The sequence below is a fragment of the Engystomops pustulosus genome, chromosome 6 (genome assembly GCF_040894005.1).
Source record: "Engystomops pustulosus chromosome 6, aEngPut4.maternal, whole genome shotgun sequence".
Taxonomy (NCBI): domain Eukaryota; kingdom Metazoa; phylum Chordata; class Amphibia; order Anura; family Leptodactylidae; genus Engystomops; species Engystomops pustulosus.
Genome location: NC_092416.1, coordinates 125835802 through 126124159, shown reverse-complemented (window position 1 = coordinate 126124159; position 288358 = coordinate 125835802). Strand labels below are relative to the sequence as shown.

The 288358-nt window shown below is 41.6% G+C and overlaps 5 protein-coding genes and 1 long non-coding RNA gene across 21 annotated transcripts; 3 read left to right on the top strand and 3 right to left on the bottom strand.

The window, feature by feature from the left end:
- Positions 1-38890: 38890 nt before the first annotated feature.
- On the bottom strand, positions 38891-40196 carry BHLHE23 (basic helix-loop-helix family member e23). Its single transcript, XM_072113612.1, has one exon. It carries the CDS (start codon positions 39816-39818, stop codon positions 39159-39161), a length of 660 nt encoding a protein of 219 aa, XP_071969713.1. The 5' UTR covers positions 39819-40196; the 3' UTR covers positions 38891-39158.
- A 72761-nt stretch (positions 40197-112957) lies between these two features.
- LOC140064237 (uncharacterized) lies at positions 112958-129007 on the top strand. 2 transcript variants are annotated; one of them, XR_011847731.1, is made up of 4 exons: positions 112958-113195; positions 117041-117155; positions 128105-128273; positions 128741-129007. It is a non-coding gene; the product is annotated as an uncharacterized lncRNA (long non-coding RNA). The 2 variants fall into 2 exon arrangements; XR_011847730.1 differs by lacking the exon at positions 112958-113195 and having other exon boundaries at positions 116780-117155.
- A 25828-nt stretch (positions 129008-154835) lies between these two features.
- YTHDF1 (YTH N6-methyladenosine RNA binding protein F1) lies at positions 154836-176824 on the bottom strand. 4 transcript variants are annotated; one of them, XM_072110926.1, is made up of 6 exons: positions 176374-176824; positions 174763-174790; positions 171444-171562; positions 165761-167302; positions 161423-161482; positions 154836-159226 (listed from the first exon to the last, which is right to left on the bottom strand). In XM_072110926.1, the coding sequence occupies exons 1-5, from the start codon at positions 176401-176403 to the stop codon at positions 161450-161452; spliced, it is 1752 nt and encodes a 583-aa protein (XP_071967027.1). In that variant the 5' UTR covers positions 176404-176824; the 3' UTR covers positions 154836-159226; positions 161423-161449. The 4 variants fall into 4 exon arrangements, with proteins under 4 accessions (XP_071967027.1, XP_071967030.1, XP_071967028.1 ...); XM_072110929.1 differs by having other exon boundaries at positions 171444-171523; XM_072110927.1 differs by having other exon boundaries at positions 174763-174787.
- Positions 176825-185315: 8491 nt separating this feature from the next.
- On the top strand, positions 185316-196126 carry BIRC7 (baculoviral IAP repeat containing 7). 2 transcript variants are annotated; one of them, XM_072110921.1, is made up of 9 exons: positions 185316-185351; positions 188326-188945; positions 189302-189401; positions 189536-189617; positions 191162-191207; positions 192104-192298; positions 192661-192729; positions 194591-194802; positions 195935-196126. In XM_072110921.1, exons 1-8 carry the CDS (start codon positions 185320-185322, stop codon positions 194788-194790), a joined length of 1344 nt encoding a protein of 447 aa, XP_071967022.1. In that variant the 5' UTR covers positions 185316-185319; the 3' UTR covers positions 194791-194802; positions 195935-196126. The 2 variants fall into 2 exon arrangements, with proteins under 2 accessions (XP_071967022.1, XP_071967023.1); XM_072110922.1 differs by lacking the exon at positions 192104-192298.
- Positions 196127-197073: 947 nt separating this feature from the next.
- NKAIN4 (sodium/potassium transporting ATPase interacting 4) lies at positions 197074-262493 on the bottom strand. Of its 3 annotated transcripts, none has more exons than XM_072110924.1 (7): positions 262353-262493; positions 221445-221582; positions 218031-218111; positions 214971-215168; positions 208401-208461; positions 204525-204609; positions 197074-197576 (listed from the first exon to the last, which is right to left on the bottom strand). In XM_072110924.1, the coding sequence occupies exons 1-7, from the start codon at positions 262380-262382 to the stop codon at positions 197567-197569; spliced, it is 603 nt and encodes a 200-aa protein (XP_071967025.1). In that variant the 5' UTR covers positions 262383-262493; the 3' UTR covers positions 197074-197566. The 3 variants fall into 3 exon arrangements, with proteins under 3 accessions (XP_071967025.1, XP_071967024.1, XP_071967026.1); XM_072110923.1 differs by lacking the exon at positions 262353-262493 and adding an exon at positions 238145-238403; XM_072110925.1 differs by lacking the exons at positions 204525-204609; positions 262353-262493 and adding an exon at positions 238145-238403.
- Positions 254972-283886, top strand: ARFGAP1 (ARF GTPase activating protein 1). Of its 9 annotated transcripts, none has more exons than XM_072110911.1 (15): positions 254972-255225; positions 263860-263923; positions 265418-265527; positions 266158-266329; positions 267122-267222; positions 267477-267560; positions 267842-267953; positions 273154-273306; positions 273393-273449; positions 273701-273733; positions 275785-275817; positions 276558-276614; positions 279408-279467; positions 280348-280424; positions 282079-283886. In XM_072110911.1, the coding sequence occupies exons 1-15, from the start codon at positions 255221-255223 to the stop codon at positions 282425-282427; spliced, it is 1467 nt and encodes a 488-aa protein (XP_071967012.1). In that variant the 5' UTR covers positions 254972-255220; the 3' UTR covers positions 282428-283886. The 9 variants fall into 9 exon arrangements, with proteins under 9 accessions (XP_071967012.1, XP_071967016.1, XP_071967015.1 ...); XM_072110912.1 differs by lacking the exon at positions 254972-255225 and adding an exon at positions 262417-262555; XM_072110915.1 differs by lacking the exon at positions 279408-279467 and having other exon boundaries at positions 254973-255225; positions 280354-280424.
- Positions 283887-288358: the final 4472 nt, after the last annotated feature.

The following is a 288358-nucleotide window of genomic DNA, read 5'->3' as shown; positions in this document are numbered from 1 at the left end:
TTATAATAGTCTAGCAAATGTTTATTAGGGAATAGAATAAAATAAAATTATATACTATAATAAATGAAGATGATGCTGCTTGAAATAGTCTTATATACAAAGCCCAAGGTCAACAAGACTGCAGAAAAACCTGGAGCTTGGTATCTGGTGCTTGCCGGATAACACACGGGAGGAGGACACAGGAATGGGTTAGCTAAGAGAGTTGTAGTTTTATGCAGTTAGTGAGTGTTATAGGTTTGCCTAAAGAGATGGGTTAAGAGGGTGGGTACACTCCAGAAAACTGGTGCAGCTTGGGAAAAATCCTGGAGGTGTAAGAGGTTTGAATTAAGGTAGAGATTAATCTAAGACCACTGGCAGATCAAAGAGCAGGTATGGCGATAGTAAGGTGCAGGAGAGGTAGTCAGTGTGCAGCACTTTATGCATGATGGTTATTAATTTAAACTATTTGGAGACAGGCAACCAGTGAAGTGACTTGTACTGACTGGAGGCATCTGTGTATCATTTTGTGTGAAAGTCAAGCCTAGCTGCTGCATTATGATTGGAGAGGAGAGAGTTTAGATAGTGTACAACCGATTAGTATGGAGTTACAGTACTCTAGTAGAGAGTGAATCAGAGAAACAATTAGCATCTAAAAGGTTTCCAGGGTAAGAAATGGGTGGAAATGGCTGGATTCTGGAGATGTTTCTGAGATGCATGCGGCAAGAGTGAGCAAGAGATTGTATATGCGGTGCAAAGGAGAGGTCAGAGTCCAGCACAACCCCAAGACAACAGGCCTGCTGCTTCAGGATTATTGTGATCCCACACACAGAGTTGGAGAGGTTGGGATGGATTTAGTTAGTAGATGGTGGAACGACAAAAGGTTTAGTCCTATAAAGATTTCAGTGAGAGGACATGATGTTAGAGACAGCAGAGACAATCACTAGTGTTCTGAAGTAAGGCAGGGGTTACGTTACATGTAGAAGTATATAGCTGGGTATCATCAGCACAGAGATGATAGTGGAAACCAAATCTGCTTATGGTTATTATTACAATTAGTGACATGGGCCTCCTATGGGGAAGGAGACTACCATTATTTTATAGACAATCAACTGAAAGTGTGTTGGTTGTCACACAATAGGGGAAGTTGCCTGGTACACAAATATGAAGTGTGTGCATGCATGAAGATTAAAATCAACCAACGTAAGGACTGGTAAAGACAAAAAAGAAAGAAACGGATAATGATAATAACATTTTGTTACCATAGGGATTGCTACAAATAAAGAGCATTCAAGGACATGATGGCGATAGGTGACAAAGGCCCATATTGTAAGATGTGTATAGTAGGATATTCATGGTTTTTCTTTCAGATGACAAGTGTGCAAATACATATATAATAATGATGTACTCTGAGAGGGAATAGCAAGGGGATCCCTTACACAAAGAACAATGGCCAACAAATATACGCACATAAATTTTTAAGCATTGATACCACCTTTGATCCTGGCCAAGTATCCAATGCCTTTGGCTATGAAGCAACCCCCTATCATCAGGCGTTCTCCACAGGACTTGACAGTTCCTTCAATGTCCCGTTGTGTAATTCCTCTTTTCCCTTGATTCTTTCAGACCCATTTGCACCTATCAGAGTATACTGTCCACCTTTTTGCAAACTATGACATTATTGCAGTCAAGGCTTCATCAGCTTTTATCAGACAATATTCTGGGATGCAGTTATCCGTGTTACAAAGTACTTGCATGACCTTTTGCTTCAACCAAATAACATAAGGAACTATTAGGGAATGTGATAACAGTTATAGAATAAAATTCATAGGTGGCTTAGCTGGACCCACATGCCACTTAAATCTGATCAATTTGCACCAACCAATCTTTTAGTATAGTGCTGGTGTTTGACTATTACTTTCGGAATGTACTAGGTGATGGGGAGAAAGCCCTTCGTCCTGATACTGACCCCTGACCCTTGGTGTCCCCCTGTGTGTAAGTAGATGACCTATGATTTTTAATATATCTAATGGTTGTAGCAATCTGAGATTAACACCAATATTCATAATGAGAACAGATGCCGCCTTCCATCTGGATTGCAGGAATTAATATGTTAAATTCATCTTTCAGGCCTCACCCCTAATCAGGAGATGTTTACTCTGCGGAGTGGTTTTGGATTAAGCTGCATAAGTGGGGGGCAGGGGTGGCAGCAGGGAGGAGGTCAGCTAAAAAAGCTGACGAGAATCCAATATTAAATCTCAACAAAATGAAAATTGCAAAGATTTACCTAGGGTCATTATACTGGTAAAATTAATCATAGACTCATCTATAACGTCCTCCCTCCCCCACACGCCCCCATCCCAACTCTTTTATGTTGGCAGTGTAATTGAAATAGCAGTTGAGAGATTATAAATAACCTTAAAAGAATTTTTTTTAGATTATGGGTTGTCTACCTATCATTCACTGCTCAATATAAACCTTAGATGGTGGGGCCAGAGTTAATTCCCAATTTTTTCACCCAGGTTTCTACATGCCCTGAGATGTAATTTACATCTCAGTTCTCTCTATTCTCTGTCTCTCTATTCCCTTCTGCCTGTGGTTCAGCTTTTTACTGAAGATGAGCTCAAGAACCATGAGAATCAGGTGGGTTTTCTGTCCTGTTGGTCATCCAATTAAGACACAATTTCTGTCTTTTATACATAAATGCTTATTTGTTAGCAATTATACAGTAGGGATGGTGATTGCAAATAACAAAGACTCTGAATGCACAACTAGCCCCCTTACTGCATTCAAAGTAAATAGAACACCAGCTCGTCAGCCAACACTGATATTTAAAGGGGTATTCCAGGAATAAGCACAATCATTATTCAAATGGGTCATTAAAACATAAGCTACCATATATACTTGAGTATTAGCCAACTTCACTATAACCCGAGGCCCTTAATTTTAACACAAAAACCTGGGAAAACCTATCAACTCAAGTATGAGCCAAGGGTGGGAAATGCATTGGTCACTGCCCCCCAGTATATAGCCAGCAAGCCCCCAGTATATAACCAGCCCCAGCCTCCTAGTATAAAGCCAGCAGCCCCCTAGTATATAGCCAGTAGCTCCCTTGTATGTAGCCAGTGCAAGCCCCCTGGTATATAGCCAGCAGCCCCCTGCCCCCATTATATTGCCAGCAGCCCCCTTGTACATAGCCAGCAAGTGCCCCCCCCAGTATATAGCCATTGCCTGCCCCACAGTTAATAGCCAGTCCCTTCCCCCCAGTATATACCCAGTCCCTGCCCCCCAATATATAGCCAGTGCCTACCCCCAGTATATAGCCAGTGAATGCCCCCAGTATATAGCCAGTGCCTGCATCCCCCATATATAGCCAGTGCCTGCCCCCCAGTATATAGCCAGTCCCTGCCCCCCAGTATATAGCCAGTCCCTGCCCCCCAGTATAGAGCCAGTGCCTGACCCCCCAGTATATAGCCAGTCCCTGCCCACAAGTATATATCCAGTGCTTGCCCCAGTTTATAGCCAGCACCTACCCCCCGTATATAGCCATTGCTTCCACCCACCTGTATATAGACAAAGCTTGCACCCCTGTATATAGTCAGTGGCTTCCTTCCCACCCCGTATATAGCCAGCAGCCCCCTGCCCAGGCTAAAAAAAATAAAACAAAAAACTCTGTATTCACCTCCGGCTCCGTCTTCAGCTCCGCACGCGGTCCCGTCGCATATACACTGACATCAGCTGTTTGCTGACATCAAGTGTGTACCGATGGCGGTGCACACACTTTTATGTGGGCTAGCGGCTGACGTCATGATGTCTGCGAGGGGAGCCGAAGACAAAGCCGGAGCTGAAGACAGAAGACAGAAGAGGACCTATACCTGAGTATAGATGGTAATATGTAATAAGTTGTTATTTAAAATTTTGCTCCCCATTGGTTGGCCGTCTGGAAGCTATATAGGACATATGCAGAGGTACTGGGGATCTCACACCTGCTATAGCACTACTCTCAATGCTTCCGGGTCGCCTCCGTGACATCAAGAAGGGCATCCTGAGACATTTCTTGGTGGCCCTCAGGTTGGTGATCCCCAGACTCTGGAAGTCAACGGTCCCCCCCACTCGATTGATGTGGATTGAGGAAGTTGACCGCTTCCGGCGTATGAAAGAGCTCCGGGCTTCGGATGACACCCGGATGGAGGCTTATTTCTCCACTTGGTCTAAATGGACCCAATGAAGGAACTCAGACTCACTTAATAACTAGCTCTCTAACAACTGCTAACATTTATTGCGCTATTCCTTTCTTCTTTGATCTAAACCTTCCCCCACACCGATTACACGGAGCCAGGGGAGCTAACACTTTCCCCCCATTCTTCCTGGCCCCCCACCTTCTCAAACCTATCCATCTCCTTGTCTTTGTTTTTGCTACTTATTGTACCCAGGACACCTGCAAAAGCGCTATATGCTTCTTTTCTATTCCACAGTATGGAGTTGCGTCCCGAACATTTTGACCGCTCTGTAGGTCACCTGATACCTGTATTATTGTTATTATTACTCAGTTACCAATAAACCTGTATTGAACCATAAAATTTGACTCCCTGTAGCAGAAAACACTTTGGACATATACTATGAAGAACAATTAAAATGCTACTGGCTCTTTAATCTGTTACTTTGTCCCAATGTAAAAGGCACAGGATTGAAGATGGCTTCTTGTCACATGTACTGGTCAGGTCATGTTATCATCTGTAATTGGTTGCTTGCAGTGGGTTTGTTGTCATGGAGGGGATGAGGCCATCATCAAGGAGCAGAGAAGCCTAAGATATCTGTACAGACAGGTCAGTTTATGGAGGAGAGAAGTAATGGTGTGTGAGGTGGGACAGGCCTGAAGGGTGAGACAGGACTAGATGTACGGAGACAATAGTGATGTAATTTATTCGGGATGGTGGGACTAGTGAACCTGGAGGGATGTTGTTATATGGCACTGCAGCCTAAAGTTGGAGGGACATGAGGGATTTATTATGTGGGATGTTAGGAGGGTGGTGGGGGGAGGAGCAGGAGGGATGCCTTTACATGGGACTGCATGTTAGGAGACTGGGGGGACAGGAAGGATTCATTTACATGTGAAGAATGTTAGGAGGCTTGTGGGACAGGAGGAATGTAATTATATGGGACTATATTGGAAAGATTCAGATGCCTTATATGTTGAACTGTATGTTGGGCAGGTGAATTATTTTTTAACTTTACTTGTTGGTGGATTTAAAGGGATTGTCTCGGATTTGAAAAACAAGTCGGCTTCCTTCTGTAAACAGGTAATGTATGGTACTGCAGCTCAGCTACATTAAGTTTTCCATAGCAGAGCTACCAGTACAAACAGTGGGACTGTATGTTAGGGGGAGAGATGTTTTTTTACATGGAGGGGACTGTACAATAATGTGCATGAAGACAATCAGCACAAGAAAGGTCACACTGATTTATGGGGAGCTTATCACGCATTGGTGCATGGTACCCAAGTAAAGCATGTGACACATTCAGTATGGCCAGTGTTGTGGTGAGACACCACTTAGGGAGGCTGAGTTAGAGTACTGTGATGACATTTACATACATCACTGCTATAGTAACAGATCATCACTGGGAGAACAGCATGAGACAGAAGAGCTGTTACTAAGAACTGAGGGCTCATCGGAGTTGTAGTATCCTCTGTCAGCCATCTTGGAGATAACTACTTTAGAAAGCCCCTAAAGTTTTTTACATCATATAAACAAACTATTTAAGCTTCACTTGGTGATTAATGACATTCAGATTTGTGGCATGCATTCATTTATAACATTGTGGGGCAGATTTATCAAGCAGTCTGAAAGTCAGAATATTTCCAATTGCCCATGGCAACCAATCACAGCTGCCCTTTAAAATATTCATGAGCACTGGTGAAATGAAAGCTGAGCTGTGATTGGTTGCCATGGGCAACTGGAAATATTCTGACTTTCAGACTGCTTGATAAATCTGCCCCTATGTTTTTTGTATCAGACATTCATTTTCTCGAAATAGCCCTTTAAAATGAGCAGGAGAGATGCAAACTGATATTGAGTATTGAGGTTAGAATCCAGAAGACTAATAGTTGCCTTTATTACTGGCTTCTGCACTGAAAGGGTCATTTGTTTCGGATCATGCAACACTTTTATTGAGCAATCAGTGAGTCTTACAAGTATTTACACCACATCTATAGAAACCTCTGCATAACAGCTCCTCAAATTACAAGGCTCCAGCAGGTCCATAACAGCCATCAATCATTAATTCTCATACTTCTCATGGGCAAGTCTATTTTGTTATGTAGCAAGTAGGAAGATAAACTAAATAAAATGTGCCAGAATGGTCTTATTTCTCAGAATTGTTCCATATTTTCTGAGCAGTTTTAGTCACTTTTATGACTGATAAAAAAGTGTGGTGGCTTATCCTTACATGTGTGTGACTTCACATAAAGCAGGCCTGGCTTAATTAGCTAAATGAAGCAAATATGTGAAATTAGACTACACAGTCTTAAACTGTTATAGAATTATTATCATTTATATGACACAACTTTCATTTATATGACACAGTAGTTCTGCTTCTGCGGCATTATAAGTTTGTGGTGCTGATCCTCATTGAAATATTCGACATGGTTTAGTTGAGAACATCTCATCCGGATGTGTATAAAGCCGACAAGCTTGAAGAAAGGAAAGGAAGTGGCTATAAGCCCATCCTCCAAAGGTTAACTCCCCTGCTTAGTTTTCTTTCTCTTCCCTGCTCTGGCACCAGTACAACGTATTTATCAAATGATATATGGAAGTTGCCTAAATCATCATTAATGGCCATTACAATTATTTATTAGGCACAGGGAAGACATTGGAGGGAACCTTGGTATGACACCTTAAGAAATGCATTGGGATGAAAGAAAACCTTATACCAAACAGAGATGCTTAATGAACCTAATGTCCTTGAAATGTCTTCATCATCCATCCCTCGTCTATCACAGAAGCTGCCCAACGCAATATTAATTAAATGGAAGATTTGGCTGTGTGGTGTGGGGAAAGGGAGGGGGCTGTCACCCCTAATGAACGAGCTTCCAGGATTCCCGTGCCAGGAAAATAGCTTTTTATACCAGCCTTATTAAGCAGAAAATTAGACCTAAATCACCCTACAACATCCTCATTAAGAGGCAGCGATCCCTGGCTGCTCCTGTGTGCCAACATCTTTAATTAGCAAACTGCTCATCATATACAATACATGAAGGGATTAGCGTGTGTCCTGTCTGGATGAACTCACCACCCCCCAGAAAACTTTATTAGGGGAAAGGGAATTGATTTTATTCACCACAGCATATATATGCATACAGGTTTATATAATACATAGGCAGAAGATTTGCTGCATATTTAAATAGCCCAAAAGTGAGCTGCAACACTGCAGAAAAATGCACATTTTTCCTGTGTGTGCCATATCAATTAATAGGAGGTGTTAAGAAAAACAGGAGATTTATCATCCAACATCAGGCTTTTTCATAAATATCAAGACTGCAGATATTCTAGCATTTTCCCTTCACTAAGTCAGTAGCCCTATGTACACATTAATAAGTCAAACAGTACTAGCGTTGGGGTGACATTGTGGGTGGCCACACCATTTTTTGAAAGTTTCAAACTGAGCCACAAAAAAAAACACCTACGCCCCCTACTCTGATCCTGTGCTCCTGTCTCAACCTCCTGCCTGTCCCTGACCACGACCTTGCCTTATGATTCTGTACTTCGTCTTGGCCGCCACCACAGATAAAGTTGTGCCTGTGGAACGACCTGGTGGTACCACGCTGCAACAAGTCCAACCTACTTTGCAGCGGGCACTGGGTTCCATCAAGTACTGAACTTGGTTTTGGTGTTGTAAATATGTACAAATTTGGTTCTAATTAGAGATGAGCGAACACTAAAATGCTCGGGTACTCGTTATTCGAGACGAACTTTTCCCGATGCTCGAGTGCTCGTCTCGAATAACGAACCCCATTGAAGTCAATGGGAGACTCGAGCATTTTTCAAGGGGACCAAGGCTCTGCACAGGGAAGCTTGGCCAAACACCTGGGAACCTCAGAAAAGGATGGAAACACCACGGAAATGGACAGGAAACAGCAGGGGCAGCATGCATGGATGCCTCTGAGGCTGCTTAATCGCACCATTATGCCGAAATTATGGGCAACAGCATGGCCATGACAGAGTGACAGAATGAAGCTAGATAGCATGTAAAACATCCAATAATTGACCCTGACACTATAGGGGACGGCATGCAGAGGCAGAGGCAGCGGCAGCAGGCTAGAGAGTGGCATGGCGACATACCCTAATTGGACTCAGGCTTCAAACCAATGGGTGTCAGAGAGGAACCAAAGGAGGTGAGCAAGAAGCGCTCAAATAATATCGGTACATGATAAAAGTTTGCCAGTATATTTTGTGGATTACACAGCAGGGTGGCGACAAAGTTAACATGGAAGCCATGAAAACAACCCAAAATTCTGCCTGACACAGCTCGTTTGATAAGGGGACCATGTATGCTTACAGTTCATGCCAGTCGCTGCACTGGCTGCCAGTCTCCTTTCGAATACAGTTTAAAATAATAATAACCCTCATCCATAAAGCTCTGTATAATGCTGCACCCCCCTACCTCTCCTCTCTTATCTCAGTCTATCGCCCAACCCGTGCTCTTAGATCCGCCAGTGATCTTAGATTAACCTCTACCCTAGTGCGGACCTCCCACTCGCGTCTCCAAGACTTCTCTAGAGCTGCACCAATTCTATGGAATGCTCTGCCCTGGACTATCAGACTAATACCTAACCTCCAAAGTTTCAAACGTGCTCTTAAAACCCATTTCTTTAGGCAAGCCTATAACACTCATTAACTGCATGAAGTTTTAACTCTTCTACTAACCCGTCCTGTGTCGTCCTCCCATCTGTTATCCAGCAACCAACAGGCACCAGACTTCTCTGCAGTCCCATTCACCCTGGACCTGGTATATAAGATGACGGCTGAGTGGTTCAAGCGACAGCAATTCCATTTATTATATTTTTTTCTATTCCCTAAGAAGAATGGCTTGACCATTAAATATTCTTTTACCTCGTGTTACCCCATCATCTTCATAAACCGTAAGCTCTGGCGAGCAGGGACCTCACTCCTGTTGTTCCATACAAATGTTGTGCTCTGTTACATTACATTTGTATTTGTTTCCTATGATTTGTAAAGCGCTACAGAATATGATGACGCTATATAAATAAAGATTATTATTATTATTATTATGGAGGCAGTGAACTAGTAGTAGATTAAAGGTGCTGCAACTATGTTAGTTGGATCTTGGGATGGAGCTGGCGCTCTGCAGCCAGGCGAGCTTTTGCCAATCCAAGCCCCTGTCTCTAGGCTACTCCCCAAACAGCACTTCTAAGAACCTTTTGTATAAGATCAAGTGTAGTAGCGTTCTTATAAGTTTAGGATATGGCGGGTGAGGGGAATGTAAACAGATGCGCAAGAAGCGCTGAAATAATATCCCTAAATGGTAAAAGTTTGCAAGTATATTTTGTGGATTACACAGCAGGGTGGCGACAAAGTTAACAACTTTGATGTGGAATGCCCTGTAATAGCTCTTGGGCGGTGTGCCTTTTATCGCCTAGGCTCAGCAGTTTCAGCACCGCCTGCTGTCGCTTAGCGACGGCACTGCTGCTGTGCCTAGAGCTACCGACTGATGGCGCCATGCCCACGGATGGTAATTCGGAGGAGGAGGAGGTGGAGGAGGGGTGGGAGGAGGTATAGTAGGCCTTTGAGACCTGGACCGAGGTAGGCCCCGCAATTCTCTGCGTCGGCAGTATATGACCAGCCCCAGGGTCAGACTCGGTCCCAGCCTGCACCAAGTTAAGTGTAGTAGCGTTCTTATAAGTTTGGGATATGGCGGGTGAGGGGAATGTAAACAGATGCGCAAGAAGCGCATGATGCGCATGGAGCTGGCGCTCCGCTGCCAGGCGAGCTTTCGCCAATTCAAGCCCCTGTCTCTAGGCTACTCCCCAAACAGCACTTCTAAGAACCTTTTGTATAAGATCAAGTGTAGTAGCGTTCTTATAAGTTTAGGATATGCCGGGTGAGGGGAATGTAAACAGATGCGCAAGAAGCGCATGATGCGCATGGAGCTGGCGCTCCGCTGCCAGGCGAGCTTTCGCCAATTCAAGCCCCTGTCTCTAGGCTACTCCCCAAACAGCACTTCTAAGAACCTTTTGTATAAGATCAAGTGTAGTAGCGTTCTTATAAGTTTAGGATATGCCGGGTGAGGGGAATGTAAACAGATGCGCAAGAAGCGCTGAAATAATATCCCTAAATGGTAAAAGTTTGCCAGTATATTTTGTGGATAACACAGCAGGGTGGCGACAAAGTTAACAACTTTGATGTGGAATCCATGAAAACAACCCAAATTTCTGCCTGACACACCTCGTTTGATAAAGGGACGATGTATGGAGGCAGCTATATGGACGACTTTTGGAGGTAGCAATGGAGACAACGTGTGGAGGCTGCTATGGAGACAATTTAATTTGGATAGTGCCTGTATGTGGCAGTCCCAAACATTTTTCAAACCAGAGGAGCAGGTAGGTGGCCCTCCAGTAAAATGGAATAGATTGAGTGCCTGTATGTGGCAGTCCCAAAAATTTTTCAAACCAGAGGAGCAGGTAGGTGGCCCTGCAGTAAAATGGAATAGATTGAGTGCCTGTATGTGGCAGTCCCAAAAATTTTTCAAACCAGAGGAGCAGGTAGGTGGCCCTCCAGTAAAATGGAATAGATTGAGTGCCTGTATGTGGCAGTCCCAAAAATGTTTCAAACCAGAGGAGCAGGTAGGTGGCCCTGCAGTAAAATGGAATAGATTGAGTGCCTGTATGTGGCACTCACAAAAATTGTTTCAAACAGAGGACCGGGTAGGTGGCCCTCCAGAAAAATTAAATGCATGAAGTACTATAGCAAGAGCCAGTGGGCCCTGTCAAAAAATAGCCATTTTCCTCTGCTTTACTGTACAAAGAGGAGGAGAAGGAGGAAAATGAGGAGGAGGAGGAGTGGATCAATTATTCAGGTTGAGCTTCCTTCACCTGGTGGAGATTGGAAATTCTGAGAAATCCAGCCTTTATTCATTTTAATAAGCGTCAGCCTGTCAGCGCTGTCAGTCGACAGGCGTGTACGCTTATCGGTGATGATGCCACCAGCTGCACTGAAAACCCGCTCGGACAAGACGCTAGCGGCAGGGCAGGCAAGAACCTCCAAGGCGTACAGCGCCAGTTCGTGCCACATGTCCAGCTTTGAAACACAGTAGTTGTAGGGAGCTGTGTGATCATTTAGGACGATGGTATGGTCAGCTACGTACTCCCTCACCATCTTTCTGTAAAGATCAGCCCTACTCTGCCGAGACTGGGGACAGGTGACAGTGTCTTGCTGGGGTGACATAAAGCTGGCAAAAGCCTTGTAAAGCGTACCCTTGCCAGTGCTGGACAAGCTGCCTGCTCGCCTACTCTCCCTCGCTACTTGTCCCGCAGAACTACGCACTCTGCCGCTAGCGCTGTCAGAAGGGAAATACTGTTTCAGCTTGTGCACCAGGGCCTGCTGGTATTCATGCATTCTCACACTCCTTTCCTCTGCAGGGATGAGAGTGGAAAGATTTTGCTTGTACCGTGGGTCCAGGAGAGTGAACACCCAGTAATCGGTGCTGGAATAAATTCTTTGAACGCGAGGGTCACGGGATAGGCAGCCTAGCATGAAATCTGCCATATGCGCCAGAGTACCAACGCGTAAGAATTCACTCCCCTCACTGGCCTGACTGTCCATTTCCTCCTCCTCCAACTCCTCCAACTCCTCTTCTTCTGCCCATACACGCTGAACAGTAAAGGACTCAACAATGGTCCCCTCTTGTGTCTCACCAACATTCTCCTCCTCATCCTCCTCCACCTCCACCTCCTCCGATATGCGCTGAGAAACAGACCTGAGGGTGCTTTGGCTATCAACAAGGGAATATTCTTCCCCTGTCTCTTGTGACGAGCGCAAAGCTTCCGACTTCATGCTGACCAGAGAGTTTTTCAACAGGCCAAGCAGCGGGATGGTGAGGCTGATGATGGCGGCATCGCCACTGACCATCTGTGTTGACTCCTCAAAGTTACTCAGCACCTGACAGATATCAGACATCCACGTCCACTCCTCATTGTAGACTTGAGGAAGCTGACTGACCTGACTACCAGTTCTGGTGGAAGTTGACATCTGGCAGTCTACAATCGCTCTGCGCTGCTGGTAAACTCTGGATAACATGGTCAGTGTTGAATTCCACCTCGTGGGCACGTCGCACAACAGTCGGTGAGCGGGCAGTTGGAGGCGGCGCTGCGCTGCCCTGAGAGTGGCAGCATCTGGGCTGGACTTCCTGAAATGCGCACAGATGCGGCGCACCTTCGTGAGCAAATCAGACAGATTGGGGTATGTCTTGAGGAAACGCTGAACTATCAGATTTAACACATGGGCCAGGCATGGCACATGTGTCAGTCTGCCGAGTTGCAGAGCCGCCACCAGGTTACGGCCGTTGTCACACACAACCATTCCCGGCTTGAGGTTCAGCGGTGCCAGCCACAGATCAGTCTGCGCCGTGATGCCCTGTAATAGCTCTTGGGCGGTGTGCCTTTTGTCGCCTAGGCTCAGCAGTTTGAGCACCGCCTGCTGTCGCTTAGCGACGGCACTGCTGCTGTGCCTAGAGCTACCGACTGATGGCGCCGTGCCCACGGATGGTAGTTCGGAGGAGGAGGTGGAGGAGGGGTGGGAGGAGGAGGAGGCATAGTAGGCCTGAAACACCTGGACCGAGGTAGGCCCCGCAATCCTCGGCGTCGGCAGTATATGAGCAGCCCCAGTGTCAGACTCGGTCCCAGCCTCCACCAAGTTAACCCAATGTGCCGTCAGCGATATATAGTGGCCCTGCCCGGCAGCACTCGTCCACGTGTCCGTGGTCAGGTGGACCTTGTCAGAAACGGCGTTGGTCAGGGCACGGATGATGTTGTCTGACACGTGCTGGTGCAGGGCTGGGACGGCACATCGGGAAAAGTAGTGGCGGCTGGGGACCGAATACCGAGGGGCGGCCGCCGCCATGAGGTTGCGAAAGGCCTCGGTCTCTACTAGCCTATAGGGCAGCATCTCCAGGCTAAGCAATCTGGAGATGTGCACATTAAGGGCTTGGGCGTGCGGGTGGGTTGCACTATATTTGCGTTTCCGCTCCAGCGTCTGGGGTATGGAGAGCTGAACGCTGGTGGATGCTGTGGAGGATCGTGGAGGCGACGATGGGGTTTTTGTGGCAGGGTCCTGGGCAGGGGGCTGACTAGCAGCTGACACAGGGGAAGGAGCAGTGGTGTGCACGGCCGGAGGTGAACGGGCTTGTTGCCACTGAGTGGGGTGTTTAGCATTCATATGCCTGCGCATACTGGTGGTAGTTAAGCTAGTAGTGGTGGAACCCCTGCTGAGCCTGGTTTGGCAAATGTTGCACACCACAGTCCGTCGGTCATCCGGTGTTTCCTTAAAGAACCTCCAGACTTCTGAAGATCTAGCCCTCGCCGCAGGAGCCCTCGCCACGGGAGCTTCACTAGTTGACACATTTGGCGCTGATGCACCAGCTCTGGCCCTGCCTCTCCGTCTGGCCCCACCACTGCCTCTTCCAACCTGTTCTGGTCGAGGACTCTCCTCCGTCTCAGAAGCACTGTGTTCACCCGGCCTCTCAACCCAGCTTGGGTCTGTCACCTCATCATCCTCCGATCCCTCAGTCTGCTCCCCCCTCGGACTTCCTGCCCTGACAACAACTTCCCCACTGTCTGACAACCGTGTCTCCTCATCGTCGGACACCTCTTTACACACTTCCACTACGTCAAGAAGGTCATCATCACCCACAGACTGTGACTGTTGGAAAACCTGGGCATCGGAAAATTGCTCAGCAGCAACCGGACAAGTGGTTTGTGACTGTGGGAAGGGTCCAGAAAACAGTTCCTCAGAGTATGCCGGTTCAAATGCCAAATTTTCCTGGGAGGGGGCAGACTGGGGGGGAGGAGGCTGAGGTGCAGGAGCTGGAGGAGTGGCGATTTCGGTGACATGGGTGGACTGCGTGGAAGACTGACTGGTGGTGGACAAATTGCTCGAAGCATTGTCAGCAATCCACGACATCACCTGTTCGCACTGTTCTGGCCTCAACAGTGCTCTACCACGAGTCCCAGTAACTTCAGACATGAACCTAGGGAGTGTAGCTCTGCGGCGTTCCCCTGCTCCCTCATCAGCAGGTGGTGTCTCACCCCGCCCAGGACCACGGCCTCTGACCCCTGCAGTAGTTGGACGCCCACGTCCCCGCCCTCGTCCTCTACCCCTAGCCCTCGGGTTAAACATTTTTAAAATGAGAGTTATAACTTTATTTTTTTTTTTACTTTTTTTTGTTTTTTTTTTGTGTTTTTTTTTTTTTTTTGTGTTTTTTGTTTTTTTTTGAGTTTTTAAAACCAAACAATGCTATCCTATTGCTATGGCTATTTTCTAGCCAAGTATCAAAGCACACTACTATGCCAGATGAGATGACACTGAGTTAGTGCCTAATTGAAATCCAACCCCTACTAAATTTTCCCACTTCGGTCTTTGCTATGGATATGTGCGTCACTAAGCGCAGAACACAGCGGTCGCAAGTCTCACTACAAATTGCTCAGAATTGGCTAGTACATGCACTGCAGAAAGTACAGCCACCAGCAGATCAACCAGAAATCAAATATATAGAACGCTACTGTATGCGTAAGTAAGCTCTTTGTATTCTCCTATGGCTATTTTCTAGCCAAGTATCAAAGCACACTACTATGCCAGATGAGATGACACTGAGTTAGTGCCTAATTGAAATCCAACCCCTACTAAATTTTCCCACTTCGGTCTTTGCTATGGATATGTGCGTCACTAAGCGCAGAACACAGCGGTCGCAAGTCTCACTACAAATTGCTCAGAATTGGCTAGTACATGCACTGCAGAAAGTACAGCCACCAGCAGATCAACCAGAAATCAAATATATAGAACGCTACTGTATGCGTAAGTAAGCTCTTTGTATTCTCCTATGGCTATTTTCTAGCCAAGTATCAAAGCACACTACTATGCCAGATGAGATGACACTGAGTTAGTGCCTAATTGAAATCCAACCCCTACTAAATTTTCCCACTTCGGTCTTTGCTATGGATATGTGCGTCACTAAGCGCAGAACACAGCGGTCGCAAGTCTCACTACAAATTGCTCAGAATTGGCTAGTACATGCACTGCAGAAAGTACAGCCACCAGCAGATCAACCAGAAATCAAATATATAGAACGCTACTGTATGCGTAAGTAAGCTCTTTGTATTCTCCTATGGCTATTTTCTAGCCAAGTATCAAAGCACACTACTATGCCAGATGAGATGACACTGAGTTAGTGCCTAATTGAAATCCAACCCCTACTAAATTTTCCCACTTCGGTCTTTGCTATGGATATGTGCGTCACTAAGCGCAGAACACAGCGGTCGCAAGTCTCACTACAAATTGCTCAGAATTGGCTAGTACATGCACTGCAGAAAGTACAGCCACCAGCAGATCAACCAGAAATCAAATATATAGAACGCTACTGTATGCGTAAGTAAGCTCTTTGTATTCTCCTATGGCTATTTTCTAGCCAAGTATCAAAGCACACTACTATGCCAGATGAGATGACACTGAGTTAGTGCCTAATTGAAATCCAACCCCTACTAAATTTTCCCACTTCGGTCTTTGCTATGGATATGTGCGTCATTAAGCGCAGAACACAGCGGTCGCAAGTCTCACTACAAATTGCTCAGAATTGGCTAGTACATGCACTGCAGAAAGTACAGCCACCAGCAGATCAACCAGAAATCAAATATATAGAACGCTACTGTATGCGTAAGTAAGCTCTTTGTATTCTCCTATGGCTATTTTCTAGCCAAGTATCAAAGCACACTACTATGCCAGATGAGATGACACTGAGTTAGTGCCTAATTGAAATCCAACCCCTACTAAATTTTCCCACTTCGGTCTTTGCTATGGATATGTGCGTCACTAAGCGCAGAACACAGCGGTCGCAAGTCTCACTACAAATTGCTCAGAATTGGCTAGTACATGCACTGCAGAAAGTACAGCCACCAGCAGATCAACCAGAAATCAAATATATAGAACGCTACTGTATGCGTAAGTAAGCTCTTTGTATTCTCCTATGGCTATTTTCTAGCCAAGTATCAAAGCACACTACTATGCCAGATGAGATGACACTGAGTTAGTGCCTAATTGAAATCCAACCCCTACTAAATTTTCCCACTTCGGTCTTTGCTATGGATATGTGCGTCACTAAGCGCAGAACACAGCGGTCGCAAGTCTCACTACAAATTGCTCAGAATTGGCTAGTACATGCACTGCAGAAAGTACAGCCACCAGCAGATCAACCAGAAATCAAATATATAGAACGCTACTGTATGCGTAAGTAAGCTCTTTGTATTCTCCTATGGCTATTTTCTAGCCAAGTATCAAAGCACACTACTATGCCAGATGAGATGACACTGAGTTAGTGCCTAATTGAAATCCAACCCCTACTAAATTTTCCCACTTCGGTCTTTGCTATGGATATGTGTGCCACTAAGAGCTAAACACAACGGTAGCAAGTCCCCCTGCTAATTCCTCACAAAATGGTACTAGATGCAAATTAAAATAAAAAAAGTAGAACGTTATTGTAGCCCTAAGAAGGGCTGTTGGGTTCTTTGAGAATCACTCCTGCCTAACAGTAAGCTAATAGAACACCCTAACGCTTTCCCTGACCAGCAGCAGCTCTCTCCCTAGCGGCATCCAGACACAGAATGATCCGAGCAGCGCGGGCAGCGGCTAGTCTATCCCAGGGTCACCTGATCTGGCCAGCCAACCACTGCTATCGACGTGTAAGGGTACCACGTCATGCTGGGTGGAGTGCAGAGTCTCCTGGCTTGTGATTGGCTCTGTTTCTGGCCGCCAAAAAGCAAAACGGCGGGAGCTGCCATTTTCTCGAGCGGGCGAAGTATTCGTCCGAGCAACGAGCAGTTTCGAGTACCCTAATGCTCGACCGAGCATCAAGCTCGGACGAGCATGTTCGCTCATCTCTAGTTCTAATGCTATAATTACTGTTAGTATTGGGCTTTGTTCTGGTGCTATATATGTATAGAACTTGGTTATGAGGCTGTATTTATGGTATGATCTTGGCTCTGGGGCTGTATTTAACTTGGTTTTGGCAGTATGTGTACTACCTTCTGGACCTATGCAGTTAACACATAATCTTTTGTATTCATGGGTTGGTATAGGGCAACTCTGCCGAGAGCTGAGACGACCCTCCACCAAAAATTCCAGTGCAGTCTTGACCCCATCTTGCAACCCAGAAAGAAAAACATTTCATATTTCATTCAAATGCACTCAATCAGGCAACATTATTATCCCTTCAAGCATTCTTTGCCTACCTGCAATACCACCCACAGAGCTAACAAATTTAGATTCCTAAATTTATAAGGAGACTGCCAACAGGGACAAAGCACCCCACCAAGTCATACGAGCTATAAAGTCCTATATACATGAAACACTCAAAATGCGCCTCTGTAGTGGCCTTCATCTGAAATGGGTAAAGAGCCCTAGGCAGAAGGGCCTCGGACATTGACAAAATTGAAAATGAGACAAAGGGGAGCCATTGCACACACAAATTCAGAAATCCCCTTTCTGAACTGAAATATCTCCAGCACCCACAACTCAACTTTACGCTTGGGAAAATAAACTTCAATGATGGCTGGCAAACCTGCTCCAAACCTCCAATGTTCTCATAAATTTTCTATGTTGTGACAGAAACTGACTGTTAGACCACCTTCCAGAATGCCCCTCAACCAGGTCCCTAAGCTACCCCCTCTGAACTTGCTGCCGGATGCCACTCCTGAAACCAATGCATCAGGAAACTAGACAAGGCAATTGTATCTCCATTAAATATTTTTGGGAACTTGGGGGGGGGGGGTGTTATCTCATTAAATGTTGTGGTCAGCGCAAACATAGCATTCAAACTGCCTGCTGGTGTATTCTCCCAATGATCGACACCCTCCTGTGCCGTTCTTGGAGGGTGCTGATCATTGCAACCCCGGGGCTGTTTTAGGAACCTCGGTTGCCATCATTAAATGCCTGGAAAAAACTGCATAGGCTGCTGCTGGCAATACATCAGAAACTAATACTAAGAAAAAACCTTTTTTAAATAAAAAATAAATAAATAAATTAATAAAAATGCCCCAAAACGTATAAAAGTTACATATAATGATAAATGGATACATTTTTGGTATCACTGTGTCCATAACAAAGCTTATAATGAATCAAATCATTGTTGAACCTGCATGGTGAACACCTTAAAAAATGTAAACATCCAACAAATATTATGATGTTTTGTCCCACATAAAATACAATAAAATGTGATAGAAAATGTATGGACTTCAGTATTGTATCGGTGTAAAATACAACAATCTGCAACATCCCCCACCGGGGCCTAGCCTTTTCTCGGGGCCTGGAGTCAGCTGGGGCCCGCAGTACCTGAGTGGCTGGTGGTTTCGGCCTAGGCACGCTAGTGTCACGGTGCTTGGTATGGGGAACCGTAGGGCTGTCCTACAGCCTGGCAGGTCTCCAGTAGGGTGGTGTTGGCAAGAAATGATGAGGGAGAGGCTGCTATAGCGGTTCTCCCTGGGGCAACCCTTTGGTGTCTAGAGTATGAGTCTCTGTGTAGTGGACAGGGTGCCTGTGATGATGGCAGCCGTAGTAGCAGGGACCAGACGGAGGCAGAGGTTGAACAAAAACAACTTACAGTTCTTTATTGGAACCGACAGGAACTGCAGCAATGTGCCTTTAACAGAATGGTGGAGTGCTGAGATGCAGTTGGAGGGAGCCACAGGAGGTAGAGCGCCAGCCTGGATGCAGAGGGCAGGCTGGGAGGTAGCTGTGTCCTAAAAGGATGCTTCTGCAGACTCCTAGGTCTGGCTAGAACTGGTCTCTAGAACATTCCTGGCCAGGGGTTTTGTTACTCCCCACTGGTCAGGTGGTGGCTGCTCCTCCAATTACATCTCAGCTTATAGAAGACAGAGTGTAATACATGTGATTGGATGACACATCTTACATCACACAAAACACTTAACTCCTGCCTTGCCAGGCAGGATCTACCACTGCAATGTTCCCCTGTGTCCTAGTAGGACTATTGACTGTGATGTAGTGACATGCTGTGGGGCTGACTTGACCCTACACAGGCTGCAAGCTACATGGTGGGACGTATTCGCAACCACTCCTCTGCCTTGCATCGGCGAGGGTGTTGCAAATCCTTGTACAGAAAAGTGGTGGTGGTAGGAAGTAGCTTCCATAGAGTATAATGTCAAAAAAATTAAAAAAAATCAGTGATTGAATTAAAAAGCAGTTTTTTAGAGAGGGGATCCTCTCAAAGAAGTGGTCTTCTAGAGAGGTTTCAGGGGGCGTTCACATGTGGCAGTAACGTATCAGAACACCTAAGTAGAGGAGATTTGCGATGTAGTAGATTACTGTATGATGCAGCGCTCCACTGCTTTGTGTCTCGCTGTGCACTAGATCTCAGTACAAGCAGTAACTCTGATTCTTTATCCTGATTGGCTGAGCGGTTTGTGCATGGATGTCCTGAGTGCTAGTGGCATCATTGCTTATAACTGATGTCACAACCAGGAAGTCCCGATCACTTCAGGAAAAGCTGAGAGCATTTTACATATAGGGGCACATTTGCTTACCCGGTCCCTGCGCGATCCCCGATCTGAAATGTCCAACGAGGATGAACTTTGCCACGATTCACGTAGATCGCGTGCGCGATATCCTGCATGTGTCACTTCCCCGCTCAGGTCTGCCGGAGTTCACCTTCTTCTTCCCATTGCATGTAAGTGCTTGGCTTGTGACATAATTTCAAAGTTAAATCCTGCGCTTAGTCCGAATCAATTGTCCGTCCCTCCCCCAATTTGTGTCGAATGAAAGCCAGAGCTGATGCGCCAAAATTCGTGATGTGCACCAAAATCCTGTGCTAAATGCAGCCCTCATATATCTATTAGCCCTATATCTCAGGGTAGGAAGAAGCCAGAAGTGTGATACAGGTATAGTCAGAACTGTTGTCAAAGGCTCTCTCCAGCATTTTGATTGTATAAGGTCAGGACAAAAGGGGTGATCTATGTTATATAGAGATGACCAATTATAAAGCTAAGGGGAGATTTTTATGGAGGTCCACAAACAATGATCATTGGAATATCCTCATATGGATATCATAGGGTATTGTAATGTAAAATAGCATAGGATGGTGACACTATGTTAGTCCATAGCCATCATACTGACAGAAAGATCCCTAAACTTATTTGGCTACCTCCAAAAGTAACATGTTCATATCCGTGTGGGACGGATCCTTTTGTGAATATATGTTAAAGAATTTCATGGACCCTGACAATGTACAATCAGAATAGATACTGTCCATCAATAGCTTAATTTCCCCTTCGGCTAACCATATATACAGGGCAGGATTATAGGTTGGGCGCACGGGGCGCGAGTACCTGGGCCGCACCACTTTCTCCTTAAAGGGTGCCCCCACCAAATGTGGGAGCTAATATCCCGCCGATGTCCCGCCGATCAGTCGTTGGCAGAGCGAGGGAACAATAAGTTCCCTGCTGTATCAGGGCACCGCCATCTTTGTTTACATCCGATATCCACCCTGACACCCTGAGGGAAGATAAGGACGGCGTGCATTGGGGGGACGATAGAAGGTGAGTACAATTTTATTGTTTTACCTAAGACTGTATATATTTATTATAGGGGGATTGTATATATTTATTATGGGGGAGGGTATATAGTTGTTATAGGGGGACTGTATGTAGTTAGTTATTATAGGGAGGCTGTATATAGTTATTATAGGAGGTGTATAGTTATTATAGGGCGACTGTATATAGTTATAGGGGGTGTATATAGTTATTATAGGGGGTGTATATAGTAGTTATAGGGAGCTGTATATAATTATTATATGGGGACTGTATAGAGTTATATGGGGACTATGTAGTTATAGGGGGTGTATATAGTTATTATAGGGGGACTGTATTTAGTTATAGGGGGTGTATATAGTTATTAAAGGGGGTGTATATAGTTATTATAGGGGGACTGTATATAGTTATAGGGGTGCATATAGTTATTATAGGGGGTATATTTAGTTATCACAGGGGGTGTATACAGGCGGTCCCCTACTTAAGAACACCCGACTTACATACGACCCCTAGTTACAAACGGACCTCTGGATGTTTAATGTAATTTGATGCATTTTTGCCTTAGGCTACAATAAACAGCTAAAAAGTTTATGGAATGTGTCTTGTGACAATCCAACATTTTTAAAATCCAATTGTCACAGAGACCAAAAAAATTTTGGATGGGGCTACAATTTTAAAATATACAGTTCCAACTTACATACAAATTCAATTTAAGAACAAACCTACAGAACCTATTTTGTACGTAACCCGGGGACTGCCTGTATAGTTATTATAGGGGGACTGTATATAGTTAAAGGGGGTGCATATAATTACTATAGGGGACTGTATATTGTTATAAGTAGGCTGTATGTAGTTATTATAGGGGGCTGTATATAGATATTATAGGGGGCTGTATATAGTTATTATAGGTGGTGTATATAGTTATAGGGAGGCTGTATATAGTTATTATAGGGAGCTGCATATAGTTAATACTGTGGGACTGTATATAGGTAATGTTGGTGGGCTGTATATAGTTATTGCTGGGGGGCTATACACATTGATTACTGGGGGGCTGTATATAGTGATTACTGGGGGCTGTATATAGTGATTGCTGGGGGAGCTATATATATTGGTTGCTGGGGGAGCCGTATATAGCGATTTCTGTGGGGGCGTATATAGCGGTTACTGGGAGTGCTGTATATAGTGGTTCCCCGGGGAGCAGTATATAGCAGTTCCTGGGGGAGCAGTATATAGGGGTTGTTGTGGGAGCTGTATATAGTGGTTGCTGGAAACTATATATACTAATGTCTGGGGGCTGTATATAGTGATTTTTGGGGGCTGTATATAGTTATTACTGGGGACGCTGTACATATTTATTGCTGGGGAGCAGTATATAGCGATTGCTGTTTGTCAGGCTTGAGGATCCACTGGACCACTGCAGATGATGGCACAAGCCACTACCTGGGACCGGAGTCTAAGTGGTACCCGGTTTTCACCAGAGCCCGCCGCAAAGCGGGTTAGACAAACTGCGGCGTGGTACCATCAGGTCGTTCCTCAGGCGTGACTTGTCTGCAGTGGCGGCCAAGGTTGAGGTACAGGAACGGCAGACAATCTCGAGGACAGGTCCGGGGTCAGCAACAGGAGGTCCAAGCAGATGGGTATGAGAACACAGCACACAGGACTAGAAGAAAGGTAAATTCAGCTCACCAATCCTGGCTTGTCCTCCACCTGTCGTGCACGGACGATCCCGAGACTCCGGACTTCGTACCAAGGAAGGAAAAAACTTTAGTTCAGCACAGGTTCCGGTGGAGTTAAAAATGGATTTTCCTTTATTTAAACAGTAAAGTAAAAAGCTGAATAGGGCATACACAACATGATATCCCAAGTTACACGTGAAAAGATCTAGGCGTTTCTGCCTAGACGGCCTTAGTCATGATCTATTGAACAAGATTCCATTTAAAACACAGTAAGCACCACTCTTTCCTGTGGTGGGCGTGTGCTTTCTGCTGGTTTCATGTGAAACCCTTTGTATGCCAGATCTAATCCATTATGCTCATCTGTTTTAGCACCCTGTTCACACCACTACCTGGTGAGTTACGAATTAGGAGCAGATCCGGGTTGGAAATGAGACTGTAGGGGATAACCTTACATAAATACATTAGAGTCTAGCATTAAAGACAATAATCTAAATGTAAAAATTAAGTCCTGTCTCAAGTTTAACCCAGCTGGATGTCTTGTATTCAACAAGAACATCAAGTAGGATTCTCTTTTTAATAATTTTTCTTATATCTCCTCCCCTCGCCGATCTGCACACAGAACAGCAGCACAGGAGGAACACTGGTACACAGGAACAGCAGCATGGAGGAACACTGGTACACAGGAACACGGAGGGGCTCAGGTAGACACAGGAACATGGAGGGACTCAGGAATGCAGGAGACACAGGAACGCAGGAAGCAAAGGAATGCAGGAGACACTGGAATGCAGGAAAATTGCTATAGAGCTTTCTCTCGGGCTGTGAGGCACAAAGATCTGGCAGGGAGTGTAGGGAGAGGCAGGCTTAAGTAATTTCCTGAAATTGGCCAGCGCCAATTAATGGTGCGCTGGCCCTTTAAATTTAATGAAGGGACACGCACGCTCTAGGATGTGGGGACGCGCTCACCGCGCCGCCGGACACATCGTGGGAACGCGGCGAGGTAAGGGACTCGCCGGGGAAGTGGGACCGGGACCGGAGCAGTGGGGAGGAGCACTGTTCTCTGTCTGGACTACATTCAATGGGGGCCCCACCATATTTTGCGTCCAGGAGCCCCCACCAACCTTAATGCGGCCCTAATATATAGAACTCATATATATATATACATACCCATGGCCACATGTGCTAGTGTGGGGAAGGGCTAAACCGAGAACAATGCGCCAGCTCTTGATAAATTCCCTCCACAGTGTCCATCATTTCATGCCTTCCATATGTCGCCTTCACAGATTTGGATCAAATTATTGCCTCCCACCTTGAACTGGGCAGCTCCCACCTTGAGTGCAGAGTCCAGGAGAATAATCATGGAACCTGGGTAGACCTAGGACATTATAGTCCACAAAATTTGTGGCAAATATCCAATTTTGCCTATTTTCCAAGGCTGCCAGGCCTGTTTCTTAAAGAGAACCAGTCATGCAAAATAACCCCCCTAAACTAAATATATTTTCATAAACTGCCATTAGAAAGCATTGCTCCTACCCCTTGATTGCCCCTATACATGCCTGTAAACTTAAGCAATGAGGTCCTAAAGCTGTATGCAAATGACCTGTGAAATGTCCAATGAGTCATTAGCATATTCAGCTGTCCAGCTTATTCATGAGTGGGAGGCACAGACACACCCCCAGTGCTTGACATAGCAGCCATCACAGCTTTATACAGGCTGTCAATGTGCTTGCTGGTGGCCACACCCCCTGCAGCTTGTGTGTGTGTATAGGAGAGATACAACAGCTCCTGGCAGCCATGTTATAGCAGAACATGTTAGGTACTTGTGTAGCTGATGTCTGTGTCTCACACATGTGTATTAGGAGGATGCAGCATGTCAGGAGATGCAGCACACACACTAGCAATGCTTTACTATTCATTACACACAGACATGAGCAGGGGGAGGAGAGGGGAGGGATAACAGGAGTGACATCACTGCCTCTGACCATGTGACCAGCCTTATTTACATAATAAAGAAATGATGATTTTACAATGATTAATGTATGAAATGACTAGATTCAGGCTGGGATGGGATCCTTGTGAACTGCTCCAACAGGTAGTAGTGACATGACTAGTGACAAAGACCTGATGACAGGTGTCCTTTAAGCCATCTATGCATCCTGCCAGACCTCCTAAGCATCATAATAAAACCAATAAAGTGACACAACACAAAGTTATGTTCAGTGGTAGTAACCGATTTTTTAACCTGTTAATGCTCAGCGTCCGATATATGGACGCTGAGCTCAGTGACTTAGCGCTATATATCTAAACCAATGCCGGTTCAGCTCAAGATTTGAGCAAAACCGGAATCGGGAAACACAGGGTGCCGGCTGTGACTGATAGCCTTCACCCCAGTGTAACACCCGTGATCGGAGACAACTTAACCCGTTAAATGCCGCGGTCGCCCCGATCTAACATGCATCTGGGGGGGTCTTTCCCCCACGCTCGTCCCCCCCGAATCAGATGATTGCTTGTTCTTGTCCCATGGTAAAAAAAAGTGAAAAAGTAAAAAAAAAAACTATTCAATAAAAAAATAAAGTAATAAATCAATAAAAATGACAAAAAGAGATATATAAAGAGATATACATATAAAGAGACATATAACTCAAAAAAAAGTCTAAAGTCTAAATCATAACACAAACCCCACATACATAGTATCACCGCATCCGTAACGACCCGTAGAATAAAAATAAATAATTATTGAACCCGCAAGATGAACGCCGTAAAAGAAAACTGTTATAAACCCTCCAAAAATTATGATTTTTACCTATTCAATCCCACAAAAAATGCTATAAAAAGTGATCAAAAAAACATATGTAATCTTGAATGATACTGGTGCAAAGTACAACATGTCCCGCAAAAAACAAGTCAGCAACCAGCTCTGTAGCCAAAAACGTAACAATGTTATGCCACTTTGAAGACGGCAAAAATGATAGATTTCTTCCCCACATTAGGGTTTTATTTGACAAATTTAGTAAAACGTAAGAAAATATATTCATGTCTGGTATCCCCGTAATCGTATCGACCCATAGAATAAAGATAACATGATTATTAGGCTATACGGTGAACACCGGAAAAAAAAAAGTAAAAATCCAGTACAGAATTGATGCTTTTCTACTCCTGCTCTCAAAAAGAAGTTCCTAAATTTTCAACAATAGGTGATACCAACCCCAAAATAATAACACTGGAAAAAACATCTCGTCCCGCAAAAAAAATGCCATCACATGGCCCCAATAACGCAAAAGCGAAAATTTTATAGCCTACAAAAGGGGCCAATGAGGAAATTAAAATCCTGGCAGCTGCAGGGCGCTCCTTCCCTTCTGCGCCTCGCTGTGCACCCATAAAACAAGTAATGGCCACATGTGGGGGGTCTCTGTAGAACAAATTGTATTGTGGGGTTTGTATTTTTATCTTTTGGAAATGTGTACATTTTAAGGCTAAATTAACGTATAACTGGCACAATTTGACCATTCTAAATTTCGCCTCCATTTTGATGTAATTACTATGAAGATCTCAAGGGGTTAACAATCTACGTGAAAGCTGTTTCTGATAGCTTGAGGGGTGCAGATTTGAAAATGGTTTGGTTATATAGGGGGGTTTTGATGGTAAATATGTAAAATTTCATTCAAAACTGTATTTATCGCCAAAATAGTCAATTCTGAAAATCCGGAAAAGCGCTATTCGATTTGTAAGCCGCGTGACATCAAAATAAATTATCCAGACATTTCAAAAATGGTGAAAATGTAAAGTAGACATATGGGAAATGTTATTCAGCAACTTATTTAGGTGGTAAATCTATCTGCCTGAAAATGTAACGATTTCGAATTTCAAAAATGGCAAATTTTTCAAAAAATTCATCATATTTTCTTTTTTTTTTGGAAATAAACGCAAAACTTATCAGCCAAAATTTACCACTAAAATGAAGTACAACATGTGAGGAAAAAACAATCTCAGAATCGCTTTAATAAGTAACAGCGTTCAGAAGTTATAACCATATAAAGCGACGCATGTCAGAATCCAAAAAATGGGACTGAGCCTTAAGCTGTAAAATGGCTGCGCCCTTAAGGAGTTAATAAGACTATCTGCTTGATTTTTGACAAAGTCATTACTGGAAAAAGTAACACTTGTCCATTTTGGAAAATAGGTCTGGTTAATTGTGACTAAACTGATCTTGGTCACTAAGGGGTTTCAAAAGTTGAACCATCGTGAATATAATATGTGGACAATGGGGCTGGTTGTATCCTACCATATGGTATTGGTTGTATTATTAGAAAGGGAACTGGCTGGTTTATTATAGAGAATCTAAAGGTAATTTTGGTCATAAAAAAGGACAGAGGAGATGGTTGAGGTTAGTTCATAGTTAAAGTCAAAATCCTGGTGGCAGTTTACAAGGATATCATCCAATTCTACTACCCAAAATGTAAGCTATTGAGATAGTAACCAACCCCCCCATAAAGCGAGTGTTATAAAGAGCGACAAGGCAACGGAGCGTCACAAAGGATCTGTGTAGTTATGAAGTGGAGGGAGTGCAGCAGCTCTGTGTGGATATCTGACTTCAGGCGGGTCTGTCTACCAGCCTTGTATTTAGAAGGAAAATGTGTTCATTGCTGTGTGTGAATCGAGGGAAAGGGTCTCCCGTTCTTGTTTCCTTCAATTCCCTGTTCTCCTTTAAGGGGTTTAACATAAAAAGGTTTATTTATATAGATATTTTACTCCTTTACATTACATCCCTTTTTCTTTTCTATCAATTATCCCCTGGACCTCCAAAAGACATAACATTTTTTATTTTTCCCAAATTATTATTTTTCTATCTACAGAGCTGTTTTCTGTGGGAGAAATTGTACTTTCTATCAGCAACACGTAATATTTTATGGAATGTACCTGGAAACTTAAAGGAAATTTCACACGCAGTGAAAACAGGGGTGGACTATTTTAGTAGATTCTTTTGTTGTTTATATGTTCCTTGTGTGTTTTAATTCAAGTTTTTAGTTTGCCATCAATAGTACTGAAAATGAAAAACACAGTGAGGTGGATAACACAGTACACAGCCTATTTTACACAAAATACTTTTCTTGCTGTTATATTTATGCTAGTAACAATAACAACACTTCTGTAGTATGGCATTATATGATAGGATCAATCAGACAACCTAGGGTTAAAGTACCCTAGGGAGTCTGAAAAACAGTAAAAATAAAATAAATTAAAAAAAGTAAATAAAAAAATTATATTAAAAAAACCCAAAAACTCAAATCACCTCCCTTTCCCTAGAAGTCATATAAATATAAATAAACAGTAAAAATCATAAACACATTAGATATCACCACGTCCGAAAATGCCCAACCTATCAAAATATAATAACACACTGCGTTTAACCCTGTAACGGAAAATAGCGCCCAAAGTCGCAAATGGCATTTTTTTTGCCATTTTGAAAAATATAAAAAATTCAATCAAAAGTGATCAAAAGGTTGTACAGTCCTAAAAATAGAAGGATTGAAAAAGCCATCAAAAGTCGCAAAAAAATTATACCACCCACAGCTCCGTACACCGAACTATGAAAAAATTATTAGCGTCAAAGACGGCAAAATGAAGAATTTTTTTTTTACAGAAGGTTTTAATTTTTTTTAAATGTATGAAAACATTATAAAACCTATAGAAATTTGGTATTCCCGTGATCGTATTGACCTAATGAATGAAGTAGACATGTCATTTGGGGCACACAGTGAAAGCTGTAAAATCCAAGCCCACAAGAAATGGTGCAAATGTGTTTTTCATCATTTTCACTGCATTTAGAATTTTTCTCCCCGCTTTCCAGTATACGGCATAGAATATTGAATACTATCACTATGAAGTGCAATTTGTTATGCAGAAAACAAGCCATCACACAGCTCTTTACATGGAAAAATAAAAAAAAGTTATAGATTTTTGAAGGTGGGGAGTGAAAAATAAAGATGTAAAAACGAAAAGGACCTGGTCCTGGATCTTCATCAGCAGCCTGTTTTCCAATTAAATGCGTTTAACTGCTTTATCTCAGTTTCTAGAGCTCACAGAGCCACAGGCCAGATGGTTCTGGGAACCGCATGATCAGAAATACAGTGGGTTCAAGAAAAAGGTGGGAATTGAATCTTTATCTGCAGCTCAAATTGACAACTTGGACTTCACAAGACTGTCAGAAAGCCTGTTTATGTCCAGCATAGCAGGATAATGATGGTCATATAGAGGATATCACTCAGGTTTCCATAGATCTTGAATGTGACTATTAATTTTGTCTAGTGTAATGTACTCTGGTTCCCATATTACAAGGTAGATTTTCATTTAGGGATCTATTTCATGTATTGCATTGAATTACTAGATCCAGAAAAGTGTAGAAATACTACAGAGCATAAAGTATACAATAAAGAAGGTAGCAGCAGCCAATTCAAAGCAATGTGGTGCATCTGTGACGCTGGGCAGCTGTCCTCTGCTCTGCCCTAGGTTCTTCCCATGGTGTCATTAAGCATTCAGAGTAAATGTGAAGTTTTATAGCCCCTGGACTTGTGCCTTCTGGTATCTTGTACAAAAAGCATCCAGCACAAGAACAAGTCTCTGTGGAAGTAAAAGAGAAAGGATAGGGTGCAGGTAGATAAGAAGGTCAAGGCAGACCGCACAGATGAGAGGAGACTACAAACACCAAGACTATAAAGGACGGTGAGAACCAGCATGAACATTTACATATCCATGAATGATATCAGAGCTTATTTTATATAGTCGCTTGTATAAGGTATTGTGGCCATTTAAAAAAATAACTTTTTCTATTTAAATACATGCAGAATGGATTTGGCTGAACAAAATTTACGTTATGGAATGGCACATCCAGAGCCCGGACCTGATTCCAGTTGAAAACCTTTGGGTTGACCTGGAGAGGGTTACATGTAGAAGATGTAGGAGATGCCCTCTTAATCTAACAGATTGGGAGTGCTTTTACTAGTTAAGTGGGCAAAGATTACCAAGTCTAAATGTGCCATGCTAATAGATTCCTGCCCGAAAACACTCAATGTTGTCCTAAATTCCAGTTAAGTTCTGTATTTTTATTTTTCCACCCTAATAGATTCCAGCTTGTTTTTCAATTAAATTGAAGAAATTATAGGTGACCTCATGCTTTTTTTCTCTTTTCCTTTTCTTGTGTCTCCTTATTTGCTTTCCCTCTTCCTTCCCTCTCAGACGCTATCCTGCTACTCCTTCTCCCAATTGTCTTATTTCTTGTTTAATATATAAAAATCAGGTTCAATCCTGATTGGTAGACATGAGTAACTAGAACAGTTCTGATCTCAGACACTTCTGATAAATCTCCCCCATCTTTATGCTTACATGCAGGCATTTTGTTTCTGCCTTGTTTTTCAAAGTGCTAGGGGGAAGGGGCAGGAAGCACAGAGCACCGCAGTGTGCATACAAGAGAAGCTATTCATGAGAAGAATCCGACCATAGTCAGACTTACCGTCTTATCCAGGGACAACCAAAATTGAAAACACCAGGACTCATAGGGACAGGTTAGAATTATATCTGTGAAATGCTGTATTTTTGTTTAAAACAGTGAACAAGAAAATATGTTATTTTGTTATCCTGAGTGTATTTAATAAATCTTGTCTTTGTGTGAATACCCCTTTTAAAGTTTAAAAATTATTCAGTTTTTAAATTTTTTTAAATTTTTGTTAATTGGAACAGTTTGCCCAATTCATAAAAAAAAGAAATTGAAATGTCACCTTTCCAGTGTCCCCCTCAGGTCTTCTGTTCGATCTATCTGGCACACTATGACATCAGAGCCTGTGACGTCACATGGACCTGCCACTGCCGGACAGATCGAACAGAAGACCAGTGGGAGGAGCCAGGAAGGTGAGTTTTCAATTTCTTTTTTTACTCAAGTATTAGCCGAGTTTGTTTTTTTTTTGTGCATTTTTTGTCCCAGGGCGGGCCATTCAATATTCTTGGGCAACACTTTTGAAGACAGCTGTGACTTGCATTGCTTCTTTATTGATGTAGGGTGAGGATGGATCACCAGATGCAAGTGGACTTGTATGGTCATGTGACCATTATTTGTGTATGTCCACCTAAACGTCACTTATGGAATAAAGAAGACCACATTTTTTTTTTACCACGACTCGAAAATCGAAATATCCATCTATTTATCTATCTTCAAAGAAATGGCAGCAAACCAAGAGTTGTAATGAAAAAAGGTGAACTTTTATTCCATCATCTTGATAGTAACGTTTTGGCTGAGTGAGGAACTGTTTTTGGCGGTTGAGCTGTCTTTAAATTTTCATCTATCTATCTTTATTTATCTATCTGTCCCAGCCAGCATTTTCTATATAATAGAGGCTAACTCTCTGCTGGCACACAACATGTCCTAATCTCCAGACAATACAATCCACCATATAATTGTATCAGGTCTGCGCACTTTCTGTAATTACAGGTCCTGGTGGACAGCTCATTGATGCTATGTGATTGGTTCTTTTAGAAGAGTGAATTTTGCGGATTAGCAGACATTTAATCATGTATATTTGTGGATTGTGCTCTCCGCAATGTTTTACTTTAATCCTTTTCTGGCTGGGAAATTGACAACCTCAACATTATGAGGACAGCAGGTGGTCACTGTGGAACCTTACATCAGATATGTAGTAACTTCTACATGCTTGCATTAACCCAATTTGAATATGTGATTATCAGAATGCAAACAGTAAAAAAAAAATAAATGAAACATTTAAATGTAGAAGTAGAGTCTCTTTGAAATCTGGCCGAAAATTCAGGTATCCATCGCCTTCCGGTCTTTTTATCTTTGGTTGGAGAATAACTAGGGAAGGTAATAATGGGGTGAGGTTAAACATGTGTTTAACAAGTTTCTATTTTCAGATGTTTTATCAAGGTGCGTAAAAGCAAAGGAAGCACTCCTTAAAGGGAATCTGTCAGCAGATTTTACCCCATTAAACTACTAGCCCCCTCAGGTAGGGTATGACATGTCCTTTCTAGAATTCGCTCTTTTAAATGAAATCTCTCTTGTTAACCTATAAAAAACTCACCTCCAAAGTCAAATTTTGAGTCTGGAGGGGGAACGTCACTTCAAAAGCCCCAATCTTTGGTACCATGGTACCTAGAAACATGCTTTTGGTGTCATATTTAGGATTTTTATCTGGATTTTTATCTACAGATTGCATTTACAATGATGTCTTTAACTGACTACATTTTCCATAGCTCACAGAACCACAAGCCTTGCATTCTGAAAGATGAGATTCGAAGGTACTATGGAACTGTCTAAAGTGATACCCCAACTGTAGCCTCTAAATTTGACTCCTCTCAGGCAATATATGACGCTTGTCTTTTTACATGACTTTGTAGGTGATTTGCTATAGGTAAATGGGAGAAATTTCCCATAAAAGAGGGAATCTAAAAATGCCATTTCATACCCTTTCAGAGGGGGCTAGTGGTTTAATGGGAGTAAAATCTAGTAACGTTTTAATAAGCAGTTGTGCCTTTTGGCAGCCTATTAAGCAAAACTCTAGATGTGCCAGAAACCACAGTACAGCGCAAATGCCCCCAGAAACCACTACTGCAATTGTACAACAAGTAACATAGAACCCAGAGCAGACTACAATACAGTACAAACAATAATAATGATGATGGAAATTGTCTGAACCCATGCAGCAGGTAATAATTGTGAATAACTGGCTCCACGCACCCTTCCAGTTATTCTTATATATGTTCCCTCTGTGTTTGCATGGGTTTTCTCCAGGTACTCCGGTTTCCTCCCACACTCCAAAACATACTGTTAGGTTGTTTAGATACTTGTTTTAAAAACAAAAAAATCTCAAGTACATTGGGACATACTATACAAGTTTCTGAATATACAAACCACAGCACAGGCCACTTCATGTCACCAGTAGAAAAAAAATCACATTTTACCATTATATTTATCATTATACTGTCTACACAAATTCAAATCATTTGATGTCAGTCTTACTTTAATTTGGTATGGCACAAATGACAGAATATAAAAAACAGATGTGAACCATTTCTAGAGACCAATTCACACAGTACTTGTGAATAGAACTTCCCTGTGCATTAACAATTACAGTACCTTTTTACAGGGCATATAGAACAATCTGAATGAACCTCCAAGAAACCTAAAAGGGACCTATTCCACACAATTAATGTAGCATATGTTATGGGTCGGACAAATGATGCAGGGTCGTGGTAGTATCACTGCCGGCGTCCAGTGATCAGCAATGTGTGCATCTAAAGACGAGCCTCATATACATATATATATATATATATCCTTCTTTTTTTTCTTATTTTGTGAATTATCTTATGATCTTAACCACTCTCTACTAACGAGGCTATGTAATTTTCTAATCCTTCCCCAATGCAAAAATTTTGTGCATATCAGTGAGAACATTCTTGAACTCCTCACTTGCTTGTAGGCCCTGAAGCTGTGGATTTTACCCATCCACATGTCACGCTGCTCACTGGCAAACAACACAGATTGAGGCACAATATGAGGAAGACATCTCCAGGCAATGTATACACAACAAACTGCAGAACATTGACTACAGTTTTACTGTAAAAAAAATAAAGATAACAATCATTAACATAACTATAATAATGAAATAAAATGTTCTAAAAGCATAACTCTAATAACACAAGAAATATATAAAAAATATTACCTTTACATTGTTACTGCAATATCTGCAAAACCAATCTCATTGTGACTGTATGCTGTAAAATAGTCCATATTCTGGTTCTGCTGATCCTTTGTGACTCTGTTGTTGGTAAGGGACGGTCTTGGTTTGTGAATGTACATCTGAAATACTGTCAGTTACATTTGACTACAATAATTCTAAACTAGGACTAACACCAATTATAGAGTAATAATTAATATAATAATATGTGTTTTTTGTATTATTTGTTATTGTAATGATTTGCTGAATTTTACAATATTGGTACTTTATTATTGATGTGATGATGATCCCTTTATAATACATTGTTTTTCCCTTACATATTTATTTCATCAATTTCTTTTCATGCATCTAACCATTGTGTCGAATGCATCAGAAAAGCTTCCACTATTTTATTATTTGCAATTCATTTTTGCATTTCAGTTTATGGTATATTTCAAAAGAAATCCCTTGTCTCCAATTGGAAAACACCAACAAACTGATGTATAATTATAATAATTCCTTTATTTATATAGCGTGCCCAGATTACGCAGCGCTGCAAGGAGATTGCCAAATAGTTCCTTGTCCCCAATGGGGCTCACAATCTAATCAACCTACCAGTATGTTTTGGAGTGTGGGAGGAAACCGGAGGACCCAGAGGACACCCACGCAAACACGAAGAGAAAAACTCTTTGGAGATGTTGACCCTGGGATTTGAACCCAGGTCCCAAGTGCTGCAAGGCTAAGCCATTGTGCTGTCCTATTTTGGGTCTGGTATTGGTTTATTGATACTCAGAGGCCTAATTTACACAACTATATTTTTGTTCTATGTGCAGTGGAAAAAATTGCAGCATAAGCATATAAAAGTGGTCCCTGACTTAAGGACAATCGACTTACAGACAACCCCTAGTTACAGATGGACCTCTCTTCCCAATGTGACCGCTGGTGAAGCTCTCTGGATGCTTTACTTTAGTCCCAGGCTGCAATGATCAGCTGTAAGGTGTCTGTAATGAAGCTTCATTGTTAATCCTTGTGTCCACAACAGCATAAAATATTAAATATTCAATTGTCACTGGGACAAAAATAATTTTTTTTGTCTTGAGTTACAATTATAAAATATACCAGTAACTACAAATAGAACTTAAAAACAAACCTAAAGAACTTATCTTGTACTTAACCCAGGGACTGTCTGTACAATTTTATCCTGTATTGTGGAGAGGGACTATGAGGCCAAATATAAAATGTACACAAAAATTTAAATTGCCAATTTTTGTTCTTTTTTTGGGTACACAATTTGTGTGGGACTCTGGACTTTTCCTATGCATCTACTTTTCTGAAACAATTTTTGGCACACACTTAGAACTGCAGTAAACTGGTCTACGTAGTTCTATTTCACCTTCATGAATGTGAGGCAGTTCTAAACCTTTTTGGTACTTGCGCCACAATCTAACAACCCAGTGAAAATTATGGCACGATTTGTGCACCAGAAACACGGACACTACGCCACAATTGATAAATGGCCCACAGTATGTCAAAAAATAGAAAAGAAGTAGAAGAAAACATATAAAACAGAGAACACATATATAGTGATATAGTAGAATTCTGGAGAAGGAAGTTGAGTAGTGGAAAGAAGCTAGAAACCAAGTTCTGGAAAATAGAACTTCATGAATGGAAGCTCCTATCATGTGTTTAACAAGGTTTAACAAGAAAGTATTTTCTTAAGGAAAAAAGGTAACAATGGAAAAATTTTTCTGTAAGTAGGAGAGAGAAGGTCCTTATACAGGAGATATATCAGCTGGAATTGACAAAGGGAATCACTAATTTTTCCTCTATGTTTTTCAGATACAGATATGCATTTAAGAGGAATGGATAGAGAGAGAGTGAGAGAGCATTGAATCAAGCATGTTCAAAGCATTGAATGTCCATAGTATTAAATATGGCATAGAACATAGAGACAATCATGTATGAATTTCATAGTACGGAATGTGAGAAGGTTCATGACTGTGAATGCAAATGTCCATAGCATAGACCATTAAACTGTCCATATCATAAAAATTAGTATGCCCATGACATGGAATATTGGAACAACTATCTGAGAATTTCTATAGCATGGAATGTAATAGCACGAAGTGATCTCATCCTGTAACAAACTTTCCACATTAATTCAATAGTAGAGTAGCTGCACAGTATCTAAGGATGATTCCTTGGTGCCTAGGTTATGACCCTTATTATAAAGAAGGTCAAAGAATAAGGCTTGGAATATGTCAGGAATGGTTACAATGAACATTGTCTCCTTTGTAAGCACAAGATGCCTCAGTAACATCATGATTATTAAATAACAGAAATGGGCTGGGTAACCGGACAAAATCCTCCTTCTTCCAATTAGCACAGGATAGAAGACAGCTCTGGAAATCGATTTAATAATCTTAACTGGTCCCACCCTGGGTGTGTGACAGATCTATTAAGACGTGTTCCTGCCCTGGGCCCTAGACACAATGAGGAAGCCGCTAATGAACACAGAATGGACTCCAGTGCTTCTCCTGTGTCTGTAATGTCATCTTAAGTAGAACAAAAAGATTCATGGTGGATTCAGCTGGTCTTGTAAGGATGGAATAGTAAAGGTTTTATCTTGTGATATTTCACCAAATGGCATATTCACTTCTTCTACATATGCTTATATTTTGTTCTATTCTGTAGCTGAAAACATTAGGTGTATTAAAGTCTCAATTGGATGTACAAGCACTATGGAATGAATGGTGCTCTACAAATACATAATGATCATAATAATAACTGTTGAAAGGATGACTCTAAGGGGCACATTTACTAAGCTCCGTGTGCCAGTTTTCTGACAGACTTTGCACGTTCTTTCTAGTGCAAACTGCTTGTAAAGGTATTTAAGAAGGGTCCACGTCATATATGTGTTGTACGGCACCCTTTTGTGTGTACTATACTTCATGCGACACAAATTTATGCACTGAAGGGATTGCAGAGGGCATAAGATTCATAAAGAATGGGCGCCATAAATCCAGAATCTGGCGCACCCTGTACACAACACAGGTAAACTGCACTGTTCTTATAAAAAGTGCCCCTATATTCGTAAAGCTGGTTCTTCTGAGAGGTTTTTATGACATTGGCTCACATTTATTAAAGCATTTGCGCCAAACTGCTTGCACATGTAATTATAAAGTGTCTGCACCAGAAAAAATGTGCACCTAGGGCCGTGTTACTGCTTAGTAGGAGTTTGGTCCACATTTATTACTAACGTGAGCCACAATTCTATCTGCGCCACAATTCTGCAGCATGAACAAAATGTGCCAAAATAAAATGCTACCTCTAGAGCAGTGCAGGGGGCGCCAGATTCATGAAGAACATGCACCAGTTCTGATTAATCTTCTGCACTCTATCAATCATCTATATTTTATTTATTTATGTAATTTGTATCATCCATTATATATCTTTTAAATCTATCTTTTATTTATCAATTCCATTTTTATTTATCTATTATCATCTAATCAAGATTTCTGTTTTATCATATAACTTTTTTGTACCAAATGTCACAAGTGCAAGATTTGAAATGTTTCAGAATAAACTCTCATCATGGAAAACATTTACAACACTAAGGGTCTGTCCATATGCCATGGTCAAATCACTTTTTTCTAGAATTTCTTTTTAAGAGTGTTACAAACCTGCAATTTTACTGTGATTTGTACACTGAAGTCACCCAAACTAAAATTCCCAACATATACTGTGCATGCTCTATTTCCGGTATGATATACCACATACATTTTATAGTACCTATATACTTATAATAATACAAATGTAGATAATCCAAAGTGTTTCAGTGACGACTCACATACATTATACAGTAAGCTTACCTGCAGTCCTTTGGAAAACCAGAAATAGCGCATGGCAGTGATAAGAAACCACATGACAAACTTAGCTTTCCTCCATCTGTCTGTATATCCTATTTACACATTGTAGTCTCCCTGAATCCATTGCACCTTTCATAACATGCACATAACTTCCTGTTTTTGAGGGCTTATTCACACATTGTTTTTTCCCTCAGTATGCTTTCCCTGATTTCATGTTTCTTTCAATCTGTTTCTTAACATGTCAGTTTTTTAAACAGATCTGTGGTCCATTAAAAAGAATTAAAACCTGTCTCATTTTTTCACGTTTGTGGTTCACGAATGACAATAGAAGTCTATGGGGGTCATTTAGCAAAGCAAAATTAGCCACGCAAGAATTTTTCAGTGTTGCACCAAATATATCTTTAAAATCCACATGTGGATGTATAAAAGAATCAATATTTTGGCAAAAATCATGGTACAATTTTGATGCACAAAAACTCCAATCCAAAGTAGGAGTAGACTAAAGTTTAAAAGGGGATTGCAGAAGAATTTCATTATAAAAAAAGGCGCAAAAAAACAACAGACACGTGTGCCTGATGTATCAGCCATGCCTGATAAATGAAACATGTCCAAAACCCAGAAAAAGCAAAAAAGACATGGACAAACTCTCCAAACTCTCCAAATGTCCAGACTAAGAATAAATGACACCCTATGGCTACACAAAAAGTGAGGGGCAGTCATTTTTTTCAGTAATGACGCTGGGGAACCAGGTGTTATGCTTTCTAACTAATGTTAAACTACCAAGCTATCTTTGCAAAATGATGTAGATACAAAATGGATGCAGAACTGATCAATTTTTAATGGGTGGGCAACAGACACGTCTGTGTGAATAAGCCCTAACTCAAACTAAACATGTCTGACAAACCTAGCTCCACTGTGCTATTACAATATCTTTGTACAGATTCAGCATAGCTTAATGTTTTTTACCTTATTAATTTTTAACTTAACTTTTTTCCTTCTTTCTCATATTCTTTATTACCTACAGTCCTATGGAAAACCACTGGTAACAATGTTATATCTCAATGAGAAGTGACCCATTCATGTTGAATTTGCATATGCACTAAACACTTGTAAGGTAAATGAAAAGCACTGCCTACTGAAACCAAAAGAGCAATCCCTTTAATAAATAGTACTGACTAAGATAACAAATGTAGTAGTGCTGACTTTGTACTGTTCATGTTTCCTTTCAGATACAGCAATGGGACATGAGGCAATCTTACTACTCCTCTGCTGTCATATAACTTACATCTGAATGTCCTGTATGGAAGATCATCAGTAGATCTTGCAGTGGTGAATTTTGCCATGTACATAGCTACATAACTATTCAATATAGATATTTCAATTATACAACTTTTTGCTAACATAATAAAACTTCTCGTTTCTGTAAAATTAGACATAGTATTGATACTGCATATGAAAAAGAACTTTAATTGTACTTGGATAAGATAGGGAAAAATAGCATTACTAATTGTTAATTTGTAAGAAAATTCTTTAAAATTACCAGGATTTATGGAGAACAGGAAACCAAAGCACCTTCTATTTGGTTAAATGGGCATATAATTCAGAAAAATCAGGTAGTGTTCATTTATTTCAGTCAGGATTAACAGAACTTGTGAATATATCATGAGTAGTACCATTAGTACCACCAGTAGTACCATTTATGTACTCAACATCACTATGATCATCACTACCATCATCACCATGATCATCACTACCATCATCACCAGCATCACAGAACTTATATGAACTTCACCTAAACGCAATGAAACATAGAAGAAAGCACCCATCCAAAGGTTTCATTCATTGACATCCGGTTTATTAGCGATTTTTTTTTCCATTCATATCAGAAGATGCTTCCTGATATGCCCGATCTTGTAAATGGTTCTGCATGGACTGTTCTGCTCATGGATTGTAGAAATGATGATAAAAATGACCCCCCCCCCCACCTCAAAGTCCCCGGCCACAGCTTAATGTAGAGTGAAATATTACCGAGAGTCCTGAGAAGATGATGGGACAATGATGGGGGCTGCAGTCCTGGGCATAGTCTACATAAGAAGGTCCATCAAGGTTTGTCTGTGCAGTGTTTGCAGAGGTTGGAGGTGCCAGCTGGGAAGGCTGTGCACTTGTCAGAGGAGCTGGGCACATTTGTTCCAGGGTAGGGGTACACAGAAGATTGTCCAAAAGGAGCCAAGGAGCTGCTAAGGCTCTGTCCTTGGTTTAGATAAGCAACCAGTCTCCTCATCTCCTCCAGAGCCTGGGCCTGCATGAGGATGTAGTTCTTGGCAAGGAGCAGGGTGGCAATTTTGGAGAGTTTCCTGACTGATGGGCTGTGGGCATAAGGGATAACAGATCTCAGTCCATCCAGGGCATCATTGAGGTCGTGCATCCTCCTCCTCTCCCTGGCATTGATGCTTAGTCTCAGTGAGCGCTGCTCCTTGGGTTTCTTGCCGGTAAGTTTGCCCTCATTGTCATAGGAGGAGCTGCTCTTGGTAGGATCGAAGCTGTCCTCATCATCCCCAGTCTGGTCATCACTGCTCTCCCCAGACCTGTCCCTGGAGCTTGGGTGGAAGTCTAGAGCTGGAGGTCCTTCAGCACCACGGAGAGCTCCATAGAAGGTCTGCCCATAGGACTGTGCCAGGGACATGTAGGCATCAGCCGGGACAGATTTCAGATCAGCCATTCCTTGTCCAGCCAAGTGAGCAGCTCCCTCCCCGACGCTCATAAATACATGGAGCACAAGTATGTGACCCTGCACTGTGCCAGCTCCACTACCAGTCACTGCCACTCTCACCTTGAGCTGCTCTGCCCACTGCCGGCGTCACAATGCACGGTTCTGCCCACTGCCAGCTTCACCCTCATCTGCTATATCCAGTGCCAGCCTCACCATGCATCATGTGTTTCACTATCCACCAGCACTAGGTTCTGATGATACTTCTATGCAAACCTATGACTGTGCCAGTCTGTTCTCTTTTCTGCAAAAAGTCCTCTGTGGAAAGCAGCTGATGTGTGCCAAATTCACCAGGCACAGCCCTTGCCAGCCAGGGTCACACAGCTGTGCACATTGCTACCATCTACCTGCCAGCCTGTGGAACAGAAGCTTCACTCACTGCTTATATGAGAATAAAGTGTCCTCAGGGACTGGACAGCCCTGGCCAATCACTACCTTGCTATCTGCTTAACCCTTTGGCAGCTGAGCACAGAGCAGTCATTTTCTAGCTAATTAAGAAAAATACCTCTGCTGTGGTGATACATTGTCTCTGTTATAATCCCTTTGCTGCCATTGTAAAATTTTGTTGGAGGGAGGGGGTGGATGTAATGGCACATACAAAGTGTATAATAGGTTTACAATACAGGTTGATGGTGCTTCAGGCTTGTAGGTTTATAGCTGTTAACATAAGATAACGGAGTACTGGTATGTATCTACTGCCACTTACAGGACAGTAGGAATACTGCAAAAAAGGGAGGACACCACTACTGTCATCATCTGATGAATTGTCATCATTCTTTACCATACTCAACTCTGCCAGGTTTTAGAACATTTTATTTCTCTTACTTATCTTTGAAGTAACAATTATTCACTTGTGGAGGCTCCATCAATACATATCCATTCTTGGTAATGACATCTTAATATTTAAATATCTTTAAAAAAAATTTGTGTATATATATATATATGCACAGTTTGTAAAAAAATCTTAGGCCAATCCATGTATTTGTGTTGTAAGTGTGCCATCTAGTGGCCTTTTTCTTGCTAAGGGATTCTGTCACCAGTTTATACCACTAAGGTCCCTTTCATGCTAATGTTATTTTTCTGTTGTATGCTACCTATACCATACCATTCCAGCACGGATAGCATACAGACACATGCATTTCAATGGGAATACAACCATTCATATGAATGAATGAACATATTGCCCACCGTACCATACCATATCGTAGATTGCTTTATCTTTCCCTGCACTTACAGCCATGCCGTACTCCTCCCTATGGAGATAAGAGTGTTGAGCAGAGCTGACCCCTTCTCTCTTCAGTGCACTGCTGTATGCTCGGCCTAGCTACAGCCATACTTTTTCGGAAAGGGGCCTAAACTAACAACAGTGTCAGGTTGGATGTGAAATATCCTTTTTAACATTATATCTTACTGTTCATCAAAAAAAAACATCGCCTTCACATATTAATGAGTTTTGACCTGAATGGGGTCACTTTTTTGCCTGGGATGAGTCATATTTAGAGGTTGGAAGGGGAGCATCACCTTAGATGCTACTACCTTGGGTGTACCTTGAATCTTTACCTGCCGCTTACTTTACCCACTTTGTCTTGAACTGCCTGTATCTCCAGTCTGATGGAACAATGTTTCTCAACTGTTTCAAGCTAAATTCCCCCAGAAATAAAGTTTTAAATGAGTTTCATCAAGGATGCAATTAGTTATAAACTGTAGCAAAGTAACACTATGGAGATGGACATAAATCCATCCTGGTCATGGTAGATCACAGAATGAACCTGGTGTGCCAGGACTTTGGCCAACATTTGGCCAAAGTCTTATGGGCCTATAAGACTAATATAATGCAGGATCCTTAACTGATTTTGAGATCCACCAGTATCTGTTAGATAAATCCTGCTTTACAGCTCATAAAGACTAAGGGCTTTTATAAAATTCCACAAGAGGTTGTATATGGTGACTATGACTTGGGCAGGGAGGCCACGCAGATCTGCTCCTCTGTAAACTGGGCCACTGAGATAGCACTGTCTTCTCGAGTAAATCTGGGTCATAAGGAGTCATGATATTCATTCATGCATTTGTGGTGTAAGTCAAAAGGTATTCAGAATGTAACGAAGCATAGAAATTCACAAATGTCACTACAGAATAAATCTCTTATAAAGCATCCCAAACAAAATCGGTGGGAGCACAGATTGGTGGGATGATCTTCACTGGATCAGCGACTTCTGCTCCCCTCGGCTTTGTTTCTTCCTACGGTAAGAAAGGAAAAAGTAGACATATCATAACAGAGAACAGAGATCATGACATAACCAGTGCCATATTTTAGAAGTGGAGTTTAGAAGTGGAGGTCATTGAAGGAATAACTTTACTTAGGGCACCCAAAATGCTAACCCATGGAAGTTGGATGGGTTGATGCTGAGCTTTTTGGCAAAATTTTCTAGAAACAAAGAACAAAAATAGATAAACTTTTCTGCAGTAGATTTCAGCGTTCATGAGGCTGTGTCCCTAGAGTTCCCTGAGCCGTGGCTGGGCTCAACTTTCATGATGGCACCGTGGCTTCCCAATCCCTGGGTGCAGTAACATGCTGATAGTTCCTCCAGGGCTCTCTCTGTGGTAATGTCCATGATGGTGGCTGAGGGGGCCTTTGATGTTGTGGTATTTAAGACTGGAGTTAAGACTCCAAACCATTCTTTCACACATATGGAAGCACATAATTCGAAACTTCTTGTTGGCTGGTAACATTGAAAGCTGAGATAAGTTGCACAGATACGTTCTATGTAGAATTCTAAATGTCTGATAGATGAGAAAAAGCTGATAAACTTTCTAATGACTTAAATGTGTTTGCCACTTTACCTCATGTATTTTGTAATGCATTTGTAAGTGGGAGAGGCAGAATATTTGTAAAATGAAACTTTCTGTCTTTTACCTCATCAGCCAGATATTCCTGTTGATGGTCATGGGATCCTAACTGTCCATGACCAATCCCCCTGCCAGGACCTTATGACAGTATTCACCAATAAAAGATTAAGATCCTGGCAGGAACATTGCTCGTGGGTAGAAATGAGTGGATCCGAGTTCGGCCATCTGACCTGGCAAATTGACACCCCTAACAACTAGCCATAGTTATGATTGGCAAGATGACAGAATCTGACCAATCATAGCAATGGCTGGTTGTTAAAGGTGCCAATTTGCCACACTGACTGTTTGACCTCCAATCAGGGCATATGTCTGGGTCAGGTGGCCGAACCCTATCTTCAGGTCTTCTCATCTCTACTCATGGGAAACTGAACCCAGTTTGTGTCCATGAATGTCTGACTGAGGAGGTAAAAGACATAAATTGGAAAATTACCTAACACCCCAAATTTCACACACATTACCAAAAACATGAAGCATGAACCAACCCATTTAACCCTTAAGAGACACTGAATAGTCTTAACTTCTTACAGAGCTGAAATATAAAGTAAAATATTCTTTAGATATGTAAAGAGGTACTGTTTAGCCATCTCTTCCTCAACTATCTGTTGTGTACAGACTATGATATAAGTATATATATGTGTATATACCGTTATATAAGTACACTTTTGTCATATTTACCAATTTAGTACAATATTTAGTACTAATATTTTTTTTTGCACAAATTTTTAAAAAAGGCGCAATTTGTTGGCTTGCATGTTATTGCGCAATTATTTGCGCTATATTGACACAAATGAAGGTTAAATAAGATGCAAACATCTGTAAAAAGGCGCAATGTAATGACAAATAGGGCGCAAAAACATGTGGCGAATTGAGGGGTAACATTCCAAAAAAGTGCAAAATAGGCACAAAAACACCAGTGGAAAGAAAAGATAAATGTCCCCATAATATTAGTAGTTATAAATACTATATTGTATGTCTTGTAGACCAGCTCCTAGGGACAAATCTATGCCTGTCTTTGGAGCTCTGCTGTCCATCAGATTCATTAAAGTGCCATTTAATAAATGTTATTATGCACTACTTGTTGTCTGCCTGCAAAACCAATAATAAATAACCCTCATAATGTACATAAATTGGGGAGTGTTTATCAGGGCTTCTGCACAGGGCCGGTTCTAGACAAATTGGGGCCCTGGGCAAAACTAAAAGTGGGGCCCCAAAATAAAACTATTTTATGACCAGTCACAGTCATTAAGAGGCTCCTTAAGTATGGTAAAACATCTGTAATATGGGAGAATTTTATCGGAGATAAATAATAGGAAGATTGAAGGGCTCGGTGGTTAGCACTACAGCCTTGCAACGCTGGTCAACATCTGCAAAGAGTTTGTATGTTTGTAATCTGTGTGCGCTATATAAATGAAGGAATTATTAACTATAATTATTATGATAGAAGATAAATATGAAAGATGATAGAGATTTCTAGATGCAGCACTATAAAGTAGATGATATATAGAGTAGATAGATATGAGAGATAAATACAGTAGAAGAGAGAAGATTGATAAATAGATAGAGAAAAAGCGGGATATATAAATGGTCAGATTATAGGAGATAGATAAGTAGACAGATAGACATAGACAGATGATAAGCATCTTCACCTGGTAATTCAACTAGGGGTATTAACCCTTTCAGTGTCCGGAATTTCTGTATATTTTGTTGCGTTATTGGCGAGAGCAATTTTTACAATTTTGAAGTTTACAAATAAAAGCAAAAAGAATTAAAGTAAACCGCAGCAAACCACATATTTTCTGACATTTCCCCCATTTTCAAAATTGCATTAAAGATATTTTAGACATAGGCGCCTTCATGCAATTTTTATTCAAACGGAAACATTTTATAAAAAATACTTAAAATTTGACTTTGATGGCAAAAAATGTGCTCTAAGCAGAAAATATTTACCTTCACATGTCTGAAATGTAATAGATGGACATGTGTAGAGTTCACAAATGCCTCATATTGATATGTTCACATGAATAAAGCATCATAACATCGATAAAACTAAAAATAAATAAATAAATGCTTTTAGAAATGTAAAGACATTCCCAACCTGCAAAATATATCAATAAAACAGATTAAAAAGTAAAGGCACCCATAAAACCTATATATTTTTGAAAGCAAACAACCAGGCGATGGATTTAGAAATCAACATTTAACCACCCTCATGTTACTTTGTGACAAACACAAATTATTAAACACAAAGGGGCACATGAATCATAGTTTCAGCTAGGCAAATTGTCAAATTTTAGCGACTTTTGCCATTTTTGCGACTTTTAACTCTGTTCAGGTGCAACTCTGGGCAGGTGCAAAGGAAGTTTTTTTCATGGACCAAATTTTAACATGTAAATTGGAATTATTTCACATGCTTTAACTTTTTCATAGTAACCTTTTTTGTCAATTCTTTAATTGTGTTTTTAATACATTTTGAAACTAATTACAACAGCTGTGGAGAGGTGATTTGCCTTATTTCATTACTGTTATCATGTTTACAAAATGCAATATAAACGCCATGTGCGTTTACTATGCAGTTTGTAAATTCAAATGTTTACAGTAATGTAATTAGGAAAATCACCTCTCCTCAGCTGTTGAAATAAGTTTCAAAATGCATTAAAAATGCAGCATGTTACATCCCAAATTAACAGTAGTGTCCACTCCTGTATATAACCCCTAACATGGCTTGAATCCTCTCCTGCATATAACCCCCTCACGTGGCTTGTATCCTCTCCTGTATATAACCCCCTCACATGGCTTGTGTCCTCTCCTGTATATAACCCCTCACATGGCTTGTGTCCTCTCCTGTATATAACCCCTCACATGGCTTGTGTCCACTCCTGTATATAACCCCCTCACATGGCTTATGTCCTCTCCTGTATATAACCTCCTCACATGGCTTGTGTCCTCTCCTGTATATAACCCCCTCACATGGCTTGCATCCTCTCCTGTATATAACCCCCTCACATGGTTTGTGTCCTCTCCTGTATATAACTCTTCATGTGGCTTGTGTCCTCTCCTGTATATAACCCCCTCACATGGCTTATGTCCTCTCCTGTATATAAGCCCCTCACATGGCTTGTATCCTCTCCTGTATATAACCCCTCACATGGCTTGTGTCCACTCCTGTATATAACCCCCTCACATGGCTTATGTCCTCTCCTGTATATAACCCCCTCACATGGTTTGTGTCCTCTCCTGTATATAACTCTTCATGTGGCTTGTGTCCTCTCCTGTATATAACCCCCTCACATGGCTTATGTCCTCTCCTGTATATAAGCCCCTCACATGGCTTGTATCCTCTCCTGTATATAACCCCTCACATTTCTTGTGTCCTCTCCTGTATATAACCCCCTCACATGGCTTGCATCCTCTCCTGTATATAACCCCCTCACATGGTTTGTGTCCTCTCCTGTATATAACTCTTCATGTGGCTTGTGTCCTCTCCTGTATATAACCCCCTCACATGGCTTATGTCCTCTCCTGTATATAAGCCCCTCACATGGCTTGTATCCTCTCAGGTATATAACCCCTCACATGGCTTGTGTCCACTCCTGTATATAACCCCCTCACATGGCTTATGTCCTCTCCTGTATATAACCCCTCACATGGCTTGTGTCCTCTCCTGTATATAACCCCTCACATGGCTTGTGTCCTCTCCTGTATATAACCCCCTCACATGGCTTGTATACTCTCCAATATATAACCCCCTCACATGGTTTGTGTCCTCTCCTATATATAACCCCCTCACATGGTTTGTGTCCTCTCCTGTATATAGCCCCCTCACATGGCTTGTGTCCACTCCTGTATATATCCCCCTCACATGGCTTGTGTCCTCTCCTGTATATAACCCCCTCACATGGCTTGTGTCCACTCCTTTATATAACCCCCTCACATGGCTTGTGTCCTCTCCTGTATATAACCCCCACATGGCTTGTGTCCTCTCCTGTATATAACGCCCACATGGCTTGTGTCCTCTCCTGTATATAACCCCCTCACATGGCTTGCATCCTCTCCTGTATATAACCCCCTCACATGGCTTGTGTCCACTCCTTTATATAACCCCCTCACATGGCTTGTGTCCTCTCCTGTATATAACCCCCACATGGCTTGTGTCCTCTCCTGTATATAACCCCCCTCACATGGCTTGTATCCTCTCCTGTATATAACCCCCCTCACATGGCTTGTGTCCTCTCCTGTATATACGCCCTCACATGGCTTGTATCCTCTCCTGTATATAACCCCCTCACATGGTTTGTGTCCTCTCCTGTATATAACCCCCTCACATGGCTTGTATCCTCTCCTGTATATAACCCCCTCACATGGCTTGTGTCCACTCCTGCATATAACCCCCTCACATGGCTTGTTTCCACTCCTGCATATAACTCTTCATGTGGCTTGTGTCCATGTGGATTTGAGACATTTGCAACAAAAAGTCTTAAAAAGAAGAAATTTGCGCCTGCCAGGATAGGAAAAGCTGAACATGAATCACAAGTAAAAGACAGGATCATACATAAGGTGCAAAAAAGAGCCGCCAAATGTCTCTAAAATTAACCTCAGAGAGGCCAAACTATGACACGTGTGGGCCAAAGTGCATTGAAAATGCCTTGATAATGTGGCTTTTTACATTATCGCACATCGAAGTGGATCGAAGAGGGATTTAAAAATAATAACACAAAGTGAGCAAATTTCTATATACCGCAATACACAACATCAAGAATTTACACTCCCTAATATGCTAAAAAAAAAAGTGACATATTTGGTTGCTATCCACAAATGTGTTAAAAAATATATAACACACAAAAAAATCTCGTATTCTGTCAAAATCAAATTTTTCAAGAAATCACCACATCAACAAGAAAAACTTTTAAATTCATACACACTACCACCTTCATGCAACTTTGCATGAATGCAAAAACTGCATGAAAATTAAAATTTTCCTCTAAAATATGTACAAATCCAGATACTTATATAAAGAAAACATACTTTCCTAAAACAGCAAGATGTGAGGAGATCATACAGACCCTACATGTGTATATTCACCAAAATATGCAGCAAAGGGAACGTTGAATCCACAGGGGACACCAAACTATTTTTGCAGAAAATTGCACTGCGCATCACACAGATCTATCATTGTATACTCCCATATACAATAGTATCCCAATTAAATAACTATATATCCATAAACCGAGCTAAAAAGATAAAAGTCACTTTTAGATATGCACCATTGTATTAGCCGCACAATAACAGAACCCTCCGCGCTTCATAAGAATTTGAGGGAGAACGTCATAACATAGGTGTAAATAATGGAGGATGGTGGGAAATGAAAAATGTATTCAGGAACATTTGTGTGTTTTTGGTGTTACATACAGCTTTATGGACATGTTCTGGTGGCAGTGTTAACAATAACCACATTAGACGAGAGTGTGGAATGTTCATGGTTTCACTCAATTTTCGCAAAAAAAAACTATCACGAAATAAAAGGCAACAAAAGAGAAAGTGTGTCCTTTGATAGTTCTCGATAGGAGAGGGTTAAAACATGAATATTAGTTGATATTATTCCTTATCAAAATGTAGTAACATATAAAGTGAATATTTCCATTATCTGTGAGGTGCAGCAGCTCCTGTGTGCAGCAAATTCTCCCTGTAGCTAAGAATCTGGAGGGTCACACTTCAGGGGGCTGTATCTCTGGCTCTGTGACACATAGAACCTCACTTATTTTTTCCTATGAAAGAAGAGAGTCTCCTCTTTTATATGAATCTAAATTTGTTTCTAAGTGTCAGGAAAACTGAGATATTAACTGTTAAAATGCCGTTGGTAGTGATTTTTATATATAAAAATCGCACCTGAAATTCTCACTTTAAATCTGAATATCTCTGGATCCCTGGCACCTAGAAACACAATTCTAGATTCTGGGCAAATGCCCACTTTGCCTACCCATAGTACTGGCCCTGCTTCTGCACCACGTCAGTGGCATAGAAGCCCTGAAATAATCACAAATGCTGGCTTATTGCTAGCACTTGAAACTATTCCCCCCTTTACACCACCTCCACGCCAGGGGAACATGGAGGGGTGTTAAGGGGGAAGCAGCCAGCCTGGGGGTGGGAGCGGGTGGGGGGTGTGGGCCAGCATGGTGCATTTCTGTCCCTGTGGCTGTGTTTATTTCTGCGCAGGACCTCCCCCGGATAATCCGGCTGCGACAAATGCCTGCTGGTGTATGATAAATAACCCCCATTGTCTTGAAATAAGTGATCTTATTTGCTATTATCTGTTCTTAGTTGGTCAGGTTGGAAAAAAACAGATGTGAAAAAAAAGTTTAAAAAAATAATTGCATTGCAAAAGGAAATTTTAAAATGCATTGGTTTTCCTCAGCTTTTTTTTAAGTAAAAAAAATCAGCAAAAGTTGCATTGAGCTTTTTTGAGACTTTTCACAGCAAAAAGTTGCAGAAGACTATTTCCGCAACTTAATTAATCTAGCATAAACAACACTGTGCAAAACAAGATTCATGACTTTTTTAAGTCTCATAGTTCCTCCAATCCCCTGCTGACATATGTGCCAGAACTTTTGATGCATTTTGTGACTTTTTTGCAACTTTTTGAAACAAAACAACCCAGACAGCAAGTAGAGCAGAAAGACATTTATTCAAGTGCCAAAGCCACTTTAACTAATTTCATGGGCAACACAGCTCCAAGAACAGAACTATCACAAGGAGCCCGCCTAATGATTAATAACCCCTATAGTGTAGATAATCATCAATTATAAAATTAATAATCTAATAAATCAAAAATGATTGAAACTTATTAGAAAATTTGTCTAATGACAGCGGTACAACTGAAAATATCCAGAATTTGTATAAAATTTATAAAAAAATGTTTTTGTTATTCCTCATTAATACAGCAGGAGGCGCTAAATGATTGAATAGTTTACATTGTATGTATTTTGTAACTGTCATGTGACACTTTGCAGTCTGGTACCCACAGTGACTGAGAAACAGTTTTAAACTTTTAGTACCATAGGGTTTTGTGTGACACATGTCCCCCAATGTATAGAGTTTTATAGACATGTAATGTCCTCCTGACTAGAGAGAGCACCAAGAGGCGCAAGTCAGGTATTATACAAAGTAATTAATATATTTTTATTCTGGCACTGGTTTTAGTATAATTAATCTTAACTTTTCTGTGATTCACATACATCCAGTGGTTTATATTGTAGAGGAGCTCTCCCGTCCAGTAATTCTACAAGTACAGTACAAATTCTACAGATAAGAGGGTCATGATGGACCAGGAACACCCAAAACAGAGCCCTATACACAGGGCCGGCTCCAGGTGTCAGTGGGCCCCTGGGCGATAAAGACTCAGTGGGCCCCTTAACAGTAAACTTATGTAGCAACATTAAAAAATAGAAATTTAAAATACCAAAACACATACCCACAGCTTTACAGCATATATACATACACATCCAGTATATACAGCACATACGCACTGATATACAGCGTATATGCATACACATCCAGTATATACAGCACATACACACAAATATACAGCATATATACACACACTTCCAGTATATACAGCACATATGCACAGATATACAGCATATATACACACACATCCAATATATACACAACACATATGCACAGATATACAGCATATATACACACACTTCCAGTATATACAGCACATACACACAGATATACAGCATATATACACACACTTCCAGTACATACAGCACATACGCACAGATATACAGCATATATACACACGCATCCAGTATATACAGCACATACGCACAGATATACAGCATATATACACCATACACACAGATATACAGCATATATACACCATACACAGCATATATACACACACAACCAGTATACACAGCGTACATACACACACAAATACATGCATTTACATATGTAGCAATCATACTAACACCAGCTGGATGTTGCTCGGTCGGGACGTGGTGGCAGGTGAAGTGGACCGCGTAGAAGAGGGCGGTCAGGCCGTGAGGCGCTCGGCTGGGTCAGACAGAAGGCGCACAGGCCGGGCTCGGCCGCACTCAGACAGAAGGCGCGCAGGCCGGGTTTGGCCGCAGTCAGACAGAAGGCGCGCAGGCCGGGCTCGGCCGCAGTCAGATGGAGGACGCAGGGCGGGCCGGGGAGCGCAAGGCGGGGCGGCCACAGGTGAGGTGGGTAGGGCAGGGCAGGGCTGCCAAGGACCTTCAGCAGCAGCCGTCCCACTACCTCTCTGCCCACCTCCTATGCTCCCATTGGAGCTCTGGGGCCCCGGCACTTGCCCGGGTCAGCCGGGTGCTGACGCCGGGCCTGCCTATACAGGAACACCCAACCAGATCTGTCTACTACTATATACATCCATATTATATAGTAGTATACATCTGCATGATCTATAAATCTATCTACCTCTATAGTTTTTTTCTGTTTGTAATACAGATGCAGCATATAATATTATGTTTATTAGCACAGCACACTCTTTCTTAATGACAGTGGATTGTGAAGCTCATTGTGACGCAGGTTCTATGGGGCTGGAGGATGCTGACCGTGGCCACCGCTTTAGCCTTTGTGATATATATTGCTGCTGAGTTGTGAGCTGCAGCTTCAAAGCTTTATGTCTGCTTGGTACCCGGGATCCTGAGCAGACTCGATTGCCATGGTAACCATGCCAATAATGGATAAAGATGCTGACACCATTTCTTCCCTGCTGGCTGCTGTAAGGATGCTGAGGCACGTGACTAAGCCGCACACGCCATAAACACGCCTGTTTCCTGACGCATTATGCTAGGGGCACTGCAACTTATATACATGAATTGGGGACCATAGTGTCTATGCTCCGTATACTTCTGGAATTATATGGTTATTCTTCAGTTATTTAAAGCAAAGGTATTACAGCGCCATCTAGTGGTATAAAGATTAACTACTACCTCAAAATCCTGCTGCATAATAATATCTCATATACATCATTTATACAATTATGCACAATATTTGATCATTTTGGAAGTTCCTCAGCCTCTTGTAGCAAGGGGTATAAAATGTTTAAAAAATGTTGTGAATTCATATCTTTGGAGGTATGGGACATAATACAAATCCTATGTCACACATTTATTATTAGTGTGACAAACTGCCTCAAGAATGTGCAACGTGCACCACATTCATAAAGACGATTGACCAGAGCATGGTCTTCGTGAATGTGGCATGCGCTGCACTTGGCCAAAGTGCATAAACTGAGTGCAACAGTTTTTTTTCTGGTGCACTCAGTTTTAGGGGCGTGCAACACATTTATGTCAGACACAGGGGCGTAACTACAGTGGTAGCAGCCAGCAGCTTCTATGGGGCCCACAGTGTCAGGGGGCCCCATCATCCAACCTGACAAAAGAATGGACACCATTATGTACACCATTATATACATATACATTGTACATATATTTGATGTATATAAGCTGTATCTGTGATGTATATATGCTGTATCTGTGATGTGCTGTATACTGCATTATACTCTATATATGTACTGTGTATACCCTGCAACTGTAACTCATATACTCGTATATAAATATGTATATTTTTTTTAGGGGTAAGGGGGGCCCCATTCAGAAGTCTGATATGGGGTTCTGCCTCTCCTAGTTACGCCACTGGTCAGACATCTGTGCACAGGCACTTCATAAATACATGTGCAACCAGTTCTCACATATACTTATGTGCAATCTACGCCAGATTGCTTCATAAATGTTGGCCTATGTGCCTACCCACAATTATATGATTTTAAACATTAGGGTTCGGTAAGAAATATATGAATCATGTGTATGTTTTACATATGCTTCCTCCACCACCAGGCATACATCACTTTTACTAACTCATTACAGTTTAGAACTGGCATTACATATTTGGGAACAAAACTGTTGTATTATGTTACCTCTGGATGAAGCAGATGCCTTATAGTTATAGTCCTTGGTATGGATTATTATTTATAGAGCACCATTAATAATACCTGAAACAAGTGGAAGGAGGACAGTACCCATGAGGGCTTAAAACCTATATGGGAGGGAAGATGGAGACACACAGTGAAAGAGCATTCCTGTTGTAGGCTTTCCCGGACAGGTTAAAGAGTTCCATAGTAAGGGGGATGTACATGAGAAGTCCTGGAGACAGTTGTGCGAAGAGCAGATGGAAATAAAGTGAAACAGAAAGTCTTGTGAGAATTAAAGTTTACATGTGATTAGTTCAGAGATATATGGGGTGGACAGGTTGTGACCAGTTATGTAAGTCATTGTTAATATTTTAAACTGAACAATGGGTAACCAGCGGAGAGACTGACAAAGAGGAGAGGCATAGGTGAAGTGAGGAGACTGATTTTGCGGGCAGAAGCCTTAAGGATTGAAGGGACGTTAGAGAGCCAGCTGGGATACCCCGGAGAAGAATATTGCAGTAGTCCAAGTGGGAGATGATGAGGGCATGAACTAGCAATTTTGTAGACTCCGGGTTGATCAAGGGACGGATGTGAGAGATGTTCTTTAGCTGCAGATGGCAGGTTGTAGTAAGGGCTTAAAGGATAAGGCATAGATGACTCAAAGGTAATGAACTTTTGGGACCGAAGAGTGTGGAGCCATGAATTGTTACTATTAGGTCTGGTGGGAGGGATGCGTTAGGTGAAAGAAAGGTTATGGGGCAGATTTACTATTAGTGAGGCAAACTGAATACATACTGGAACTCCCCTTTCTTTGCACAGTATTGTGTTAGCTCATTCATAGTGCAACGGCATCACAATACTAGCCCAAACACTTCATAAATACATGTGTAACCAGTTTGCATACGTATTTATGTGCAGTCTACGCCACAATTCTGGCGCAGACTGCATAGTAAATTTGGGCCTATGACTTCCATTTTGTCCATGTTAAGTTTTAGAAAATGGGAAGAGAAGAAGGTGTGCAAATAGACACTGTTGAATTCTGGCTAGCAGAGAGGTCATGTCTGGGCAAGAGATAAAGATCTGCATGTAATCAGCATAGAAGTTGTATTGAAAGCCATGGATTTCAGTGAGCTGTTTTAGGACAGAGATGTAGATGAAGAAGAGTAGAGGCCCCAGGATAAAGCCTTGCAGTATACCAACAGATAGGGAGTGAGGTGGAGATTTGGTATCAGCGTGATGGACACTGAAAGTTTAGTTGGAGAGGTATGAGTAGATCCAGGAATTGGCCAGATCAGTGATGGTAAGAGAACATAATGTCTTTGGTGATTCTAGATCAGTGGTTCTCAACCTGTGGGTCGGGACCCCAGCGGGGGTCGAACGACCAAAACAGGGGGTCGCCTAAAGCCATCGGAGCAGAAATTTTACTGTGTTTTTACTGCGAGTTGCATGGTTTGGGGTCACCACAGCATGAGGAACTGTATTGCGGGGTCACAGCATTAGAAAGGTTGAGAACCACTGTTCTATATGGACATGTTGTTCCAAGAGTTTCAAAGCAAATGGGAGTTGTGAAATAGGGCAATAGTTCAGCATAGAAGACAGGTTCAGAAATGGTGGGGCACATTTACTAAGAACAGGGCAAACAGCACGAAATGAAGTTTGCCTGTGTATAGTGCAGGGTGCGACATAGTCACGATTTCTGGCGCAAGTTCTTGATGAATCTGGCGCTCCCTGCACTGCCCAGAAAGTGTGCACCAACTTTTTTTTGTTTTACCGCTGATCGCCGCCGGCAAAGGTGCTGGCGGCTTCAAAAAGACGCGTAAAAAAGTTACAGATTTTTGAATGTGTGGAGTGAAAAATGAAAACGCAAAATCGAAAAAGGGCCGCGGCGGGAAGGGGTTAAGGATGTTGCACATTTACATGAAGATGGAACAATGCCAGTGGATAGTGAAAGGTTAAAGAGGTGTGTTAGAGCTGGGATAAGCACAGTGCTGAGCTTGGGGATAAAGTGTTTTGGAATTGGGTCAAGTACACAAGTAGTGAGTTTAGAGCTGGACAGCATGGAGCAATCTTCCTCATCAGAAAGGGTAGAGAATTTAGTTGAAAGGAGATACATTGAGTAACCTGGCTGGGTTGCAGGGATTGAAAGTTAAAACTAATCCTAATTCAGTCTATTTTGTTTTTCAAGTGTGAGGTGAAGTTCTCAGCAGAGAAAACTGATTTTTAGGTAAAGACTACATGCACTCCTGGCATTTTGCCTAAGGTGTTTTGAGTGGTTGTTGTGCCAGGGTTTCCAGTTGGTTTGTCTAGTTGTAGTGATAGTGAGGGGTCTGCAGTATCCAGGGCTGAAGAAATGTATAGATGTAGAAGGTGGCACCATTTACTACCTCCTTGCATGAAGATATGGTAAAGATAGGTAGGAGAGTCCCAGACATGGATAGATCATGGAAGAGTTCTCTGTACTGACCTTTTATATATTTATACATACTAAACTACATCCTATATTTCATGCTGTTAAAAAAAATTTCAGTGGAAGACAAGCTGTCTCTTTCCCATAGGGCAGTGGTGGCGAACCTATGGCACGGGTGCCAGAGGTGGCACTCAGAGCCCTTTCTGTGGGCACCCGGGCCATGGCCCCCGCACATCAGACAGGACTCGAGGAATCTTCCTGCAGTTCCAAGCAACTTAAAAGATGCTGCTTTCAGTCATATTTTGATACTTACTTCACTACTTCGGACTGTAGGAAGAGGGAGAATAAATAGACAGGGCAGAATTATCTTTGGAGGACCTCCTGCTGGCCCCTACAGATCTACAGAGGGACACTGGAAAGAAGCTAAAATGATGCAATTTTCCATCTTTCTACTGTGTTGCTGTACTCAGGAGGCCAATATGATTGTTGAAGAACAGGGATCTGTAAGTTTATTTTTGGTTGGCACCTCGCAATAAATAAGGGGGACTTTGGGTGTATTTTTGGGCGCTCGGCTGCTAAAAGGTTCGCCATCACTGCCATAGGGTATCAGTGATTCCTACATTTAATGAAGTCAAGATCCTTCAAGAACCTTCAATACAGTATTTTGGCACATTTTAAAAATAAAAATGTAACCTTTATCTGCCTTCCCTGACTTCTGCCTCCACTCTTTTCATCTTTTTTGTCTCTCTTCTTGTACTCTTTATGCCTCTTTCCTTCTCATCTTTCATTCCTTTCCTCTTTTCTACTTTTATGCCTCTACTCCTCTTTTTCTGCCTCTTCGCCACTCCTCTTTATTGTCTCTCCTCTACTGTCTTTTCAATTCCTCTGCTCCTCTCTATTTTATTTCTCTACTCCTCTCCTCTTTATTGCCTCTCATCCACTCTTATAAATCCTATGTAAAAATGCCATTGACTGCCATACAGGAGTATATGGTAGGAACGATCAGACCATCTATGGTTAAAAAACCCTATATGGTCTAGAAAAATAGTAAAAAAAAAATGTAAAAAAAAGTTTAAAAAACAGCAAAAATAACAACATGTAACAACATCTATCAAAATATAAAAAATGTTATTCCCGGCGCTAAACCCCATAACGGAAAATAGTGCCCAAATTTCCAAAAAAACACCATTTTACATTACATAAAAATTATAATAAAAAGTAATCAAAGGTTGCACAGTCCTCAAAATGGTAGCAATGAAAACATCAGCTCACCTTGCAAAAAATTACACCACAAACAGCTCTGAGTACTTTAGTATGAAAAAGTTTTTAGAGTCAGAAGATGGTGAAACAATTTTTTTTCTTTTTGTACACATTGACTTAATTTTTGAAAATGTATTAAGACACAATAAAACCTATATACATTTGGTATCACTGTGATCGTACCTAACCAGAGAATAAAATAGATGTATCATTTGGAGTACACATTGAAATTCATAAAAACTGAGCCCACAAGGAAGTGATGCAAATTCGTGTTTTTACCTATTTCACTGCATTTGGAATTCTTTCCATCTTCCCAGTATAGGGCATGGGAAAATAAATAATGCCACTGAGAAGTAAAATTGATTATACAGAAAATAAGCTCTCACACAACTCTCTACACAGAAAAATTTAAAAGTTATAGAATTTTGAAGGTGGAGAGTGAAAAAATGAATGAAAAAAAGAATGCTGAAGGGGTTAATAGGATCTGAAAACCATTTAGTATACTTGTAACTGAATAACATTTCCATAATTACTGCTTAGGGTAATTCAGAGGTAATGATTGGGATGGGGGACCAAAAGTAATATGTACTTTTTTATATTTTTAGGATTTGTACGAGCTTTTATATTATATAGTATAAACTGGAGACAAAGTGCCAACATTGTGCATGTAGAAATAGCCACTTACATAGTATTTATAATACTCAATCTGAAAATACATGGGAAAAAGGTGCCATTCCTGGATATTTTAAGGCATAGGAAACATGTATAGTGTTTTTAAGGTTTTTTTATTTCTTTTCTTTACCTTTAATACTGATCAATAGTTAGCTTTACAATAAGGACCACTAGTAGATTTGTGGAAGAGGAGGATTAAGGCAAAAACATGTGTGGGTATGTGGCATTCTTATGCCAAGGTGCACAGGCATCAGGCAAGACCTGCAGTAATTGGCACAATCAGCAACCAAGTACAATGCTGCTTGAATGTTGCAATCCACATTTTGGGAAACCATGGTGTAAATAATATATTACAGTCGGAGGCCTGGATTTTAGTATTCAGCAGCAGCATTCATCTCAGTAGATAAATGTGTACATTGCTATCCATGATCTATGTTATTATAATAATAATCAAATATTTGGTTGTATGTATCCTGTTCAGAAACACTTTACATTTGATTGGATACATATACAAACAAAATAATGTAATGACTATGACAAGTATTGGTGAGGCAACTCTTTTAGGTTGACTGTGAAATAAAACACCTTACATGGTCACTCATTTTTCATTTTCTAAAATTTCTGGTAACATGAGAAAATAGTTTGCGTTTAATGACATTACAAATTGAGAACATTCTTCTATGTTAGTGTCCCTTCTTACAAGTAACATTTTGCCCTCTTTTAATTTCCGGAACATTTGGAATGTGTGGAGTTCCAGCTCAATATATTGTAAGTTATATCACGATGCAGACATGTACAAGGTCTTGTGCTAGAGCAGGGCCTAGGTGTCAGCCTCCCTCCCGAAGCGTGTCAGGGGCGGTGCCCACTCACAGGCAATGAGGTAATCGCTGCTTGTACTGCAGTGTAAGCAACTGTCCTGGGTGAGAGGGTAAAGTGTGTCACCACCGCCCCTACCCCCCTTACTCATCCCCAAATCCTGCAAACATAATCTGCAAGACAGAAAGCAATTAATCTGTCTACCCTGTTAACCCTGTCATGTCGATAATTCTCTGTAACCAGTTTTAACTGCACTTATTTATTATTAATTCTAACAATAATATAATTCAAATTATTATATGAATATAATCATTACCTCTCCAGAATATCCACTTTTCTCTTGGGATTTTCAGGCCTCTTCGTGATGTTTGTGATTTTCCTCATATCTTGTCATTTCTGCTTCTCTTTTACTTAATATTCATAATATGATAAAATATCTATATCTATATATATATATATATATATATATATATATATATATATATCCATTGATCTCATTTTTATTTGTCTATCTTTATTGTGGTTAGCTATCTTTCTAATGTACAGTGGCAATTCCATACAGAATCCAAATGTAATCCAGCATATTCAAGAACCATTACTGGATCATCATAATTTTGATGTTGAATTGCAAGTGTAAGCAGGTTGTGTTACACTTCAGTATATAATAGGGGTAAGTGTCTGGTATTATGTGATATTTTGGGATATCTGATAATAATCTGGCACCTCATGTGTCTAGAAGGTTATATTTTTGTCTGCATATGTATATAGATATAGACTAAATTGCTGATGATAAATCATGGCTCAACTCACAGTCACACTAAAAAGTGCAAAGTGTGGTTTACATGAGCAAGCAGGTATACTGTATTGCATAATTGCAATATTTATATAGTGAATTGTTTAATCTGTTCTCTATATGTGCTAGGAAATTCCTTCCCTGATGCCCTTGATGTCATGGGATAATCCAATGTCCTTTATAATGTCCAACTGTTACATCCAAAGGGGATTCTTTTACAACCATTGATCAATTACATTGAAAAATATGAGTGACATATAGACCGCGCCTACAATGAATTCATAAGAACAGATATAGAGGCAGTGTTGCAGTGTTTGCCTCAATTATATTATTATACAGTGGGTTGATACAAATTCAGCTCTACTTCATCCAAACCAATATTTCCATTTTTAATGTCTAATTGAGCCAAAAGTAGCACATGTAAATTATACACCACTCACTTTACATGATAACATGTAGAAAATGGTAGTTAGCCTGTATACATATTGGCATTTACAGTGCTCTGTGTATACCATGGTCTATTGTTTGTCATAGTGAAGACAACAGTGGAAATATCATGGGTAGAGTCCCTCCCATCTTGTTTATGATCAGCCTCTCACACCACAAAATGTCATCGCTGGAGGTTGAAGCGCTGGCTATAGATTTTTACGCTGTTCCATTCAACATGATGACACAGCATTGACTGCTTAACCTACACAAAATATTGAGCCAAAGAAAACCTTCCTTCAAAATAAGGTCCTATATACCCTCACGCTATTATTGTATATTATAACTCCTATAATGATAAATAAACTTGTTACTAGCCCATAAAATCCCCTTTGTGATATCTGTATATATTGTATAATGCAATCCTACATTTACCTGCAGGACCTACACATAACATACAAAATGATACTCTGTTCTACTCTGCTATCTGTACATAACATATAGGACCCCTTTTACTTCACCATTGGATAATCAGTCTATAATTTACAATATGATCTCCTATAAAATTGTGTCAGGAGATATGGTAAAACTACGGCCTAGATAAATAATGCGCAGCAGGGGAGTAGCTGCCACAAGGATGATGCATGGGCAGGGTACATGACCTCTATTTGCTTTCATTCAGATTGGTTTACAAAAAATTGCAGAGATTTGTGAAATTTTGTTTTGTATGACCACCGTAAAATGATAGAATTATATTATTTTATATTATGAAATGATGTTATATAATTTCATGATACAACATGTTCAGGGTCATATCCATATCATTTCATGTTGTGTATGCATTTTTATATGTATTTTATAATTATTCCTGCTGCATTGTAAAGGTGTGAAATATTTGTTTTATTTCACTTATTGTATTATACCATTTATCTTTTCTTACTATAAGTTATATATCTAGTATTATGAGTATTGTATATAATGCCTGTAAGTATTGTATTCTATCATATGATATAATGTTGTATTGTACTCGATAAATTGTACTTAATGTTATTATATAATGCAACAAATCATGGCATAGTATTGTGTGTGTATATATATATATATATATTGTAATATTGTCATGATTACTTAATATGATATCTCATATTATATTATGTTATGTTTTGTTATATATTGTAATAATTTTACATGATACATTATGTTGTATTTGGCTGAATTACATTTTGTAAAATATAGCACGCATGGAGTATGTGTCATATGTGTATTATATATAAAATTACATCCTTACATATAAGGTCATATATAGTTCACTTGGCTCCTGATCATTTAGTTTGTCCCATGTCCTATAGATACACATATTTATTCAGATAAACAGAATTTTCTTGAACCACAAAAAATACAGAATTAGGGTTTGTCTTATTGTTTTTTTGGCATATTATCAGACAACCCAGGTCATTTGTTGAGTTAACTATGTTCACCATAAAGCAGAAAAAAACCATGACAAATCGACAGAGATAATGATAGAAATGAAGAACAGGCTACGTCATAAAGAAGTCTTGAAACCCAAGAACTAAAGTGATCCCAATAATGATAACATAAGATAATGTTTTAAAAACAGAGTTAAACTATTATACAAAATATAAAAAGGAGAATAAGGAGATAATAGCAAGGAAATAAAAAATAAGATTTAATAGATAAGTCTGTATAAAGTGAAAAAAATGTAGCATGTGTGTCTTTACCTCGTAATTACATGGTTACATTAATGTTGTGATCCAATGTTGTCACTTTATACAGCAGATTCTCCCTTAGCTGTGTAGGACTGACATTCAGTCTTTAACCCTTCAAGTACAGATGACCCAGTTTTTTTCCTTACAAGTCCCAGAATCATACTGATTGGAGGATGGTGGGACCTTCATAGTCATGAAAAGCAGAGAGGATTAGCTACAGTATGTCTCTAATATTAAACCCAAAACACATTTTACTTAAGCAGAGTTTCCCTTCTGGTGTATTTAACCACTTATCCTTTCATCAAAACACCATATATATATATATACATATATATATATATATATATATATATATATATATATATATATATATATATATACACACACACACACACACATATATATATATATATTCATTATATATATTATCATTATTATTTATTTCTTAACTTTTATACCTATCTCATTTAAATTAATATTTCATTTTATAATATTGTATGATTTATATTAGTATCATATATTTTTATTGTTATTAAGCTACATATTATGCATGGATTAGTTTCACTTTCCATTTTAATCCTGGAAATGTCAGAAAATGTTGTGCTGATTCAACTTGAACAACAATACATCATAATAATAATAATAATAATAATATCTTGTGTTCCCTTCCTTAGTAAAAATAAATTGATGAAGTTTAAATAATACAACACATTCATTCAAATATTATTTAACGTCAAACATTTTTTTATAAACAATCTTGTAAACATCAAGTAAATGTCTTGAACATATATATTAATTCCATAAAATAAGATAACTTGAGGTGTACTAATTTCTACTAATATAAGATGAGTGAGACTGATTGTATATACTTTCCTCAGTACATATACCTATAGTAAACACATTTTTACAGATAATTCATTTTGTGGTAGCATTATAATAATAACTATTTTCAGCTATTAGGCCCAATGCTTTTTTATTTTATTTTATACATATAAATGTCATTGGTGGCTTGTATGCATGTGACATGATGCTGCTAAAGTGCTTGGCTAGTATCATTTTGTGAACCAGGTGGCACCACTTCAAAGCAGGTGTCAAAGCAAAGAAAGACCCTCATCTCATGTTGATTGTGCCATAAGACTAATTATACACACAATGGCAGAATGTGGCTTCCAGTTCTGAAGGAACATAATATGAACATCTTCTGCCTTTTTCTTACACATCCTTCACCCCCAGCCTCTTTTATAGCATCCCCTCCTCCCTTCCCCTACCCCCATCTTCTAGCTTCATTGACCTTTCTACTGACCTTGGAGCAACTGTGTCCCCATAGTCATTTGGGATGCAAATCACCCTATTCTCCTCATCGATAATGTTGTTTCATCCAATATTCCAGCCTCAGGATTGCCCAATTCATGCCTTGATCCCCAGGCACCCCAACCCCCTTCTTGAGTGATCCATGGGGACCCTTGCAACATGCCAATAACTATATAAGGAATGCTATACATTTATTGAGATGTACATGTTTAGACCTATATGGTGAAATATATGGTGCAATAGTTTAAAAACAATTTATTTTACACAATGAACTGATCCCAGGTCACATATATCTTTATTAAGTAATATAAGCATTACATCAATAACCATATCAATGTACACACACTATGTATGAAATATATGAGCATGTAAAATACAGGATCACAAATATATACATGTAAATATACATATGTGTGTGTATATATATATATATATATATATATATATATATTTATATATATACAGCCAGCATACAAAAAAATGTATTCAATTGTACACTCCTGAACCAGCAAGACTCCATAGCAGACTTCTGAATGGGCCCCCGACCCATTTATTCACTGATATATACATTTATACACTTACACAGATCTGTCCCCGGGACCCCCTAACACTGCAGGCCCCATAGCAACAACTATGACTGCTACCGCTGTAGTTACGCTCCTGGGTTCCTCATTTAAGTGAGGCTAAGTTTATACTACTGTTTAAACCTACATTCCTTACCTCCGTTAGAAAAAAGTAAAGAGTGGAGATTTTATGTTTTAATTAAAAATCCAATTGACAGCAATGTAAATTTTATGTTGTCTGTTATATTCAGTTTGGCAAGTATCTGTTATACGTCTGTTTTTCAGACACAAAAAAAAATCACAGCGGCTCCAGTACTTTACAAAAAATGCATGGATAACGGATACCTGCCAAACTGAACTTAATGGATGACATAAAATTTACATAGATGTCAATGTGATTTTTTTTTACTGATAATGTTAAATCAGTAAAAGGAACGGAGGTTTGAACGGTGGTGTAAACTTAGCTGAACATCTGTTTTAATGGGGTAATTCCCTCGGAACAGAGATTTTTTTAAATTTAACTCTCATTTTGATGGACAGAATATATAAATTCATATCCAAACATGGAATCAGGTAATAAGAAAAAAGAGTAGTTGACAAGCACATTACAGTAATGCAGTTCCACAATGGAGCCCCTTTCAACTCTCATGTACACATATATTACAGATCTGTACATTTCAGATTTGACATGTTATGTTTCCTTCCTTGCCTTAGAAACTATCACAGTAGGGGATGTGATGTAATACCTGCTCACCATGACTGATTATATATTGTGTTAAACTCATTCCACAGTCCTTATAAAAACAAACCTCAATTTCTATTGTCTGAACTGTGTAATGATACTTGTCTAGTACCTTGTCCATAATGACCTTGACCTGCCCTCCAACAAAATCGCAGCCAATGAAACTTGCAAAATAAATGACTAATCCCTAGGATTCACTTTCCCATTCTCTTCTCTTAGATAATTTGCAGTTGAGGTTTGGCTTAAAGTAATGTCTGATGCCCCTCTAACTATCCACATTTCACCACAGGGTCCAGGTTGCCTTTACTTCTTGCACATGACAGTTCAGCTTCTCCCTGTGAATTCATTCTGCTTAATATCATTTTTTAGGCTAAATAATTGTATGAAAACATAGGAAAATGATTGCATTTTTGTATGCATAAATAAAAATTGAAATGAAATATAATTAAAATATACAATGAAATACACACAATAAGGCATGAAAACTAAACAAATACAATAAAAATAAAATTTAAAAAGAGCATTTTAATTATGCTATAGCAATATAAATATTAGTAATTAAGTACAAAAGAAAAGACATCAATTACAGTGCAAAAAAAAAGAAATCAAATTCATATCAATTCAAAACAAAATACATTAAAAATGCAAAACTAACAAGATACAAGAAGGAATATTACCTAATTACATAACATTTAATAAAAAGAAACAAATAGCTTTGTTTTGCTATCTTGAATACAGGCCTTCTCATCTTTAACAACATGTGACTCCCTCTCTGTACCAGTATGTCCTCAGAAGATAAAAAAATATGTAATTGTGATGTAGTGTTGTCAATATGAAATAATACACAAGGATCAGGCAGTATGAAAGGAGATCACAGACTGGGGCCAGAGTGCTGAGTTTCTGTGATTATTGATATGTTAAGAGTTAATGTTGTTACCATTTTGCAGGTTTTAAAAAAAACATTATCTAAAGAATATATATTTTTTAAATGTAAATCTATGTGTAACTTAAGAATTTAGTTATTAAAAAATAAATAAATAATGTACTCATTACTATGTACTCAAATGATTTATAATTTAAGGGATTTATAATTATTAATGTCTTAAATTAATTGACATTTCATTTAAATATATAAACTAAATTACATTACATTTATTGTGGTTATTTTTAATAAATAATTGAAGATGAATTGTTAATTAATTGAGATGATAATGGTTGGCTATAATTCATTGAGTTGCTAACTACTGAGAAATATCATCAGGCCACTGAATGTATGATAATGGATGCAACTGCAAGCCTTAGCAACAGCAATCTTAGATCATTCATAATTGGTATACCAGTGGACAGTGGTGATAGAAAAGGTTTTAAATTATGTCCCAGGCCAAGTCTTTATATAATACATAGGGTCTACGGGTTATATCATTCATAGGGGCAGATTGCATACATTCCAATAACAGAGCAAGCATAGCACTCTCAAAAAGGGAAACTCTAGACAAAACTGATATCCTATCATAAAATCTGACACTACTATCAAAGAGTCACAAAACTACTGCCTGTGACAGTTATTAAATGGACACAGCCCGCTATTAAGAGCCATAGGTATGATACCTTTGCCATAGAGGTTGAACAAAGGGGCCCTGACTACTGTCTTACTCAGATAGGAGAATAATGTATAACATTAGATTGTCTGACTTGTATCTTTTCCATAATTTTTGGGATACCTCCAGTGTGCAGCTTGGAATTGTTCATTTAGTATCTCAAAGTAGCTTTACGCTTGGGGCACCTTCTGGAATAGCTTCTTCTTCTATAGGTCTACAACTACAACTAGTGACACTTTCATATAGAGCCCTATTAAGTAAACAACACTCTTCTTTTAGCTAAAAATGGTTTCCCTTACATCCCCATAAAATCCACTTTGTGGCATATGACCACCTCATCACTATACCCCACGGAGCTCGACTGAGGTCAGTATTGGGCTGCAGCAGTCACATGTCGTAGAAATCATATCTCTGCTGCAGCCCCCATAAACAGAGACTGGCAATAACAGGAGCTGTATGCACGGACAAAATGGGGAGGTTAATGGCAAATATAGTTCTTTTGTTGTTTTATAAAACTCTCTGATAACTTTAAGCAATCCCAGACAGCCCTTTGAAATAACGCTTTAATTTATAAGGATAAAAGAGTTGGTGAAGGGTGCCCCCTATTAGAGAGATAAATGCAGATTATAAAGCTATTCCATTGGGTGCTACAAGTTCTCTTTTTTTATATAACACCCTTTGCTACTGGCCAATTATTTGTTAATGTTAGACAACCCCTTAAATCTACAGGATCCTTGGAATTGTTCTATATAGCAAATCTGGTGAAAATTTCTGCATCATAAATATAATAGAGAAAAATCTCAATTTTTATTTCTATGCAGCTACACCCATAGTACAATAGAATTACTAATGAAGATTTCTTTACATTCAGGCTTCAGAATGATGCAGGGCATTTAACCTACAAGATTATATGTGAGCTGGAGTCCTTTTAATTTACATGTTCCCATAATAGTTTTTTAATCAGTTATCTATATTCTCTCTCTAACATGAATGGTCTTATGGAAAATTCCTATATATTTGAAAAGGAGATGAATGTGATGGAAATGTAATTTAATTCTGTGTCTAGTAATATGAACACATATTAATGCAATCATTTTCAATTACTTAATACAGGATCTATCAGTGGTGGGACACACGGAGAGGACATCATGTTACAATTCCTCTCCATGTTTATCCGATAGAACGGATACTGATACTGTATCTGGGTCACTGTCTCTCTGGGGGAGGCGGCAGTCGGGGGAGGGGAGAGTCACGTTTTGTAAGATTCATTCCTGCTTTTCCCAGTGGCGAACTTCTCTCAGTATTTTTCCACATTCCTGCATTATTCTAGATACATACTTGGCACATTAGACTTTTTTCTCTGTCACAATATTTTTTTTCATCTTTGTTGGCCTGAAATCGAACATAGAAGAGGATTATTACCATAGAGATGAGTTTAATGAAATCAGCGGTTAGTAGAAATTAGCCAGAGGAAATGTAACGAGTTGGGAATTAATTAGAAACATGAGGATAATAAGTTTGCCTTCTAATTCCCCTGCAGCGCTAGTTCTCCCCATGGACCCTGCACATGCGCAGACCCACAACACCTGATCTGGTCAGGTTTAGGGGGAGAGAAGGAAGGAGGGGAAGGACTGCTCTTCTGTTAATTGTTATTAGTGAAAAAGCATAATGTGAAACTCCAATGTCCCTTTAGAAAGATTCCTCTATATGAATATTCTATTTATTGTTATAGATTATTGCATTTGCATTGAGTTATTTTATAAATTCTGAAGAAATTCTATTACTACAGCATTAGATTGTACCTAAACTTATCAACCCCAATGGGTAAATGTAACCCGAATATGATAGTTATGGCCAATGTTGTCATCTACCCATGCTTGGCAGCAAACTTTAAGGGTGCATTTTAATTAAGACAGTTATCAACTTTGGACACTTTGCAATCATCCAATGGTAAGCTGCAGTCTATCAAGCAAATGTCCATCGCAGAGATAATTGTCAATTGAAGTCAATTGGCTGTCAACTATTCAGTCTCTATTCTGCTTGGAAGCCGATATAAGTTCCTACATGGATGGAGTAGCTATACAACACTCTAAATTCAAACCTGACTCATACTGATGGTGGTTCATATGAATGAATACCATATTATTTGCTCCTTGATGGTAGTTAGGGGCACCTATTTTTTAATGCATTATCTCCATGATTTCTTCTTTATCAATGGTGGTATCAGGAAGCCTTGCCAGCAGATATACAGAGGGTGAGACAGATTGGAAGGTGGAGGAGAAGACTTAATCTTCTGGCTTTGCTATTTGAAATCAGCTTTACTGGTTTTCTGTGGTTTCCATAGTAACTCGAAGAGTGGATTCACACGATGGGAAGATATGATTGAAGTAAACCGATTTGCCTCCCCCAAGACGACCTTCACATGAGGAAGCGAGGAATTTCTATAGATTCATCGATCCTTACAACAATTAGGGATTTCAATTAGTTTTTTTTAACATGTATTTGTTTAGTAGGACACAATGAAGACTGTAGCGAGACATATAATTCTGATTTTGTTGAGATACATCAAGTGATGCCTCAGCTTGTCTATAGTGATGTTATTATCAAAGAAGCTTATGTCTTGGACTGGGCTTACATTTTCAGTAGACTACACAGGAATAGACAACCCAGCTCCTGACGTTAAGAGCAAAGGTGCTTAGTATGTGCAACATAAGTAGAACTTATTCATAGATTGTATTTTCTTTCATCTAGTGGAAAGGGGTTACGTGAGCCCTTGACTAGGGGGTGCAATCTTTTAGGTTCATATACTGGAAAACAAGACAAAGGCCCACATTGATCAAAACTAGGGCAAACTGCTGTGCAATTTGCCCGTGGAGTGTGCGCCAAATTAATCAAAAGGCGCATTGTCTCCATTGCAAAGTCAGACAGTAAACTGATGCAAATGCTTTAATAAATGTGTGCCAGAGTGTGTTACATAGAAATAAAGCATCAATTACCCTACTCCCGGGAACCTTTTTATAACAGGTATATGTAGGAGAATGTATGTGGCACTTTCCACTAAAATACTAAGTTTTGATAATAAGTTTTGAGATTTATTTTAGGAGGTGACAGACTCAGTAACTACTTAGAATTAAGATAAGAGAACCATACATGTGCAAAGCCACCTATACTGGGGCACATTTACTAAGGGCTCTGTGTCAGTTTTCTGACAGGCTTTAAATGTTATCTTAGGTGTAAACTGCTTGCACAGGTATTTAAGAAGTGTTTGCACCACCAATGTGTCACACACAACCTTTTTGGGTCGCAGCTGCGCTAGCCTCCATGCAACAGAAATTAGGGGGTGTTCCAGCACTCAGAAAGACCACCCACCTGATTTAACATGCAAAGTCTGTCGCACGCCTTATGGTAAAGGTGCATCACAAAAAAGTTGGTGAACTCTGACAGGCCAGTGCAGGGAAGCAACAGATTCATGATTTCTGCTGCACGTTTTTAATGAATCGGTTACACTCAGCATTATACACGGACAGAGCACTTTTTGTTGTAGTTTCCACATTCTTAGTAAATGTTAATGCGGATATATTTTGATCAGTACCCCTGCCCACTTATTTTCCAGTGGTTCTGCCATAAATGACACCCCACATTACGTGCTGATCTCCGGTATGCAGTGTAGGGTATGCAGTGGTAGGATTCACATCTGGGTCCAGCTGAGTCCTCTTCACCAAGAGACCCATATTATAAATTGTATAGAAGGGGCCTGTGACAAATTATCGTTAAAGGAAAACTACCACTTGAGTAGTTTTAGTCATGATTTAAACTATTTATATTTACTGGTCAGGCTTTAGTTCTATGTAACGGAACACCTTTTCATTAGGCTTTAAATAACGGCATCCCAGAGAAAAACTACTTTAAAGAATATGCTAATTAGCTCATGGGCTCCTGTGCATGTAACACAGGCAGCCCGGAGTTTCTTCATCTAGTAATTATGCACACCTCCATTCTTTTCTCCCTCCCACCCATCTGCTGGTGGTGTCAGGTGCGGCTGCCTGATTTACACCGTGCATGCACCGTGATGGTGATGACATCTAGATCTCAGGAAGTCTCGTGCATGCGCATTGTACATATTGTTAAAAGTAGTTTTTCTCCAGGATGCAGCTAATTAAAGCTTATCAAAAAGATGTTTCATTAGTTTACACCTTTGGACAGATCCTTCTATATCCTAATGCCAGTGTGATATAAGCAGGATATAGGAAAATCTTAGAAAAAAATCTGCCAGAAAAAGCCACAATAACTTGTGCTTGGCCAAGCTATATGTGTAATATTTGCATGTCCTCACATGTGGCTTCCAACGGGATTAATGGGATATGTAATTAAGAAATGGTAATGAGACTCTTGTATGCTCAGCAGGATACCCATCAGTCTGATAGGAGGTAGTGGGTGAAGGGGGGCACCAGATTCTATTTCCTTTTATGTCCCTCTAACAGGCACCAAAATGAGGCTCATCCCAGTACCACAATAGGCATCGCAGGGGATTTGTGACAGCACCTGCCTTTACCTAGGGTACTGAACTTGTACCCATCATCCAATAAAGGTGGGGTTTGGAGAAGGGAGTTCAGGGAATTCCATCACCAAACGGATTACCTAGAGAAATATTGTAGTAATAGAATAAAGTAAAAATAGGAAAACTCAAGGAAAGTTTTGTGCGTTGCATATATGTAGAGGTACCATAACATTAAAATTTTATACATTTAGAAGATACTTGTAGCAAATACCTCCCAGCATGTGCAGATAGGAATATAAGGCAGGCTTATTTGACGGATAGGGCATGGTTGAGCTTTATGGCAGCCTTATAACAGTGCTAGCTTTAACCACTGCTTTGTCTCATTTAAACGAAACTGCCCCTCAGCACCTTCATAACAATCCTAGCCAATGTCCCACTAGTACATGATAGAGTCTGGAAACATGCTGTTAATCAGAGCCGGTGACATTCCCCATACCGGTGGCTACAATAAAACTCCTGCAGTGAACCCCCAGTCCAATCAGCACATAACATACCACTGTCTTCTTATGTTGTAGGGGCTCATTGCATCCTCCAGATATACCAGGGCCATGGATGTGATTGCCATCTATTGTTCTCAATCTTTTTTTATTGTTCGTAAAGAACAACATATACTAGGACATTTAGCAGTTGTGTATACTAAACACAAATCTTACTGCATCAAAAAGGATGTTACATTGTAATATGTTGCATTTGTCTCTTGAAGCCTGATAAAACTAACCAAAGTTTATGACACGGACATTGGAAAAATGGGAGATGGGAGAGTAGCATGAGCGTGTAGACTTCAGACTGCTAGAGGTGCGGAATCTTCCCGTGTAGGAGACCAAAGGTGTATGAATCAGGAGTTTGTCTTTCATCATGTATAAAGATATCCCAATGCACTAACTACTCCATGTGATATAACTCTTTAACTGCCTTCACCCACATCGCTTTACAGGGGGTTTGTCTAAGAGTCGCAGTTGGGGGATTAGCAGTTTAGCTGCAGTCATCAGATATGTTAGCAGATTTTCTTTTTGTGCATTAGTATGCATAATCGGAGCAAGCCTGTGTCCAGGGTAAGATAAGGGGCATTAATATTGTAAACTTCCGAAGTAATGATCTGCAGAATTTGGGGTCTCGTACCATTGTGTTAACAACTTATAAGCGATTTCCTGCACTCTTATACATCTAGAGAAGCTATGTGCTCTAAGGTCCGATTCTGAGAAGGTGATTCCTAAATCAGTTGCCCACTTTGAAAAATAAGGGGGAAGTTCCTCAGTCTTCATGGTAGCTTAGTTCTTCTAATCTGTTTTTCTAGCCAGGTAGGAACCCTCGCTAGATCAAATCTGCTAAACATGTGTTTACACGTTTGCTTCTGGAGAAAATTCAAGTGGCAACCCCTAGAAATCCAACTAACCATATCTAGTAAGTGCTTGTGAGAGTGTCTCTGACTGCTATTACCAGAAAATTGCCCCAAATGTTCTATGGTTCTATGCATTTTTGGGGGTCGATGGCAAGGGTGACTGCCATCTTTTTACTATGTATAGTTATACCTTTTGGTTTTTCGTGGACTGCATGCCCCTCAAATCACTTCCAATAGTCATCAATTTTAAATAATCCACAATTGCCAGTTTTTACATTTTTATTTGATAAAAAAATCAAGAAATGTAAACATTGAAAGCAGCAAAAGAAATTAGAACTATCCACAATCTGTAAAACTGTAAAATTAACCAATAAGTTGTTTCTTTTATAATGTGTAAATGAGTCAGTTAAACAAATTACATCAGAATAATTCCCTCATTATTTTAGTTTAATTGGTATGAATACATTTGCTAATTGTGAGAGTAATCTGGGGCAGTTTTTTGTGTTCTATCAATTAACAGAGCAATTAAAAAATTAGCAGAAATCCCTTCTTTGCTTGTCATGTCCTGAAAGCAGTGCAGTGCGCCTGGTGAAGGAAGAATTTGGCCTGGATACCAACTCAATCAATCTTCTCTGACTCTAAAGTTATTATGCAAAAAAGAAATTTTCAAATTAAAAATTTTAAATGAACACAAAACAAGTTTATTTTATTCAAAATAATAGAAATAAAATAAACACCAAATAAAAAGCAGATCAAATTACTTGAATCAAATTATGAAAACTTGAAGTCTATGTTGGTTTTAAAGCTGGGTACCAGGTTTTTCTTAGAAAACAAAGGAGGTTAGGTTAAAAGACCATCCTAGTCCAGGATTACCTGAAAGTCCCTACTATGTGCTTTGTATAATTTGACATACTTTTAAATAGACATAAAAAAACAACCTGATAACCAGTAAGGACTTATTCTGGTCCCTATCAGACAGCAGGATTGAAAAGAAAGAAGCTGTGCACTGCTATATAAATGTTTATAACATTTCGAGCTGGATTTCAGAGTGAAAAACAGAGTAACTCATGACAACAATCCTAGTAGAGTCCTGCTAACTTACCTACACATATCTATTAACTCTCACTGTCAATCACTGTATGTGGGTGAGGTTAGCAGGACTCTCACTGTCAATCGCTGTATGTGGGTGGGGTAAGCAGGACTCTCACTGTCAATCACTGTATGTGGGTGGGGTGAGCAGGACTCTCACTATCAATTACTGTATGTGAGTGGGGTGAGCAGGACTCTCACTGTCAATCACTGTATGTGGGTGGGGTGAGCAGGACTCTCACTATCAATTACTGTATGTGAGTGGGGTGAGCAGGACTCTTACTATCAATTACTGTATGTGGGTGGGGTCAACAGGACTCTCACTATCAATTACTGTATGTGGGTGGGGTGAGCAGGACTCTCACTGTCAATCACTATCAATTACTGTATGTGGGTGGGGTCAACAGGACTCTCACTATCAATTAATGTATGTGGGTGGGGTGAGCAGGACTCTCACTGTCAATCACTGTATGTGGGTGGCGTGAGCAGGACTCTCACTATCAATTACTGTATGTGGGTGGGGTGAGCAGAACTCTCACTGTCAATCACTGTATGTGGGTGGGGTGAGCAGGACTCTCACTGTCAATCACTGTATGTGGGTGGGGTAAGCAGGACTCTCACTGTCAATCACTGTATGTGGGTGGGGTAAGCAGGACTGTCACTGTCAATCACTGTATGTGGGTGGGATGAACAGGACTCTCACTGTCAATCACTGTATGTGGGTGGGGTGAGCAGGACTCTCACTATCAATTACTGTATGTGAGTGGGGTGAGCAGGACTCTCACTGTCAATCACTGTATGTGGGTGGGGTGAGCAGGACTCTCACTATCAATTACTGTATGTGAGTGGGGTGAGCAGGACTCTTACTATCAATTACTGTATGTGGGTGGGGTCAACAGGACTCTCACTATCAATTACTGTATGTGGGTGGGGTGAGCAGGACTCTCACTGTCAATCACTATCAATTACTGTATGTGGGTGGGGTCAACAGGACTCTCACTATCAATTACTGTATGTGGGTGGGGTGAGCAGGACTCTCACTGTCAATCACTATCAATAACTGTATGTGGGTGGGGTGAGCAGGACTCTCACTGTCAATCACTGTATGTGGGTGGGGTGAGCAGGACTCTCACTATCAATTACTGTATGTCGGTGGGGTGAGCAGAACTCTCACTGTCAATCACTGTATGTGGGTGGGGTGAGCAGGACTCTCACTGTCAATCACTGTATGTGGGTGGGGTAAGCAGGACTCTCACTGTCAATCACTGTATGTGGGTGGGGTAAGCAGGACTGTCACTGTCAATCACTGTATGTGGGTGGGATGAACAGGACTCTCACTTTCAATCACTGTATGTGGGTGAGGTGAGCAGGACTCTCACTATCAATAACTTTATGTGGGTGGGGTAAGCAGGACTCTCACTGTCAATCACTGTATGTGGGTGGGGTGAGCAGGACTCTCACTATCAATTTTTGTATGTGGGTGGGGTAAGCAGGACTGTCACTGTCAATCACTGTATGTGGGTGGGATGAACAGGACTTTCACTTTCAATCACTGTATGTGGGTGAGGTGAGCAGGACTCTCACTATCAATAACTTTATGTGGGTGGGGTAAGCATGACTCTCACTGTCAATCACTGTATGTGGGTGGGGTGAGCAGGACTCTCACTATCAATTTTTGTATGTGGGTGGGTTTAAAAGGACTCTCACTATCAATAACTATGTGGGTGGGATGAGCAGGACTCTCACTGTCAATTATTGTATGTGGGTGGGGTTAGCATGACTCCCACTATCAATTACTGTATGTGGGTGGGGTGAGCAGGACTCTCCCTGTCAATCACTGTATGTGGGTGGGGTAAGCAGGTCTGTCACTGTCAATCACTGTATGTGGGTGTGGTAAGCAGGATTCTCACTATAAATCACTGTATCTGGGTGTGGTGAGCAGGACTCTCACTATCAATCTCTGTATGTGGGTGGGGTAAGCAGGACTTTCACTGTCAATCAGTAAATGTGGGTGGGGTAAGCATGACTCTCACTGTCAATCACTGTTTGTGGGTTGGGTAAGCAGGACTCTCACTGTCTCCACTATGAGTCTTTAAGATCTTACTCAGAACATATCCAGCCAGCCCCCTAGTATAGGCAGCGAGTCCACTCCAGTATACATCCAGTATGCCCCCTGGTAGTATATAGCCACCCTGCCCCCCTGTAGTATAAAGCCAGCCTCTTCACCTATAATATATAGCCAGCCTGGCCCTCTTGTAGTATATAGCCAGCCTGTTCCACCTTTATTATAATTCCTGTCTGCCCCCCCTGTAGTCTATAGAAAGCCTGCCCCCTGTGGTATATACTCATCATGCCCTCACTGTAGTATATAGCCAGCCTGCCCCCTCTGTATTATATAGCCAGCCCCCCTGTAGTATATAGTATATAATATTCAGTCATTATGTAATGGTTATGTAAGGTTATTATTTGGGCCTTGTAGAGAGGTATCATTAGTGATATTGGCCTTTGCTGGTTGGTGTGTGTATATGGCGGTACAGATCATCAATAAATGGTGTTTATATTTATTGGTAATACTGTTATGTGTATACAGTCTACTGTTCATTATCACTATGTTGGTATTTTCTTCATGTTGTGGTGATGCTCTGGGTCACAGTTTTGAGGGATAATTTAAAAATTGTAGTGCTATTGTTCGGAATATTGGGTTATGGTAGTTTTATTTGGCAACAGTTTTGTGGTAACATTATTCGGTAACAGCATCATGGTATCATTATTTGGTAACAGTACGGCAGTATTAGTATTTGGTAACAGTATTGTGGTAACATTATTCGGAAACAGTATTGTGGCATCATTATTTGGTAACAGTATGGCAGTATTAGTATTTGGTAACAGTATTGTGGTAACATTATTTGGAAACAGTATTGTGGTATCATTATTCGGTGACGGTATTGTGGTATCATTATTCGGTAACAGTATTGTGGTATCATTATTCAGTGACGGTATTGTGGTATCATTATTTGGTAACAGTATGGTGGTATTAGTATTTTGTAACAGTATTGTGGTAACATTATTCGGTAACAGTATTGTGGTATCATTACTCGGTAACAGTATTGTGGTAACATTATTTGGTAAAAGTATGGTGGTATTAGTATTTGGTAACAGTATTTGGTTTGCCATGGACCAAAATTGGAATTGGTTTAGTAATGGTATGACTTTATATGTACATGCATGATAACTTTAGGCAAAAACTAAAAACATGACCTGCTTGCAATTTTCTTGAAGTCATCAAAGGTAACCTGGGTCCAAAGAATATCAGTGGCAAAAGCAGACAATTCTGGTTGTAGGGAGTGCAAAGGTAGCTGTTTCAAATGCCCCCTCTGCCACACCTAGAGTCCTATCACATATTTTCTATAGATACTCAAGAGCTTCTAGTTATAAAGTTGTGAAAAAAGAAGTGTTTAGAACCTCCACTACAATTTCCCCCTCCATATTATATTGCATGTCTATATTCTGCTTTAGCAGTAGACAAAAGTGTAGGCTCAGTGCAGGGGGCAGAATGATAGCTCCGAGAGATGAGCGTCTGCTGGTCTCCCATCCCCCCACAGCAGGTGTGTCTGCATTGGTCTCAGATTTACCTCTAACTGATTTGTGATGGGCCCGGTGTCAGGGAAAAGACAAGATAAATAGTCATTCTTTCCTGTGGCTCCACCTCATGAATGTACAATGTATGCAAATACATCTTCACCAAACCTTCTGCAGACCTTTGATTTCTGAATTGTGAGACACCGTACCCCTTTTAGACCCCAAACCCCTCCTCTCATCAAGCCCTGGGTCATAGACTGTACTGACTGGTGCCTCAATTAGATAGCCACGGCTTAATTGAAGCCTTGGAGTGTTGTATGGCATCACCCCCGCTGGCCGAAGTAATGGGAGTCTGTCTCTCTGGCAGTAAATGAGTTAAAGCGGGCGCACGTGCCTCTTTTGTCAACAGAAAAGTCCATTATGTATACTGTCCTACTGGGAACGGCTGTTCAGTCACACACTGCGCCATCGCCTGTAATTATTTATACGCATACTGCACCACTTCCACCATGTGCAGTCAAAAAATGACCATGGATATGTGGTTTCAGCTAAGCTTTACGAAAATACTCCTATGTTGACGTCTACAGTAAGTTCTTTGGGGCAAACAAACCGCATTGTATACAGTATATCGTAACATAATCAGTAAAGAATTCCATATGAAGCTCAATGTGCATGCAAAGACATTCTCAGGGCTTCTGCCCACGTCAGTGGAGTAGAAGCGATGAAATAATCGCAAATCCTAGATTATTGCTAGCACTTGCGATTATTTTGCCCTACACGCCAGGGGGCTGGAGGGGAGAGGATGTCCCTGTTCCTGCCTCTGCACTCTGTACGCCGCAGCCGGTGAAAATCCGCCAGTTGCGTTTATTTCTATGCCAGGCAGGGCCTTGTGTAGGTATAGATGCTCTGCAGGCCTCCACTAGATACATCAAGAGGCCAGAGCTGGATACATCCAGAAATAAACCCTACGGACTGGGACGGGCTGCGGCCGATCATATATGCGTTTGTATGCAAACACATACAATTGGCAATTAGCACCCAGTGTTTTGTATTAAATGTGTAAATGCAAACAAATGTATATGCAATCACCCATGGCCCAGCCTAATGCATTTTTATTCCATTACAAAGAGGAATCAAAACGTGAACGTGTGACTGCACCCTTAGGTTGCTGTATTTTCTGGTAAAGATGTTTATGTTGATGACTATGTCTTGCAGTCAAGGAAAACCCAAAAGTCACTGGGGGTAATTTATCATTAGACCAGCTACTTATGACAGCTCTATGGGGGTTATTTATTATACGCCACTGCTCTGGCGCAGCTGGATACCTAAAGACTCTTCGGCCTTCGGTGGGGTCATGCAAGAGGTTATATTAATGCAGAGGCTATACATAAACGCAGAGATATGAAAAGTCGCCGGCTGAAGTGAGTGCACAGGCGTGGGGACACCCCGCGCTGGCCCAATCCCCACTGCCCGTGCCCACCAGTCTGGTTCAGTAGTCGACACAATCATGGGAAAGACTGCTGACTTGACAGATGTCCAGAATGTAGTTATTGACACACTCGACAAAGAGAGTAAGTCACAAAAGATCATTTCTAAAGAAGCTGGCTGTTCATAGAGTGCTGTTATTAAGCATAGCATTGCAAAGTTGAGTGGGAGGAAAGAAAGTTGGATAGAAAAAGGTGCACTAGCAACAGGGATAACTTAAGTCTTGATAGGATTGTTAAGAAAAGGCCATTCAAAAATTTGGGGGAGAGTCATATGTGGTGGACTGCTGCTGCAGCTTTAAGAGCCATCACACACAGACGTCTCCAAAACGTGGGCTACAAGTTTCACATTCCATGTGTCAAGCCATTCCTGATCAATAGTCACCAAAAGGGCCTTACCTGAGCCAAGGAGAAAAAGAATTGGACTGGTCTCAGTGGTCCAAGGTGTTGTTTCCACAAATCAGCGATGGTTTGGGGAGCCATGTCATCTGCTGGTGTAGGTACAGTGTGTTTTATCAGAACCAAAGTCAGCGCAGCCGTCTACCAGGAAATTTTAGAGCACTTCATGCCTCCTTCTGCCGACGAGCTTTTTGGATACAGAATTTCCATTTTCCAACAGTACTTGGCATCTGTCCAAACTGCCAAAAGTACCAATACCTGGTTTAATTATTACTGTATTGATTGTGACTGTGCGTGATTGGCCAGCAAACTCGCCTGAACTTAACCCCATAGAGAAACTATGAGACACCAGACCCGACAATGCAGACAAGTTGAAGGCTGCTATCAAAGTCACCTGGGCTTCCACAATACCTCTGCAGTACCATTAGCTGATTGCACCATATTACTTTTGCACACAACCATTTTGTGGCGCGGCTGCACTATGCTTCATGGGACACAAATTTCTGCACTGAAGGGGACGTTCCAGTGCTAAGTCAGGCCATGCACCAGATTTAACATGCAAAGTCCGACAGAAATGTGTCGCAAGCCCCTTGTTAAAGGTGCACAAAAAAAAAAGTGGTGCACTCTGCCGGAGCTGTGCAGGGGACGCCAGATTCATGAAGAACATGCACCAGAAATTCTGAATCTGGAGCACTCTGCAGTTTGCACTTTTTTTAGTAAATGTGTCCTAATGACTTTTGGGTTTTCCTTGTTTGTAAGCCGTAATAATCAACATTAACATAATTAAACACTATTTATATAGTGTAAGAGTTTCAATTGAATTACTGTAAAAATAATTTGCTGATATCCTATTTTATTGAGAAGCACTTGTATGTATTAATATGTGCAGGATATTTTCAAGTGTGCTGTTTATTACTTGCTGGTAAATATTTATATTTGTGGCATAGTCATTGGTATCTATTTGTTCAGTATATTCAATGTATAGGTATATATTTCTATTTGTGATATATACAATTCAGGTATTTTCACTGGAGGGACATATTTTTCTATTTGCGGTATACAGTATTTACTTCTGGTAGGCCTAACTGGGGATGATCCTATTGGACTCTCAGATTTATTCTTATGAGTTTTGATGTGGGGGGAGCCATTTAACTTTTTCCCCTCAGGATTGACCCTCATTCTGCTGGAGTTTTTCTGCAATTTTATAGACGTGGGGGTGGGGGAGAGGGGGCTCAACTTTGTCTGCTAAGGATCCAAAATGTCTTGTCCCAGGCCTATACATATAATACAGCACTTGATTTACAGTAGATTACACATAAAAAAATCATTAGTGGCAGAATAATACATTATACTTTATTATGCAGTACACCTTTCTTATTGTTCTTTTTATATATATATATATATATATATATATATACATATATATATATATATATATATATATATATATATATATATATATACACATCTGCCGCTCCCCACACTGGCTTGACCTTTTTTTTGTGCACCTTTAACATAGGGCAACACATTTCTGTCAGACTGAGCACCAGAACATCCATTGCAGTGTAGAAATTTGTGTCGCATGAAGAATAGTGCAGCCGTGCCACATGGCGCGGACATTTCTTAAATACAAGTGCAAGCAGTTTGTACTGAACAAAGGTGCAAAGTCCACCAGAAAACTGGCGCAACTATCTTAGTAAATGTGGGCCATTATGTATAATATATGTATTATATCTAATATATAAAGCTTAGTGTATGTATGTGTGTATGTATGTGTATATGTTTGTATGTATGTCCCATAAGGAAATCTGCACCTTCAAGCTTACAATCACCAAATTTTGCACAGCCGCTCTCTGTGACTCCGAGACTCATAGACTAGGTTTTGTTCTTAAATTTTCACCCCACGCTTTCCATAATACACTTTTTAACCACCATATACTGGCTCCATTGCCAGCTGTGGCAGTTACAAGCTGAGCTGTGATTGGTTGCTACTCTGACACAGTTCATTAAAATGAGCTCTGAGCTTTGATTGGTTACTATAGGTAGAGGGGGAGATTTATTATTGGTTTTGCAGGGCTTCTTTGGTGTATAAGTTGCAAAAAAGTTGAATGGAGGGTTTTTGCGACTATTCATTGCTAAATAGTCGCACAGGGCTATTTCTGGCACCACATAAACATAGAACTACTGCTAGTGGACAAGTCGCAAGTTGTATGAAAGAAAAATCCAAGACACATGTAGAGCATAAGAACATTTATTAAATGGTCAAAGCAACTTTAATGAATCTGACAGGCAGCGGAGCTCAAAAGACACACATAGAACTGTCCCGAGGAGCCTAATGATAAATCTCCTCCAATGAGTATAAGCTTATGTGTGCGGTAAGATGTATAGGGATACAGAGATAGGGAGAGATTTATCAGAAATGCCTGAGGTAAAACTGTTCTAGTTGTCCTTGTAAACCAATCAGTTGTAATTTTACAAACAGCTGTGGGAAAATGAAACTTGAGCTCTGATTGGTTGCCATGGGCAACTAGAACAGCTCTGCTTTTAGACATTTCTGATAAATCTCCCCATAGACAAAGTGACAGTCGGCGACAAAGACAGCCAGAGACAGAGAAAGTTGCAGACAGAGACAGTCAGAGACAAATGCAGAGATGGTCAGAGACAGTCACAATCAGATATAGAAACAGTCAGAGGCAGACAGACACAGACAGAGACACTTAGATACAGAAACGGTCAGAGACAGAGTCAGTCAGGGACAGAGACAGTCCGAGACAGACAGACAGAATGACGATCAGAGACAGTCATTGAAAGAGATGGCTATGAGATAGAGATGGTCAGTGACAGAGACAGTGGGAGACAGAGACACTCAGTCAGAGACACAGAGACCGTCAAAGAGAGAGACAGTCAGAGAGCGAGATTGATAGATACATATAAAATATTTTTGTTAACCTATTCTATGTTGTTATAGCTAAGAGAAGTTATTTCCTATCCCGGGCAATGCTGGGAGCAACCGCTAGTATAATATAAAAAATGTGCTGAAAAATCCTAACTTGGCTTATACTGGAGTCTATGGAAAAAAACTCTCTACTCACCTCTCCGACGCCACCTGCAGGTCCTCTTCTGTCTTCTGATGCTCCGTCTCCATCTTTGGGTCCCTGCGTGCTGTGTTGCACACACCGGGACGTCAGCTGCTTGCTGTCATCGTAGTGTGTATGCCGCCATCAGTACACACTATGATGTCAGCAAACAGCTTACCTCATGGTATATGCGACAGCAGTGCAGGGACCCAGAGCATAAGAAGACAGAAGAGAACCTGCATATATTGGGGCAGGGAGCTGCTGGCTATATAATAGGGGTCAGGTGCTGACTATATACTAGAGGGCAGGCACTGGCTATATGCTAGGGGCAGGAGCTGGCGATATACTAGGGGGCAGGAGCTGGATATATGCTACCTGGCTTCTGGCTACATACTAGGGGGAGGGGCTGCTGGCTATATACTAGGGGGCATTGGCTTCTGGCTCTATACTAAGGGGCATGGGCTGGATATTTAGTAGGGGCTGTGGGCTATATATTAGAGGGCATGGGCTACTGCCTATAAACTAGGGGGCAGGGGCAGGCTGGCTGTATACTAGGGGGCTGCTGGCTATATACTGGTGGACATGAGCTACTGGCTATATACTAGAGGGCATGGGCTGCTGGCAATATATTGGGGGGGTGGGCAGGGGCATCTGGCTAAATACTGGCGGGCACATGCTGGTTGTCTATATACAGTTAGCCTCTAGAGCTGTGGAAATGTTTTCTGTGGAGTGACAACTAATTCTTCTGTAATTGGCAGTCTGGTGGATAAACCTGGACCTTGTGAATGCCAGTAGAACATTACCTACCTGACTGTATTGTGACTGTATCTTTTAGCTTTACATTACATAATTTGGACAATTAAATGCTTTCAAAATTTCTGAAGCGCTGCCTCAGCACAACTGTTCCCAGTACAGAAAGCAATGCCCATAAATGAATGGTTTATTGATGTTTGTCATGGAAAAACATGTTGGACCCAAATTGAACCCCGACCTCCACGTTTTAAATTCATGTTTTATTGACTTGTCACAGCTATATCACAATAATTAAAGATTTAACAATTCTCACCTCCAAATTCCTATAAGTTAAAATTAAATATTTGTTATGTTTGGTGGTTGATACATTTGGCTTATAAGTTATTATCAATCTTAAATTGCAGTCATCATAAAAAGCAAATTAATAGATTATACTGATGCCCATGGAGGAGCGGATACCTTTTGAGTGCCAGCTGCTGCATATGGAGAATGTTATATGGATGGGTGTGGGCAATGTGTCTAGTGGTGCCCTAGGTCAGCATAAATAAGTGCCTCTGGCCATTGCTAATCTGGACCCAGGAGTAGGTGTGAATAGGAAAGGGGTCACTACTTTTCCACTTGTATTATATCTGATTCTTTTTGTTTCTATCTGTTCCTAAGTTTTATGAAACAAGTAATCACATACTGTATCTGTCCTATGGTATTGTGATGAAGGCGGTAACATACAGTACTTGTCATGTCATGGTAATTCACATACAGTAAGATGCACCCACCACCTTGTATAAGAAGCACCCTGAATTTCCCTGATGTTTTCCCTCAACGCTTGTCAAGTACGGTATCGTTTCACTAGGCACTGATATTGGATATTACATTTCACATAATTTAAGTTATAGTTATGTTTTTGGTAAAGTCGAGTATAACTGATTGAATTCTGTACTGCAGAGGCATAACACGAAGCTCTTGGGCTAAAATGTACAAGCTGTATCAGAGCTACCATGTGCCAAATATTATCATTGTGTTTTCCTATGTGGCAGATTGTTCTTTGGGTTCTGGGTATGAATGCATAAATGAGGTGAATATATTTGTTCATCTCTCAAAGTCTGTCACTGAAGGGGTTAAGAAGAATAGGGGGATAGGATAAAAAACAAATTGTTAAACCAGGCTGGTAGGCGTTAGTTGGGGGGGCTTAAAAGGCATAACAATAGCCATACAAGGTTAGTGTGATGCTAATCAGCTTCCGTTGCCCCACTGCTGCCCGATTGCAGAGAGGGGACAGCTGGGCTTCTTCTCTGGCGTTGTCACTAAGAGGACATATTGCATGTTGCAGGCAAGGGAACAAATTCAACAGGACAACCTCGCCATCTGTCACCCAGCCAGGCCCTGCACAAACAAAGGCCCAGGACATTGTGTAGGGCAGGCCGCAGCTGACAGGCAGCACTGCGTGTGTAGGTGTGCGCCTGCAACTTCTGTGTCTCTAGATGTGGCAGGTGCTTGTGTCTTGTTTATGCTGCTTGTATGCGGATCCCTCATTAAGACTGATATTTGTTCCTTTTAGGATCTCTGCAAAGCAAATTAATAGATTATACTGATGCCCATGGAGGAGCGGATACCTTTTGAGTGCCAGCTGCTGCATATGGAGAATGTTATATGGATGGGTGTGGGCAATATGTCTAGTGGTGCCCTAGGTCAGCATAAATGAGTGCCTCTGGCCATTGCTAAGCTGGACCCAGGAGTAGGTGTTAATAGTTCTTCCAGATATCACTATTGACCCCAAATTTATATTCACGGCCATTGTCGCCAATCAAGCATGTCTATTAGATGAAATGGGCTCAAGATGAAGCTCCCAGGACAAGACCAGTTTAGAAATGAATCATAGTAGGTGTGGGTGGGGACTGTTACTGATTTGTCACTGGTCTCCAGGTGTTAAAGGAACCTAGTAAATACAGAAAGCTAAAATGAAATACCCTACACCAGCTTGCACTCTTAAAGGAGCTGTCCAAGAGTTACAGTTAAAGGCCTATTCTATAGGTTTTAATTGGAGATATCTTGGTCTGTGACATGGGCCCTGCATTGATAACAATAGAGTTAGAGGAAGATTGCTGCTTACCCTAGATAGCGGCCCCTCAGTGCAACTGCAACACAGCTTCCATTTAGATAAGAATAATGTAGCATACAACAGCTATACCAATACTTTTTACTATAAAATCACAGTCTTTTCCACAATCACCGTTATTGACTATAAGCCTATGCGTACACAGAGACCTTTGAAGACACTTCCAAAACTAGGAAAAAAGGAAAATGTTTTTAGGGGGGGATTTTTTTTTAAATGTGTAAAATATCCCTATATGGGTTGCCATTACAACTAAGGCCTGCTTTGGCCATCACCAACACATCTGTTGCTATGTGTAATGCAGAGATCATGGATATTAAACATGATACTGCAGGAAAAGGCATACTGTTGTAACTTAAGGCCAACCATCTCATTGGAGGAGGCGTAAGAAATCAAGACTACAAATGCCAAAAAGAGACACCTATTTCACTATAAAATGTATCTTTCCGCTATGAAAAAGGTGGCAACCGTTATCATACAATAAAGCCATCAAAGATATAATTTAGCCATAGAAGCCTGAAGTGTGGTGTTCTGGATGGGTTTGGGCACAGTGAAGGCCAAGACAACACATTTTGAATTACCTGAGTGTCTGGATCCTCGCAGGGGGCTCACTTATCTTCTCGCCTTTGCAGTCTCGACACCCACATTCAGCTTTGCTGGCAGCAGCTGGCAAATTCTCAGTCTCCCTCTCCCTCTCTCTTTTTTTATTTATGACCTTCCAATCGTTAGTTGGGCAAAGGTCTGATTAAAAAAGCACCCCCCTCCCCTGCAGCTTGCCTCTGCAAAAGCTGCATAACTGGGATGTAAGGGCTAACCCCCTCCTCAAATGACCAAAAGAACAGAACAAAAGATTTTCTGCTGCATAAGGACACAAAGCAGAAAGCGTCTTTTACTTCAGTTGAGTGCAAGCTCTTAAGTTAGTGCATCCATTGAAATTAAGTACAAGGAGACACTTCAGCTGTATTTGAAGCACAACAATGGCTACAAATTTGTAACAAACAAACAATAAATAAATCAAAATATTTTTACGGTTAAAATTTTTTTAAAAAATCAACATATTGCATGTGTCCATCAATGAATTTAAGAGTTAACATCTGACCACAATCACTGTTTTCAGACAAAAGTTCAGGTACACTTTAAATAGGTACCTGCCAAAAACTTAATACGAGGGGATGCTATAACCTAACCTAAGTTCTTGGTAGCATCAAGTCACTTAAGGATGCCAGCTGATTTGGGCATGGGCTGGGACCACATGGTTAAACTTAGGGAAATCAGTTATAGCAGCTTTCTTATCAAGACAGAAGAGAATAATGACCCCCAAAAACTCATATAAACACCCCTTATTTAATTTATTCTTTTCTTCTGATGACTCATAAAGCTGGGCCTAGACAAGCAGATGCCTCTCTGATACTGTCTGCGAGACATCTGCCCATCCTTTGAGCCTCTGCTGCATCTCTTTGATAAGAGGGAAGACCTTTTCTAAATGCTTATACTTACAACAATCTCCTGTGAACGATATTGAGTGTTCCTGAAGATTAGAGAACCCAATCTTGCATATAGCATTTTTGTTTTCCTAAAGATCTGATAGTAAGATATTGTTAGTGAGCCCTAACAATGACATCATAACAATCGGCAACACAGATAATTTGGAAAAGGGGACAATAAGATAAAAATTCCAAATATGTTGTTAAAATTAATTTCATTTCAATAGAAAGTAGGGCTGTAACTCAGGCATGATGACTATTACCAGGGCCGTTTTTAGACAAAGTTGGGCCCTGGGCAAAACTAAAAGTAGGGCCTCAAATTAAAACTATTTTCTGAACATGTTGTAGTTACACACAGTAGTATGGTAAGGAAATCTGTAATATGGGACTGTAGGAGAATGTTATAGGAGATAGACAGATTATAAGTAGATTGATGATAGAAGACAAATATGAAAGATGATATAGATTTATAGATAGACGATAGTGCAACACCCTCGCCGATGCAAAGCGAGGGAGTGTTTGCGAATACGCCCCACCTGCATGTAGCCACATTACACTACATGGTCCTTATAGGACATAGGGGATATTGCAGTGGTGAATCCTGCCTGGCAAGGCAGAAGTTAATCTGTGTATGATGTAAGATTCTATTATCCAATGATCTGTGTTACATCCTGTCCTCTGTAAGCTGAGATGTGATTGGAGGAGCAGCCACCACCTGACCAGAGGAGTTACAAAACCCCTGGCCAGGAATGTTCTAGGGCAGTCTCTCCCAGGAGGGAGAAGAGACCAGTCCTGGTCAGACCTGAGGGTCTGCAGGACATCAGAAGAGTTTAGTTTTAGCCTAGCTCAGATCAGAAGAAGCAGACTGGGTTACCCCAGTCCAGACTCTATTCAGCCAGCATACCAGATAAGAGCAGGAAGAGCCTAGCCCCTGCCTCTGAAGAGTGGAGCTAATAGATTAGAGTTAGTGAGGAAAGGGATATCATCCTACCTTCAAGGGTGATACCTGAAGCACTCCAGGACAAGCTGAAGCTTCCTATTAGGACACAGCTACCTCCCAGCCTGCCCTCTGCATCCAGGCTGGCGATCTACCTCCTGTGGCTTCCTCCAGCTGCATCTCAGTACTCCATCACTCTGTTAAAGGCACGTTGCTGAAGTTCCTGTCGGTTCCAATAAAGAACTGTAAGTTGCTTTTGTTCAACCTCTGCCTCCGTCTGGTCCCTGCTACTACGGCTGCCATCATCACGGGCACCCTGTCCACCATACAGACTCATACTCTAGACACCAAAGGGTTGCCCCAGGGAGATCCGCTATAGCCGCCTCTCCCTCATCATTTCTTGCCAACACCACCCTGCTGGAGGCCTGCCAGGCTGCAGGACAGCCCTCCGGTTCCCCCGTACCAAGCACCGTGACACTAGCGTGCCTAGGCCGCAACCGCCAGCCACTCAGGTACTGCGGGCCCCGGCTGACTCCAGGCCCCGAAAAAAGGCTAGGCCCCGGTGGGGGATGTTGCAATAGATTTATAGATGCATAAATAGAAAGTAGATTATATATAGATAGGTAGATAGATAATGGAAAATAGACATATATGAGAAATAGATATATACAGTAGAAGAGAGATAGAAGATCAATTGATTGATAGATGTGCAACATCCCCCACCGGGGCCTAGCCCTTGAGGTGAGGCCTGGAGACAGCCGGGGCCCGCGGTACCGGAGTGGCTGGCGGTTGCGGCCTAAGCACGCTATTGTCACGGTGCTTGGTACGGGGGAACCGGAGGGCTGTCCTACAGCCTGGCAGGTCTCCAGCAGGGTGGTGTTGGCAAGAAAAGATGAGGGAGAGGCTGCTATAGCGGATCTCCCTGGGGCAACCCCTTAATGTCCCGCGTGTGAGTCTCTGGGTGATGGACAGGGTGCCGGTGATGAAGGCAGCCGTATTAGCAGGGACCAGACGGAGACAGAAGTTGAAGAAAACAACTTACAGTTCTTTATTTGAACCGCAGGAACCGCAGCAAACGTGCCTTTAACAGGTAGGTAGGGTGCTGAGATGTGAGTTGGAGGGAGCCTCAGGAGATAGTTCACCAGCCTGGAAGTAGAGGGCAGGCTGGGAGGCAGCTGTGTCCTGGTAGGAAGCTTCAGCTTGTCCTGTAGGGCTTCAGGTATCACCTTCAAAGGTAAGATGATACCCCTTTTCCTCACTACACTAACTCTAGTCCAATGCTCCACTCTTCAGAGGCAGGGGCTAGGCTCTTCCTGCTCTGGTATGGGCTAGACAGAGATTACTCACTCACTCACTGATTCTCCTACACTTGAATCTCTCTGAAAAGATCTCTGGAAAGACCCAGAACATTCCTGGCCAGGAGGTTTTATTACCTCCCTTTGGTCAGGTGGTGGCTGCTCCTCCAATCACATCTCAGCTTACAGAGCACAGGATGTAACACATATCATTGGATAACAGCATCTGGCATTATACAAAATACTTAACTCCTGCCTTGCCAGGCAGGATTCACCACTGCAATACCGCTATGTCCTATCAGGACCATGTAGTGTAAGGTGATTACATGCAGGTGGGACGTATTCGCAAACCCTCTCTCGCCATTGCATCGGCGAGGGTGTTGCATACCCCGGGGGCAATTGAAAGAGCCGCCCTCGGCTCGACTACCGATGGTTTGGGCACAGAGGGGGCTAAGGGCACTTCGAGGAAGTGCAGGCTATGTGAGGTGTAGGGACAAACCGCCCATGGTCCTGGAGACAGGCACCTGGGTTGGTGTCGGACTAAGACAAAAATATGTAGCTGTATGACAGTTGGTCGCTGACGCCATTAAACCGAACTGTACAGTAGGAAAGGTGTGGTGTCATGTCCTGTAATCCACTCCTTGCACCAAGGCCTGTATATTTGTTTTATCAACACTTCTTCCCTGGCGGCAATTATATAGTGTATATATGCATACATTGGCATATGTGACACAATAAAACATTGTACTACATAGAGACGGTCCGACACAGCCACTCTACAACCTGAAAAGCCTATGAAAGGGTTAATGCAGACTACTGGCATATATGACAGTGTGCAAACAGAATAATTCACATTGGCTTAGGAGCCCAATGGGTACACATCTTGAACGTTACCAACGTTACAGAAGTAGATAGGCTACTCAGGGTAGCACGGTAAATGTCTCTTTTCCTGCAAAGAAAAGGCATAAAAAGTGCAAACAGAATGTCCATACCTAAAAAAGAAGGCATTAAGTGCAATATAATAATCAATAGACATAGCAACTTTTCCTTGGTAGTATCTGGCAAAAGTCTCTCAGAAGGTCTCTACTGACAAAGTCCATCTTCTGGGTACAGCCCTTGATGTGGGGGAAAAGTGCAATGAAGAAGCAAAGGGTCTCCTCTATTTGGAGAGGGACAGAGTCCTTTGAAGAAATCTCTGCTGTGGCAGAGGAAGGGTGCTATCATAGCACAAGACAATGTATAATCTCTTGACTGAGATAAATAAGGGTAAGAGTCTCAGGAAAGTCTCTGGCTCTTTGGGGTAAGGACAGAAATATACATATATACACAGTACAGTACCTGAAGTGGGCTACAGCCCTTCAGGGGTTACTCTGCATCTTCGCTGGGTTCAGCAGGGACAGGATCCAAAGTCAGCAGGGGATCCTGTGCATCCTCAGCGGGAGTAGGTGCCGGCTGGGGACACCCGGTGGCAGTAGTGGGTACTGCAGGTGCAGCAACATCCTCCGGACCTTCAGGGGGAGGAGCGCTGTCGCCCGGGGTGTCGGCTGTTCCAGCCGGGGGCTCAACAGAGCCAGGGACCACAGAGGGGTCCATGAAGAAATAGACAGAGCCCAGCGGCCGCGCCGCGGCTCCTTCCAGCTCCGGTTCTTCCGGGGCCGGGTCATCACCCCATTGGTAACCAGCCAGGGGAGATGTGGGCCTAGATGGAACCTCCGGACAAGGTTCGCTAGCCGGGATGTCTTCTCCCACAGAAGAGCTGCGGGACTTGGCAATGCTCCCGGCAGGGGAGCCGGTGGGGGTGGCGCCCTGGATCATGCCCGGCCCATGGATGGCGATGGGACCCGTACTCACGATTACCGTGGATGGGGCATTCACGTGGGTCACCGCCCGGGGACTTGCAGCCGAGGAAGAAGAGGTGTTCGGAGATTCCGGCCACTCGTCGTCCTCATACCAGTCGTCCTGTGGGAAGTAACGGTCCTCATCGGAGTCGGGGATCCGGATCACACCAGCCGCCCAGGGTCCTCGAGGTCCTTCCTGCAGGGAGAACTCGATACACTCTCCCGGCTTCAGGTTGTGCAGTCTCTCGGGCAGATCAGGCCTCTTGACTGACCGGCGGGGAATAAATACCTCCCGTCCGGTGTAGTCCTGGGTGGCGAAGCCATAGCCCTTCCGCTTGTCGAAGAACCGGACCGTGCCGGTGGTGCGGTTCTTCTCGACCCAAGCTCCCGCTGTGGATCTGCCGGCCATATACCGCTGGGCCTCCTTCTCTCGGCGTCGCTGGTCTGAGACAGCGTCTCGGAGTCGCCGGCGGGCGGCCTCACCTCGGCCTTGAGGCTGCGGAGGTTTCGGTGCTGGGGCTCGTGGCTCCGGTTCAGGCTCGGATCTCCTTGGGCGACAGGTAGGTGCCGGAACAGGAGCAGGAACCACCGGAGGATCAGGAACCACCACAGCGGGGCTAGCAGGCCGCGAAGCAGGAGTAGTAGGCCTCGGAGCAGGTGGAGCGGCAACACTATGCCCAGGCGTTGGCTCGACAGGAGTCGGGGCCTCCCCACGTGGCGCCTCCACATGGGCCCGCGGTACCGGGATGGTAGCCGGGATAGGGACGAGGAACCGCCCGGGTGGGATTTGGTACTGCGTCACCGTTTGGTAACATGTCCTGGTGACGAAGTCCCGAGTCAATCCTCGGTGCAGCCGATGTCCAGCGGAGGGTCTTCGGACGGGCTGCGCAGAGACCACCACCATAGTCTCTAGGACCTCGTAAAATTCCGGACGCTCCACAGGAGGGAAGGGCGGAGGACCCCACATGGTGTTGTCCTCACTGTCCAAAGTCCACTCGAGTTCTGGCGTTTCTCTGAGGCAGGGCAGGAAGTCCGCCTCTAGCCAGTGGGAGGAGTCCAAGTCCTTCCCGCCAAGAGCTGTGGCGGGCTCTAATTTTTCCTGCGCCACAGGAGGCGGGGTTCGCGCGCTTCGCGCGTGGGTGGAGCTTGATGCGTCATCTGGGTTTCCCGCCAGTGAAGGTTTTGGCGGGCTTGAATTATTTGCTGCGCCACTGTTTCTGAGGTAAAAATCTTCAGGCGCGGCAGCGCCGGATGTAGCAGAGCTGATACAGTTCTTGCCAGGATTAACCTCTGGAGTGCGGGAGCGGCGCTCGACAGCACATGGCAGCAGTATAACACAGTTCATTCCAGAAACACACAAGTCCTTGGGCCTAAACCCGGATGGCAGCAGGGTTAGGCAGCACAGTCTTTTAATAAAGGAAAGTCTTTAATGCCGTAATAAGGCACAGAAGTATCAATCCTGTTCGTGACGCCACTTGCAACATCCCCCACCGGGGCCTAGCCCTTGAGGTGAGGCCTGGAGACAGCCGGGGCCCGCGGTACCGGAGTGGCTGGCGGTTGCGGCCTAAGCACGCTATTGTCACGGTGCTTGGTACGGGGGAACCGGAGGGCTGTCCTACAGCCTGGCAGGTCTCCAGCAGGGTGGTGTTGGCAAGAAAAGATGAGGGAGAGGCTGCTATAGCGGATCTCCCTGGGGCAACCCCTTAATGTCCCGAGTGTGAGTCTCTGGGTGATGGACAGGGTGCCGGTGATGAAGGCAGCCGTATTAGCAGGGACCAGACGGAGACAGAAGTTGAAGAAAACAACTTACAGTTCTTTATTTGAACCGCAGGAACCGCAGCAAACGTGCCTTTAACAGGTAGGTAGGGTGCTGAGATGTGAGTTGGAGGGAGCCTCAGGAGATAGTTCACCAGCCTGGAAGTAGAGGGCAGGCTGGGAGGCAGCTGTGTCCTGGTAGGAAGCTTCAGCTTGTCCTGTAGGGCTTCAGGTATCACCTTCAAAGGTAAGATGATACCCCTTTTCCTCACTACACTAACTCTAGTCCAATGCTCCACTCTTCAGAGGCAGGGGCTAGGCTCTTCCTGCTCTGGTATGGGCTAGACAGAGATTACTCACTCACTCACTGATTCTCCTACACTTGAATCTCTCTGAAAAGATCTCTGGAAAGACCCAGAACATTCCTGGCCAGGAGGTTTTATTACCTCCCTTTGGTCAGGTGGTGGCTGCTCCTCCAATCACATCTCAGCTTACAGAGCACAGGATGTAACACATATCATTGGATAACAGCATCTGGCATTATACAAAATACTTAACTCCTGCCTTGCCAGGCAGGATTCACCACTGCAATACCGCTATGTCCTATCAGGACCATGTAGTGTAAGGTGATTACATGCAGGTGGGACGTATTCGCAAACCCTCTCTCGCCATTGCATCGGCGAGGGTGTTGCAGATGGATAGATAGATAATATATAGGAGATAGATAGATAGGTAGATAGAACATATATAGATGGTTAGATAGACAGATATATAGATAGGAAATAGACAAATTATAGGAGACGGATAACTAGACGGATTGATGATAGATATATAGACAAGATATAGATGATAAGCATCTTCACCCGGTATTAAAGGGTTAATAAAAGAACAATACATCCTCTGCCCACAAAAGTCCACATGCAGGGGGCCCCTTTAGGACAGGGGGCCCTGGGCAAATGCCCAGTTTGCCGCTCCCTAACGCTGGCCCTGGTTTTTACCATTGTATGCTACAAGGAATAATAATGGAAATGTTGATACACAGATTTTGAGTTGGTATGACATACCCATATGACATACCCATAACTTTTAGATTACCAGAAATGACAACTTTTCCTTAACAATCAACTGGATATTAATATTTTAGAAACCTTTACGATTTGTAGCCCCCTGGGCACAAGTAGTGCGACTCCAACCTTTGCTCCTACTATAGATATAACATAGGGGAGCAGCTTCTATGACAATAATGAATCTTCAATGAGTTTGCTGTGCAAGCTTTATAGCTCTGTGGAATCCCTGGAATATGGACTTTCATATCTCTGTCACACAGAATGTGTCTGTAATAACCAGGTCTTAGATAACATAGAGCAGCCAATGAATTCTAGACTGATGGAGGGCCCAGCTAAAAAGTTGAAAACATTGTCCCCCAGAGAAAACCATATATAGCAAGGTAGAAGTGCTAGTACAATATTTGCGGGATAAGAATTGAAAAACAGTGCTGTGTCCATATAGTAGGATAGAAGTAGTAGCACTGTGCTGTGGCTTTATATACAGCATAGGATTAATAGTAATGTGCTGTATGCATTTAGGATAGAATAGGAGTATTAGTACTGTGCTGTGCCCATATATGTCAGATAGGAGTAGTACGCCTGTACTGTACGGATATATACAGGATAGAAGTATAAGTACTGTGTTTCCGAATATATGGCGGATATGAGTAGTAGTACTGTACTGTGCACATATTTGTATCATATATATCAGAAGACTAAGAAGTGCATGGAATTTCATTTGAGGTGGAACCCTCTTTTCTCAATTTGAGACTTATGTTGAATTTGTCTGTAAGTCGGATGTAGCTGTTGTCGGGCGAACGGGTCCTTAGTTACGTCCACCCTCCGCTGGTATCATTAAGGCCGAGGATGTACGATACTAGCAGCTTGTACAGCGCTTCCATGTGCATGAAGAATAAGCTTATTATTTTTCATGTGCAGAGAAGCACAATACAAGCAATCTGAGATAAGAACGACCCCTAAATACAAACTGGGTCCGCACATGCACGGCCTCGACATGCAGGGTCGTATGTAATTTGGATTGTCGCAATTCCTGGTGAACTGTCTGGCATAGAATTGTACAGCAGGCACGGCATCCGCTGGATTTATCAGGAGGCCTCAGCCAAGTGAAAATTTATGATAAATCTCCTCATCTCCCCCACAGGGGGAGAATGCAGTAAGAATTGAAGCTGAGAGTTACATGGGGCCAAATGATATCATTGCTCCTGATGCAGTTGCACCCTTTGCCCTGTAGGTAAAATGCTCTTTGATCAGTTGATCTTTTCATTTAAATAGAAAAACTCTGCAGTAACATACTGAATATTATGTTTTATCCTCTGCCTTTAAACTACTAGTAGATTTAATCTTAAAAGGGCCTTATACTGTATTAGCAGACAAATATTATCAGAATCAAAAATAAGATGTTTGGTGCCTGGCAAAGTGCCATCCTTTGTAGTAATTGGATTATTTCATTGACACAGAAATAGTAACCCTGAAAGGGTTAAGTGATGAGATATGGCGCTAGGGCCCGTTTTTGAGACTATGAAAAATAAACGGAAAGGGAAGGATTTTAGCACAACCTCACTAGTGATTTAAAAATCTATTTGTTCAGCGTCTCTCTTATCTCACCAGACCAGCTGCTGGAATATTAACTAAGAGCGGTGCTAACAAGTTGGGCATAATTAGCACCCTCTGCATTTTCAGTTTTAACTGGGGCCAATTTGCAATGAATCTTTCAGCTGTTATAATTAGGTTACTGCTTTCAAGTCACATTCATAGAAATCCCACATCAGCTTAGCGCTTATTAACCCCTTTTTTGCCATGCTGGGACCATAAGTTTGAGGAGATGCCAACTTGGGTTCTGAACCATAAATCGCTGGGCACCATATGTTAAGGCCATTGTCACACAACCGTATTCTGCTTAGTGTTGTACATCAGTTTTTGTAAGCCAAAGTCAGGACACAGGAAACAAAGTAATGGAAAAATGTGTTTTATTTCTGTATTCCAAATACTCACACATAATACTGATCACTACTGATGCAAATTTATTTTTATCAGGCCAAGTGAAGTACACACAAAGAGCAGTTCCATCTTGCGTATATTAACATAAGGAAACAATATATATATTTTTTAAAGTGGATGTTTTTGGAAGCAGATCTGTGTCCTGATAAAATAGCATAATGCAATTGTGAAAAGCAGTGTTCTGTGTTTAGTAATGACGCTTACTATAGATTGTCATAATAACATACTGGTAGGTTGATTAGACTGTGAGCCCCATTGTGGACAGGGACTGATTTGGCCAGCTCTGTGCATCACTGCGTAATCTGTGTGCTCTATATGAATGAAGAATTATTATTATTACTAAATCACACCTTGAGTGGTTAGAAACTATTTAGGCTCCTTGAAGTGCAATTTGTCCAATGTGGTATTCCAGTAGGCTCCAAAAACAAGATGCTGCAAATCACTGCTGTGGACCATCCCATTGGTCAAATGGAAGGAGCTATACAGGATTAGATAACAAGGCAGCTCAGACCCACCCACTACTACCTACAGTGATAGCCCATCTTCAGACAGGCATATTCAGTTTGTTAAATACAGACTGTATGATATCTGCATTTAACCAGCATGAACATTGTCCCCAGGATCCAGATTTCCAAGATCTTAATTATCTGGTGTTACATCTAATAAACACAGCAATGTGAACCAACAACCATGACCTGGAGCCTCCATCCAGCCATGTAAAATCAAGACAAGTTAAGAGAGTTTGCATTCATTGATGTCAAGTGGGTGTCCAGAATAATATCTGAAAGCTAAGAAGACAGATACTTTTTATTTGTTTTTGTGGCATGGGATGGTTTATTCGTTGTTGTGTCTTTCGTGTATTAGTAACATTAGTAAATCAGTCACATATAATGTCTTGGGTGAGGGCTTTCAATTTTGTGCCCTGTGTGTAACCTCCGGCAATGTGAGGGGTGTATTGGCCGGCACGCTCCGTGTTAGACACAGGGGATTAGTGGCAGCGAGGGGGGTTTGCCTCTGATTAGTTAGGGCTTAATGTGACCCTCTATTGTTTGTGTATCTCTTTTCTCGTTGAGATACCCTTTGTGTGTTGTGGGACTGCTGGCAGGTGTTAATGAGGCACTGACGGGGCCAGCATCTGTGGACCAGGCCACAATCCATTAACCCTCCGACTCCTGAGACAATGCCAACCTGACTATACCCAACTGGCACTGTAACCACAACCAAGTGATATATGGGTCACAATAAATTTACAACACATTAGTAACAGTATCATCCGATTGCTTATGAACCTGGTCATATTCTTGTATACCTTTATATAAGTATACCTCTTTTAAGTTATTATTTTTCTTGTATATACTCATTTGGACCAAGCTGGTATGCCCTTGTCATCTCCTGACATATGAATAAATATAAAAATCTGGATCAAATTGTACAGCATCTTGTGCATGCAAGTATACTCTGGTCATTTTACGTACATACTGCCTTCCTCACAGCTAACATGTTATATAAAGTCTTATTTGATCATCTTCTGGATCATCACCTGGGTGACATCTGAATATAATCTTATATTTTCAGCTGGTATAAGCTATACATCTTTTTGTATATAACAATATATATGGCATATTGTCATACAATATCTGACATATATTTGCAGAAATATCTGCTCAAATTTAGCATGGCAGCCCTGATTTGAAGGGGTTAACTGGCTCTTTTTTGACTTGTTCATGCCATTTGCCTCATGCCAATCAGGCGGAAAGAAACTAAGAATGTTATGTTGTGGCAAGCAGCCCACTGATGGCACAATGCCAGTTTAGTGTCTCTTAATGGGCTCAGTAGCTGGCAATTTGTCAAGTCAATCCCAGCCCCTTTAAGCAGGCAGTATTTCATGTTCTAAGATGTCTCTGTAATGCAATGTGTGTTTTCTAAGACAGCAACTACACGTAAGCCACACGTGTCACGTCACGGCAGCTGCTTCAAGTTTCTCACCAAGAGGAACAGGAAGCCATTCAGGTGTATGAGTTGGTGTACATCAACTCATTGGAGTTGGAAAACAAAAGGTTTGGTCTTATAATAATAATTCTTTATTTATATAGCGCACACAGATTATGCAGCGCTGCACAGAGCTTGCCAGATCGGTCCCTGTCCCCATGGGGCTCACAATCTAATCAACCTACTAATATGTTTTGGAGTGTGGGAGTAAACCAGAGGACCCTGAGGAAACCCATGCAAACACGGAGAGAACATTCAAACTCTTTGCAGATGTTGACCTGGGTGACATAAACAAAAAAATCTATATGACTGCCATTACATTACAGCATCTAAAGGAGTAATACAAATAGAAAGCGTCTAAAGGAATGATACAAATAGAAAACTTCTAAAGGAGTGATACAAATAGAAAACTTCTAAAGGAGTGATACAAGTACCAGTTGTCTTAATCAGAGATGGGGAACAACATATAAACTACAAGCAATTAAAGAATACCAACAAAGAGCATATGAGTCCCTGAATCGTACTGCAAGTACCAAAAGTTAATTCAAAATATTATTAATACATATAGATAATCAAAAATTGGACATTGAAAACATACACGTTGAAACCACAAAAACAAACAGCATGGTGGTGGTCAATCCATTAACCATAGTAAAGAGTAACACGTCATAACGATATACAAAATCAATCCATAAGTATAGAGATAAGGGCTATACCGAGCACAGAAAATATAAACTCCATCTCAGTTAAAACACAAGTGTCAAAGTAATATACCTGTGCCTCAGGTTAAATTAGCCCCAGACCACCACCACAGCACCCCGACGCGCGTTTCGCCGTCGCTTCCTATTTTCTGTGCTCGGTATAGCCCTTATCTCTATACTTATGGATTGATTTTGTATATCGTTATGACGTGTTACTCTTTACTATGGTTAATGGATTGACCACCACCATGCTGTTTGTTTTTGTGGTTTTAACGTGTATGTTTTTAACGTCCAATTTTTGATTGTCTATATGTATTAATAAAGATTTATATTTTGAATTAACTTTTGGTACTTGCAGTACGATTCAGGGTCTCATATGCTCTTTGTTGGTATTCTTTGTTTGAACAGCATAAGGGATATGTTACCAAAGAGGTGGGTAAGGTTATTGGTATTCATTACAAGCAATTAAGCCCCTAATCAGAAAAAAGGGTGAGTACTACTGCCTAGAGACAGAAACGGGCCCAGTAAGGTTTTTGTTTAAGAAATCAGGTTTTGTAGAACAGAATGAAATGTGAGCTTCGGGTTGGTGGAATGGAAGAAGGTTTACAGCAGCCCTCTGCTTAGATGTCTTTCTTTTGAAATGGCAAGCAACACCTATAGCCCTGTCAGATGCTTCAGATGTAGTAAAAATGGAGCTGATGGTGCTAGGCCCAAAATAGAAATGACCTTAGCTTCATGGTTAATTCTTTATCTGTCCACCTACATGAGCTATATAGCCAGTACTCATCATGAAGGCCCAGCTCATGGAGTAACAGCCAAGATTCTGCAAACTCCATCTGCCATCACAACTGAGAGACTGTTCATAATCCCAACACTTCCCATGTATTTCATCTGTCTTATAGCTTAGGTTTGTATTGCTGATGTGCATACGTGACATTGCGTTCGAGAGGATTGCAATGACAACATGATGTCCAGATAAATTCCCAAAACAGTGTTTAGACAAATGCTGTCACTCAAGATACCCCGGCTCAATGGTGCAGTTCTGTATGACCAACACTGTCTTACTTTGACCGGGCAATATAGATCTATAGAATATAGAATATTGAACTTTTAGGAAAGATGATTGGTCCAAAGTTTAGTGAAGTATTTAGGAAAGTCTAGTACAGTCCTTGGGTTGCGTAGAACATTAGTTCTGTAGGCTCTTAAAGGGGTATTCCCATCTGGGCATTCACAATTAATTCAATTCATTTGCCATATGTAAATATTTCTTCAATTGAATGTTATTAAAAAATGTTCCTGTGTGAAGATTGTGAAGATGTAATTTCTCATAAATGTAGCCATGCTGTCCCTTAGAAACAAGATAGCTTTCTTAGATACAACCACCCCACACTCTGGCAGTAGTGGCCAGACATGGACCATTGAGTCATGCCTGACCAACTGGTTTCAGAATTCATTACCACAGGATGGCTGTGGGACATGGAGTAACTCCTGGACATTTCATATACAAAAACCTTTTGTTTCCTTGTGCAATCCCTCCAGCAGAGGTGGCCGTATCCAAGGGACCATATCACTGCATTTATGAGAAATTATCTTCACACAGGTAAAACATCTTTAACAACATCTAATTAAAGAAATGTATATACATGGCAGATTAATAAAACTGAATGTGAATGCCCAGATGATAATACCCTTTTAAGTTTAATATGTATGTAAGTCAGAACTAGTGTATTTTGTAATTGTAACTCCAAGCAAAGTATTTTTTGTCCCTTTAACAATAGAATTGTAAGTCAGGTGTTCCTAAGTCGGGAACTACATGTACTTTTATTTGGTTTGGGTACGGGTTGATTGCTGAAGTTAACCAATTAAGACAGGCCTTATATTTGGAGGCACCAAAAAACTTCATGCTAATTTCACATCAGAATACATTTATTTATAAAAAATGTAGACCCACTCTATTGCCATAATAAACCTTTATGTTTAGGCACTATTAATTGGTGATCTGCATTGCACAGAAGCTATCCCAGGCCGACCAAACGGCTTCAAATGTATCAATATGGTTATTAACCTGGGCTGTCAAGTGTTCCATTAGTCGCATATCCTTGATTCGGGCATGGAGATCCAAAGTAGTGGGTGGGGTATGTTTTTTCCAGAATAGGGAAATTAGACACTTAGCAGCTGTGAGGACATGAAGGAGCAGCTTGGCCCTTGGACCCCGTATATCTTTAGGTAGTAAATTGAGCAAATGGACTTCGGGGTCTAGCGGGATGTCTAGGTCAAGCACTTCCGTGACTAACCGCTTAACTGAGTTCCAAAAAGGTTGTATAACCGGGCATTCCCAAAAAATATGCATCAGGGTGCCTAAAGTTACATCGCAGCACCAGCATGCATCAGGGAATGCAGTGTTGAATTTGTGAAGCAGATCTGGAGTGTGGTACCAATTCATAAGGATTTTAATTTGATTTTCCTTATATAGGGAAAATATTGACTGACGATTTCTTTGCCCTAGCCCAGATGATCTGCCATTTCTCCTTTGTGAATTTTCTGCCTAACCAGGTCTCCCCTCTGTGTGTCTGGAAATCTTGGGTAAGTGGAGAATTGAGGATGCTGTAAATGCCAGAGATTAAGCCCTTGGTGGACGGGCCACTGGCACACAACATTTCGGAGGAGGAGGGTGTCAGGACTGTCTCTGGGCCTAGAGTGGCTGTTATGAAACGTCTAATTTGCTGATAGCAGAAAAGGCCTCCTGATAGTTCTGGGTGTCTGTCTACTAGAGAGAAGACCAACTTTGATCGTTTCACAACCTTCTTGGAAGATCATCTCTGAGCTTTCAAAATATTAGGAAATCATCTTCAAATAGGAACACTGTTTACCCATTGTACAATTCTGGAAAAAAATATTCAATAGCCTAGAATCTCTAAACATGGGACTATATGAGTAAACAGGATGGGCTAGAGAATCCACCGTCAGTGCTAATACAGGAACAGTTCCAAACATGTGACAGTGCTTGGTATTGCACCTCTGCTCCATCAAAACCCTGATCTCTTTGTTCTACTTATTACTTGGGTTGTAGGGGATTAGATCTGAGATTGTTTTATGGAACACTAGGCCGGAGCTGGCATAGTACTTTCCACCCTCTAATGCTGTCATTTGGTACCAAAAAATTAGTGGCCTCTATAGCCTTTGGTTCATGTCTTTGATAAACCTTGCTTTACCGTCTGAAAGCAGCCTGGGTAAGCCAAAGACAAATCACTCATGGATTGCCTATCCCACTTAATAATATAGGTAAAGTGCTTTAACAATACCATGTGATCTGGGTATAAATACTACAGACAAATGTTTTCTTTATAATAATGACATCCTGGTGACCTAGGTAGACAATGCACCCACTAATGCAACATTATGTCTTGCAGAAAGTGCAAATGGAATGGTTGGACATTGCCCTCACACCTCCATCTCTCCCCTCACTGACATGTTCCCTGCATCCTCTCCATGACATTCGATTAATGGTTCACACTTTGGCAAGTATAGTAAGTGGAAATTAAAAAAAACAGGTTGCTAGGCAACCAGCCAATGGTTGCTATGGCATTTTAAGTAGAGCATTTTGGTCCAATCGTTTGTAGCTGGCAGGGCCTGGCTGCAGAATGAGCATTGAGGATGATGTTAAGGCATGCATGATATGGAACGCGTGCAGCCCCCCATACACTCACAGCATCCCCTGAGCATGGACCAGCTTGCATCAATATTCATTGGCCTGAGCAAAGCAATTACCTACTTGACTGCTCAGGTTTTCTTCTCCATTAACCCCTTGCACTCAGAGCTGGCGTTGTTACTGCGTGCGTTGCTTAGCACGCTCTTCATCCCTCTGCCAATGAAAGCGTTAACCATCCCCTTTTTTTCGCTATAGTTGCTAATGAAATTCCCATCCCCTCCCTGTTACATCCTTTTACTATCTATTATTGTGTTAAACATGTCTACCTGGGAAACTCATACAATATATTTACAGCATGTGCTGGTCCGCAAAGTGAAAAAAAATGTCCACCTTAGAATTAAATCCCACAATTTCTTAGATTTTTATATTTTATGTGTTTGGATTTGGATACAAAGGTGTCACCAACTCATTCTTGGTACCATATGACCAGGCTCAGGTAGGGTGCTGTATTTCCCCTTCTGGATAAGCAACTGTCCATTCCCTCCCATCTTCATCTAGCCTTCCTTTACACTTTTGTGCCTCTATTATTAGCAACCTCATTGGTTACGAAGGTACACAACATGCTTAATGATAGTTAAGTTATTATAGAAATTCAATTACTTTGTTAAAGTGGAACAGAATTTACGTCCCAAGAAGTTATCTGGAGTATTGTGATTTTACTACCAACTATACATTAGCAGGACTATGTTTACAATGGACTTGGGCAGTTGACGAGCGTCTCTTGGTAGTCCAATCAATGGGACACTGGCTATCATTCACACAAGAACTCTCAAAACACCCACTCTTTCCAGATTTCTATTCATGGGTTTTTTTCATACACCTTTATTTTCTGCCCCCATCATTGTATGTGATATCATTGCTGGTTTTCATGTTATGTATGAATATTTCATGTTATTTATTGTTTCAATAAAGGGTAGGTAATTGTTTCAATAAGGGCAATCGATCAGGGAGAAAGCATTCTAAGGGCCCCAGAATATATTATTACCAAATGGGTCCTTATGGAGGTATACCCATGTAAATCATGACTTATGGCTGCTCCTATACTGGGTACTGGTTATATTTGCAGGTATAGTCAGGTATTTTCAACTGATAGGAGCATAATGTGCACTTGCACCTAAAGGCTGTTTACATGAAATAATGAATTTCAGCCTGTAATATTAATAACACAATTTTGCAATGGGACCCAGCCATAACTAGTTGCACTACTGCTCTTCTCCTCTCCATCTGCCTCCATGAAACAACTCAGGGTACATTTACATTAGTAATTTCTTACCATGTGGTCAAAACTCCATCAGATTCCACACTTCAAAGCGTACACATCTTTTAACATTTAGGGTCCATGCACACTGTATGGGGGGGGGGCGTATATATATGGCGCATTTACTTCCCCCATAGTTGTCTATGGTGCCCAGGCTTGGTACGGTAAACAACGTGTGCTCAATATTCTCTATTCTCCTCCTTACAAGCGTGCCCGACTTGTTCCATACGGCTACGGTCGGGCGGGCACACGTTAGTGTGCATAGACCATTAGATAAAGTTTTAAATGTTTTTTGTGTGCTGCAGATTCTGAATGTATTTCAGCAGAAAAGGTTTTTGGCACTCAAAATATACCCAAAAACCAATTTCAAATGTAACAAACCCCTTGTGATTATAAGTGTGGATGTTAGTGCAGATTTGAGTACAGGTAAAAGTACTTGTGTAAATGCTTTCAAAGGAAGAGGCTACAAGAAAGTGTGTATGAGATGAACATTGGATCAGTGTGAATTAAACCCTTTCGACCTTAATTGGGTGATATTTTTTATTCATTTTCATTTTTTATCTTCATCTCTTCTGGGCAAACCCTTACTCTTATCTGATTACATTTAAAGGTGTCCAGGAAAGAATTCTCTTCTCTATTATTAGCAAACCATCGTAAAGAGGGGGATAGAGAGTTCTCCGAACAGCAAACACCCTCCGCTGTAGGAAAATTTTATAGGAGATAGACAGATGATGATAGAAAATAAATATGAAAGACGATACAGATTCATAGATTTATGGATGCATAAATATAAAGTGGATTATATATAGACAAAGCTAGATAAATAGATAGATAGATAGATAGATAGATAGTTAGATAGATAGATAGATAGATAGATAGTTAAATAGATAGATAGATAGATAGATAGATAGATAGATAGATAGATAGATAGATAGATAGATATCCAACAAAAATGAAGCCGCACTCGTTGGTGTAAAAGGAGGGTGTGATTTTTTCCAAGACAAGTGAAGTTTCGATGCGGTGTGCACCCTTCTCAAGCAAAGTGCAAATGGATACAAGCACATATATATACCCAAAGCGGGTGTGGCTAATTATACTATATAATTAGACTATACTATATATATTAAGGGCCAATAGCATTACTCATTAACATCCACAGCTGTGGAGGCCATATGGTATAGTGCAAGTGCAGAGACATATATATAAAAAAAATTAATTTGTGTCAAAATTCATATAAAAAAACAGCATTATGCCATGTGATCATTTGACAGCCAGTATATTAATGAGATCATGGTACTGCGTGGCCGCAGTATAGAAAACAGGCTGTAGCGGCCATTAGAACTATGGGCAGTGACTTGTAATGCCGTTGCCGCTAAATATTATAAAGAACCATCCAGGTGACACAAAAACCTCAACTATGTGAGTAAAACCCGGAGATATTTATGAATGGACTCCATTGGGCTATCAACCCCACAGGTGTGTGCAATCAGATACTGGGTCAGTCTGAGAACCAGCCCAGTTCTAGAGCACAGCACACACTACAGAGCGACATTTACCACAAATAAATGTGGTCGGTCGCTCATGCCAGTGACTGCATGCACCACTTGTAACAGGAGACATATATTCCCATATTGTGAAAATAGTAGGCATAAGAATACCATATAATTACATACAAAAAATTACAACTGCTCAAAGGTTCAACAGAAGCGGCCACATAATGAAAAATATTTTCGAGACGTCAGTTTCCTAATTGATTTTCATACCAGTGACCGGTGAGTATTAAAAAGCGATCTGAGAAAAGAAGAAAACAAAGTTAAAATCAAGAAGAGAAAAATATTTCTCATAATTGTATATTTCATTTTGCTATCTTAAGGCTGTACATAAAGAAGATAACGTACTTGTAGGGTAATGTGTTTTCTAGAGAACAATATTGAGATTATAATCCACATTAAGACCGTGTGGTGCCAAAGTGTTAAATTCATATATCTATTTAAGTTTTCTTTTGAGTTGCATCATTTCTCTATTCCCACCACGACGTGGGGGAGGGGGGAGGGGGTATATGATCTATGATAGTAAATTTCAGTTGAGTTTCAGAGTGCCCCATCTCCACAAAAATGTTTAGATACTGGGAGTTCTTTCCTTTTTTTTGCAGATGGATAGATAGATTAATGGGAAGATAGACACATATTTAGATAGGAAATAGACAATTATAGGGGATAGATAACTTGACAGACAGGCTTGTCTTGGAATAAATCACACCCTCCTTTAACACCTACTATTCGGAGTGCTGCTTTATTTTTGTTGGATGACTAGACATATATATATACGCAAAGAAAGTCCAAACAGCACACAAATGGGTAAATAACGGTGGGTGCAGGCTCAATAGGACCAGGCCTCAGGTCCTCCAAAATCTATGCATGAAAATAGGCAGCACTCCAAGACAGGAGGGCAGCGGACCCTACTTACATAGGTCCCCGCTACCGGAGACCGGAGACAGCAGATCTGCTGTCTCCGGTAGCGGGGACCTATGTATGTATGGTCCGCTGCCCTCCTCCACCTGAACGGACCCCCTTCCCCATCTCCCTGGGGAGACCGCTCACCTCTTGCCGGGTCTGTGGAGAGCCGCTGGTTTTCACACCACGCCCCCGGACCTCCTCCACGCCCCCGGACCCTGCGCCTTATAGTTCGGTGCGCCTTATATATGGAATTATTCCATATATAAGGCCTTTTTTAGTAATGCGCCTTGTAGTCCGGTGCGCCTTATGACCCGGAAAATGCGGTAATGAAGAGACACTATATAGCAGGGGGATTGGCTGTTTATAAATTCTCAAGATGGCACTATATACGGTTCCCTGAATATACAGTATTTCATCCTACACAAAACAGGCTCTTACAAAAAAAACTCAAAAAGGTTGCAGGTGGAAGGGGCATGGTATTGTCCTAAATAAAGATGTGCTACAACATTATCTACAACCCATGGTCTAATGATAGAAACTATGTTTATATAATGATAGCCAACATTTGGTTATTGGTTATTTTATTGATCAGAATAAAATAAAATAAAAATGTTTTTCGCTGCTGCTCATGTAAATATGGTTCATGAATGCATGTAGCATAGCACATAAAAGTGACAAACAATATTACTAGTGCATGGCTCGAACTGAGCAAATCTGTCTAGGTATGTTATAATGGAGCCTGGCTAAAAATCCCTCTGGGAACAATAGTGATATTCACCTACTGTCCCAGAAACACATACTGCCAGGAGCTACTCAAGTTGTGATTTGGAGTTCTGCTTTTTGTGCCACATCTGTGTTCAGTGAATTGTGAGAAAAGAGAGAATGGTCTCCAGGCACCAATGTCGTTCTCCTCCCTCCGGTAGCTCAAGGTCTAAAACAGCCGTACATTAGTCCTGTGGTCTGAAAGAAACTGCCCATCCATGAAATATAAAACCTGTAGGGAATATGTATGATTAATTGGTGAGGTCTTAAATCTATCTATCACACACCTAAACTATAGTTACATAGTTAAATGTAGTTACATAGTTAATACGGTTAAAAAAATACATAGTATACATATATAATCGAGTATAAGCCAACCCGAGTATAAGCCGAGGCCACTAACTTTAGCACAAAAAACTGGGAAAAAATATTGAGTCGAGTATAAGCCAAGGTTGGGAAATGCATTGGTCACAGCCCTCCCAGTATATAGCCTGCCAGCTCATGCCCCCCGTATATAGCCAGAAGCCCCTTGCCCTCAGTATGAATCCAGCCCTTTGCCCCCAGTATATGTCCAGCAGCCCCTGTCCCACAGTATATAGCTAGAAACCCCTATTGTGTACTCAACTTCCGACGCTCCTCTGGCAGGTCCTCTACTATAGATCGATGCTCCGGCATCAGCTCCATGTCCCCGCGCGGTCCCTCGCAAGAACCATGACGTCAGCCGCTCCCTGATATCATAGTGTGTGCCGATGGCGGCACACACACTAGAATGTCAGTGAGCGGCTGACAACATGATGCGCGCGACTGAGAGCGCTCTAACACGGAGCTGATGCCGGACATCGATGTATAGCAGAGGACCTGTCGGAGGGGCGTCGGAAGGTGAGTACACTTTTTTTAATAGACTTGAATATATACGATATGTCCTTCATGTTCAACCAAGGAAGGCAAGGGAAGGAGTTGAGGGAAGGGATCATGTAACAAAATACAGTTTTGTACAATTACATAACCCTCAATGTTATTTTTCAGCAAAAAGGCATCTAGACTCTTTTTACAGCTTTCTGCAGCTTTCTGCAGTCTCTGCTGTGACCAGCGCCTGAGGCAGGCTATTCCATAGAGTCACAGTTCCAATTAAAAAAAAAGTCACTGCTGTATCGTATCACCTCTGGATAACTGCTTAGCAACATGGGACGAAATAGATCGTCCTAATAAGCGGGCTGTTGCTACATTAGGAGGATCTATATGGTCCTGCTGCTCCATATCACGAGACCTGCACTTACACACATACGTTGTGTCTGCCGGCAGGGAGATCTATCATTGCTTGCCAGTTTAATTCCTTGGAATCAAGCACAACTCTCTGTCACTCCCACAGCCTTCAGCAATGTAATGGGGGGTGCCAGGGGTTGCACAATATATTTTTTACAGACCATTTATGTATTCATATAAATTAATCATATTCCCTTTAAGTAGTAATATTACATCCCTAACCTGAGAGTCCATACCACTTTACAGAAGGTCTTGCTAATCCTCCTCTCAGGACCGGATAAGATTAGGAGGGAGAAGGTGGGGGCTTATCTACCATCTGTCAAAGAAGGCTAGTCTGGGATACCCTGTGCCCTATAGAGAGGGGTGGTGGGTAATAACTTGTTAATATGCATAAGAATCTCTCTCCAGAAGTCATCCAATCTATAATTAGCTATTCCAAGTTCGCACAAATAGTAAAGCTCTTAAGTCTTGTTCTTCGATTATGTTAAATTGTAGTTTTTTGTAGTAGTTGGATGAGCAACTACAATGGCTTCCATAAAAGATATAAGCCTGATTTTCTGGGTGTTTAAATGGTAAATGATGCTAGATTGGAGAATTTATCAGCACATAATATAATTTGACCATGTAGCTTGTACTGGACTATTGGATTCCATCCTATATGTCTCTTATTGGGTGGGGGTGGTTATGGATAGTGGACCTACATTAACTTTGTTTATGACTGTGTAAAATAACATAACGTGCAGGTAAGTTGAGTATACCCACAGCTATCCGTAGATCCTCCATCACTACATGTGATATTATGTTTCTTAAAGGGTTATCTAAACTTAAAGAAAATCAGATGAACTGCCTCATTTAGAACATAAGCTGCCAGATTTATTGACTGAATCGGTTAGCTATATGGAAGGTATTCCAGCTAACATGGGGTGACACAGGGACACAGCCTGTCTCGTGTGACCCAAGTACATAGTGAAGGGATTGGATCAGACAATGTGATTGGCTGGCTGGAAATCCACATTTCGGTGCTGTCCATGGTGCTAAAGGCAGTAAGAGGTTTTCTGAGAGGGGTTAGGATAAGACACATGCTTAAGCCGACAGAGCTCTTACCAGATCTGCTGTGGATGAATCAGATGAAAAAGACCTGCATAAAGGAATATGAGCAAACAAGTTTCTATATGACAAGTAGGGTACATGGTCAGGAAATGCTTTTGCCGCTATAGACTGTGTCATTGGGCAGGTAGGGGCACTGCATTGCTATAGAAAAAAAAATTAGGGAATTTCCAGTAACCCGTTATAGTGCCCAGTTTTGCTATGAGCTTGGTGTTTCTTCTCCCTTCACACTCTTCCTATGATAAAAACCAAGAGGTGGATCCCTACAAGAGCCCCATAACAAGTGCACAGGTGTAATGACATAGCAGAAAAATTTCATGTCCTATCCAAAAAGGTGTATATGTAGAGGTAGGAGCAAATGGAGAAGATAGTTCACTTACCATGGCCAAGTCTATGACATACAGCAAGGCATGTTATTCTCCTGTTATGGGCTGTCCTGCAAATCCAGATATTCTGTAGAACTGTGTAAAACTTGGCTGAAGCTGTGATGGGGCGGTTTTTACATCACACACGGTTGTGATGAGAACATTTGGGATTATCCAGCAATAATCTAATGTCTATGAGCAGCTCTATATTGTCACATAGGTTATGCTGTACTTGGACAAATAGAGGCTAAAAAGGGGTACGGAGCTTGAATGTCACCTTCAATTTAGTCCTCCTGGCGAGATACATGTTTGGTTTATGGAGTGGGGCAGGAGGGGAATGGAAGTTTTTAGAAAGTGTAGGCTCAAATACAATGCAAGAACAGATATTTAAAGGGAACCTGTCAGCAGAAATTGACCTAATAAACTACTTCCAGTATGTTGCCAAGCAGCAACCAGAAAATCAACTTTGAAGTGAGATGTAAATTGGTTATATAAAGTCAGGGAGGCAGAGATTTTAACACTGAAGTCTAGCTCTCTCTTCCTCAGAAAGCCCCATTACTGTTATTGATGGCCTGCATCCAGAGACATCACTATCCAGATCTCCTGAAGTCCGCTTCATGACCTCAACCACAGAGGAGGAGGCGTTCAGAGCTCCCTGCCTTGACTTCAGTGTTAAACTCTCCGCCTCCTTGACTTTATACAACCAATTTACATCTCACTTCAAAGTTGATTTTCTGAATGATGTCACCACACTGCAAGTATCTCCTTGCAAGTGCAACAAGAGGTGTATCAGTATGGACTGTTCCTTTGTCACCTGCTGGGTGACAAATCCAATGACAGGATGACACGTGTATTGCTCTTTGTGGAGGTAGAATTATCTTGACTGACAACAGCTGTCATTATAAAGGATACATCTCATGTCTTTAAGGGCATCTCTACTTTGGAGCTCATAGTTGTACAATTGTATTTAGAGGAACTTAGAGGAATAGATAGGTACATGCCACTTTTACCTACCTATAGTGCCATGAGCTGTTCTTGATATCCATTTTTAGCAAGTGGGTCAAAGAGTATGTTGTCTGAATTATCCCCATGGCTACTAAAGCTGACATCATGACCATGTGTGAAACTTTAAAAGTTCAACATTACTAGTTGTAACTAGATGACACCGCGTAGTGTGTATTATAGTGCAGGCTGATGTGGACATAGTGGGTGCCAGCCCACTCCCCCACCAACCATGCACCCTTATGCCCATCCATGCCCACTTGGTGTGGAGGTGGTGTAAAGAGCGGAATAATAACAATTCCTGGAATTGCAATTATTTCGGGGATTTTTCATTTCTCAAAAATGTTCTCTGCTTAGTTTTTAGGCATCCACTTGGAAAATCAATGTGCAATAATCTAATGTAATGGACCCACATGCAACATATGTCCCATGGAGAGTAAATCTGTTTGAGTCCCTTGTTGAGAAGGACCTGTTTATACTAGTAGACCATAGATTAAATAACAGTATGCAATGTCTATCCGCTGTCTTGAAAGTCAAGCAAGATCTTGTCATGTATCAGCACATAATATAATTTGACCATGTAGCTTGTACTGGACTATTGGATTCCATCCTATATGTCTCTTATTGGGTGGGGGTGGTTATGGATAGTGGACCTACATTAACTTTGTTTATGACTGTGTAAAATAACATAACGTGCAGGTAAGTTGAGTATACCCACAGCTATCCGTAGATCCTCCATCACTACATGTGATATTATGTTTCTTAAAGGGTTATCTAAACTTAAAGAAAATCAGATGAACTGCCTCATTTAGAACATAAGCTGCCAGATTTATTGACTGAATCGGTTAGCTATATGGAAGGTATTCCAGCTAACATGGGGTGACACAGGGACACAGCCTGTCTCGTGTGACCCAAGTACATAGTGAAGGGATTGGATCAGACAATGTGATTGGCTGGCTGGAAATCCACATTTCGGTGCTGTCCATGGTGCTAAAGGCAGTAAGAGGTTTTCTGAGAGGGGTTAGGATAAGACACATGCTTAAGCCGACAGAGCTCTTACCAGATCTGCTGTGGATGAATCAGATGAAAAAGACCTGCATAAAGGAATATGAGCAAACAAGTTTCTATATGACAAGTAGGGTACATGGTCAGGAAATGCTTTTGCCGCTATAGACTGTGTCATTGGGCAGGTAGGGGCACTGCATTGCTATAGAAAAAAAAATTAGGGAATTTCCAGTAACCCGTTATAGTGCCCAGTTTTGCTATGAGCTTGGTGTTTCTTCTCCCTTCACACTCTTCCTATGATAAAAACCAAGAGGTGGATCCCTACAAGAGCCCCATAACAAGTGCACAGGTGTAATGACATAGCAGAAAAATTTCATGTCCTATCCAAAAAGGTGTATATGTAGAGGTAGGAGCAAATGGAGAAGATAGTTCACTTACCATGGCCAAGTCTATGACATACAGCAAGGCATGTTATTCTCCTGTTATGGGCTGTCCTGCAAATCCAGATATTCTGTAGAACTGTGTAAAACTTGGCTGAAGCTGTGATGGGGCGGTTTTTACATCACACACGGTTGTGATGAGAACATTTGGGATTATCCAGCAATAATCTAATGTCTATGAGCAGCTCTATATTGTCACATAGGTTATGCTGTACTTGGACAAATAGAGGCTAAAAAGGGGTACGGAGCTTGAATGTCACCTTCAATTTAGTCCTCCTGGCGAGATACATGTTTGGTTTATGGAGTGGGGCAGGAGGGGAATGGAAGTTTTTAGAAAGTGTAGGCTCAAATACAATGCAAGAACAGATATTTAAAGGGAACCTGTCAGCAGAAATTGACCTAATAAACTACTTCCAGTATGTTGCCAAGCAGCAACCAGAAAATCAACTTTGAAGTGAGATGTAAATTGGTTATATAAAGTCAGGGAGGCAGAGATTTTAACACTGAAGTCTAGCTCTCTCTTCCTCAGAAAGCCCCATTACTGTTATTGATGGCCTGCATCCAGAGACATCACTATCCAGATCTCCTGAAGTCCGCTTCATGACCTCAACCACAGAGGAGGAGGCGTTCAGAGCTCCCTGCCTTGACTTCAGTGTTAAACTCTCCGCCTCCTTGACTTTATACAACCAATTTACATCTCACTTCAAAGTTGATTTTCTGAATGATGTCACCACACTGGGTCATGAAAGAAACAAAAACTAGAAGTGACAGGTTTCCTTAGGAAGGTTGGGGGATGGAAGGCTTAGATATATTCAGTGACAATTGATGCATGGTGATGGTGACTGCATCTTTTCTGGAGTGCTTTAAAAATGCATCTTCCGTAACTATGGAAACAGTCACATTACAGCGATTAACCCCCTCAGTGTTGCAGAGACATTATGTACTGTGCGCTTAGGCACGACCCAGGTGAATCGTGACTTTGTGTAACACACAGTTTTCTGGACTTTTCTATTAAGCTGTGAATGCTGTGATTTACTTCCTTAGGTGGGGTGATATAGATAATAAATACAGTACTATACAGTATAATACACCCATTATGTGGATGGGATACACAGCACTGTATATTATAAAAATAAAAAGGCAATGTATATTGTAAGGATGACAGTGTTGTACATTATGCATACAATATACACAGTACCGGCGATCCCCTACTTAAGAACACCCGACTTACATACGACCCCTAGTTACAAACGGACCTCTGGATGTTGGTAATTTACTGTACTTTAACCCTAGGCTAGAATAAACAGCTAAAACAGTTATTAAATGTATTTGTAATTAAGATTTATTGTTAATTTTGGTTTTTATGACAACCCAACTTTTTTAAAATCCAATTGTCACAAAAAAATCCAAAACAAATTGTCTACAGTTACAATGATAAAATATACTGTTTTGACTTACATACATATTCTTAAGAACAAACCTACAGAACCTGTCCTGAACGTAACACGGCGACTGCCTGTACACTGCATAATATGTTCATTAGAGTTCAGTACAGTATTGTACACTATAATATATAAATAGCATTGTACATAACAAGTAAAATGTGCATGATAAAGACAATATACATTTTTATCTGGAACAGTAACCTCTATGATGTAACACACTACAAGTCCCAGCACCCCTGGCATCTTGTATTATGGTACTTTGACTTAAGTTGCACTTTATAACATGCTCTACTGTTACCTCTGCTGCAGCTTCCCCAAACACCTGCATAGATGCCGCATTGTGCCAACCCAGATTATTTTCTATATCTGTAGAGTGTTACACCTGACAGAGCCTGAAATGTATATATACATATAACATTATCACGTGTCGTTAATGGGGGCAACAATGGCTTGTTTCTATGTATCTATGTTATCTAATATCTATGAACACATCAGTCACCGATCTATGGAAAGATCTCCTAATCACTAAACAGATGTCTGTTGTACTGTGCAGGCAGTGTGTGCTAGTGTTCTCACAAATTACAGATGCTGAATGAGAGAGTAGGGAAGGGGGGCTGTGTGTGACCCTGTCACACGGGTGACTGAGCCCCCAGGACCCCTGCTGGTTCTGCATGGACTTCCAGCATCATCGCAGAAATTGGTGTGATTTGCCTGGGAACCCAGAATTGCTAGCCCAACTGCCCAGCCTCATGATGAACAATGCGGAGGCTAGAGGGTGGGGGGACTGCACCCCATATATTTCCAGCCTATAACAGCCTGCGTCTTATCCATAAAACACCCATATCTTATGATTAATTGACAGATAGATACATACATGTATACACTGATATTAGAGATAGATAGAAATCTTTATAATCAAGCTCACTCCATACCATTACACTACCAAGGGACCCACACAGTGTCCTGGTCACCATGGAAGGGGAAGGACTGGTCACCTCAGGAAAGGAATATGTGTCATACTGGGAGAGTCTTATAGCTGAGTTTGTTAAACGATTTTATAATCATGTATAAATAATCTTCATTATTTTCACTACTCTATTATAATTATGAATAACATCTATCATCTATCTGTTATCTATATGTCATCCATTACATCTAGTATCTGTTTATCTATCTTTAAATTAAAAACGAATCGGTAGGTTTGCTGAAGTTAAAGGTGAAGGACTTGTCAGTAAAGCACCACCACCTCCTTCTGTTATATATGTACGGTATATACATATCTTTCCTCATTTTCCTAGATATGTCAGTGAGGCTATCCCAGTAATAAATCTAGATATTCTGCCTCCTAGAGCAGCATATGGGGACGAGTTGCAGGAAGCTTCCAGTCCCCTAAATATTCCATACATCATTATAGTTTAACTCTTTGCGTGCTTGCCTTCCTTTGCACTAGCTGCTCAGTTTCGCACGGGTTAACAAACACATATTGCACTGGGCACATTAACCCCTTTGTTCCCCCACAGCAGGTTACTCCACAGAAGCAGCTTTGAGGGCCTCTAGTTTGTATCAGTCCTGGATGCATTCTTTGTGAGGTTTTAAGATTGGGGGCGTGAGGAGGGGACTGCAGCCACCCTCCCCCTTCTGTAGGTTTGTTGTCCGTTAGAAGGAAGAATGAATGGGTATAAATCTGATTGCAAATCACCGATGGATGTACCCTCCTTCCACTTCTCCTCCCTCTCCTCCTTCCCTGCCCCTTCCTCTCCTTGTCCTTTAGAAGATGCAGAGGCCAGGCCTTACAGGACAAGGGGCACAAGCAGCTTATACACTGGTGATGCTGTTCTTACACCTTGCCCTCCACATCACTTAGGGTCTTCATTTCTTACAAGCAGCTGAAGTGGATACTATGGGAGCCTACCCCACCCTCTGGAATACAGTAAGTTCTTGTCTAGCAGGTGTAGAGGATGGTCCATGTTTGGTGATGGAGGGGGATATGCTGGAAGGAACTCTTTGCTGGTGATTATGAGCCACCTCTTTTGAAGTTTGTGAAGTCTTCAAAAGAAGGCGCTTGTTGTGTACTGGGGGGAGCTCTTCAGAAACAAGGGGCATCTTCTTAATGTAAACCAGGGGAGGGGAAGACTTCATAGATAGACTTGAGGAGTAGAGTGTGAGTGCGGGAGGGGTGGGGGTACACGTTTGTCAAAGTCTATAGGGGCCATGATGTTAGTATGGATGTCTAGTAGAGGTCTTACTTTAAACCTTCATAAGTTTATTCTTGGGTATATTTTAAAGGCAGGATGTGTCTTTGTCAGTGATGAGACTGTAAGGCTACCTTCATTGAAACATGAGGAAGATGATATTAATAGTATTGGAAGGGGTGGATGAAGAGATTATAGGGAACATAGAGCAAATTACATCACAATGTGCATTATTTGGTTGTTCCACAGATTAAAATAGACCAAAGCATGAGGCCAGGGGTTAGGAAATAGGACAATGAATGATTCGTGGACCTGTGGACAATCTAATTGTAATCTAAGTGTATAGTGTGGCCACTGTTCTTATTCACCCCCCACCCCAATACAGCCATAGCCCCCCCCCCCAGTATGAGTGGTCTATATATAACTGTACATAGTGTCAGTCTTCTTTCTACCTTATGTTCTTTATATCCATCAACTCTTTCTGTCTCTGGGTAAATTCCAGTGGTGTACAAGCATATGGAATATATAGGTGGAATTATTCTCTCTGCTTTTGGGGTTTTATTTTAATAATGGTTTAGGAACAGCCCCTGGGGACCTGATCCAGAAGATAAAAGCAGAAATCTGCCTCATGTGTATTATAAGCCATAATGCTATAATAGTCCCCTCTCCTCCTAGTGTATGCCTAAAGTCCTACTGCTTTTCACTACATTGGATAGAAGAATATAGTGTTTTAAGTCTATGTATATCGTAATCGATATAGGATTATGAGTATCCGCCTAGATTGAACATCTTGTGGCCGGCTATTATCATTCTGGTACTATATAAAAAATGGGAGTGATATCCTTATACTAGCCATTAAGTTGGACATTTCTGGATCCTGATTTACAGGATTTATAAATATCTGTACTATGTGCTCTGAAAATCAGATGCGATTTTACAAACTATGTATATGGCCATGTCTAGAGACAGGTAAAGCCTCAGTGTATTCTACATACAGAAGATGAGCAGGATGGAGCTGCAGAGCTCAGACCTACAATTTTAATATTGTTTCCTGTTGAAATGGATAAAATATTACTAAAATATACAAAACAATGTACATTAACATAAACACATTTAAAAAAATGATAGTACACAATGGTAAAGACATATAGAAAAGACATACAGAAAAGTAGCATATATATATATATATATATATATATATATATATATATATATATATACTGTTAAATATTTGTGTGTATATAGTACATAATTACATCCACTTTTGTTATCAGATATTTACTGATACAGCCGTATATAGATGCACACACTGATATATCCTGCTGTAGCTCTTACAGAAGTATATAAATCTTTTCATAGTTAAGTGTCTATGTACATTGCTACATATAGAAGACAAAGACATAGAAGGTTGATGGTATAAAAATATACTGCTGGTAACCTAGATTGGCAAGGGAAATAAACTGATACATACTAACATACTAAACTATACTGATTAAAATATATACTGATACAAAACTACGTAGACACACACACATATACATGCAGTTATACTATAATATATATATATGTATATATATATATATATATTTTTTTTTTAAATATATATATATATATATATATATATATATATATATATATATATGTTATATATTTATTCCGATACGCAGCCATATGTTTAAAGTGATACCTGGTAACATGGTAACATACACATACATACATTGATACATACTTACTGTACATATAAACAGATAAAACTGTAAAAACACATATTGCTTACTGTATATATATATATATATATATATATATATATATATATATTGATAAAGTGTTATATAAACACGTATAAAGATCTATATATAGATCGTTATAGTTATTTACACCCATATGATATCTAATGATATCCAACCCTTCAAACCTTGTTCCTTACCTCCGTTAAAAAAGTAAAAAAAACTGGGGGTTTGAGGTATCAATTAAAAATCCCATTGATATCAATGTAAATTTTACTTCATCCGTTATGTTCTGTTAAGGCAGGTATCCGTTTTCCATGCAGTTTTTGGACAGAAAAAATGAGGGAGGCTGTGGTACTTTTCCTCCGCTTCAAAAAAACCCCATGAATAAGGGATGCTTGTCAAACTGACCATAACGGATGACATAAAATTTATATTGATGTCAATGGGATTTTTAACGGATATCTTTAACCCGCATTTTTTACTTTTTTTTAAAATGGAGATAATGGAGGTTTGAACGGTAGTTTAAAAAGTGAAGAATGAAGGTTTAACTGAGGTTTTAGCATATCAATTAAAAATTCCATTGACATCAATGTAAATTTTATGTCATCCATAATGGCCAGTATGGCATGGAACCGTTATCCTTGCGTTTTTTTTTTCAAACAGAGGAAAAATACTGCAGCCTCCTTAATTTTTTTTTCTGTCCAAAAAACGCATGGAGAACAGATCCCTGCCTAAACAGACCATAATGGAGGACATAAAATTTACATTGATGTCAATGGGATTTTTAATTGATATACGTTAAACCTCCTTTAAACTTCCATTCTTTACTTTTTTAACGGAGGGAAGGAATAGAAGTGTCAAATAAGCCTAATAGAAAGTAATATACATCCAACATTTAAAAGAAGAATCTAGCTGCCATACATATTGTTGTGTGCCTCTACCAGTACATAAAATGTGTTACGGGTTCAAGCTGACAACATAACATTTACAATGCTAAACTACATATATATAGAAGAGGAAGGGAGGCATACACACAGTCCACACATTAAGCTTCAATGATGAAAGCTTATAATATAGTGCAAATAAAGTACATACATTTATATGTCTATGTGCTTATGTATGTGTGTATCTTTTATCTCTGTCTCTATATATAATGTCTGTGTGCCTTTTAGTGTATTCTACATGTGCATAATGATGTGGCATAGATGTGTCACAGACATTACAAACTGACCTTTCTATAGCATGTACATGGTATAGTGATATTATATCATGCTTCACATGTTTACTAGGTGTATCTATATAAAGCTCACATATAGCTATAGGGGACTGATGCTGTCAGGTCATTGTGCAGGCATCTTTAGCCTATACCTGCTCACTGGATGGGACTTGTATAATCTGCAGACAGATGGCCAATACAAATAAGGTCCTGGCCACAGGGACAATATATGGATGACAGGCAGCATGTTGAGGCAGGGTGCTGGGGTGGCCTGCACTATCAGCCCCCCTTGTCTCAAGGACACATCTCACTGATGGGATTTGGGGAATGGTGGTAACGTCATCGAGTCTGCTGTAATCCTCTTGCAGGAGTCAATCACTAGATGTTCAGGGGGTGGAAGGGTGGAAGGCTGGATGGGCAGAGAGAGCTGTAATCCCATAGACAGGATCAGATCAGGTCCAGGAGCAGACCCCAGACCCCCACTGGAAGGAGGATCAGGAGCAGAGGGATACATTCTCCCAGCCCCCATCCCAGCCTCTTTATAGAGAAGCTGCTTAGACGACAGAAGCAAGGAGGAGGAGGAGGAAGATGCTGAGGAGAGGATGAGTAAGCCCAGACCCTGATCTGTCTTCTCAAGGATGAAGAAGCAGCCTCCTGTGCCTTCAATGGATTTATGTGCTGAAGGTGGTCACCATCTCAGAGGGCTGAAGGAGAAGATAAAGCAGTCAGGATTCGGACAACAAAGGATGAAGGTTTTCCACCCCTCTTGTCTTTTTGACCCTTCTTGTGCTTCAGCATTCTCCACAATAATAGACCCATTGGTTATCCAATCCTTTTACTATTTCTGAATCTGGTCATCACTCAGCATCCCCCATTACCCCTTGTGGTATAGTAGACCCCTGTATATCTTGCACTACTTAATATTTGTGACATCTACACTTAGTAATACTCATTTCCTCGATTTCGAACTATATATCAATCTACCCTATAGCTTGTATCTCGCCTACATTTTCTACCCTGCTTGGGATGTTGTCAACTACTCTGGTCCCTATCCAACCTTTCATGAGCCCTTTCCTGACTAATATATTCCCATCCTGTTGTACATCTGCACCTTGCTTCCCAGTCCCACTGATGCCTGTTATGTATACCATGTGTTATTCTGCCCACTATGCATGTGTTGCTTTGGGCTTTGATTGTTTATACTGCAGTCATTGTCTTATTCAGTGCCCTGTCCTTTTGAGCCTAGATCCTATACTCTCTATCATGCTGAATATCTTGTAATTCACAGAGATGTGCCCTCTCCTTTATAATCCCCTGGTCATGATCTGTAATAATTTGACCAAGGCTATCTATGCTTGTCTTCTGGCTACTATGTTCCAAGCCCATCATAGGTTCCATTATTATTATAAGTATTAGTACTCAGTAATCTAGGACACATCATGTCCTTGTAATTTAGGTTGAGGTCTTCAGTGCCTACTATGCCTTATCCTATAATATTCTCTTTACAATATTTCTTCTTTGGAAAATTTTCATTCATTTGGAGATCTTACAGTCCACATGCATGCAAGTCTTGCTTCATGCTACCACATAACCATATAAATTAGCTTAGCATATTACCTATCATCTCATCCTTTTAGCCATTTACATGGCTTTAAGCTTTATATATGTGTGATGGAGCAAAGCGGAGTCTTATAGGCTTTATTATAAAATGCATGTATCCATCAAATAATGTGAGGGTATGGTTTACTTCACATGATGTTAGTGATGGTGTGCTGCACTGTGAGGCCTTCCCTGCATGTTCTATCTCTCTTATACAACCTCCTGCCTAATTTGTTTTTGATATGTACTGCATCTGCAGACTCATATTTGCATACACAGTACTGCCCCCTGCTGCTTGATATGTGCACCTACTGCACTGCGCCCCGATGCCTGACATAAACATTTACTGTACAGTCCTTCTTATAAATTCCGGCTGAGCACATTCCATTCTATTTCTGATTAGTGAAGTCGAAGCAGTGCACTGACCTCTAAATTAAGTCTTCTTTTTACCTACCGTCCTATTTGTCTGCCTCTGTTCTATAATAAGGATCCTCATTTTCAATTTCTTTAATAGGCCCATGCATACGTATCACACTTATATGCCCTATAAGATACTTACTAATACCAATATTTCCATGACCTTATATCCTACATTTCCTAGTACTTCCGATCAGGAATTACTCAGATTCTGAAATCTCCTATACTATTTCCTCTTTGGCACCTAGCATGAAATTGATATCCTTCCTCCTGGGAAATTTAGGTAAACATTGCCTAAAACATTTTTGTTGTGTATTTTGGACTTTTTACCATTCCTTGACTTTATAATATTGAAGATTCCTTTGTATCCTGTGTACTTTATATACTTTGTCCTTTGCTGTCCATCTTGTCTTTAGCACACACTTGGTGTACCATCCTGCGTGGGCACGACACCTTAAGCAATTATACACAACATTTGTGCCCAATCCCAAAGTATCTATTTTCTCTTTTCTCCTGCTGATCCTGTATTGGTGCTTTTCTAAAAAATTTTTCTCTGCCCTCTTCACATATGAAAAAACTACTTTACAAATGTGTTTCTACTGCAAGCTCTTGTTAGGTCTTTGCCCTCAATTGCTTGCATCCGGCCTTTATTATCTAAATCCTATCATATGTGCACAATACTGCCTAATAAATTACAAACCCTGCTGCCAAACCTGTCTCATTCTTATTTCTCACTACGATACTCTGCTCCTTGGTAGGCCTCTGCGATTTGTGGCATGTTTCCTCCTACCTAGAACGCATCTGTTTTCTCCTGCATGTTCCCTCAAATCTAGCATGTCACTGTACTATACTGTATTCTACCCTTTGTACTCACTGACATGTTTCTTCCTATGTAGTATGCATCTGTAAATTACTGCACCTCTTGCCTAATATACCTCTGTATTCTACTGGATGATCCCTCCTACTTTGCATGGCTATGTACTCTACTATATACTCCTTCCTACCTATCATAGCATGCCTTCATACCCTACTGCAGTGGTGGCGAACCTATGGCACGGGTGCCAGAGGTGGCACTCAGAGCCCTCTCTATGGGCACCTGTGCCATCACCCCACCACAGACTTCGCCAGACAGGGCTCAAGGCGTCATGCAGTCCCAGGCAGCCGAGGACCCTAGAAGGAAGCTACAATGATAACCAAAGCTTTTTCTCCTTCTTTGTACTGTATCTGTGTCCTCAGGTGCCTATACAATTTAAACAAGTGACACAGCAAGTAGTAATAAGTTACTGTTTAAATTGTGGCATCGGCACTTTGCGAAAAATATGTGGGTTTTGGATGTAGTTTGGGCACTCGGTGTCTTAAAGGTTTGCCATCACGGCCCTACTGCATGTTCCCTCCTATCTAGCATACCTTTGTATGCTATCACATGCTCTCTCCAACCTAGTATACATCTATATTGCACGTTCCCCCTTATCTAGCATGCCTCTGTACTGCATGTTCCCTCTTACCTAGCATGCCTCTGTACTGCATGTTCCCTCTTACCTAGCATGGCTCTGTACTCTACTGCATGTTCCCTCTTACCTAGCATGCTCTCTCCAACCTAGCATGCCTCTATACGCTATGTTCCCTCTTTGCTAGCATGCCTCTATACTGCATGTTCCCTCTTACCTAGCATGCCTCTGTACTCTACTGCCTGTTCCCTCTTACCTAGCATGCCTCTGTACTCTACTGCATGTTCCCTCTTACCTAGCATGCTCTCTCCAAACTAGCATCACTCTATACTCTACTGCCTGTTCCCTCTTACCTAGCATGCTCTCTCCAACCTAGCATGCCTCTATACGCCATGTTCCCTCTTACCTAGCATGCCTCCGTACTCTATCACATGCCCTCTCCAACCTAGTATACCTCTGTACTGCCTGTTCCCTCTTACCATGCATGGCTCTGTTCTCTACTGCTTGTTCCCTCCTATCTTGCATGGTTCTGTACTTTACTATATGTTCCCTCCTACCTTGCATGGTTCTGTAGTTTTCTCCCTCCTTCCTTGCATGGTTCTGTACTCTACAGTATGTTCCTTACCACCTTGCAAGCCTCTGTACTATACTGGATGTTTCCTCCTACTTAGCGTACCAGTAATACTTACTCCCCCTACTTGGCATGCCTTACCTGTCTACACAACTGCAAGTGGCGCCCTCTGCACACTACACAGGAAAACTGCACGTAGTGTAGTTTGCACTGTTTTTAGTAAATGTGCCCCTATATATTTTCTCCTGCCTCCATACATATATACGGCAGCTTTATCTTGTCCAGCATGCCACTACGATGTAGCTTCTGGCCTGTCTAACTGACCTCTATGTTCGCCTCTCCTAGAATGCCCATTTTCTTCTGCAGAATATACTTCTCTACTTTTAGCATTCTGTTCTGCCCCACCTGCATGTATATTCTACTTCATGTTCTCTTGAGCATTGCTTGTTTCTGTATACAAGTTCCACTCCATTTTATGCTTCTATACTCTACTAATTGCCTTAATGCTGTCAATCTAACATTTCTATAGCCTTCTTTTGCCCAGCTCTAACATGCAATGGTATGTTTTCTGCTAGTTTTCTAATCCCTAGTTTTTCCTTCCTGATTCCATTATTCCTCATATTATGCATATACATTATTGCCTAGCATAGCTCCTGAGGACAAGTTCTACTCTACTCATAAATCACTGCTGGTCACATAAAGCTTCATACACAAAGTATTACACAAAGTATTTTCAAGTACAGAGTACAGTATACAGAAGGGAAATTGGTATATGTATCTAATATGCAGATATATATACCTGTTAGAGCCAGTTAAAAGTAGTGGTTCAATGCAACATTTCGGCTCATGGAGAACCTTTTTCAAGCCCTCTATGAGCCGAAACCTTGCATTAAACATAGATTGAAACCATTGTTCTCCACTGGAGTGCCGTTTTATCTCCATATTATCCCATCAACGGTTTATTGTGCTTTCCTTTCCTCAAGACTCTTGTTCTGTCTGTCTATCTATCATGGACTATATGTTTCTTCCCTAACCTGCCTCTAAGGCTACATTCACACAAACATGGAGATTTCTCCAGTCCTGTATTTCTGTGCTGTATGAATCTGAATGTGACCGTATATACGTGATGTTTTTCATCCGTATGTGCACGTATAGTACCATATCAGTATAAAATACAGTGGGCTGGAAAATGATGAATGGATGGGTAACTATTGGCTGGCTGACGTAATGCACCTCCCACTGGTTCTGGATACTGCACAACCTTATGAAACCCATATTTAATACATTCCCATTGACTTCTATGGGGCGTACAGACGCAAATACATAAGAAAATAGGACATGCTCTATATTTTTATATGGCTTAAAAACGGTATGGTACAGTGCACAATACGGAAAGCCCTATGGCCCAGTGAAAAGAATTCCGACGTAGAGTACCAGTATATATGGCCTATTGCACATGTTCGTGTGAATGTAGCCTAAGGGCACATTCACACTGTCACATGGCGGCGCGCGGGGAGAGGAGGAGAGGGTGGAGGGCTGCTCACCCCCGCCCTTCTCCTTAGAGGTATATGGCGCATGGCGCCATATGCCGAGGAAAGATAGGACATGTTCTATCTTTTTACGGGGTACAGAGTGTGTTCTCCAAACCATATATATTGCCCATTAATTTCTGACCTTCTGTGTTCCTTCTAATATTTTTCATGGACTAGTTGCTATAAGAGATATTACATCATGTTTTTGCATAAATTAACAAAGGAATGGTGAACACCCAGAATAGATGCAAATGCTTCCACTACACCTGATCTCTGTAAAGTTTCCATACCTACCCTTAGCTTATGCAAAAACTGACAGAGATGTGAGCTGGCCCTATGTGATCTCATCCAGTATAATCCATAGGGAGCGACCTTGTAGAACCCCATGATATCATTTCCCAAGTCTGATGCAATATATTTATTATGGTTTCCAGTAGTAAATTAATGTGGAGTTCTCATCATTGTAAGAGACAAACCATTCTGCTTTAGCGGTAATAGAACAATGAAGGGGATTTATCACAACTCTGACAGGTTTGTCCTGCTTATTTTTGTGCCTAAAAGTCACAAACCCATAATTATAGACTTGCGCCATTTCCAGTTAAGAAAATTGCGCAATTACAGACACGTGACTTGTTAGATGCAAAAACACATGCATAAACGCGTAGAGTTGTGATAGATTCCCCTCTGCTATAAATTTCGGGATTGCTTTAAAACTGCAATCATCAATACAACTTGAGTGTTCGTTCTAGGATATAGTCATATCAGACATAACAACTTCAGTTCATATGTTCAGTATTTCTATGTTATTTGTGGTTTTACACAGGACTGCATCTCTTCCTCTAACAATGTATGGCTGCCTTGATGAAATGTTCTTATTATTCATGATTACTAATAACATTTTTGAGTAGGAATAATTTGCACATGGAGAAATCTCCCTTCTATAGCAAAATAATGGGCTAGTGATTGGATACCTATGCATCTTACCCTACATAACAAATTCACCTCTGCTACATCTGTTCATTCCTGAAGTACACATTCACAGCCCAATTGAACCTCTTATCCATGATAAAATGGATCTATACTCTGCGTGTTCACAGCGGACCTTGATTTAATGTCTATACAATTAAGGCACGCGGTGAATGCCAAGAGAGGGATCTAAAAGCTACCAAGTTTGAGGGGCCAACATACACCCCAACACTATATTTGCCTTATAGAGATACATGTCATTTATGGTAAAAATAAGATAAATGTAGATATATAGTATATAATTACAATATTCAGTAGGGTACAGGCCTCAGGGACATTTGTAGGCCATGTTCTCATTCCTATCCACTAAGCTCTCAAAATGGCTGCTTGGCTGTGTGCATCAGTCCCAATTTCTAGGGAATGGCAGGATTGTGTTTAGCTATCAATTTGTAGTGGTTTATTAGGAGCTGCAGTCTCATTAATATTGCTTCACAAAATCAGGTCACTTGTCATGTGATTGTTTTGATTTCTAGTATTGGGTAGGACCCTGTTTTTAGCAGCTGCAATTCAGCTCACAAAATGGCTGTCCTCCTCATGTTTCAGCGATTGGCACAGGCTGCCAAAGTGATGCTACAGAGCCTGCATTTTTAAAATGGCTGCTGAGAGCAGACTGTATGTAGGAATGTGACACGGAGTATGCACAGCTATTGGTTTAATGTATTGCTTATCTTGTGCATTTGAGCCTATTGTATGAGGTTAAATGTGCCAAGTCTATCATGTACAATCCTGTTTGCATAGCTGCTTATGTGTGAAACAGTTTGCTTAATCGATGTATCTAATTGTATCATATTTAATGGCTTAAAGTATCTAAGCCTCTCATACTATCTGCTCTACTGTTGTGTCAGCACTTATTATTTGGGATGCCTAGTGTATCCAAGAATATGATGTGAGTTCCTGTTTCACAGCTAGAGTATCTAAGCCTATTATGTGTCATTTTGTTTGAAAAGCTGTGTATCTAAGCTTTTTTCTGTAAAATTGTAGTAAAAGTAGTTCAGTAGAAAGTGAGGTAGGGCAAGAAAAATGAGACCTGCAATCCGATAGGTTGCTTTGGGCCATACCTCCATGTCATGTGTGACACATAGCACATGGTGAGATGGACATGGGTGATGATGAATGAAAGAAAGGCTCTCTCTTAGAAGCCTATTTTTCAGGTGAAGCAATGAACTACTTTTAAAGCTATAAAAAGATAAAAAGAGAACTCTTCCTGCCTCATAATACTAAACAGTAATCGTAACATTTATATGAAAAATTTTCAATTTATTAATTTTTTTCAATAATTAATTAATTTCTTTGTTTATATAGCGCTCACAGATTACGCAGCGATGCACAAAGCTGGACAAATCTGTATATTTTGATCTAGTAACATTAATTTGGTCTAAAATACAGCACAAACATAAAATCAACAACTTCTTCATCTTAAAGCAATATTATGTGATCATATGATAATATAATATACATATTCACACATATGAATTCTTATATAATTATTTTTTTAGTTATTTTCAGTTTTCTTAAATTTTTAGGATATATATATATATATATATATATATACACACATATAAATATATATATACACATATAAATATATATATATATATATATATATATATATATAGATATAGATATATATATATATAGATATATTACACACACACGGGAACATCTGGGGTTGTTTGCCTGCACTGGTCAGATAAATAGATGGATAGAAGAACTAGATATACATGAGATATAGTTCAATGATTTGTCATGTCATGTAACTGACATGTTTTTCATTTATTTATCATCCATTTTTTAATTTTTTATTTTTATCGGAGATAAACGGAAATGCTGACGGTTGAGTGAACTAAGCCTTAGAGTACATTCAAACGAATGTGTGCACGGCCAGGAGGGCACATGTCAGTGCGCTGGAGAGCAAGAGGGATGAGAGCTGCTCACCCCTCCTCATTCCATACAGCATCGCAGAGCAGTCAGAGCAGCTGGAACACGGCGAAATATAGGACATGTTCTATATTTCACCATGCACTGTAACCGTGCGGTGAGGCAACGTTCGCTAACTGCACGGTGACGAGGCACCATAGATGTCAATGGAGATAGACGTGCGGCCACATATCGGTCCCCATTACTTTCGTGTGAATGAGGCTTTATTGTTATTATATTTTTATTACTTTGTAGTATTATAAATATCCAATCTGATCTATAAACAAATTACTATTTTATTAATTTTTTCTCTTATTTTAGAGATTTTTTAAAATTAAACAATACAAATACTAGTACTGTATAGCATTATTAGTTTACAATATTAATAGTAGTAATTTAGATTTATACATATATCAAATTACATAAAACTGCAATTGTGAAGAATATTATCGAATAATTAAATAAAACGATCAGGTTTCCCAGTGAAATGAGAACTCAACAAATTCTATAAATAATATGCTTCTTATACAGTAGATGGGGGAAAGAAGCTTCATGATAGTTAAAGGGGTTTTCCCCACGAAGCATCTCAATCCCCTAGTGATATTTACAAGATCATTTTAACCCCTCACTTTTAACCCCTTACAATTTTACTCAGTTTTGTTACTGTTTTAGTTTCTATCACTCAGTGATGGTCAGTGCAAAATTTAAGGGTGACTCTCTAAGCAGACACATTATGATCTATCTAGTTCTGTTGGGTGACAGTGTGGTTAGATTATCAGGGTACAAGTGTAAATATACTTTAATTTAGCTTCTGACAGACTGTAGGGATTGATAAACCCTAACCTTAAATCTGGTACTTGACCCTGTACCTAAAACCCAACCTACCAAATGTTTTAGTAATGTGGGAAGGTCACGGCATTTATTAACAGGAAAAGATAAATGATTAAATAACATTATAAACTTAAACATTTCACAACTTGATAGGTAGCCGGCTTGTGGGCAGCTTAGGGCCTGTGTAAATTCCACCTTCAAAGTGAATTCTGTAGGAAAACAGAAGGAAACAGCCAGAGACGAGGAAAGGAAAGCTGAAAATAAATAAATCCGAGGGCAGAGTGGGATGGAGACTTTTTGCCTCTTCGGTCCAGGGGCAGAAGGAAAGAGGCCCCCTCCACGTGTGCCCGCCCCAAAAAAACGCCTCCGGTGACCTCACATGGGAGGAGTAAAGGGCCAAGCCGCAAAGGCCTTCCAGAGGGCTTGAAACCCACCCCCTACAGTCCTCCGCCCCTTATCTAATCGTTTTGTGGCTTATTATTGTACTAACACACTGACACACAGAAGGAGAGATGAGACAGATCAGGGACGCATGAGATGCCTATTACACAGAGGCATGACAGACAGAGGCTGACAGACTTTTACACTGTCAGCTCTGCTACATTTCTGTTCTTACAAATCTCTGCCTGCCTGGAGTTTGTAGTTTGCAGCTTCTCTTTCCTCACCATGGGCTGTTTGCTGGAAGGAAGTGAATCAGTTTATGTGTCAGTCTGAGCTCCGTGCTACAGATAGGTGTAGTTCCAGGCACAGAGTCACACACGAATCTAAGATGGCGGCCCCCGACCCTAAGTCAGAAGTTACAGGGTTGTGTCTAGGGGTAAATTAAATTGTGTACACCAGGACCAATAGAGACAGGTTGGAATTATATCTGTGAAATGTTGTATTATTGTTAATAACAGTGAATGAGAGAATGTGTTATTTTGTTCTTCTGAGTACATTTTACATTTAACTTGTCTTTGTGCGAATACCCCTTTAAGCTATTTCACATACTTAATCTGCCATAGCTATGTTTGTCTAGTGCAGTGACCTACAGAAGGCAGTCCTAGTGGTGTACACATGGTCCCTTGTGCCACTGAGCTGCTCCCCTTTCTCAAAATCAATTATGTCTAGAGATGAATGAATATAAGGCCAATGAAAGTTTATGATGGATGTGAGTTAGCCGTACAAACAGCAGCTAGTATACAACCCCCTTAGAAGTGCATTGTGCACGGGTAAAGTATGGTAACATGCTCTATCTTTTGCAGTACATACGGTGCAGCTGCTTCCTATGGAGAGGGGAGGGATGAGGAGCGCTCACCCCCTCCCCTATTCTAACAGCAAGCCTGGGTTCTGGCCCAAGTTATCATATGTTAGTGTGTAAGGAGCCTTAGTTTTGTAGATTCAGTTGAAATCAAATCTTTTCTATTTCACAAATCTCTTAATACGGCGGCTAGTGACTGCTTTCACTAATCCCAGAGTTTAGGGGAGGGAAGGGAGTATGGGCGAGGGTAAATGAGAAAATTCATAAATTAACAAGATAAGAGTTTTTCATTAAAAATTTTAGTTTAATAGGTGTGGAAGGGGTTATATACCAATCTCCAGGACAATTGGAGGAACATTGGTTTGCATATGCAACACATATTTCAAACGTTCTCATAAACTTCTATGGGGTGTATGGAACCGAAATACTGTGGCATTCTGGTTATAATTAGACTGGCTGAGGGGTGTTAGTAAGTGAATATAGTTGACTAGGCTGAAAGAGGATCGGAGCCAGGTGATATTGCTGTAGGGAAAACTAGAAAGCTCCAACACCATTCCAAATTTTCCAAATTTCCCTTTTCATGTTTTTCTGGATAGCATATGATAGGATATGTAAGGCTACGATTAGGGACAATTTATTGCAGGGGATACATTTATCTAGAGAGCACAGTGGTTATGTTCTTTTTCTATTATTAGAGATTCCAATGTGAGCATTTTTAATCAGAGCAAATGAATAAATAATTAGGAGAAAATATCAGCTTTTTAATCAAGAATAAAGTAGGGGCATTGTTAATTCAGGGGCAGAATTAAGAATTTTTTTAATCAGTCAAAAATCTGTGGGCATCTCAATCCCTCCAATACAATATGGTATATTTCATGGTAATTTATTACTCCGCTTTCACCACTGAAAACACATACAAGACCCACCAACCTGAGCAGCTTTATGTTTGAGGAGGGAAGGAAGATGTATGATCACCTCTAAAGCTTTGCATCAGGGAAATACAATTCTACCTATATATCGATAGGAACACTCAGATATGGCACATTTTTGGTATACAATATGCAAATGCCTGATTCAAATGTATGAGAGTTTCTTTATACATATTTGTTTGTATCCGCAGCACCAATCTTCACCATTGACGCTGGCTGATACGTTCCATACACAAAATGGCAAATGGAAGCATCTGGAAGACATGGCAGCCACCTGATAAAATGAGAAGAGAAAAATAAGAAAAAAGGAACTCTACACTACTTATGTGTTATAAGATAATGAGCCCACTATCTGAAATGGTAACTATGAAATGTTTTATAGGTTCATATGCATCATTAAGACCTGAGTGTTTCAGAATATGGAGATTACTGTAAAAAGATAAAATAATCAATATTATTCCAATTTAAAAATATTCAAAAATATCTACCTACCTAACTCCAAGTAAGAAACAGCACTCCAAAAGTGCCTCTTGGAGGAGTGTGTAGCCACTTCCAAAAAGATTTTCCATTGTTGTGCTGCTTGAACTTTCCAATAGTATCTACCTGCCAAGTTACCTGTCTAGATAGAAATAGACAATTAAATTGCGAAAGTACCTATGTAATATTTATTTAGCTCTCATAACTATAACTTTTAATAGCTCTTACATTTTTCACACCTCCTAACATTTAATCCTGCTGCATATTCCTTCCCTTAGGATCACATCTGTATAACAAGAATGTGGAATGTCAGAATAAAATTATTTATTTTTTATTCATTTTGTTCCCAGTGGCTGAGAAGTTTCCATACATGACGTTCACTCGTCATTAAATGGCTTGAAAAATTCTAGATCTAGAAATTGACATCATTTGAGAAAATTCACAGCCTACATGGGCAGGCAAGACATCAAAGAAGAGATGTGCAAAGTTAACCAGCATGTAACGGGGCGGCGATAATACCGTTCAGGAAGGAGATCAGTCCTGTCTGCTGGAGATGAATGATTGAAATGTACAAAATCTATATGACTGGCTTAAATAAAAAAAAAATATTTAATGGATCTCTGCTTCTTGTGTAATTTATGTCTCATTGGATATTAAATAAATTACATTATTTTGGTTATATAAGTTGAGTCTAAAAGTGGGGTTTAACCAAAATGACCACCTACAGCTCTTGTAACTACGTGGTATAAACCCCTGCATGACATCTCTCTTTTATTATTTTATTTTTTATTATTGAAGTTATTTATAACTGATCCACTATGTCATTCTAAGTACAAGTACTACTGTAGTCATGTCTACCCCCCCCCCCCCCTTAAGCTTTTGAAATGTAGGAGGAGCACAGTGTGTAAGTGTTTGGGTTAGGAATAATAATAATAATTCTTTATTATTAATTCATTATTAATAATAATTCATATAGAGCCCACATATTCCACAGCACTGCACAGAGCTTGCCAAATTGGTCCCTGTCCCCAATGGGGCTCACAATCTAATCAACCTACCAGTATGTTTTTAGAGTGTGGGAGGAAACCGGAGGGATGTAGGCCATTTTGACACATCATGGGATGAATAGTTCACAAAAGAACATTTCTTTAACTGGTTCGTGACCGCCCGCCATGTATTCACAGCGGCGGTCGGGTCGCGTTGCATGGAGAGGGCTCATGGGCTGAGCCCTCTCCATAGCCAGTAAGACTTTGGTGCATATTGCAGCAAAGACTTACCGATAACACCCGCAATCGGTGCCAGCACCAATCGCGGTTGTTATCACAGCGATGGCTGCCGGCAAAGCTGCCGGCAGCCGCAAAGAGATAGCGGCGCATGGGCGCCGCCATCTTGCCTAGGATCGTTGCTCCTGTGACGTCATCAGGGAGCGGCGATCAGTCCCCATGGTAGCCTCGGGTCTTCCGAAGATCCGAGGCTATTTCGTTTTAACCCCTTCATTACAATGTGCTGATAGCACATTGTAATGAATGAGGAGGAAAATCCCCATATACTGCCATACTGTAGTATGGCAGTATATGATAGGATCGATCGGACAACCTAGGGTTAAAGTACCCTAGGGAGTCTGAAAAATAATAGAAAAATAAAAAAAAAGTTAAAAAAAAATTAATAAAACAAACTAAAAATTCAAATCACCCCCTTCCGCTAAAACTGACATAAATATAAATAAACAGTAAAAATCATAAACACATTAGGTATCGACGCATCAGAAAATGCCCGATCTATCAAAATATGTTAACGGTTTTTCAATGCGCTTAACCCCGTAACGGAAAATAGTGCCCAAAGTCGAAAATGGCCCTTTTTTGCCATTTTGAAAAATATAAAAAAAAATCTATAAAAAGTGATCAAAAGGTTGTACAGTCCTAAAAATGATATCATTGAAAATATTATCAAATGTCGCAAAAAATTACACCACCCACAGCTCCGTACACCAAAAGTATTAAAAAGTTATTGGCACCAGAAGATGGCAAAATCCCAAAAAAATTTTTGTACAGGAGGTTTTAATTTTTGTAAATGTACGAAAACATAAAACCTATACAAATTTGGTATCCCCGTAATCGTACTGACCCAAAGAATAAAGTAGACATGTCATTTGTGGAGCTCAGTGAAAGACATAATATCCAAACCCACAAGAAAATGGTGCAAATGCGGTTTTTCACCATTTTCACTGCATTTGGAATTTTTTTCCCGCTTCAGAGTACATGGAATGGAATAATTAATACCATCAATATGAAGTGAAAATTTTCATGCAGAAAACAAGCCATCACACAGCTCTTTACGTGTAAAAATAAAAAAGGTATAGATTTTTGAATGTGGGGAGTGAAAAATGGACATGGAAAAACAGGAAAGGGATTTGCCCATGAAAGGAAGTTGTCAAACTTTAATCCCCTAGTGATCTTTACACAATAAAGATCATTTTTAACCCCTTACTTTGCTTTTACACCATCACTCAGTGATGGTCAGTGTGGGCGGGCATCAACTGAAAAAACACTTCAGGAGTCCTCTGTGCTGTGAGATTCTGTGTACTGACAATGTGCTTAGATTATCATGGTTCAGGGCAGGGATGGGACTGCCGCTGTCTCTCATGTCTGTGTTGGTCTGGTCCATCCTGTTCTTACTCCTCTAGTCTCCTCATTGCTGCCAATCCTTCATCAGGTAGAGAATGTCATGGAAACTTCTCCCAGTCGTGACTTATCTCTGCAGAATTTGCCACCTTGGTGACTGTGGCCTCTGGAGAACATCTCCACACTCCACCCCCCAAAAAATCAATCAATATAATGTCCCCTAGTTAGCAGCTAAGTGCCCCTTGCATATACAGATAATACACTTCAAACCATCAATATACTATAATATATAATACCATATAATTTCCCTCATATTAATCTGGTAACCCCAGCACACTTTCCCAGCATATAGGTAGCCTATGCCCTCCAATATGCCAGCCAATATATATCCAGCCAGCCCCATAGTATATAGCCAGCCAGTCCCCTGCCCCCTTCCGGTAGAATACAGTCATATGAAAAAGTTTGGGCACCCCTATTAATCTTAAACATTTGGGGCTTTGCAACAGCTATTTCAGTTTGATATATCTAATAACTGATGGACACAGTATTTTTTCAGGATTGAAATGAGGTTTATTGTACTTACATAAATTGTGCAATATGCATTAAAACAAAATTTGACAGGTGCAAAAGTATGGGAACCTCAACAGAAAAGTGACATTAAAGGAAACCTACCGCTTAAAAGTGGTAGGTTTAGACACATATACATGGCACCAGCTCAGGGTGAGCTGGTGACAGAGCATATTTTTGTTAGGGGAACAAAGCCCCTATCACAGAATTATAAGTTATATTAAGTTATAACTTGGCGCACCGCACTTGGGCATGGCGCACCATGCGCGCGCCCGTGCGTGCGCCGGATTTTAAGTGCTGGAGAGCCGGTGACGTCACCCTGAGCTGGTGCCATGTATATGTGTATAAACCTACCACTTTTAAGCCTCTAGCCGCTTCCTGTAGCTTTTAATGAGTTCCTGGATCCTGGATGAAGGTATTTTATGACTATTCCTCTTTACAAAACAATTCCAGTTCAGTTAAGTTTGATGGTCGCCGAGCATGGACAACCCGCTTCAGATCATCCCACAGATGTTCAATGATATTCAGGTCTGGGGACTGGGAAGGCCATTCCAGAACATTGTAATTGTTCCTCTGTATGAATGCCTGGGTAGATATGGAGAGATGTTTTGAATCATTGTCTTGCTGAAATATCCATCCCCGGCGTAACTTCAACTTTGTCACTGATTCATGAACATTATTCTCAAGAATCTGCTGATACTGAAAGGAATCCACGAGACCCTCAACTTTAACAAGATTTCCAGTGCCGGCATTGGCCACACAGCCCCAAAGTATGAAGGAACCTCCACCAAATTTTATCGTGGGTAGCAAGTGTTTTTCTCGGAATGCTGTTTTTTATGGCCGCCATGCATACACCTTTTTGTATGACCATCTCCATCTTTGTTTCATCAGTCCACAGGTCCTTCTTCAAAATTAAACTGGCTTGTCCAAATGTGCTTTTGCATACCTCAGGTGACTCGGTTTGTGGCGTCCTTGCAGAAACAACTTCTTTCGCATCACTCTCCACCATACAGCTTCTCCTTGTGTAAAGTGCGCTGTATTGTCGACAGATGCACAGTGACCCCATCTGCAGAAAGATGATGCTGCAGGTCATTGGAAGTGGTCTGTGGATTGTCCTTGACTGTTCTCACCATTCTTCTTCTCTACCTTTCTGATATTTTTCTTGGCCTGGCACTTCTGGCCTTAACAAGAACTGTCCATGTGGTCTTCCATTTCCTTACTATGTTCCTCACAGTGAAAACTGACAGGTTAAATCTCTGAGACAACTTTTTGTATCCTTCCCCTGAACAACTATGTTGAAAAATCTTTGTTTTCAGATCATTTGAGAGTTGTTCTGAAGAGCCCATGATGCCGCTCCTCAGAGGAGATTCAAGTAGGAGCACAACTTGCAAGTGGCACCTTACTTACCTTTTCTCATGATGGGATACACCTGGCTATGAAGTGCAAAGCTCAATGATGTCACCAAACCAATTTAGTGCTTCAGTAAGTCTTTAAAAAGTAGTTAGGAGTATTCAAATCAAGCAAATGAGAAGGGTACCCATACTTTTTCACCTGTCAAATTTAGTTTTAATGCATATTGCACATTTTCTGTTTCAGTACAATAAACCTCATTTCAATCCTGAAATATTACTGTGTTCATCAGTTATTAGATATATTAAACTGAAATAGCTGTTGCATAAACCCAAACTAACAACAACTAAAAATGCTTAAGATTAATAGGGGTGCCAAAACTTTTTCATATGTCTGTATATAGCGAGCCTGCCCCCCTGTAGTATATAGCGATGTTGACCGCTTGTAGTATACAGCCAGCCCCATGTAATAGATAGCCATCCTGCCCCCCCGTAGTATATAGCCATGCCCCAAAAATAATAAAATAATATTCACCTACCAGCGCTCCCTAGACCCGCATGGTCCGTCCCACATCATCAGCGTCCTCTCACTCTAGGACCCATTGCCATAGAAAGTGACATCAGCAGCAGCCACGCGCCTGGGTCCTAGAGGGCGCCAGCTGCACACAGCAACATGTGTATCTTAAAGATACACATATCGCTGGGTGCTATGGAGGGCCGGGACGGCGCCCCGGGATGGGAGGTTCAGAGCTCTGCTGCCTCACCTAATCAATAATACACACAGTCAGCTCTGCCCCTTCCTTCTAATCAAGAGCTTATCGTGTCTGTGGTTTGTAGAGCTGGTGGTTCTCTGCACACAGCTTCTGCTGGTCAGGAAGTGCCTCTGTCTGTATTGCTCTTTGCCTCCTGCCCCTCCCCCTGCAGTACAAGAGCTATTCATGCCAGAGGAAACTGCCCAACCATAGTCAGAAGTTTATGGTCATATCCAAGGACAACTAAAAATATAAACATCAGGACTGATAGCGACAGGCTGGAATTCTTTTTGTTAATGACAATGAATTAGAGAATGTGTTATTTTGTTATCCTGAGTGTATTTAAGAACCTAGTCTTTGTGGGAACACTCCTTTAAGAAAAATGCAGGTTCTTCTCTACATATATACAGTACACAGCATACAAATGTAACTTATCTGACCCATCTAATCAAATAATATAATTAAAGTCAAGGGACAAATTCACTTACCATTGATATTGACAGCATGTGTCTTGCATCCTTTGTTCTGTTGTTTCACGGTTGCAGTCTATGTGTGGACACATCTGCTGCTTGATCCAAACTGCATATTAACCCCTTCGTGTCTATGCCATTTTAGACCTTTAGGACCAGGCCTGATTTTTAAAATTTGTGTCATTATAGGAGGTTATAACTTTTTGACACTTTAACATATCCAGGGGATTTTGAGATTGTTTTACCGTCACACATTGTACTTCAAAGTAATATTAAAATTTTGATGATATCTTTTGTGTTTAGTTATGAAAAAAATAGAAATTTGGCAAAAATTTCAAAAAATTCTTCATTTTCATAGTTCAAAATGTTCTGCTTTTCAGGCAGATAGTCATAGCACCCAAGTAACTTTATAACTAACATTTCCCGAATGTCTGCTTTATATCGGCATAGGGTTTTATGCATCTTCTCTCTTTTCTAGGTTGTTAGGAGGTTCAGAATTTTGGGAGCAATTTTTCTCATTTTTAGGAAAAACGCCAAAACCCTTATTTAGAGGCACCTGCTCATCTTTAACTGACTTTGAGAGGCCTAAACAGCAGTAAACCCCCATAAATTATGCCATTTTAGAAACTACACCCCTCAATGTGTAAAAAAATCAACTTTAAGAAGTATGTTAACCCTTTAGATGCTTCACAGTGGTTAAAACAAAATGGAGGTCTAATTTACAAGCTGTCATTTTTTTTAGACAATATATTAATTTTGGCCAAAAATTAAACCGTCACAAAGTATTAAATGACAAAAAACTCCACAAAGTTTGATACCCAATGTCTCCCGAGTCAGAGGATGCCCCATATGTGGTGGTGACTGGTGTACGGGCGCACGGCCGGGCATAGAAGGGAAGCTGTGCAATTCAGAGCAGATCTGCAATGTCACATTTTACAGGCTATCAGGTACATCATTTACGGGGGGGGGGGGGGGGGGGCGAATAGCTAATAATCAGATTTTATTAACTCTTTCTTGGTGGTGGTTAAAAAAATCATTCTTGTTTATGGTTTTTAGCATCCCCCCCCCCCCGACGTTCACCATACCATAAAAATAATGTGTTATCTTCATTCTACGGGTCATCACGATTACGGCGATACCCCATTTATATGGCTTTTTTATGGTTAACTTGGTTTTGCAGAATATAGAACTCATTTTGTGAGAAATTTGCTTGTTTTTGTATCGCCATGTAACAATGGGCAGAACATTTATATTTTTTTGTTTACAGCGCTGGTTTAGAGCTTATTTATTGCGGGACAAGCTGTACTTTTTCTTGGTATCATGTTGGGGTACATTTTACTTTTTTATCACTTTTTATGCGGTCAGATGTGAAAACTTAATAATTTTTGTGAAGTTTTTTGTGTTTTTTTTACGGCGTTCACCGTACGGGTTCAGTGACCATTTTATTTTATTGTACGGGTTGTTACGGACGTTGTGATACCCAATATGTTGTGTTTTTTTGGTGATTTTCATTTTTTTTTATGTTTTATTTGATTACTGCATGGGACGGGACTTAAGGGGACTTTTAAATAATTTTTTTTTAGTTGCACCTTTTTTTTTAACTTTTTTTTTACTGTTTTATTTTGTCCCAGGGTGGGACATGAACAAGTGATCATTTGATCACTTGTTCATTGTAATATGCTGCAATACTAATGTATTGCAGCATATGACATAGTCAGCCTATGCATTCTGCATAGGCTGACAGCTGCACTGTTAGATCGTGCACAGTGCACGATCCTAGCAGGCAGCTGCCATAGGCAGCCCAGGGGACCTGATCGGGCCTCAGGATTGCCATGGCAATGATCAGCACCTCAGTGCCCTGCACGGAGGGTGCCGATCGTCGCGCGATGCACCATAGACGCCGCGGTCACTATGACCGCGGCGTCTATAGGGTTAAACAGTCGGGATCGCGATAGTCGCGATCCCGGCTGTTACTGCGGGATCCCAGCTACCGCGTACCGCTGGGATCCCGCAGCGATCGCAAGGGCTCAGCTTCTGAGCCCGGGTGATCGCCATGACGTGATACTACGTCAAGGTGCGGGAACGACCCGCATCCTATGACGTAGTATCACGTCAAGGTGCGGGAAGGGGTTAAGGCCCTTAAGTAAGCAACAAGGCCCTTATTTTTTTTTAAACACGTTTAGCATAATGTATGGGGGTTCTTGGTTTTTCACACATAACTTTTCCATTTTTGGGAGATTTTTTGGATACAAATAATGCATGATGAAAACTTTTGTGCGTTCATGCAAGTTTAGATTTACCTCATTTTTAAACCTTCTAAACCATCATTTTTAAACCATGTCCCAATATGTAAAAACATAGAATTGACAGTAAGTGAACTTTCTTTCATGATGTAGCACAATCCTTGTGTTCTTTATACATTGGGAGGAGCTTTCCGTTTTGCTCATGATCCCCAATGTGGTAATTCTTCAGATCCATTAGCTAGAAACTAGAACGACTTGATTATAGCCAATTGGTACTTTCCACCTCAATCCGGAGAGGACAATCTTTCTGTAGAGGAGCTTCATCTGCACAGGGGCCCTGTTGCCTCTGACCTCTGTGATGTCACTGGTTCATATTTGTGGTTTGTAGGCCTTACCTACACTGCCTGATCAGCAAATTATCACCTCAGTGCTGAAATTTCCATAGAGCACAAATGTACCTTTTTGCATTGGTCTGACCAACTGTAAAATATTTTTCTTCTAGAAACAGCATTTGACAGAAACAGCTTTAGAGCTATCTTTGCTATTGTAGGAACTATAAATTGCAAACATGGGTAGCCATATAAAAGATGAATTCAATAATCCTACATACAAACAATAACCAAGTTCTTTTCTGCTATCCGCCTCAGCAGTACTACAACTCCTTCTGTGCCGACCGATAATCAGGTACTTGTAGTTAAAGATACCTGCACACAAATATGCTCCGTCCATGGAAACAGATCCCACCTACGGAGCACACTCCCATCCGCACTGTGCTCATGTGGTTGGATCTGTTTCTATGGACTGAGTACATTCATTTTATATAAGCACTGTCTTTAGCTCCTTTATGATAAGGGATGAAAAGACTAAATGATTTTAGTGCGTTTGTGGATTATTGTATTAGTAGATGTAGAAGTTTAGAGGGGTTGGCCACTTTACTGCAAGTGTTCTGTAATGAGGAGGGGGGGGAGGATATTATGTAACTTACCAATATACATCTATTAAAACACTCTTGATATTTAAAAGTAAAATAAGAAATTTTTTCACCTAATCAGCTGTCACTCTGACATGGCCACAGATGGACTTGTTCAGCGCCATGTAGTGAAGAAAAGAGAAGAGAAGACAGAAGCAGTAAGAAACAATGCCCAATGCTCCCCCCCCCCCAGAAAAAACCCCCAAAAAAACAGAACATGTATTTAAACAGAATTGAAATAAACGGATGTGTTTTTTGAGGATGTGCAACGGACATGCCTATGTGAATTATACCTTACAGACTAAAATTCATTATAGTCCAGGAACTACACTAAAAATCATGGAACAAAGAATCCTCATGAGTGTACAGAATCCTCATGCTGTAACTCTACAGCAAAATGCATATAAAACATCACTCTCTTCTGATGCGAAATCGCCAGATCTCATATTTATTCTGGACAACAGCAACATGCTTCAAGTCACTCTCATCCAGGGGTGTTATATAGAATTCACATACCAGGAGAATCAGTACTGATCCAGACACCATAATTGCTGAAGGATGTGCGTCCTTAGAAACTAGATATAATAAAAGTACAATTAGGGATCTGAAAAATAAAATATTCACCCTGTCACTTTATTTGCTGCGTTCTGTATTAACATTCAAAATAGTTGAATGTGGGCGATCACAGCTGTTCAGAGACTGTATGAATGTGCTGCACAGAGTAGGGAACAGTGATCTATCAATAGCAAAGTATCATTTTTTTATCAGATACCTTTTACAGATCTATTCAAAAAGCATAACTTTCCTTTAACTTTTCCTGTTTTACATTATTCAACCCCATCAAGACGCAGTCAGTCTTCACTGTATTTTACTGCTCAGCTCCATTTTTTGTAATTTGACATGTCACTTGTATATGGTTAGAACTTTTGAACACTAACTTATTTAAGTTCTTTACATGTTGTACTTCATGTTAGTGGTACATTTTGGTTGATATATTTTGTATTTAATTAATTAAAAATGACATTTTCAAAATTTTAAATGATCTCCTTTTAAGACAGATAGTTTATTACCCAAATTAAATCCTAACATTTCCAATTTGTCTGCTTTATGTTTTTATCATTTTTAAAATGTCTTTACATTTTATAACATTGTCAAACACCACAAATTGAGCATCGATTTTCTCAGAAATGTCAGTATTACATTTCTTGGAGATTATTTTTGTTTTTATTGAGTTTTAATGTGGGCTGACCACAAAAGGCTTTCAGAAACTGTGCTCACTGCAGGAGAAAGAAACAGAAAAAGGCACAAACACTTCTTTCCTCAATTAAGTATATTACAAAGTTTTCAATTATCACCTACACTTTTCATTTCTGAAATAAAGAGTAAATCTTTGAGTTTAACCCTTGTACTTCGGGCCAATTCTAGCCTTTTTGCTACCGGAGGCAAAAATTAAAATGCTTCACCTACTGGCTATCCTAATCCCCGGCTATATTCTGCCGACAGAATTAACAAAAAAACATGTGAAAAGCCCCTCAAGCTTAAATACAGTTTCAATATACAGTCCTTTCTAGTATAATTAAAATGTCTCCATATACAGATCTACCCCCAGGAATAAAGCCCTATATATAATTCAAGGGGGGAGTGAATCTGTATAGAATATGCAATATCCATCCATCCAAGTTTAATAAAAATCCTGATCCCCCAGATTTTATTATATACAGCCCCCATTTTCCCATATACAGATCCTCCAGTGTAATTATATGCAATATCCCATGTAAAGTCCCCCTCCTCCCACAGTTTAATTAAAATTCTGCCCCCATATAGAGATCCTTCCAGCTATAATATGTTAAAATCGCCTCCTATATACAGTTCGTCCACCCCAATTATATTGTACAGCCCCAACATAATGAGTCCATCAGTAAAATAATAAAGGTTTAGTCACCTCACCTTCCAGGGATTCCACACCTCTGCAGATGTCCTTTTCATTGAAGCCCCCTCAGAATACAACATTCAGGGCTCTGGCATTTGCCGCCTGAGGCAAGATCATTATACCTCATGGTAGATGTGGCCCTGCTTATACTACATAAGATTATAAAAACTCTCACAAACCCATTCCCTACCCTTGAACAAGCAGAAACAGATAATTACACCATCAATAACATGGACCACTAGGATCCTGCCATAAACCATCTTAACACTAGTCCAACAGGGAACTTGATATTAACCATTTCACAATATGATACAATATGTTACCACCAGGAATGTTCCAATTAACCCAGGAAATGCTAATAAAGCAGGGGAGAGGATGAGAGTAAGATTACAGAGGCTATGGTCGTCCCTATGGATCATTAGCATAATTTTAAAAAGTTGATTTTAGAATGAAGGAAGCCATGGATAATAAATATAAGATATCCACAGTCACTGTGCTTGGATCTATGAGTAAATATTCCTAGTTTATCATAATGGATTTTCATGGTAGATTTCCATCAACCAACCTAAGCTATGAGGAATCCTTTTACAATACAAAAGTGAACCAGCAGCCTTGATGCCTGTATAGCTCCATATACCCAGAATACATAGACTATCAATACCAATGGTACAAATTTTAAATGATGTTTTGGGGAAATATGGTATATGTGGTATATTATCCATTATGCAATTCCAGGATTTATAAAACATTCATAAAATATTGTGGTTTTTACAGGTTATTCCCAGGCTTCTGATATATATATATTGGCTGGATATCAAATTTTTGGAAAAATACAGAGCATTTCAATTTCCAGCTTATTTAGCACATAATTTTAATTATTCACACAAAAAAATACATATTAGTACTAGTCATTAAAATGACAAAATATTTCTACCACTATTTCTACAACTTACCATCTAGCCTGCAGCACCATCTACAGTCCATGACTGGTTACTGCATGTATTTTGGAGCATTTGAAACAAAATTATTCTTCTATTTAAAAGGAAATCTACCCTCAATATAACTATGGAATAGCCTGCCTCCGGAACTGGTCACAGCATGGACAGGAGAGAGCCTCAACAGGGGTCTAGATGCCTTTTACATTTAAATAACATTGACGGTTATATAATATAGAATTGTTTCCCTTAAAGAGTAACCATCATTCGGGTGATTTTTGATATTGTGCAAATGTGGTGGGGAGAGGGAGTGTTGTGAACTTTGTTCTAATAACCTTTTTAAGAAATTATTTGTGGTTTGTAAAGAAACAAACTACAAAATTGCCCCAAAGTTACTTCTAAGTTGCTCTGGTAAATTTGTCTGCAACATTAACCCCTTAACGCTGAGGCATATTTCCATTTTTTACTCCCCATCTTCAAAAATCTATAACTTTTTTATTTTTCCATGTAAAGAGTCTTACGAGAGCTTTTTTTTGTGCAACAAATTGCACTTCATAGCAATGGAGTTTAATATTCCATGCCATATACTGGGAAGCAAGAAAAAAAAATCCAAATGGAGTGAAAATGGTGAAAACGCATTTGTGCCTTTTTCTTGTGGGCTTGGATTTTACCACTTTTACGGAGCATCCCAAATGACATGTCTACTTCATTCTTTGGGTCAGTGAGATCAAGGGGATACCAAATTTGTATAGGTTTTCATAAATTAAAAAAAAAAAGTAACATATCCTGTACAAAAAAAATTCTTCATTTTGCCATCTTCTGGCGCCAATATCCTTTTGGTGTACGGAGCTGTGGGTGGTGTCAGTTTTGATGACTTTTTCAATGCTACCATTTTTAGGACTGTATGTCCTTTTGATCATTTTTTATTTTTCATTTACGATTTTTTTTTTTTAAATGAAAATGGCAAAAAAGTGACATTTTGACTTTGGGCGTTATTTTCCGTTATGGGGTAAAATGCCGGGAATAATAGTTTTATTTTATATACTGTATGGCAGTACAAGTGGATTTTTCTCCTCATTCATTACAATGTACAGATCGCACAATGTAATGAATGGGTTAAAACCAGACAACCTTGGGTCTTGGTAAGACCCAAGGCTGTCATGGAAACCGATCGCCTTCCCCCAATGACCTCAAAGGGGGCAGCGATCGAATCCAATATGGTGACACCCAACCGCCGCTGGGATTTAAATGCCTCTGACAGCTTTTGACAGAGGCATTTATCGGACACAGAGTGGGAAGTGGTTAATGGCTTCATGTGCCATCGTTACCCTCTACTACACTGAACTGAAAACGGAATGTGATTCAGAAATAGTGACGTAATCAAGTTTTCTTCTGCGCTGTAAAAATATTAACCCCTTAACGCCGAAGCCACTTTTCACCTTCCTGACACGGCCCATTTTTTCAAATCTGCCCTCTGACACTATAAATGGTTATAACTTTGGAACGCTTTAACATATCCAAGTGATTTTGAAATTGTTTTCTCGTGACACTTTGTACTTCATGTTAGTTAAAAAATTTTGGTGGTATGTTTTGCATTTATTTATGAGAAAATCAGATATTTGGTGAAAATTTGGAAAAATTAGCAATTTTCGAAATTCTAAATTTTCTACTTTTTCCACACATGAGTCATAACACCAAAAAACGTAATAACTAACATTCACCGAATGTCTACTTTATACCTCCATGGTTTTTTATGCATACTCTTATTTTTGTAAGATGTTATGGGGCTTTGAACGTCACGTGCAATTTTTCACATTTTCATAAAAAAAGCAAAATCCTGCTATTGAGGAACCTGCTCAGGTTTCAAGTCACTTTGAGAGGCCTAAATAAAGTAAAACCCCATAAATTACTCCATTATAGAAACTACACCCCTCAACGTACGTAAAACAACTTTTATGAAGTTTGTTAACCCTTTAATTGGTTTACAGGGGTTAAAACAAAATCGGATGCAATTTCGAAATTACATTTTATTTGGCTAAATATATGTGTTTTTCATAAAATGTACAAATTCTCAGTGGATAAAATTCCAAAACGCTCCTCAAAATTTGATCCCCAATCTCTCCCGCGTATAACAATACCCCATATGTGGTGTTAACCTGCTGTAGGGCACACGCCAGGGCATCGAAGGGAAGCTGCGCCATTCAGAGCAGATTATGCATTGTCACTTTTTATTGGCTATACAATCTTTATTTTTTTGGCAATTTGGACATATAAGGGCTTATTTTTTGCGACATGAGATGCACTTTACAAATACTTCATTTAAGTGGGTCTGTAGCTTTTCGATGAGATTTTATTAACTCTTTAATGTATGGAGGAAAAGAAAATTGTCAATTTGGGGTTTCTTTTTTTTTGTATATTTTGGGGGTCGTACACCATACATTAAAAATACTATAATATTTTCATTCTATAGATCACTACGATTACGGTGATACCTCATTTATATAGTTTTTCATTTATTTTTACAATTTTACTGGAGAAAAACTAATATAGAGGAAATCTCATTTGTTTCTGCATCGCCATCTTTTCGGGAACTTAACCTTAATATTTTTTGGTTGACAGAGCTAGTTTAGGACTTATTTTTTACGTGTTGAGTTGTTCTTTCAATTGGTACCATTTTGGGGCACATAACTTTTTTTGATCACTTTTTAGAACATTTTTGTGAAGGGATTTTATGAAAATGTATATTTTTGGCGAGTTTTTCGGGTTTTGTTTTTACGGCGTTCACCGTACAGGTCCAATAATGTTTCTGACTTATTGTACAGATTGTTACGGACGCGGCGATACCAAATATGTGGGGGGTTTTGGTGATTTTCAGGTATTTTTACTTTATTAGATGTGTATAGGGAATGTTTGTGTTTAGGGGACTTTAACTCTATTTAATTAATTATTTTAATTAAAAATTGTGTTTATTCAGTGTTTTTAACTTTTTTTCTTTACTTTTACAGGTTAGCTTGAACAAGTGATCCACTGATCACTTGTTCAAGCTATTCTTCACCTAATACAGTGTAATACAGATGTATTACACTGTATTATGTGAAACACTGAGCATGCTGCGCATGCTCAGTGTGTCACAGCCGGGTCCTGCCAGGAGGCACGGACCCGGCACCCGGAAGAAGATCGCGCAGCCCCGGGCACCGGCAGTCCCGGGGCTGCGATCAGAGCAGCTGGGCCCCCCCCCAGTAAGCGCCGCGGGGAGGGTCCGAATCCAGTTAAATGCCCCTAGATGCCCCTAGCATAGGGGTTAACACCCGCGATCGGAGAAATCTCCGATCGCGGGTGTTAGAGGAGGGTGTCGGCTATAATATATAGCCGACACCCGCAGCTTCTGGCCCTGGCTCCATTCCGGAGCCGGGGCCAGAAGTTTGACGTACTGTTACTGCATATTGCGGGAACGCACCTCCCGCCATGCAGTAATAGTACGTCGAATGTCGGGAAGGGGTTAATGGCCAACATTTTTCTGATTCAACTAAAGCTCCTTTCACACTTACACTTTTCATGCACATGAAACTCTCCGTATGCTCTACAAGTGTGAAAAAAGGAATTGCACTGCAACTGCATTGCATCTTTCACTAATCGATTGGCACAAATATGATCGATCAGAGTCGTCAGTCTTCTTCTTGCACATTTTATGCTTATGGAAAACATTTTGCAAGTGCAAAACAACGCATGTAAAAATGCTAATTGTCCCCCCTCCCCCCTTCAATGGGCTTGTGACAATCTACATGAATTCTGCAAACTTTGTACTGATATGGGAATAACTGAACTTACTTTGCAGGTAAAGTACCTAGTTTTCAGGGGGTCCATTAAAATGCAACTTTTTTTTTTCTTAAGAAAAATGGTTATAAAAATAATGTGACTTCATTGCGACTTAAACACATCCTAAAAGCAGTAGAGCTCAGGTAATGGCATATGCTATAATAATTTTGTAGCCTCTCTCATTACACAAATACCTCATCGGCCTAAACAGCTACCTTTACATTTTTTCATCTACTGTATAAGATCTTGTTTATCCATAAATTTGTTTTCCTTTTGGGTTGGGGGGAGCTAAAAAAAATAAATGCATGTGTATTTGCCTTCTTCAGCGCTCCAGGATTCCAATGCCTCTGTACGTCAGAGCAGCTTCTCTGTGGCTTTTTTTCTGCTGTTCCTCTTGTAGTGAGCAGTGAATCTGAAAGCATTCATAGATCCCTCAGACTCCAGACAAAACCTCTTTCCATTCCTAGAGAAGATTTCCCTTGATGATTCAGCTTAGACTATCCAGAGACTGACGGTGAAGAGTCAATTCATTAGACACTTCTCTCTTAGCTGTCAGTGGCGTACAGGACCGAGCGTATTTCCACAAACAGACAACTGAAAGCGAGAATTAGCCTTGCCGGTAATTAGTTTTCCATTTAGTCCACCATGATGGCCCACTTGGAGGATTACTCTGTGAACACTACAGGGAGAGGAAGAACAGATAACTACACCAAGAAAGGATGCAAGAGGTTTATTAGTAAGTTACTTCACACACAAAGCCAAATAATAATGTCTTCAGGTTTGGGAAAAATTCCAAGCCGTCATGGTGGAATAAATGGAAAACAAATTACCAGTGAGTCTAATTCTCGCTTTCCCTGACGTCCCCCATGCCGGCCCACCTGGAGATGTACCAGATGATATTAGGAATTTTTTAAGGGAAAGACTACTGCTTGTAGGATTTTTCCACCAAACTATAAGTCTCTAGCCGAGTGCAAGTCCAATCGGTAGTGTTTGGCAAGAGTTACAGTGCTGGACTCAGCTTTACAGATTTGATCAAGAGATGCTCCTGCTCTCCCCACCCAGGAAGTAGCTACTGCCCTGGTGGAGTTGGTTTTAAGGTTCATAGGGGATTCTAGGCTTTGGAGGGTATAAACCCCTAATAACTTGTTTAATCCAGCGGGTGATGGTAATTTTTGACACTTTTCTTCCTCCATTCTTTCCTTGGAACTGAAGAAACAAGTTTGAATCTTTTCGCCAAGCATTTGTCATTTCTAGATAGTGTAGTACTACCCTCCTCACGTCTAGAGTATGCCAGTTGGCTTCTCCTGGAGATTTCAGATTTTGGCAAAAGGAAGAGGATAATTTCCTGACTACGATGAAAGTCAGTTGCTACCTTGGGAAGAAAACTGGAATCGAGCTTTATCGAGATCGAGCTTTTATTGAAAGGCCTGGATCTCACCTTATCTTCTGGCTGTTATAGCAACAAGGAAGGCAGTTTTTAGTGTAACATTTCTTACACTTGAGTTCTGTAAGGGTTCCTGCATTAGCCTATTTAAGACTATTAAAAGTACCCATGGGGGTGTTTTGATGGGAATGTTAGATCTAAGACTAGCAAAAGCTTTTATAAACAGTTTTACCCACCTATGTTCAGCCAGAGAGATGTCGAAGAAGACACTGAGGGCCATGATCTGGACTTTTAATGTGCTGGTCTTTAGGCCTTTGGATAGACCTGCTTGTAGAAATTCCAGGATCTGATGTGTATTAGGAGAAGATAGATTAGGTATTTCAGGATGGCAAAAACTAAATTTTTTCCAGATTTTTAAGTAGATAGCCGAGGTGACTGGTTTCCTACTTGCCTGTATTGTCATAATGACTTCATCCGAGAGGCCTTTAGCTCTCAACATCTGTTTTCAGGATCCAAGCCGAAAGCTGAAAGATTTCTGGGCTGGGATGATATCAGGAGATCCTTCCTTCAGGGAAGAATAAATGATTATTCCAATGCCAGGTTTCTCAATGCTGGGAACCAGCTCTTCTTTGGCCATAGAGGCACAATCAGAATGATCTTGAGATTTTGTCTGATCTTCTGTATTGTTCTTGAGATCAACGGAAATGGAGGGAAGGAATAAGCTAGTTTAACTTGCCAGCTGTGACTGAAGGCATCTAGAAGATATTGCGGGCTGTTCTTTTGTAAAGAAAAGTAATGGTCTACTTTTCTGTTTTCTCGGGTGGCGAACAGGTCTATTAGAGGGGTTCTATTTGGGTTAATTGAAAGAACACCTCTTTGTTCAAGCACCATTCGTAAGGGTCTAGCGTGTGTCTGCTTAGGAAGTCCGCTTACACGTTTTCTGACCCCTTCAGGTGTATTGCCATCAGGGAGAGGGCGTTTTCTTCTGCCCATTACAAGATTTTTTTGGAGAGATTGAGAAGAGTTGTGGAGCGTGTGGCCCCTTGGCATCCGAGATAGGCCACTCTGGTTGTATTGTATGACAGTATTTTGAGATTTTTGCCATGAAGTTGACTGGAGCACATCTTTAGGGTTTCCTAGACTCCCTTTAAACTCTTTGAAGTTTGAGGACTTGTCCTTTTTCGCTTGAGACCATTGGCCGTGGACCAATATCCCTGGACGTTTTGTTGCCCAGCATGTCCTGCTTGCATCTGTCATGATAGTTGTTATGGGCCAATTGATCCATTTAAACTCTTTGGTCAGATTTTCCATAGTGTTCCACCAGTTTAAAGATTTTTTTCGCGTAGAGAGGGATCTTTATTTTCTTCTCCAGTTGGTTTAGATCTTTATTCCAAGACATAAGGATCCAGTTTTGTAGATCTCTTGTGTGGTTTTGGCACCGCGGAACACAGGTTATACAAGTCGCAGCAATTTTATGGCCTCTCTGACTGGACAATATTGCTTGTTTTGGAACCACATTACCTGGGATACAAGGCTAAGGGCTTTCTCTTCTGGGAGAAGTGAGCATTGATGTACTGAGTCTAGTAAAATAGCCAGTAATTTTATTTTGGTGCTGGGTTGAAGGTCCGTTTTTAACGTAATTCCCTATCCAACCCAGATGGAATTTTAAAGTTGTGTCCCTCTGGGATATCAGATTTTCTTCTGAGCTGGATATTAGAAGGAGATCGTCCAGGTAAGGAATTAGTAAAATATCCTTTAGTCTTAGAGTAGCTACCACTTCTGCCCTCACCATTTGGGTTCTCTTCAGAGCCGAGGCTATTCACCAAGGTAAAGCTCTGAACTGAAAGTGCACTGGAGACAGGATTGCAAACCTCAGGTATTTTTGATGGGGTGGATTGGGACATGGTAGTACGCGTCTTTCTATGGTGCAAAGTTTCACATTTTCCGGAATTAAAGGCGTTGTAGATCTTAGGGAATCCATCTTAAATTTCATGTATTTGATGTGTCTGTTCAGGTTTTTTAGGTTTATAATCATCCTGTAGGATCCGTTTGGCTTTTGTATTAGAAAGAAGGGAGAATAGTACCCTCTTCTCACTTGATGGAATGGTACAGTGGATATCACATTCTTGTTTAACAGGGATTGCACATGATAAGGTGGAGTTATGGAGAAGAGACTTTCGCTGTCACAAATGTTTGCAGAGGTAGAGAGTTCATTTCGATTTTGGAACCTTCCTGCACTACTCCTAGGATCCATGTATTCTTTATGTTTTGGTTTTATTGGGAGGGGAAAAGAACAAGTCTCCCCTCCCCCTTACATCATTGTTTTCTGACAGGATTGGGTTGGCTACTTTGGGATTTGCTGTATCCCCTACCTCTACCCCCTTTGGGGTAGCTCCACCTGCCTTGCTTGCCTTTACCCGGGTAAGATGGAAATTTTTCTTGGAAATCAAAAAAGGGAGGGTTTTTCTGGGTTCTTAGTTCTTGGAATCCCTTCTTTTTGTCTGCTGCTTTTTCTAAGAAAGCATCCAGTTCTGGGCCAAATAAGAATTTGCCTGTGAAGGGTATGCCGCATAGAATGAAAAAGATTCAAACGATCCAGCACTTTTTTGTGAAAAAATTCTTGCTTCTTTATTGAATCATCATATAAAAATCGATCAGCACATAGTGGTATCCACAAACAGCAAAGGGATTTCCTTCAAAACACACTTGCCGCATGGACTTTTCTTTTGTATGCCGCATAGGTTTGACTTTGGCTGAAACGAGGGTTGGAGGATTTCAGATCAAAGGGCTCCTTCCTGACACTTTCGCCCAAAGCATCAGCGATTAAAGTGATGGCCGATTTTAGAAGAGGAAGACTCTCCAGAAGTTTTTCTTTTGGGGCTCCATTGATGATTTGGTTTCCCAACCCAATGAGCCAGCAGGTTATGGTTCTGGCGACTGAAGTGGTTGCAATGTTTGCTTTTAAACATAGCATCCCTAACTCCCACATCTTTTTTTAAGATGCTGTCCGATTTTCGGTCCACAGGGTCTTTCAGTTGAGTTGTGTCCTCGAAAGGGAGGTCAGTTTTTTTTGACTACCTTCGTAAATTGGACGCCAACTTTTGGAATAGAATTCCACAGTTTCGATTTTTCTTCATCAAAGACCAGTCTATTTCTGAACTCTTTAGTACTGAGATTCGTTTTTATGTTTTTTTTCCATTCCTCACGAATAAGGCCCTCCAGCACAGTATTGACTGGGAAGACCCTCTTTCTTTGCTCTTAGATATCCCAAGAGTTCATCCTGTACAGACTTTATTTCCACAGGATCTTCAATATCCAGAGTTTCTCTAACTGCTTTTAGTAAGGAATCCAGGAAGAAATGAAACCTAGATTCATTTTTTTTCTCCTGCTCCTCTTCGCCCTCCTGGAAAGAACAGCAAGCAACCTCATAATCAGAGTCTCTCACTAGGATGGGCCAACGGTCTTTGAATTATTTGGGAGGAGGAGCTCTGTTGGAGATTTTTATCAAGGGCTTAACCGCCCTTCAAGTTGTACAGGTGACTTTCAAATTAACTCTTTCATGACTGCCCCTGTACCAGGGACTTGAACATAAACCCAAGACACAGGTCAGTCTCTCAGTGTATGTAAAGATCTTTTCCCTCGTTTAATCTCACAAATGCATATCAGACAGAAGAGTCATTGAATAGAATACTGCAATGCTATTGGCCATAATGAATTTACCAGCATATTTCTCAGAAAAGGCTAATAGACCTTGTTCACTGACATGGTTTATACTAATTTCCCTGAGGAGATAAGCTGATGCTAGAACCAAAATATAATGCAGCATGAAGGACAGACTGCTCGCCTGCCAACTGATTCCCTTTGACATTTAATGAGAAGCCAAAGAGGTTACAAAAAAAATTAAGTTTGAATCCTGACTTTAACTTGACAGTGGTCAGCAAACATGTCCGCTGCATCTAAAATGGCGGACAGTCCCTTATTCTGGAATTTCTTAAGTCAAGATGGCGTCCGAAACCTTCTGAAAAAGCTACTTCTGAAAAGATGGATACTACTGTGTTTTTCCCTTCCAACTGAAACCTGGATCTTGGCTCGTCAACTAGAGACGTCTTTTCCTCACGCATGATACTATCCACAAAGTCCTTGCATCCAGGCTTCTTATACAAGCCCTCCTTACATGGTTACTGACCTGCGCCGTGCAATAGAAATAGAACAAATATTCTGCGTCAGTCTTGGTAGAAGAATAAAGACCTCTGGCTTTTTAAAAACTTACTGCTCCTCGTTCCTGACTCCCAAACGCCTAATGCCTGGAGGTCAACACCACTTCCGGTGTGACGCAGCAAACCAGAAGTCTTCATATATCATGGTACCGCCATAGATCAATGAGGGACCACAGGATTAGCACCATGCACCTCTCCTTGGAAGAGGCCAGGAAGGGGATCGATTGAAGCTTGGAGAGGAGGAGCCCAAGAAGATGAGGAGAGAGACCCTTTCTTCCTCCTGACCTGTGTCGGGACTGGAAGAACACTGCAGAGGGATGCAGGGGGAGGGACATTTAACCTCTCTTCTTCCTGCCCTTACAGAGGTCAAGGGTTAATCTTACAGGTGGGCTGACAAGGGGGAAGTCTAGGAAAAATAGATTTTTGTATAGGTTTGTGCTCACATTCAGAACAAAGGCCCCATTCACATGCCCGTAATTGTCACAGCCTTGAAATAGTTGCACAAATTGCAGGCTTATCACGGGTACGATAAAAAGTATATGGTACACGTTCACAGTGCGGCGAGACGAAAATGTCTCTCCGCACCGTGACTGAGCCAGGCAGTCCCAGTTAGGAAGAGATTAGTTGAGATTATTGGTATAAAAATAGGGAATTCTAGACAAGATATTTCATGCTCAGTGGGGTAAAAGCAGGTGATGATAGTACGGTGCTAAGCCGTTGCTGGTTTGGCTCTGCATCGCAACAGAGCAGACATCGGGAGTTGCAGAGTGTCATTGGTAATCTAACGCCGACATCCCCAAGTAACACCCGCAGTCGGAGTGAGCTACGATCCCGGGTGTTAAACCTTTAAATGCAGTGACCGCTGGATTTCAATGGCCGGAGGGATATTCCCCCTGCGCAATCAGCACCTCCCGCAGAGTTTTCATTGCTATGGGAAATGCCTGTAAGGTCCTGTTACCCATGGGACATGTGTTACACATTTGGTAAAAATTCTCAAAATGTTCTACTTTTTCCATGCATAGTCATAACAGCAAAATAACTTAATAACGAACATTCACTGAATATCTACTTTATGTGGATATGGGTTTTTATGCATCCTCTCATTTTTGTAGGTTGTTATGGGGCTTTGAACGTTAAGTGCGATTTTTCACATTTTCATTAAAAAAAACGTGAAATCCTGCTGTTGAGGAAAAGGGTCAGGTTTCAAGTCACTTTAAGAGGCCTACATAAAAAGTAAAACCCTATAAATTACCCCATTATAGAAACTACACCCCTCAACGTAAAACAACTTTTATGAAGTTTGTTAACCCTTTAAATGTTTAGCAATTATCGGATGCAATTTTGAAATTAATATTTTTTTTTTTTGGCTAAATTAATGTGTTTTTCATAAAATGTACAAATTCCAGTGGACAATTTTGTGATGGGATTTTATGGAAAATTTACATTTTTGGCAAGTATTTTGGGTTTTGTTTTCATGGCGTTCACTGAGCGGGTCCAAACTCCGATTGCGGGTGTTGTGTATAATATACAACCAACAACCGCGGCTTCTGGTGCCAGCTCAGTTCAGGAGCCGACGCCAGAAGCTTGACGTAATAGAACTGCAAAATGCGGGAACGGACCTCCAACCATGCAGTACGTCAAATGTCAGGAATTGGCTAAATAACTTCCCACTTCTACCCAACTCACCTCATGCATCTCACAACACATATCTGCTTCTATCATGGAGCAGGCAGTGCAATGTTGCAATTGAAGTGATCAAGGGCTAAAAACATACCCTGGCTGCTCCAACTGCCTCAATAGCATATGGATAAAGGTAGAAAAAGTATTTTTAATATATAGTTCAATACTTGGGGAGGTGGGAGACTCCTAGTATTAGGATAACCGCTCTAAGGCCATTAAAAGGGGAAAACCTCCAGTAAAATAGAAGCTTCACTACTGAGAATGCAACAAAGTGCATCAAACATTTATCATAACTAAAAGCCTAGAAGAGGGTACACAGCCTGCAGACAGACAAGAGTACAATGAGCACTTCCATAAGTGATGGCACTGGAGGCCAGGCACTGCTCTGAGTGCAGAATTGCTAGGTGGTATTTGTTTTATTGTGTTGTCATTTTGTCCTGTCAGGTGATTGTTGGTGCATCTAGGGTGCTGGTCACTGGTGCAGCAGTATTACAATATGGCCCTTGGAGTAATAAAGGCGGTTCTTCCATGGCTTACACCAATAGGTCAGGAATAGAACAGACATTAAAATGTAAATTTCACAACTGTCACAAATTCTTATTAACCCCTTAACGCTGAAGCCACTTTTCACCTTCCTGACACGGACCAATTTTCCAAATCTGCCCTGTGTCACTATAAGTGGTTATAACTTCGGAACGCTTTAAACATATCCAAGTGATTTTAAAATTGTTTTAAGTGGTTATAACTTCGGAACGCTTTAACATATCCAAGTGATTTTAAAATTGTTTTAAGTGGTTATAACTTCGGAACGCTTTAACATATCCAAGTGATTTTAAAATTGTTTTAAGTGGTTATAACTTCGGAACGCTTTAACATATCCAAGTGATTTTAAAATTGTTTTCTCGTGACACTTTGTACTTCAGGTTATTTGAAAAATTTTGGTGGTATGTTTTGCATTTATTTATGAGAAAATCAGATATTTGGTGAGAATTTGGAAAAATGTTTGATTTTTGAACTTCAAAATGTTCTACTTTTTCCATACATAGTCATAACCGCAAAAAACGTAATAACTAACATTCACTAAATGTCTAATATATGTGAACATGGTTTTTTATGCACACTCTTATTTTTGTAGGATGTTATTGGCCTTTGAACGTTAGGTGCGATTTTTCACATTTTCATAAAAAACGCAAAATCCTGCTATTGAGGGACCTGCTCAGGTTTCAAATCACTTTGAGAGACCTAAATAAAAGTAAAACCCCATAAATTACCCCATTATAGAAACTACGCCCCTCAACGTACGTGAAACAACTTTTATGAAGTTTGTTAACCCTTTGTTTTACAGGGGTTAAAACAAAATCGGATGCAATTTTGAAAGTAAAAATTTTTTTGGCTAAATTAATGTGTTTTTCATAAAATGTACAAATTCTCAGTGGATAAAATACCAAAACGCTCCACAAAATTTGATATCCAATCTCTTCCATGTATAATAATACCCCATATGTGGTGGTAACCTGCTGTATGGGCACACGCCAGGGCATGGAAGGGAAGCTACGCCATTCAGAGCAGATTATGCATTGTCAATTTTTATTGGCTATACAATCTTTATTTTTTTGGCAATTTGGACATATAAGTGCTTATTTTCTGCGACATGAGATGAACTTTACAAATACCGTATTTTTTGCCCTATAGGGCGCACCGGACTATAAGGCGCATTAGTCCGATGCGCCTTATATATGTAATAATTACATATATAAGGCGCATCGGACTATAAGGCGCGGGGTCCGGGGGCGTGGCAGAGAGCCGACATGACGTGACGCGGCGACGGGACGCGACGCCGAGACGCGACGGGGAACGCGGGGAAGGTGAGCGGGGAAGGTGAGGGGGAGGAGGGCAGCGGATCATACTTACATAGGTCCCCGCTCCAGGTCCCGCTGGAGATCTGCTGTCTCCGGTCTCCGGTAGCGGGGACCTATGTAAGTATGGTCTGCTGCCCTGTGCCCAGCGCCATACATAGGGCGCACCGGACTATAAGGCGCACTTTGGATTTCCACGGAAATCCAATGCTTTTAAGTGCGCCTTATAGTCCGGAAAATACGGTACTTCATTTTAGTGGGTCATTAGCTTATTGATGAGATTTTATTAACTCTTGAATGTATGGGTGAAAAGAAAATGGTCAATTTTGGTTTACTTTCTTTTCGTATTTTTTGGGGGTCGTACACCAAAAATATTATATTATCTTCATTCTATAGGTCACTACGATTACGGTGATACCTCATTTATATAGTTTTTCATTTATTTTTACAATTTTACTGGATAAAAACTAATATAGAGGAAATACTCATTTGTTTTTGCATCGCCATCTTTTCGGAGACGTAACTTTAATATTTTTTGGTTTAGGGCTTATTTTTTAAGTGTTGAGTTGTTCTTTTCAGTGGTACCATTTTTGCGCACACAACTTTTTTTGATCACTTTTTAGAACATTTTTGTGTAGAGATTTTATGAAAAATGTACATTTTTGGCGTGTTTTTCGGGTTTTGTTTTTACGGCGTTCACCGAGCGGCTCCAATAATGTTTGAGTTATTGTACGGATTGTTACGGACGCGGCGATACGAAATATGTGAGGTTTTTTGGCGATTATGTGTTTTTTTCACTTTATTGCATGTGTATAGGGAATATTTGTGTTTAGGGGACTCAAAATAATTTTTTAATAAAAATAATTAAAGTTAATGTAATGTGTTTAACATTTTTATTAACTTTTACAGGTTAGCTTGAACAAGTGATCCACTGATCACTTGTTCAAGCTCTTCTTCACATTACACAGTGTAATACAGATGTATTACACTGTGTAATGTAACACACTGAGCATGCTTCTGAAATGCCCCTTGCACGCCGCGGTCAGCGCGACGTGTCAGGGGTTAACACCCGCGATCGGAGAAATCTCCGATCGCGGATGTTAGAGGCAGGTGTCGGCTATAATATATAGCTGACACTTGCAGCTTCTGGTGCCGGCTCCGTTCAGGAGCCGGTGCCAGAAGCATGACGTAATAGTACTGCATTTTGCGGGAACGCACCTCCCGCGATGCAGTACTATTACGTCAAATGTCGGGAAGGGGTTAAATGAATATTCAGCACATATTCAAACTGTGCAAATTAATTATAAAATGTGTGGCCTCCACAAGTATATCACAACTCAGACTCCACAGCCCCGCCCCAAAGTAGTGAAAATTGTGGGAAAACAAGCATTTGTTGATTGCAGTAGCAGAATTAAGTGTGCAGCTCTGGAGTACAGTACAACTGTGGATCAGTACAGGAGAAGTAATGAAATACAAGCACACAAAGTTTAGTTCCTATGTAGAATACCTCAATACATGACAAATTTGGTGCACCTTAAAAAGGTACTACATAATTTTTGCAGCCCCCCCACTTCTCTTTGCAGAAATTAGTGTCTGTTTACCTTTGGAGGAAGTCAACACACCCCATGTAATAAAGTAATAAGCAGGAGGAGTCATGACATTATTGAATCTTTATTAGTCTAGACAAGCAAAGCAGAGTGGCCAGTGCATGGGGCTGGCTGAAAAAACGCATGACGGAAAGGAGGAGAGAAAAAAATTAACATATGTAAGGAAAAAAAGATGCTCATTGGCTACATTCAGAGTCAAACTGAACCCCTAGACTGCTCAGAGAAAGTGAGGGGGCCTCCATGCATGCAAGAACTGGAATCCTAAAGGAGCCTGGAAATGCAGGGGGCAATGGTCATGATGAATGAAACCATGTACATGTGCCAGACAAAGGGGTAAAGCATGGCAATATAATGACTTCATTATAACTGGGAGACAGGTGTCCATTGTAACAAGAAGCAGCCGTTCCCACTCATGTGCAGCAGTCATTTACAGTATACACTGATGTTTGAGTTAAGAACACAATGGAATCTCACCTCGGCTACTCAATGAACTACAAACTGTGGCTGTGCAGAAAGAAAAATCCTCCCTGTGATGTTACAGTACAGGGTATTGGCAGCTACTGCGCCATTTCACCCCTTATCTACCGACTTACTGGTCACACTTAAAAGGACTGAGGATTGAAATAAGCGCAAGACAGGTAATTATTTCCTGCCAGATTAAAGCGGGTAGGAGCCATTACACATTTATGCCAACACATCTTACCCTATATAACAAATGAAGGTTAAAACATGCTCACAACTGTGTTCTGGGGGTAGATCCAATAATGACCTAGGCTCTAAAGAGTTATTCTACACCACGAGTATGTAAAATTGGACCAAAACTAGCTTCCATTTAAAGGACAACCTGATAGAGGTTTATAATCACCTCCCGGTCCTTTGCCAATAACTTACTTTTTTCATTTGGAAGTGCAAAGATATAAACCTATGGAAATGAGCCTGAGGCACTCTACTACACACCTTATGGCTCTGCCAATAATTTATGCACCAGTTCCCCAGCCGATTGATGATAGCATCGTCTAAATACAATCTGCTATGATCGCACATAGCAAGAGAATAGCAGTGACATGACTGGTTCTCTCAGCATTTTGTAGGCATCTCAAACAGCCTGGGAGGATCTGCATAAATTAGCGGAGGCTGGAGGTGCACAGCAGAGCGGCTCAGGCTGATTTGCACAGGTATCTATGCAATCCCACGCTTCTAAATGATGAAAAAAAGAATCTTATTTGTGATGGCGAGGCGTGTATAAACATCTACCATCAGGTTATCTAATGGTAGATGTTCTTTAAAAGGATTGTCCACTTTCAGAAGTTAATTGATCGTGTTTATGTAATAAAAACTTAAGCAATTCAACAGGAAGCTTCATTGTTTACTTCCTGCAGATAAATACCAGTCCTTGGTCATCTGATGTCACACAGTTGCATGGCCTGTAATATTAGACAGCTGATTACTCTGATCTACCACAGGACCCGTGAGGCATCACATGACCAGCGACCGGTATCTGTCTGCAGGAAGTAAACTATGAAGCGTCCTGTTGAAAGTCGCATAGCAGAGATCTAGAAAAGCATGAAGAAAGAATACAGAAAGTATATTGTGAAACTGCACAACTTTGCTATAAACAATATCAATTATTTTTGGAGACTGGACAAACATTTTAAAGGGGTATTCCCATCTGGGCATTTACAATTTATTTCATTTGCCATATGTAAACATTTCTTCTATTAGAGGTTATTAAAAAAAAAAAAAGTTCCTGTGTGAAGATAAATTCTCAAATGTAGCCATGCTGTCCCTTAGAAACGAGATGGCTTCCTTGAATACAACCGCCCCTGCGCTCTGGCAGCAGTAGTCAAGACATGCACTATTGAGACCTGCATGACATCCTGGATTCAGGGTTCGTTACCACAGGACGGCTGTGGGACATGCAGTAACTTTAACTCCCGGACATTTCATATACAAAAACCTTTTGTTTCTTTGTGCAATCACCCCAGTAGAGGTGGCTGTATCCAAGGATACAGTCTTGTTTCTAAGGCACCATGTGACTACTTTAGTGAGAAATAATCTTCACACAGGTAAAATTATTTAATAACATCTAATTAAATAAATGTATATATGGCAGATTAATGAAATTGAATGTTAATGTCCAGACAAGAATAACCCTTTAAGGCCTACACTCCACACACACAGTATGAAGGGACACAATTTAGCCCTTCATCTAAAATGTGCATATCCTACTCCAAGGGCATGGCACCCTCCTCACTAGGGAATGAGATGTGAAGGCTGCTAAAGTAATCAGACCATATATTGTGAAGACTACTATATAAGGCTCAGTTCACACCTGCACAGAAGGTCCATTAAAGTCAGTTTTTTAGTTTTCATTACTCTCTTATTAAACAGAGTAAATAACAGAAAGCCCAGATACATTTGGGAACTGGGTCTAAGTATGCTACCCGTCTACTGGTTTACAATTGCAATAATATCACTCCTAATAAACATATACATTTGTACCCAAATGTTTTAACATACTTACCATCCAAATCCTTCCATTTCAAGCTGCTTCTCAACCACAGTGATTTGTCAGTGTGAAATAGGAAATGTCATCCATATGCCTCAAATATAAAACAGACCCAATGGGAAATGGAGTTGATTTTGTTTTACTATTTAACAAATTTGTAAAAACTTGGAAAAATTGGTCTGAGAAGATCTAGTAAATAGCAACTCCTAGGGGAATCAATGGTAGCACCATAAGAGATGCATTATACCCAGCACAGGAACTGCAACTTTCCACACAGACACAGTGAAAGGATCGACTTCCATATTTGTGTTTCCATTGTTTAATCAGGAGCAAGAGAATGTTTGATTCAGAGCAGGGAATTAGTACAGACCCCCTTGAGATTCTGCTGGAGGGGACATATCTAGTTATGACCAATAAACAGAATGCAGCCTCCTCGCCAGATCTATTCCAGACACACAAACACTGGTCTTTACAGGAAAAACATGCATGATGAGGCTATAAATGTAACACGACAGTCTGTGCAGGCGCATGATACATACAACACAGATGAATATGGTGAAAAGAATTGAAAAAGATAAGTTTTGCAAAATAATAGTAGTAGGACTTGGTAACCTATATAGCAGAGCGGAAGGGGCACGGGATGAGGATGTAGATAAGATACTGGAGGAGCATAAACGCCACACTTAGTTGCATGATTAATTCGTTATAACAATGCTGAAATTGATATGTCACTCACATAAAGTGTGGTATGGGGTTGTCCTTCAAAACGAGGATTTACATGCAAACATCCCATAGCCTGGCAATCGATGTAATTAAAGGAAATGGTGTTTGTGCCATCTCCACCCCCAAAGTGCAGGCTCATCACAGTGAAATGTGCCATGGCCGACATCCAACTTTACCACTACAATGCAATGACAACACGTGGATATCTGTCACTAGTGAACGGGCGGGCTACTTTATTTCATGATATAGATCCCTCCATGGGGTACAGGCAATACATACATATATGTATTAACAGGAAGGGACTGTTCTTGCTAATGACATCAATGTTGCAAAAATGTTCACCCCACCCTCTTCCAACCCTCCAGTAGCCATTGTGTCCTGCAAGTCCTAGGATGTATTCGTACAGGAACTTCCCTCCAACGCTGTGCAAAGCAATAAACTTGGCGAAAAGGGTGGCATAGTGACAGAGCTCTCAAATACAACAAGATGCTGATAAGGATGACACGTTCAGAGGTGGATGTGGAACAAAATGACAGACCATAGGGCACTGCACAAAGAGGCTACGAGGTGACAAGTATTAGCGCTGCACACGACAAACAATCCTGTGCCAGCCTTAGAGGAGAAGAGGGAGCAGGAGGGGGGGGTGGGGTGGCTGAGGAGCGGCTTTCTGAACTCACTCTGCACTCATTCTCACAGATCAACCTGACTTCATGGATTGTCACACTGATTCCAATGGTTGGGAGGGTTGAATTGACCCTTTAAAACAAAAATAATGTCCATCCTCATACAGGGGCAGTTTGACGTACAATAATCTCTTTCATTATTGTTTTAGGGCAAATACAGAGCAGATATTAGGCCAGAGGGGGCGGGGGCGGAGGTACACTTATAAACTACAGGTATATAATGATACAGGAATACAGTGGACTGGCCAAAAAAAAGGAAAACAAACAGATAAAGAAAATTAAATTTAGGAGTAGGAGAGGGTGGAAGTTACGTTGTAGCTCGCGTTAGAAGATACAGATACTGAAAGTTTTATCTCAGTCCCAAGCCTACAGGCGGCACCACAAAGTCTATTCAGTTTTTTTTTTTCTTTCTTGTTTTAAAGTTACTTTTAAGATTTGTGGGGTTTTTTGTCTTTTTTTTTTAATATCAGTTCTAGTTCAAAGTTGAAGTGACGGCCTTACTGTTTGCTTCGGGTCTGGCGCTCCTGAAAGAAAAAAAACAAGAGTGATGAAAAAACTGAAGGAGAGCACTATCCATGGAACCTACAGAACCCAAGGCTCTACACAGACTCATTTGATCATATACCTTGATTACAGGTACAACACTACAAATTGTGGTCCCTTCTTCCCCCGTGATCATGACCCTTACATGATTTATCACTATGCACACAGTCCTGTCCTCTACACTGTGGCGGGTCTGTGAAATCCAGGCAGCCCATGTTCTATGATTCACAGATCAGTCACAATTGTCCAAATCAGCCAAAAATTGTCATAGTCCTTTTATTTTTATTCACCTATGACAAGGTGAAAGGTAACAAAGAGATAAGTAAATATTTGTGTATTAAAAATTCTTGTTTCTTTTGTAAATTTGTGATTGAACTGGCATAAACTGTATCAGGTTCTTTTCATGCGCTCCAACTACTTTCACCTTTAGAGTAGAGTACTAATTAATGTAGGACTTATGGTTTTTAGACCTTTATTAAGTCCGCGTTCACACACTGCAGGCTCATTGTGGGAAACTTCTCCCAGATAAGCTGACCTGTTACTGCTTACAGAATGCACATTTGTAGGGAGGAGTTTCCCTTCATGCCCTTGTAATGTGTAATCGAATACTATCCACGCGCATTGTGTGAACCTAGCCCAAGGCTTTGCTCCATGCAACCCGACCACTGCTGAGGAATTTTTCTATTAGTTTCAGCAGCAAACACGCCAAGTAGGAGCACAGCAGGGAGTGCAAATACCTTTAGATGCTCTAACAACACTTATTGCTCCCTAAAATGTTATTTCTCTTATAATTATATAAGGTAATTTAGAGATTGGGATTTATAAAATCAGTACATTAAAACATAGTTGGCCAGTAGAGGTGGCTTCAACCACATCATATCTCGTAGGTCTCACACACACGGCCATCTGGGGGACGTATGTACATATGCACTAGATGGCTATGGCACCCAGGCTCGGTATGGTGAACAACTGTTTTCTACGGAGAGGGACAGGGTGAGTAGGCGTTTTTAGTGTAGCAGGACATGTTTTAATATTTATTTTTCTTTGTCGTTTAGTAGATTACTGTATGCTTATTTCTTACTATGATGTAAAGCCTTAGTGCTCTGTGTCTTCCCTGCCTTGCTCTACATATCTATACAAGCAGCAACACGGATTCTGTGTTCTGAGTAGCTGGACTGATTGTGCCCTCAAGTGCTCTGGCCTCAGTGCCCTTAACTGATGTCACAACCTGGAAGTCCCTCCCACTCCAGCAGGAGGATTTTACAGATCAGGTTGATAGATATGAGGCTATATCTCAGGACTGGAAAAAGACATATGTATAATATAGGCACTGTTGGAATTGTTGTCAAAGGTTCTCTACAGCTGAGCCAAGATTATTGTCGTCAAATAACTTTAGTTACGCTGTAATGTGGATTTCTTCATAAATTCATTTAAAAGGTTATTTTAAAGGCAACTTCCACCACCATCTACGCACACAGGACATGTTCCAAATGCAGTCCCTAATGGACAATAGTGGTATACAATTGTTTAATTTTTCAATATTTCATGAAGAAAAAATACATCCATAAAAATCCTATAATGAATAGTAAATTCTAAATTTTTTGTTGAAACATTCCCTTTAAGACATATGGATTGAAATGGGACCATTCCCTTCAAACCTATAAAAAATGCAATGAATAAGGCCATAAAACCTAATTTTTAAGGTAAACATGTTTAAGCAGTCATTACTAGGACATCTACTAGCAATGTACCATTGTCTTTGGTGGAATGTTACCCACAGTTTAGTTGCTTGTAGTTTTTAGTACCAGTTTACATCTGTTATTTCATCAGTTACTTCGAGACAAGAACAGGAATGGTTCAACACAAAGAACAGGTGTAAATCTTCTCATATCTTATCTGTGTTTTACACTCCACTGGTCTTAGCTCTCAAATAATGCAAAAAGATAAAAATGAAACAAACGAGCTGTGATCTCCCCATTAGATGAAAACAAATGCTGCTGCAGTGTAGAGCACTAGCTCCAGCCTCCGATGAGTTTCATACCGCCTCAATCTCTGTTGAACAATGCAATCAAGCTGGAGTCTGCTGTAACCAGTAACATTGGGTTGCAAATCACTTAAGCACCGGTTCAGACCACGCACACTCACCGCCCCCCAGATCACGAAGCTTGGAGAATTACCTTAACAAGTCTTCTCCCTCTCTTTTGCTAGCAGTTCCTCTCTCTGATGCCACTGCCATTCTATGCAAATGAAGGGGTAGAAGACATATTGAGCAAGTCATCTGGCAGTGTAAAAATACAGTCCTCTCCCCTATGAGGGAGGATCAGGTGCTTACATAGCTATAGTTAACATAAGAACATGCAGATTACATACAGTAAAGCACTCAATCCAGCTAGCTGAGGACAACCTATGGACAAAGGCTATGTGTCCAATGACAATGAATGACTGACAGTCTAAAAACAATGAAGAACAGGTATGGAATGTAATCGGAACGTTAACTTTTTCACAAAACATTTTCTGAAACCAGACAGTTTTTTTTTTTTAGAGAAGCAGAAAAAAGTTTTTTTTTTGTTTTGCATAGAATTACGGTATATACTAAAGTATAAGCAGACTTTCAGCAAAAAGTTTCATGCTAAAAAAAATCCCCCTAGGCTTATACTCAAGTCAGTCATTCAGCAGGAAAACTAAACTCTTCTTCTGGATGACAGGGGGTAGCATCTTGGGGGCAAGGGTTTCATGTTGGGGTAACAACATGATGCATTTGCCACTCTAGGCTTATAACTGAATCAATAAACTTTCCAATTATTTTGTGGTAAAATTAGGTGCCTTGCCATATACTTGTATATGCGGTAAATGTATGCCTTAGATGTGTTTATGCAACTTCTGTGGAATTACAGATAGAAAAAGAAAATAACACAAAACAGCGTATTCACCATGTGTTGATAGTGCAGACGGTGCTAGGTTTAGGCCCTGGAGAACTCAACTTATTGTGTGGCAAATAGCAGCATTGCTATAAAAAGCAAACTTGTAATCCAGGTTTGTAGTACCTACAAGTGCTTTGGTCAGGTCTTTCAGCCTGAAGAGCTTTCTGCTCTTTATAATGAATTGTTCCACAGTCCCTGCCGTATCAAACCAAAATGTAGTTTCTAGTTCAAGTGGAGGGGTAATGGAGCAGCAGTGCAGAGAGCAGAAAGTTCTATAGGCTTTAAGATCCTTTTAGAGCCCATGCAGGAGCTCTGGAGCTGGATTACAACTTCACTTTTCATAGTCCCAACACGACTACCACCACACACAGGTCTCCTGCTGCTACCCAACACTGTGTGCAGCTCTGTATGATCAAAACTACTGACAAATCCCCTTTAAAGAAAACCATTTGATTTGATGCATTATGAAGCAAACATACCTTGTGAATGCTGTTGCTCCACTGATGTAGGATCATAACTTGGTTAATCCCTGTGCCGAGTGGTTTTGCTGATAAAACAATGTAACACTGTCGCTTCTATGGCTGCTTCAGGACTTCTCCTACCACGCCAGTTACTCTCTGCAGGAGAGGATGATGTAATCCCTGTGTTGTGCCTGAAGGCTGAATAATCAATTGCTGCACCATCCCGCAGCTGATGTTTATGAGTGATCCAGCTCAGGTTGATTAGTCATGTCTTGACCAACCTCCATTTGTAATTACAAGCTTCTGTGTGTAATGTGTATGTCAGCCAGCCTCACCCAGCTTTCCCAAGGTCCTGCATGTTAAAAATGTTTTTCTCAGCAAAATCCCTCAGCTCAGGGATTAACCAAGATATGATCCTGCATCAGTGTAGCTACAGCATTCTCAAGGTAGGTTTGCTTCATAATGCATGAAATCAAATAGTAGCTTTCCTTTAAAACAGACCCATCCCCAACATACTAAATTGCTGTTTTACCCTCCACCTGTTAAAAAAATAATAATAATAATAATAATAATAATAATAATAATAATTAAAACTGGCTTATACTAGCCAAGTGCATAGAAAACCCATTTTCAAACAGCCAATATGCACCACACTAGATTTTAAACATTAGGGGGCCATACATTCTGAACAGGGGCACATTTTACTTGTGCAATTTGTAAAAGGTTGTGTTTGTGCACACCGGTGGGTGTTGTCGGAGCTCTGGATTTACCGCCCTGAACCCAGTGCATCTTAAAGAGGACCTGTCACCCATAAAAAAGGCACTAGGAGCCGCTTCCTGGAGTAAGCAGCTCCTAGTGCTAGAACAGACGTTATTGGAACCCTCTGATAACGCTAGCAGACACTGTGGCGGTGTACAATAGGAACGCCAGACCAAGCTCACAGCGGTCCGGAGTTTTCTTCTCCCCTGGACCTATAAGCGTGTTCTGGCATTCTCATTGTTCTGCGCGGCAGTGTCTGCCAGCTTTATACTGCTAGCAGTGTAACACTGCTACATCTGTGGTAACACTATGAGCTGCTTACTCTTGTATTTTATAGGCGACAGGTTCTCTTTAACAAGGTGTCAAAGATTTACTGACATTTAAATATTACTACGTCCACATATGAAACACCCATAATCAATTCTGCAGCATGTGGCCGTAGTATGGAGTCCCATCTACTGCAGAACTGTACCTGAGGTATATTGTGGTCCCAAACATCACTAACTACATATTACTCCTCATCCACAAAAATCTGCAAATACAGAAGCAAAAGGTTCTCTTGGCAGCCCCTCAACATCAAAGAAGAGTCTTACTTTCTTAACCCGATACAATGGAGGAGATTTATTGGGCAGCAGTGTATAATGAATTCACTGCCACCAGATACATCATCGGGCCCGATTTCAGGGATTCTACGCTATATTATGTAGAAGCCTTGATAACATGTTCCCCATTGCTGAGCGATTGAAAAGCAGCAAACAAAGCTTAGATAGGTGAATACACTTGTATCAACAGCGCACAATTAGGATCCATGTACCCCCAACGGTTTCCTGTAAATCATAGCAAAAGATTGTGTACTCTGAAAATCACCTCAGCAAGTGTTAATCCCACATCATTCATCACAAAGAAGCATTCCTCCATATGTGGAGTGCCATGCTACTACATACACTAAACACAGTAACGGAGCCATTACTGGCCGATACCTTTACTCATTCTATTTTTCCCTCCAGTAATCTGTTTTCTGAGGAAGGTCAGAGATTGACAAACATCAAAATTAAGTGGACTGCTTTCTGATGGAATAAAATACTTATCTTTGATTATATGAGTGCCGAGCTCTATCTGTACTATTGAATTGGGGTGGTAACCTTCTTGTGCACCTATTACCCAAATGGAGTGATACACATTACAAAGAACGCTGGTAAACCCAAATGCTCAGGATACATTGGGGCCAATGTAGTGTATTGAACATAACATTGTTTGAATATTCATTTAAAAAACACCCAGTCAGATAAATTTTTAACCGAAACTGTTTATATGTGAGCTGGAACATTGCTGTTTATTCAAGAATACATATTACATGCAGGGACAAGACCAGAACAAACTGAAGTGGATCAGTTAGAAAACATTGCTTGAAATGTCATGCACGACTATAGAATACACCAATCCTATGTCACTATTCGTCTGAATATTTACCTCCCTGTACCTTTAAATTGCGAATGGAGAGAAGAGCTGAACAAAGATTCTAGTTGGAGACATGTACCATACATACAAAAAGAAAAACCTTTTGCAGTAAGAGATTAAACCCAAGGGAAAAAAAAAAAAAAAAAGCTTTCTAACCCCATGTAACAATCACTGCAGGAAACAACTCTGACATGAGACCACTATTTCAGTCCTCCCACCTCCAGTGTGCGGCAATATATTCCACAAGTGCACATCCATAAAGCACTTCCAGCTGTGGAGAGACCCACTGCACATAAATGAGGTAGCAGGACCCTGTGTGCAGTTGGTTCCCCAGGGCTCTCATTCCAGGTTAGATTCAGTATTATACAGAATTAATTTTCCAAAGTAAACGTTGAGTAAGGGGGCAAATAAAATCAGCCAGACTTGCCTTCAACCTGGAGACTGCTCAAAAGAAAAAAGGGCTCAAAAAAAAAAAAAAAATTATTTCCCATGGCTAAATCTATAGATATTCACAATATTTAGAAGTCCGTGCATTACAAGAGGTTTTGTAACATTCGAATACACTTAGCAAGCAGACATTGGTAGTGTATGCAGTGTGTGACTGAGCTACCCCCCCCCATATCTACCTCCACAGGATGAATATGTGTCCTAATCAAGTTCTTGGTTACAATAGCCCCTGGATACTCTGCAATGTGCTCTGCAGCAGTTTCACACTGATATTTCCATTCAATGACCACATGCAAAGCTTTAGGAAAATAAAGTGAAGTCTACATTCTATCAAACAGCAGCAGAACTTTTTATGACTAAGCGTTATAGACAAAACCAGAAGCCCCTTCGACTCTGCTGTATCATATGGAGTCAAATCGCATTCAAAATGTTACCAGAATCAGAAGGGTTAACAAGTTTAGAGTATTACCTTGCGCACAACCTCTTCCTCCTCCTGGCGCTTCTCATAATGAGAAAAGTCATCAAAGATGGAGGTCGTGTGCTTGTAAGTGGCAATGATTTTAAGCACTAGTTTTGCTTTTTCTAAGGGCACCTCCTGCGTGTCTCGCGAGTTTGTGACCGGTTTATTGTCGTTGTTCTCCAGACGGATATGCCTCAGCTGGTTGTTGGGGACGTCCTTGACAAAGAGCCACTTGACGTCAAACTTGCCCTTCCACTTGTCCTGTGACCAGACACCAGCACTGGTGCCATAATCGACAGGTGACCGCATCTCGGCCACACCACAGAAATGTCCACTGCCGTTGACGCTGAAGAGCAAGTAGACCGGGCCTTTGCCATTCATGGAGCGGAAAGCGCTATCCAGACGCTTGTTGCCATGCTCCGTGCTACACCAGATAGAGTACTTGATGGAACGGTGAATATCGTCCTCGGAGTAACTCTTGATGATGAACACACGTCCATTTTTCAAATTCCAGTCAAAGTCCTTGGGGTTGTAGCTGTGAGAGGCTTTGAGCTTCTCCAACACTGGATGGGAGTCACTACCAGGGACAGCATGAGGCTGAGCACCACCCAAGGGATTACCGTCAGGTCCCCCACCTTGCCCGTAGGCAGCGTTCCTGTTACGTGGGGCTACCCAGCGGTTCTGTGGGGCCTGCTGCTGTTGTGGTGGTGCAGGGGGGTTTTGGTAGGGGGCTTGAGAAAGAGGTGGGGGTTGAGCCGGGATGGGCTGCAGCAGCTGCTGCTGTGGTTGCGGCTGAGGGATGGACTGAGGAGATGGTATCTGCTGAGGCATTGGGGGCTTAGTGACAGGACCCTTATTATCCCAGGTGCCAATGTCCATGTTATGTTTGATAGGTGGTGGAGGCAGTGCCCCACCAATTATGGTCACCGGTTTAGTTTTTGTTTTAGGCTGTGGTTTGGCAGGTTTGCTGGCTATGGCTGCCCAAGAGGTGGGTTTGGAAGGTGGCATGCTTATACTATTGCCACCATTGCCAGTCAGAGCACTTGGCATTCCTACACTGTTCACCACAGAGCCCACAGTCTTTACTGTGGACGCAGTCACATTGCTGCCTATCTTGAGCCCAACCATGCCCTGTTCAATGCTGTTCATGCCTGGTGCTTTATTTAGAGTCTCATTATGAAACCCGGTCTGTCCATCAACAATTGTCCCACCCAAAGAGCTTGGAGGATAGCTGTAGCTGCCCCCGTAGGCAGAGTTCTGAGTCTGCTGACCCTGAGAGCCACTGGTGCCCCAAGCGGAGAATGCAGGGTTTTCCGGAAAAAAGTTGAAGCGATGTTGGTATATGTTATTCCCCAGACCCCCTGGTTGGCCAAACACTGCATCGTGCATGAAGTGATGGTCTCCGTTGCTGAGCTGTCCATATGGAGTAAGATAAGGGATGGGAGGATCCCCACCAGTTGACCATGGAGCTTCACTCAAAGAGTACGGAAAAATAGATGGTGGGTAATAGCTGGAGAGGTATGGGTCTGTCATTGAAGGGTAGCTGTTACTCTGGTAAGAGAAAACAAAAGTGCAAAACATTAGAACCCACAAAGCTAAATGAAGAATCTATCAATGAAGTACTGAAGCATATTAACCTTTGCGATATATGTAATAGATTCTTAATTATTTTATAACAAGAGGATCTGTCAGTGATGCAAGCAAAGATCTACTGAGGTTACTGCTGTATAGCAAAGTCTCTACAGTATTAAATATTAACAACTCTATCAAATAGTTTTTTTTTATTTCCAACAAATAAGTAGTTTTATCACCTGCCAGGGCATCGGCCTGATGGAAAAGATGGTGTAGGCTCTGCCTTACATAGGCCTGGAGCATATCCTTTGATACACACACAAACCATAGAACACAAATATGATGGAATAATTTATTTTTTTTAAATAATTTAGTGACACCCATAATGTTACAAGTTATACATAAAAATGTACAAAGTTGCAGGTCATTATACGACTTAATTTCTTAGAGGTTTCTCGTATGTGTATTTAATGTGGCTGCTGTGTGAAATCTGCTGGGAGGAGACTTGTCTTGTGGTGTAACTGCTCACCCTCCCTACATAGAGATGCTAAGTAATCGGGGCTCCAGAAAGGAGTCTACCAATAGAGGCCGCAGAACAGATTAAAAAGTGTAATGCAGATACTATGGGAAGGGGGAGGATGAACAAAGTGAAGGCAGCAAAGGCTTGTATTTACATACTACTAATTTATGCAAAGTTTGTTGAAAAGTTGGTGAACATTTCAGCCTAGCAGACAGAGTTACCATTACAGGATAAACTACTTTAACTGAATAGACAATAAGGAAACATTTTTTAAACCCATTGTAAATCCAAAGTTCACCATAAAAACTTGAAAAACTAAAAAAGTTAATTACAAATTTGGTTAAAGGTGTATTCCCACAAAGACAAGTTTCTTAACCCCTAGGGGACACAGCCTATTTTGGCCTTAAGGACGCGGTCCCATTCTTCAAATCTGACCTGTGTCACTATAAGTGGTTATAGCTTTGGAACGCTATGAGATGTCCAGGGGATTTTGAGATTGTTTTCTCGTGACACATTGTACTTCAAATTAGTTTAAAAATTTGGATGAAATCTTTTGCGTTTAGTTATGAAAAAAAACAAAATTTGGCAAAAATTTTGAAAAATTCTTTATTTTCAACGTTCTAAATTCTCTACTTTTGATGCAGATAGTCATAGCTCCCAAATAAATTCATAACTTACATTTCCCAAATGTCTGCTTTATGTTGGCATGGTTTTTTAAGATTCCACATATTTTACTAGAATGTTATGAGGCTCAGAATTTGGGTGCCATTTTTCACATTTTTTGTAAAATCGCCAAAACCCGTACTTAGATGGACCTGATCAACTTCTAATTGACACTGAGAGGCCTAAATAATAGCAAGACTCGTAAATTACCCCATTGTGGAAACTACACCCCTCAACGTATGAAAAACTACTTTTAAGAAGTTTGTTAACCCTTTACGTGTTTTATAGGGGTTAAAACAAAATGGAGGTGCAGTCTGCAAATTGTAATATTTTTTCACAATACACTCATTTTGGGTGGAAAATTAAACATTTAAAATGGATTAAATTAAAAAAAGGCTCCACAAAGTTTGATACCCAATTTCTCCCGAGTACACGGATACTCTATATGTGGTGGTAACTTCTGTATGGGCGCACGGCCGGGCATAGAAGGGAAGGAGGCGCCATCCAAATCAGATTTGCTATGTCACATTGTACCGGCTATAATTTTTTTCTTTTTTTTAATGAGGACCTATAGGGGCTTATTTCTTTTGCCACATGAGATGCACTTTTCTGGTATGTAATTTTGGGGCATCTACAGCTAATTGGTGAGATTTAATTAACTCTTTGTTGGTGGAGGAAATGAAAATCATCAATTTTTAGGAAAATTTATATGTGTTTTTTATTTGGTCGTTAACCATACCATAAAAATAGTATATTATTTTTATTCTATGGGTCGCCACGATTATGAAAATACTTCATTTATATATATTTTTTATTTTTTACCATTTTTACTGAATAAAAAGTAATTTGGCAAAATTGTTGTTAATTTTAGCATCACCGTCTTTCATATGTATAACTTTTTTATTTTTCACCTCACAAATCTGTTTAAGGGCTTATTTTTTGCAAGAATGATAGCTCTTTTTAGTGGTCTTATTTTAGAGGGCATAACTTTTTAAAATCACTTTTTTTAGAGCATTTTTAAAGGGCATTAATAAAAAATCATCTTTTTCAGAGAGAGTTTTTTTAGGTTGTTTTTTACGGGGTTCACTTTGCGGATCTAATAACAATTCTGTTTTATTATACAGATTGTTACGGACGCAGGGATACCAAATATGTGGGGGTTTTGTGTATTTTATTCAATTGTACTGAATAAAAACTAATTTGGAGAAAATCTTATTCATTTTAGCATCACCATCTTTTCATATGCATAACTTTTTTATTTTTTGGCTGACAAATCTGGTTAGGGGCTTATTTTTTGCGAGAACAGTTGTTCTTTTTAGTGGGCTTATTTTAGAGTGCATAAAATTTTTAAAATCACTTTTTAGAGCATTTTTTATAGGGTATTAATTAAAAATTATCTTTTTTCGGAACGTTTTTTGCGTTTTTTTCCTCCGGCGTTTACCGTGCGGGTCCAGTAACAATTCTGTTTTATTATGCAGATTGTTACGGACGCGGCAATACCAAATATGCAGGTTTTTTTTGTGTTTTTATGTTTTTTATACTTTATTAAGTTTTTTATGGGAAAGTGACATTTTAGGGGCTTATATTTTATGTATTTATTTTTTATTTATTATAATGTGTAGTGTTAACTGTTTTTGCATTTTTTTTAACTTATACATACTTGAACTTAAACCAGTGATGCTCTGATCACTGGTTTAAGTTCAATACACTGCTCTACAGTGCTTTTTCATTGTAGAGCAGTGTAAACTGTCTGAGCAAGCTTGCGCATGCTCAGACAGTTTACAGCCAGACCCTGAAGGGGTCTGGCTGCCATGGAGACCGGGCAGCTCCGGGGCACATGCCAGTCCTCGGAGCTGCCCGGAAGAGGATCGGATCCCCCGGTAAGCGGCACGGGGGATCCGATCCACAGCAGGAACACCCTTACACGCCGCGGTCATGCTTGACCGCGGCGTGTAAGGGGTTAACACCCGCGATCGGAGCCGGCTCCGATCGCGGGTGTTACAGCGCGGTGTCAGCTGTGATAGACAGCTGACAGCCGCTGCTTCTGGTACCGGCTCCGTTCGTGAGCCGGTCCCAGAAGCTAGACGTTATACTACGTCCCGGTGCGCTAAGCATCTAGCCCCGGGGACGTAGTATAACGTCGTGGTGCGCCTAGGGGTTAAATGTACTCAGGATAACAAAATAACACAACATATCAGCTGTGTGTGTTCTATGCGAATAGACTGCACCAGTTGCACGCATGTTTAACATCTGCTCAATTTCTGCCTTTCTGCGATGTTTTTGGACAGGAAATTCTCAGATACCTCAAAAATAAAATTGAGCAAAACCTCCCCCCTGTAGCAGCAATGGACCCACATACACCACCCCCTATGTGGTGCAGTTCTGCGATAAAATTTGCGTCCTTTTGAAAATTCTCAGTTGATAAATGTGGTGGTGCACACTCTGTGGTGTATTTTTTTCCGCCACTGTGTGACTTTAGAGTTGCAGTTTATTGAGGTATTAGTTGCAGTAATAGGCATCTCATGGATCTCATCTCTCTTTCTATGTGTCAGATACAATGTATATAAACAGTGTACCCTGATAATCTAACCACATTGTCAACTCAGAGTGATAATAATGTGTCGGCTTAGAAAGTTCCCGCCCACATCCTGTAATTTTGCACTGACCAGGCTAAGTAACTCAGTAAAATTGTGAAGTAAAGGGTTAAAAATAATCTTTATTTTGTCATCACTACTAGGGGATTGAAATTTGAGATACTGCAATGAGAAAACCCCTTTAAAATGCAATACATTTCTTTTCTCCCTCCACATCACATCAGGCCAGGGCAAGGACTTTCCTTCTTGCTAAAGCCATCCACAGATTGTCTAGTATAATAGTCATCCAAATGTGCGCACCACCTAGTGTCAACATTATACGTTATATGTTGCAGACACTTACCTGATTGGACTGCCCGGACAGATACTGCTCAAAGTCGTTGTCATGGACGCTGTCCTTCTGGTGCAAGGATCCATTTTGAACTGAAATAAGATCATTGTTTGAGCGCCCTAGTGGAAAGACTTTGGGGAGAAATTGAGTTTGCAAACTAACCTGACACGAGGGGACCTTATAGAATCTAAGCACAGAAATTGCTCCTTTATGGGGAAATTCTGGTTTAAATAAAAAAAAAAAAAAATGTAGGTGTTCCATGTGGATACTTTCCATACTTTGAGGCTACTAAAGCCAAGTAAGGATAGGAATAAATATCCATATCAAGTTGAGAAACTGATTCTTTGCTCTTCCTTTTTACTATTAAAACCTCATGTCATTTCACCTCATCCTAGAAGCCACTTCCACTATTGCCCCAGGAGACAAAGTCCAACTGGCAGCAAGGGGTAGAGCTATATAGGCGAGCTGTATTATGAAACGCCTAGTACAATTTTTATGGAATTTGAGGTTGCAACACTTTAACCAATCTGAACGGGTCTTTAAGTGTCAAAAATGATGATCACCTATTTTACTTCCAGTTGATTTATATGAGGGATTATTTTTATTTAAAGGTGAATTTAAGGTAGTGGCTACACCTGTAATGCTTCATGATAAATGCACAAAAGTGACTTGCTTGGATTTAGCTGGGGAAATTTCATTTACTCAATTGAGAGGAGGGGAGGTGTAGATAACTGGGTCTTAAAGGGAAATAGTCAGGTCCTTATTGACTGGTGGTTCAGTGTACCCAATTGGTCAATACAAATGCTTTCTAGGGCTGCAAAAACCACTTAAGCTAACCTTAATCTCCTGCCCCTGAAACCAGCATGGCAGCTCAGTGAAGTTCCATTACTTATGCAATATATGCAGTGAAGCCGAGGCAGATTTCAATGGCTTCACTGATACAACCTTCAGGCATCGGGAATCACTAGACATGCACTATGTACAATGTAGCACATCAAGAGAGGCAAGTATAGCAACTTCTTTAAAGTCAACCCGGCTAAGGACACCACTCAAATAGAGCAAATCAGGACACAATCATAAGCTCTTGGAGAGCAGCCGTTAGGTCAATAAAACACTTTAGCTGCTCATACGAACGTAAGCAGCTCCCTAGCCCTGCCCAGTTATAGCATTATTAAACATGTAGCTTTATCGGAACATACTGAAAAGCTAGGAAACTTCGTAACACTCCGACCATCGGACATATCTTGCAGCGGTACGGCGTATTCATGAAGGGGCGGTCTGAGGCGCTCCCCTCTCCAGCTTCTCTCCAGGGGCGCCACTCTCATACCAGATGCCGGTGGAGACTGTCAGGCGCGATGCTGCAGTCACCGCCTCCTCATGAACACGCAGGACTGCTGTAATCTAGGTCCCATGATTGGACTGCTAAATAGTGGAGAGTTTCCTAGCTTTAACTGGGGGAGGACTAGGGATTACTTTTATATGGGCAGTTTAAGTTTTTTTTTTAGAGACCCTGTCAGGTCAATAGGGAACGTTTAAAGGAAATTTACAATGAAAATCCAGCATGATAAACCAAAAACACTAGCTCATAGGTCCAGGAACTGTGACTGCAGCAATGTTTGTTGTCCATGGACTCATTGCTTCTAAAATCAAATTTTATAACTATTCTAATGAGCCTGAAGGGCTCTGGTAAGTGTTTTAAGGACCCCTCAGTGCTGTTACAATAAGCAGAGAAGAAGGTCTTCCCTCCCCTTTCACTTCTGCTGCTAGATTACACAGGCAGAGGGAGAAAGCAGGGGGGTTGAGCAAGACATGCTCTGCTCATTGTAAGGCTGTGAATCTGCAGCGCATAGGGGCTCTGGTAACTCCCCTAATAGCCCTTCAGTGTCAGTAACAATTTTGAAAGTTGATTTTTTAGAAGGAAGGAAGCCATGAATAACACACAAAAGATTACCACACTCCCAGTGTCTGGATCTATGAGTCAGTGTGGTTTATAACTAAAAGTGAACCCCTCCAACACAAACTGCAGCATGTTAATGAGCTTTAGAGGCTGAGCATATGTGGACTTATAGTCATATGTGGAAAGATTTTATAGAGCTTCTGTATCTTAATCATTTATATACATACAGTCACCGGCCACTTTATTAGGTACACCTGTCCAACTGCTTGTTAACACTTAATTTCTAATCAGCCAATCACATGGCGGCAACTCATTTAGGCATGTAGACATGGTCAATACAATCTCCTGCAGTTCAAACCGAGCATCAGTATGGGGAAGAAAGGCGATTTTGAACGTGGTATGGTTGTTGTTGCCAGAAGGGCTGGTCTGAGTATTTCAGAAACTGCTGATCTACTGGGATTTTCACGCACAAACCATCTCTAGGGTTTACAGAGAATGGTCCGAAAAAGAAAAAACATCCAGTGAGCGGCAGTTCTGTGGGCGGAAATGCCTTGTTGATGCCAGAGAATGGGCAGACTGGTTCGAGCTGATAGAAAGGCAACAGTGACTCAAATCGCCACCCGTTACAACCAAGGTAGGCAGAAGAGCATCTCTGAACGCACAGTACGTCGAACTTTGAGGCAGATGGGCTACAGCAGCAGAAGACCACACCGGGTGCCACTCCTTTCAGCTAAGAACAGGAAACTGAGGCTACAATTTGCACAAGCTCATTGGACAGTAGAAGATTGGAAAAACGTTGCCTGGTCTGATGAGTCTCGATTTCTGCTGCAACATTCGGATGGTAGGGTCAGAATTTGGCGTCAACAACATGAAAGCATGGATCCATCCTGCCTTGTATCAACGGTTCAGGCTGGTGGTGTCATGGTGTGAGGAATATTTCGTTGCAACGCCACAGCCTACCTGAGTATTGTTGCTGACCATGTCCATCCCTTTATGACCACAATGTACCCAACATCTGATGGCTACTTTCAGCAGGATAATGCGCCATGTCATAAAGCTGGACTCATCTCAGACTGGTTTCTTGAACATGACAATGAGTTCACTGTACTCAAATGGCCTCCACAGTCACCATATCTCAATCCAATAGAGCATCTTTGGGATGTGGTGGAATGGGAGATTCGCATCATGGATGTGCAGCCGACAAATCTGCGGCAACTGTGTGATGCCATCATGTCAATATGCACCAAAATCTCTGAGGAATGCTTCCAGCACCTTGTTGAATCTATGCCACGAAGAATTGAGGCAGTTCTGAAGGCAAAAGGTGGTCCAACCCGTTACTAGCATGGTGTACCTAATAAAGTGGCCGGTGAGTGTATATGTGGTCGGCCATATAAATACATGATGGTGTTAGAGATTGTGTAACATAAAAATTACCTTTACTGTCCTGTCCTTTTGGTCTCTGCTGCGTATCCCAGGGGAGCAAGAAAATAGAAAAAAAAAAAAAAAAAAAGAGAACATAAAAATGAGATAAGTGTTATTTGGTACTCTCAGAACAGTACCTGCGAAATTTCACGTAGGATTAAAAAAAAGCTTGGTATCAGAAATCTGATAAGGTTGTCTCTTCCTTAATTATGACACTTTACCCCCCATATATAGGCATGTACATGAGACCTTTAAGGTGTGGTCCTCCCATTACCAAGTGCTCTATTAGGGGACATTCAGAAAGTACTGCCTGTTATTTCAATGGTCACCATATACTTTATCACTGCAGCAAAACAGTATGGTGCACTAAATTTCATTGTATTATAGGATGTTTTGTGCAGGAGCTGACTCACAAGTTAGCTCCAACAGAGAACAGGGTTCCTATCAACCCAAAATTGGCCATTGCACATCATCTTATAACAACACTTCCTGTACCGATGTTCAACTAGTTTAGTTTTATCACAGAAACATCACCGAATCATCACATACAAGCAACGTACAAGGGAAGTGACACATGCACACTCACAGAAACCAATGGTTACTGGATGGCACAGAAGAGTTATCTTGGGTAACTAGACATACCAAATCAACATTCCATCTTTGTAAACACTAGAGACCCCCCCCCCCCCCAATACCTCCGTATCAGGAGACAGATTGACACATAGGATTACTAGATGAGTGAAGAAGTGGTAAACAGATTACAGACAGAAGGGAGGAGCAAGAATTTGGAGAGTCCAATCTACACTCTCAGAGGAAGATATATATTGATAAAGAGGAAATATTTAAAAGGGAACTAGTAATAGATAAAGGAGCAGCAAGATAGACAGATGTGTAGAGTATAAACCAACACTCTACAGCTATCATCCAACCACAACTCCAAACATGTCCTGATATAAAAAAAAGTTGTTTGGAATTAGCGGTCCTTAGGATGACATAAGGGACAACTAATGATGGAGGCAATACATACATGGTAGATGCAGATAACACATGAGAAGGAGGACAGGAGAAGGTGGGCAGTATGTGGGGGGAGGTGCAAACACCTGGAGTGATGGGACAAACATCATGAAGGTAAAGGCCTCACATCTAAGAGATAGTGTTACCCCATAGGTAGGATCCTGGAGGAAGGACACAGAAGCCAATGGGGAGGGAAGCAGAAGGACGGAGATTTCCCCATTATTAATGCTCCAATACTTCCTAGAATACCTCATCTTTCACTCCAACCCATCTTCAAGATCTCTGCTTGCTGTCCCCCATCATGTATAGATACAATACAACCTGCAGCACTGCTACTATTATATTCACATTCAGACAAATCTCTGACCGCACAATGCAACAAACCCTCAGCCCTGAGATGGAGGCGTCTGCCGCTGGTTTCTACGTTCTCACAGTAAATAGTAATACAGAGAAGCGGCATCACTGCTCGTGCAGGCTATTGCGCCATCCGCACATGAGATAGCCGGCACAAGAGCCGGGAGGAGCGGGATGGAGGGAGGGACCCGGGATATATGACTGGGGGGAGGCCGCGGCGTAGAGCGGGGCCTACACCACACACATCCTCCTCACCTGCGGGTCCACGCTTGTGGCAGACATCATTCATGAAGAGCGGATACGTTGAATCCACACGGTCCGGAGGGGGAGGGGCGGGCGGCTCACTATAGGCCGGAGCCCAAAGAGCGGGTACAGGCCGCAGGCGGTCACTCGGTGTGAGCTTCGGTCCGGAAGCGCCGGGCTCGCTGTGTCACTTCCAGGCCTGGTCGTGGAGGATCGTAAACCTTTACAAGCCGGGGCCCGCTCGGTGTCTCGGTTCAGGCCTGGCCCGGGAGTTACAGGCTCCACACTCACCAATGGCGGCGGGGACTGGGCAGAGTGCGGCTGACGTCAGCATCAGCGCGTTGCAAGCCGGGATAGGAAGCCACTGCGCAGGCGCATCTCAGGCCAGTAGCAGTCAGCGCGGCTTCCCCGAGGAAGTGACGTGCGGCTTGAGAGAGCAGTGTGGGAAGGGCCCACCACGTGACTGCAGCCGTTCTAGTGGATTTATGGCCGTTTTATGTTCTATTCTTCTGTGATTCTGTGCTCGTTGCTTTGTGCTGTCCTACAGCGCTCGCCCCCATGCGGGGCTGTGCACAGGGTTACACAGCGGCCCCTCATAGCTCAGGAGCCGCAGGGTAGTGTGTGTAAGCCGGGCCGATTGTGTCCTTTCTGCTGCCTGAGACCGAAAAATCAACCCCCCTCCATTAACATGTATTAAAAATGTTAGGACCAGCCCACCTTGCGTTTTGTCTTCTGTTTTAATATAGACAAATAGCAAAGATTTTTTTAACAGATCCGGTTTTTTTAAAAAAAACAAATACTTTGCTTTGTGTTCCACTGCCTGAACATGGGGAGCCGTGTTATCTACTGCTCACACTACTCATCCGCTTCTATAGGGCCTACTGCCCGAGATGCAAAAGATAGAGCTGGGCTATTCATGCTCCTTTATGCGATTTAGGCAGTTACTTTCAATAGTCATTGGGGTCAATGGTCAAGTCTAATGGAATCAATGGGGACAACAATGAATCTCGTATTCATTCATTTTTAAATGAAACAAAAAAAAAGCCAACACCCTTTATAAAATGAAAATTTACTAGCAGCAAGTATTATGTACTTTTAAATATCTGCAGTGAGTGTAACACACACATTTATAGATATCAGCAGTCAATATACCGCATATTAACATATATTGGTAAGAAATGTATTGCACACCAAGGACTGCCGTAAAGCAGAAATATAAGTTTCTAGCTTTTTAAAAATTGCTAGAAATTAAAGGCTGTGCACAACTTTTTCAAATGCAATTAGAGTTTATTGTACAATATTGTACAGTGGTGACGTTTCAGCCCCCTGGGCCTTTGTCAAACACAATTGGCTTGGTAGTTCCAACACAATCCGTATTGTGCAGTAGCAGGCTCTGAATGGGTACAATACAGATTGTGTCGGTACTACCAAGCCAATTGTTTTTGACAAAGGACCAGGGGGCCATAAAATCACCACTACACTATTGTACAATAAACTCTAATTGAATTTGAAAAAGTCGGGCACAGCCTTGAATTTCTATTAATTTGAGGGTTAGGAACCCTAGACTGTTGCACACTATATACCAGTGGTGGCGAACCTATGGCACGGGTGCCATAGGTGGCACTCGGAGCTCTCCTTGAGGGCACCCAGGCTATCACCCCAGCACAGAGTTTCCAGACTCAAAACCTCCTCCTGCGGTCCCTGGCCACCCAGGATGTGCTGTGATTAGTGCTATTTTAAAGCTACACAACTTTAGCAGCCCGGGACTACAGGAGGAGCAAGGAGGTGCAGACAAGTCTGGAGCTCCTGCTATGGGCCCCACAATTCTTCCTGTTCAGGGGATCCTGGAAGGAAGCTACAATTATAAATTGAATGTTGGTGTCCTTAGGATGCTGATACAATTAAAAGCCTTGACAAAACAGGTAACAACATGTTACCACTTAAATTGCAATGTTGGCACTTTGCATTTAAATAAGTAGGTTTGGTTGTAGTTTGGGCACTCGGTCTCTAAAAGGTTCGCCATCACTGCTATATACCAAGAAGTGCTAACCCTCTATCTGCAATATTTAAAAATTGCTGTTTAAATCATGTCCAATCTGGTTGGACTCCTCACAGGAGACAATTTTTACACATCAGGCAGAGAACTTCATGACGACTTCTCCACGTCATGATCTGTTATTGCAGAATTATCTGCCCAGGTGTCTTTGACATTTTAAACACATCTGTACAATGCACCACTAAAAATGAAATGTCTGTTCTATTCCTGAGTTAAGCATTTAGGCCAGGGGTGAGCAACATTTATTGGCAGGGCTGGCTCCAGGTTTAAGTAGGCCCTGGGTGACAGAGCTTTAGTGGGCCCTTTTTCAGAAACCTCAGCACCACACTGTTTCCGCTTACAACAAAGCCTCTGTCAACTGAATAACGAACTACCAATAATGCAAACTAAAATAGACAAAAATTGTGTCTCCTACTATTGACGTCACACCACCGGCACCTTGCAGTCGAGGTATGATGTCATCACGGAGTTAACGACTGAAGAGAATATTATTCATTTTTGCCTTCTTTTCTAAAATCAAGGGAGGGGTACAGTTCCGACTTACATACAAATTCAACTAAAGAACAAAGCAACAGGTTTGTTCTTAAGTCTTGTTCTTAATGACCCACTAAAATGAAGTTTTTGTATGAAGTATAGTGCATCTAATCTCACAGAAATGAAGCCCTTATATGTCCAAATTGCCTTAAAAAATATTTTGTATAGCCTTAACCCCTTAAGGACGGAGGGTTTTTCGCCTCATTTCTCGCTCTCCAACTTCAAAAATCCATAACTTTTTCATTTTTCCGTGTACAGACCTGTGTGAGGGCTTATTTTGTGCGTAACAAATTTTACTTTCCCGTAATGTTATTTATTTTAACATGCCATGTACTGCAAAGCTGAAAAAAAATTCCAAATGTGGAAAAATTGAAAAAAAACCGCACGTGCGTCACGTTCTTGTGGGCTCAGTTTTTACGACTTTCACTCTTCGCTCCAAATAACACGCCTACTTTATTCTTTGGTTCGGTGCGATCGCGGTGATACCAAATTTATATAGGTTTTATTGTGTTTTAATACATTTTCAAAAATTAAACGAATGTGTACAAAAAAGAAAAAAAAATTTTTGCCATCTTCTGACGCTAATAACTTTTTCATACTTTGGCGCACGGAGATGTGTGAGGGGTCATTTTTTGCGAAATGAGGCGACGTTTTCATTGCTACCATTTTGAGGTCTGTGCGACATTTTGATCATTTTTTATTTCATTTTTTATGTTATGTAAAAAGGTGTAAAAGTCGCATTTCGGACATTTGGGCGCCATTTCCCGCCTCGGAGGTCACCGCCGGCCGTAACCGTTTTTATATTTTGATAGATCGGGCATTTTGGGACGCGGCGATACCTAATATGTCTGTGATTTTTACTGTTTGTTATGTTTTATATCCGTTCTAGGGAAAGGGGGGTGATTTGAACTTTTAATATTTTATTAATTTTTTTTATTTTTTAAACTTTTTTTTTTCTTTTTTTTTTCACTATCTTTTAGACCATCTAGGGTACATTAACCCTAGATAGTCAGATCGCTGCTACCATATACTGCAATACTTCTGTATTGCAATATATGGCATTTTTGCAGCACATTCATTACAATGAGCCACTGGCTCATTGTAACGAATATGCAGCTGCCAGATAGCCTCGTGTCAAAAGAAGACACGAGGCTACCATGGCAACTGATCGCCGCCCCCCGATGACGTTCGGGGGCGTGGCGATCGAAAAAAAGATGGCGGCGCCCACGCGCCGCCGTCTTTTAAACGCCGCCGGCGACTTTGCCGGCGGCGTTTAGGGGGTTAATAGCCGCGATCGGTGCAAGCACCGACCGCGGTTATTAGCGGTGGGGGTTTTGTGCAAAATGCAAAAACCCCCACCTTTGTATGAAGAGGACTCAGCCCGTGAGCCCTCTTCATACATCCCTTATACCTCTGCGCCGTAGAGCTACGGCGCAGAGCGTTAAGGGGTTAAAAAAGTAACTGCATAATCTGCTCTGAATGGCGCTGCTTCCCTTTAATGCCCTGGCACGTGCCCATACAGCAGGTTACCACCACATATGGGGTATTGGTGCACTCAGGAGACATTGGGATACAAACTTTGTGGAGTGTTTTGGTATTTTATCCACTGAGATTTTGTAAATTTTTTAGCAAATTTAGCAAAAACTATTAAAATTTAGAATTGTACCTGATTTTGTTTTAAGCCCTGTGAAACAATTAAAGGATTAACAAACTTCATAAAAGTTGTTTCACATACGTTGAGGGGTGTAGTTTCTGAAATTGGTTAATTTATGGGGGTTTACTGCTATTTAGGTCTCAAATTGATTTGAAAGTTGAGCAGGTCCCTCAAAAGTATGATTTTTTGTTTTTTATGAAATTGTGAAAAATCGCACCTAAAGTTCAAAGCCTCATAAAATCCCACAAAAATGAGACGATGCAAAAAAAACAATAACATTTCAACATAAAGCAGACAATCGGGACATTTTAGTTATCAGGTTACTTTGGTGTTATGACTATTTGTCGGAAAGATTTTGAATTTCAAAGCTGTTTTTTTCAATAAAATTTCTATAGAGGTTTTATCCTATTGTCTTCTGTGTGTAGTCCAAGTGTATTGCAAATTGTGTCATCTCCATGCAACAAATGTGTGTAGAGCTGACCACACTAGAATGGCCGTACCGTAACACACGTACGTGTGCCCGCCCCCACCCCTATCCATACAGAAATATGGCGCACCATACAGCGCCCTGCGCCCATTGCCGGGATGTGTATACGACGTATATACGTCGCCCTTATATAAGTCCCCCCAACGGCTGAGTGAATGCAGCCTTAGGCTGCATTTACATTGACGTATTCCCGCACAGCTACAGTCGGGAAGGCAGACGTCAGCCGAGATGGAGAGGAGGAGGGGTGATCCATTGTGCATCTTTTCCCCCTGTATGTATCGCTTGGGGGCATTCATACGAAGTAATGAATAAAATAAATGGAATACTCACCATTCCGCCGCTCCCGTCAGCTCCTTTTCTATCTTTATCTGTGCTGGTGCTGGCCAACTCCATGCACCGGCCCAGGCTGTGCGCACTGAACTGTCGCGGACCTGGAGCCAGTGCACATGAAGAAAGAAGAGGACTTGCCCAGGGCGTTGGAATGGTGAGTTCTCCATTTATTTTTTTTATATACCAAAGTATATAAATCAATAATTTCAATACTCAATAATTAGTTTCAGTTTTTCGCAATTTTTTGGGGTTGTTACTACAAAAATAATATGACATCTTTATTCTATGGATTACTACGATTACGTGATACCTCATTTTTATAGTTATATAGTTTTTTATATATTTTTACTGAAGAAAAGCTAATATAGAGAAAATCTCATTTGTTTTACTATTACTTTTCGGAAGCATAACTTTAGTATAATTCAATTGGCAGGGGCTTATTTTTTGTGTAATCAATTGTTCTTTTCAGTGGTGCACATAACTTTTTATTGATCACTTTTTATTGAAGGGATTTGATGAAAAATGTACATTTTTGGTAAGTTTAGAATTTTTTTATGACATTCACAGGTCCAATATTGTTTGTGATTTATTGTACAGATCGGTACAGGTTGGCGTGAACAAGAAATCCTCTAATCCCTTGTTCAAGCTCTTATTGAGCCAACACACCTCAGTACAAATGTACTATACCAGTGATGGCAAACCTTTTAGAGACCGAGTGCCCAAACTACAAAAAAGACCCGCTTATTTATCGCAAAGTGCCAACACAGACATTTTATTTGTGATTTATACTCCCTTCTCTGTCACAGTTTTCATTGATACCAGCACCTGAGGACACCAATAAAGCAGAAAATAGTCCCAGGTTGAGCTGTCACTTTAAAATACCTCTGTGTACAGCAAGTCCTGGGCTGTCTGGGACTGCAGGAAGATACCTGGAGTCATCTCTGGTGATGGCCTGGGTGCCCACAGAAAGGGCTCCGAGTGCCACCTCTGGCACCAGTGCCATAGGTTAGCCATCACTGTACTATACTATTAATCAGCATTTAATATACTACACATCTGGGCTGCCCTCGGGCACAGACATCACTTACTGTTAGGCTGGCGCTGTTTCCTTCTACGTCTGTGTTGGTCCGGTCCATCCCGCTCTTCTTCCTGTAGTTTTCCATATTTGCCAATCCTTCTCCATCAGGTAGAGAACATCATGGAAACTTCTCCCGGACGTAACTTATCTCTGCAGAATTTGCCACACTGCGTCCCTAAAAAATCACAGTCAATTCAATGTCCCCGAAATAACAGCTAAGTGCCCCTGCATATACATATAATAGACTGGGACCAATCAATATACTATAATATATGCTTCCATATAATTTCCCCCTCATTTATCCGGTAGCCTCAGAACAATTCCCAAGTATATAAGTAGGTCATGCCCTCAGAATATAGCCAGCCAATATATATGCAGCCAGCTCCATAGTATATAGTCAGCCAGTCCCCTGCCCCCGTATATAGACAGCCAGCCACCCAGTAGTATATAGCAAGCCTGCCCCCTCTGTAGTATATAGCCAGCCTGCCCTGCCTGTAGCATATAGCAGCCGCCCTGTAGTATGTAGCCAGACAGACAGCCCCCTCTGCAGTATATAGCCAGCCTGCCCCCTCTGTAGTATATAGTAAGCCTCCCCCCAGTAGTATATATCCAGCTTGCCCCCCAGTAGTATATAGCCAGCCTGCCCCCTCTGTAGTACATAGCCAGCCTGCCCCCAGTAGTATATATCCAGCTTGCCTCCAGTAGTATATAGCCAGCCTGCCCCCCAGTAGTATATAGCCAGCCTGCCCCCTCTGTAGTATATATCCAGTCTGCCCCCCTATAGTATATAGCCAGCTTTCCCCCTGTAGTATCTAGACAGCCTGCCCCCTGTAGTATAAAGCCAGTCTGCCCCCTGTAGTATATGGGCAGCCTGCCTCACCTGTATTATATAGCCAGCCTGCCCCTTTTGTAGTATATAACCAGCCCCCCCTGTAGTCTATAACCAGCCCCCCCCCAGTAGTCTATAACTAGCCAGCCCCTGTAGTATATAGCCAGCCTGCCCCACCTGTAGTATATAGCCAGCCTACCCCCTCTGTAGTATATAGCCACCCCCCTGTGGTCTATAGCCAGCCTGCCCCCTGTAGTGTATAACCAGTCAGTACCCTGTAGTATATAGATAACCTCCCTGTGATATATAGCCTGCCCCCTGTAGTATATAGCCAGTCCCCCCTGTAGTATATAACCAGCCTGCCCCTTCTGTAGTATATAGCCTGCCCCCTCTGTAGTATATAGCCAGCCTGCTCCCCCTGTAGTATATAGCTAACCTCCCTGTGATATATAGCCTGCCCCCTGTAGTATATGGCCAGTCCCCCCTGTAGTATATAGCCAGCCTGTCCCCCTGTGGTATATAGCCAGCCCCCCTGTGGTATAAAGCCAGCCCGTCTGTAGTATATAGACATCCCCCTTATAGTATATAGCCAGCCCCCCTGTATTTTATAGCCAGACTCCCCTGTGGTATATAGCCAGCCCACCTGAAGTGTATAGCCTGCCCCCTTGTAGTATATAGCCAGCCTGCCACCGGTAGTATAAAGGCAGCCCCCCCTGTGGTATATAGCCCACCCCTCTACAGTATATAGCCAGCCCTCCCGGTAGTATATAGCCTGCCCCCTAGTAGTATATAGCCAGCCCTCCCTTTAATATATAGCTAGCCTGCCCCCCTGTAGTGTATATAGCCAGCCTCTGCAAAAAAATGCATGGTCCATCCCGCAGCATCGGCGCCGTCTCACTCTACAACCCAGGCAACGACGTCGGCAGCCGCTGCCTGTGTCACAGAGGGTGAAGGCTGAGCATAGCAACCAGCAATATGTGTATCTAAGGTACACATAACACTGATTGCTACTGAGGGCCGGGACGCTTACAGTTACAATGAAACAAATGCTTCCAGAGTAGCCAAACGCATTGTAACGCATTTAAAAACTCATGCATTTTGACTTATGCACATGGGACTTTTTAGAGGAATAGACCTGTCTGTACAACCGTCTGTGATGATTGTACAGGTGATAATGCGACCTCTGGTCGTGGCAGACCTTGCTGTGTTTGTGAAAAAGTTAAATATTGTAAATATCGCACAAATCTTCCAGTTTTCTTTAAAAAGTTAAAAATATAAAAGAAAAAAAAGAGAAAAAAACTAAGCTGATCCCATTGTGATTACATTGGGTTAAAATTAAAAAATCTGAAACAGTGCAAACTGCACTATGTGCATTTGGTGCTCCTTTAACATAGGTTGTGCAATACACTTCTGTCGGATTCTGCAGGTATAATGTGGCGCACGGTCCGACTGTGTCCCCTTATGTGCAGAAATTTGTGTTGTATCGGGTGTAGTGCAGCCGCGACACAAGTAAGTCATGTGTAACACACGTGTGGCAATGACAATTCTTAAATACATGTGCAAAGTCTGAAAGAAAACTGTCACAGGGGCTTTGGTAAATGCGGTCCAATGTGTGAACACAGCCTTACTGGTTTAGGAATGTGAGAATGAAAAACAAAACATTTTTTGTCTTGTCCTAAAGGCCCAAGCTTGGTCTTAAAGGGGTTATCCTGGACAGATTGTATATTGCTGACAATATGACAGAGCCAAATATTTCTAAAAATAATGACGAAAGACTATTGCAAAATACCAGACAACATTGCTAAAACGCAATGTAACCTCTGCATGTGATCACAGTTGAAGTCTTTGGAACGCTATACTTTATCTTTGCATCAGAGTAGTTTTGCTCGCAAATGGCCGTAGATTTTTCTCTGTACTGCGAGGGTTAATAGGATCATATGACCCCCTTTAGCTGGGAGGTCAGCTCTATAAAAGCCTCCACCTAAGCCTCATGTGGTTGTCAGGAACACAGCTTGTGTTGAGGTTAGTATGTGTGTAGTCTTGTGGCTTGGAGGATAGCAGTGTATGTACTAGGTCAGTGGTGGCGAACCTATGGCACGGGTGCCAGAGGCGACACTCTGAGCCCTTTCTGTGGGCACCCAGGCCTTCACCCCAGAATGAAGTTCACCAGACAGAACTCAAGAATCTGCCTGCAGAATCTTCCTACACTGATAGATGAATTTGCCCTCCTCCTTTCAACTGGGCTGGTGTCCTTGGGAGACTGAAGGATTGAAAGTTGTCAATGAACAAAGAGAAATACATTACTGCTTAAATTGCTGCGCTGGCACTTTGCAATAAATAAGTGGCTTTTGTTTGAAGTTTGGGCACTCAGGCTCTAAAAGGTTCGCCATCACTGTACTAGGTGGTGAAATAATAATGAGATTGGAGGTGAGGCCCAGCATGTCTGCACTGGCACTTTCCATTATGCTTTGGGCTGTGTTCACATGTTCTGGTTGAGCTGCGTTTTGAAATGCAATTCAGTCTGGATGAGGAGAAGCTTGTCCTGATGCAAATGCGTTTCAACTAAAAGACGTGGAATTGTAATGAGCACCACATGTGTTATGATGTTTACAACCATGGAATCTTTCTGATGCAGTTTGTGTTACCAAAAGCAGGTGGGAACATAAAATTTGAGTATCTACATCAAAAACTGTTTCAGTAAAACTGAAGGCGACATTCAGATGTGCAGTTTTTTCTTTTTTGTTTTTAAATGCAACATTCAAATGGGAGGTGGGTTGGACCAAACACATGCATATGCATTTTTATTTTTGTATTACTTAAATGGGGCACTTTGGGCCAAGTCCCTTGCCTCTTGTTTCTTATGTGTTTATGTTTTTTGCTGCATTGGTAGTCCTGCATGTTGCACTTGAAATTCAACTCAAATGCAGTGGGGAGGCGATTCCTCTAATTATGTTTCAGTTTAAACTCCACTTTGAGGGCGCGTTCACTTTCCGCTAGTGTCGCGTTCGTAACGTGATGCTAGTGCACAGGGGGCGGGGCTCAGCCTGATCACATATGCGTTTCCTGGGAAACATGCGATTGATAATCCGATCGCACCCGTTTCTCTGGAAACGCACATGTGATCGCCCAGAGCCCCACCCCCCTGTGCTTAACGTGAAAGCGCCCTGAGGGTGCGGCCAGTCATGGTGTTTGTGTTGCATTTACAACTGGAGAACAAATTCCCAGTGGCGGGCGTGAGACACGAGGTGCTGGCTACTGATCTAGTGCTGGCTGAGACCTGCCCCTGGGAATTTGTATTGCAATACAAATGCTACATTTGGCCTCAACCTGATTTGTGTTTTTAAACACTATTTGAGCGCCGTTTGTAAATGCAGGCTGGATTTGCGTTTAATCTAAATGCTTTAACAGCACACGTCACGTCCTTCCTGTCCAGGTGGCTTCTAATATATTAGTGAAATCTATACTGGTTGTTCTCTTCAAAGATTGGCTGCAGTCACATGTTCCGCTAGGAGTCTGTTCATAAAGCAACGCTAGCGCACAGGGGGTGGTCCTTGGCCCAAACACAGATGCGTTTCCCTGGAAACACATGTGCATTTGGGCTTAGGACGGCCCCCCCTGTGTGCTAGCGTTGCGTTATGAACAGACTCCTAGCGGAACGTTCGACAGCATCCACAGGGTGAAGACACACGTGGCGTTTTTAGTGCGTTTTCACATCATTAAAACATGGTTTTTGTCCGGTTTTCTGAATTTGCGCAATTAAAAACAAACAAACTGATGCGTTTTTTACGATCTGAAAACACACATAGTAAAAACGGCCCAAGAACGCCACGTGTGTCTTCACCCTTAGGGTGAAGACACACGTGGCGTTTTTGGGCCGTTTTTACTAAGTGTGTTTTCAGATCGTTTTTGTCCATTTTTCCTAAATTGCGCAATGAAAACGGACAAACGCATGCGTTTTTAAAAAACGGATGCATTTTTTAACGCATGCGTTTTTAACGATCTGAAAACGCACTTAGTAAAAACGGCCCAAAAACGCCATGTGTGTCTTCACCCTTAATTTAACGCAAAACACCGGCGGCTCGTTCCCGATCGCAGGCGTTTCCATAGAAACGCCGAGGCCCTCCCCGGTGGGCGCGACTTTGTCTGCGTTTGCAAGCACAGACAAAAGCGCCACATGTGGCGCGGGCCTAAGGGTGATGCCACACATGGTGTTTTGAACCAGTTTCTGGACTGTTTTTAAGCAGTCCGTTAAACACATCCGTTTTTTGGAAACTCATCTGTTTTCGACAGGTTATACCAGTTATCTTAATTAAAACTGTTCAAAAACCGGGCGCATTTGTTGACGGACTGCTTAAAAACGGACCAAAAACAGGTTCAAAACGCCATGTGGCATTACCCTAAGCTGGCTACAATTGTGCTGAAACTTTGGCTGCGAGAACCGTAAAGTTTCTCTCTAATCCTTATAAAATTGTGATAGACTTGCAGTACAATATGGCTAGCTGCATGCCCTGATCACAGTAGTGTGGCTACAGCTGAATCAGCGCTGTGTACAGAATGCAATGACAGCTGTGTATTTGGATTATAGAAGACAGCGTGGGAAGTGCTGCCCTTTGTCATGGGGTCTATGGATCGTTCTTGTAGGTGGTGGATAGAAGTTCGCTGTGGGGCAGCTGCAATCCTTGTTCTGAATGCTGACTGACAAGGATCTGATCAGTGCTCTGTGTTACTAGGAAAACTGTGCGACAACCACTTGTATAACAAGTTTGGTACTCTAGAACCTTAAGTAAATGCATATTTAACTAGTGATATCCTCCTGCCCCCAGTAGGGGTAGCTATACACTTTGGAGAACAGGAATAACCCCTTTCTCAGTGTGACGTGTAGTGTTCCAGCCTATCCTTTTGGAACATGTGAAAGCCTCCCTCTGCCTTGTGACTGCTCTGTGTTCAGGTGATGGGACTGCCTCATGTGATGCTGACTTGTTTACCTCTGTTCCAGAAGATCACCTGCTGCAATGAGTCGTTGGCAATGGGATTCCAGCCCACTGATGGGGCACGGGGCACACTGCAAACGTGGAGTGGACCTGTCAATGGAGGAAGACGTAATCAGTCACATTATGGGCTCATGGAGACCCACCACAATGGAGCCAGAACCCCCTGCAGTGGTAAAGCCTAGCATGCGCTGTGAAGCAAGCAGATTACGGACCTTTACAATGTGGCCTGGACCCAGCACAATGTCTCCTCGAGAGCTTGCTCATGCTGGCTTCTACTACCTGGGACCTGGGGACAGGGTACAGTGTTTTTGTTGTGGTGGGGTCCTCAGATGTTGGGAACCTGGGGACCAGCCACAAGATGAGCACCTTAAATTCTTTCCTTCCTGTCCATTTGTGCTGGGCAGAGAGGTGGGCAATATTCCCTGTGCAGCTGGCTGGGACTCTGTTGATGGGCAAATTCTTGGACAGTTGCATAGGCTTCCTGGCGAAGAGGAAGAGGAGACCTGGCAGGCAGCATATCCTGATTTGATAGAGGAGAGGGAGAGACTTTCAACTTACCGTGGCTGGCCTCCATATGCCGAGGTGACCCCCGAAGTCCTGGCTCGGGCAGGCTTCTTCTACACTGGTAAGGATGTTCTGGTTAACAAGATGCTGTAGGTGTAACTTCTTTAAGTGCTTAGCTTGCTGTGACCATAAAAGTTCTTAAATGTAACCTACTTTTAAAGTTATTTACAAAGCAGACAAAATATTGGGAAAATTGTAAAGACTTTCCCATAAGCCTGAAAAATGACATGTATGGAAGGTGCTGGATCAGGTGTTAGTTTACTGCATGTGACTATCATTGGTGAATTTGCTAGTAGGTCAGTTGGGACAATGTTAATGGTATGTCACATGATTTTACCCTCTAACATTGTATACCCCATAGAAGCTCCATCTCTTATGTGAACTGCTTGGATGTTTGACTTTTCACATCTTTTGCAGGGCTCAGGGATCATGTCAAGTGTTTTCACTGTGATGGGGGTCTGAGAAACTGGGAGAGGGGGGATGACCCCTGGAGAGAGCATGCAAAGTGGTTTCCAAGGTATGTCCCTTGAATGCAGAAGATATAATGGATTTAAAGGGAAAGTGTGTGTGTGTGTCCCAAAGACTGTCATGTGTGCATAGTGTACTTCGATCTGCAGCCATGTCTATAACCTTGCCCCACTCTCATTGTAGATGTGAATTCCTTATCCATTCCATGGGTCTAGCCTACATCCGTGGTGTACAGGATGCAATATTCAGTAGTCCAGAAAGTACGGTGAGTACATACAGGCAGCTGCCAGATTTGATCTGTGGTTTTTGTTTTCTAATGTTTGTTATGAGAAGATCTTAAGAACAGAAGACTCAAGTGCTCATGCCCTAGAAATAAGAGCCCTACAATTTTGCTTAAAGGGTTTGTCCGCTTTAAGTAAATTGATAGTTTGTGTAATGAAAAGCTGTACAATCTTCCAATATACATTCTGTATCAATTCTTGATGGTTTTCTAGATCTTCTTGCTGTCGTGCTAGTTTACTACCAGTGGATAGAAATCTGTCCGTGGTCATTTGATGGGCACACAGTTGCGTGGCTCGTTAGATCACACAGCTCTGATTACTTTGTGATATAACAGCTTGTGCACCTGCATGTCCATCACGAGACCATGGACAGATTTCTATCCAGTGGAGTAAACATAGAATCCTTCTATAGAATGACAGCAAGCAGATATCTAGAAAACTGAGGAATTGAAGTAGAAAGCCGTATTAGAAAATTTAGACTTTTCACTACCCAAACAATAGCAATTATTTAACAAGGCAGGGCTTAAGGACTCTTTTGGTTGCTGCATAGAACAGCAATACTCCTCCCTAAATGGAATTTTTTTTTTTTTTTTTTTCCTGGATATGGGCAGACAATTAGTCTCCTTCCTGACCCCTCTCGTGTCCTTGTCACTGCTGGTATAAGGCAGAATTTTTCTTCTTTTGGATGGCTCATCCTTATGTGCTGCAAGATTTGATGCGTTGAAACCAGGACAAAGGCCAATATAAGGAGAGCATGAGAGCCATTGGTGGGCATCAGTCTTGAAATGGCACTGGCATTGCTCCTTTGTGCAAGCAGGATCGGTTGTAGAGGTGCCTGCAGAAAATGCCTTCCAGCAGGTTTCTGGGCTTAGTGTCATTTTCTGAATACTTAAATTGCCACATCCACCTTCGTTCAGTTTTCAGATGCAGTTTTTGAAGCCAAAAGCAGGTGTGGGTTGAAGCAAATAAAGAGGTGCTACTCCTCCTCCTACTCTTAGGGTGCATTAACACGATGCGTCGTGTCGAGTGTCGCGTTTTTAATGCATTTGACTGGCTTCAGCCTTGATCACATGCAAAGGTTGCATTGCATTTCCACTGCATCTGCTAAAACTCAATGTAACCTTTGCACGTGATCATGGCTGAAGCCAGTGGAATGCGTCAAAGGGGTTGCGCAACGCATCGTGTGCCTTTACTCAATTCCTGGATTGGCCATCAAACTGCATCTGAAAAACTGAATGTGTTGTCACACCCTCAAGCCCATGTGATCAGTCTATCCACACAATTGCACTTTGTGTGTCCCTTTCACATTTTTTTGACACTTTGACTAACCTTGTTAATGTTTTCCTTGCTGGTGTTTTCCATACTTTGAGGTTTATGTATAATACTTTGTAGTGATACTTTTAGCCGCTAGAAGTGACCGTGATATTGCAGGAGAAGGGAAGGAGTGTTTATTTTAAACTGAACACAAAATGAAAGAATATAGAACAATGATTATCTTAAAACTTTGCATGACTATTGGTCTTCACAGGCTGAATCTCAAAGTCCTGCTGACAGGAGCCCAGATGGTCTCAGTGGTGAGTGGTTTTTTTGTTGTCTTTACCACAGAGGCCAACAGTTTGAAGGCCAGCGCTATATATTTCTGATATTAAACAGTTTGGGACAGTGGTGGCGAACCTATGGCATGGGTGCCAGAGGTGGCACTCAGAGCCTTTTCTGTGGGCAATCAGGCCATCGCCCAAGGACAGAGTTCACCGAACAGGCCCAAATCCACAAAATTTTCCTTCAGTCCCAGGCAACTTAAGCGATGCTGTACTCAGCACAATTATAAAGCAACATTTCATTGGCTGCTTGGAACTATGGGAAAAGTGAGAAGGTTAACATAACTGCTTTATCTTTGGAGGTGATCCTGCTGGACCCACCATTCTTCCTGTACAGAGACCCTGGAGAGAAGCTACAATGAGGGTCTGAATTTGCTTTCCTCCTTTCAACTGTATTGGTGGCCTCAGGTGGCTGATACAATTAAAAGATGTTGAAGAACAGATGGCAAGAAGTTGCTGCTTAAAATGCTATGTTGGGGCTTCACTATGAATAAGTGGATTTTGGTTGTAGTTTAGGCACTCCGTCTCCAAAAGGTTCACAATCACTGGTTTTGAAGGTAATCCCACTTATAGCAGATGGGTCATGAGAAGGATGGCTTCTCATGAATTCATTATGACCAGCAACTTGCACCTTTTTATTGTGCATTTATGGCTATTGATGGGTGCAGCGTTGTATGCACCCTTATGTCTCACCCTGGCCATCTGCTACAATAATGTTCAAGGCATGTGTATTGAGTCTCCTCTCCCAACCCTCCAGGATCTGAATTTAAAGGCATATGTTGTAGAGGCCTTTGTACCGGAGTGGGTCTGCCACTTGGATCTTAAGGGGGGAATTTAAGACGCGAGTAACTGGATTAACCCGTCCCTTGCAGATTCCCCTAGTGACTGGCAGGTCTACAGTCAGTCCTCTGTAGTCCAGGGTGCTTTGCAGATGGGATTTGACGAAAACTCTGTGGCCAGTCTGGTTCAAAGCCGGTTCCACCTAAGCGGGGTCCCTTACAGCTCCGTCTCTGACCTGGTCCATGATCTAGTTCAGGCAGAAGAGGAGAGACAGACGCATGCAACAGGTATACAAAAAGCCTGTCCAAAGCAAAGTGTTGGCCTATGTGGATGGTGGTGCTGTAGTAGTGTCTTGCATGCAGTATGTGTGACTCTAAACTTAACTAACTGTTCAGCTTTTTATGCATTTATGATTTGTTTTTCTCATACTCTAGTCTCTACCTCAGCTGAAATAAAAGTGGGTTTAAAGTTAGTGTGAATGAGGTGGAATCCCCAACAGATCTATAAATTCAGTTTTGAATGTGAATGGAGTAGAATTGGCTTTCCAGTTGTGTCCACATTCGTGCTTTGCTAAACTAAAATCTTCCACTATGCTAATTCAATTGTGCTGTACTACTGTATACTGCGGTGACTGTTGTTCTCCATCCAGACTTTGTAAGGATTCATGAAGCTCCAGCAGAAAGGGCGTCCTCTGAGCCTGGACCACCAAAAGAACCAGGTAAATCTGATCTACCAATGGGTATGATGGGAGAAATATTCAGCAGTAAATTTTGTTTATGCAACATTCAACTGTTGGGAAGGTTTTCAATATCAAATTAGGATGGCCATTGCAGTATGCAATATATAATTTTTTTTTTTTTTTTTTTTTTGGAGGTCAGAAAATGTTGTCTAACAATTTCACACTTTCATACAAATACTTCTCCTCCAGTTTATATTGCTGTATAAAACTTTTTTCAGTGTGTATTCTGTCCGCCTTTGATATAAAAGAATATTATCTTATACTTGGAAGATATCTACAACTAATAGCACAATACCAGTATCAACAAGCATTGCTTTACCACAAGTACCAGAAACTACTAGAATGCATAATGCATCAAACTTCTTGCCTGCACTGTCCATGTGTGTTTGATGGGATGGGTTCACATCTTGTTTTGTGGGATTCTGACTTGTCCTTACAACATATGGCAGATGTATCCCACTGTAAGCATAGTCACCTGGGACCTCACCTCCCCCCCCTGAATGCGGTGGCGGTGTTGGAGCACGCAACGGAAGCAGTGAGTGATGTCACGGTCTTCCCCCTCCTGATGAGCGACATATCAGCTCAGCTAGCCTAGAGGTATGCAATACGCTGCATCCGCTCCGCATAGGCTTCTATTGCCTCTGCTGAGAATACATGTTGCTCAGCAGGATGGAAAGACGTAGCATGTTATGCGTTTTCATCCTGCCTTTTTCAGCGGATGCAATTTTTACTGGTCGAAATGCAACAATTGTCATCTGCCAGTATTTCAATGTAGACAAAAAGGGTAGTCTACAACTAAGTCAAATCCACTAGCTTGATGTTCAGACTAATGCAAATAAAAGCAGAGGAGCAACTAACAAGGCCCACTCCCAATCGGCCACAAAATGCAAACAAAACCAAAAAGAAGTTAGTGCTCTACTCTAATATGCAAATCCATCTGTATTTGATCCACAGAATAGTCTCACCAGCTTTCGAAATGGTTAAAATAGAGGAGTTCCTCGGTAATTCCTCCTGGCTTTCTGTGAATTTCCTGCAGTAGTCTCGACAGTGGACCTCGTTCCTGTGCTGGAAATTTGGTACAGATAGTGCGGATTACCGGGGTAAAAATGTTTTATCTTATACTCTCAAAAGTACGTTTATAAAAGTGTGCATCACATAAAAGTCCATATGGACGCCAAACAGCTTGCCCGACCTAGGTTTCGCCCACTCTGGCTTCTTCTGGGGCCTGATGACGTATTTTTGAGTATAAGATAATAAAACATTTTTACTTGTTTACCCCGGTAATCTGCACAATCTGTACCAAATTTCCAGCACAGGATCTTCGTGGAACGAGGTCCACTGTTGAGACTATTACAGGAAATTCACAGAAAGCCAGGAGGAACTCCTCTATTTAACCATTTCAAAAGCTGGTGAGACTGTTCTGTGGATCAAATACAGATGGATTTGCATATTGGAGTAGAGCAACAACGGAGGCCTTAACTGTGCTAGTTGGGTAGTTTTGAACAAAAACCATGGGAATGCTAAAAACTGCCTAGACCATGGGAACATTACTCTAAGGCCCACTCAATTGACTATGCCCCTTCCATGCCCCCTTGGCATGGAACTGGCGTAACGGGAATGATGCCAATGCCTGGTGGTTTTGTCAATCACATGTTGATATAATATATTTTGTGGGTATTTTACATTTATTAATCATTTTTAGATCTAAAATTCTTCTTGGTAGTGCCTACTTCCCCTTGTATTGGTTAGGCAGTGCCCCCATCCACTGTAAGGAGCTCCTTTAATATCCTTATGTTGTAAAATGTCAGTTGCTGTAGGATATGACTGTTTCTTGTTGCAGATGCTGTTCTTACCACTGACGAGCAGCTCCGGAGGCTGAAGGAAGAGAGAATGTGTAAAGTGTGTATGGACAAGGATGTATCGATGGTATTTGTGCCATGTGGACATCTGGTGGTCTGCATGGACTGTGCCCCTAATCTAAGACACTGCCCAATCTGCAGGGCAACAATCAGAGGCAGAGTACGGGCCTTCATGTCCTGATGTCTTGAACAGGTATGCTACAGTGCAACTTCATAATATGATGCCAAGCCCCCTGTTATGTATAAAATATCCCTCTTCCTGTTTTGCCCCCCTCCCCCCATTAATTTGTAACCAACCCTGCTGAATGCATGTGTGCAAACTTTGCCTTACTTGCTCTGTGCAGTGCTACAGCCCAATGGGGGCGGGTTCAGGTCTCATGATCTCAAAATGGGCAATGAAAGCATTGGTAAACACTAGGTAAATGTGCTATTCCAAATTCATTCAGCAGGGGGGACTTTTATTTTCAACACTGTAGTGGTGAGTAAGTTGGTGCATGTGTGTTGTCACCAACTCCTGTATCCGCTACAGTCCCACGCTGGGGAAGGCACTACGTTGGGTGTCCTTGTCAGGTTTTAAGTAGAATCAGGTTGGCACATAGATTATTGAACACTGATGTATGCACATCTGCATATCACAAGTAGACAGGACCCCAACAAACTTCCTGACTCGGGGTATCTCACACCATGGCTTCTTCTGGGTGTAGCGTCTTACTCTTCAGTTTGTATAAATTTCCTTCAACATGACATGTGAAATTTATTCTAAAATTATGTAAACTATAGGCTATTACTACTCTTATAGTGCTCTTCAAACAATGAACAGTGATTGTAGACCTTTTTAAGAAACTGGAGTGCCCAAACTGCAAGCCTCACCCACTTATTGCAGTTTTCTTGCTCCATGCTGTACCACAGCTTTCAACAGTTTTAAGGAAACCAATATCGTTGACAGGAGGGGAAATTCAGATTGCCATTGGAGCTTCCCATCACAACCCCTGAACAGGAAGAATTGTAGAAACAAGAACAGGAGCTCCAATGATGATCTGAACCTGCCCACATCTTCTCCTCCTGCAGTCCCAAGCAGACCAGATACTTCACTGATGCATAACACTGAATGTGTTGTTACCTGGGCCTACAGGGGGATCCCTTAAGTCCTGTGGTGAAGAGCACACCAGGCCAACAACCTTGCCAGGGACAAGGTAGCATAGTAGTGATACAGCACTAGGAGTGAAACTGGCCTAGGGAAGTTCATCCTATGGAGGCTGTTCCTCTGATAAATGTCTAATCTTGTGACTGTCTTCTGGACTAACTCTTTACTGTCCTCCTCACAGGTTCTTCAATGGGTCCTATTCTCTATGGCAGCTTTGTCACTGAGGACTCCTGGACAATGAACTGGTGTGCATGATGGTGGCCTGTACTGACCTATGACATGGGGATTTATATTTAATCTTTGAATATTATAAGGAGTGGGATGGTAATATGCAGTTGGAAGTTTTGCAATAAAGTATATAACGTTTTATAAATATGATGTACTGTGACTTGCTCTTCTGAGGAAAATGGTACCATAAGTTCTTAGGAGTGGTGCGCCAGTTTTCCATCGGATTTGCATGTTCTTTTAGGTGCAACCTGCTTGCGCAGGTGTTGAAGTATCAGCACCACAAATGTGTTGCACACCACCGTTCTGTGGGGCAGCTGCACTAGTCGTGACACAAATTAGGCATTGGACTGTCCACCAGATTTAACATGCAAAGTCCTACAGTGTGCGACACAATTCTATGTTAAAGTTGCACCAAAAAAGTGGTGCCCTCTGTCTGGGCACTGCAGGAAAGCGCCAGATTCATGAACGTGTTCCAGAAATCATGAATTTGGTGCCCTCTGCACTGCTCTCAGTAAACGTGCCCTTATGTGTCAGTTCTCTAAAATGGCATGGGGTATCCACTGTCCCAATGTTCTGTTCATATGGGTTATGTATAAGCCAGTTGTCCACTTTAATCATTTTAGATAATTTGTGATGAATTCAAGGTCAGTGATTAAGAATGAAAGAAATCTACTTCCAATTCTCTTGACGTATACATGTCTGTAAGATTCCAGTGTAACACGCTATTGATCCTAATCTCCCTTTTGTGCAGCATAATTCTTCTATGGGCCACAAGGGGTCAGTGTTGACTCAACTAGTATTACTCATAACTTCAATGATTCCACCTAGATTTTGCTGGCCTTGATTGGCTACATGCAATGCTCCCCGCCCCTCTTCCTTTTGCATCCCTCATGCCACTCTTGTGCGGACTGGATTTTCATAAGCGAGGCCCTGCTGTAGACTTTATTCAGAAGTCTATTGCGCTCCTCTTAATACATGTAACCCTACCATGACCTGATTTTGGTAAAATGCATATTTTAAAACACAATTCGGATGTGAACCCAGTCTAATAGAATCTTGGTGATGGTCATACAAAGGCAGGGATAATAAGAATTAAATTGGAAATCCTTTTAATTAAATAAACCCTGGGAAATCACTGGGGGTGGGGTGGGGGAAGAGTTAAAAATCCAGATCCATGGAGCATGACTGGGTATGTGGGCTAGGGCTTATTGGTCCCATTGAACCATAGTCTATATAACCCCCCTTGGACTGGCCCATTCAGCCATGTGAAGTTCTAATGAGTGATGGAAATGGTAGAATGAGTGAGACCAAATATCACAGGTGGGTAAGTCTTGACCTTCTAGGATGGCACAAAACAAGGTGGAAGTCCCAATGCAATCCATAGTTTCTGCGCTCCTCCACCTTTCCAGGTAACCAGAAGAGAAGTCTTTGTTGGTTCCATGAGGCCATAAGGTGTTCTTGATCTAAATCTGATCCCTTTAAACAAGGAGCCAGCATCATGCTTCAAGTCACTGTGGCACTTGTACTCTATAGACAGCCGACCTCTGAAGCTCTGCTTCTTGTACATGGCACTGCAGCAGTTCACTTACGACGGCCTGGGGTGCAAAAAAAAGTAATCAGATTAGAATTGAACAAAGTACAATTATTTTAGCTGATAGCAATGTCAGTGACAAATTGTAGAAGTCTGACAATTTTAGCACATTCATGTACTGGTATCTTAAGGGCAGAAGCACATGACTGTGAACAACACATGCACTAAATGTAATACATTTGAGGGTGCGACCACTTGTTCAATTTTTTTAGATGCAGTTTTTGATGTAGAATCCAGAAATGGAGTAAGAGTAGCGCCTGCCTTTATTTTCAAAAACTGCAAACTTCGAATCTGAAAACCTTCAAGTGTGGATGCACCCTTAAAGCAAATCTACCATCAAAACCAAGCATGATAAACCAGGGACTTTCTCATAGACCCAGGCACTGTGACTATGGTAATCTTTTATCTATGGTCTCCTTTCTTCTAAAATCAATATTTACAATTAACTAATGAACCAGAAGGGCTCTGAGGGAGGGTGTTACCTGAGCCCCACTGTACTGTAGCTGCACATACTGTTACATTGTGAGGTGCACTCACAATCCTAGTCACACACATCTGTTTTCACAGACCCCTTGTCCAATAAGTCAAAAGGTCATTTAAAAAAATATAACTGACATTAAAAATGGTGGCTAGGATTCCCTATTGAATAACTGTAAAAACTTTAATGGATTCATTGAAAAAAAAATGCACCCTAAGGGGCAGTATTATACCACTTAAAGGGAACCTGTCACCAGGAGACAATTTTTTTAGCACTCCCCCAGTCCCCACAGAGCATAGTACATACTGACAAAATGTTTTTGTATTAAAAATAGGTTTTACAGAAAAAAATGTTATATTGTACCTTTCATTAGCATCTTCTGTGTGAATAGGCAGTTGCCAAATGGGAGGGTCTGGAAAGGAGCAGTCTCCCCCCCCCCCCCCACCCTTGGGGAACAGCTTCTACATGTGACCTTTTCAAATATATGAAAACACCCATCACTGGGTTTAGCGAAGGCCCCTGCTACTCTACAGCCAATCCAGAGTAAGGGGAGTTATTCATATATTTGAAAAGGTCACATGTTTCCCAAGGGTGGGGGGGAACTGCTCCTTTCCAGTCCCTCCTCTTTGGCAACTGCCTAGTCACACAGCAAATGATAATGAAAGGTACAATATAACACATCTTTTTTTTTTTTTTTATACAAAAACACTTTGGCAGTGTATGTACTATGCTCTGTGGGGACTGGGGGAGTGCTAAAAATGGGTCTCCTGGTGACAGGTTCCCTTTAATAGTGTGGTGGTTGTGTCATGTGTATCCTCCTCAAGATGAACTGGCTGAATATTTGTAGAGAAACCCATCCTAATCCTGTGAATGAGTTGCATTGTGTCCAGTTCTCACGTCTATGATGATAATTAACTTGTAATTAGACTAATGAGCCCCTTTCCTCAATATTCAGCCACACAGCAATGTTATTGTTTTTCTTAAAAATGTCATTAATAGAGGGTGGGGGGAAGGGATGTATCTAAACCTGGAATGTCCTCATTTTCTGGTGTTTTCCCACGTAAAAAACCCCCACTGTGCCTCAGTTACTGTGTAGCTATCTCCATTAATACTGTTCTGCCTAGTTGTAGGTTCTATTCATATACCAGAAAGTACAGGCTGAATAATTCTATGATATTACATACCAGAGAGCTACACATTTCTGAAGTGCCACATACATCCTCTTCTACACCATCAAATTTATTATTTCCATGTGTCTAATTTGCAGGCGATATATTTGAATTTCACTTTGTCACTTTTATACACTTACCGGCCACTTTATTAGGTATACCTGTCCAACTCCTCATTAACACTCAATTTCTAATCAGCCAATCACATGGCGGCAACTCAGTGCATGTAGAAATGGTCAAGACAATCTCCTGCAGTTCAAACCGAGCATCAGTATGGGGAAGAAAGGTGATTTGAGTGCCTTTGAATGTGGCATGGTTATTGGTGCCAGAAGGGCTGGTCTGAGTATTTCAGAAACTGCTGATCTACTGGGATTTTCACGCACAACCATCTCTAGGGTTTACAGAGAATGGTCCGAAAAAGAAAAAACATCCAGTGAGCGGCAGTTCTGTGGGCGGGAATGCGTTGTTGAGGTCAGAGGAGAATGGGCAGACTGGTTCGAGCTGATAAAGGCAACAGTGACTCAAATCGCCACCCGTTACAACCAAGGTAGGCAGAAGAGCATCTCTGAACGCACAGTACGTCGAACTTTGAGGCAGATGGGCTACAGCAGCAGAAGACCACAACGGGTGCCACTCCTTTCAGCTAAGAACAGGAAACTGAGGCTACAATTTGCACAAGCTCATCGAAATTGGAGAGTAGAAGATTGGAAAAACGTTGCCTGGTCTGATGAGTCTCGATTTCTGCTGCGACATTCGGATGGTAGGGTCAGAATTTGGCGTCAACAACATGAAAGCATGGATCCATCCTGCCTTGTATCAACGGTTCAGTCTGGTGGTGGTGGTGTCATGGTGTGGGGAATATTTTCTTGGCACTCTTTGGGCCCCTTGGTACCAATTGAGCATTGTTGCAACACCACAGCCTACCTGAGTATTGTTGCTTACCATGTCCATCCCTTTATGACCACAATGTACCCAACATCTGATGGCTACTTTCAGCAGGATAATGCGCCATGTCATAAAGCTGGAATCATCTCAGACTGGTTTCTTGAACATGACAATGAGTTCACTGTACTCAAATGGCCTCCACAGTCACCAGATCTCAATCCAATAGAGCATCTTTGGGATGTGGTGGAACGGGAGATTCGCATCATGGATGTGCAGCCGACAAATCTGCGGCAACTGTGTGATGCCATCATGTCAATATGGACCAAAATCTCTGAGGAATGCTTCCAGCACCTTGTTGAATCTATGCCACGAAGAATTGAGGCAGTTCTGAAGGCAAAAGGGGGTCCAACCCATTACTAGCATGGTGTACCTAATAAAGTGGCCGGTGAGTGTATGTGTATATATATATGATATGTACAGCGCTGCAGATTATGATGGTGCTATACAAACTTTTTGAGAACTTTTGAGGGCAATGGCTCACACATATAAGGTATATGGGGCTTCCTTACTTTGCCCCCTAATATAGATGTTTGGGTAGAGGGGGACGGGCAGTTGGATTTCAGTCTTTTAGTTATCAGGGGAGATCGGTCACCATATATAACGGCAGGTGAGCAGTGTCCATTTCCTTCTTCCCCATGGAGACTAACATGCACTCATCCAGGCAGGCATGCCTATGGAGAAAGGGGGCAGTTGGCACAGCTGGCACCTTAAAGCTAGTTTATGCTTATTACCATCTTAACTAAACATACATACAGTAGTCACTTTTTTTTTGATACTCTTACTAAGAGGTTGATGGCACAACTTAGCATTACAACAGTGAAACCAGCCATTTCTAAAGACTGAGAGGAAAATTCCTTGATCAATATTTAATCTCCGGCTTGAGAATTGTCATCACTCTCCAAAAATGACAGCGATCATATTCCCTGCACAACCTATTACTCACCACCTAAATCCTCCCCATGAGCTGCAGGCCTAGATCTGCGCAGTTAAAGGGCCCTTACACTACTTATTCTATATCTGACGTTATACTGGCCACTTAAAAATTCACTAAGGATAAAGTAGCTATAGGTTTTAAAATATAATATGTAATGTTTTTAAAAAGCAAACAAAAACAAATTATATATATTTTTTTAGAATTTTTAGCTATACAGAAGAGTATCCTTTTGCTGTCACATACACATCTTACTTATTCTGTACTTCTCTTGAGTTACAGCCTAGATTGTGCTCCAGAGCTGCACTCATGATTCTGCTGAAGTCATTAGGGTAACCTATCAAAAGTGTCTCAAACTAAGGCAGTGCAAAGTAATACAAGGCAGTATTGTGCTGCTCCATATTTAGCAAAGTGTCTAATGTCGATGGTAAAGCTGGCATATTTTAAGACTGTCTAGACATACTCTGCACCTCCTGTGAGTCTGCTTACCTTAAAGAGAACCCGTCAGCCAAATTAACCACCTAAACTAAATATAATTTCATAAACTGCCATTAGAAAGCATTGCCTCTATCCCTTCATTGTCCCTCTATATGCCTGTAAACTTAAGCAATAAGGTCCTAAACCTGTATGCAAATTACCTGTGAAATGTCCAATGAGTCATTATCATATTCAAGCTGTCCGGCTTATTCATGAGTGGGAGGCACAGCGATGCCCCCAGTGCTTGACTGATAGCCTGTGTAATGATGTGAGGTGTAATGGCTACTCCATGTGCTTCCTGGTGCTGGCGCCCCCTGCATCCTGTGTGTATGAGATACTCCTATACACATGACTGACAGCCTGTATAATGGTGTGAGGTATAATGGTGTAATGTCTCCTCCATGTGCTTCCTGGTACTGGTGCCCCGTGCGTCCTGTGTGTAAGAGATACTCCTATACACATGAATAACAGTCTGTATAATGGTGTAATGTCTTCTCCATGTGCTTCCTGGTGCTGGCAGCCATGCCCCCTGCATCCTGTGTGTGTGTATAGGATAGATACAACAGCTCCAGGCAGCCATGTTATAGCAGAACATGTCAGGTACTTGTGTAGCTGATGTCTGTGTCTCACACATGTGTATTAGGAGGATGCAGCATGTCAGCAGATAAAGCACAGACACTAGCAATGCTTTACTATACATTACACACAGACATGAGCAGGGGGAGGAGAGGGGAGGGAGAACAGGGGTGACATCACTGCCTCTGACCATGTGACCAGCCTCATTTACATAATAAAGACAAGATGATTTTACAATTAGTAATGCATGAATTGACTAGATAAAGGTTGTGATGGGTTCCTTGTGAGCTGCTCCAACAGGTAGAGGTGACAGAAATAGTGACAGAGACCTGATGACAGGTGTCCTTTAAGGCAGAAAAGTATGCCACATTTTGGTGCATTCGCAGAATTTTTACGGGATGCCCCTTTCCTGAGGCCTCGCCAACTGTGTCATTATAGTTGTAAAATTGTGTAAAACCAAGTCTGCTCCACTGTTTATATAGTGTACATGACATTACTTATATACATCCTAAATTGCACCACGTGTTTCATTTCCGATCTCTGATAACTATCTGCTGGCTGAGTAACTGTGGCATATTTATGAATAAATTTACAATAAAAATTTATTTTTAAACATTACGGTTTGTATGACTTAAGTCAAAGAAATTGTAATAAAACATTTTGCCACATCTTTCTATCGTAACCTAAGACAATAAGCAGGTGTAAAATCCAGAATAGATTGATGAATTATTCAGCATCGGCCACTGATAATCTGGCACAATCTAATAATGTCATTGACTCTTCACTATTATACACTGATAGTAAAAGTGCACATATATTGCATGACTTATCTAACACAGATCTATTGTCTGATCTGAGGGCCGTATTAATTCACTGTCTGGTCTGGAGTCTGTACTACTTACTGTCTGACATCTGTTTGAGACAGCTTGGGAAAAATTTTGTGCAGGACTTTACTTGTTTGGGGTTACTGGGCACTGTAGTATTTGACATTTCTAGGGTGGTATCTTGTGTTGCCCTGCGACACCCTCGCCTCTCAGCCTGGGGGGTGCCATCCCGGCTCATAATAATAATCAGGGGTGGGACAGGGGGTAGGTGAGGGTATGCATTCGCCTAGGGCACCACCCATTGCTTCCCAACCTAGGAGGTGCTATCCCAGCCCTCAATAGTAATTATTGGTATTTGCGTCTTTAAGACGCACATACTGCTGATTGCTTGATATAGTTGGAGAAATATTACCGGGCGGCAGTCTCATCATGCTGCTGTTGGCCTCCTGTGTGAGAAAAACCACAGGCCAAGAACAAAGAGGAGAAGGTTGTAGAAGGTGAGCTTTTTTCTTTTACTGGCCACCGTACTGGGGAATGGGAGTTATGGAAGGGGCCTATCTAAAGGGGGTCCCTGTGCTATCTAAGTGAGGGCATTGGGGCACATTTACTTACCCGGCCCATGAATTTCTTAGTGCATTGTCCAACGATCATGCACTGTGCCGCAATTCACTAAGATCATGCTTAGTGAAGGGTGACATTTTGTGCTGAACTACAGTATTTGGGGCTTCCTGGAAAGTGGTAAAAAGTGCAACTCCATGAAGTTTTACAAAATGTGGCCTACTAGACCAAAAACCCCATGGATGTGCACCTATGGTTTAGAATCTGTGTTAGGCTAAATGTGTCATTACAAAGTTGCAACTACATTGATAAATGGGGTACATACATTACTTACCTACAAGACAAAAATACTGCAGTTGAGACGTGAGTAAGTAAGTTCTAGATGTAATACAGAAGGTAATTCAAATTCTGTGCAGTGTAAGTATTGAAATGTACTTGCACTGGGACTTTACCAGCAGAACAATGAGTACAGCTCTGGGATTTAATACAGGACGTAACTAAGGCTAAGTGTAGGATAAGAAATGTTAGGTAAGTGCACAGTGCCGCAAGCAGCAAAACATTGATGTCGCTCTACATAGGAAGTACCACAGAATCTACACAACATACATAATGAAACCTATGCATACATGTATGCACCATTTTTAAATGTTACTTACTTTTGAAAGAAGGTTTAATTCCATACTAGGCAACCAACAACCATACTTGGTTAAATAATTTGGTAAGCATTTGAAATAAAGTTAACACAGCTATCTCCCAGAACAGAAAGCTGGATATTAATGGGTCTATACAGTATCCATGAGAAGTCTAAAATGGTCTTCTAGCTCCAGCCATAAGCTGTTATTACTCCTAGAACGGTAGTGGCATATATTGGAAGGTATCATGGGTGTTCCCCCCCGCTTCATGGGTGTTCCTTGTTGACAGTGGGAAATTGGCTATTGGCATATGACAAACACCAGAGATGGGTTTCTGTTTCTTCTTATTGACTTATACTTACAGGTAAGTCTGCTTGAATAGCAGGTGACTGGATTTTTCATTGACATGGTAGAGAGGGAATGGATCAAATCCACCAATGAAATCAACTGAAAGAAATAAATGCTTAAAATAAAAGAAAAACCAATGAAATGGACATGCAGGAGTTATGGGAGAAGAGGATGAAGGCAGGACTAAACTAAAGATGAAAAGAGAAGATGAAAGATCAAAGGACAAGAAATAGATGAATCAGTGGGAAAGAATGCAAGGAATGGATGATACAGGGTAATTTATGGCCATGTCCATAGATGTATCTAAGATACATGGCAGATTCTATGGAACCCACTAAACTAAGGATGAAATAAGGAAAAGGTTGAGCATTTAAAGGGAATGTGTAACTAAAAGTTTTTTGATGATACGTAAAAAACAGTCCATGGACCAACGTATGATGGAAGCCTAGCCCCCCTGCCATGAAGTATATATCAGGACCTGTGCCTGGCCTCTTAGACCTCTGCCTGTTTTGTGTAAAAAACCTGAAAACATTTAGAAGTGAATTTTAGCAGGTTTTAGTGAGTGTGCAGGAACTTCCCACGCTGGCACACTCCGCCGGCAGCCATATCTACTTGGTGTGGAGATGGCATAAAGGGGAAAATAATTGGTGTTACTGGCGTTTCTCAAGTAATTGTCATTATTTCAGGACTTGTACGCCAAAAAATAGTGTACAAGTCCTTATAAATGTCTCCCATGTCTCCATCTTTTCACCCTGGTCTCTAGGTCTAAAAACAGCTCATTTACACCTCATTTACATCCCACACTAAAAAATAATACACATATAGAAAACTCCTTCTACTACTGACTATAAATTATTTGTAAAGAGCATGTCTACAAAACTCTCCCATACACCCAGGGCTGTATTAGACCCAAGGAGAGGACATTTCAGTAGCTGCCATCAGGGCTGTCAATAGGAATTTTGTGGGTCCCTTCATACGCCATTACTTTTCAATCATATACTACACTACATCAAATACATATGTTTAAGGCTACCATGATCCCTGCAAAGAGATTGTGGCCAACCCAAATGGTTTTAGATAAGCTGATATTCAGTGAATAAAAACTGCAATAAAACATTAGGGACAGTACAAAACTAACTATATAGATACAGCACTAGAACCAAGGTTACTACATATATAGAGTACTAGAACCAAGATTACTGCATAGATACATTACCAGAACCAAGATTACTGCATAGATACATTACCAGAACCAAGATTACTGCATAGATACGTTACCAGAACCAAGATTACTACATAGACACATTAGCAGAACCATGGTTACCAAATATATAAAAGACCAGAATCAGGATTACTACCTAGATACAGCACCAGAACTAAGATTACTACATAGAAACAGTTCAACAAGTAAGACTACTACATAGATATGCTACCAGAACTTACATAGGAACAGCAATGGAACACATTGGCATAAACCCAGAACCAAGATTACAACATAGATGTCAGGTTCGCTAGGGAGAATGCTGGGACTTCTGGTTCTTCTGCTGGTGCCAGCAGCGCTCTCCGACCCCCGGCGCGTATCCGCGCAAACTCCACCTCTCGTCCCGAGCAGCGGCTGCTAAGATCTCGCGCTGTCTAGGAGTTGTGTTCGGAACTGCTGGGACTTGTGGTACCTCTGCATGGTGCCTGGTTGTTCTGCACCATGAGGGGTTAATTCCCAGAAGCTGTCCAGCTCCTATCAGGTTCTGGAGGTGGAGTTCTGGCTGCATAAATTGCAGCTTCACTAGTCACCTGTGCCAGTGTTTGAAAACCCTTCATCACTCGCTCGCTGCATTAGGTTGTATTGCTCTGTATCTGTATCTGTGTTGTTGTGACCTCGGCTAGTTTTTGACATTGACTCTTTGCTTACTGAATTTGCTCTTGACGTACCCTCTTGTTGTGACTCCGGCTAGTTTACCATTCTTTTGTGTTTTATGTTTGTCAGTCTGTTTATGTTTCCCTTCCCACACTTATCCAGTGTATTTCGAGTCTTCAAGTAGTCGCCCCACGGTTTAGCGGGGGGGGGGGGGGGGGTTATAGGAAGGGACAGAGGTTGGGGCAAGCTCAGGGCACACTATCCCCTGTCTTTTGTGTTACCCAACCCGAACAATAGATATAGGGCTTGAACCAAGGTTTCTATACAGATATGTTACGATAACCAATATTACTACATAGCTACATTACCAGAACAAAGATTATTACTTTAAAATGTTACTGTAAGAAAGATTACTACTTCTAGATACATTACTACTGCTAGATACATTATCAGAACCCAAATAACTTCATAGATACTGCGCCAGAATCAAGATTACAACACATGTATGTTACTAGAACTAAGATTGCTGCAAAGAAGCAGTACAGGATCCAAGCTTACTGAATAGATATGTTACCAGAACCAAAATGATAATAAAGATACATTACCAGAACCAAGATTACAACAAAGATACGATACAGACCCCTTGTGTATAAAATGTTAAAATTGATCCATAATTTTTCTACATATTGGCAATACTGGGACTAACTAGACCATTCTCATAGCTGCGCCTGTTACTATAGTCCCACTAAACACCCCAAATGGCGGCCCTGGCTTCCATAGACCCGATAGTTTAATAAACTAAAGGAGAGGGGGCCCACTGAGTCATAATACATAGGGATGGGAACACAGAGCCTAATGGTCTTTGGTAGTGGGTGTAGAGTGATATCATAATATATAGAATATATGTGGGTGCACATGGGGTTTATAGTAAGTGGGGCATAAGAGGGTCATAGCCTATGGAATTGGGGTACACATGGTAATAGTCCTATAGCAGTTTTATTCCCTAGTATTATCTAGGAATCACAATTGATGATCACTAAGAGATTGTATAATACTTGATCTCCTTTGTCAAGGTTGTATTCACACATGGAATTTGAATTGCATTTACAAATACAATGCAAAAGCCCCGGGTTGGGGTGGGGGGCTCAGCTGGATGCGTTTCACTGGAGAAGCAGATGCAATCTGACCAAGCCCTGGCCATTTGTAAACGCAATGTAAAAGTCACGTGTTAACACAGCCTCATACTAACCAAATATCATTATGAATACTTAGAAGAAGCAAATCCTGATGCAGTTGCAGTCCATGGTCCTGACACTGCTATAAAGCATATCACTAAATACTGTTAATTGAGTAAAGACAGTATGGCAGCCCCCATAATCATAGACAAAAAATAGAGATATAAGCAAATGAGAAAAAAGTATATATTTTAGTAGGTAGTATATAGGTAGTTAGTCCTATTGTTTTATCTGATTATGTTATTTCTCTGTAATGTCTTATCTTTTCTGTATATGCACCTCATGTCCTGTAAAGTGCACTGGAATATGATTGCGCTATAGAAATAAAGATGTATTATTACTTGTATTGTAGTGTATTGTAGTCCTACAGATATTACTGGAGCTGTATTGACACTGTCATAGCAAAGAGGGAGCATTGCTCTTGGTACAGGCAATTGACTGGTATCAAGCCATGTCATGTCCTTTATATCATATGCAGCAGGTTTCCTAAATAAGACCTTTATGACAAAAGCATTATGATATTGGATGGGAGAACAATTAAGGAAAGAAAGATTAGAATAAAGGAGAGAAAAATACATAAATGGCCGGATTTGAAGAGAACAGGAGAGCAGGTGAGGATTTACAGAGGAATCACATGAAAGTAACTTCATTGTATCTCCAGGCAACTTCTGCAGAGGATTGGTGGTAGTAGGCCTGTCCATACATTGAATACCAGGACACACCGCTGAGCCCAGTGACAGCCATCATTTCCACTCCTCTTAGTGTGAATAAAAACTAGTCTGATACGAAGATATACTTACAGCTGTCCTCCTCTTCTGTGAACACGCTGGTGACATAACAGGCATACACAAACCCCAGAAGCTGCAGAAGAGAGAAAGGCATAGTTATCATGGGTGCAGCAACACACAGTTTTATGGTAGTTATATTATTGTACATGGAGGACAGTAAAATGGGAGTTATTTTCCTGTACATAAGAAGAGGTATTAAAGTAGTTATATTATTTTATATAAAGAGCAGTATTATTGTTGTTATATTCTTGTACATAGGAGGTAGTATTATGGTCAGGGGCGTTGCTAGGGTGGTAAAAGATCCGGGGCACGGGCCCCAATGCATGTGTATTGCACTTTCAGTAATGCCCCCTTCTGTACATAACCCCCTCACATGTGGCTGTGCCAATAACAAGGTTACTTCTGGTATATACAGCTACAGAGAACACAGGAGAAATCCCCATCCCCACATCTTATGTTCCTCATTGTCCCTACACCTTGGTTCCCTGGCAGTGTTATCCTGCTGCCGCCCCTAACAATTTCCCCAAATACTGAAAGGCTGCGCTCACACTTTGTCTTGCATTTAAACAAAACCAGGTGCGTGTTACCCATCACATGTGTATTACTGGAAAATATATGTGATCAAACCAAGACCTGTGCTAGTGCCATGTGTGAACACGCTCCAAGAAATGTCCCCCACACAGCCCCCCCATAAGTAATGTCCTCACACAGCCCCCAGTAAGTAATGTGCCCACACAGCCCCCCAGTAAGTAATGTGCCTCACACACAGCCCCCCAGTAAGTAATGTGCCTCACACAGCCCCCCAGTAAGTAATGTGCCTCACACAGCCCCCCAGTAAGTAATGTGCCTCACACAGCCCCCCAGTAAGTAATGTGCCTCACACAGCCCCCCAGTAAGTAATGTGCCTCACACAGCCCCCCAGTAAGTAATGTGCCTCACACAGCCCCCCAGTAAGTAATGTGCCTCACACAGCCCCCCAGTAAGTAATGTGCCTCACACAGCCCCCCAGTAAGTAATGTGCCTCACACAGCCCCCCAGTAAGTAATGTGCCTCACACAGCCCCCCAGTAAGTAATGTGCCTCACACAGCCCCCCAGTAAGTAATGTGCCTCACACAGCCCCCCAGTAAGTAATGTGCCTCACACAGCCCCCCAGTAAGTAATGTGCCTCACACAGCCCCCCAGTAAGTAATGTGCCTCACACAGCCCCCCAGTAAGTAATGTGCCTCACACAGCCCCCCAGTAAGTAATGTGCCTCACACAGCCCCCCAGTAAGTAATGTGCCTCACACAGCCCCCCAGTAAGTAATGTGCCTCACACAGCCCCCCAGTAAGTAATGTGCCTCACACAGCCCCCCAGTAAGTAATGTGCCTCACACAGCCCCCCAGTAAGTAATGTGCCTCACACAGCCCCCAGTAAGTAATGTGCCTCACACAGCCCCCCAGTAAGTAATGTGCCTCACACAGCCCCCCAGTAAGTAATGTGCCTCACACAGCCCCCCAGTAAGTAATGTGCCTCACACACAGCCCCCCAGTAAGTAATGTGCCTCACACACAGCCCCCCAGTAAGTAATGTGCCTCACACAGTCCCCCCAGTAAGTAATGTGCCTCACACAGTCCCCCCAGTAAGTAATGTGCCTCACACAGTCCCCCCAGTAAGTAATGTGCCTCACACAGTCCCCCCAGTAAGTAATGTGCCTCACACAGTCCCCCCAGTAAGTAATGTGCCTCACACAGTCCCCCCAGTAAGTAATGTGCCTCACACAGTCCCCCCAGTAAGTAATGTGCCTCACACAGTCCCCCCAGTAAGTAATGTGCCTCACACAGCCCCCCAGGAAATAATGTGCCTCACACAGCCCCCCAGGAAATAATGTGCCTCACACAGCCCCCCAGGAAATAATGTGCCTCACACAGCCCCCCAGGAAATAATGTGCCTCACACAGCCCCCCAGGAAATAATGTGCCTCACACAGTCCCCCCAGGAAATAATGTGCCTCACAATGTTCTCGCCATTCCCTAGTCCCTATCATGTTTCTCACCTCACAGATGCAGCTCTCTCTCTTTCTGTGCGCTGCTTTCCCCTGCCGGTCATGTGATCATGACATCATCACAGGTCTTTCAGCCTCTGGAACTCCCGGAGGCTAGGTCCTTGCAGGGGAAAGCAGCGCCTGCACTCCTTCTCATCACGATCTGCGGACACAGATCGTGATGAGAACGAGAGGGAAGGAATCTCCCGGGCAGCGGGGCAGATGATCTGCTGACCCGAGGAGATTCGGGGCACTGGCCAAAAGATCCGGGGCAAGAGCCCCGGATCTTTTGACCTAGCGGCGCCCCTGATTATGGTAGTTATATAATTCTATATAGAAGGCAGTATTATAGTAGTGTTAAATCTTTTATATAGGACCAGTATTATAGTAGTTCTATTCCTGTACATAGGGGGCAGTATTATAGTAGTTCTATTCTTGTACATAGGGGGCAGTATTGTAGTAGTTATATTCCTGTACATAGGGGGCAGTATTATAGTAGTTATATTCTTGTACATAGGGGCAGTATTATAGTAGTTATATTCTTGTACATAGGGGGCAGTATTATAGCAGTTATATTCTTGTACATAGGGGGCAGTATTATAGTAGTTATATTCTTGTACACAGGGAGCAGTATTATAGCAGTTATATTCTTGTACACAGGGAGCAGTATTATAGCAGTTATATTCTTGTACACAGGGAGCAGTATTATAGCAGTTATATTCTTGTACACAGGGAGCAGTATTATAGCAGTTATATTCTTGTACACAGGGAGCAGTATTATAGCAGTTATATTCTTGTACACAGGGAGCAGTATTATAGCAGTTATATTCTTGTACATAGGATGAATAATACAGTAGTTATATTCATGGACATAGGAAGTAGTTTTATGGTATTTATATTCTTGTAAATCAGTGGCAGTATTATAGTGGCTGATTAATCCCTGTAGGGAAATTTTCTGCTTCTATTTAGGGGCAGAATTTTTACTATATCACTGTAAATGTCATGTAGATGATTTGTGCTCTGTTTCACCAACGTAAGGCCTTACGCCAAATCGAAAAACCAAATCGTAGCCTAAGGTTCAGTTCATATGGTAGAATGTATGTGCAGATTTTAACTCCTAAAGGTGCATTTACATTTCCTGGTTTTCCAGAATTTTTAATCCAACTCAGTAGTTGAACATGTCATTTATATTCTCTTTCCCATTAAATCTCACACTTGACTTTGGTTTCTGAAACTGTGGCGAGGCAGACATGGAGGAAGCAGAGCTAAACCGTGTTTGCCATCAAAATTGCTTTTGTGACCTTTCAGGATAGGTTAAGATTGTGTTTTAGGTCGTTACTGTTCAGTTCTTCCACAGTAATTCAGCCATGTGCATATGTCCTTTTTAAAGTTGTAAAATCTGAGCTTGAATAGAATAATATTCTCATGTAACTTAAGAAACTTTACTGACCCGTTCAGGTTGCCTTGCAATATATGTGGTAATTAGAACAACCCGAGAGCATGGCAGAAATATGTAGGGAAAATCAGTTTTACCAGCAGGAATTCTTGACCCTGCTCAGCTGGATGTGTAGATGACAGGGGATTGGCTCAGGAATGTTAAGGAGTCAGGGGGTGTCAGGGATGGGAGCGGGTGGGAGTCTTATGTAGCGCACAGCACACATAAGAAAGGTCACAAGCATCAGGGCTTGTTATTTGCATTGCAATATACACGGCAGAACTTCTATTACAGTAATAAAGAAAATCAAACAGCACAAGTTGGACGTCTTCTTTACAAATGTTAGCATGACATATCACTGGCTATTACCCCCTCATAACATCGATCAATTTACACTGAAGGTAAATTTTTCAAGAAAGGCAAAATCCGTTCTTCTTTGGAAAAGGACATTTAGGTCGAGGACACAAATGTCAGAATCACTGCAAAATATTCAAATGATTTTGACTGACTGAAATGAGAGATATCAGTGTAGCCTTCAATAGGCTTAGAAACCTGGTGTGGCCAGGAGGTGACAGTAAGGACTTAGCCTGCACCCTGTTATTTATGTTGCCACAAAGAGAGTGCCCTCTGGTCATGGCATCTAAGGCTTTAAATAACCAGAGCCAACCATGGTTCAACCAATGTTTGTAATAAACTATAAAGCGTACCACTTAGGCTTCATGTGCACAAACATGAAAGGGAACATAATAGTAATAATCTTTATTTATATAGCGCCATCGTATTTTGTAGCAGTTTACAAATCATAGGGGACGTATACAAATAAAATGCTACATTACAGAGTACAAACAGTCATATGGAACATGATCTCTTGTTTGCAGCCTGCATGACATCAGCAGGTGACCGCCGCACACCCGCTAATGTGAAAAGAGAATGACTGCCTGCAGGAATCGGACATGCTCGGAAATCTGCAGTTAGGGCTAAATAAATGTATTACCAACAAAATTAGACCATTCTTGTTTCAACTATGTTTTTTTTAATTACTATTAAGCTCAAATCAAACAGCTTCATAGAAGATGCTTTTAATAGTTTGAGGAGTGGATTTTTGAAAATGTGGTGATTTATACAGGGTTTCTAATATTACCGTATATATATTTCAATGCTAACTAAAAACAATAATGAGCCACAAAAATTGTATTCAAAAATTTCCTTAAAAATCTAGAAATTCGCTGTTGATTTGTAAGCTGTCTAACGTTGTTATAAAAAAAGGAATTTTAAAAATGCTAAAAAAAAGATATATATAATATAAGTTACTTTGTAAAGGTAAATTGTTTACAAGTTTTCACCATGAAAAAGCAACGCATGTCAGGTCACAAAAAATTGGGCTGAGCCTTAATTCACAAAATGGCTGCGTCTTTAAGCGTTTAAGTTAGTTTTTGCTGTAGGGTTCCCTTTAAATAAACAATTAGATAGTAAGTACATATATATTTAAGTAGTTGTTTATTTAATAAAGATCATTTATATATTTTGTATATGTATGTTGTATGATATATGTTGTGCTTGGGTTTCTCAGAATTTTGGTGTTATAGAATAACGGTTTTAAATGCAGTCTATTTTTAGATATTTTTAGATTGTTACTGCCATGCATGTATAGATGATAGGACTTCTCTATTAAGAGGGTCATGTATCCTCCGGTTTTCTCCAACACTCCTAAACATACTGGTAGGTTTATTAGATTGTGAGCCACATTGGGGACAGGGACCGATTTGGCAAGCTCTGTGCAGCGCTGTGTAATCTGTGTGCACTATATAAATAAAGGAATTATTATTATTAAGAAGATCATACAGGGTCTCAATTATTGGAGACTTATCCTTGGAATATCCATATCAGACTGGTGGCTGCCAGATGATTGAAAGGGACACAGCTTTCAACATTGCATTGTAGTTGTGAATAATACTGCAGCATTAGAAAGTTATTGTTATAGATCATTACGGCTCATTCATAGCTTTGCAAGTAGAAATTTGCACTGCTAGTGTCACATGTTCAGTGAAATTTGCTAATTTTAATAATAATTCTTTATTTATATAAAGCACACAGATTACGCAGCGCTGCACAAAGTTAGTCAAATCAGTCCCTGTCCCCAATGGGGCTCATAATCTAATCAACCTATCAGTATGTTTTGCAGTGTGGGAGGAAACCGGAGGATACCTGACCCTCTTACTAGAGAAGTCCCATCATCTATACATGCATGGCAGTAACATTAGCAATGCCGCTGTGTTAGAAATGCTTATGATGAGAATGACATTTGGTAGGGTCCTCATTTGTTCCCTTCTACACTGCAGCATACCAGCCCTGGGCGGTGTCCCCAGCAGAGGTGCAGAATGGCAGCCATCTGACACACAAAGGCGAGGGGAGGGGGGCGTTGTAGGTCATTAGTATGTGAATAATTCATCAGGGTGACTGGCAAACTGACAGAAAATGCCTGACTAGAAACAAAGCAAAATGGACTGATAAGTAAAATGAATAGTTAGATTTAATATGATATCTTGTAATATGCAGTTCTAAATGCACTTTACACTTCTCCATTTTGGGGGGTTTCTTGCTTTTATGTGTTATCAGTGTGATAGCTATAGAAACATTGGTGCTTAAGGGTGCACCCAGCATCTGCACTGAAATACATGACAATGTAGAAGAGCGATAGGAGAAGTAATATATCATTTGTAATATTGTCTTTAGGAGAGCCTGGTTGATGCATGTATCAGACCCAGAGATCTGGGCCTATGGTATACTATGCTGGAGATTACCCAGATTATTGGTTTTATGGTGTTTTACACTGTACACTTTTCTTGGCTTCCCCCACAGATAACATACCTGCAAATAGAAGGTATGAGAGCATAATTAAATCATTGTTATGGATCGTTACATATGTTGTTGAAATCCTTTTTCCTACTACTCTTGTATAGTTCTGATACTATATTCATGAACCAGGAGGTACAGGAAGAATCCAGCTATAGATTCTCCCTAGAGACAGCAGTGTTTCCATCACAAGGAATTATGAAATGAGAAAAGTTTAAAATTAACCATAAAATCTGTAAATATAAAAAAAAAATGAAAAGATTATTCTTACCGCCAAAAGTATCTGCGTGGCACTGTGTAACACCTCAATGTACTGGTATTCTATGGCACATCCAACTACGGATACATAAGAGTGACTTTCCAGCCCAGGCATGCCAGTAACTGGTGACTCTTTCCTTACACATCCTGGACCATGCTCGCTCCACCATGACTGATGCTGAGACACATGAAACGTGAGTAGGTCACTTTCCTGTTCCGAAGGTAAAAAGGGAAAACAGCCAGATTATACACATGTTCATATCAGCCAACAAATCTGTCAATGGACTGATGCAGTTAACAACCAGCACCTATTTTGTTTGCATTGTATTCACATCTGGATGCACAACTCTGGGGACAATTACATAAAGTTAACCTAAGAGCTAAATTTTTGGACCTTTAAGCAGGAGACTGCACAGAGGAGTTGCACAGTAGCATATTCACAAAAGATGTAGAGCTACACAATATGGGTTAAGTTTAGATTTGAGCGAGAAATACAGACATTTGGAGAAAAAGAGCTATGGAACCCGAGGTTCTTAGTTACACTTTGATGAAAATGCGTAAGTGGTACTATAACATAGCCACCCAAATCAAGCAATTTAGGGAGAAGTGGTCAGATAATACCTAAATATTGGGTACATATTCAGATTTCTGCAGAGAAGATTTCACACCTTAAGTATTAGACCTTCTTTTTCATTAGAGGACAATACTCCTTGCTTGAATAGTTGACATCAGATCTACAGCTTGATTCTTGGATAAGGAAAGGCATTACTTGTTTGGTCAAAATAATGCTGCGCAGCTCCATACTTCAGTCCGCTGATATTGTCAAAATTTCCACTCACATATTCAAGAATCTCCCATGTCATAAGTAACAAAGATATTTTTACATTGTGGTCCAGTCTCTCGAGAACTAGCAATAGTCTATGCCCCGTATATGGACTGATTCTATAGGACCTCTTAATGAAAACTGCTTCACTAGTGACCTAGGAAAAAAGTTGGGTATTTCTAGCTGGGAAAAGCCTCCAGCCTTCACCTGACCAAGCATTGCTGTTCTTACATATGGAAGACAGACCTCCCCTGAATAGTAGCCTCTTTTATTTTCCTTACAACAAAACTTGTCATTACTGGATACTGGAAGCCTACAGAAGGGCCCTTCCCCATGGCTCTTTATCTAGGACCCCCCCCACTATACTGTTATTATAGCCTTATACTGATTTGGTGCCAGGAATAGTTTTTTTTATATTTTTGACAGTTTGGTAATTTTACTCTTTCTAATAAATTTTATTCTTTTACATGTATCCCTTATTATATGAGACACTGTTTCTCTCTCAAAAACAAGATCTGTTTGTTAACAAAACCATTTTGCTAGCTAACATATGTCTAAGGTCATAACCTATGTTGATGTACCTGTCAATATACATCTCACAATGTCTGTACTATCGATATTTACTGTTTTTGTGCTGTCAACTTTTACTTCCACTGTATTCTGTTAAAAATGTAAAATATTTTCAACAAAAAATTAAGGATTGGAAAAAATGCATAAGCCCACTAACCTCTTCACGGTGACCTCATTTTAGTGGGTCCCTATGCTAGTGAGTGTGGCATCACATGGCATCCTCCATCGCTGCAACACAGCAACAGTGGTGACCAAGATCCAGCAACCGCCCCAGTTCCCCTATTGGCAGGCTAAGTGCCCAAGGCTCTGGGCCCTGGGACCCCACATGCACTGCACAATAGAAACAGTAGACGTCATGCAGTACTCCACTGTGTGAACAGGTCTTGAATGATCAGAAACCCAGAAACTATCTGAGGGCAAATAGGTGGTCTCCATATTTTTCCTTGCCACTCCTCTCCATTTGGCCCAGGGGTTTTAAATTTTGCACAAAATTGCATGAAGTGGGCACTTACTTGCTCTACTTGAGCATTCAATACCTTTTCACACGGTGCATCGTTGCATGGCATCTTCAGTTTCTATGGTATAGTGCTTGTGTGGTGCTGGGGTCCAGAGACATGGGAGCCTAGCCTGCAAGTATGGGTTATGTGAAGTATGGGTAATGTGAGAAAACCCACTAAAATAAGGTCACCGTGAAGAGGTTAGTGGATTTCTGAAATGTTATCAAACTGTAACTAAGAACCTTGAGTTTGATTTATTATTGTAACCTAGTGGCAATAGATTATTGTAAAATATGTGGATGTGCAGTCCAGATCTTTCTCTGCAAATGTTGATATTGACTCTAAGTCCATAGTGTCCCCAATAAGCTAAAATGTACCCAGGCATCCACAGTGCTTCTAGTCATTTACTCTTGCCCTGGTCAGTTGCAGCTTCCAGTCCCAATGCAAGGCTCTTCTTGTTGTCACCACTGGTGATATGTGAGCAAAGAGAAACTTTTACAACTAAGATGCATCGTAGACTCCTTCATCCTCACTGTGTGCCATGATGGCATAGTGACAGCTGGCTAAATACTGGCATTCCAGGACAAGCAGATGGGAGCCGTTTGGTTTAAGGAGCATGTGGCAGTGTGGCTGCATAAAAGTCACTACATCCTTGCTAATAAAGCCTACAAAAGATGGTAAGATATTTGACCAAACCAATAGGCACTGTATATTCTATGGATTACTGAGATTCTATCAGCCTTCAAGTTCTTCTCTTATAAGAAGCATTTATCAACTTTGCCCACAAGTATCAGTCATGTTACTACTGGTATGGGGGGAATACTCCAGCAGGTTTGATATAAAAATTAGATAAATATATAGAAAGGCTCAATAAGAGTTGGCTTCTTTTTGTTAAGGGCATTGGAAGAATGTTTTTTCCATTATTAACTCAAACACAACCAGAGGACTAGAAGAAGAACCCAACATTGTAGTGCATCATGTGACCTCTTCCTGGTCCTCTAAATGGTTAAAAAGAGAGGGGGGGGGGCATATGTGCTAATGTTTATGGGAAATATTGGGATAGACCTGCATCATCTACATCCATTACATAAAATAGCATGAAGGAGCCTATTATCTGGTAAGGAGACATACAAATAGGAAACCTAATAAATAAAAAAATATGGTGCATTACTCTATAACTTACCTTAGACAGATCTCCAACTTCCATATAGAAGCAAATCAGAAAAACATTCCAGGTCACCCACACAGCTGCCCATATGGCATACTAAAAGAGAAAGAGACAAAAAGGGGTTTAAAATTAATCATTACATTTGTGCAAATATAAGAATACCACACTACTACAATACTACAATATAAGTCACTCTTAGATGTAAGATCTCCATTTCTGTTCATAGTATTAAGAAAGCAGAGCTAAGACATGTGACTCAGCTTCTTATAATCCTCTTTTATTACTGGATGGACGGAAGAGAATAACATTCTTATTCTGCTGATGACAGGAAAGCTGCTTTACACACAAATGCAACGTGGGCTGGTTATGAATTAAAAGAGCAATTCAGGTCACAACTTGACATAACAATGCACTATAATTGTTGAAGACATATTGGGGCACATACCCGATCACTGGAGTTCACATAAAGTGCATTGTCTGACTATAATGCACCGTGCGTTACTAAGATCCTGCACCCTAAATCATGCATGTGTACCTTCCCTGCACTGGTCTGACAGAGTTCACCATGCTTTAGTGGTGCATGTAAGTGCTAGGGCTTGCGACACAATTTAAGATTTATATCCCGCACTTAGTCCAAATCAGTCAGACTGTCCGCCCGCACGCCCCCTAATTTGTGTCGCATGGAAGCCAGCGCAGCTACGTCACAAAATGGTTGGGTGCACCAAAATCCCAGCGCAGACACTTCTTAAATACCTGTGCAAGCCGTCTCAGACCTGAAAAAGGTGCCCAGTCCGACAAAAGTGTGCGTGCGACCCTTAGTAAATTTGCCTCATTGTCCTTCCTCGGATGGTTTTACAGTACAGAGCATGCGAGTAATATTGAAAACCTTCCGCTTAATTCATAAAATAAGTGCATTCTATTATCAAGAAAATGATAACAAAAAATGATAACAAAAAATGATTGAAATGGTTGAAAATCACTACTTTAATACTGCCCCATATATACAAGAATATGATTACTATAATACTTCCCCTATATTCAAGAATATAATTGCTATAACATTGCCTCCTATGTTCAAGATTATAATTACTATAATACTGCCCTCTATGTACAAGAATATAACTACTATAATACTGCCCCCTATGTACAATAATATAACTTCTATAATACTGCCCCTTATGTACAAGTATATAACTGCTATCATACTGCTCCTATGTACAAGAATATAACTACTATAATACTGCCCCCTATGTACAAGAATACAACTACTATAACACTGCCCCATATGTACAATAATATAACTTCTATAATACTGCCCCTTATGTACAATAATATAACTTCTATAATACTGCCCCTTATGTACAAGTATATAACTACTATCATACTGCTCCTATGTACAAGAATATAACTACTATAATACTGCCCCCTATGTACAAGAATATAACTACTATAATACTGCCCCCTATGTACAAGAATATAACTACTATAATACTGCCCCTATGTACAAGTATATAACTACTATGATACTGCCCCCTATGTACAGGAATATAACTACTATAATACTGCCCCCTATGTACAAGAACATAACTACTATAATACTGCCCCCTATGTACAAGAATATAACTACTATAATACTGCCCCTTATGACAAAAGTGTGCACGTGACCCTTAGTAAATTTGCCCCATTGTCCTTCTTCGGATGGTGACTGATCATTTTACAGGACAGAGCATGTTAGTAATATTGAAAACCTTCAGCTTAATTCATAAAAGAAGTGCATTCTATTATCAAGAAAATGATTAAAAAAATTATTGGAATGGCGGAAAATCACTACTTTAATACTGCTCCATATATACAAGAATTTGGGAGGGTATGATACAGATACTTTAATACTGCCCATTAGTTACAAAAATAGAACTTTAAGGAGGGGCTAACTTAAAAAACAGAAGTGCTGGATTTGCTACATGATGAACAATAATGTGAAAGACTTCACTGTGTTTCCTGTTATTTTACAAGACAAAATATGCAGATATTGACAGAGCTTACTACTATTACTCAATAATACAACTCAAATAACACTTTCTATAGACATTAGAATCATTTCTTAACCTTTCTCATCTTAAAGAGGCAGTGTCACCAGCTTTTACACCACCAAACCAGCAACACCTTGAGGTGTGAAATTAGTTCACCCATTTATCTATAAATAATTACCTCCTTAGTCCTATGCAAATGAGCTGAAGAGTCTTTTTTACCTGAAATCAGGCTGGAGGGGGCATGTAACTTCGGATACCCATATCTTTGGCTCTAGAAGCATGCTTTTATAAATATTAAAATCTCATCTTTTAAACCGCATAAGGCTTGTGGTTCTGTGAGTTACGGAACTGGAGATACGAGCAGTTAATGACAGGCTGTGGATAAAGATCAATGCCCAGAGGCGTAACTTGAGGGGGTGCAGAGGTTGCGGTCGCACCCGGGCCCAAGAAGTTTAGGGGGCCCTTATGGTGTCACTTTCCCATATGAGAAGACTATTACTATAAACCATAGATTACAATCAGGGGCCTGGCACAGTCTGCACTGGGGCCCATCAGCTTCTAGTTACGCCACTGTCAATGCCCCTCTTTTTCTTTAACTGCCTATACTGTATATTTTGTTCTATAGTTCACAGAACTAAAGCCATTGGAAGACTGTGATTTGAAATATGATGACAAAGGCATGATGCCAAAGGCATGGTTCTAAGTACTATCTAAGTAAAACTATCAAATTAAATTCTGCAATCTGCAGTGCCACTCCTCTTGCAGCCTCTAAAATTTACTCATCTCATGGAACATGAATCTTTGCTACTCATTTTCTAATGACTTTGGAGGTATGTTTTTTTTTTATAGGTAAGATTTCATATAAAAAAGGAACTCTAGAGAGAATTCTGAGCAGCACTCTGCAATCTCCGTCAGAGCCATAAGGATGAATGGAGCAGAATGGTCATGCATGGCCTACGGACCCTTCCTTCTCATGCTCTGTGGGGGTCACAGTACTGAGACCCCAACTGATCAGCAAATAACGCCCTTTCCTGTGGATAGGGCCTAGCTTACGTTCATGGGAAAACCCCTTTAAATTGATATGCGACAAATGTGAACACTGCAGCTTCTGCTCCATACACAACTACATTATGCATTTAGCATTGGCTGCACTGGGTATTACATTTGTATCCCACCTCCATGGCATCAATTTAAATTACTGTAAAACTCATTTAATAGGGTCCCTGAGTTGTTATATATCACACCTATATTACACATCCAAACTTGTGGATAGGCCCTAATTTGCTTGGTGGGAAAACCCCTTTAAGGAATCTGGTAATTTAGTGGGATACAGATGGTGACAGGGTTCCTTCAAGGATAGTAACAAAGAAAAAAGTTTATCTTTAGCATATCTACTTACAGCAACCACATAACGAGGTCTGTATTGTAGAGTCCCGAAGAGACCTAAAATGATGACTACAATCTGCAGGAAGTTAGCCAAGATCGGTGCCCATTGATATCCCAGAAAGTCAAAAACCTGACGCTCCAATGCCGCTATCTAGGGAAAGAGAATGAGAGCAAACAATTAGACATAAGAATAAAAGTACAAACACAATAACATAATAACAAGTAAGGCTAATTTTAAGAACAGAGGTTTAATTTTTCAATTAAAAAAATCATTGACAGCAATGTAAATTTCATGTCATCTGTTGCGTATGTGTTTTATGGGCGGAAAAAATTATGTTGACTGTAGCGTTTTTTTAACTTTATATTGATGTGATTTGGCAAACTCTGCTTAGCGCTGCATAATCTGTGTGCGCTATATAAATAAAGGAATTATTATTATTAAATGAATGTGATTTTTAACTGATACAGTAAACCTCTGTTCTTTCCTTTTTTATGCAGGTAAGGAACGGTAGTGTGAACTTAGCCTTACTCAAGGAAAAGACAGCAGTTTCAACTTGCATTACATTTCTTTTGTGTTACATTTGCCTATGTGAATTCTGTCATTCTGCTTTTCTAGATTACTGAAAGCTTAATCTGGCTAATTATGCAATTAAATGGAAGCAATGGATATAGCTCTGGTTATGTAGCCAGAAGGAAAAACATATGAAACAAAATAAAACATATTAATTAAAATGTTGCAAAATCTTAAAGTGTCTTTGTACTGTTTTAGCCAATGATAAAATTGAGAAGTCCTCAGTTGTTGATACGTTTATTGGCTATTAATAAGGATGATGACAATTAAACTACTCATGTCTCTTTATCAGGCATGGTATAACACAACATCTGGATGTTGTCATAATCAGAGAATAATATAACTATAACATAGTATAGTATGCAAGTAGTCAAATTATGAAGTATTAAAACTTGTAAAAAGCCAAAATGAGAAACAATTAAGAAATTACTGTACATAAAATATATTGCTGATTTGTTATTCAGGACTTGTCATCACCCAGCTTCCCTCTCCTGAAAACATACTGTACATTGCAATATACAATGACTTTTACTTGCTGCTGCTTTTTGACATAATGGGAAGAAATGCAGTTAATTGAACAGGGTGTTGATGTGATAACCTCAGGAGACTGAGTACATGAAACGCCTTACATGCCCCTGTAGCCGGAGGGCACATATTTTTCATTGTTCTCATTATCAGATTTACCCTTGCTCAGCAGTGGCCACTGTGTATGCCAATTACTTCCTGCATAGCGATGCCCTTGGGAGCCAGCCATTGCTTGTGTACCCAGCCGGTCAAGATCTCTCATTGCACATGATGGATGTCTGCGTCCATTTTCCTTGTAATGGATCCATCATCCTGTCCTAGTGCCCTTGGGCTTTGATACAAGATGGATTCATCATTGCCCTGGTACCTTCTTTAAAATATTTGCCAACAATGTCTCCAAGATTTCTGCAATTCTGACGGGATAGACTGGCACTGCCAGAGCTTGCTTCCTGCGTGTCAATGATATCAGTGGGTAGGAGGGGATGCTGTGCACCCATATAGCATACCTGCAGTCTAACCGTGTTTATTTTAATTGGTTTATCTCCCGCCGAGGTTGCCATGGTAACAGTCCCTTGGGGTCCTGCAATTTGTGATTTGTTTCCCAGTATCCATTGCATAAAACCAAAGGTCACATGTGATAGATGCTATAAGTCCGTTCTGTGGTTAACCCCTGGCTGTGAAACAAACAATTGAAGATTTACATGAATGTGTAGTTGGGTGCAGAGGTGGGCGTCATACTCATCCGTTGCATGTAGCCATAATATATTAATTGCTCATTAACCTTTACCCTGCAGTCATACCAGTAGAGGATGCACAACATTCCTTACATCTCTGTATGGTGACTACATCTTGTGTATTTGGTATTTTTTGTATCCGTCCAGGTTAATTTAATGGGTGAAAAAAAAACATTAGGAGAAAGCCCAAAGTCTGAAGAGTAAAAGAACAAAATTCTTCTAAAAGTATTGCAGTATTTATATATTTGTTGGAAATATGTGGAGATCAGCTCCAGCTCAAGGAGGGATATATGAGCAAAAAACTTTAATAATCCCATGTTAAAAAGCCTGGTAATTATGGAATGAAGTGGAACCCCAGAATTTAAAGCTTCTGTCGTGATCTGTGTGATTTACAGGTGAATACACAACAGTCAATTAAAGGGTTTTTTTCAGGTCCTTAGGCATTGGTATGAGACAGATGTGAACCCTGCAGCTTCTGCTCCATACACAACTACATCATGCATTAAGCAGTGGCTGCACTGGGTATTACATCTGTATCCCACCTCCATGGAAAACTCATTTAATAGGGTCCCTGAGTTGTTATATGTCACACCTATATTACACATCCATTCAGTGTGCGGGGGAGATGCTATATATACGTATATACTGTTTATGTATATATGATATGAAGATCTGTTTAAGATCTTCTGGTGTCTTCCAGAATGATAGATTTCCCCATATACTGCAATAAACTATAAGGAAGGGAAGGAGATTTATGTTGCTCACAGAGGACTAGTACAGCTGTAGCACAGTCTGTTGGATGTTTGTATAGACTTGCAAGGCCACCATAGGGGAGGAGGGGGGGGGGGTTAATGTGGCTGTGTTCAAGGGACCCCAAGGAGGAGAAGGGGCCCCAAGTGACAGAAAACCCTCCTTCTTCCCAAGTGCAGGGAAGTCATTGTGCACACAGGGCCGGATTATCATTCTGTGGGGGGCCCAAAACCTCCTATTGATGGACCTTTTGACATGATGTAAGATACGCAGGTGACATAGGTGAGAATTTGACCACTTTGAAGCCAGCAATCTGGTTACTAAGGGTGTGTTCAGTTTTTCAAATGCAGTTTTTGAAGTCAAAAGCAGGTTTGGATTATAATAGGCGAGAACATATAATTGAGAGTAGCTGCTCCTCATCTTTTTTTAAAGAGGACCTGTCACCTCGGAAAACCCACCCACCAAATGTGCCCCCCATAATCCTCCCTCTTGCCCCTTTCTCCCTAGCCTTTCTCCCTTTTTAAAAAAAATGTATTTGCAGTAAATTGATTTAAACCCATCCGACCTCTTACCAAATAAGAGGTCAGATTGTGTATCTGGTGTGCTGGCAGTCGGCAGTATTCATAAAGGGGCGTGCCGACACACCCCCAGCACGCCCCCGCCAGCGGTCACATTGTAGGAGAAGCCGGCAATGTGAATTAGCCAGGCTGCGGCCGCTGTTAGTGCGGCGTGGCCACACCTCGGGGATCCGGCAGCGATACGATGCTGCTGGCTTCTCCTACAATGTGACCGCTGGCAGGGGTGTGCTGGGGGTGTGTCGGCACGCCCCCTTATGAATACCGCCGACTGCCAGCACACCAGATACAGGATCCGACCTCTTATTTGGTAAGAGGTCGGATCAGTTTAAATCCATTTACTGCACAAATTTTTTTTTAAAAATGGCTAGGGAGAAAGGGGCTGGGGGGAGGATTATGGGGGGGCACATTTGGTGGGTGGGTTTTCCGGGGTGACAGGTCCTCTTTAGATATGTTATATTGTACCTTTCATTAGCATCTGCTGTGTGACTAGGGAGTTGCCTATTGGGAGGGGCTGGAAAGGAGCAGTTCCTCCCCACCTTTGGGAAATTGCTTCTCCATGTGACTTTCTCAAATATATGAAAACACCCATCACTGGCTTAGCGACGCCCCCTGCTCCTCAACAGCCAATCCCGAGTGTTGGGAGTTATTCATATATTTGAAAAGGTCACATGTTTCCCAAGGGTGGGGGGGAACTGCTCCTTTCCAGCCCCTCCCAATTGGCAACTGCCTAGTCACACAGCAGATGCTAATGAAAGGTACAATATAACATATCTTTTTTTCTTTAAAACATATTATTTATACAAAAACACTTTGGCAGTGTATGTACTATGCTCTGTGGGGACTGGGGGAGTGCTAAAAATGGGTCTCCTTGTGACAGGTTCCCTTTCAGTCACTCCTGGTTTGGACATCAATAACTACATCTGTAAAACAAAACATTTGAACGCAGCCTAAATGATCCACAACCAGTTTGCATAGCACTGCTGTACAATTTGAGGATTGACAGAAGCCTTGAGATTCCACTTTAGAAAGTGTGTATAAAAAGAAATAACCACAAGTAAATCCTCTGCCCAAATGTTAGTATTTGCTCGGAACAGCCCTGTTTGTGATCAGCTGATGAACAAGCAATGTCAGATCATCGCACCTAAAATCACTGTTGAAATATCCTGCAAACATGCAAATAACGTGGGATAAACAATTCATCTTCAGCAGTGATGATTGCTGCATATTAATGTGATTGGGAATAAGATTTCCTAGGACCTTCCGTTACTGATCATTTAAATTTAGCCTAAGGCCAGCTGCACTCAAATGTGTTCAACCTCTGGAAACATACACACACAGATGGCACACAATCCACAGGAAGGGAGTCCTTGCATCTTATTTCTTCATGATACTCTCCATCTGCCACCTGATAAGAATTGTAAGAGTGCAGGTGCTGAAGTCTGGCCACCAGACGGACAGTTAAACGCGACGTATGACCGCACCCTCACATGCATTTTATGCATGTTATCCGCACATGAAAAAATGAGACCCTTAACAAACTCTGACTTAAAATGATTTCAATCTTTCACGGACCAAATCCTTATTGCACCATGATCAGACTATGACATGATCTGCAACGCAAGTGTGAAAGGGGCTCTAGGTCCCTTTCACACCAGTGTTTGTTTTTCACAGCTGAGTTCTGCGCGTGTATTTGATATGCAGTATTATAGCACACTGCTGCTTTTTCGCAACACGATACATCAAAGGGCCTCTTGCTGTATCCGGCGGGGTGATGCGCAGCGTTTATTTCTGTGCCAGGCCCTGCCTCCCCTAGAAATAAAGGCAGTTGGAGACTTATCACATGTAATGCCCCGCACTGGCCCACTCCCGGCCGCCCGCACCCTCCACACGGGTGGCCGCTGCCCCCCCCCGCCCCTCACGTGGTGGAGTGGGCTAAATAATCACAAGTGCTAGCAATAAGCTAGCATTTGGGATTATTTCAGGGCTTCTACACCACTGATGTGGCGCAGAGGCCCTGATAAATATGCCCTATTGGATTCAAAAAATTTTGCAAGACTTGCATTTTTTCATTCACAAACACATGGAAAACGCCCCATACAAGTTTATGGACACAGTGCACTATGGACACATGCAAATGCAATGCGGTTTTCACTGGTCAATTGCCATAGAAAAGATAAACCACAGTCATGAGTCTTTTTATGTGCATTTTATGTGCTCTTATGTACTCTTATCAGACTCTGGCGAAACTCTTCGACGCTAGTATGAAAGGGGTTTAACAGCCTGTGAAGCTACAGCACGGCGTAGCTCTAGTAACGCCCCCAAAGCCCTTCCAACTCATTAGCATAACTCTAAAATGTTCCTTTGAGATGGAAGGAGGCCAAGGATATCAAATATAAAAGATTACCACAGTCACGGTTCCTGGATGTATGAGTAGGTGTCCCTAGTTTATCATGCCGGATTTTGCTGGTAGATTTCTTTTAAATATAAATTATTCTTAAATAAAATTGAGAGGATGAAACATTGCCCTGTAAACTTGTGGTGGAATGAGTTTATATTGGATTTGGAAGGCTCCTTCTTTAATGATGCAGTGTTTACAAAATCATGTTAACATTGGGTTAGTAACTGAAAATGTTAACAGCAACTTAATTAGCCAAACAATCTGGATCTGGAACGTGGTGCTAATTTCCTTAATTATCGGACGAACCCTATTTAACTGGCAGCCTAACTTTCCAGATTTCTCTGACTTTACAATACGGGTGTTCCGTTCCAAAATGACTGAAACCCTCCGGCAGAAGGTTGTCCAGATGTAGGCCAAAGAGGTGATCCTATCAGCCATAGTAACAGAAGTTGGTTGTTCCAAGTATGTGATTTCCAGAATATTGCATCTTCACAATATCACAAACTTATTCAACTTGTTCCCCAAGAAGGCTGATCACCCTCAAAATACAAATGTAAGAGAGAACAAGATAATGCAGAGAAACTCCATGGTAATTGTTTCAACACTGCAATAGCAATTGCTCACTAGTTCAGTACTGAACAGGCTAAGGATCTTTCACCTCATACAGTGTTACGACATTTAAGAGAATTTGGATTGACTCTGCAGTGACCAAACGTCTCATTAGCAGAAAGAAACAAAAGGCTAATATTCAGCTTGGCTGAGGAGCATATTGTGTAGACAGAGGATAAGTGGTCCACGATTCATTTTAGTGATGAAAGTAATTTTCATTTATTTGGATTTCATGGGAAAATATTATGTTCGTCGACAAACTGGGAAAAGACTAAAGCCAAAGTGTGTAAAGAAGTCAGTGAAAGATGGTGGAGGAAGTGTCATAGTTTGGGGGATGTTTTCTGCAGCAGGTGTTGGACCTCTCATACAGCTACATGGCAGAGTGAATGCAAGTGTTTATCAGAAACTTCTTCTACAACACGTGGTTCTTCCCTTGCATTCATCACTCAATCAGGCAATTTTAATGCAGGACAATGCCCCCCGTCATACACATAAAGACGTTCCTTGAATCAGAAAACACTGAAACAATAAAATGGTCAGTCCAAAGTCCTGATCTAAACCCAGTACAAAATCTCTGGAAAATTATGGGCAAGACATCCACAACAGACACTGCAAGAAGAGTGGACCAAAAACACAGCAAAGCAGTGTAAGAGACTAGTGATGTCACGTGGCTGCAGATGTGCTGAAGTCATTCACAGCAATGCCCTGTACAGTTCCTACTGATCGGTTACTGGTGGAGGGGGACCTGAATCCTTGACGGAGAACACGCCACTGGATCGCGACAGGACCGGGTAAGTAAATGTGCCCCAATGTTTACAATCATAGATGATGTTACCCGGAAGTCAGTCAATGCTGGGGAGTCTTCATCTCTCCTGACAGGCCTGTTTTAGTTTTTACAATGTCAGTGCAAGTACAGAAATATGGTGTTGATCATGGGACAGTTGTGTTTAGGGATGAGGTAAGTTTTAAGAATTCTCAGTTTATATAGTCGATATAACGGGGAGGGGGAGTGATTTCAATTTTTAGTTTATTATATTTTATTTTAATTTATTTAATGTTACTATTTTTTTTGACTCTCTATGGTACTTTAACCCTAGACAGTCTGCTCATTCTATAGTTTTTCAGTATATGGTGTACTTACAAAAGATTTATAACAATGTGCCACTGGCACATTCTAACGAATCTGCGGAAACCATATAGCCTGGGGTCTTACAACGACCAGAAGCTGTAATGGCAACCGATGACATCATGGGGAGCGCAAATCAAAACAAAGATATACAAATATCTATGTCAGTGTGCTTGCTTTACAATCCTTGATCCTAGTGGTAGATGTTCTTTATATCCTGTCGATGATAATCAAAGGGTTACTCTATTTAATAGTGGGTGATCCCTCTTTGACCTTCGTCTAGCACACCATATGGTCTAAAGCAGCATATGGAAAAGGATTGCTTATTACAGACCCTGTTGTGTGTCCACCTGTTGTTTCATGTACAGCAGCTTCTATGGCCAGGTAGCCTATTCATTGCAGGCAGACATTGCTTTGCATACAGATGACCGTGCCTGTAGTTATCTCTATCACCGTGTGGCTTTCAAAGTTGAGTATAAGCAGGTGATAATGCCATGTGATACAAGAGATCAACATCAAAGACATCTTCAAGCCTCACTAATCAGTTCATATGTGGATCTTCTGGCAAAGTGTTGTATACCTGGGTCAGATCCCTCTCACTCAGCCTCCCTGCGTGTACCCAGGCAGAGAGCTGCACAAATCCTATTACATAAGGCTTAGCATCGTCAAATGAGAACATTTATATCCCAATGGAAAATTAAAACTCAACATGGTTCTAGTGATCAAAACTCCCACAACTTCTTTATTCCACATTCCAATACATAGAAACACATACAGGGAGGTATTAGCTGGTGAATATCGGTGAAAAGCACAGAAGCCATAAAAACATTGCCTTAATACACAATCAGCCATAGTGCCCCTATTACAGTCAATATAGTGTCCCTATTATATAACCAGCCAATGTCCTCATTACACCCTAGCCTCAGTAGGTTATAAAACCTAAAGCCTGTTACAGTGCCCCCCACGCATATCACAACTAGACATGGGGATACATATAGATTGCGAGCCCTCATGGGAGGGTCCTCCTTCCACTTGTCTTTTGATCTCTGTAGTTCTTGTATTTGTACTTGCATTTGTTCTTGTCCTAATGTAATGTATGTAAACCCCTTACTTATTTTACAGCACCATGGAATTAATGGTGCTCAAATATAATAATACAGCAATAAAAGCATCCATTGATCATTTACAACTAGGTAAGCAAAGTCATCCAGGATCCCCACAAGTTCCAGACAAAACATGAAAAAGGAATGTGAATCTCTCCTTCCTTACCAGTTCAAAGTCTTTTTTCGCTCCACACACCATTTTGGGCAAGGCTGTGAAAGCCCCGATCCTGCCCCATTTACTATAGCTGAGAACTATGTTCTAAACTGGTTCCACCTGGTGCATATTGCAACTGGATCTACTAAGAGGTCGGAGCTGTCAGGGGGACTTTGGCAAATAAACAGAGATAATAAATTTACCCCTATAAATGTACCTATAAGACAGGAGAGGTATTTGTGCTGCTGATTGTTTTAGCTCATAGAGCAGTGGTGGCGAACCTATGGCACAGGTGCCAGAGGTGGCACTCAGAGCCATTTCTGTGGGCACTCAGGTTCTCACCCCAGGAAAGATTTCCCCAGACAGGAACAAATCCACCAAATCTTCCTGCAGTCCCAGGCCACTTAAGAGATGCTGCTCTCAGCACTATTTTAAAGCAACACTCCATTGGCTGTTTGGAAATGCGGGAAAAGTGAGAAGGTGTGGGAGGGGCTGCATTATCTTTGGAGGTCATCCTGCTGGACACTCCATTCTTCCTCTGGAGAGAAACTACAATGATAGTCTGAATTTTCCTTTCTTCTTTCAACTGTATTGGTTGCCTTAGGGGCCGTTACGATTGAAATATGTGGAAGAACAGGTAGCAATAAGTTTCTGCTTAAAATTCCATGTTGGCACTTCACGGTAAATAAGTGGATTTTAGTTAAAGCTTGGGGACTCGGTCTCTAAAAGGTTTGCCATCACTGTCATAGAGGTTTCATGCCCAGTTGAGAAGTGGATTATGTTATAAGTGGTTTTGAAGGCAGTCAGCGGGGCTCAGGCTTCTAGGGGCCTCATGACCACAGAAACAACCCAAAAGTTTGATACTGCCCTGTAGATGATAAAGAGAGGGACCTGGAGCTCTGAAATCCTTATATATGTGTTAAATCTCAAGACATGTGTATACAAGAGCCCCTACAAGACATCTGAAGATCCTCCAAGGTCCTTAACTACTGAACTGAAAACTGACAGAAGGGTAATTTTATATTTCCTGAGAAGTTGAGTTATGGTACTGCATGAAGGCAGTATATGTCAAAACATTTTTTTCCCACAATTAATCCACCCCTGACTTGGCCTCAAAGGGAACTTTAACATTTCAAAAAAAAATGAGACTTGTCAGTGCCGCAGACTGCTCAGCTCTTGGCCCCCACCTTTGTTCTCCTGTACAGCTCCTCCCTCCTGCTCCTTCACAGTCTGCAGCACAGACAAGTCACATGTTGTTTTTTGAAATGCATCCAAACCACAGCCCAACCCCTGGGATTACATAGACGATTTTGTCAGGATGCAAGGTAAGATATAGCACACAATTATATTGTAATACAAATGCTTAGAGAAAGACATATTTGCATTGCAGGTGTGATGGGCTTAGGTAACCTGTCTTTATTGAAAATGAGGTCCTTGGTGACAGGTTCCCTTTAAATAGGTTTACTCACTACAGGTTTTCATCAAATTGTTCCATTCACTGTAAGTAGAGATGAAGAAACTTGTGTTCAGGGCTTTTCATTCACCCAAGGCAAGCTCTAATATGGAGGGGCCATATGATGGGCAGAGGGTAAGGTGTAGGTATTTTCCATAAAGCAGTGACTATTATAAAGGGCTGGGACACAACACTGTGATTGTTCGTATCATTACCTTATGCATATTTTCCCAGACTTAGTCCTGAAATAGAAGAATATGACAACAATTTGCACCATGCTGCTTGCTGGAGATTGGAGGCATGGCACACGGGGTGTCCCCAGGGACACCTCTACAAATCTTCTCATGACAGGCGCCGCTTATTGGCTGGTGATCCAGTGATGCAGGTCGTTCCAGTGATACTATCTGGAGAAGTGCCAAGCCTTTGTTTTAGACCTATCTGGAAATGATCCTAATTTGTCAGCACGGAATATGACAAGTGACAAACCATATAATAAGACCATCTGGCGGTGAAGCCATCGCCGGGATCACATAGGACACGGGAAGCTTCTATCTATGCAGACATCTACAGCACATAGATAAAAATAATAAAATGGGTTTCATAACATCACCAAGCAATTCTGTGCATGCTACTGCATGTGTTATACTCTCCATGTACCAGTGTATCTAAGCTTATTGAGATGATGTATATGAGTGATACTTCTCCACTCAGTTGCTGTATCTAATCACCTATTATATTTTAGAACTGAGCCATGTCCATAGAATAAATCTGCACACAGATTTCACAAAAGCCTCCTTCCTTCTAAAAAGAGCTTTTAAAATGATGCTAGCCGAAGGGGTGTAGGGGGGGGGGGGATGTTAACAGAGCCCCTCGGTGGTGTAGCTTCACAGGCAGTTACACTGTGAAGGAGCACTTTCCACCCTCTGTGCTGAAACTTCCTCTGTTTCAGTGAGGTTACATCGGGTAGAGGTAGGAGGAGAAGCGGGGGAGCAGAGAAAGTATAACAGCCTGTGAAGAATGGGGGACCCTGGTAATGCCCCCAGAGCATGTCTGGCTCATTAGCATAATTGTAAAAGTAGATTTTAGAAGGAAAGAGGCCATGAATAACAAATATAAGATTACCGCAGTCACAGTGCCTGCATCTAGTGCTACTGGTTTATCATGCTTGATTCTGATGGTAGATTTGTTTTAAGCCCATTGGTGGAGGTTGTATCCAAGCCTAGCATGCATTATAATCTGCTGAGTTGCTTCATCTAAGCCTGCCCAGGGTTACTTTATCAAAGCTCAGTAAATCAGAGCAGAGCACAATTGCTGGATTTTTGCACAAAAGCTTATTTAGTATCATGGGGCAATGGTGGAGGAGGGCAACATTGGGTGGGGGCATGGTAACATGTCACACCATCACCATGGCAACCTCAATCATTTGTCCTAGAAAAACTACTGACAGCAATCAAAACAAGCAATTCATTATTGGGAAATTCCACCTCTCACAGTGACAAAGATATTGCACTCACATCCCTGTCCCTGGAGAAAGTGCTGGACTACTTCCAATTAATTCCAATAATCCACGGATACAATGTATAGACTCAGCCCCATATCTTTCCCAGCTTCCTCTGATGGGAATATCAGGTTTATATGTTGTAGTGCGTGCGGGTATCACTACATTCTAAAAGATTGAAAGGGAAACTCTAGAACTAAAAGATTAGCTTTGTTTAATGTTTGCTCGATCCTATGGTAGGATTTGCAACTTCTGAAAAATGAGGAGTTGATCTGTTTGTGACTTTTAATGATGCAGGATATTATTATTAGAATTGTCGTCTGACAGGTCACTGATGTAGCTAGTGATGTGTCCATATCAGTATTGTGAGCTGAAGACCCCATCTTTATTATCCAATAGATATAATAAATCAGATCCTATAGCTAGAAGGGATGGCACCTGGGGACTGGTCCCATTGCAAGTATTATATTATACATGACCCACAGTAGCTGATGGACCCTGTTCTGTACTTGTTTTTCATTGGAGTAAGGAAGCTTCAAGCTACTCTATCTTACTCATTTCAAGTTGATTTTACCCTAACAAAGGTTTCTATATTATCAGGTTACAAAGCTAACTTCAGCAGTAATTAAAGAGTTAACACCAAATTCCATTTGTGCTGTGGATGTGCCTGGCGTTCCTGAAATTGGTGCTTGGAAACTGTCCTCCCTAGAGAGTCCTGCCCAACCCCCAATCACAGAGACCACCATGACTTCAGACTTCCCCTGTAGACAATAGGTGTTTGTATACAGCCACCAGGTTTTCACATTCCCCAGATCTATATACCCCTCTTCAGTGCCCAGAAAATTATTTTTGAAAAACATAACCTGTACATGACATTGGCAAAGGTAGAGGTAACTCTACTTTGTGTTTGAAATACTTTAAATGGGGACATCATTGTTTTTATCCGGATACTGAAAATCAATGTCACAGTGAAGGGACAGTGTGTCAGTCTAGGTCCACATAGACAATACTAAAACATAGCAGACCCTCAGTAGTGAAAAATATGAGGCAAAGACCCCACAGTAACCAATTACTGTAACCATAATGCTTTCTATTATTCCCTATGGGGGAAACAGTCCAAATTCTTGAAATAGTTGCACAACATTTTTTTGCATTCAAGGTTTAACTATTGTATGACCACCGTGGAATCCTGGACATAAGTAGAGATGTAAGTTAAAGCTGCATTTAGGACTGCATTCCCACCAGCGATGCCAATTAAATTGTAAAAGTTTCATCTATTATCAGTGAGAAACTGATGATTTTTAAAATCAGATTTCAAAACGCAGTGCAGTTAGTTTTTCAGTGACCAAAACATTTAAATAAGGCAGTTTCCATACATTAATAATAATCTTTATTCATATAGCGCCATCAAATTCCGTAGCGCTTTACAAATCAAATTGTGTTAAACTCAATTGGGGGCATCTTGTGCCAATCTTAGTATTCCCGCAGTTGTGTATGACACCAGAATTACTAAGAGGTTGTGCCAGAGTGAAATATGGATTTATAGATTTCAGCTATAATCTGCACCAGGTTATAGTAAATTTAGTGTGCCATGGTGTCCTGGCCCATCAAGCCCACTTTTCAAAAGGAGGACGAAACAGGGAAGAGGCGCACAACAAGGTAATTGCAACTTTTTCATGCCTACAGAAAATGGTGTTGAAGGTATATTGCCCACCCAATGACTGTAATGAAGGCATGATGCCCCCCAATGACTGTAATGAGGGCATGATGTCCCCCAATGACTGTAATGAAGACATGATGCCCCCAAATGACTGTAATGAATGCATGATGCCCCCTAATTAATGTAATGAAGACATGATGCCCCCAATGACTTTAATGAAGGTATGATGCCCCCAATGACTGTAATGAGGGCAAGATGTCCCCCAATGACTGTAAAGAAGACATGATGCCCCCTAATTAATGTAATGAAAACATGATGCCCCCAATGACTGTAATGAAGGTTTGATGCCCCCAATGACTGTAATAAATACATGATGTCCCCCAATGACTGTAATAAAGGTATTATACCCCCAATAACTGTAATGAAGACATGATGCCCCCCAATGACTGTAATGAATGCCCCCAATAACTGTAATAAAGACATGATGCCTACCAATGACTGTAATGAAGGCATGATGCCCTCCAATGACTGTAATGAATGGATGATGCCCCCAAATGACTGTAATGAATGCATGATGCCAGCCAATGACTGTGATGAAGGCATGGTGCCCCCCCAATGACTGTAATGAAGGCATGGGGCCCCCCGATAAATGTAATGAATACATGATGCCCCCTAATGACTGTAATGAAGGAATGATGCCTCCAATGACTGTAATGAATGCATGATGCCCCCCAATGACTGTAATGAAGGCATGATGTCCCCCAACGGCTGTAATTAAGGCATGATGCCACTCAATGACAGTAATAAAGGCATGATGTCCCCCAATGACTGTAATGTGAGTCACTTCCTTCACAAACTCACTAGGGACCTCTGCATGAAATCTGTTACACTCCTTGCCATAGGTGTGCAATTTAGATAGACTGAGGCTGTTTGCACATGGTACATATTATGCATTGATTTTTAACTCAGATTTTAGTATGGAAAATCTGCAGGTTAATTCAGTAGATGGTATATATTCAAATTTGACCCATATTCTCCATATCAATAAATGATATCACACTTTGCAGTCCAGACCATTTTGTGCATATGCAGCTAGCCTAGGATACCTTTCGCTATTTGTGGTGGGGAATGGAGGGAGGTTGCACAGGTAATGGACAGCACAATGCCCACTTTTCTCTTGCCTGTTCCAGTAACTTTTCACCAGCTTGTTTTGGTTGCATAAAAACTTAACCTCAGGGACATAAAATTCCAAGGCTCAGTTATAAATTACAGCAAGTCACTGCAGCTCACAGCGATTTGCTTGTCCAAGCTTATACATAGATGTAATGATAAAGGAGGGGCAAGATCAACAAAATGGAAAACTTGTGAGACAAGGACATTCCAGCAAAATTTGCTTGACAAGTTTACAACATTACTATGATCGGCAGGTGTAGAACTCATAACACCCACAGGCCATAAAATCCTAAAAAGGCAATTACACTCAATAAAGATATTAACATGATCCATACAGAAATAATTGCTGAGTATCAACCTATGTACCAGAATCTAACTGTTTAAGTACTGCTTTTTATCGTAAACAAAATAAGTACTACAATTGTACCTTCCGTGTAGAAGGAAATTACTATTATAATACCACCACTACTCTAAAAGTACAAACAAGAAGATACTGCCTGTATGTACAAAAATACAACTACTAAATACTGCCTCCTGTGTACAAGAATATAACTACTATAATACTGCCTCCTATGTACAAGAATATAACTACTATAATACTCCCCCTATGTACAAGAATCTAACTACTATAATACTGCTCTCTATGTACAAGAATATAACTACTATAATACTGCCCCCTATGTACAAGAATATAACTACTATAATACTGCCCCCTATGTACAAGAATATAACTGCTATAATACTGCCCCCTATGTACAGGAATATAACTACTATAATACTACCCCCTATGTACAAGAATATAACTACTATAATACTGCCTCCTGTGTACAAGAATATAACTACTATAATACTGCCTCCTATGTACAAGAATATAACTACTATAATACTGCCCCCTATGTACAAGAATATAGCTACTATAACACTGCCCCCTATGTACAAGAATATAACTACTACATTACTGCCCCCTATGTACAAGAATCTAACTACTATAATACTGCTCTCTATGTACAAGAATATAACTACTATAATACTGCACCCTGTGTACAAGAATATAACTACTATAATACTGCTCCTATGTACAAGAGTATAATTACTATAATACTGCCCCCTATGTACAAGAATATAACTACTACAATACTGCTCCCTACGAACAAGAATATAACTACTATAATAGAGCCCCCTATGTACAAGAATATGACTACTAATATATTGCCATCTATGTACAAGAATATAACTACTATAATACTGCCTCTATGTAGAAGAAAATAACTACTATAATACTGCTTCCTATGTAGAATATTACTACTATAATACTGCCCCCTATGTACAAGAATATAAATACTATAATACTGCCCCTTATTTACAAGAATATAACTGTTTCCTATGTAGAATATAACTACTATAACATTTTTTTGTATGTAGAAAAATGCAACTGCCCCAAGAATATAACTATTATAATACTGCTCCTACGTACAAGAGTATAACTACTACAATACTGCCTGTATTTACAAAAATCAAATTACTATAATACTGCCCCTATGTACAGTAATATAACTACTGTAATACATCATAGACTGTAAGCTCTTGTGAGCAGGGCCCTCACTCCTATTGTTCCATATAACTGTTTGCACTCTGTAATATATTATTTTATTTCCATATGTTCCCTATGATTTGTAAAGCGCTAGGGAATATGATGGTGCTATATAAAGATTTTTATTATTATTCGTATGGACAAGAATATAATACAATAATATTGCCTGTTATGATGTGTAGAAAAAATGTGTAGAAAATAAAATACTATAATACTGCTTCTAATGTGCAAGAATTTCATGAGTATAATACTATTTAAGTGCTACCATTGTCAAGAATATAACTTATACAAGGACAAGACTAGGATATTTGGCTTCCTATGATACTTGGTTTTGAGAATGACAAGGTTGTTAGTCATGTGCCCATACAAAAACTCTTTTCTTGCATCTCCTTGTGGTGTGATATTTCTCACTTTTGTACCAGTTTTTCCTTTTAAAGAGTAAAACGGTAACACTGAAGATACAAGTGCGCCTCGGTCATGTGGTAGCGCCATGTGGCTTCTCATAGACATAGTTTTAAGGACATTTTTCACATTTCAGTTACAATTTTGCCAATATAAATATTAGCTTTGTGTTTGCTGTAGTTTCGGTGGTGGGGTGGTAGTCTATTTTTGAATAAGGACCACATACACAGTGATAGGAATGTCATAGCAAATGCATTAACCCCTTCATTGCACCCTCTAGATTATTGGATTTTTATAAACCTTCATACCATTAACTATAGCATAGAATAATGGAAAGCAGAATCCAATGTACAATGTAGCGTAATAGCAAAAGTCAATGGGAACTCACCAGCTGGACTGTACAGAGGAGAATTAAGGTGCATCTTCCCGTGCAGCATCCCATCCTCTTGCCTGGGTTGGGGGGCTCACAGTCCTTATGCAGACCCCCCTGTCAGTGAGCTGCCTGTTGTTATGAGGCTCTGCTGCCTGGGACCATGGTCTGGATACGGTCAGGGAGTATCTGCCTTCACCACACTGATATGCAGGAACAGATGCTTTTCTCACAATGTGATCAACTGATGCTCAGCCTCTCCTCCTTAATCTCCTATTCACACAATTGCAAGGAGGAGGGAGGGGGGGAGATGCTTGCCTTAAAGGAGCCGCACTCAACTAATCCCAGACAAAAGAGCCTGACAATAGTCATAGCCCTAGAGTTGATAATGAATGCATGTCATAATGTCCGCTGCAAACAGTCGCAGACAAAGAGTTTATATATGCGCCATTAGGGATGTCAGTGCATAACATAAATATCATTCTCTGCCATTGTAGTACTACAAATAATAAATTAATTCCCTCATATACCACTGGCAGGATATGTAGAAAAAGGCACCGAGAACAATGTCTAACTTTTTTGGTATTTTTTTTAGCATTTTAAGATAAAATAGCACAGCCTAATTTAATATCCAAAATAAAGAATCCAAATAATTCTACCATACAGTGCAAAAACACCACTGTATATGTATCATAAAAGGTCCACATATATTCTCCAAAATATTATAATTCAATTCCAGCACAATAAAATTACATACTCCTAAATAATATGTATTGATTCCTTAGGAACCCTAAAGAAACGTGGGTGATTTTGCATCTGCCTAGCAGTGCTCATATAGTGGTACCAGCCCCTATATGAGGTCATATTATAGTGTCAGCCATAGTGAATTATCATACATCTAGCAAGGATACTCATGTAAAAGTCAACTATAGTACAAAAAAGAGCTGGATACAGTGCACAATATAATAGTGTATGTTAACACTTGGTTGAAAATTACACCTGGGCTTTTTGAGACTTTTTGTAGCGCTACTGATGTTTAGGGGCACTTACTCATAGATCCAGGCACTGTGACTGGGGTCTTCTTGTATGTGTTATCCATGACCTCCTTCCTTCTAAAATCAACTTTGAAAATAATGCTAATGAGCCAGAAGTACTTTGGGGGCATTACAAGAGTCCCTCTGTGATCTGTCTTCACAGGTTGTGATTTTGTGTCAGAAACCTATGTCTCTACATAGGTTTGACCTAATGCATACATTTCCAGAAGGAATAACAAAAAACATCCTTGCTTCAGGGTGCAGTAACATGTGGCTAAAGATTTGCCTAATTAAATAGCTGTTAACATTTACAAAACACAACCGTTAACAAGATGCGTTCTGAAACTCATGCTTCAAACACCACGTGAGACTGCACCCTTAGAATTGAGTTCATGGACTTACTATAAATCACAGATGACATCTTTAAGCTGAGTTCTCTTTCAAATTCTACAACTTAGCCTATCATGTCATCTAATTCCAGCCATGATATGTTCCTGATCTTAGGTTCCATCAATGTTATCTCATTTACTTTATGAAAACAAACTCCTCCCCTGCTGCTATCCCTAAAACTATGTTCGCAGGTGTGTCCCCAAATACAGAAAATGCAGAAATGTAAGCCACAGTGCCCCCACAGTAGCAGAAATAGCAACAGTAACCAAAGAAGTAACAGTGCCAAAGATGTTACAGTGCCCCTATGGAAGCCAAAGAAGTAACAGTGTCTCATGATAGCCTGAGAAGTAACAGTGACCCAATATATTGCAGTTTTTAGTATTGTTATGTGTACAGTGTTGTTCCTGTCCCTTTTCCCATCAGAGCTCTCCTCTGGAGAAGTAACTGTATATGGCCGCATACACACGAACTTATGCCCGTCGGGCCACAGTCGTAAGCAGCTGTGAAAATGTTAATACAGGATTCAAACCAGCCAAACATATGGTAAACATGCAAAAATGCATACGTTTTCAGTCTGTTTAAAAATGGTCCGAGAACGCACTGTGTGACAGCACCCTCATAGAAAGATCCATCTTCTACTACAGGGAGATTGATTGTGGCTTTTAAAGGCTTTGCATTGTGATGACACATTAGATGATATTTTGTTGCAGGGTATTTTTGTGTTTTCTTCTCAAGAGTTTGCCTTGAGGAAAATAGTGTTTTGTAGAGTTTTAGTCTTGTGATCACTGCCTTTTTGTTGCAATGACTTGTCTTTCAATGAATTTCTCTAATGAGAAGTGAAAATAAATCAATCCAGATTTTTGGTGGAAAAAACAACTTTAATTCTCATTAGTTAACCATGCACGAGGACATGCCAGGGCCCAATCACATATGTGTTTCTATGGAAAAGCATGCAATCGGTAACCAGCACCTGGGTCATTTAAACAATACAACAGACCGGTTGATGGTTACTGATCACATGCGTTACCAGAGAAATACATATGCAATACGGCCGTGGCACGCTCCCGTGCGCTTGTGACTGAACCCTCACCCTGATCATGACAACCCACCCTACAGACAGGTTATTACAGCTCAAAACCTTAAACAGAAGTTAGACAAAAATAATCATTACAGAACCCTATTTAAAGCTGATGTCGAGGGGGTGTATGCCAGGTTATGGTTAGGCAGCTTGTGTGGAAGGTGGCTCTTGAGAGGCTGAAATGTTGCAATGTGGAGGACATGGTGCCAGGAGTCCAGGTATTAGCTATAGCCTGGCACAGGTTATAGCACAATACAATGTCAGGTAGGACCTTCATAGAATTATCTGGCTTGATAAATCCCCTACAATGTAATAAACTATAGCAGGTTAGTAGAAGTTCTGAACACAGGAGGAGGCAAGTATAATATTTGTTATTTAGAGGGGGCGTGGCTTGGCCGCAGGAGAGTATGGCCGCGTGAGTCCGGAGCTCCGCCGAGATAACCGCCAATTAGCGACACATAGCAGCTGCAGCAGCTAAACGCCGGTCAGCAAGAATGCCCAACTACACCGGGACACAGCAGGGGAGGAAGCGGGGGGCGAAAGAGCAGCACAACAAGCCGCAAATACAACTAAGCGGCGCGGGACCGGCAGCAGCGCCGAAAAAGCAAGATGGCGCCGCGCGCCCGCTCCTCAATCCAGGCACACGCTCAAGAGGAGCTTCTGAACGCCTGACATTCGGCAGGCAGCCGGACAAGAAAGGGGGACCAGGAGGTTCTCCCCTACTCACAACCCTCAAGGGGATAGAAAGTAAGTGCCTGCATAAGCCCTCCTCACCAGGAGACACACCAGCCACATGTCACACGGAGGAAGAGAGTAGCATGTCCCCTCTGTGCTTGCCTGGCAGCAGCAGCCATGGAGACACTTCTCCCTCTGCTTCTAGCAGCTCCAACCCAGGCAGCATAGATAACACTGACTCCCCTTCAGGAAGCCCTGCAAAACAAAAATCCAAACAGGATAATGAGCCTTATGTACAAGAGTTAAGCAATTCAGCACAATTTAATAGTACTGTTGAGGAAGATACAGACATGTTTGCCTCAATGAAAGCCTCAGACAGATATGTATCCGAAAACATGCTTAAGAACATGCTAACTGTTCTCAGAACTTCCCTACAAAAAGATATTTCCACCTTGATAAAACCGCTGCAGAACGCAATAGAGGAGGTGGGAGACAGAGTCGACCATGTGGAAAACAAAATGGCGGAATACGCTAATGCGTTCAATGAACTGGCAGATTTCCACAATTCCCTGGAAGACACTGTTTCATCAATTCAAGCTAAACTGGTCGATTCAGAAGACCGTGATAGGAGAAACAATATTAAAATAAGAGGAATACAAGAAACAGTGCCTAACTCTCAATTGCGCACATACGTGCAGCAAATGACGAAAACAATACTCCCGCATCTGGCCGATTATGAGCTTAGTATAGACAGAGCCCACCGTGTTCCAAAACCCAGCAATTTGCCAGACACCATACCAAGAGATGTGCTGGCTAGATATACGTTTTATCACGTTAAAGAGCAACTTTTGGGGCAAACAAGAAAACTACCTAACTTACCAACACCGTATGACAACATTAAGCTGTACGTGGACCTTTCTGCCGCTACTCTTCAGGCAAGAAGAAACTTTGGCCCCATAACCACCCTCCTAAGAGATCACGAAATTCAGTATAGATGGGGGTTCCCGACGAAAATACTTGTTAAGAGGCAGAATAACATTATACAGATAAAATCTCTGGAAGAAGGCTTTGAAATCCTAGAGACATGGGGCATATCACAGGAAAAAATTGAGCTAGCGAAAACACGACCCAAAGCTCCAACAAGAGTTAGCCCTGATTGGCATGCTAACACCAGATGAACTGATGTACTTTAACCGATCATTTGTTGGCGGTCTCGAGGCGGTAACTTCTGGACATTCACGTTTCCACCATGATTACCTATACCCTCACTTTTGCATTAGTACTATATAGGTGATATTAGTACTACTTGGTTTTTAACTGTGTCACTTACTAAGTTCGACACAACTGTTGTTATGTTAGACCTGAAACTACTAAAAAAATCTCAAATATCCCTTGGCTTAGGGCCATTTCCTTGTACCAAACGCTATGGTTGCCTATCATTTTCACATAGCTTGGACAATTATCTCCCACCATGAGTATCAAACTACTTTCGTTAAATGCCAAAGGACTCAATAGTCCGTTCAAAAGATCCATGCTATGGAAGCAAGCTATGGAGAGTAAGGGGGATATAATTTGCATTCAGGAGACCCATGTGTGTGGGAAAAATGTCCCCAAATTAATACACGCAAGGTTTCCTGAAATCATTATGTCTTCATATGTTAAAAAAAAAAGAGGAGTATTAATCGCATTTAAGGATACACTTGCTCTGACAATACACGGCACCTATATTGACCCCCAAAGTCGCTACATCATTATAGTATGTACCATTAACAATTTAGATTACACAATAGCTAATATATACGCTCCCAATAAAAGGCAAGGTCCTTTTCTGAAAAAAATTCTTTCCAAAATTCAGAAGGTAAAAAGAGGAGCCCTACTGATTTGTGGAGATTTTAACTCAATAGGTAATACAGAACACGACACTACTTCCAAATCTCTCCACAGAAATTTCACCCTAAACCCGCTGTTATGGGACAACAACCTATACGATATATGGAGAATTCATCACACTACAGAGAAAGATTATACTTTCTATTCCCCAAGACATAAGACCTACTCACGTATTGACATGATAATCTCAGATAGGTTTTTATTAGACAGAATGCTATCTTCTCGCATTGGTAGCATACAATGGTCAGACCACGCTCCAGTAGAAGTTACATTCAAAGACACACTCTCCTGTAACACAGATTATATATGGAAAATGAATTCCTCAGACTTGGCAAAACCAGAAAATTCGGCAATCATAGAGAATAGCCTGAGAAATTTCCTCTCTTCTAATAATAACGATGCAGCAAGTCCATTTTCAGTGTGGATTACACACAAAATGTACATTAAAGATGACTTGATTAAACTGGGTAGCAGAATAAAAAGAGAAAGAAATAGGGAAATAACGTCTCTGATGCTTCAAATAGAGTTCCTAGAAAGGCAAAATAAAATGCAGACCTCTATCTCTATTAATAATGCCCTAACTGAAGCTAGGAATAATCTACGCAATCTACTGCTAGATAACTATGCCAAATCGCTAGAAAAACTCAAAATTAAATATTATGCCCAAGATCAAAAAGCCGGGGCTTTGTTGGCTCGCCGTTTAAAGCAACGTAACCAAAAAACAAGGATACCCTTCATTTTTCACCATAAGACAAGGGCAAAATTAATGTCTCCTAGAGACATTGCAAACGGCTTTATGGATTACTATTCGGAATTATACAACTTAGCAAATAACAATTTAGTACAACCCCCCACTACAGACTCAATAGCAAATTACCTCGACAAACTTCAACTTCCCAAATTATCTGAGACACAATTGGCAAAACTAAACGAGCCTATAACAGTAGAGGAAATTAGTAGAACTATCAAAACACTGCCATTGAACAAAGCTCCTGGCCCAGACGGCCTCACAGGAGCATATTACAAAAAATTTTCAAAAATTCTTACCCCACATATGCTTAAAATATACTCTTTAGCCACACAAACAGGAAATTTCCCAAAAGAACTACTTGAAGCCATAATCATTACCCTCCCCAAACCGGGGAAAACACCAGACTCCCCTGCCAACTTCCGTCCAATCTCCTTGTTGAACGAGGACATAAAAATCTACGCTAAAATGCTCGCCATGAGGCTAAAACCAATTCTAAAAATATTAATAGGTCCAGACCAAGCTGGTTTTATTCCCTCCAGACAGGCTCCGGACAACACCAGAAGGGCCATAAACCTAATACACCATTGTGAGCTCAATAACACTCCAGCTGCTATAATAACTGTCGACGCTGAAAAAGCGTTCGACAGGGTAAATTGGGAATACTTATTTGCTGTACTCCAAAAATATGGCCTCAATGGCCATATTTATATGGCAATCAAGGCATTATACTCATTCCCTTCAACCACTGTATTTGTCAATGGTGTGCGTTCCCGCGAATTTACCTTAACAAATGGTACGAGACAAGGGTGTCCCCTATCCCCTATTATTTTTATTTTAGCAATAGAACCGCTCGCTATAACAATTAGAGCTAACCCAGACATTCAAGGAATAAAAATTGGCAAATCAGAACACAAAATAGGACTGTTTGCGGATGATATAATCCTGTTCACAACAAACCTAGAACACTCAATAAGGCATATATTCGCAACAATGGAAAACTTTGGCAACATATCATACTACAAAATAAACAGCAATAAAACACAAATCCTCCCAGTTAATATTAAGAGCAAAGAACTAAAAAATCTAAAACAAAAATATGAGCTAGACTGGAGGAAACAGAGCATTAAATATTTGGGGATCGAGCTCACCTTCCCAGTAGACAAACTATTCCCCACCAACTATTTGCCGCTAATATCCAAGGTGAACATAGACCTGGAAAAATATTCAAAAGTTATTTTATCTTGGTTCGGCAGAATTGCAACATACAAAATGTTAATCCTACCGAAATACCTATACGTAATACGAACCATACCAATCCCCGTACCTGAGTCCTTCTTTATAAAAACCAAAACACAACTTAATAAATTCATTTGGCAGGGCAACCACCCACGAATAGCTTTTAAAACGCTTTCCAAAAACAAAAAAATAGGAGGGCTAGGCCTTCCAGATCTAAAAGATTACTATTACGCATCCTTGTTAGATCAATCACAATTTTGGTGGTCAGAATCACCTGACAAATTATGGTCCAACATTGAAAAAAACTATCAAAAGAATATACACCTTATAAACAGAATACTGACCCACACATGGAGAATAAAACCTCCCCCCTCTAAATTAATAACTATGCAAGCAACTGATAGAGCATGGGAAAAACTTGTTTTAAACCAAAAAGAAGCACAAGATATCCCCCCACAACACATCCCAATTAAACTCCTGGAACTGAATATTCCAAATATGAACCTAAACACCTGGTGTACTAACGGGGCCCACTCCATAAATGATATACTCTCCAATGGGATTGTCTCCCCCTACAATATCCTAATGGAAACATTTTTCCTCCCATCAGCTGAATTTTTTCAATACATGAGAATACGTAGCTTTTTAAATACGACACCCACCCATTACCCAAGTATGAACCCCAAGATTATTCAAAAGTTACAAGACCCATTGGGCATTAAAAAAGGTATATCATATTTTTACAACTTGTTAGAAAATAAACAGTTATTCTCTAAACTCCCTTATATGCTCAAATGGGAACTAGACTTAAATACATCCTTCTCAGAAGACCAATGGGTAAAGGCGATTCATCTAGCCAACTCGGTAACCAGATGCTCCTCCCAGCAAGAAACACTGGCCAAAACACGCATGAGATGGTACTTCACTCCCTCCCGTTTGAATAAGATATTTCCCTCCACTTCACCACTATGCTGGAGGAACTGCGGGGGCAATGGATCAATACTACACATTTTATGGTCATGCCCAGTAATAAAACCACTATGGGAAAAAATGTTCCAGACACTCTCCGATACCCTAAACCACTACATAGCACCCTCGCCAGCTACTGCACTACTGCTGATGGGAGTAGAAAAATACCCTACTAACAATAGAACTATCATCACCCACACTTTAATGGCCACAAAATTAATTATTACCAGACATTGGAAGGAAATCGCTTGCCCGAAAGCGAGCCAAGTTATTAACCAGGTAAATAACAACTGCACATTTGAAAAATACATAGCCTTCCAGGAAAATAAATTCCATAGATACAAACAAGCATGGGACAAATGGATTAACAGCCCTAACTACCAAGGGCAAACTTAGATATGCTAGAAACCAGTATCAGGTCAAGGTTAACCTTGTTTAACTGTTGAAGTGTTACTAACGGTTGTTTACGGTTACTCAGTTCTACATATCAGTCACACCACCAATATTCTTTGAGAACTAAGATAAGTTATTGTATTATTGCTTTATTGTGATTCACTACTTTAAGAGGAAATAACTTTAGTTCTTCTTTCCAAAGTACTTAGAACTGGATTGTTAAGTATAATAACATACTTTTGTTTCTGTATTTTAACTAAAACTTCAATAAAAAAAAAAAAAAAAAAAAAAAAAATATTTGTTATTTAATGTATCCCTTTGTTTTCCTGTATGCTGTGGATTAGGGTACATTCACACAGCGGTATTACACAGAATATTACATTCAAGAAAGTGTGTTTTTAAATAAAATTTTGCATTAGTAATTGTTCTGTCTAAAAGACTGCATTTATTAGGCTGCTATTATTTTGTTGGAAAAGCTCAAACACCACAGGCTTTCCTACCCCAGTAATGCCAGGGGTTGCTTCTGTTTTATTGTATCTGGAAGGTTATAGAAAACGGGGCGTTCACACATTTAGTTTTTCAGATTTCTGAGGTTTCCGATGTCCAAACAAGGAGTGGAGTGAAAAAAGAAGAGGATGTTATATTCTCACACATTGGGGCACATTTACTTACCTGTCCAACATTCATTCACTAAAATCGCCCAGGTCCGCCGGAGTTCACCTTCTTCTTCCTGGTGCATGTAAGGGCATTGGATTATGACACAATTTGAAAGTTAAATCCCTTGCTCAGTCCGAATCAGTCAAATCGTCCGGTGGCCTGCCCCCCGATTTCTGTCGCATGGAAGCCACAATCCCAGTCCAGACACCTGTAACCTACCTGTCCGAGATGTGCAATCCCCGGAAAAAGTACAAAGTCAGACGAAAGTGCAGCGTGCGACCCTTAGTAAATGAGCCCCATTATGATCCACATCTGCTTTCGGCTTTGAAAACTGCATCTGAAACACTGAATTTGTGAATTCCAGCCAAAAACAAAGAAGGGTGCTGTCGCAAGGTGCGTTCTTGGTGCATTTTTAAACGCACTGAAATAGCATGTGTTTTTGCATGTTAACCTTGCGTTTGGCTGGCTTGAATCAGTTTCAAAGCTGCTTACACTTCTAGTAATGAAGAAAAACAGATTCAAACCAGTCAAATGAATGGTAAACATGCAAAAATGCATGCATTTCAGTATATTTAAAAATGCACCAAGAATGATCCAAGAACTGTCCAAGAATGCACAGTGAGATAACACCCTAAGGAACAGTAGCTTGGTATTACTGGGATGGGAGAGGTTTTTAGCCTGCTTCTGCCCCAGACATTTGTAGATTATCAGGGAAAAGACTGTAGGTGATTGATCCTAAATCTGATGCTTATGGTGGATATATAAGGGCGAGAGGGGTAAGTATTACCCCTTTTTACTACCGAAGAATATACCCCAGCCTTAGTTATTAGAAAGGCTATAACAACTGTGATGTCACCTCTGAGCCTATATATACATACAGAGATCAATGGTGCCCGGAGGAACAGCGAAGGACTGCAGCGCCAGGTAAGGTAAGTACTGGTTCTGTCTTGTCTTCACACCACCCGGGACTTCTTTTAAAAAATCTTAAATCCTGGACAACCCCTTTAAATGGGTGTCAGGCCCTTTCATTTGGACCAATGCCGCACATCCCCAGAAAGGTCTGCTTTCCTGCAGAAACTATGCTACATCAATATCTATGGGGCAGATTTACTTAGCCGGTCCTGTTGCGATCCCCGAGGTGCGTTGTCTGATGAAGTCCAGCGCGATTCTTCAAGATCGTGCATCCATTTTCCTACATCTGTCGCTTCCCCACTGAGGTCCGCCGAAGTTCACCTTCTTCTTCCTGGTATATGTGAGTTCATTGTCTTGCTACACAAATTGACTTATATATCCCGCGGTTTGTCCGAATCTGTTGGGTTGCCGTCGGCTACATCCCCGTTTTGTGTCGCATGGAAGTGGGCACAAGTTTGCGCAAAAATCCGATCGCATGCGCCAAAAACCCCACTTAAATGCAAATCGGAAATAGTCAGGAAACCCAACAAGAATGCGCAGTGCGGACCCTTAGTAAATGTGCCCCTATGTCTGGTACTGGTGTCACATTTATTGGAAAGGTTGCCCATACTAAACAGAAAACATGGCTGCTTTCTTTTAAGATCTGCACTACAATTGGATCACAAGTGTATTCCATCCTTCCTGTTCCTATGAATATTTGTATATTATTGTACTACTTCTGTTTTACACTTATAAATAACATTTATTTAAAAAAAAAATGTATTTAAGAAAATACCTAAATCACATCTACTCACAGATTAAGTGTGGTGGCTGGAGGCTGAGCCCCATTTACTTCAAAAAAGCTGTACACAGCCTGATAAACCAGGGACACTTGCTCAAAGATCCAGGCATTGTGGCTGTGGTAATTTTCTTATGTTTGTTATCCATAGCCTCAATCCTTCTAAAATCAACTTTTACAATTATGCTTGTGAACCTGAAGCCCCTCCATGCTGTAGTTCACAGGCTGTTACAGTGTGCATGGAGCACTTCCCCCTCCCAGTGTGCACTGAAACTTCCTCTGCAAATCAGGGGGAGGGCGGGGTAACCTGTGATGCTGCAGCACAAAGGATCTTTGGTAACACCCCCACAAGACCTATAGGTTCATTAGCATTATTTTAAAAGTTGATTTAAGAAGGAAAGAGGCCATGGATAACAAGTATAAGATTACCGTAGTCACAGTGCCTGGATCTATGAGTAATGTGTCCCTGGTTTATCATGTTTGATGTTAGATTTCCTTGAAGGTTCTCAGTTCTTAGTAAATTATGTTTATTTTGTAATTAAATAATTCAGAATATCTGGTAATTATAGCAAAAATATATGTTTTACCTCTTTTACATTAAAGCTGGAAACAGGTAGCCACAACAATGGCTATATATGTAACTTTTAATTCTCTTAGGTAAAACATGACCTCACTGTTCATCATCAATAGATGCTGCATAACTTGTGTCTAGTTACCTACTGCCATCTAGTGGATGACTAGAGTGATTATGAATCAGCAAAAAAATGTTTTCATATATACAGGCGGTCCCCTACTTAAGAACACCTGACTTACATACGACCCCTAGTTACAAACGGACCTCTGGATTTTGGTAATTTACTGTACTTTAGTCCTAGGCTACAATAAACTGCTGTAACAGTTATCACAGGTGTCTGTAATTAAGATTTATTGTTAATCCTGGTTCTTATGACAATCCAACATTTTTAAAATCCAATTGTCACAGAGACTAAAAAAATTTTGACTGGGGTTACAATAATAAAGTATACGCTTCCGACTTACATACAAACTCAACTTAAGAACAAACCTACAGAACCTATCTTGTATGTAATCCGGGGACTGCCCCCTTTTGTTTTGATTACTGCTTTGCACACACTTGGCTAGCACCGATAGCGGGTGTTACAGGTAAGTGTTTGCTGCAATATGCAATCGGCTATGGAGAGGGTTCAGCCCGAGCACAGAGCTCAGACACTCACTGATCACTTCCTGCCAAAACATCATGAGCAGAGAAAGTACAAACTACAAGAAGATAAGTGATCTGTGTAACAGTGTAAAAGCCTGTCCGCCTCCGTCTGTCATGCCTCTGTGTAATAGAAACTTCATGCATCTCATCTCTGATCTGTCTCATCTTTCTATGTGTCAGTGTTAGTACAATGTCAGAAGGAAGTGTATTTTCACCTGTATGATAATCTAACCACATTGTCACCCCACAGAACTAGATAGATTATTATGTGTCTGCTTAGAGAGGCCCCACCCACACCCTGGGATTTTGCATTGAGCAGCCTAGGGAGTGATAGGAGCTAAAACAGCAATAACACTAAGTAACATTGTATAGTAAGGGGTTAAAATGATATCTATTGTGTTTACATCACTGGGGGATTGAGATAATTTTCTTTAGTTGGAAAACCCTTTTAAGGTTTCCCCGAGGTGAAAGACCAGGGGCATCAGGGGTGCTCTCATTATATTAGGTGCAGGCACCTGCACACCCCCAGGAGGGCTATATGAACCCCTCTACCTGGTATTAAATCCAGAACCTTGGAGAAGTCATAGCTTGAATCCCTGGATCGCATTGATACCAAACCTTATCCATTTGCTATGGACGCCGAGGTCCTTTTTCGTTTCATTTTTCACTACCCACCTTCAAAAATCTATAACTTTTTAATTTTTCCACGTACAGAGCTGTGTGAGGGCTTGTTTTCTATGTAACAAATTGCACTTCATTGTGACTGTATTTAATATTCCATGCCGTGTACTAGGAAGCAGGAAAAAATTCCAAATGCAGTGAAATTGGTAAAAAAATGGATTTACACGGTTTTCTTGTGGGCCTGGATTTTACAGCTTTCACTGACTGCCCCAAATGACATGTCTACTTTATTCTTTAGATCGGTACGATGACAGGGATAACAACTTTGTGTAGGTTTTATAATATTTTCATACATTTACAAAAATTTAAACCTCCTGCACAAAAAATGTATTTTTTATTTTGCCAGATTCTGGCAATAATAACTTTTTCATACTTTGGTGTATGGAGCTGTGTGTGTTGCCATTTTGTGGAACTTTTGATGACGTTTTCAATGCTTCTATATTTATGACTGTATGGCCTTTTGATCAGTATTTATTGAATTTTTAATATTTTTCAAAATGGCAAAAAAAGTGCTTTTTCGAATTTGGGCACTATCTTCAATTACAGGGTTAAACACAATGAAAAAACTTTATTATATTTTGATAGATCGGGCATTTATGGACGCGGCGATACCTAATGTGGTTATGATTTTTACAGTTTATTTATATGACTTCTAGGGAAAGGGGGGTGTTTTTTTTAATATATATTTTTTTCTTTTAACTTAGCGAATCACACATTGTAATGAATGCCTTAAAACGATACAGCCACTGGTCTTTGAAAGACCCAAGGCTGTCATGGCAACCGATTGCCCCCCCCCCCGGTGACGCAAGAGGGAGCAACGATGCTCACAAGATGGCGGCACCCATGCGCCACCATCTTGTTGAAGCTGCCGGCAGCTATAATAGATTAGATATGGTGTCATTGGTCAGCAGCACATGCTTGTGATGAGATGACAGGAGGCAGGTTTTTTGCTGATTGTAGTTTTTTTGAGAGCTGGAAACTGTGGTTGCTATGGGCCAAAAAAAGGTGCTAAATGAGGACAGAGAGGCAAAATACTTTAAGTAATGATTCCCAGGGACACCTAGAGCAGAATTATGGATTTTAGTTTTTTTTCTCAGAATGACGGTTACACTTTAAAGGACACCTGTCATCAGGTCTGTGTCACTGGTCCTGTCACCACTACCTGTTGGAGCAGCTCACAAGGATCCCATCCCAGCCTTTATCTAGTTATTTCATACATTATTCATTATAAAATCATCTATTCTTTATTATGTAAATGAGGCTGGTCACATGGTCAGAGGCAGTGATGTCACCCCTGTTACCCCTGTCCTCCCCCTGCTAAAGAAACACGTGCAGTCATCATTGTACTACACAAAACTGGCCTAACAGGGAAGAGTATTGCAGCTAGAAAGATTGCACCAATCTATCGCATCATCATGGAAATCAAGGAGAGAGGTTCCATTGTTGCCAAAAAGGCTCCAGGGTGCCCAAGAAGGACCAGAAGCGCCAGGACTGTCTCCTAAAGGTGTTTCAACTTTGGGATGGGGCTACCAGCAGTGCAGAGCTAGCTCAGGAATGGCAGCAGGCAGGTGTGAGTGCATCTGCACGCACTGTGAGGCAGAGACTCTTGGAGCAAGGCCAGGTGTCAAGGAGGACAGCAAAGAAGCCACTTCTCTCCAGAAAAAAAGTCAGGGGGAGACTGATATTCTGCAAAAGTTACAGGTAGTGGACTGCTGAGGACTGGGGTAAAGTCATTTTCTCTGATGAATCCCCTTTCTGATTGTTTGGAACATCTGGAAAACAGCTTGTTTGGAGAAGACAAGGTGAGCGATACCACCAGTCTTGTCTCATGCCAACTGTAAAGCATCCTAGTAAAGAGAAGAGTAGCAAGATATGCAAATCACATCATATAACCCCCCAGACGAAGGCTCATTCGAGCCGAAACATGCGTCAGGGCGGGAGTCACCCTGGACCTGGGAATACGCTGCTTGATCATGGGTAAGAGACCCTGTTCACCTTAAAACTTTATTAGGGCAAGTGCAATATATTGTTACAATTACATTGAAGGACCTGAACGGTACACAAATACCTGATACACTTTATCCCTATAAAATTTGCAATGCAGTAACTTTCTCCCTTTGTGTCCAATGGTGTTACTCCTCTATCTGCCTACCCCCATCTGTGGCTGCACATGTTTTATTTGAAAAAACTCTTTTATGGTTTTTGTATGTTTAACTCAATAAAGTATTGTTGAATTATAGTTGCATTATGTGTTTATGTCCTGGGTCCGTCTACTTATCTAGGTAGACAAAATAGGTTCATATTGAGCTGTATATAGCAGTATTATATGGCTGTATACTTGTGCTGTGTATAGCAGTATAATATCGCTGTATACTTGAGCTGTGTATAGCAGTATTATATGGCTGTATACTTGAGCTGTGTATAGCAGTATTATATGGCTGTATACTTGTGCTGTGTATAATAGTGTTATATGGGCTCTGTATTTGGGTTGTATATAGCAGTATTATATGGCTGTATACTTGAGCTGTGTATAGCAGTATTATATGGCTGTATACTTGTGCTGTGTATAACAGTGTTATATGGGCTCTGTATTTGGGTTGTATATAGCAGTATTTTATGGCTGTATACTTGTGCTGTGTATAGCAGTATTATATGGCTGTATACTTGAGCTGTGTATAGCAGTATTATATGGCTGTATACTTGTGTTGTGTATAGCTGTATTATATGGCTGTATACTTGTGCTGTGTATAGCAGTATTATATGGCTGTATACTGTGTATAGCAGTATTATATGGCTGTATACTTGAGCTGTGTATAGCAGTATTATATGGCTGTATACTGTGTATAGCAGTATTATATGGCTGTATACTTGAGCTGTGTATAGCAGTATTATATGGCTGTATACTTGTGTTGTGTATAGCTGTATTATATGGCTGTATACTTGTGCTGTGTATAGCAGTATTATATGGCTGTATACTGTGTATAGCAGTATTATATGGCTGTATACTTGAGCTGTGTATAGCAGTATTATATGGCTGTATACTTGTGCTGTGTATAGCAGTATTATATGGCTGTATACTTGTGCTGTGTATAGCAGTATTATATGGCTGTATACTGTGTATAGCAGTATTATATGGCTGTATACTTGAGCTGTGTATAGCAGTATTATATGGCTGTATACTTGTGCTGTGTATAGCAGTATTATATGGCTGTATACTTGTGCTGTGTATAACAGTGTTATATGGGCTCTGTATTTGGGTTGTATATAGCAGTATTATGTGGCTGTATACTTGTGCTGTGTATAGCAGTATTATATGGCTGTATACTGTGTATAGCAGTATTATATGGCTGTATACTTGAGCTGTGTATAGCAGTATTATATGGCTGTATACTTGTGCTGTGTATAGCAGTATTATATGGCTGTATACTTGTGCTGTGTATAACAGTGTTATATGGGCTCTGTATTTGGGTTGTATATAGCAGTATTATATGGCTGTATACTTGTGCTGTGTATAGCAGTATTATATGGCTGTATACTGTGTATAGCAGTATTATATGGCTGTATACTTGTGCTGTGTATAACAGTGTTATATGGGCTCTGTATTTGGGTTGTATATAGCAGTATTATATGGCTGTATACTTGTGCTGTGTATAGCAGTATTATATGGCTGTATACTGTGTATAGCAGTATTATATGGCTGTATACTTGTGCTGTGTATAGCAGTATTATATGGCTGTATACTTGAGCTGTGTATAGCAGTATTATATGGCTGTATACTTGAGCTGTGTATAGCAGTATTATATGGCTGTATACTTGAGCTGTGTATAGCAGTATTATATGGCTGTATACTTGAGCTGTGTATAGCAGTATTATATGGCTGTATACTTGTGCTGTGTATAGCAGTATTATATCATACCTCCCAACCGTCCCGGTTTCGGCGGGACTTTCACGGTTTTTCAGCTGTGTCCCGCCGCCCCGGGAGGTTAAGAGGTTATCACGCTTTCCTCTGCATTGTCCCGGGCCAAGAGACTTTGTCCCGTCTCCTGGTCCCGGGACACACCGGCTGCAGAGACAGAGGAGGCAGCGCGGAGGCTGTGAAGGCAGAGCTCACAGCAGTGCACGGCCCCTCCTTCTCCTCCCCCTGTGTGAGCTGCCGCGGGATGTCTAAGGAGGAATCAACAGGGGGGAGGGGGGGTGTCACCTGGAGATGGTGAGCTCCCAGCACAGAGCATGGCACAGCAGGGCCCTTCCTCCTCCTCCCCCCCTGTGTGTGCTGCCGCGATCTCTGAGGATGAATCTTCAGGAGGGCCTGCTGCTGTGTGACCCGGAGACCCTCCGCTCCTGAAGCTGTGGAGGTGGAGGGGGCAGCCTGTGTGATGTGCCCCCCTCCAGAGGCTACAGACATCCATTAGGAGAATCTGCACAGCAGGGATGAGGTAGGACACAGCCTGACCCCCACACTGACCTGTAGCTGTGTGTGCTGTGTGACAGGACACCTCTATCAGGGCTTGTATGGCAGCTTTGTGACGTACAAGCCCTGAAATAATCGCAATGTCTTGTGAACCGCCAGACATTGCGATTATTTTTCCCTTCTCCACACCAAGGGGGATATAGCCATCAGTGAGCTATTAACCCCTAGGCGCACCTGGACGTTATACCACGTCCCTGTGGCTAGATACTTAGCGCACCGGGACGTAGTATAGCTTCCCGCTTCTGGCACCGGCTCACGAACAGAGCCGGCACCAGAAGCTGCGGCTGGCAGCTGTCTATCACAGCTGACACCGCGCTGTAACACCCGCGATCGGAGCTGACTCCGATCGCGGGTGTTAACCCCTTACACGCCGCGGTCATGCATGATCACGGCGTGTAAGGCTGTTCCTCTTCTGGGCAGCCCCGAGGACTGCCAAGTGCCCTGGGGCTGCACAATCTCCCTGGAAGACAGTTTACACTGCTCTACAATGAAGAAGTATTGTAGAGCAGTGTATTGGACTTGAATAAAAAATAAATACATGAAATTATAAGCCCCTAAAATGTCACTTTCCCATAAAAACACTTAATAAAGTATAAAACACACAAAAACACAACCCCCACACACATACATATACCGTATATTCCGGCGTATAAGACGATCCCCTACTTTCCTGTTTAAAATATAGAGTTTAAGATATATTCGCCGTATAAGACTACCCCTTTTCCAACGCATACAAAACACAGATAAAATTTTTTAAAAAAACTGATTTGAATGTAACATGGTCCTTTTTTAATGTAAATTCTTATGACATGCAGGTATATGGCAGGAACACTGTCGCTCATAAACATAAGGCATACAACAACAACAACATTACAGCACAGCCCCCAGTAGTATACAGCACTGCCCCCAGTAGTATACAGCCTGCCCCCAGTAGTATACAGCACAGCCCCCAGTAGTATAGAGCACTGCCCCCAGTAGTATACAGCACAGCCCCCAGTAGTATAGAGCACTGCCCCCAGTAGTATACAGCACTGCCCCCAGTAGTATACAGCACTGCCCCCAGTAGTATACAGCCTGCCCCCAGTAGTATACAGCACAGCCCCCAGTAGTATACAGCACTGCCCCCAGTAGTATACAGCACAGCCCCCAGTAGTATACAGCCTGCCCCCAGTAGTATACAGCACTGCCCCCAGTCGTATACAGCACTGCCCCCAGTAGTATACAGCACTGCCCCCAGTAGTATACAGCCACCAGCCCCCTGTAGTATACAGCACTGCCCCCAGTAGTATACAGCACTGCCCCCAGTAGTATACAGCACTGCCCCCAGTAGTATACAGCACAGCCCCCAGTAGTATACAGCACAGCCCCCAGTAGTATACAGCACTGCCCCCAGTAGTATGCAGCTTGCCCCCAGTAGTATACAGCACAGCCCCCAGTAGTATAGAGCACTGCCCCCAGTAGTATACAGCCCCCAGTAGTATACAGCCTGCCCCCAGTAGTATACAGCACAGCCCCCAGTAGTATACAGCACTGCCCCCAGTAGTATACAGCACTGCCCCCATTAGTATACAGCACAGCCCCCAGTAGTATACAGCACTGCCCCCAGTAGTATAGAGCACTGCCCCCAGTAGTATACAGCACAGCCCCCAGTAGTATACAGCCCAGCCCCCAGTAGTATAGAGCACTGCCCCCAGTAGTATACAGCACTGCCCCCAGTAGTATAGAGCACTGCCCCCAGTAGTATACAGCACAGCCCCCAGTAGTATACAGCACTGCCCCCAGTAGTATAGAGCACTGCCCCCAGTAGTATACAGCACTGCCCCCAGTAGTATACAGCACAGCCCCCAGTAGTATACAGCACAGCCCCCAGTAGTATACAGCCTGCCCCCAGTAGTATACAGCACTGCCCCCAGTAGTATACAGCACAGCCCCCAGTCGTATACAGCACTGCCCCCAGTAGTATGCAGCTTGCCCCCAGTAGTATACAGCACAGCCCCCAGTAGTATACAGCCCCCAGTAGTATACAGCCCCCAGTAGTATACAGCCTGCCCCCAGTAGTATACAGCACAGCCCCCAGTAGTATACAGCACTGCCCCCAGTAGTATACAGCACTGCCCCCATTAGTATACAGCACAGCCCCCAGTAGTATACAGCACTGCCCCCAGTAGTATACAGCACAGCCCCCAGTAGTATACAGCACAGCCCCCAGTAGTATAGAGCACTGCCCCCAGTAGTATACAGCACTGCCCCCAGTAGTATAGAGCACAGTCCCCAGTAGTATACAGCACTGCCCCCAGTAGTATACAGCCAGTCCCCAGTAGTATACAGCACTGCCCCCAGTAGTATACAGCACAGCCCCCAGTAGTATACAGCACTGCCCCCAGTAGTATACAGCACTGCCCCCAATAGTATACAGCACAGCCCCCAGTAGTATACAGCACAGCCCCCAGTAGTATACAGCCTGCCCCCAGTAGTATACAGCACAGCCCCCAGTAGTATACAGCACTGCCCCCAGTAGTATACAGCACAGCCCCCAGTCGTATACAGCACTGCCCCCAGTAGTATACAGCACTGCCCCCAGTAGTATGCAGCTTGCCCCCAGTAGTATACAGCACAGCCCCCAGTAGTATACAGCCCCCAGTAGTATACAGCACAGCCCCCAGTAGTATACAGCCCCCAGTAGTATACAGCCTGCCCCCAGTAGTATACAGCACAGCCCCCAGTAGTATACAGCACTGCCCCCAGTAGTATACAGCACTGCCCCCAGTAGTATACAGCACTGCCCCCATTAGTATACAGCACAGCCCCCAGTAGTATACAGCACTGCCCCTAGTAGTATACAGCACAGCCCCCAGTAGTATACAGCACAGCCCCCAGTAGTATACAGCACTGCCCCCAGTAGTATACAGCACAGCCCCCAGTAATATCCAGCACTGCCCCCAGTAGTATACAGCACAGTCCCCAGTAGTATACAGCACAGCCCCCAGTAGTATACAGCACTGCCCCCAGTAGTATACAGCACAGCCCCCAGTAGTATACAGCACTGCCCCCATTAGTATACAGCACTGCCCCCAGTAGTATACAGCACAGCCCCCAGTAGTATACAGCACTGCCCCCAGTAGTATACAGCACAGTCCCCAGTAGTATACAGCTTGCCCCCAGTAGTATACAGCACAGCCCCCAGTAGTATACAGCACAGCCCCCAGTAGTATACAGCACTGCCCCCATTAGTATACAGCACTGCCCCCAGTAGTATACAGCACAGCCCCCAGTAGTATACAGCTTGCCCCCAGTAGTATACAGCACAGCCCCCAGTAGTATACAGCACAGCCCCCAGTAGTATACAGCTTGCCCCCAGTAGTATACAGCTTGCCCCCAGTAGTATACAGCACTGCCCCCAGTAGTATACAGCTTGCCCCCAGTAGTATACAGCACAGCCCCCAGTAGTATACAGCACAGCCCCCAGTAGTATACAGCACAGCCCCCAGTAGTATACAGCCTGCCCCCAGTAGTATACAGCACAGCCCCCAGTAGTATACAGCACAGCCCCCAGTAGTATACAGCACAGCCCCCAGTAGTATACAGCACAGCCCAGCATTAAAAAAAAAACTTATATACTCACCCTCCGGTGGCCCCAATGTGCAGCGCTGCTCCCCTGATGTCCGCACGGCTCATCTTCAGTCTTCCGCGCCGTCTTCTTTCTTCTGCTGGGCGCCGCCATTGATCTTCCCCGACAGGCGCCTAGTATGATGCGCCGCTGCTGACGTCATACTAGGCGCTGCCCCGGGGAAAAACATGGCGGCGCCTGGCAGAAGAAAGAAGACGGCGCGGTAGGCTGAAGACGAGCCGCACAGACATCGGGGCCACTGGAGGGCGAGTATGCGCCCCGATGTCTTTTTAAGGCTGCCGGCAGATTTTTGAGGCTGCCGGCAGCCATCGCTGTGAAAACCGGTGTTTTCGCTGCAATATGCAGCAAAGACTTACCGGCTATGGTGAGGGCTCAGCCCGTGAATACACGGCGGGCGGTCGGGATTACCGGCGTATAAGACGACCCCAGACAAGACAGAAGATTTTTCTGTCTTCAAAAGTCGTCTTATACGCCGGAATATATACGGTATTTTGGTATGTAACAATCTGTAAAAAAGAATCGTTACTGGACCTGCACGGTAAACGCCGGAAAAAAAAAACGCAAAAAAACTTTCCAAAAAAAGATTTTTAATTAATACCTTTTAAAAAAATGCTCTAAAAAGTGATATAAAAAATGTTCTGCACTCTAAAACAAGACCACTAAAAAGAACAACTTAGCATCAGAAGATGGCAATATGAAGAGGAGGTTTTAATTTTTGTAAAAGTATAAAATCATTATAAAACCTATAATTTTGGTATCCTTGGGGACAGGAGAAGGAAACTGGAGGAGGCTGGGGTACAGGAGGAGAAGGCTGGGGGAAAGGAGGCTGGGGGGACACGATGATGCTGGAGGAGGCTGGGGGACAGGAGGAGAAGGCTGGGGGACAGGGGGCTGGAGGACAGGATGATGGATGCTGTGGTACAGGAGGAGGAGGCTGGGGTACAGGATGATGCTGGAGGAGGGTGGGGGGACACGATGATGCTGGAAGAGGCTGGGGGACAGGAGGAGGAGGCTGGGGGAAAGGAGGCTGGGGGGACACGATGATGCTGGAAGAGGCTGGGGGACAGGAGGATGGAGGACAGGATGATGCTGGAGGAGGCTGGGGGACAGGAGGCTGGAGGACAGGATGGTGCTAGAGGAGGCTGGGGTACAGGAGGAGGAGGCTGGAGGACAGGATGATGCTGAAGGAGGCTGGGGTACAGGAGGAGGAGGCTGGAGGACAGGATGATGCTAGAGGAGGCTGGGGGACAGGATGATGCTAGAGGAGGCTGGGGGACAGGAGGCTGGAGGACAGGATGATGCTAGAGGAGGCTGGGGTACAGGAGGAGGAGGCTGGAGGACAGGATGATGCTGAAGGAGGCTGGGGTACAGGAGGAGGAGGCTGGAGGACAGGATGATGCTAGAGGAGGCTGGGGGACAGGAGGCTGGAGGACAGGATGATGCTAGAGGAGGCTGGGGGACAGGAGGCTGGAGGACAGGATGATGCTAGAGGAGGCTGGAGGACAGGATGATGCTAGAGGAGGCTGGGGTACAGGAGGAGGAGGCTGGGGGACAGGAGGCTGGAGGACAGGATGATGCTGGAGGAGGCTGGGGGACAGGAGGCTGGAGGACAGGATGATGCTAGAGGAGGCTGGGGGACAGGAGGCTGGAGGACAGGATGATGCTAGAGGAGGCTGGGGTACAGGAGGAGGAGGCTGGGGGACAGGATGATGCTGGAGGAGGCTGGGGGACAGGAGGCTGGAGGACAGGATGAAGCTAGAGGAGGTTGGGGGACAGGAGGCTGGAGGACAGGATGATGCTAGAGGAGGCTGGGGGACAGGAGGCTACAGGAGGAGGATAGAGGACAGGAGGAGGATAGAGGACAGGAGGCTACAGGAGGAGGGTAGAGGACAGGAGCTACAGGAGGAGGATGGAGGACAGGAGCTACAGGAGGAGGATGGAGGACAGGAGGTTACAGGAGGAGGATGGAGGACAGGAGTTACAGGAGGAGGATGGAGGACAGGAGCTACAGGAGGAGGATAGAGGACAGAAGGCTACAGGAGGAGGATGGAGGACAGGAGGCTACAGGAGGAGGATAGAGGACAGGAGGCTACAGGAGGAGGATAGAGGACAGGAGGCTACAGGAGGAGGATAGAGGACAGGAGGCTACAGGAGGAGGATAGAGGACAGGAGGAGGATAGAGGACAGGAGGCTACAGGAGGAGGATAGAGGACAGGAGGCTACAGGAGGAGGATAGAGGACAGGAGGCTACAGGAGGAGGATAGAGGACAGGAGGCTACAGGAGAAGGGTAGAGGACAGGAGGCTACAGGAGAAGGGTAGAGGACAGGAGGCTACAGGATTAGGATGGAGGACAGGAGCTACAGGAGGAGGATGGAGGACAGGAGGTTACAGGAGGAGGATGGAGGACAGGAGTTACAGGAGGAGGCTGGAGGACAGGAGGCTACAGGAGGAGGATAGAGGCCAGGAGACTACAGGAGGAGGCTGGAGGACAGGAGGCTACAGGAGGAGGCTGGAGGACAGGAGGCTACAGGAGGAGGATGGAGGACAGGAGTTACAGGAGGAGGCTGGAGGACAGGAGGCTACAGGAGGAGGATAGAGGCCAGGAGGCTACAGGAGGAGGCTGGAGGACAGGAGGCTACAGGAGGAGGCTGGAGGCCAGGAGGCTACAGGAGGAGGCTGGAGGACAGGAGGCTACAGGAGGAGGCTGGAGGACAGGAGGCTACAGGAGGAGGCTGGAGGACAGGAGGCTACAGGAGGAGGCTGGAGGACAGGAGGCCACAGAATGAGGAGGATAGAGAACAGGAGAAGGATATAGGGAAGGGGGCTACAGGAGGAGGATGGACGACAGAAGGGAACAAAATGAGGAGGATAGAGAACTGGGACTACACCATGTGAGAAGGGGTAGGTGTAGGAGTACAGATAGTATTATGTGTAAGTTTGGGGAGATAAATAAAAGTGCAAAACCAAATGTAAAGGCAGAATAAAATTAAAGAGGGGTCTTATATGGTTTACATGTTGCAGAGTTGCATTAGGGGATATTATATTGGTCCACGGGAAGGGGGGGGGGCAAATTAAGGGGTGTTGTACCATGGGGGCACCATCAAGGTAGATATTATACTATGCCTGTGGGTGGGACAGTGGGCGTGGTTTAGAAAAAGGGGGAGGGGCTTTGTGTCCCTCTTTCTCTTGCCCAAAAGTTGGGAGGTATGATTATATGGCTGTATACTTGAGCTGTGTATAGCAGTATTATATGGCTGTATACTTGTGCTGTGTATAGCAGTATTATATGGCTGTATACTTGTGCTGTGTATAACAGCGTTATATGGGCTCTGTATTTTTTCTGTATTCCCGCTGTCTACAGGTTGCACCTCTGTATCTCACAGTATGAACGTCCATGCAGTTGTGGGGATGTGAGTGCTGGGTCACCCCGCTTATTACCGCCATTACCACTCTCCACACACACCTCCGTCTGTTGTGCACTGCGAGCCGGCATGCAGGTAGTTAACTCTTAGCCGCCCCACAATCCTCTGCGAATCTGCAACGTAGCCGGAAGATGGCGGCCGTATAGTGATAGCCAATCCGTCCACCGGCGGCCGCGCAGTGACAGAGAGGCAGCTCACCGCTGTGATCCGGCCCTCAGAGAGCTCACACCTCCGGACACAGCAGGTACACCCGCATACAACCGGTACACTGTAGTGCCGAGCCCGCCCGATCATCCTATTCATTCCACCTGCCACGTCCTCCATCACCCGCCGCTATCGCGATATCTCACAGCATTATCATGACATCCATTGAGTTGTAGTAGTTGTGACCAGGCTGGCCGCTCGGTCCTGTCCTGTTCTCCATTTATTAATTCATTGAATTGTATTGGCGGCCATGTCGTATATATAAGGAGAAGCAGCGGTATAGACCTATAAATACTTCTCTAATGCCTAGCAACAGGCATCCTGGCAAGTGGGTGACTACTCTGCAATTTAGTTGCTATCCTGGTTCTGGCCCTTTAACTACTAATGGTCCAGAGAGGTCATAATAGGAGTGTGACATCCCCAGAATAGCAGGGATGGAGAAGGAAGCTGACTGCGCCATCTATAGTGTAGTGGCTGGACGGAAGTACTGCAGGCCCTGTAGAAGTAAATCCAATCTCTGCTCCTTCCCTAGTGCTGCGGCATTGTAACACCATAGGATGGACAGGTCATTAGTAGTAATGCCGGGGTTCTTACATCCATATTAAAATTCCTGCTAATAAATAGATTTTTAGCCCCTTTATACTAAGAGGACTGGAGGAGCCTGGGGATCAGCCGCCAGTGTCGCTGCATTGCATGATCTTCTAGTTCTCCACTGCTGCCGTACTAGATAGTTGTATCCGGGTGACAGCTTTGCATTCAGAGTTCCTGGAAAGCTGGGTTGTTAGTTGCCACTTTTGCAGGACTACATTGGTATTTCCTTTTTATCTGTGACACAAACCCTCTGTGCTGCCGATTGGTTCTGCTCCCAGAGCCCCAGCTTATGTCACAGGGCTGATTGTGAGTGACCTGTCATGTGATAGTTGTGAGATTCTGCAGCTTTGTAATAGTAGACCTCACTGTTATTAAGATCTCTGCTTGCTGCACTTGAGAACACGAGAAGTTCACATACAAAATCTGTGGAGACCCTCTTACTGCTTAAAGTTTGTTGTGTCCAGCAATTCTAGGCTTAATACATCAGCAGCACAAGTCTCCCTGTGCTACAGTGTTGTACTGCCGTAATGTATGAGCCCTGGAGCCACTGCTCCTTCAGGTCAATAAGATGAGCATGTATTATGCCGATGTGCTGGGGTATCCTCCAGCAGAGCCCCTTTTAGTAGCTACTCTCATTGCGGAATTAGCTCATATAGTTGGGGGTCTCTCATTCAGTATCATGTATATATTGGACACAAATCAGATATCTTTTTCTTTGACAATGAGTGATGATGGCACCTTCTTCTTTTGTAGAGACATGGCGAGTCCTCGGACAAGAAAGGTGCTGAAGGAGGTCAGAGCAGAGGATGAAAACAATGTAAGTCTATACCATATTTTAAGTCTGGAGGAACTGACCAGATGCAGAATTGACAGTACAAAGCTGTAGACAGTTTTATGTAGTCACCCTGCAGTTCTTTGTAACCATACCTTTGTGTGTGTGTTGCTAGTAGCAGAACTGTGATAAATACATTTATATTCCAGGATTGTAGCTGAACTATGAGTGCATTCCTATGTGAGATCACTGGAAAAGGCACATCCCCACAGAGGGAAGAGACTTGGGAGCAGTTGCAGAAATCTTAGAGCAAATCGGAATGAGGGGTTTTCTCAGTGCTCAAAGTCCAGCTACAATCCAGAAAAGTAAATGCATATTTTACTGTCACACCAACATCCACAAAGGTTCAGATGTCCTGGGCTGCTTCCCAACACTGCAGCACTGCAACTCTGCAGCTATGTATAGTCACAACTACTTAGGGACTTTTTTAAAGAATTGGTGGAAACCAAAGCCAGTACTGGGGGTTGAGTAGTCCAAATCGCATTTATATGCATTGGTCTATTTTGAAGGGGTAGAACTGACTGGTCATAATAAACCTATGCCCGTGTTTACACTGTTAGGAGCTACCCACCTGCATGAATAATTAATAAAGGGTAGAATAGGTGTTGGATTTCCTTCTTGTAGGTTGAATTGAATGTATTAATTGCACCATGTATTAATTTTCGGGTGCATTGAGTATATTAAAGGACCTCTACCACCAGAATCAAATGTTGTAAACAAAGCACACGGATATACTGGTGTGTGCTCCCTCTAACAGGATCCACTCTTCTTTAAGCTTCTTATGCCCTTGTTCTTAAGAAAACAAGGTTTTAAAAATTATGCAAAAGAGCTATGGAGTCTGGAGCCCCTCAGGCATTTTTGCATAATTTTAAAAGCCTTTTTTTGTAGGCTTGAGGGAATGAGTACTGTCTCTGTTATGTGTAAGTGTGTATCTTTTATGTCATAAGAAGATAAAATAGCAGATCCTGCCAGAGAGGGTACACACCAGTATGTCAGTGTGCTTGGTTTACAATCCTTCATCACTCATTTTTTTTTTTTTTTTTTTTTGAGTAATTTAAACTGTTTGCATGTCACAGTATAAATAATCTTATACACTCCTGCTATGGTGGCACAAGCACTGCCATATTCTTTTGGGGAGAGTTATCATTTTTGTGTCACAAATATTACTGTGCAATCAGTAATTGTGATTATTTCCCTATCCATGCTATATCTACACTAAGTGGGTATGGAATGGGTGCTGCCTCCGCACTAGCTATGGTCTGCGAACATTCAGACTTAGAAGTTCACAGGCTATAGTGCAATTCTACTCCAGGCAAAACCTGGCATAGAAATGTTTGATGAGCTTCTGTCATAGCTAGAACATCAGGAGCTGGAGGGACGGGACATTCCGTATATTCCAGGGCACAATAAATGTCCCACCTAGGGGAATATATAGGAATTGGGACTGTAGACTCATGCTGTACATCTTTTCTCCCGCAGACCTGCTTTGAATGTGGAGCATTTAACCCTCAGTGGGTCAGTGTCACTTATGGCATCTGGGTGTGTTTGGAGTGCTCTGGAAAGCATCGGGGGCTTGGAGTCCACCTCAGGTAGTATCCTTATCATTCCTCATCATGTTATAGCTCACGTATATAACCAACATCACAGGACAATTTCTTTGCTAAACGAAAGTCAGCTCCTATGCAGGTAGAAGAGAAGGAGCCTCCTCATCAGTCAGGAAGACGTTGCCTCTGGGAGATTTTTTGTTTTACCATTACACTGATGCATAAGTTACTAGCAGAAGCTTGCACCCTCCTCCAAATCGGCAGCATTTTTGCTACAACCCAACTAGGTACTATAGAGGAATTTAGAAAATCCCTCCTTCACACGGAGTGCGCTAGAAGCTCCTTATAACAATAATGGATAATCAAAGCCATCCCCTCTATGCAGTAATGAATGGTCATAAAAGCACATTTAGTGACTGTTTTTGACATCTTATATCGGAAAAGAATCATTTGTTCCTTCTGATGACGGTTTGTCTTTATAATGAGGAGATTGTGAAAACAGACTAATTTTATTACCGTTTGATGGAATGAGTACTGTCTGTGTTATGTATTAGTGTGTATCTTTATGTCAAATTCTTGTTTTGTCAATTATTGTAGAGCTGCGTCACCTTATTTCCCTATATGAATTAATAAAGGTTTATTGGATTAGAGGTGACTGTACTTTGTGTTCTGCAGCTTTGTGCGTTCAGTAACAATGGACAAGTGGAAGGATGTGGAGCTGGAGAAGATGAAGGTCGGGGGTAATGGGAAATTCCGCCAGTTCTTGGAAGCCCAGGATGATTATGACCCCTGCTGGAGTATGCAGGAGAAGTACAACAGCAAAGCTGCCGCTCTCTACCGGGACAGGGTGAGGTCATGGGTGTCCTGCTGTTCTGAAGGCGATTAAAGCAGAACTAAACTCTCAATGAAATGTTCTAAATGGAAATTGTTTCTGTGTCCTTATTCAAATAGTTTGTGAAAATCCGTTTTCTGTCTGTATCGCCAGAAAAAGACACTTAGAAACTGCTTGCCTTAAAGGACATCTGCCATCCGATTACCTGAGTACCTCCCCATCCCTGTCCTCTGGTGCACTGAGCTTTCAGTATAACTTGCAATGGCCGCATTTTGTAGCAATATAACTTTATAAAATGTGCAAATGAGCAAACCTGCACTGCAGAGCACCACTGTGCTCCGCGGCTGTATAATTTATTCATGCCCTCCCCTACTTGGTCCTCCTACATAGATTAGAGAGCCGGTGACGTCCCATGCGCTGCAATGACATTGCCAGGGCTGCCTGGCTGGATGTGCAGGATTTGCAGAGTGAAAGAGCGCTAGTGACGTCTTCGTCTCTGTACACCATGTAAGCGCGGACCAAGTAGGAACTGGGGACATGAATAAATTATATAGTGGTGGAGCTCATTTACATTTTTTTTATAGTGTCATATTTCTACTAATGCGGCCATTGCAAGTTGTACTAAAGATCAGAGCACCCGGGGACAGGGAGGTGAGTTGTTATAATCTACCATCAGGTCATCTGATAGTGTGTATCCTTTAATAAAGAATATTGCAAAGTTTAATATTGTAATCTACCCTATTCATTTCTGAGAATTAAAAAAAATAGATTTGTATCAAATTTGTTTTCTGGATTGTCTTTATACAGGTTGCTACTTTGGCTGAAGGTCGGGAATGGTCTGAGGAAACCTCATCTGCCAAGAACTGGACTCCTCCTCAGCCTAAAATGATGGGTGGCTCATCTCACCGGTAAGGCGAGATTTGTAACTTGGGCTAAGTTCACACCTGTGGTTGGTGGGTTCTGTTACACATTCCGTTATTAATAGTAGAAAAAAAAATTGCAGTCCGCTTATTTTTTTTTCCTGCTATTAATAAAGGATGTGTAACAGAAGGTTCATTACAGTTTAGAAAGTGTAAAGGAAAGACTTGACACTTGAATGAACTGAATTATGGATTTTCCTTCTGATTCTCAATTAAAATGTTATCTTCTTCATTGTTTACAGCCCAAATGCCAGCGGCAACACCGGAGCCTCTGGTGACAGAGCCTTTGAGGATTGGCTGAATGATGATGTCAATTCTTATCAGGGGTAGGTTCCTTCTGTAGATTTCAGTTCCATATGTTTTTTTTAGGAAAATGCATCTAAAATATAGAATTACTGGATCAGCAGTGCACTGCTCTTACAACCTGCCCTTTATCCCACATGGGGAAACTATACCAGTGCTGTAATTCCTTTTGTTCTAGAGATCAGTGGTGGTGCGAGGTTCCTAACCCCCGCCAATCTTAGAGAGATGCCATCTCTTAACAAGAAATTGAGATGAGTGTGAAATCTACAAATTATTCTTTTATTCTTATTTTTTTGCTCTTCAGTGGTGGGGGTTCTGGCAACCAGGAGAACAGATATGTGGGCTTCGGAAATACTGTCAATCCCCCAAAGAAAGAAGATGATTTTCTTAACAATGCAATGACCTCACTTTATTCGGTATGTGACTGCACAGTTATTTATTGCTACTACTGTTATACTCTCCTTTTCCATGACGTCCCCCATGACGGCACCTGGAGGTTGCACCTTGACCTTTGGTAGGGACAGGAAGTTGCGAAAGATATAAGGCCCCTCCTCTGCCGCTGTTCCCCAGTGTATTCCTGTCCCTACCAAGGGTCAGGGTTGCGAGACCTCGTCTCTCCCCTTGGGGGGGGGGGGGGGGATGAAATTAGAAACCCCCCAGGACGGGCCGCGAGCGGGGGCTGTACCTCCCTTCCTGGCTAGGCGTCTTGCGGGACGTGTCCTGGCTCCCCTCCTCCTGCGGCCTGGAGCTGAAGCCGAGGGGAGCATGGGTCTCCGGACCCTGGATGAGGTGCCCCCCGGCTTCCGGGCGCTACCTCCCACAGCTATTCCCTCCTGTGTACGCCGGTGCGTACTGCGCGACGGCCGTGTATCGCCGGCCGATTCGCGCATGCGCAGTACGCCCGACTTCCGGGTTGGGTCACGTGACTCTTAAAGAAGCCATCTGATTGGCTTAGAAGGTGGCGGGAAGTTTAAAAGTACTTCCTGCTTTGTGTCAGCCTCTATACCACCAACGAGTTCACTACTGAAGCTGTGGAAATATCCTTTACTATGGCGGACGACCTTGGTTCTTCCCCCATTGTCCCGGGTACCGTGAGTACAACCAAAAAACTTTGCTTAAAGGGGATAAAAATTTGTTGTGCATTAGTGTTTAGATTCTAATATAGTCTGTCTCCTTGTCCTAGGACGACTCTTCTAGACCTAAGGACAAGGAGAAGAAAGACAAAGACCCCAAAAAAGGAAAATGTGTTACTAAATCAAAAAGATGTCTTTCCTGTAACATAAGATTATCAGATTTGTATCCAAAATCACTATGCTCTGAATGCCTAGCCAGGGCCTTACAACAGGAAAAGGAGTCAATGTTAAATGAGCTTAAAGCGGCCATGCGGGAGGAATTCCAATCCTCTCTTATGATGTTTACCAATTTAAACCGACTGGTACGGGGACTAGGTCCTGAGCCAAATCCCGAACCTGAACTTGACCAGGATCCGGATTTATATCAAGAGCCAGCTCCTAAAAAACTTAGATCCCAGGATACTGATTCGGACTATGACAAACACTCTGCGGCTCCTACCTATTCTTGGAAGGACTCGCTCGATGATGTCTCCTCGGTGTCCGAGGATAAAGGAACCTCAAAATACCTCTTCTCTAATGAGGAACTAGATAACCTCCTTAAAGCTGTACGCAATACGCTTAACGTGGAAGAGGTGGTAGAGCCAAAATCCATCCAAGACGAACTGTTTGGAGGGTTAAAATCCAAAAGGAAAAGGGTTTTTCCCATAAATCAGACCCTAAAAGATATTGTCCAAGAGGAATGGAAGAATCCTGAGGGGCGGGCAAACATCACTAAAGAGTTCAGGAACAGGTTACTCTTTGACCCCAAAGAGACAGAAACCTGGGACAGCCCCCCCAAGGTAGACATCCAAGTGTCTAAAGTGGTGAAAAAAACGGACCTGCCATTTGAGGACTCTTCTCAATTAAGAGACCCCATGGACAGAAAGGCTGATGCCCTACTTCGTAGAGTCTGGGAATCTTCCATGCTTAGCCTCAAGTCTAACATAGCTGCTACTTCGGTAGCGAGAACTCTGTTCTTTTGGTTAGGAGAATTGGAAGACCACCTTAAAACAGATGTGGACAGGGATCTCCTTTTACAAACAATACCGCTGTTGCGTTCAGCGACAGGTTTTCTTGCTGATGCTTCAGCTGAAAACATCAGACTGTCAGCAAAAGAAGGGGCTCTATCTAATTCAGTCCGTAGGGCGATTTGGCTTAGACAGTGGGGAGGGGATGTAAAATCCAAGACGAAGCTCTGCAACATCCCATTCACAGGAGACTTCATGTTCGGCGCTGAACTGGATACTCTTCTGGAAAAAGCCTCTGATAAAAAGAAAGGTTTTCCGGAAATTAAGAAACCCCAGAAAAACTATTCCTTTCGGAATCCCAAGGATCCTAAAGACTCCAGAGGCAGAGGAAAACAGGGCCGCTGGTCCTTCAACAAAGGTGGAAGAGGCCGAGGATATCTATTCTCCAACCTTCCACATCAATCAAAAAAACAGTGACTACCAGGTAGGGGGGCGTCTTCTTTTCTTCCTCCACCGATGGGAAACGATCACATCAAACAAGTGGATCCTGAGTATCATCAAATCAGGTTACCAGATAGAATTCAGCTCCCCTCCACAACAAAAATTTCTTGTCTCCAACCTAACATCTCGGAGAATGACAATACAGCTATGGAAGAATCTTCAAGAATTGTTAACAATGAAGGTAATTGTTACAGTTCCCAAAGAAGAAGAAAAGAAGGGCTTCTACTCCCCCTTATTTCTTGTGAAAAAGCCAAATGGGACCCTTCGACTTATTATAAACCTCAGGCGGCTAAACAAGAACATAAAATACAAATATTTCAAGATGGAATCAGTAAGGACAGCTACCCCACTAATTCCTCCAGGCGCACAAATGTGCACCATCGACCTGAAGGACGCCTACTATCATGTCCCCATACACAAGAATCATCAGAAATTCCTAAGATTCGCGGTGGAATCACCTCAAGGGAAGGTCTGCCACTTCCAATTCAGAGCCTTGCCCTTCGGAATTTCATCAGCCCCCAGGACCTTCACAAAGGTCATGGCAGAAGTGACGGCATTCTTGAGGAAAGAAGGAATCTCAATTATTCCATATCTGGACGACCTCCTCATAGTGGCAGACTCGACCCCCGACTCTTCTCAATCACAGAGATCGGACAATACGAACCCTGGAAAATCTGGGCTGGATTATAAATTTCCAAAAGTCTCATCTAGAACCCCAGAGGGAGACAAGATTCTTAGGAGTAATGTTAGATTCCAGGTGCCAAACTTCTTTTCTTCCACAAGACAAGAGAGAATCCCTTACCTCCTTCATAGACAAATTCCAGGGGAAAAAATCATGCAGCGTCCGTTCAGCCATGAGACTGCTAGGTCTCCTAACAGCTTGCATAAATTGTGTATCATGGAGCCAGTTCCATGTAAGAACATTACAGGCGTGGACATTAAAAATTTGGGACAAGAACTTGGATCATTTAGACTTCAAGAAGGTCATTCCCCTGGAAGTCAAAAATTCTCTAAACTGGTGGAAATACCAACAGCATCTAGAAAAGGGAATACCATGGAATCCGACTCCAGTCCTGATCATCCAAACAGACGCCAGTTCCTCAGGATGGGGAGCTGTTCTTCCAGACCGTTACCTTCAGGGGTCATGGTCCCCTTGGATGAGAAGACAATCCTCAAACCTAAGGGAATTATCAGCAGTATGGGAAACACTAAAAAGGCTACCCAAAACCCAGGTAAAAAATATCAGGATCCTGTCAGACAATGTGACCACTGTGGCCTATCTACGTCGTCAAGGGGGCACAAGATCCTCGGACCTGATGGAGGTCACCAAGAAGATCTTCTCCTGGGCAGAAAATCACCTAGATTCCTTAACAGCGGTATTCCTAAAAGGGTCAGAGAATCAGTCAGCGGACTTCTTGAGCAGAGAAAAGATGGACCCACACGAATGGTCACTGAACAGGGAAGTTTTTCTTTCTCTAACCCAGAAATGGGGCTCTCCGTCGATAGATCTGTTTGCCTCAAAAAAGAATACTCAAACAGAGGTATTTTTTTCCATCTCACCCAAGGACAACCCTCTGGGACTGGATGCCCTAAGCCAATCATGGGGGACAAATCTAGCATATGCTTTTCCTCCATTTCCCCTAATCTCCAGAACCTTACAAAAAATTCTATCGAGTCGGACGACAGTGATCCTAGTAGCACCATTCTGGCCGAAGAAACCTTGGTTCCCACTTCTCTTAAAACTAGCAATCTCAGGACCCATCTTCCTTCCCTACAGAAGGGACCTGCTACACCAGGGCCCTCTTCTTTACCCAAACCCGAAGTTTCTGAATCTGGCGGCCTGGCTCCTGAAAGGGAATTGCTCCTAGCTAAGGGAATTTCTCACCAAGTCATACAGACCCTAATAGCAAGCAGGAAACCAATCACCAACAAAATATACTACAAGATCTGGAAAAAGTATATATCCTGGTGTGGGGACCTTTCCCCGATTCCGGGCAAACCGGATATCATTAAAATTCTTGATTTTTTACAGGATGGGTTTTCTAAAGGGTTAAGACCTAACACCCTTAAGGTCCAAATTTCGGCCCTAAGCGCCTGTTTTGACTTCCCATTAGCAGAGCACAAGTGGGTGAAGATGTTCATGAAAGCAGTCTTAAGACTGCGACCTACAATCCGATCAGACATACCAAAATGGAACTTATCACTAGTCCTAGACTCCCTTATGAAGCCTCCGTTCGAACCACTCTCGGAATGCAGCCTGAAAGACCTATCTCTCAAAACCTCCTTCCTTGTGGCCATAACATCCGCCAGGAGAATTGGAGAACTGCAGGCCCTATCCTCCAAGGAACCCTTCCTGATCATCTCGGAAGACAAGATAGTACTAAAATTAGATACGTCTTTCCTCCCAAAAGTAGTCTCAGACTTCCATAGAAGTCAGGAAATCGTTTTACCATCTTTCTGTAACAACCCAAAGAATGAGAAGGAAGCACTCTGGCATACCCTTGATGTCAGAAGAGCTGTCATAATCTATCTAGACAGAACCAAATCCTTCAGAAAGTGCAGAAACCTTTTTATTCAGTTTGGGGGAAAAAATAAGGGAGAGAAATCATCAAGTTCCACCATTGCTAGGTGGATAAAACAGACCATCTCTAAATCCTACCAGCTACAAGATGTGAGTCTCTCAAAAAACATAACAGCCCACTCTACCAGAGCTATGGCTACTTCCTGGGCAGAGAAACGGGGAGCATCCATCTCCCAGATCTGCAAGGCAGCTACGTGGTCAAGTACATCGACATTCCCAAAACATTACCGCCTGGATCTACCTTCTAGCCATGATTTGAGTTTTGGACGGAAAGTTCTCCAGGCTGTGGTCCCTCCCTAATCTATTTATCTGGTAAGTCTCCAGGTGCCGTCATGGGGGACGTCATGGAAAAAGTGAATTAGTCTCACCGGTAATTCTGTTTCCATAAGTCCACCATGACGGCTATATTTACCCTGCCCTGTGTTATTAATGTTGTCTGGCTAATATCTTCTAGCTCTCTACTGGAACCCCGGTGGTTATTTGGAAGACACTGGGGAACAGCGGCAGAGGAGGGGCCTTATATCTTTCGCAACTTCCTGTCCCTACCAAAGGTCAAGGTGCAACCTCCAGGTGCCGTCATGGTGGACTTATGGAAACAGAATTACCGGTGAGACTAATTCACTTTTTCTGTTTCATCGTACATGGTTAATAATTCCAGCTATTGATACACTTTATTACTTTTTTTTCCTATAGGGCTGGAGCAGTTTCACTGTTGGGGCAAGTAAATTTGCCTCTGCTGCAAAGGAAAGTGTAAGTAATTTTGTATTGTATTCATCAAAAGCTACCATGTCAAAGCTAATATTGCACAAATTCAAGTATTTTTGATTATTGGATACTTGAATACACTGAAAAAGGGGGTGTTCCAAAATACCCCTTCCGTCAAGTGAGATGGTTGCTGCCTCTATCCATGGAATGAATTGTGAGATGTGTGCCTGCAACCCTCCACTCATTCCCACTACAAGTTACAGTATGTATTATTATTTATTTTATTTTTCTTTTAGGCGTCCAAGCTGGGATCTCAAGCAACACAGAAGGTTAGTACTAAAGAATGAAACTCACATCTGTTTGAAATGTAAAAGTTCAGTATAAATTATGCACATTGGAACTGCAAACTGCATATGTTGTAGCTATACAGCCATTCAAAGGGTTTTTTCATGTAAACTACTTTTCCAAATGTGCTGGGACTGCATGTTTAGCCATTTAATATGTATTTAGTAATTTCTATAAAATCTTTGTATTATGGGTCTCTATATGACTACTTATAAATGGAGTATAGTCTGTCTCCACTCATTGGGAGGAATTGTTAAAGGGAATCTACCATCATAAACAAGGATGATAAACTAGGGACACTTACTCATAGATCCAGGCACTTTGACTCCGGTAATCTTCTTATATTTGTTATCTATTGCCTCCTTCCTTCAACCTTTAAAATTTATGCTAATGAACCTGAAACACTACTGGGCACACCCATGCTGTAGATTCACAGGCTATTATATGGTCTCCCCCTCCTTCTGGTTGATATAATCTCACTGCAGCACCGTAAGTTTCAGCACATAGTGAGAGAGAGAAGGGGGGGGGGGGGAGAGAGTCCTCCTTCCACAGTGGAACAGCCTGAGAATCGGTAGCATGGAGGGGCTATAACGCCCACATGAGGCTCATTAGCATATTAAAAAATAATTTTATCAGTAAGAGTACCTGGTTTATCATGTTGTATTTTGATGGTATTTATATGCACCAAGAAATGGGTTTTAGACTATAAAATGATGTGCTAGGCTCCTGGGGCATGCACTTTGTTATTTGATGATGGCTACCAGTAGATGGGGCCCAACCAGTGACTGAAGTGCAATGCGCACTGGTTTCTACTAAACTAACTTGTGTAGCAGACTAGCATATGTTTATGGGGATAGCCAAGCCTCTTTCCAATGGCTATGCATTGTTCCTTCTTCCTTTGTGATGTTCCATTGTAATTAATCCCTTTTAATTTTCTGTGTTTAGTTATTAACTCACATGTAACTCTTTCCCCTCTTAAAATACTATCCTGTGTCTTTCTTGTTCTTCCTTATATGATGCAGGTGGGTCTGTATACCGAGAGGGCAGGGTGATAACATAAGAAAAGGAAAAAGTTTATTTTCTGTAAAGATTTTGTGTTCATTGTTACCAGTAGTGAATAAATGAAGGGGGCATGGAGTCAGTAGGCCAGAAAAGTAATTATAGGCCAGAAAAATGGTATAGAATCTTTTTCCACTGTAAACTGATCCCAGCATGTGTAACATCATGTACTGGCCTTTCCTACAGTGTCCCTTACCAAGATATTTGTTGAAAAGATTATAAAACCTTATTTAGGCATATACAAATTACCATAACAGGTCAGAGGTAGGGATCGGCATCATTTAGTCATACAGTCATCACTCTATGTCACATAATGTGTGATATAGCCTCATAACTGCATGACTAGCTGAATCTGTGGCTAGGTAAAGGGAATCTTACTGCATTTTATATTTTTTGCCTGGAGATTTGTGTAATCCTAATTTTGTGTGTGTCAGAAGCAGCAGGACTGTGAAAAATTTGTATTCTAGGCTAGCAGCTGGACTTGAAGCCCTCCTCTGTGCTCTGTCCCTGCTGTAGGAGGCTTTGTTTTGAGGTGAAGAGGCAGTGCTCTTTTCAGGGAACAGGTCTCATACATCAGGAGCTCCAGCTTCACTGTAAATGCGTTTTTTTTTACAATCCTACTGCTACACAACACACAAAGGTACATGGGAACATAATAATATTTCTTTATTTATATAGCGCACACAGATTACGCAGCGCTGCACAAAGCATTGGTCCCTGTCCCCATGGGGCTCACAGTCTAAACAACCTAACAGTATGTTTTGGAGTGTGGGAGGAAACCGCAGGAAACCCACGCAAACATGGGTTAAGAACATATTAACTCTTAGCAGATATTGACCTGGGTGGGATGAACATAGATCTCAAGGGGTTCTACCAAACACTGTTTTAGGTTTTCATGGTAAAAATTTGCTTATGCAAAACAAAAGTCTAAAGCTAGTCTCTTCTCCCCCTCCCCGCCATCACTGCCTATGTGCAGTTTTGGGGAGGAAGCAAGCATCCACCGGACTCGGTAATCCAAGCATCATATGTATATACGTGTGTGTGCGCATGGTCTGTGTGTAGCAGCCCAATACCGCTGTGTCAGTGCGTTGTCTGTCTGTGTCCAGACCCCAAGGCTTCTTCTTCCTACATCTATTTCCTACTTTTCATAGTGCAGGCCTGGTTTCTGCCACAAGTACGTTCCTTTCCTCTTATCACTTTGCCTTCTTCTGGTGGTCCCTGTGTCTAATGACATAAGGAGAATTTTGGCATATAATGGTATTTCCCCCTTTTAATGCCTTGTGCACAATTCACTTCCAGAGCTGCACTAAAAAATACAACTTTTCCTATTTCTCACTGAAGTCTTTTGCTGGTTAACAGATTACACTTTGTTTCACTCCATTGTGGGAAATGTTGTCTTTACTATTAATGCACAGGAAGCTACATTTATCTATATATGCTGCTTATTCTGCAAGATGTTGGGTTCCAAGCAAAATCCATATTGCAGCTTTGAATGTGATTAGAGTACATTATATATAACTGGGATGCGTAGAATAATGCTGATCATTTTGGACAGATGGAACCTATAAAACCCAATGACCTTGTGTGCACACATTACCCCTGTCTCCCTGAATGTCTTCCCTTTCCTATGCATGACTCCATTGGTTTTGTTTGCATGTTTTGTCCTTTCCATACATGGTCCATGCGCATCATCTGTGTCATCATCGCCCTCCACCCTGACCTCTGTCCTCTTCTTTCTCTTCTGGATAGGCCTCTGAGCTAGGCCAGACCATTAATGAAACAGTTGTAAAACCAGCCCAGGAGAAGGTAACTTCATGGTGTCTGTGTAAAGATGTGGGGCTCAGTGTGGTGACTAACTCACAAGCCATCTGTCATGCTGCGTCACAAGTGTCATACGCTGCTATTGTCATTCACCCTGCAGACCCTTCCCCTCTTACAGCTCCAGCTCCTTTATTCTTTTATTCTGCCATTTCTGTGAAATTATTAATATTGGCACAGTTTTTTTATCACAGATGTTGTATGTAGTAATGTATCTCTGCCTCGTACACATGCTGCTTTTCACCTTCTTTAAGGGTATGTCCACCTTATACTTTTATAAATTACATAAAGAGTTGAGTCATTTTCCAGGTAATTTACTTAATCTAAGGCTACTTTCACATGCCCTTATGGGGGACGTATATACGTCCCCCACAGACGACAATGGGCGCACGGCGACGTACGGGAGCTGCACATGTGTGGCACCATACAGTTCTGTACCCGGGAGAAAGATCTCCTATCAATATCGCTATGGAGAGATGCGGGGTGAGCATCGCCGATGCGTGCCTGCTGTGCTGTGTGAATATAGTCTTATTCTGTTTAGGAGTTTAATCCAGTATTATACTCCAGAGCTGCACTCACTATTTTCTTGGTAGAATCAATGTGTACATACATTACATTACTTATATTATGTAAATCAGTACATATTATACTTCAGAGCTGCACTCACTATTCTACTGGTGTAGGCATTGTGTACATACATTATCCTTCATTCTATCTATCCTACATTCTGAGCCATATTTAATATTATACTTCTAAGCTGTGCTCACAATTCTGTTGGTAGAGTCATTATCAGAACTTTCATGACCGTTTTCTTGTGTACAAGCCCTGAAATTATCGCAGTTCCTTGCAAACAGCCAGGAATTGAGATTATTTTCCCCTTTACATCACCTTCATACCAAATGGACATTGAGGGATGTGAAGTGGGTCAGCATGGGGTGTTTCTGCCCTGCTTCTGTGCACTCTATAGCCTGCACCCAGGCTTGAACGGGCGTAGGTAATATAGCCTGCATCTGTTCAGGCTTGAACTGGCATAGGTCATGAGGCATCAGGAGGCCGGGTTTACCCAAAACACCAACACAATGCACCAGCGGAAGATACATGTCCCCCATTATGTACATATATTACATTACATATCATGTACTGCGTTATACACATTAGTATCACATTATACTTCAGAGCAGGCAGAAAGTTTGTTGGCAGAGTTGGATTCTATGATCCTAAAAAGAAAAGCAAAATGCAAATAATCTGTGGAGGCTCTGATAGTGAACAAGTACAACATCCTGGATTATCAGAATTCTGCAATGTATACTGAACCTGAGGATCTGTACTGGAAAAGTGAGTTTACTTTTGTGCTTTGTGACTCCACTTGCAGACTCATGAGTGCAGCTCTAGAGTATATTGCACTCATTGGTTGAAGAAATATAGTGCTAGTGTAAAGTGTCTCAAATCTTTATGTAAAATATTACTCCAAGATGGTGGTGGGGGATACACTTTACTTGATGCTACCCGCTTACTGCATGTTATCATTCGTAATAAAGCTTCCCGCTTAGACATCATCTTTAAGATTTGTCTACATGTGTCAAAATGTTTTATAGACTGTTGTATTATATGTTAAATTGTATTCACATCCAGAACCAAGTCCAGCACTTTTTGTCACTGACCTCTCTCCCCGTCACGGTGCACCGCTCAGTATTGCTGAGAATGGAGTTTTGGGCACAGATTACTGGCCTTGGATCTCTTCAACTTGTGAAGCACCTAGAATAAGTGACATGTTACTATGTGTCTATAAAAGCCACTTTTATGAATAACAATCCATATTTCTATTAAACCTAGAAGGAAGATGTTTCCAGGCTTAACGTGAATTGCTATGTGTAGCATGAGCTTTTTATTTTGTGGATATTGTTGTGTGAACATACCCTTAGTTGCAGACCATGCAATTTTAGAATAAACAGTGGTGATTTATAACTATGGCAGATACTGGATAAATGTGAGGCATCTTTAGGCCCCCACACACAGAAAATAAAAATAACCATCTGATAAGTGTCGGGCCGCCTGCAGCATTTAAATGGCGCATGTGCGCTGTTATCTTGGCTAGGACCAGTTCATCAGGAGATGACGATCCGTTCCCATGACAGTCTGGAGTCTCTATAAAACTCAAAGATCTTTCATTTAACCCTATCTGTAACACTGTAAATGTACAGGCAGTCCCTGACTGAACACCTGACTTACAGATGACCCCTAGTTACAAACCTACAGAACCTATCCAGTACCTAGGCCAGGGACAGCATATATGCTAGGAGTAGAGATCGAACGTAGGGATTGGTTTCAGCCGGATTGTCGGCCGAACGACCATTCTAGTTAATTGACGCCCCTTGCAACTAGCCCTGGCTATGATAGGCCGGGGGAGAAGTGCTATAAACTATGAAAATAGTGCCCAAATGTCTGAATTGTCACTTTTTTGCTATTTTGCACTTTACAAAAATTGAAATACAAATTGTTAAATGTCCCTAAAATGTTAGCAACCCCCCTTGTCTCTTAACTCTGCACCCACAACAAATAGACAGGTGTAAAGAGCAGCCCCTGTAACTATGTAAAAGCAATTCTGGTTGTGAATGGGGTTTAGTATATGGTGTAACTAAATAAAGGCTTTGCGTTATTTCCTGGTGTAACAAGATGTTTAAACGTGTAGCTACGCAGCTGTCATTCCCTTCTACCTACTGTCAACCCTCACCCTTTCATAAGCTCATTTTTCCTATGTCCTCCCCTTCTCCAACTCAACAGGTAAAAGATGGACGAATCATTGACGATGTCTCCAGTTCAGTGTCTAGTTTAGCAGCAAAGGTAGGAGGTGTTGTGTTGGCACAAGCAGGCATCTCTTGGTCACCCCTTCCACATTCTGTCTGTATTATAGAAATATAAAAGTTATCAGCACAGGAAGCAGCAAGAAAGTTTAATAAACTTGTGTTCCCCTTGTAAAACTTACCCAAATGCAGAGATGCCTGCTGTGCCCCAATGTTCATGTCCAAATCCTTCTCTAATTTGTGTTTGTCCTTTACTATGCACGCTGCCATCCTGCTGACCTGATGCGGGTAAGTCATGACTGTGGGTTGTAATACGCCCATCCTCTGCCAGCCCATCAGCAGAATGTAATAACTGCTATGCTGCAGCATAGATGAGAACAATTCTAGATTCAAATGGTACTTTATTGGTGGACCTAGTCTAGAGCAGTGGGGTTTAAACACCTAGTTCTGACCAATCGGATTGATTTTTTTTTTTTTTTTTTTTTTTTTTTTTTTTCTCGATAAATTAAAGTGATTGTTCATGCATCGATCAGTAGAGCCATTGGATGTTTGGACCAGCATGAATGGCTGCAGATGTCTTACAAGCCCTGACTTCTGCTGTGTATTGGTGTAACTGATCTATAGGTGGTAGCTGGCTCTGGGTCCTTTGTTATAGCAATACAATTGTCATATTGTCTTCTCCCCTCAATTCCTTGTCCCCTCTTGCTTGCAGTGGTCAGCAGCTTCTCAAGGTGCTCTGTATACACTGCATTAAAGGTCCTCTTATTGTGATGTTATAATCAGGGCAAAGCTGTACATTTCTATGGACCTTGTATCACACAGCTTGCCCATGCTTTCAGTGCAGTATATCTAGTGTCCAGCTAGTGATACCACCAGCATTATATGTAAGCAAGCCGTTTATAGTGGTGTTTTTTTTGCAGGTTCAGGGTGTCGGTTCCAAAAGCTGGAAAGATGTCACCACTTTCTTTTCTGGAAAAAGTGAGGACAACATGGAAAGGTGAGTGCTGCTCTGTCTGTCATTGCATAATATTCTTAGATCGAGCGAAAGGGCGCATATATCTGGAAAAATTAACTCTTCATCTTGATGGCAGATACTACTTAAGAATTTGGTAGAGTTGTATCCAGTGAATATAATCTTCTGAGACCTGTAAAACATAACGTTTATCTGCACTAATACATTGTAGCAAACTTGGCATAGGAGAGCGGTGCGCACTGTTCATGTGTATTATCACACAGGAGATTCTCTAGACCAGATGGTTTTCAGAATCGGTAAATCACAATGTATCAATTGGAGATCTTAAAATTGAGATAGAAGTGTTGAGTATCAACTAAATCTCTACGCGTCCCTTAACATGTGAGGATGCATTGAATCTGTCACCGTGTACATTTTTTTTCTCTAGCTCTGCCATTTATGAGCAATCATGGCTGTTATTTTTGTTTTTTTTCCCCCTGCAGCACTAATTTGGTTCCCTGTTGTGGATGTCCCTGTAGCAGACAACCTGGCACATGTCACCTGACAGGGAGCCCAATTAGGATATTGGATACTGAAATGAATCAATTATTGCTCAGGAATAATGGTGGCTATAGTAAAAATTCCAACTGGAGTAATCCTCCTACTGCTCTATCTGTAATGATATTTCATGGGTACTTCTTGAACCGAATGGCAAATATTGTTGAAATGGGAATTAAGGTCAAAATAATAATTTAAAAAAAAAAAAAAAAAGCTTTTCAGATGCTGAATGTGGATCAGTTGCACGGAGTGAGAAGTCGGGGTGCTCCGGGATGCAGATACAAAATTTGTGGACTCCAGCGTAGATACAGATAATTAAAAAAATAGTATGAAGGAGAACATTAAAATCTAACTTTTAATCCAAATAGTTATAAAAAGAAAAACGTGCACATGGAGAGAGAGAGTCATTGATGCGTTTCGTAACTAATCCTTGGCCATAGTGGTGTGTGCACTTGTAGAAACAGAAGACATTTAACAGGCAAGGGAACACCCACTGAGGGAGGGAACTGACGTGAGAGTGGAAGATGCAAGAGAGAAAACGGAAAAGAAAAAACATATAAGTAAATGAAATAAAGAGAAACAAATAAGGAGTACAAAAAATGGAGAGATGACCAGGACAAAGCAACTGATCTATACCAGGGAAGTTTTAATAGAAATGCATTAGAGCTGTGGGGATGGCTCATGTTTACATTAAGTATCCAAAAAGCTTCCCTGGTAAGCAAAATTTTGCGCCAGTCACTTCCACGGTGCAGATACGCTTTCTATAATTATAGCATCACGTCAATTCAGAGTCCCTCCCTCCGTGGGTGTTCCCTTACCTGTTGAATGTCATCTGTTTTTACACGTGGACACGCCACGTTGACCAAGGATTCGTTCTGAAACGGGTCAATGACTCTCTCTCTCTCTCTCTGCACATGTTTTTTTTTTAGACTTTTTTTGGATTAAAAGTTAGATTTTAATGTTCCTTTATACTATTTTTGAATATTATCTGTATGTACGCTGGAGTCCACACTCTTTGTAAATGTTAGAAGGCTCCCCTTAAAGATGGGGCTGTAGTTAAGGAGCTGCTTCCATGTAGCTTAGTGATGCTGGGAGAGTGTACTTTTATCAGTAAATATTCATTGTCGTCGTTTCCTTGCAGCTCCCATTCAGGAGATGGCTACCAGCAGAGCGGCAGTGGTGGTGACGGCTATCAGAATGCCACTCCAGGAAAATCCTTTTGGGAGACCTTTGGCAGCTCTGAAGAAATAAAAAAGCCTACGAAATCTCCCAGCGGGGACAGCTGGACCTTCCCTGACAATGCCACCGAACGAAAGAGCTCTGACAGCTGGGAGGTTTGGGGGTCCGGGACCACCTCTAACAACAAGAACAGCAACAGTGACAGCTGGGAGAACTGGGACAGCCACTGGGAAAATGAAGGAAAAGCCAAAAAGGGTGGCAAGAGTCAGGCACCTGCTACAGATGAGGGGTGGGACAACTCCAATTGGTAGAATCATGGGAGAGGGGTATGTGACCGAATCTATATATAGCAGGGGGGACCCTATTTTCAATTATTTCATCATGAGTTGTTTATGGGCCCCGATATAATCAGTGTTCATCTCCTGAAAATTGGAAATCTGGGGCTCACTGGCACCCCATGTGGTCCTCCCAGGAATCAAGTCATCAGTGGTTTGTGCACATTATTTTCTGCCTACAGGTTGAACATCACACCCCTCTGCTGACCTCTTTCAATCCCCCCAACCTTAGTATTTAAGCAGCTGCCGGAAAGTGCCCCATGTGTCCCCTGTTTCCTCTGACAATGTAGCGTCCCCCTTTATGTGTGGTAATGTGCAGGGAACATAGTGGCTGTGCTCTGTGCATCTGGACATTGTGCTTTATCCTCCAATGTATAAGTAGCTTGGATGACCTTGGTCCTATTTCCGGAAAGATGTGACGTTTTACATCCCTATGTCCCTATCCCCCTTTATACCTCAACAGCCTTTAATCCATTGTGCTGCTGTATTCTCTCCTTAATACTGCTGTGCACCCTAGGTGCAGTGCCCCCAAATCTGTATCTGCATCATTTTATTGTTTTTAGCTTTTTTCTATCGGGGCCCAGCTAAGCAGTAGTTAGAGGTAGTCTGAAATTTGGCTCCTATCTTTCCTGGCTTACATCATGTGAAGGTCTTCCAGATATGATTGGAAACCCACAGGAGGTCATCACAGATCCATGGATGTTAATCTTGGATCCTGCTATTTGATATGGTCAGTTCTGATGACGGGAGTCTTCAATGCTAGCTCCTCCTGCCAGCAGAGATTTGGTAATGGTTTCCCATGACTCTTAGCCGTGACCTGTCCGGTCTCTACTAGTTCAGACCTCATATTTAATGTTGGGTTTACATTGCCTCCAGTGGTATGCAGCAGGAGGAGAGAACTTTTTATCATTTTGCTGTTTTATTTTTACAATGAGAGTCCCATCCTCTAAAAAAATGATCATCGGTTCTATGTCTAAATGGATATTTTGATAAAAATTTGTGCATTAGAGAATTGTATAAATCTTTTGCTGCCCCAAACTTGATCTCAACTGCAACTTTAAATGTAGCCAGAAAAGACTTGTGTTATAGGACGACACTCCGTAATCCCTGGCTCTCCATTGGCCATACTTCAATATCTCCTAGATTGTTATGGTGGGGGTTGTAGTTTCCCAGTTGTTGCAGAGCACCCCCAGGTTTCCACAGAACATTCCATTAAATGATGTGCTCGAGCCCTCAGGCTTTTTATCCTCCATGTCACACTTGTTGCATTACTATTAAACTTTATGGAAATGTTTCATCCCATGTCTGATGGACAAGGGATTGTCACTGTGCAATATGTCACTGTTGAAATGTCATATATTACATATATATTTATTATCAAACAAAATCGATCATGACATCATTGAAGAATAAAATGTGACCGACCTTCCCTAAACATTCTGCTCTGTTATTTTTTTTTTTTAATTTTGGTTGGTGGCGCTAAACCTTTTGATGCTCATTTATGGGTTTGGATGTAATAGCTCTCAATGTGACATAGAGGGGAGTTTTCTGTTCCTGAAACTAGTTCACTTTATAAAGAATATTGAATTTAGTTGGTGTGTCCAAAAGGAATCGTAGGAAAACATAATTAACGGGTAACTAAAGCTTCGACACATTTTTTAAAATTTTATTTCCAAAATAAATTAAGCCGGCGTGATACAAGTAAACTTTGCAATGTACTTTATCAAGGAAAGCGGCTTCTCTGTGCTTTTATTTTTTTTCTGCTTATTCTTCTGCAGTGAGCAGTGTAGCTGAAATCTTTCAGAGCTCTGTGCACCTCAGATAAGACTATTGATTAAATCTTTCAATACCTAGTGATAAGAGATTCCTAGACTGTATGTAAAGGGTTAAATCATTGGAAACATCCGGTTCTTATCTGATCAGCTGTAAGAGGTATACAGAGAGACTTGGGACACAGACATATTTCTTTTAATAAAATATATCACAAAGTTAACTATTAGCTGCACTATTTATTTAGCAATTTATATTTTGCAGTTTTGTTACGCTTTAAAGCAGGGGTGCACAACCTACATGTGGCCCACAGAGCCTCGAGTTGCGGCTTGCACCCTGCTGTAGATGGATCTCTGTGCAGCAGTTAGTAAGGAATAACTGGCTTTTTGCAGGCAGGACACCGTACTGGGGTCTGTCAGTACCCCTCCGGTGCTGTACTGAGGCTTCTTTACTGACCGCCCTGCCCATACTTCCTGTAATGTTCTGTGTATGGGGCTCTGTCCTCCAAAAAGGGGCATAACTATAGCGGTAGCAGTCATAGCAGCTGCTATGGGGCCTGCAGTATCATGACTTGCATCAACTGACACACTAAAGAAAGGAGGATGTACACCATTACAGGCAGTCCCCGGGTTACGTACAAGATAGGGTCTGGAGGTTTGTTCTTAAGGTGAATTTGTATGTAAGTCGAAACTGTATACTTTATAATTGTAGAGCCAGACAAAAAAAAAATTGGCCCTAGTGAAAATTGGAGTTTAAACATTTTTTGCTGTAATGGAACCAAGGATTATCAATAAATCTTCATTACAGACACCTTACAGCTGATTATTACAGTCTGGGACTATAGTAAAGCATTCAGAAAGCTTTACCAGAGGTCAGAGGGGTCTGTCTGTAACTATGGGTTGTCTGTAAGTCGGGTGTCCTTAAGTAGGGGACCGCCTGTATATACATATTATTCTACAAGATTTGCAGCATAATATGCTTTGAGAGCGGTCCAGCATATTCATGAGGGGACAGGATTAGGGATGGTGACTGCTGCATGATGCGTGGCGCTTCAGAACGCCCCCTCATGAATACGCTGGACCGCTTTGAGGTCCGGTGTTTCTAGTGTACAGCACGGCAGTGTCTGCTAGCTGTGTAACACTGCTGGGACTGTTGTAGCACTAGGAGCTGCTTACTTTAGGAGCAATTGGACTTCCCAGGGTCAAAGTAGCCTAGGAGGGCTGCAAAAGTATAAAACCTATGTAAAAAAAATTAATAAGCTTAAGTTCAAATCACCCCCCTTACACTTGAACTGATATAAAAATAAACAAATACCATCCTAAAAAAACTCCTTTTTTAACCTTTTGCAACACATAAATTTTTTTTTTTATAAAAAGTGATCAAAAAGTTGTACAGTCATCAAACTGGTAGCAATGAAAATGTAATCACGTCCCGCAAAAAAAGGATACCTTTATAAAGCTCTGTACTCTGAAGTATGAAAAAGTTATTGGGCTCAGAATATGGCAAAATAAAGATTTTTCTTTTGTTCACCAGGTTTTCTTTTCTAAAATCCATTAGTACACAATAAAACAATTGAATTTTCAATTTTTTTTTTGCTGTAACTGGACCAAGGGTCATCCATACAACTTCCTTACAGACACCTTAGAGCTGATCATTGCTGCCTGGGACTATATTAAAGCTTCCAGAGAGCTTCATCAGAGGTCACAGTGGGCAGAGGGGTTGTCTGTAAGTCGGGTGTCCTTAAGTAGGGGACTGCCTGTACAATTTGTTATGCTGAAAACAAGCTCTCATACATCTCTGTAAATGGAAGAATAAAAAGTTCTAGAAAAAATAAAACCTACAAAAGCAAAAAAAAGGGTCAAGTTATTAAGGGATTAAAGGGGAATTCTCGTCTGGGCACTCACATTCAGTTTCATTAATCTGACATATATAAACATTTCTTCAATTGGATGTTATTAAAAAAAATGTTCCTGTGTGAAGATAATTTCTCATAAATGTAGTCATGTTGTCCCTTAGAAACGAGACTGTCTCCTTGGATACGGCCACCTCTGCTGGAGGGATTGCACAAAGAAACAAAAGGTTATTGTATATAAAATGTCTGGGAGTTACTACATGTCGCACAGCCGTCCTGTGGTAATGATTGCTGAATCCTGGTGGTCCGGCAGGGCTCAATAGCACATGTCTGGCCACTGCTGCCAGAGTGTGATGTGGTCGTAACCGAGGAAGCTACGGTATCTGGTTTCTAAGGGACAACATGGCTACATTTATGAGAAATTATCTTCACACAGGAACATTTTTTTTTAATAACATCCAATTGAATAAATGTTTACATATGGCAAATGAATTTAATTAAATGTAAATGCCCAGATGGGAATACCCCTTTAAGAAACTCTTGCATATCTTTCAATGGGTTATGTGTGATATTCACTTCAACAGAGAAAGCAGATAATCCAGGGCAGTATCACTGTCTGACTCCCAGGATCATGGATGACTACCATGCTGTCTGGTAAATATTGCGGATTCGTATTTCATGGACTGAAGTTGACTGATACAATGATCAATACAATAGTGTGATTTGTACAGGGGAATATTACTCTTTCCTGTAATATTTTCCAGAATGCCAGTAGGTATACGCGAGCTGTCACTCTGCAGGGTGGTAGGAGGCCACAGCCGCTGAGATGCAGGGATTAACGTTAGATGCTGGGTTATAGTAACATCTGATCTTTGGTTCTGTTTTAATCATTACATCATCTCAGCAAATCTGTATTTATTTCTATATACCTGCTTCATGGTTCGAAACTTATTGGCATTGCACTTCTTTTATCTTTTCTCCCTCTGTATTTTTGTGGAGTGCTGTACAGTTGCGGTGGCTCTGCTGTTACATGCAGAACTACTGAGAAGTTCCAGGATGAATGTAAATAAATCATCTTGGAGAAGATTCTGAGGCCATTATAATATATAGTAATGAATGTACAGCTTATATAAGATTGTTATTGTGACCATGGTGTAGAATAGGGTAATCACAACCCAGTCCATATCACCGTATCTAAGAAGATGGATAACGTCTACATGCTGTATATACTGTAGATAATTACAGAAGACACCCAGGCTATACAAGGATGTATAATGTATAGTGACTGTGATAAATATCATTATTCTGCCCAAGTAATCGGTATGGTCCATATCATTATAGATAAGATGTGTCATTTACACCTATAACTGATATGTAATTGTATACAGAAAATGTGCAGGATACACAGTAACCTAATTTATATTATTACAATACGTAAATAAATATTAAAAAGAACACAGTGCATCAAGGTTCAAGGGAAAAACTGATAATATAAATCACAATAGGAAAAACAAGTGGTGTTGATGATAGAAATCGGCTGAAATGTACAGTCGTGGGAGGAAAAAATCAGGACCAATAACTGCGCTTCTCAGTGCTGAAAAGGCTTTTATTTGGATGTATGTGAGGATGATGCGTTTCGGGAGCGTACCGCCCCCTTCCTCAGGTCCGTACAATTAACACAATATTCGATGTAGCCTTAGTCTGTCCTGTCCTGATGAGGGCGTGAATCCTTCCCTAAGATGGTAATGATTCTTAGAGGTAATAACGGTAACTGATAGCGCTATAAAGCCTGTTGATAGGGTGGTTGTTGTCCATCCTCAGCAGGAGTCCGGGCAGTGGGGGAGCGCTGTGTGTGGTGTCTCCTTTTGCTGGATCGGGAGCGCTCCCGATCTGATAGCGCTATTAAAGCCTGTAGGGAGCGCTGTGTGTGGTGTCTCCTTTTGCTGGATCGGGAGCGTTCCCGATCTGATAGCGCTATTAAAGCCTGTAGGGAGCGCTGTGTGTGGCGTCTCCTTTTGCTGGATCGGGAGCGCTCCCGATCCAGCAAAAGGAGACGCCACACACAGTGCTCCCCCACTGCCCGGACTCCTGCTGAGGACGGACAACAACCACCCTACCTACAGGCTTTAATAGCGCTATCAGTTACCGTTATTACCTCTAGGAATCATTACCATCTTAGGGAAGGATTGACGCCCTCATCAGGGCAGACTAAGGCTACATCGAATATTGTGTAAATTGTACGGACCTGAGGAAGGGAGCGGTACGCTCCAGAAACGCGTCGTCCT

Excerpts from the sequence above, each read along its gene's own strand:
- YTHDF1 (XM_072110926.1), bottom strand. The coding sequence starts at position 176,403 with ATGATGTCTGCCACAAGCGTGGACCCGCAG. Across the intron at positions 167,303-171,443 it reads TGTCCGGGCAGTCCAATCAG|AGTAACAGCTACCCTTCAAT; the intron begins GTAAGTGTCTGC and ends TTCTCTTACCAG. Across the intron at positions 161,483-165,760 it reads AGGAAGAGGTTGTGCGCAAG|AATGGCAGTGGCATCAGAGA; the intron begins GTAATACTCTAA and ends TCATTTGCATAG.
- NKAIN4 (XM_072110923.1), bottom strand. The coding sequence starts at position 238,198 with ATGGGATGCTGCACGGGAAGATGCACCTTAATTCTCCTCTGTACAGTC. Across the intron at positions 218,112-221,444 it reads GACCTCGTTATGTGGTTGCT|TATGCCATATGGGCAGCTGT; the intron begins GTAAGTAGATAT and ends TTTCTCTTTTAG. Across the intron at positions 208,462-214,970 it reads CCACGCAGATACTTTTGGCG|CTTCTGGGGTTTGTGTATGC; the intron begins GTAAGAATAATC and ends TCTCTTCTGCAG.
- BHLHE23 (XM_072113612.1), bottom strand. The coding sequence starts at position 39,818 with ATGAGCGTCGGGGAGGGAGCTGCTCACTTGGCTGGACAAGGAATGGCT.
- ARFGAP1 (XM_072110911.1), top strand. Across the intron at positions 266,330-267,121 it reads CCGCTCTCTACCGGGACAGG|GTTGCTACTTTGGCTGAAGG; the intron begins GTGAGGTCATGG and ends GTCTTTATACAG. Across the intron at positions 267,561-267,841 it reads GATGTCAATTCTTATCAGGG|TGGTGGGGGTTCTGGCAACC; the intron begins GTAGGTTCCTTC and ends TTTGCTCTTCAG.
- BIRC7 (XM_072110921.1), top strand. The coding sequence starts at position 185,320 with ATGTGGTTGTCAGGAACACAGCTTGTGTTGAG. Across the intron at positions 188,946-189,301 it reads GGCAGGCTTCTTCTACACTG|GGCTCAGGGATCATGTCAAG; the intron begins GTAAGGATGTTC and ends CATCTTTTGCAG. Across the intron at positions 192,299-192,660 it reads GAGACAGACGCATGCAACAG|ACTTTGTAAGGATTCATGAA; the intron begins GTATACAAAAAG and ends TTCTCCATCCAG.